The sequence below is a fragment of the Phacochoerus africanus genome, chromosome 15, assembly GCF_016906955.1.
Source record: "Phacochoerus africanus isolate WHEZ1 chromosome 15, ROS_Pafr_v1, whole genome shotgun sequence".
Classification (NCBI taxonomy): domain Eukaryota; kingdom Metazoa; phylum Chordata; class Mammalia; order Artiodactyla; family Suidae; genus Phacochoerus; species Phacochoerus africanus.
Genome location: NC_062558.1, coordinates 72,272,198 through 72,519,858, shown reverse-complemented (window position 1 = coordinate 72,519,858; position 247,661 = coordinate 72,272,198). Strand labels below are relative to the sequence as shown.

The 247,661-nt window shown below is 40.6% G+C and overlaps 5 protein-coding genes and 2 pseudogenes across 20 annotated transcripts; 5 read left to right on the top strand and 2 right to left on the bottom strand.

Annotated features, from left to right (window-relative positions):
* The first annotated feature begins 14,353 nt into the window (after nt 1-14,353).
* Nucleotides 14,354-48,304, top strand: SLC25A16 (solute carrier family 25 member 16). 2 transcript variants are annotated; one of them, XM_047761685.1, is made up of 9 exons: nt 14,354-14,633; nt 23,361-23,453; nt 27,253-27,386; nt 30,094-30,157; nt 34,473-34,594; nt 35,116-35,182; nt 40,267-40,429; nt 44,667-44,735; nt 46,511-48,304. In XM_047761685.1, the coding sequence occupies exons 1-9, from the start codon at nt 14,510-14,512 to the stop codon at nt 46,665-46,667; spliced, it is 993 nt and encodes a 330-aa protein (XP_047617641.1). In that variant the 5' UTR covers nt 14,354-14,509; the 3' UTR covers nt 46,668-48,304. The 2 variants fall into 2 exon arrangements, with proteins under 2 accessions (XP_047617641.1, XP_047617642.1); XM_047761686.1 differs by lacking the exon at nt 23,361-23,453.
* A 6,076-nt stretch (nt 48,305-54,380) lies between these two features.
* Nucleotides 54,381-110,774, top strand: DNA2 (DNA replication helicase/nuclease 2). The gene is made up of 21 exons (XM_047762030.1): nt 54,381-54,521; nt 55,708-55,893; nt 57,207-57,390; nt 60,053-60,198; nt 70,071-70,202; nt 78,067-78,286; nt 85,641-85,758; nt 86,817-86,976; nt 89,838-90,032; nt 92,790-93,020; nt 95,631-95,747; nt 95,829-95,938; nt 96,444-96,553; nt 97,444-97,668; nt 101,789-101,982; nt 102,322-102,411; nt 102,496-102,700; nt 104,157-104,246; nt 106,577-106,759; nt 109,124-109,270; nt 110,267-110,774. The coding sequence occupies exons 1-21, from the start codon at nt 54,448-54,450 to the stop codon at nt 110,333-110,335; spliced, it is 3,186 nt and encodes a 1,061-aa protein (XP_047617986.1). The 5' UTR covers nt 54,381-54,447; the 3' UTR covers nt 110,336-110,774.
* Nucleotides 81,614-83,255, top strand: LOC125116632 (vacuolar protein sorting-associated protein 37A-like; annotated as a pseudogene).
* Nucleotides 110,775-114,590: 3,816 nt separating the features above from the next.
* Nucleotides 114,591-161,702, top strand: RUFY2 (RUN and FYVE domain containing 2). 5 transcript variants are annotated; one of them, XM_047762034.1, is made up of 18 exons: nt 114,591-114,798; nt 117,033-117,206; nt 119,726-119,843; nt 123,933-124,034; nt 126,167-126,290; nt 126,488-126,549; nt 127,373-127,438; nt 132,171-132,240; nt 133,693-133,794; nt 133,936-134,052; nt 135,596-135,763; nt 137,007-137,104; nt 139,570-139,689; nt 148,197-148,326; nt 149,052-149,146; nt 154,278-154,326; nt 160,155-160,232; nt 160,324-161,701. In XM_047762034.1, the coding sequence occupies exons 1-18, from the start codon at nt 114,795-114,797 to the stop codon at nt 160,465-160,467; spliced, it is 1,821 nt and encodes a 606-aa protein (XP_047617990.1). In that variant the 5' UTR covers nt 114,591-114,794; the 3' UTR covers nt 160,468-161,701. The 5 variants fall into 5 exon arrangements, with proteins under 5 accessions (XP_047617990.1, XP_047617991.1, XP_047617988.1 ...); XM_047762032.1 differs by having other exon boundaries at nt 114,681-114,798; nt 132,174-132,240; nt 160,324-161,702; XM_047762036.1 differs by lacking the exon at nt 114,591-114,798 and adding an exon at nt 115,130-115,235 and having other exon boundaries at nt 160,324-161,702.
* On the bottom strand, nt 122,759-123,604 carry LOC125116192 (60S ribosomal protein L35a-like; annotated as a pseudogene).
* Nucleotides 161,703-163,882: 2,180 nt separating the features above from the next.
* Nucleotides 163,883-175,436, bottom strand: HNRNPH3 (heterogeneous nuclear ribonucleoprotein H3). 8 transcript variants are annotated; one of them, XM_047762038.1, is made up of 10 exons: nt 175,310-175,436; nt 169,596-169,730; nt 168,912-169,050; nt 168,215-168,399; nt 167,674-167,760; nt 167,114-167,229; nt 165,532-165,667; nt 164,496-164,591; nt 164,319-164,411; nt 163,883-164,182 (listed from the first exon to the last, which is right to left on the bottom strand). In XM_047762038.1, exons 2-10 carry the CDS (start codon nt 169,705-169,707, stop codon nt 164,106-164,108), a joined length of 1,041 nt encoding a protein of 346 aa, XP_047617994.1. In that variant the 5' UTR covers nt 169,708-169,730; nt 175,310-175,436; the 3' UTR covers nt 163,883-164,105. The 8 variants fall into 8 exon arrangements, with proteins under 8 accessions (XP_047617994.1, XP_047618000.1, XP_047617998.1 ...); XM_047762044.1 differs by lacking the exon at nt 175,310-175,436 and adding an exon at nt 174,954-175,085; XM_047762042.1 differs by lacking the exon at nt 175,310-175,436 and adding an exon at nt 174,954-175,085 and having other exon boundaries at nt 168,260-168,399.
* Nucleotides 174,239-217,776, top strand: PBLD (phenazine biosynthesis like protein domain containing). 4 transcript variants are annotated; one of them, XM_047762047.1, is made up of 10 exons: nt 174,239-174,390; nt 192,294-192,440; nt 203,422-203,521; nt 204,101-204,199; nt 209,275-209,384; nt 209,474-209,503; nt 211,816-211,904; nt 212,160-212,338; nt 214,737-214,799; nt 216,799-217,776. In XM_047762047.1, exons 2-10 carry the CDS (start codon nt 192,357-192,359, stop codon nt 216,909-216,911), a joined length of 867 nt encoding a protein of 288 aa, XP_047618003.1. In that variant the 5' UTR covers nt 174,239-174,390; nt 192,294-192,356; the 3' UTR covers nt 216,912-217,776. The 4 variants fall into 4 exon arrangements, with proteins under 4 accessions (XP_047618003.1, XP_047618004.1, XP_047618002.1 ...); XM_047762048.1 differs by lacking the exon at nt 174,239-174,390 and adding an exon at nt 174,404-174,762; XM_047762046.1 differs by lacking the exon at nt 174,239-174,390 and adding an exon at nt 175,335-175,454.
* Nucleotides 217,777-247,661: the final 29,885 nt, after the last annotated feature.

Genomic DNA, 247,661 nt, shown 5'->3' with positions numbered 1-247,661 from the left:
TTGCACTACAGTGTTTTCAGTGCTACAGTCAGAAAACTTGATTGGAGAAAGAAATGTGGTGTTTAAAATAAATGCTATTTGTAAAAATGGACTCTTCTCAGTCAATGTTTCCAAAAGCCTGATTGTTAATATCTTGTCAGAAAAAATCTCCTAGGACCTAACTGAACAGAATATTGAGAGAGTGTGACTCAAAACTTGATTTTCTTAAGGCAACAAAAGGAGAAAGACTGTCATGGACTAGCAATATCCTGGCTTTTGTTAATTAATTGAAATTAGTAACTTTTAAAAGTACAGCATTGAGAAAATCACAAAGATGTAGAAAAATATCCATGGCAATGCTCATTCTCTTAATTCCATCCAAGTTAGTTGAATCCATACTACTTATCAGACACAGTTCCTTACTTTGGGGAAAATCTCTGCCCTTGTAGTGCTGCATTCAATCATGGAAGGAGGTGAGGACAGATAACAAAGAAGGCTAGAAAGCAGGGAGTACTGGGAAAGGCTGAAGGGGTTTTCTATTTTCTTTTTCTTTTTCTAAGGAAATATTGTATTAAAAACAAGAATGGGAGTTCCTACTGTGGCACAGAGGGTTAAGAACCTGACTAGTATCCTGTGAGGATGCAGGTTTAATCCTTGGCCTCACTCAGTGGGTTAAGGATCCATTGCCTCAAGCTGTGGAATAAGTTGCAAATGTGGCTCGTGGCTTGGATTCAGTGTGACCCCTAGTCAGGGAACTTCCAGTCCTAAAAAGACAAAAAAAAAAAAATTAACAGAAAATACACATGAAGCAGGTTTGCAGGAGTTGGTATTTGCTTGTCAATTTATTGGCAAACACAGACCCTAATCCTTTTTCTCACCCAAGTTTCTAAATTGAATAAGAAGATTGTCAAGAATACACAGGTTATGGAGTTCCCATCTTGGCTGAGTGGTTAATGAATCCGACTAGGAACCAGGAGGTTGTGGGTTCGATCCCTGGCCTTGCTCAGTGGGTTAAGGATCTGGTGTTGCCATGAGCTGTGGTGTAGGTCGCAGACGCAGCTCGGATCCCACGTTGCTGTGGCTCTGGCGTAGGCTGGTGGCTACAGCTCCGATTGGACCCCTAGCCTGGGAATCTCCATATGCTGCGGGAATGGCCCTAGAAAAAGGCAAAAAGACACACACAAAAAAAAGAATACACAGGTTATGTATAACACCTGGCAGGTACAAACCAAAAGACACTTTAGTGGAGAGGTGGAAGAAAGTGGAAATCAAATTGATATTCTGAGAAGAAAAAAACTGAGATTGCCAGAATTGGTTTTGGAAAGAAGTGGAAGAATTAGCATACCTTCTTAGTGACTGTAGAGCATGAAGATGTATTCTGGTTATGAGAATGAAACAAGTTCTTTTATGATAGAGTCAGCTTCCAAAATGGCAGAATCCCAAATCAAGAACTGAATTTGGTCAAAGTCAGTCTGTTTTGGTGAAAGCTCCTTCTCCACTGCCTATGACAGTATTAGGCCATTTTCTCCATTTATACCACATCCAGCACCTTTAATGGTAAACTTTCCAATCCACTAATTTGCTTGTTCTCTTAACCTCTCCCAAACTCAACCTGGAATCACCTCAACTTGACTTCTACATCCCCATCATCCATTTTCTCCACTGCTTGCAAGGAGCAGAATTCTGTGGGAGCCTTAGCTAGCTTTGAAAAAAAAAAAATTTTTTTTGTCTTTTGTCTTTTGTCCTTTTAGGGCCACACCTGTGGCATATGGATGTTCCCAGGCTAGGGGTCTAATCGGAGCTGTTGCTGCCGGCCTATGCCACAGCAACACCAGATTCAAGCCGAGTCTGCAACCTACACCACAGCTCACGGCAATGTTAGATCCTTAACCCACTGAGCGAGGCCAGGGATCGAACTCGAAACCTCATGGTTCCTAGTTGGATTCATTTCTGCTGAGCCACAACGGGAACTCCCTAGTTGGGTTCTTAACCCTCTGACCCACAATGCGAACTCCCGGCTTTGAAATCTTAAGACCTAAATCTGTCTGAGGTCTTTATTTCTCCTCAAAAATCCATATTTGAGAAGATTTTCAGTCTCTTCTTGCCATGGAAACTGTTCTAAGCCTTCATTTTCCAAGCTGTCAAGAGAGGCAATAGATTTCCTTTTTTATTTTCTTGGGTTTTGTTTGTTTTTGTTTATTTGGTATGGCATGCAGCGGCTTGATGTAGGAACTCAGTTCCCAGACAAGGGATTGAATCCGAGTTGCAGTGGGGAAAGGGCCAAGTCCTAACCACTAGACCACCAGAGCAGACCCTAGATTTCTTTTTTTTTCTTCCAGTTTTACTGAAATATAACTGACATATGACACTGTATAAGTTTAAGGTATATAGCATAATGATTTGACATACATAAATCATGACATGATTACCACAATAAATTTAGTGAACAAACTTTCTCATATAGATAGGAAATGAAAGAAAAAGAAAAAATATTTTTGCCTTATGATGAGAACTCAGGGTTTACTCTCAACAACTTTCATATATAACATACAGCAGTGTTAATGATATTAGCCATGCTGTGCATTACTTCCCCAGGACTTTTTTTATCTTATAAATGGAAGTTTGTACCTTTTTTTTAAAATTATTTATTATTATTTTTTTCCCACTGTACAGCAAGGGAATCAAGTTATCCTTACATGTATACATTACAATTACATTTTTCCCCCAGCCTTTTTTCTGTTGCAACATGAGTATCTAGACAAAGTTCTCAATGCTATTCAGCAGGATCTCCTTGTAAATCTATTCTAAGTTGTGTCTGATAAGCCCAAGCTCCCGATCCCTCCCACTCCCTCCCCCTCCCATCAGGCAGCCACAAGTCTCTTCTCCAAGTCCATGATTTTCTTTTCTGAGGAGATGTTCATTTGTGCTGGATATTAAATTCCAGTTATAAGTGATATCATATGGTATTTGTCTTTGTCTTTCTGGCTCATTTCACTCAGTATGAGGTTCTCTAGCTCCATCCATGTTGCTGCAAATGGCATTATGTCATTCTTTTTTATGGCTGAGTAGTATTCCATTGTGTATATATACCACATCTTTCGAATCCAATCCTCTGTTGATGGACATTTGGGTTGTTTCCATGTCCTGGCTATTGTGAATAGTGCTGCAATGAACATGAGGGTGCACGTGTCTCTTTTAAGTAGAGTTTTGTCCGGATAGATGCCCAAGAGTGGGATTGTGGGGTCATATGGATATTCTATGTATAGATTTCTCAGGTATCTCCAAACTGTTCTCCATAGTGGCTGTACCGGTTGACATTCCCACCAACAGTGCAGGAGGGTTCCCTTTTCTCCACAGCCCCTCCAGCACTTGTTATTTGTGGACTTATTAATGATGGCCATTCTGACTGGTGTGAGGTGGTATCTCATGGTAATTTTGATTTGCATTTCTCTTATAATCAACGATGTTGAGCATTTTTTCATGTGTTTGTTGGCCATCTGTATATCTTCTTTGGAGAAATGTTTATTCAGGTCTTTTGCCCATTTTTCCATTGATTGATTGGCTTTTTTGCTGTTGGGTTGTATAAGTTGTTTATATATTCTAGAGATTAAGCCCTTGTCGGTTGCATCATTTGAAAAGTTTGTACCTTTTGACCACCTCATCCAATTCTCCCTCCCCCAACTCCCCACCTCTGGTAATCACAAATCTGATTTCTTTTTCTATGAGATTATTTGCTTTTGAAGTATAATTAACCTACAACACTGTGAGATCCTGGTGCACAACATAGTGATTCAATATTTCTATACATTACACAATTTTTTTTTTTTTGCTATACTTGTGACGTCTGGAAGTTCCAATGCCATGGATTGAATCCAAGCCACAGCTGCAGCAATGCCAGAATCTTAACCCACTGTGCACAGTGGGAACTCCACAATTACTTATTTATTTTTCCCTCCCTTCCTTAACAGTACTATTTCCTCCCTTACCTGAAATTTCTTCCCTGTTAATATGCCCTGCTGCCCATTATCTAGTGCCCTTCAGCCGTACTGTTTTATTTGAGCACTTTTGAGGGGGGCATGCCCATGGCATGTGGAAGTTCCCAGACGGAGGACTGAAGGCACAGCTCAGCAATGACCCAAGCCACAGTAGTGATGATGCTGGCACCTTAACCCACTGCACCACAAGGGAACTCATCATTTGAGCAGTTTTTACTACATTAATGAGCCCTTTTTTCTAGCATCTTCAGTCTCTCCTTTTTTTTTTGTCTTTTTGCCTTTTCTAGGGCCGCTCCTGTGGCATATAGAGGTTCCCAGGCTAGGGGTCGAATCAGAGCTGTAGCCGCCAGCCAGCCTACGCCACAGCCACAGCAATTCGGGATCCGAGCCACGTCTGCAACCTACACCACAGCTCACATCAACGCCAGCTCACATCAATCCTTAACCCACTGAGCAAGGCCAGGGATCGAACCCACAACCTCATGGTTCCTAGTTGGATTCGTTAACCACTGCGCCATGACGGGAACTCCTGTCCATGTTTACCTTGCTCAGATCATGCCTTTGTCTTTGCTCTGCCATCTACCTTTAGCTCCATTTCTCTCCATGACAAATTTGATTTCTTGCTGTTTCTCAATTATTCTCCCAAGAATTCTGTGACACCTATAGGCCATCCTTCTCCCCCTTCTATTAGTAAGTCCAACCAAAATGCGTTCACCATCTTCTCTCTTTGGATGCTTCTTCTTCAGAGCCCCCTCAACCCCACAACTTCTTCAGGACTCCTCATCCAGCAGAACACTTACAAAGCTGACTCTCCAGCCCTGAATGTTTTGTTCTATAACCATTATCTTCAAGCCCTGAAACCATGTGCTATGTTCCTGATCTATTTCTTTTCATTTTCACCTGAGACATTGCTAGGACTTGCTCTGCTCTAATTCTTCTTTCTCCTTATGTCTCATGTGGTGATCTCTACATAGTAGGCACAATGAAAACAACTGACTGAGGATTTCCTGTTGTGGCTCAGTGGAACTGAATCTGAATAGTATCCATAAGGATGCAGGTGTGATCCATGGCCTCTCTCATTGGGTTAAGGATCCGGCATTGCCATGAGCTGTGGTGTAGGTTGCAGACGTGGCTTGGATCTGGCATTGTTGTGACTGTGGCAAAGGCCAGAAGCTACAGCTTCAATTCAACCCCTAGCCTGGGAACTTCCACATGCTGCAGATGCAGCCCTAAAAAGCAAAAAAATAAAAATAAAATAAAATAAAAACAAAGGACAATTATTTCTGAACGTTTTCTTCCCCTGCCTCTGAGAATTCATTTAAAGCTCTCTTGATTACTTGGTGAGTCTTTTTTTATAAGCATTCTTCCTCCAGCTTTGTGAAAAGAGAGAATAGAAAAACTGGGACAGGAGTTCCCATTGTGGCTCAGTGGTTAATGAATCTGACTAGGAACCATGAGGTTGCCGGTTTGATCCCTGCCCTTGCTCAGTGGGTTAAGGGCCTGGTGTTGCTGTGAGCTGTGGTGTAGGTTGCAGATGCAGCTTGGATCCCACGTTGCTATGGCTGTGGGGCAGGCCAGCAGCTACAGCTCTGATTAGACCCCTAGCCTGGGAACCTCCATAGGGCTGCCCAAAAAATGGCAAAAAGACAAAAAAAAAAAAAACTGGGACAGATACAAGTCCACCTGAACTGTCCCTCTCCCCCCGTTCATTCCTCCCCTTCCTCTATATTACTCTCATTCTTACCAGCTTGGCAAACTTATTATCTTCATTGCTCAAAACCTAGCTCACACAGCTCCCTATCTGTGAAGCCTCATGTAATTACCCAGGTAGAATTAGGAGTTTCCTAGCTCTCTCAACACTGCTTCTGCAGCATCTCCCTAACTCTGTTATAGCAGTTCTTGCACACTCCCCTCCAGTTACCAAATTCTATGCCTCTTGAAGGACTTACTGGAGTTCCTGTCGTGGCGCAGTGGTTAACAAATCCTACTAGGAACCATGAGGTTGCGGGTTTGGTCCCTGCCCTTGTTCAGTGGGTTAAGGATCTGGTGTTGCCATGAGCTGTGGTGTAGGTTGCAGACGCGGCTCGGATCCTACGTTGCTGGGGCTCTGGTGTAGTCCGGTGGCTACAGCTCCGATTAGACCCCCTAGCCTGGGAACCTGCATATGCCGTGGGAGTGGACCTAGAAATACCAAAAAGCCAAAAAGCCAAAAAAAAAAAAAGGACTTACCTTTCTTTTTACATTCTCAGTGCTATCCTAGCACTTGGCACAAAGATACCCAGTAGCTCAAGAAATATTGTTAAATGCCTCTCAGAGCTCCTATTATAACCTATGACTGCAATTATACAATTCTATATGTTTGCACAAATGAAGCTGATTTCTTGGTAAATTTCACAGTGTCACAATACCTTAAACATGAGGGAAAATTAAAGAACTTACTACAGGCTTATACAAAGCAAGGGCCTCCTGCTTATACAAAGTAAGGACCATGTCCTATTCCTTCCCATTTACATAATATGCATTTCAAAAATGCTTGTCCTTAGGAGTTCCCATTGTGGCTCGGCTGGTTAAAGACCCAACCGTGTCTCGGTGTCTCAGTAAGGATCCTAGTTCAGGTCCCTGGCTTCACTCAGTGCTTTGCTGCAAACCACAGCATAGGTTGAAGGTGTGGCTTGAATTTGATCATTAGCCCTAGGAACTTTCATCTGCCTCAGGTGCAGTCAAAAAATAAATAAATAAATAACCCACAGAAAAACAAGAAACAAAACCTCAACCCTACCAAATGGGGGTTGAGGTTATATAACCCCCTAATGATAACCTACTAATGATCACCCCTTCTCAGCATTCATGAAGAATAGTATTGAACTTAATTTATACTCACTGATATGTAATGTTGAATTTTTCATTAATATATTATATTGCAACATTTCGTTTCCTCAACTACCTGAAAGCTTCAGAGTCAGACATATCTTTTATTTCTTTTGAGTCTTATCTTTCTATAGGAGCTCATACTATAATACTCTCAATAAGTACTGCTGACAGGTCAAATATTGACTGTCAGAAGCAACTGGATAATATCTCTAAAGCATTTAGAGATCGAACCCGCAACCTCATGGCTCCTAGTTGGATTTGTTTCCACTGCCCTACCACAGGAACTCCTGGGCTTCTTAGTGTATATTTAACTTTTTTCCCCCCCTTTTTCAGCAGCACCCATAGCATATGGAAGTTCCTGGGCTGGGGATCAAATCAGAGCTGCATCTGTGACCTATGCCACACCTGTAGCAATGCCAGATCCTTAACCCACTATGCCAGACTGGAGATCAAACCAGCGACTCCACAGAGACCAGCCAGATCATTAAACCACTGTGTCAACTCCTATACATTCAACCTATATATCTAACCCTATATTTAACTTCTTTGACTTTGCCCTAAATCACCAACAAACTGATTCTCTTCCAGTGATCCCAGCCTCAGTGATTCCATCCAGTTATGTTAACCAGGATCCTAGGAATCTCCTTTAACATCTCCCTTTCCTCAGCCCCCTTACTGAATTCATCACCAAGTTCTGTACATTTCATCCCACTTCAGTGTGTCTCAAATTCATCCACGTCCCTCCATTCTCATGGCCTTTTGATCAATTGCCACATTTTACAACAGACCTCTCACAGACACTTTAGTACCTATACCATTATTCAGGCCATGGCCGGAATGATTTTTTTTTTCCTTTTTTGGCCATCCTGAGGCATATGCAGTTTTCAGGCCAGGGATCAGATCTGAGCCACACCTGGGACCTATGCCACAGCTGTGGCAAAGCCAAATCCTTTAATCCACTGTGCTGGGCCGGTGATCGAACCTGTGTCCAGAGATGCCACCATGGGAACTTCCGGAATGACCATTTTGAAACATACACCTCACCATGTCAACCACAGCTTAACACTGGTTTCATGCTGCCTTTAGGGTCATGTTAGGACTCCCATAGTGACTACAAGGCTGTCACTAGCTTTAAGGCAATTTAGCTATTTCTCTAAATCAACTTGTGTCACAAAGCTTCTAGTTCTTCCCACTCCAGCCTCAGGGCTTTCTTCTGTAACTGCAAACCAATAATTCCATTTTTATAAACCGGGAAATTTCATTTGCAGGCAAGTTTCATTTTAGGCAAGCAATCACTTCTATAGTTCTCCAGTCTAACAGCTCCCTCTACTGTCTCACACATTTCTCAAGGTAAGTGACCTGTCTGAATCCTGGAAGGACAAAATATGGTAATGCATTCCAGGTTGCGATCAAACCTTTGAAGATATCAAACTACCACCATAGGCTCTGTTTGTTTTTCCTGGAATGCTTGTTCTTTCTCCTTTCCTCATTTAAGCCCCAGTTATTCTTCACTTTTGAGTTCAAGTATCACTTTCTTAAGGAAATTTTCCCTAAACTTCTTGCTTAGATCAATCCCTATTTTAAGCATTTATATATCATCATGCAATAAGCCTTTTCTTAGAAGTACTTATCCCAGTTTCAATTTTACTGTGGTAATTTTATTAAGATTTCTTTCCCACTAGCATTTAAGCTCCCTGAAGTGCAGAGACCTCTTATTTACTATTCCGTCTCTGATGCCTAGCACCTGTACAGGAAATACCTAGTGAAGAACAACAAAAATAAATTTGGTCATGTCTCTAAATAATATGTGTACTTCATTGCTATACCTAATTGTAACTACATTGAGATGATCTAGTTCCACTTATGAAATATACAGAAAACTCTTACTTATCTTTCAACGGTCAGCTCAAGTTTCAAGCTTTTCCTAACCTCGCCTCACCCCGATAGAACAGGTCTCTTGCCTCTTTGTACCTTATTACATGCCATACATACCCCTAATACAGGATAGGTAACTGACAAAACTATATTTACTTTTTTTTTTTTGTCTTTTCTAGGGCCGCACCTTCGGCATATGGAGGTTCCCAGGTTAGGGGTCTAATCGGAGCTGTAGCCACCAGCCTACACCAGAGCCACAGCAACACAGGATCTGAGCTGCATCTGCAACCTACATCACAGTTCATGGCAACGCCAGATCCTTAACCCACTGAGGGAGGTCAGGGATTGAACTGGAAACCTCATGGTTCCTAGTCAGGTTCGTTAGCCACTTCGCCATGATGGGAACTCCTATATTTACTTTTTTGTAGCTGCTTGCTCTCTTACAAAAGTCTTTGTAGGAATTTTTTTTTTTTTTTTTTTGGCTACACCCGAGGCTTGCAGAAATTCCTGGGCCAGGGAGTGAACCTGTGCCATAGCTGGGACAGGAGCCATAGCAGTGACAAGCGTGGATCCTTAACTGCTGGGCCACCAGGAAACACCTGTAGATAGTTTATCTTTTTCATTTTTATAGCTTGACTATCTAACATAATGCCTGATGCACAGTGGGTAGACAGTATAGAAGTATTGAGTAAATAAATAATGACGTGTTCTGCAGGTCTAGGGGTGCACATGCTAAGGAAATGAGAAGAATATAGCACCTACTATGTGCTGAGCACTCTAGTAGGTCCTTTGCCTAAATGATCTTATTTGATATTTACATCTTATCTGGGGGGAAGGATCACCCACATTTGAGAAATTAGGAACTGAATATAAGAATTTATTAAGTCCCAAGATAACTTACCTTCTAAGTAGAGACCTAGACATTCAAAGTTTCTGTTCTTCAGACTTGTGGTTGCCAAGGGAGAGGAGGAGTGGGGGATGGACAGATTGGGAGTTTGGGATTAACAGATGCAAACTATTATATATAGAATGGGTAAACAACAAGGTTCTAGTATATAGCACAGGTAACTATATTCAATATCCTATGATAAATCAGGATGTATACATATATATTACTGAATCACTTTGCTGTAAAAAGAAATTAAAACAACATTGTAAATCAACTGTACTTCAATAAAACATGTCCAGAGAGCTCCTGTCATGGCATAGTGGAAACGAATCTGACTAGGAACCATGAGGTTTCGGTTCGATCCCTGACCTCCCTCAGTGGGTAAAGGATCTGGTATTGCCTTGAGCTGAGGTGTAGGTCACAGATGCAGCTTGGAAATGGCATTGCTGTGGCTGTGGCATAGGCCGGCAGCTGTAGCTCTGATTCAACCCCTAGCCTGGGAACCTCCATATGCCATGGGTGTGGCCCTAAAAAGCAAAAAAAAAAAAGTTAATGATCTGTAGTTTAAAAGAGACTACCTGGGGGTTCTCATGTGATTCAGTGGGTTAAGATATGAGTCGTCATTGTAACGGCTTGGGTTGCTGCTGTGGTGAAGTTTGATTCCTGGCCCAGGAACTTCTGCATGCATGGGAGTGGCCAAAAATTAAAATTAAAATAAATTAATTAAAATAAATAAATAAATAAAAGATACCACCTAACATTAGACTTAAAGATGGTTAAGGTCTATGACAATGTTTATTAAAACATTTCATGTCTTTCGTGAAATGTTGGGAGTTGGAAGAAGTTTTCAAAGAAGGCTTTTTAGGTAGTTATTGTATTTATTATTACGTAGTTATTGTATATACTGTATATAGTCTATATGGTATTCACACATTGTCCATATTTTAATTAATCAATTAATTAATTTACCACACCTACAGCATATGGAAGTTCCCTGCAGTTGGAGCTGCAGCTGCCAGCCTATGTCACAGCCTCAGCAACACTGGATCCAAGCTGCATCTGGGACCTCCTCTATATCTTGTGACAATGCCGGATCCTTAACCCACTGAGAGAGGCCAGAGGTTGAACCCCAATCCTCATGGACACTATGTTGGGGCCTTAACCCACTAGGCTACAAGGTGAACTCCCATTTTAACCCTTTTTTTTTTGTCTTTTTTTTGCATTTTCTTGGACTGCTCCAGTGGCATATGGAGGTTCCCAGGCCAGGGGTCGAATCAGAGCTGTAGCCACCGGCCTACACCAGAGCCACAGCAACACAGGATCTGAGCTGCGTCTGCGACCTACACCACAGCTCACAGCAACACCAGATCCTTAACCCACTGAGCAAGGCCAGGGACCGAACCTGCAACCTCATGGCTCCTAGTCAGATTCGCTAACCACTGAGCCACGACGGGAACTCCTTAACCATTTTTAAGTGTACAATTAAGTAGCATTAATTATCTTTACAATATTGTACAACTGAGTTCGACCCCTGGCCTGGGAACCTCCATATGCCGCGGGAAGCAGCCCTAGAAAAGGCAAAAAGACACACACACAAAAAAGAAAATATATTTTTGGTAAAACACTCATCATGCTGGTAAAAAAAATTGGCGGTGGAGTGATTTATTGTGTTCCTCACCAAACTATGTAGATGTTCTCTGGGCAAGTAAAACTTAGCTTGAAATAATTTATGTCCAGCTTAAGTACCTGAACTATTTCCAGAAATGTGTATCTGTGTATATGTATGTATTTTTTTTTATTTGAGCAGGAGTAAGGTTCTATGAGCTTCTGAGATTTTATGTTTCTGTACAGAATGATGTTTATCACTGTAGCATTCTGGAAGAGTTTTTACAGTAGTTTTTATTGGGCTTTTTAAAATGTTGACTTTTGGAGTTCCCGTCGTGGCGCAGTGGTTAATGAATCTGACTAGGAACCATGGGGTTGCGGGTTCGGTCCCTGCCCTTGTTCAGTGGGTTAACGATCCGGCGTTGCCGTGAGCTGTGGTGTAGGTCGCAGACGCGGCTCGGATCCCGAGTTGCTGTGGCTCTGGCGTAGGCCGGTGGCTACAGCTCCGATTCAACCCCTAGCTGGGGAACCTCCATATGCCGCAGGAGCGGCCCAAAGAAATAGCAAAAAGACAAAAAAAAAAAGTTGACTTTTAACATAGCTGCTCAGGGGTTAAATCAGATTGCAAAAGCCGATCTGACTCTCCATATTACTACAAACATATACATGTTTGTTTATACTGAGCTGCAGGGGACATATAAGTACACTTTAAACTTTCTTAAGAAAGTGAAATGTGGAGTTCCCGTCATGGTTCAGTGGTTAATGAATCCGACTAGGAACCATGAGGTTGCGGGTTCGATCCCTGGCCTTGCTCAGTGGGTTAAGGAGCCGGCGTTGCCATGAGCTGTGGTGTAGCTTGCAGACTCGGCTCGGATCCCGAGTTGTTGTGGCTCTGGCGTAGGCCAGTGGCTACAGCTCCAACTAGACCCCAGCCTGGGAACTCCATATGCCGCGGGAAGCGGCCCTAGAAAAGGCAAAAAGGCCAAAAAAAAAAAAAAAAGAAATGTTTCGCAATGATGTTGCAATCTAATCTTGACCTACGTTTTTCAACCAACAAAATCTCTGATGGTGTGTGTGCTACCTTTTTCCCAACCTGTGAAATCCATATCTGGGTGAATCCCTAGGTCCTTTAGCAGCATCATGTCAATAGATTCACTGCAAGCAGGTTGCATGCCTCAGGTGTTTATCCTTCTGCTTCTAGTAATCATGACGTGTGGAACATCCAGGGCAGCACAGATCTCATTAGAAGGGGAAAAACTGCCAACACGGTTTCTTGGTAAAAATCCTAACTTAATGTTGTATCTCTGTTAGTTGTAAAGAGGTGTCAGAATGAGAACAAGTTTTTGCTCTATGAATATGTACTGTGATGTCTGAATCCATTTAATCCATCCCTCAAGAAACGCTTAGAACTGTGACCAGGTATCTAAAATACCACTCCTTGAGCATATAAGGAAACACTGCACCTGTGGGGAAGCAAGACTTGTATTTGATCAGAATATTACAACTTGCAGAAAAAAGCCAAAAAAAGTCCAGTTGGTTCAGGTTTATGCTGTATTTTGAGATTCTGTTCTTGTTCAGACATAGCTCTATAGAAACATTGGCTCTTGTATATTATGATCAAATTTGCACATGACTATCAAATCCATTAAAAGCGAACCTTAAAAAAAAGGGCATACCATAAAAGTGAAAAAAAAAAAAAAAAAGAAATCTAGACCCATCATTAATGACTAAATGTGGCTAGAAACACCTTGCAGAGGCATATATGGGTGGAAAGAGAAACGGGACCAGTGTCAATAGTGAAGGTTGGAGTAAATATTAATGAAAATCGTGATAATTTCTGACAGAGGATAAAAGTTCAGAACAACTGTGGTCACAAAGAATAGGGATGGATTGGAGTTCCCGTCGTGGCGCAGTGGTTAACGAATCCGACTAGGAACCATGAGGTTGCGGGTTCGGTCCCTGCCCTTGCTCAGTGGGTTAACGATCCGGCGTTGCCGTGAGCTGTGGTGTAGGTTGCAGACGCGGCTTGGATCCCACGTTGCTGTGGCTCTGGTGTAGGCCGGTGGCTACAGCTCCGATTTGACCCCTAGCCTGGGAATCTCCACATGTCGCGGGAGCGGCCCAAGAAATAGCAAAAAAAAGACACACACACAAAAAAGAATAGGGATGAATTTTGCTCAAGTTGGAAGTGATGAGGGATTCATAGCAAGAGAATAGTGTCCATAAGGGGTGGTTAAAAAAAGTACAGTCTTGTAATACAGTAGGGCTAGTAAGAAGAAACGGAAGTTCCTGAGAGTTTAGGAGCTGGTAGTGGGTAGAGCGGTGGAATTTGAGTGCTAAGCATAAGACAGAGATTCAGAACCTCCTGGCAAGTCAGAAGTATTTGTGTAATTCACAGGGCCCCAAAGAAAGAAGAACTTGCTTCAGCAATTATTTCTTTGGCAGAGGTGATGGGGTGGAATTGAAGCTTCGTGGTGAACCGTTAGGGAGGCAGAAACAGGCTCAGCGAGAAGCTCAGAGAAGGCAGAGGTGATTTGGTGGGAGAGACTACAATTTCAGAGGTTCCTGGAAAGAGTGAGCAAAAGCTGGAATTTTTTGTTGTTGTTGTTGTCTTTTTGCCTTTTCTAGGGCCACTCCTGCTGCACATGGAGGGTCCCAGGCTAGGGGTCTAATAGGAGCTGTTGCTGCCAGCCTACGCCAGAGCCACAGCAACGCCAGATCCGAGCTGCGTCTGAGACGTACACCACAGCTCGTGGCACCGCTGGATCCTTAACCCACTGCGCAAGGCCAGGGATGGAACCCGCAACCTCATGATTCCTAGTCGGATTCTTTAACCACTGAGCCATGACGGGAACTCCTGGGGCTCATTTTTAGGAAGGTCATAAGCAGCCCGCTGGATGGTTCCAGGTCAGTGGTCAATACAGGTCAACGGACGGTGGAGGACTTTCTGAGGTGGCGGGTTTTGGAAGGACCTTCTTGCTGGCCATGTTTCCCTTCCTCCGTCCGTAACAGAAGAGGCCTGAAGAGTGACTCCAGCCAGAAGCAGGAATTTTGGGTGAGGCCGGGGCGTGGGGATACGTCCAACGTGGGGGTGGGGGGAGGTGACGCCCCCTTCGGGCCTTGACCCAGGCCCCGCCTCTGGCGTACGCCATCAGGCCGCGCCGCGCCGCACCGCCGGCGGTATTCCGTCCCGCCCGCACAGCGGCGGGGTGCCCTGTCACCGCCTGCTCTGGGCATGGCTAGGGCTCTTGGACTGTGAGTTGGCGACCAAAGCCCCTGCGCGGCCCTGATCCTGATGGCGGCGGCGGCGGCGGCCCTGGCAGCGGCCGAGCCACCTCCTGCGATGCCGCAGGCAGCAGGAACCGGAGGACCCGCCGCTCGCCGAGACTTCTACTGGTTGCGTTCCTTCCTGGCTGGAGGTGGGTGTCCGTCGGGAGGACCTGGTCGTACCCCGAGCTTTAGGGGCAGGATCCGGGGCAGGTTGGGTGCTTGCGGCCGCGATGACATTCTCGGACTTGGGCTGTTTCAATGCCCTGCCAGGTGTTTGCCGGGACCTGCTATAACCTCTTTCTATAATCAATTGAGTAATTTCAGCAGGGTCCTGCAGAGGAAGGGCCTTGAGCTGTCGCGAAGCGGTAGGGGACCTGGAAGGGCTGAACCGGGCACCCATTCTTCAGGGTTGGATAGCCGGGAAAATAGAGGACTCCCTTCAAAGACCCCAGGGTTTCAGTGAAACATGCTGGGAGCTCCTTTCTTGTATAAAGACCATGAACGACTGGTGTAGAATTGGATTTTGCTGTTTGCTTAAAAGAAAAATATTGGAGGACAGCTTATTTTTTTTATATAATGATTTTTATTTTTTTCCATTATAGCTGGTTTACAGTGTTCTGTCAGTTTTCTCCTATACACCATGGTGACCCAGTTATACATACACGTATACATTCTTTTTTCTCATTTTATCATGCTCCATCATAAGTGACTAGACATAGTTCCCAGCGCTACACAGCAGGATCTCATTGCTAATCCATTCCAAAGGCAATAGTCCGCATCTATTAACCCTAAGCTCCCAATCCATCTCACTCTCTCCCCTCCTCCTTGGCAACCACAAGTCTATTCTCCAAGTCCATGATTTTTTTTTTTTTCCTGCGGAAAGGTTCATTTGTGCCATATATTATATTCAAGATATAAGTGATATCATATGGTATTTGTCTTTGTCTTTCTGACTTCACTCAGTATGAGTCTAGTTCCATCCATGCTGCTGCAAATGGCATTATTTTATGTCAGAGTAGTATGAGGACAGCTTCTTAAAAATGACTAGGAAATTGTGCAAAACTGTCTACAACCAAAACTGCTTCCGGTGATTCTAGCAAACTGTGCCACAGCTGCTTGACGGTTAGCTGGTGCAGCCCTATTATTGGTGTGACTGTGGGCCCAGAAGGTTCATAATGTCTCTCAGATTGTTTGGGTTGTTATCACTTAATTTTTTGTTAAGGCTGGGAATTTGTTTTCTCAGCCTGGCTGGTGAAATTTCTCCAGGCCAGGGGTGGAAATTGTGCCACAGCAGAGACTGGAGCCACCTTAACCTGCTGAGTCACCAGGGAACATCAAGGCTGGGAATTTTATTTTGTTTTAGTTGTTGTTGTTATTGTTTGGCCTCATCCGGGGGCATGTGGAAGTTCCTGGTCCAGGGATTGAAACTGCACCACAGCATTGACCCAGGCCGCTGAAGTGATAACATCAGATCCTTAACCCACTTTGCCCCAAGGGAACTCCAAGGCCGGGAATTTTAAAAATTCCACATTATGGAGTTCCCATCATGGCTCAGGAGAAACAAATCTGACTAGCATCCATGAGCACGCAGGTTTGATCCCTGGCCTCACTCAGTGGGTTAAGGATCCGGCATTGCCGTTAGCTGTGGTGTAGGTCACACATGGCTCGGATCTAACATTGCTGTGACTGTGGCAAAGGCCAGTGGCTACAGCTCCGATTTGACCCCTAGCCTGGAAACCTCCATATGCCACAGGTACAGCCCTGAATAGACACACACACACGCACACACACACACACAAAATCCACATTATGAGGAGTTGTAAAAAATAGCTGGGAGTTTCCTTCTTGGCTCAGCAGTTAATGAACCCTACTAGAATCCATTAGGATGCGAGTTCGATCCCTGGCATCTCTCAGTGGGTTAAGGACCTGGCGTTGCTGTGCGCAATGTGGCATGGATCCCACATTGCTTTGGTTGTGGCGTAGGCCGGCAGCTACAGCTACACCTCTGATTTGACCCCTGGCCCAGGAACTTTCATATGCCGTGGGTGCGGTCCTAAAAATACACATACATACACAAAAGATAATCTGTACACTGCATTAGTATTAAGAATTATTTTGTTCTGTTGATAAAAAGGAATTCATTCATTCATACAAGGAATATTTGAGTGCCTGCCCTGCATCTGCTACATGCTCAGTGTACATCAGGGAACAAAACAAAGATCCTAGAGTTTACATTGGTTGGGAAGTTGTGGTGAGAAAGACAATAAACAAGAATGAAAAAAATAAGTTATATAGTATATTAGAAAATGATGGTGGGAGTTCCCTGGTGGCTCAGCAGATTAAGGATCCGGCATTGTCACTGCTGTTGCGTTTGTTTGATCCCTAACTGTGGAACTTCAGCATGTGGTTGGTGCTCCCCCCCCCCAAAAAAAAAAGAAGAAAGGAAGAAAGACAAAGTGATGAATGAAATGGGAAGAAATAAAAAGAGAATGGGGCAAGGAAATGGAGAGACTAAGTGGGTACAGTATTACCCAATAATAAGCCTCACTGGGAGGATGAATGACACTTGAGCAAAATTGAAGTGAGGGAGTTTATTTAGCAAGTTGATGTCTAAGGAGGAACATTCCAGGTGGAGAGAAAAGCTAAAACAAAGGCTTCAAAGTCAGGGAGGGCCTTTTCAGTCCAAAGAACGGGAGAGAAACCTATGTGGCTGGAGCCAGGTGGTTTTGATGGGCGAAGGAGGTTAGAAAGTTAAATGGGGCAGGAAATGAAGGGCCTTGCAAACCATTGTAAAGATTCTGACATTTAGGAGTGAAGTAAGGAGCTATTGTAAATCTTTAGTACAGAAGTGACACAATATGATATGTTTCCAAATGATGCCTTTGGCTGCTCTGTGGAGAATAACTGTAGGAGTGTAATATGGAAGCAGGGGGAGGGGAGAAGTTTGATGGTTATTGTGATAGTTTAGATGATGGATGGTGGTGACTTGGATCACGTTAGTAGCAGGGGATGTGGTGAAAAATTGTGATAATCTGGATATAGATAGAATAAATGATTTTCTGACAGAATGAGATAGGATAAGGAAGTCAAGGGAGATTGATTTTGATCTGAACAGCTGAAAGGATAATCTTGTCATTGACTGAAATAGGAAGGCTGTAGGTGGAACAACTTTCATGATAATTGTGGAGGGAGATTAGAAGTTCAGTGTTGGACATACTACATTAATTTTTTTTTTTGTCTTTTCTAGGGCTGCTTCCACGGCATATGGAGGTTCCCAGGCTAGGGGTCGAATCGAAGCTGTAGCTGTCACCCTACACCAGAGCCACAATAACGTGGGATCTGAGCTGCGTCTGCGACCTACACCACAGCTCATGGCAATGCCAGATCCTTAACCCACTGAGCAAGGCCAGGGATCGAACCCGAAACCTCATGGTTCCTAGTCGGATTCGTTAACCACTGCACCACGACGGGAACTCCCACATTACATTTTGTAATGTTGACTAGATATTGAAGTAGAGTCTTGGTAACATGTAAGCAAGGATAGCAACCAGGACTCTCATATGCTGCTGATGATAATGCAAATTGGTAAACCACTTTGGAAAACTGGGCAGTTATCTTTAAAGTTTAATATTTGTATACCATATGATCAGCAGCCCACTCTTAGGTATATAGCCAACATAAGTATTTCTGTTCTTATCTGTAATATTCATAATATCCCCGAAGCAGAAGCAACCCAGATATCCATCAACATTGGAATGTGTAATTAAAATATGGTATCATCATACAGTGAAAACTATGTAGCACTGAAAATGAGTAAATTCCTGCCACACCAACAACGTGTATGAATCTCACAAGCATAATATCGAACAGAAGCAGCCAAATGTAATGTATACTGTGTGATTTTATTTGCATAAAGTTCAAAAACAGCCAAAATTGTTAGCCAAAATGTTGTTAGACCTCAGAAGGCTGATTGGTTATCTCTGAGAAGGCACAAATAGTGATTTGGGGAGTATAGGAGAAGGTCTTCTGGGAGGCTGGTAATGTTCTATTTTTTTGATTTGGGTTGACCTTATGTGGGTGTATTCACTTTGGTGGAATTAAGTGGCATACTTAACAATGAGTGCACCTATCTCTATATATTCTTACACTTGACTACATAAAGTCTTTTTTTTAATAATTGCTTTTTAGGGCCACACCTGTGGCATATGGCAGTTCCCAGGCCCAGGGTCCAATCAGAGCCGCAGCTGCAGTCTACACCACAGCCACAACAACATGGGATCTGAGCCACATCTGTGACCTACACCATAGCTCAAGACAATGCCAGATCCTTAATCTACTGAGTGAGGCCAGGGATGGATGGATACTAGTCGGGTTTGTGGTAGCTGAGCCACACTGGGAACTCCCATAAAATCTATTAAAACGAGGGAAAAAAATTGGAGACAGCAAGTGTAGGAAATTCTGCAATGGATTTTTTTTTTTTTATTTCATAGCTGTACATGTGGCATATAGAAGTTCCAAGGCCAGGCACTGAATCCCAGCTGCAGCTGTGACAATGCTGGATCCTTTAACCCACTGCACTAGGCTGGGGATCGAACCTGTGACTCTGCAAAGACCCCAGCTATTGCAGTCATATTCCTAACCCACTGTGCTGCAGTGGGAACTCCTGCAGTGGAATCTTGATTAAGCTGTGTACTTTTTAGAACCTTGCACAATTCTTTTTTGTTTTTTATATAATTTTTTTATTTTAACATCAGGTTTATTAAAGTATATTTTATGTACAATAAAGTTCACCCTTTCTTGGGTGTGCAGTTAATGAGTTTTGACAAACATGTTTTGTAATGACCACTGTTATCAAGATGGAGAATGGTTCCATTACCTCCAGTTATTTCCACTTTCATTTGTATTCATGCCTTGCCTCTCATCTCCAACCCCTGGCAGCCACAGATATGTTTTCTGTCTCCATAGTCTTGCCTTTTCCAGAATGTTGTATAAATGTAATTATACATTTACATATACTAATACAGTATGTAGCATTCTGAGTCTGGCTTCTTTTACTTAGCAGAATGCATCTAAGTTTCATTCATATTGTGTGTATCAGTAGTGTGCTGCTTTTTGTTACTGAGTAGTATTCCATTGTATGAATTTCCCACAGTTTCAATCTGTTGATGAAAATTTACTGTTTTCTAGTTTTGTGAATCAAGTGACTGTGAAAAGTTGCACACAGATTTTTATAGCCATTATAGGCTTTCCTGGTGCAAGTGATATGAGAAGATATCATTGGGCAAGTTACTTAATCTTTCTGTGCCTCAGTTCCCCTGCCCCCTTTTTTTTTTTTGTCTTTTTAGGGCTGCACCGGAGGCATATGGAGGTTCCCAGGGTAGGGGTCTAATTGGAGCTGTTGCTGCCAGCCCATGCCACAGCTCACAGCAACGCCAGATCCAAGCCCCACCTGCGACCTACAGCACAGCTCATGGCAACGCTGGACCCTTAACCCGCTGAGCAAGGCCAGGGATTGAACCCTAAACCTCATGGTTTCTAGTCGGATTTGTTTCCGATGCGCCACAAGGGGACCACCTCCCCCCACCCCCCCAGCCTTTAAATGGGAAAATAAGAGTACCTACCTCAGAAGATCTTAATGATTAAATGAGAAAGTACCTGTAAAAGCTTTGGCACAGGAGTTCTTACTGTGGCCTAATGGGATTGGTGGCTTCTTGGGAGCGCTGGGATGCAGGTTCCATCCTCAGCCTGGCACAGTGGTTTAAGGATCTGGCATTGCCATACCTGCAGTTTAGGCTGTGACCGTAGCTTGGATCCGATCCCTAGCCCAGGAACTCCATATGACTTGGGGCAGTCAAAAAAAAAAAAGAAAGAAAAAGAAAAGAAAAGCTTTGGCGCAGTGCCTGCAATTAAATCTCCTTGCTTAGTATCTGGTAAAAAGGAAACCATATTTGTTCTGTTTGTGTTTTTTTGGCCATGCCTGCGGCATGCAGAAGTACTGGACCAGGAACTGAACCTGTGCCACAGCAGCGACGGTGCTGGATTCTTAACCCACCTAGCCACCAGGGAATTCCTATACTTGCTTTTTTTTTTTTCTTTTCTTTTTAGGGCCACATCCATGACATATGGAAGTTCCCAGGCTAGGGGTCGAATTGGAGCTGCAGCTACTGGCCTACGCCACAGCCATAGTAATGCCGATGCACACTGCATCAGCTTGTGGCAATGCCTGATCCTTAACCCAGTCAGCCAAGGCCAGGAAATGAACTTTCATCTTCTTGGATACTAGTCAGGTTCTTAACCCACTGAGCCACAACAGGAATTCCTCCCATACTTACTTTTTATTGCTAATTAGTGGCCTTTGGCAAATATCTTAATTTCAGTTGCTCAAAATGAAGATAAAAGCTGCTTGACCTTACTCAATGCACTTTTGTGATTAATTGAGCTATAAAGTAATGCAATAAGCAAGTCACGGTACTATTAAAGGAAACTACTTATTTAACATATTCTAAATAATTTTTATATAGTTAATTCATAATGACTGGGAATATAATATATAAAACAGAATATTCTGAAACCAGATACACCTGAATGCAAATTATTTTTAGTTTTTCCTCAACTTTAAGTGGCCATGACTATTAGTTTAAATAAGAGAAACTTGGAGTTCCCATCGTGGCTCAGTGGTTAACAAATCTGACTAGGAACCATGAGGTTGTGGGTTTGATCCCTGGCCTCATTCAGTGGGTTAAGGATCTGGCATTGCTGTGACTGTGGTGTAGGCTGGTGGCTACAGGTCCGATTGGACCTCTAGCCTGGGAACCTCCATATGCCGTGGGTGCTACCCCTTAGAAAAGACAAAATAAAAAATAATAAATACATAAGAGAAAATTGATATAGAAGCTTATATGTGGACTTAAAAATTGAGTAGGCATTTATTTTCGGATATCTCAGAGTATGGATTTTAGCATCAATTGCATAAATAATTGATAAGTTATTAAGTTATTAAGTAAATGTGAGTAAAGTTTTAGTCTTAGGTTTTAAAAAGTTTGTAAAGTATGACTCTGCATTCACTCATTCAACAAATATTTATTGAGTACCTGTTAAAGTGCCAGGCCCTGAACTGATCTGTGGGCATGTAACAGTGAAGAGACCTACAAAATCCCAGTCCTCTGTATCTTCTGGAACAAATGTGCAGTGATGAAGAGCTTAACATAATCATAAAAATGACAAGGACTTTTTTTCTGTCTTTTTTTTTGCCTTTTCTAGGGCCACTTCTGTGGCATATGGAGATTCTCAGGCTAGGGGTCCAGTCGGAGCTGTAGCCACCAGCCTATGTCAGAGCCACAGCAACTTGGGATCCAAGCTGCGTCTAGGACCTACACCACAGCTCACGGCAACGCCGGATCGTTAACCCACTGAGCAAGGGCAGGGACCGAACCCGCAACCTCATGGTTCCTAGTTGGATTCGTTAACCACTGAGCCACGACGGGAACTCCTTTTTTCTGTCTTTTTTAGGGCCACATCCCTGGCATATGGAAATTCCCAGGCTAGGAGTCAATCGGAGCTATGGCTGCTAGCCTATGCCACAGCCACAGCAATGTGGTAGCCAAGCCACGTCTGTAACCTCTACCACAGCTCAATGGCCATGCTGGATCCTTAACCCACTCAGCGAGGCCAGGGATTGAACCTGTGTCCTTATGGATACTGACTAGATTTGTTTCCTCTGAGCCATGACAGGAACTCTAACAAGGGCTTTTTTTTGCTCCATCCAAGGCATGTGGAAGTTTGCAGGCCAGAGACCGAACCTACACCACAGGAATGATCTGAGCAGCAGTAGGGACGACATTGGATCCTTAACCTACCGAACCACCAGGGAACTCCTGGGGGCCTTTTTAAAAAGGGCATTAATTCCTTTAATCAACTTCCTAATCAACCTCCTAAAAGGGGGGTCCTAATCATGAGGGTCCTAACCTTTCTCCTAAAAGTCCCACCTCTAATCACCATCACTGGCAATTAGTTTTCAACACATGAATTTTAGTGGGATGCAAATAGTCTATAGCAGAAGTTCCTGTCGTGGCTCAGCGGAAACAAATCTGACTAGCATCCTTGAGGATGCAGATTCAATCCCTGGCCTTGCTCAGTGGGTTAAATATCCACCATTGCCATGAGCTATGGTGTAGGTTGCAGATGTGGCTCAGATCCCACATTGCTGTGGCTGTGGGATACAGCTCCGATTTGACCCCTAGCCTGGGAACCTCCATATGCCTTGGGTATGGCCCTAAAAAGACAAAAAAAAAAAGACCAAAAAAAAAACATCCAAATAGACTATACAATCTATAGCAAAAAGTTTTTATATTATATTGCTTAGGAGCATGCCAAGCAAATAGGGCTGACCTGGATTCTGATCTATGCTAAAGCCCATGTATGCACATTACTGTCATCCATATGTCCACACATCAGCCTGTGGTAGAGACCAAATACATAATTGCTGAGTGTATAAATGAATGACTGAATTTTATGGGTAAAATTTGGTTATTTTAATGAGTACTCCTCTAGAAGAGGAAGACATTACTTCAAACAGAGCCTTATAGGTGGGTTAATACCTCCAAGTGTATTTCTCCATAACTGCATTTAGCAAGAATCCAGTGTTCATCAGGAATTAGAGGGCAAGTTTACACTTTCTAAACTTATTTTCAAGTCTGATGTGCTCAGTTACTAAGTTCTAGAGAATAAAGGCCTATCATCTATATATTGCTGCCACTGGGAAGTTACCCATGGAGATCAAATTAGAGATTAGAAGGTATGCTAGCTGAAAAAAATAATGATTTCTATCTGGAAAAAAATGGTATGCAATTTTTTCTTGATCTTTTCAAAATTTTCAGGTATTGCCGGGTGCTGTGCCAAAACAACAGTTGCTCCTTTGGATCGAGTAAAGGTTTTATTACAAGCTCACAATCACCATTACAAACATTTGGGTGAGTTAATGAATGCTAAAATAAAAATGAAAATTTTATCCATCTGCTGGCTTGGTTTCCAGTTGTGAATTATAGTGGAAAGAGACATAAAAGGGAGTTCAAGTTTGGTGGCAAATTCTACAAGGGATATATCTTTTATCCATTTTCATCTTTTCATTTACAACAGTGGTTATACATATTATCATTTTAGGGTATTAACATTCTCTAAAGCAAAATCTCTTTAACCCGCTGGAGTTCTACAGAGGAACTCCAACAGTTGGTTTTAGTGGTTTTTCTCAAAATATGGAATGGATATTTATGTTATATATTTATTGTAGCTCATTTTCTTGTCAACATTTTTTTTTTTTGGTCTTATTTTTCAGGCCCCACCCATGGCATATGGAAGTTCCCAGGCTAGGGGTTGAATTGGAGCTACAGCTGCCAGCCTATGCCACAACCATAGCAACACCAGACCCGAGCCTCATCTGCAACTGATACCACTACTACAGCTCATGGCAATACCTACTGAGCGAGGACAAGGACCTCATTATGGATACTGGTTGGGTTTGTCACTGCTGAGCCACAATGAGAGCTCCTTTGTCAATATTTTTAATGCTAGGTAAGTCTGTACTTTAAATAGAAAAACATTGTTACTATTTCTGTGTGCAGAAATGAATTCTCTCTCTTCACAGTACACTACTAATGTATAGAAAGTCTCAGGCCTTTGAACTTACTGAGAGATTATATAGAACTGGAAAGGGAGGAAATGATGTTCTTTCGTTGTCTATATTGAGGGTGAAAAGGAGATAAATTATATTTCCAGTATCTCAGGGAGTTTGACAATAACCCAGCATGTGAATGTCTGAGCAGTACTGTTTTAGTCCTATAAACTTCTCCCCATGCTGATGTATGTTGTTTTGTTTCCTGGTGTGTAATCATTAGATTACATATTCACATTAGATTTCACGCTCTACAGGACTGCATGCCATAGGTTGCAGTGTACCCTACGAGGCAAGCAAAATTTGAAATAGAATTCCTGGTGTGCAACAATGAGCTATTGGTGTAGTATATGGAGTTTCATGCATCTTTAAAATATACACCCCCCCCAAAATATATTAGTGGCTTTTTATTTTATTTTAAATATGTTTTTGGGAGTTCCTGTTGTGGCTCAGTGACAATGAATCTGACTAGTATTCATGAGGACTTAGGTTCGATCCCTGGCCTTGCTCAGTGGGTTAAGGATCCAGTGTTGCCGTTAGCTGTAGTATAGGTCGCAGATGTGGCTTGGATCTGGTGTTTCTGTGGCATAGGCCAGCAGCTGCAGCTCTGATTGGACTTCTCTCCTGGAAAGTTCCAAATGCCTTGGGTGTGGACATAAAAAAAAAAAGCAATAAAAATAAAAATTTTGGGGCATTTCATTTTAGGTGCCCCTCTTTTTACAGGCATAAGATAGTATTTAAATTCTGCTTAAATTTAAAAGCACGATTTTTCACTGTTCAATTAAGGATGATGAAGATATGCTATTAAATAAAAACTAGTTTCTTTTTAAAAATGTATGAGATTACTTCTAAGGCATCAAAAACTACTGTTTATTTTGAATCAGAATTATTATGGGAGTTCCCGTTGTGGCTCAGCAGAAATGAATTTGACAGCCAAGAGGATGCAGGTTTGATCCCTAGCCTTTCTCAGTGGGTTAAGGATCTGGCATTGCCGTGAGCAGTGGTGTAGCCGTAGGTGTGGCTCAGATTCTCCTTTACTATGGCTGCGGTGTAGGCCAGCAGCTACAGCTCTGATTCGACCCCTAGCCTGGGAACCTCCATATGCCTCGGGTGTGGCCCTAAAAAAAAAAAAAAAAAAAAAAAGACAAAATTATTGTGGCCAAATGAAAAGGAAGAAGTGTAATTAGGATTTCTTCTTCCCCAATTTGCAATGAGTATGAATAATTTTTTCCTGTAATATATTTGAAAATCTTTGACCTTCATTTAACTTTTCACAGTTCGTGTGATATAAAAATAGATAGATGAATCATAATATGATTCTTTAAAGATACTTGTAATTTTGTTACTTTTACTATATGTATATATATATATATATATATATATATATATATATATATATATGTTTTTTGGCAATACCTGCAACAAGTGGAAGTTCACGGGCCAGAGATGGAACACCTTTGCTACAGTAGCGACCTGAATCACTGCAGTGACAACCCCACATCCTTATATTTTTTGAAAGTATAATATTTTCACAAGTTTATAATTCAAAAAGTACGCAAACAATTGTCTTTCTTCCTTCCTATTCCCTCATTAGAATCAAGCATTTTTACAATTTTTTTTTCCCATTTCCCTACAGAGTTTATGTATATATATACAAGCATATGCTTATATTTTTCCAAATGTTAGTTCCTGGGACACACAGTTTTTGGAGATGTTACTTTTCTGTGTCCCTCTTTACCTGGCGAAAAACAAAGCTATTAAAAAAAATGTTAGTTCCTTGGAGTTCCTGTCATGGCTCAGTGGTTAACGAATCCCACTAGGAACCATGAAGTTGTAGGTTTGATCCCTGGCCTTGCTCAATGGGTTGAGGATCCGGCATTGCCATGAGCTGTGGTGTAGGTTGAAGACACGGCTCAGATCTGGCATTGCTGTGGCTGTGGCATAGGCTGGCAGCTGTAGCTCTAATTGGACCCTTAGCCTGGGAACCTCCATATGCTTCGGGTGTGGCCTTAGAAAAGACAAAAAAAAAAGTTCCTTATAATACTTGATGAAATAAGTAAATATACAGAGAAGGCTCTAAATAATACACAAGGACGTTCCCTTGTGGTGCAGTGGGTTAAGGATCCTGAGTTGCCACTGCTGTGGTGCAGGCTGGCAACTGTAGTGTGGGTTCGATCGCTGGCCCAGGAACTTCTCCATGCCGTGGGTGCTGCCAAAAAAGGACAAAAAATAAAATAAAACGCAAGGTTGGTATAACTTGAAATGCTGAGGACTTTGCACCCCACAGAGAATACATATTCTTTCCAAACATGCTTGTAACACGTGCAAAAATTGGTTCAGTGTTATACCATGAAGAAAATCTCAGTTTCCCAAAGTAAAAATAGTACAGATTAGGGAGTTCCTGTTATGGCTCAGCGGATTACATGAACTGTGGAGTAGGTCACAGATGCAGGTCAGGATCCTGCATGGCTGTGGCTGTGGCTGGCAGCTGCAGTGACAGTGCCAGATCCTTAACCCACTGTGCCACAAGGGAATTCCTGAATACATTTCTATTAATATTTTTTACGTTTCTATAGATTAATATAAATTAAAATAATTTTAAAATATAATTTGTAGCTGTTCTTGGTATAGTATGCTTTATATTTTTACATGAAGAATATTTATATAATTTGGACATTTGTTTTTTTTTTTTTTTGCTATTTTAGGGTGGCACCCACTGCATATGGAGGTTCCCAGGCTAGGGGTCGAATTGGAGCTGGCCTACGCCACAGCCACAGCAACGCCAGATCCGAGCAGTGTATGTGATTTACATCGCAGTTCACCGCAACGCCTGATCCTCAACCCACTGATCGAGGCCAGGGTTCAAACTTCCTCATGGATCCTAGTTGGGTTTGTTAACCCCTGAGCCATGAAGGGAACTCCATGGACATTTGATGTATTTTAAGTAGATTTGTTATACAGAGGTTACTATTCATGTAATTTATATCATGAATGATGGCATAGTAATCTTTGTCTGTGATTGTCATGAAAATTTGAATTTAGATAATTTTCTCTGTTTTAATAGTATTCGTCTTCTTTTCTTCTTATCTTTCTAAAAACAGGAGTATTTTCCACATTGCGTGCTGTTCCCCAAAAGGAGGGATACCTCGGATTGTATAAAGGGAATGGTGCAATGATGATCCGAATTTTTCCCTATGGTGCAATCCAGTTTATGGCATTTGAGCATTATAAAACGGTACTTGAACTTTTATCTTGTTTTCCTCTCTTATGTCCTTGAATATCATACTTAATTGATAAGGCATTTGCTTTAGCCTTTAAAGTTACTTTGGATGAGTGGATAAAGTAATGCCATTTTATTTTTATTTTTATTTTTAAATTTTTTGTCTTTTTGTCATTTCTTGGGCTGCTCCCATGGCATGTGGAGGTTCCCAGGCTAGGGGCTGAATTGGAGCTGTAGCCACCGGCCTACGCCAGAGCCACAGCAACTCGGGATCCGAGCTGTGTCTGTGACCTACACCACAGCTTACTGCAATGCAGGATCCTTAACCCACTGAGCAAGGTCAGGGATTGAACCCGAAACCTCATGGTTCTTAGTCGGATTCGTTAACCACTGAGCCACGACGGGAACTCCAAGTAATGCCTTTTTAAATAAATAAGATTTGTGGGAGTTCCTGTCATGGCGCAGCGGTTAATGAATCCAACTAGGAGTCATGAGGTTGTGGGTTCTATCCCTGGCCTTGCTCAGTGGGTTGAGGATCCTGCGTTGCCTTGAGGTGTGGTGTAGGTCGCAGATGCAGAGGATCCCGAGGTGCTGTGGCTGAGGCGTAGGCCGGTGGCTACAGCTCTGATTAGACCCCTAGCCTGGGAACCTCCATACGTCACAGGTTCGGCCCTAGAGAGACAAAAAAAAAAAAAAAGAAATAAGACTTGTGATTGTTTATATTTTAAAATATGACTTGTTTTTCGAGTTATCTATTCCAGGATTGTTGGTCTTTTTTTTGTTTATTTGTTTTTGTTTTTGTTTTTAGGGCTATAGCCGCCAGCCCAGGCCACAGCCACAGCCACAGCCATGCCAGATCTGAGCTGCGTCTCAGACCTACACCACAGCTCACAGCAACACTAGATCCTTAATCCACTGAGCGAGGTCAGGGATCAAATCCACATCCTCATGGATCCTAGTCGGGTTCATTAACCACTGAGCCACAAAGGGAACTCCCCAGGATTGTTGGTCATTTTTAAGTAAATTGTGTATGTTTATAGTTATGAAGAAGAGCCAAAGTATCCTTCAAGTAGATAATAATAAATCCATAAAATACTAAAAGCTTTTTGATTCGTTTTTTTGTTTCTCAATTGTAGGAGAGGAACATTGCAGCTTTGGGTTTTCTTATTAAATAAAATAGTGAAACCATATTGTGAAAGTCTTTTTTTTTAATATATTGATAAACTGCTTCTATTTTCAAATTTAAAATGCAATATTTATACAGAAAGTTTGTGTGTGTATATATATATATATATATATATATATATATGTAGTTCACTTATGAGACTGATGCATAATAGTTACCAAAACTCTTTTGAGAAATGTGGCTTAAGGAAGCTTCAAACTGAGTAAAAGATTAGTCCCTTCAGTACATGAAAGTCTTTTTTGAGTAATGGTATAAGTTAACAGCTTTTCTCATACTCACTAAGTTTCTGACTGAAGGTTTATCGTCTCAAACATCTTAACACAGAAAGGGGTTAAATACATCAAATTTCAGAGGGTATCTTAAAATGAAAAACAGTGGAGATTGGGAACAACATTCTAAGCTAGTTAGGCAGATAGAATTGATGCCATCATATATTAAAACTTTATTTTCTTTCTTTCTTTTTTTTTTTTGATCTTTTTAGGGCCGCTCCTGAGACACATGGAGGTTCCTAGGCTAGGGGTCAAATCAGAGCTGTAGCTGCCAGCCACAGCCACTGGGGGATTTGAGCCACATCTGCAACCTACACCATAGCTCATGGCAATGGTGGATATTTGACCCACGGAGCAAGGCCAGGGATCGAACCCATGGATGCTAGTCAGATTTGTTTCCGCTGAGCCATGGTGGGAACTCCTGCTATAGATTGTTTGTGTCCCAATAAAATTCATGTGTTGAAAACTAATTCCCAGTGATGGTGATTAGAGGTGGACTTTTAGGAGGTTGATTAAAGGAATTAATGTCCTTATTAAAAAGGCCCCCAGGGGTTCCCTGGTGGTTCAGTAGGTTAAGGCCTGATGTTGTCCCTGCTAGTGCTTACGTCACTACTGCGGTGTTGGTTCGATCCCTGGCCTGGGAATTTCCACATGCCTAGGGTGCAGCAAAAAAAAGATCCTTGTTAAGAGTTTCCATCATGGCTCAGGGGAAATGAGTCTGACTAGGAACCATGAGGATGCAGGTGTGATCCTTGGCTTCGTTGAGTGGGTTAAGGATCTGGTGTTGCTGTATAGGTCACAGACAACGGCTCAGATCCCCCGTTGTTGTGGCTGTGGCGTAGGCTGGCAGGTACAGTTCCGATTGGACCCCTTGCCTGAGAATTTCATATGCTGCAGGTGTGGCCCTAAAAAGCCAAAAAAAAAAAAAACCACAAAAACTTCATTTTCTATAGTAACACATTATCCCTGCCACTCCCATTCACACTTTAGGTATTTGTTGTCTTCAATGTGTAGGATAGTATCTTTGGCAAGATGTTTCTGTAAAAGTGCATAATTAGAGCAGATGCTGCAGGGGGAGCACCTGATCTCCTTTCCATGCAATGAAACACTGCCCAGCTTTGTATAGTTGTGCTCATTTCACTCACATTCAATACTGATTTTAATTTTTACTAGTTCTGTAACTCTAATGAAATGTCTTCATTATTAAACAGTGAAATTGGCAATATTTTTTAAATATCTCATTCAATTTGATGTTTTTGATTTCTAGTTAATTACTACGAAGCTGGGAGTTTCTGGTCATGTGCACAGATTAATGGCTGGATCCCTGGCAGGTAAGAAGAGTGGGTATATTTTATTTCTGCAAATCAATTTTCTATTAAAATACTCGATTTGCTTTAAGTAATATGTGTGACATTAAGTAGCACACATTTTTTATCTTCCTATGTTTAGTCATGCAAAGAATCATTAACATTCCAACTCAGAGTGTTTTATGGTAGGAACTGGTAAGGAATAATCTAAACTTACAACTATGTGAAAAACATATGTTCCCTTTGACAGTTCTACTTCTGGAAATGTTTATTTTTTTCTTTCAAAAATATTTTAAAAATTGTAATGGCTATGGTAATACATATTCCTATAGAATGAAAATAGTTCCACTCCTTAGATGCAATCACTGTTAGCAGGTTCTTGTTTCTTTTTTTATAAATTAAAAAAAAATTACGTTGGAGTATTTACAATGTTGTGTTACTTTGAGGCATGTAGCAAAGTGATTCAGTTATACATATATGTATATCCGTTCTTTTTCTTCTTTTCCCATATAATGTGGTTATTACAGAATATTGAGTACAGTCCTTAGCTCTTTCTTATGTATGCTTTTCTCCAAAAATGTTCTGTAAGATTAGAAGTTTTCTTTTACAGTTATCTCAATATTCTTTTCTGTATCAGTACATAGATCTTTCTTATTTTTGTAAAGAACTGTGTTATATTCCAAGGTAAGAATGTACCCTTATTCATTTACTCAGTCCCCTATTGACTGACATTTGGAATATATTCTTTTTCTTTCTTTCTTTCTTTCTTCTTTTTTTGTCTTTTGTCTTTTCTTAGGGCCTCACCCACAGCATATGGACGTTCCCAGGCTAGGGATCTAATCCGAGTTGTAGATGCCGACCTATACCACAGCCACAGCAATGGCAGATCCGACCTACAGCACAGCTCACAGCAATGCCAGATCCTCAACCCATTGAGTGAGGTCGGGGATCTAACCCACACCCTCATGGTTCCTAGTAGGATGTGTTTCTACTGTGCAACCACAGGAGCTCCCGGGATATTTTCAATTTTTTTTTCCCACAAAAACACATTGTACTTGTGTGACTCTATCTGTAGATTAAATTTTGAGAAGGGAAATTATCTATCAAAGGATATATGTATTTAGGAGTTTCCATTGTGTCATAGGAACCATGAGGTTGGCGGGTTCGACCCCTGGTCTCCCCCAGTGGGTTAAATATATGGCTTTGCCATGAGCTGTGGTGTAGGTCACAGATGAGGCTCAGATCTGGTGTTGCTGTGGCTCTGGCATAGGCCGGCAGCTGTAGCTCCAATTGGACCCCTGGCCTGGGAACCTCCATGTGCTGCGAGTGTGGCCCTGAAAGGACAAAAGGCCAAAAACAAAAAACTCTTAAAAAAAAAGTGATATATATGTTTAATTTTTGATAGACTTTTCAAAACTGATGTCCATAATGCTTTTTTTGTTTGTTTGTTTTGGCATGCAGAAGTTCCCAGGCCAAGGATCAAACCTGAACTACATCAGTGACCTGGGCTGCTCCAGTGACAGAGCTAGATCCTTAAAACCCTCTGTGCCACAACACAACTCTTTCATAATGCTTTTTTTGGTCTTTTTTTTTTTTTTTTCCAATGGTCTCATCCATGCCATATGGAAGTTCCCAGGCTAGGGATCAAATTGGAGCTATAGCTGCCGGCCTATGCCACAGCCACAGCAATGCCAGATTCAAGTTGCATCTGCGTCCTGTACCACAGCTCAAGGCAACAGTGGATCCTTAACCCACTGAATGAGGCCAGGGATGGATCTCACAGCCTCATAGATCCAACTTGGGTTCATTATCGCCAAGCCACGATGGGAACTCCAGAAAAAAAGTTTTTAAAAATTTTAGCTATTATGGATAAAACTAGTGCTTCTGTTATCCAATATTTCTATTTTTATTACCATGTTTAAATAATTATAATTTACATTTTGTTTTTATGATTTTAAGCAGTTGAAATGAATATTCTGGTTAATTTTATTTATATTTGGTATCTTTGCTCTTGTACCTTTGGTGGTCTTTGAACGTAAGTCTGGAAATTTTATATTTACTGTAATTAAAAATGGTATGTTTTTGGAGTTCCCTTGTGGCTCAGTGGGTTAAGTTCTGGTGTTGTCGTTTGCAGAGGCTCAGGTGACTGCAGTGGTGTGGGTTTGACCTTTGGCCTGGGAACTTCCACAAGCCATAGGTGCAGCCAAAAATAAAAAAATAAAAACATAGGAGTACCCATTGTGGCTGAGTGGTTAACGAATCTAACTAGGAACCATGAGGTTGTAGGTTTGATTCCTGGCCTTGGTCGGTGGGTTAGGGATCTGGCATTGCCATGAGCTATGGTGTAGGTTGCAGACTCAGCTCAGATCCTGCGTTGCTGTGGCTGTGGCGTAGGCTGGCGTCTACAGCTCTGATTCGACCCCTAGCCTGGTAACCTCCATATGCCGCAGGTTCGGCCCTAGAAAAAACCAAAAAAATATAAAAAATAAAAATAAAATAAAGTAAAATAAAATAAAAGGTTTGAAACATTATATATTTAGGTGATTGTTATTGGGGAATGAATATATATATTTAAATCTGTTTCTTTTATTTTTTTCCTTTTTTTTTTTTTTCCTTTTTTGGCTGCCTTGCAGCCTATGGAGTTGGTAGGCCAGGAATCAAATCTGAGCTGGAGTTTTGACCTGTGCCATAGTTGCAGCAATACCAGATCCTTAACTCACTGTGCAGGGCTGGGGGTTGAACCCACATCCCTGCTTCTTCAGAGACACCATTCATACTGTTGTGTCACAGCAGGAACTCCTAATTTTTTTTCCCATGGGTGCAGCAACCTGAGCTGGCTGTGTTGACAACACTGTATCCTTAACCTACTGCACCACAAGGAAACTCGTATTTTAAATTTTTTAATTTTCTATATTTTCTGATTTTCCTATCTTGAACATACATTTCTTTGGTACTTTACAAAAACAGAAATTTTTTTTTTTTCTTTTTTGGCCCCCTGTGGCATATAGATTTCCTGGTCTAGGGATCAGATCTGAGCCACAGTTGCAACCCATTGGGCCACAGTGGGAACTCCCAGAAGATTATTTTAATTTAAAAAATAACTGGCGTTCCCGTCATGGCTCAGTGGTTAACGAATCTGACTAGGAACCGTGAGGTTGCGGGTTCAATCCCTGGCCTCACTCAGTGGGTTAATGATCCCGTGTTGCTGTAAGCTGTGGTGTAGGTCACAGACATGGCTTGGATCCCACGTTGCTGTGGCTTTGGCGTAGTCTGGCAGCTATAGCTCTGATTAGACCCCTAGCCTGGGATCCTCCATATGCCATGGGTGTGGCCCTAGAAAAGACAAAAAATAAATAAATAAAAAATAAATTAAATAAAAAAATAAAATAAAAAATAACTCATGGAGTTCCCTGATGGCGCAGTGGTTAAAGAGCCAGCTTTGTCAGTACTGTGGTGAGGCTTCCATCCCTGGCCCAGGAACTTCCACATTCCATGGGTGTGGCCAAAACAAACAAAAAACTCCTATCAACTGTACCTCAATAAAAAAATATTAAAATAAAAAATACTCAGCTGGCGAGTTATGGAATTTGAAATCATCTATTGATGAAAATATGGAAATTAATAATATAAAATTGCTAGATTTTATCCCTAAAACAAATTGTTTCTGTGACATTGGATTCATTATATTTAGAAACATATTTACCTAAATTTTAAAAAGAAAATAACGGTAATGATTTGAATTTTTTTTAACAAATGCCTTTATTTTTTACATTTTTTTCTTTTTTGGCCACACCTGCAGCTAAAAATGCCTTTATTGTATGTATGTATGTGTTCATTTTGCTTTTTAGGGCCACACCCGTGGCATATGGAGGTTCCCAGGCTAGGGGTCTAATTGGAGCTACAACTGCCGGCCTACACCACAGCCATGGCAACTCGGGGTCCAAGCCGCCTCTGTGACCTACACCACAGCTCACGGCAATTCCAGATCCTTAACCTACTGAGTGAGGCCAGGGACCAAACCTTCAACCTCATGATTCCTAGTTGGATTCGTTTCTGCTGCTACACAACAGGAACTCCCCCTTTATTGTATTTTTATAAGAATTCCTCGGAGTTCCCATCAAGAAAAAAAAAAGAAAGAAAGAATTCCTCAGGTAGGTAAAGCATCTCTCCATTTTAGGATTAGAGAAAACAAGCAAAAAGTCAAATATCCTTCCTAGTGCTATGGAGATAGTCAGTTTTCGTTTTCTGATATTTTACCTGGGAATATACAATTCTTACATATATGTATATATATTATATGTATAATTGTTACACATTTAAGTTTCTGCTTTCTTTTCAGGTATGACAGCAGTTATCTGCACTTACCCTCTTGACATGGTTAGAGTACGCCTAGCATTCCAGGTTAAAGGGGAACACACTTATACAGGAATTATTCATGCCTTCAAAACAATTTATGCAAAGGTATTTCATATTTACTTTTTTTATCTGTAGCGTGTTCTTTTATATTTAGGCAGATATTTTGAATGTTGTCTAAATAGTTATTCTTTTCTTTATAATTATTGATATTAATAATAATTATGAAAACACATCTGTTTCAGTTTGGTTCCCAGAATAATTCTTCCGTTATAATGTATACTTTTGTTCTTTTGTTGTTGTTGTTGTTGTTGTTGCTATTGCTATTTCTTGGGCCGCTCCTGCGGCATATGGAGGTTCCCAGGCTAGGGGTTGAATCGGAGCTGTAGCCACCGGCCTACGCCAGAGCCACAGCAACGTGGGATCCGAGCCGCGTCTGCAACCTACACCACAGCTCACGGCAACGCTGGATCGTCAACCCACTGAGTAAGGGCAGGGACTGAACCCGCAACCTCATGGTTCCTAGTCGGATTCGTTAACCACTGTGCCACGACGGGAACTCCTGTTCTTTTGTATTTATCATAATGAGCCCAATGTGATTTCACCTCTAATTTTTCTTCACTCAAAAGGAAGGTGGTTTCCTTGGATTTTACAGAGGCCTGATGCCTACGATATTAGGAATGGCTCCATATGCAGGTATGTTTCAAATTTGGCAAAATCTTGGTTTTTTATTTTCTCGTAGGAATGATTTCAAAGTTTAACATTTTATATTTAAGGCCCTAATCTGTCCAGAATTACTTTTTTTCCTCCTTAAGGATAACCATTTATTAAATAATTTCTCTTATCTCCAGGGATCTCTAGTGCTACTTCTTTTTTTTTTTTTTTTTTTTTGGCTATGCCCACAGCATGTGGAAGTTCCCAGGCCAGGAATCTAATCTGCTAAGCCACATGGGAACTTCCTGCAGCTACTTCTTAAAACAGTAATAGAGAGCAGTTTTGTAGTAAGTCTTTGTATTTGGTCGGACAAGTCCCTTGACTTTATGCTTCCTTTTTTTAGGAATGTAAGGACTACAGATATTTTACCATTCCACACATTTCAGAATCAGTTTCTGATTTGCACAAAAATACGTATTGGAATTCTGAATGAAATTGCATATAGAGATCTTGGACGTTTTTGTTAGATATATTCATATCCTCTTCTAAGCTTTATCCTATCATTTAGAAAATTATGCTTTCAGTATTTCTTGATTGCATTTTCATATGATTTTATAGCTAGCCATTATTCTACTTGTTGATATTATAGCCAGCCACCATGTTACTTGTCAATGCTTTGGATTTACTGTAGATAAATACATCCTATAAAATAACATCATTTTTCTTAGTTCCCTTCCAGTCCTTATTTCTTTGTCTAATTATGTATATCTTATTGTACTAGCTAAGGACCTAGTGCAGCAGTAAAAAAAAAGTGATCATTCTGGGCCTTTTGACCTGTTACTGATTTTAAAGGCAATGTTTCTAATACTTATTAAGCATAATGTTTACTGTAGTATATGCCATTTATCAGTTGAAGAAATTTGGTTAAGAGTTTTTGTCTGGGAGTTCCTGTTGTGGCTCAGCGGTTAACGAACCCGATTAGAATCCATGAGGATGCAGGTGTGATCCCTGGCATTGGTCAGTGGGTTAGGGATCTGGCGTTGCCATGAGCTGTGGTATAGGTCACAGGCATGGCTTGGATCCCAAGTTGCTGCAGCTGTGGCATAGGCTGGCAGCTACAGCTCCAATTAGACCCCTAGCCTGGGAACCTCCATATACTGCGGGTGGGGCCCTAAAAGAAAAAAAGACCAAAAAAAAATTTTTTTTTGTCTGAATTGGTGTTGGATTTTATCAGAAACTCGTTTCTGCGTTTACTAAGGTGATAATATAGTTTTCTCATTTAACCTGTTAATTTGACGAATGACCTTAATGGATGTTCTAATGTCAACCCAAATTGGTAATGATGTAGTGATCCTTTTATATCCTTTGGATTCAATATTCTAATTGATTTTAGAAGTTTTACAGCTGTATTCATAAGGGAGATTAACTTGTAATTTTCTTGAAATGTCCTTTGTGGTTTGGGTATCAAGATTACATGGTCTCTAGAGTTCCTGTTATGGCTCAGTGGTAACAAACTTGATTAGTATCCATGAGGGTGTGGGTTCAATCCCTAGTCTTGCTCAGTGGGTTAAGGACCTGGCATTGCCATGAGCTGTGGTGTAGGTTGCAGACTCACCTTTGACATAGCGTTGCTGTGGCTGTGGCATAGGCCGGCAGCTGTAGCTCCGGTTTGACCCCTAGCCTGGGAACCTCCGTATGCCACGGGTGTGGCCCTAAAAAGCAAAACAAAAATATTACATAGGTCTCATAGAATGAGTTGAAGAGTATTTCCTCATTTCCCTCCTCAGGAAGACTGTTAAAATGATTAGAATTATCAAAAAAAATTTTTATTTGCCTTTTTGTCTTTTTAGGGCTGCATACACGGCATATGGAGGTTCCCAGGCTAGGGGTCTAATTGGAGCTGTAGCCACCAGCCTATGCCACAGCCACAGCAACGCCAAATCCCAGCCATGTCTGCAACCTACACCACAGCTCAATGGCAATGCCAGATCCTTAACCCACTGAGTGAGGCCAGGGATTGAACCTGCATCCTCATGGATACTAGTCAGGTTTGTTAGCAGCTGAGCCATGACGGGAACTCCATACAATTATCAATTTTTGAAAGCTTTCATTGTTGACTTAATTTTTATATACTTGTTTAATTTCTTGAATGGTTATATTTTCTATATTCAGCTTTTCTATCTCTGTGAGTCATTTTTTGCTATTCTTACCTTTCTTTACCATTTTGAACTTGATTGTTTTATGTGAGTTTTCAATTTTCTTGGCAAAATGTTTTTCTTACATATTTTTTCACATCTGTTCTATTTATAGTCATATTCTTTTTCATTTTTGCTTTATCAATTATCAGATTTTATAAAGAATCAATTTTGGCTTTCTTTTTCTTTCTCTTCTCTAGTTTACCTTTATTTTCCATTTCATAGCTTTTGTTCATGTCTTAATTATCACCTTTTTTGGTCTACATTCTTCAGTTGGATGCTCACCTTGTTAATTTTCACCTTTGGAGTTTTTTCCCCTTAATGTAAGTGTTTTCCTTGAGTACTGTTTTAGCTGCATCCCTTGAATTTGTTATTTATTTATTTTTTGGGCCATGCCTCTGGCACCCAGAAGTTCCTGGGGCCCAGGCGTTAAACCAATGTCAGAGAGGTGACCTGAGCCATAGGTGCCATAGGTTGAAATTGTCGCAACACCAGATCCTTAACCTACTGTGCCACTGCCATGAGAGAAATTCCTGGGATATGTTTTTTCATCCTATCATTTTCTACTTTTTCATGTTTTTATATTTTAGATATTGATTTTTTAATCATCATATAGCTGGGTATTTTTTTAATCCAGTCAGTAAAATCTTTTAATTGCTAGTTAGTCTACTAGTGGTTATTGTGATTATTGATATATTTGGACTTGTTTCTTTACCTTGCTATTAATTTCCACTTGTTGCTTTTCCTTTCCTGTTTCTGTTTTTTTTTCCTTTCCTATGTTGTTTGCTTATTTTTCTGAATCTTTACCCCCTCAATCTGTTATAAATATATAAATTTATTTAACTCCTCTTATGCTTGATGGTCTTTATGTATTTTATTTCGTGTGGATTTTTCTTTGTGGTCTTTAATTATTAGCTTATTACTTGATCTTAATCTCTGAGTTTGTGATCCAGTGATTCCATCTCCTGTAGGCCTAGTGGCAGGATCCATCTCAATGTCTCTGCTGCTATTGGCACATAAATGTAGAGTCACTCCATCTCTTTCATGGGCCACTCTCAAGAGGGTCCCAGATTATATTTTCGGAAGATGGTAGTGCCAGGCATTCTTGGAGACCTTCTCTTCTTTTTTGTAAGCCCAGCAATGGATACAGTTTTTCTGCAATGACAAAGTCTCTCAGAATACCTAGACTTCCATTATTCCAGAAGCAGAATTTTTTAGCTTTTTGCTATATTTGCTTCTCTTTCTAATTATTTTTTGTTTTAGTTTTCAGGCTTTTTTTTTTCTTTTTTTCTTTTTTTTCTGTTTAGGGCACACCTGCAGCATATGGAGGTTCCCAGGCTAGAGGTCGAATTAGAGCTATAACTGCTGGCACATGCCACAGCCACAGCAACTCAGAATCTTAGCCACATCTGCGACCTACACCACAGCTCAATGGCAACACCGGATCCTTAACCCACTGAGCAAGGCCAGGGATTGAACCTGTGTCCTCATGGATGCTAGTCAGAATTGTTAACCGCTGAGCCATGACGGGAACTCCCTTTTGGTTTGTTTGTTTATTGAATTTTTTTTTTTCTTGGCCATTCCTGAGGCATGTGGAAGTTCCCAGACTAGGGACGAACCCTTGCCACAGCAGTGACAATGCTGAATCCTTAACCTGCTGTGCCACAAGGGAACTCCCTAGTTTTCAAGTTTTGAAATATATTTTTTACAGTTATGGTGTATATATATATAATTTTTTTCTTAATTTTTCCCTATTTCCCAAATATTTTTCATATTTCTGAATACTTTTCACAGACAGTTTTATTAAATGTGTCATATTTCACTGAATATCATGCTGCATCATTTAGGTATTTATATATTTTTTCTACCTGTGTTTAAGTTGCTATGAATTTCCTTTTTATGAGCTTTTTTATATTTAAGTCCTTAGAGTAGATTTCCCAAGTGTAAAAGTATATGAATATCCTAAAATTGTATATCATCATTATAAAATACTGTAAGATTATAAGAATTTTATATTAAGAACAAATGTATATAATTGAAGTATTATCCTAGACTAAATTTTTGTTAGTGCTTATTTTTTCTTAAGCATCAAGTATCCTTTAAAATATGTTTTCAAAATTTAGTAGTTATCAAGATATCTTAGAGCTCTACTCAATATTCTGTAATAACCTATATGGGAAAAGAATCTGAAAAAAATGAATATATGTCTATATATATCTGACAAAATTGCTGTACACCTGAAACTAACACAGCATTGTAAAGCAACCATACTCCAACTAAAAAAAAAAAGATATCTTGAATAATGCTTAGTTATAGGAATGCTTCACTTCTATTTTTGATTTTATTAATTTATGACTTTAAAGGTTCTGTTATAAAATCATGTAAATATCCACTAAGCACTAAGTGTACATTATCAATAACTTAATTAACGTTCATTAGATTCCATGTATCTTGTGAATCTCTTATGGTTATAACTCTGCCTTGAAGACAAAATTAGACAGAGTTGAAATAATTGTTTATCCCTTCTGAATTTGTTGCCTGTACCTTACATTATCACCATCACTGTTGTTGTAAATATAAGATGTCATATTTACTTAAAATTACTAATCATTAATTTAATATTTCTGGAAAACTGTTTAATTCTCTTTATATATAAGGTACATTATATTCAACTACTACATTTATTCAGTGAACTGAACCATAAATTAGATGTGAAAAACCAATGCTGTAATTTTTATAGGTGGAAACTTCGTTATCTTTAGTTTACCTATAAATGTTAATTAAATCTTTTATCTTAGATTAAGCCAAACATTGGAAATCAGGAAATGCATAGTTAGTTCCATGAGTTAATTGGTTATTATGTAAGAATGGTGTCTTCTCACAGCTCATGTTCTGTTAAGCATCGTGGTGAATTTATATTTTGTTTTTCAGGTGTTTCATTTTTTACTTTTGGTACCTTAAAGAGTGTTGGGCTTTCCCATGCTCCTACCCTTCTTGGCAGACCTTCATCAGACAATCCTAATGTCTTAGTTTTGAAAACTCACATAAACTTAATTTGTGGTGGTGTTGCTGGAGCAATAGCACAGACAATATCGTAAGTTTCTTCATCAACTTAATTCAGTCAAATTACATTTATCCAATCCTGATTTTCAGCATTGGTTAATCATTTTATTTTTTCTAATAGATTATTAAAACACAGGATCCCTTGCAAAATATAAGTTTGATACTTTTTTTTCAGATGTACCTGCATTTTAAGTATGTTATAAATAACTGAGTGCCAAATTGACCAAATTAGTTTGAACACACTCAATCTCTGTGGATTTTTTTTAAGAAAGAAAGGAAAAAGAAAGCAAGAAAGAAACACTGAATATAATCTCATATGTTCTCATGAATATGCCCATATGAGTTTTCTGAACTTTGAGCCACTTATCGTGAGTGTGTTTAGGCACACCTTCTCTTGTGCTTAATCTTGATGGCGTACTTTGTGCCAGACGATGTGCTAGGCATTGGGAATTTCACCTAAGAAAAAACAAGTCTGTGCTCTTCTTAAGACAGTAGAAATGCAAGGGAGTTATATAATAATATAAGTTGTACTGGGGACATAGATAAAGGTATTATTATATTGTAATTGGAAAGGTGGTTTCAAAGGATTTCCGTAGACCAGGAGAGATTTAGTAGATGAGATAAAAGAGAAGCTGAAATACTAAGAAGCAGGAACTTTACAGGAACAGGAAGAAGGAAAGCTTTCTGTGACTGAGGAGTATCCTGAAAAACAGGAAGACAACAAGAAGGAGTAGTGTCACAAAGACTCAGAGTATCCAGTGGAAAGAGAAAAGTTAAAAGTAAGATGAGTACTGAGGAGTTCCTGCTATGGCACAGTAGGTTAAGGATTTGGCATTGCCACAACTGTGATGTAGCTTGCAGCTATGGCTTGGACTCAATTCCAGGCCCCAGAGCTTCCATATGGCACGAGTGCGCTCCACCCCCCACCGCCCACCCCCGCTGAAAAAAAAAAGATACTGAAAAGTAAGGCGTTCACTGGATTTTATAATAAGGGTTACTTTTGTGAAGACAGATTCACCATACTTGTGTGGGGGAGCAGATCATACTAGATTGAAGGGAAAGATGAAAATGTGTGTTGTTTATTTTTAGAAACATGGCTGTGCAACCTTGTCTCTGCAGAAACAGGATCACCTCTAGCTAGTCTGATTCTCTTCTTGGTTTTATTACCCCTTTTCTTTATTGTTCACTTCCAACATATGTCCTCAAAAATCAGTCTTTTCCATTTCTCTTCTTAAACTATTTTCTGAACATGCTGACTCTTAACAGATCCAGTGTTTCCTCTCAGTACCTCTATCTTCCTAATTGTTTTGGTTTTGGCAATAGTGCCGTCTCTTGGCTGTCATCCTCCCAACCTTCCCTTTTCAGTATCTTGCTGATTCAGGTCTTCCTCCTCTACTTAGCTCTACTGATTTTTTTTAAAGACCCTGCCAGAGTTTAGTCCTCTGCTCTTCCTTAAAATAGTTCATCTATCTTTATGGTTCCAATGGTCACCTCTGTACAGATAACTAATTCTGTTTAAATCTCCATTACTGACTCTCTTTTACTTCTCTAGCAAGCTCTTAAATGTTTCTACTTGGACTTCTGTTCTCAGTGCAAACTCCATAATTCATATACTACTTTCTTATCTTTTTCCTGTCTGTCCTCAGCCCCCAGCTTTCCTATTTCTTATTGATAACCATTAATCTTGCCATTCTGATAGTATCTTGAAATCATTTTTCACATAGTACATATTTACTTTTTTTTAACTAAAAAATTATTTTTTAGTGCTGCACCTAAGGCATATGGAAGTTTCTGGGATAGGGGTTGAAATGGAGCTGCAGCTTCAGGCCTACACTACTACAGCCACAGCAACATCAGATCCGAGCTGCATTTGCAACCTACCCCTCAGCTCACAGCAATGCCGGATCCTTAACCCAACAGGTGAGGCCAGGGATCAAACCAACATCCTCATGGATACTAGTCCTGTTCTTAACCCACTGAGCCACAACGGGAGCTCCCACATTGTACATATTTAAATAGTAACTAATTTTCATCATGTTTTACTTACGAACATTGCCTGGAATGCTATTTTCTTTCTTTCCCATCATTTCCCTAGTTCTGATCCTTGTAATTTGTCTTAACTTTCTCTCTATTAAACAATTCCACTTATCCACATACATCTTTTCCTGCTTAGAAACTGAATCCTTCAGGTTGAGGTTTTTGTCCCTTTATTCCCCACTTTATGTTCACTTTATGTTACAGATAATTCATAGAGATGCTATTGAGATGCATAGGATACTTCATTTATTGGTAGTGTTATTTCTTTTTTTTTTTTTTCGTCTTTTGTCTTTCTATAAAACTGACGGGAACTCCGGGATTGTAATTTCTTAAGCTGTTTGGTTGGTACCCAGGTTTTTTTGTTTTTTGTCTTTTTGCCCTTTCTAGGGCTGCTTCCTGAGGCATATGAAGGTTCCCAGGCTAGGGGTCAAATTGGAGCTGTAGCCACCGGCCTATGCCAGAGCCACAGCAATACAGGATCCGAGCTGCGTCTGTGACCTACACCACAGCTCTCGGCAACGCCGGATCCTTAACCCACTGAGCAAGGCCAGGGATCAAACCCACAACCTCATGGTTCCTAGTCGGATTTGTTAACCACTGCGCCACGACGGGAACTCCAGAACACAGGTTTTTTAAAAATTATAACTATTTTCTAATAAATTTAAATGTATATAAAATACGTAATTTTTTGGTCATATATCACTTACATATATATGAATTCATATATATGTTTATGTATATATATGTGAATGAGACCTTTGAATATGAAACTAGCTTTATGACATGGAGAATGTCTCTAAGACTCAATTCTCTTATCTATTTTTTTCTTTTTTTCTTTTTAGGGCTGCACCTGTAGCATATGGAAGTTCCCAGCCCAGGGGTTAAATAGGAGCTGTAGCTGCCAGCCTACACCACAGCCACACTAGATCCAAGCCGCATCTACAACTTAGACTGAAGCTTATAGCAACTCTGGATCCTTTAACCCACTGAACGAGGTCAGGAATCGAACCCACATCCTCATGGATACTACTCAGATTCTTAACCTGTCGAGCCACAATGGGAACTCCTCAATTCTCCTGTCTTAATGTTTAGGTAACAGGACCTACTTCATGCAACTATTGTAAAGATGGAGTGAGGTAATGTACATAAGATAGTTTAGCACAGGACGAAAGATAAGTAATCAATGTAAGAAAATACAAAAGTTAAAAAAGAAATCACCTGAGGAGCTCCTAGTGGCTCAGCAGGTTAAGGGCATTGCTACTGCAGTGGCTTGGGTTACTGCTGTGGTATGAGTTCAGTCCCTAGCCTGGAACTTCTTCATGTTGTGGGTGCAGCCAAAAATAAAAACAAACAAAAAAATCACCTGGCGTCTCAGTTCTAAATGAAATTACTTTTATATATTTCATTTTAGGCAGTCTTCAAAAATTTTTTTTATTCATGTATGATTGACATGCAATACTATATTACTTTGTCTATATAACACAATAATTTGATATTGGTATGTAATGAAAAATAAACATGGCAATAGATCTGCTTAACTTTCTTCACCATACCTAGTTACAGAATCTTTTCACATAGAATTTTCTTAGACCTCTAAATGCAATTATCTATATTATTAATTTTAGCTTTAAAGGAGAAATTTTTGTTGGTCTACTATATACAGGGGCACTTGCTGAATACTCTTTGGGTGGTGGTTCTCAACTAGAGTCAGTTTTGCCTCTAGTGGACATTTATTGATGTCTGGAGACATTTTTGGTGTTACAACTGGTAGGGGGTGTGCTACTGGCATCTAGAGGATAGAGGCCAAGGATGCACCTAAACATCCTTCAGTGCACTGAACAGCCCCCACAACTAAGAATTATCCAACCCCGAATGGCAATAGTGCCAAAGTTAAGAAACCCTATCTTAGAGTTATAACAGTGCAAAGCACCCAGTTCATTTCTTCAGGAAGTGGCATGTAATTTGGCTTTGGGGAATAAATAGACCTTAGTATTGGGAGATGGGAGAGAAGAATCATCGAACCCAAGGAACCACTTAGGCAAAGGCAAGGAGACCTCTGTATTGTTGTTAGATTTTATTCATGTGCCTATGTCCTGACTGCTAAATTAGGCAAAACAATAAGAGTGTGGGAATACATAATTTCCTAACATACATAGGGCTTTGTATTCAATAATTGCTGAGTAGAAAACTAAAAATCATTTTTATGTCCTTGTGCTTTTGTCTTTTTTTAGCTACCCATTTGATGTAACACGCCGGCGAATGCAATTAGGAACTGTTCTTCCAGAATTTGAAAAGTGCCTGTAAGTTCTTCATTTATCATTATTGATTTTCTTTAGGAAATGAGGGAGATAGGACTATGATCTTACTAGTAGTCTAGATCTTTCATTTTATCTCCCCTAGTGTACTTTAGTAACTGTATAAAATTTAATCAGATCCTAATCCTCCTATTAAAAATTTCACTTTAGGAGTTCCCTGGGGGTCTAGCAGGTTAAGGATCCAGCGTTATCACTGCAGTGGCATGGGTGCAATCCCTGGCCCAGGAACTTACACAGGCTGGGGGCATGGCCGGAAAAAAAATTTCGCCTTAGAGCACCTCCATTAAGTAGAAATATATTGTGAACCATGCTGTGTAATTTAAAATATTATGGTCACAAAAGAGCCAGATGAAATTGTTTTAAAATGTTTTATTTAAACTAGTATATCTAAAATTTACCACTTTAACATTTCAGTATTTTGCATCCTTTAAAAAAAAAATGCTAAGTGTTTGGAATTCCCATTGTGGTCCAACATGTTAAGAACCCCATGAGGATGCAGGTTGGATCCTTGGCCTTGCTCAGCGAGTTAAGGGTCCGGCTTGGATCTCGTGTTGCTGTGGCTATGGTGTAGGCCATTGGCTCTAGCTCCAACTCAACCCCTAGCCCGGGAACTTCCACATGCCTCAGGTGCAAATGTAAAAAGAAGACGGGAAAAAAAAAATACTAAGTGTTTGAAATCCGGAGTTTATTTTACCCTCACAGCACATCTCAATTTTGGACTTTCCCCATTTCAAGTGCTCAGTAACCACATATGGCTAGTGGCTACCATTATTGCAGAGCACAGCTCTTGAGTTTTCGATAATCAATAGAGATTTAGAATCATCTCTTTAATTGGTGATGTCTTGTCCCTCAAGGGAAGAACAGAATGTTTGTTTAGGACCTTGAATTGCCTTTGTTCACTCAAAATATTTTTTGAAGATTTCAATCCAGATTTCCTCTTAAGAGGGAAAGACAAACCCAAAGTGTTGGTTTGAAAGGAGAGAACATTGAAACAACAAAGTCTTTATTGCTGAAATCTGAAAGATAATCCTTTAAGCCTTAAGGTTATATAGTTCTATAACCATCTGCTAGTTATAGTATAGAACTTAAGCAGAAATGAGAGTTTAAAGGGCAACTGCCCACATAGCTTTTAAAAAAGACTACATGGGTATTTCAAATATTATTATGCAATAGTGTTGCCAGTAAATGTCACAGACATAATACAAGCAAAATATATTGTATTAATGAGCCCTAAAATTCCGTACATAATGCTTATACTTATTTGGAATCAACTGCTATTTTAATGTGAATTTTTAACTTGTTTTAACACATGCCTTCCAAAAGCTATTCAAGATGGCATTTTAGCTTCTTTTAAAAAATGCTTTTACACATGCCTTCCAAAAGCTATTCAAGATGGCATTTTAGCTTCTTTTAAAAAATGCTTTTACTGGGAATTCCCATTGTGGTGCAGCGGAAATGAATCCGACAAGAATCCATGAGGTTGAGGGTTCGATCCCTGCCTCTCTCAGTTGGGTTGGAGATCTGGCATTGCTGTAAGCTGTGGTGTAGGTCGCAGACACAGCTTGGATCCCATGTTGCTAGGGTATGGCGTAGGCCTGCAGCTACAGCTTCGATTAGACCCCTAACCTGGTAATCTCCATATGCTGCAGGTGCGGCTCTAAAAAGCAAAAAAATAAAAATAAAAATGCTGTTAATGGATCCTGAAATTGTCTCTTCGTGACTGGGCATAAAGGTGTCATCATTTCACCATTCTCTTTTAGTACCATGCGGGAGACTATGAAGTATGTCTATGGACACCATGGAATTCGAAAAGGATTATATCGTGGTTTATCTCTTAATTACATTCGTTGTGTTCCTTCTCAAGCAGTGGCTTTTACAACATATGAACTTATGAAACAGTTTTTTCACCTCAATTAAAAAAAAATATCGTGATGAGAGGTCCCTGGCGGCCTAGTGATTAAGGATCCGGTGTTGCCACTGCTGTGGTTCTGGTCACTGCTGTGATGTAGGTTTGATCCCTGGCCCAGGAATTTCTGCATGCTGTGGGCACAGCCAAAAAGTTGCAGTTCTTTTCCTTAGTAAACTCTCAGAGGGAGAGATTAAATGCTAATTTAATTGGGGAGGGGGAAGCATTACTTGAAAGGGTATATTTAACCCTGTCACAGGAACCACTGGTATTTTAGTACTTGATTTTTTTATTCATTCCAAATGAAAAATGCTTGCTATACTTTTTGATGCCAAAAGTTATATCTTGGAACACTGCAAAAAAAATCCAAAGCTGATGCTGGCTAATCAGTAAGGTTATTTGAAACCATTTTAAAGTGTTAACTTGGAAATAGAACTAACTTAAAATGGGATTCAAGAGATTGCCATTAGTTTTATCATGCTATTCTAAGCTTTTAATTATAATCATGATTTTCAAAGACTCTAACATACGTTATTATTATCGACAGTCTTGGTTATATTTTAGCAAAATGATGAGAACTGAAATTTTAAGTTATATTAAAACATAGCTTAGGAACCAACATTGAAGTATTATTCCCAATATCTCTCTTCTCATACGTCTGCTCCACTGGATTAAAGGACAAATACTTTTTCTCTTCATTTTTAATAAATTAAATGTTATATTTGAAAAGTAGCCATGTAAAGATGCATCAGTAAGTCAAGAATTTTCAGGTATTGCTCAAATGTTATTACTAGTTTCTATGAGTGATTTAAATGTATTTTTTAAAGTCAGTGTATTCCTAAAGGCAGTAATAAGAAATACCGAATATCTTTGCTCTGAAAACAGATAAGCGTTATAGATTTGTTTTTGTTAGATGATTTGGTGTATACTAGAAAATTTATTTAAATGGACTGTGAAATATCCATTAATATAGATGTGGACGTCAAAGAATGTTTCCAAGGTGTTATGTTATGACATATCAACTAGTTCTTCCATGTAAGATAATTTTAGTGCAATACAAACTTAAGTAGAAAAGTAAAACATGATCTGAATTGCTATCCTTTGTATTAAAATGGTTTAAAAAAGTGTAAGAATTCTATTCATTGTGTTTAGAGTACTTTTTATGTTTTATAATAAGCATGACAAAAATGGGAGGGGAACAGTTATAGTTCTATCCACAGAAATAGCAATTTGTAGAATTGATAGAATTTTTAAGACATTAGAAAACAAGTTGAGTGTTCTTTTTGCTTCAATTTTTATTTTTTTCATAAAAGATTTTTGTCATATATTGGTAAAAATTATATGAACTGGTTTCATTGTCAAAATCTTTATTTTAAAATAAATATGTATCTTTGTATGATTTATAAGTGTATCCACAGGTAAAAATACATGTGTTCCTAAAACTATTTTGTATATTTTAATTTCTGGGCTACACTGTACCTGAATACTGTTATCAAATCTCAAAATAATTTAAATGTATAAAATAAGTATCTCAGTTATGTTATTAATAAATGAGGACTACAAATATTTTTTAAATAAAAATTTGCATTCTATGTCTGTTACAAAATACATAGGATCTTAAAAATAAAATTTATTCATGTTTCAACAATTATTCCTCTCTTTTAACTGTTAACATTATGGAAGCACAAATGTTAAATATAAATAGTCAGAGTACAAGAATACCTAATGACTTAAGTATTTTTTTAAATTACTCAATTTTATTACATTTATAGTTGTATAACATAAGTATTTATATTTGATTCATTTCAGATTGATAACCCAAAATGAATCGTGACAGATTATCTTCCATTTGAAGATTGACTATTTATTTATTTATTTTTAATGCTTTTTTAGGGCTGCACTCGAAGCATATGTAAGTTCCCAGGCCAGGAGTTGAATCAGAGGTGCAGCTGTTGACCTACACCATAGCCATAGCAATACCAGATCCAAGCCATGTCTGAGACATACACCACAGCTCATGGCAATGCCAGATCTTAACCCACTGAGCAAGGCCAAATTGGTTCTCTCACGGGCAGAGCCCATGCCTTCATCTCCTTTAAGAAGCACAGGGTATGGCATCACAAGAGGTGTTCAGTGATGTGTACTGAGAGTGAAGGGTTAGCCCGTTTTTGGAAAAAATGTTCTAGTAGGGAGAAACAATGCAAAAATAGTGCAGGGAAAAAGCAATTTAGAAAGAAAGTTATTTGGTGTTTTCTGACAGAAATGTCTTGTTGCTAAATTCAGCCAGGATGAATGGCAAATAATAAAACCTGTATTATATGAGTAATGCATTGGCTTGCAGAGTTGGGCCAATTATCTCTGTGTAGCAATTGTTTAGTACTTATATAACAACTATATACTTAGGCAGTTCTTCACATCCATTCTTTGACTATCAGACACTGTCAGGCATTAGAAATCAATGACAAACAATGCCATGTATATTTTCTGAAGATGCGCTTTGTTCCATGCCTTATTTTAAGCACTTTTTTTAATGCCTTAACTCTATCTCTACAACAGTACTATGAGATAGGTGCTATCAAATATTACTTTTGGAGTTCCCGTCGTGGCGCAGTGGTTAACGAATCCGACTAGGAACCATGAGGTTGCGGGTTCGGTCCCTGCCCTTGCTCAGTGGGTTAACGATCCGGCGTTGCCGTGAGCTGTGGTGTAGGTTGCAGACGCGGCTCGGATCCCGCGTTGCTGTGGCTCTGGTGTAGGCCGGTGGCTACAGCTCCGATTGGACCCCTAGCCTGGGAACCTCCATATGCCGCGGGAGCGGCCCAAGAAATAGCAACAACAACAACAACAAAAAGACAAAAGACAAAAAAATATATATATATATTACTTTTTTACAGATGGGATAATGAGACCCAGGGAGATCAAGTAACTTGTCCTGATTCACACAATAAACGGTGGATCTAAGCATTCAGATTTAGCCAGTCTCAATTTCCAACCCGGTTTACTACCCATGATGCTATACTTCAACACAGTATAGTATCCTTCCTATTCAGATGAAACTCTAATCTGTCAATAAACACAAACCAACTAAGAGAATGATTATAGTTTTTGGCAAGTGCTTACTAAGGAAGTAAATAGATTACATGAGAAAGAAAAATTGTTGCGTATAAAGATCAGAATGCTGCTTTAGAATGGTCAAGGACAAGTTTCTTTTTATTTTTTTTCTTTTTTGGTCCCCTGGCGGCATATGGAGTTCCCGGGCCATGGATCAAATCTAAGCCAGAGTTGTGACCTATGCCATAGCTGTGGCAACACTGGATCTTTAGCCTACTGCACTGGGTTGGGATCGAGCCAGAGACAATGTCTATCCTGTTGCATCACAGCAGGAATTCCAGAAAAGTTTCTTTAATGTACTAAACTTTAAGCAGACACATGAAGGATAAAAAGGGAAAGAACCATGCAAAGAGTTGGGGAAGAATGGCCCAATGAAGAGAACAGCATGTACAAAAACCCTGAAAGAGGAAAAGCTTAGATGGACACACTAACTGTCAGAAGGCCAGCGTGAATGAAGCCTTGCAAGTGAGTGAGTAGCAACAAATAGCATTGGACAAGTAGACGAAGGGTAGATCAATCTATTTAGGTGATATATGGTACACGGTAATGATTTTGTCTTTTATTCTATGTGTGTTGGGAAACCCTTGAAGGTTTTCAGCAGGGGAATAAAATTGCCTGATCATGTTTTTACAAAGATCACCCTGCTTTATCAATAATTATTTGTGCTTAGGGAATTCTCTGATGGCCTAGCAGGTTGAGGCTCCTGCATTCTCACCACAGCAGCTCTGGTTGCTGCTGTGTGGTGTAGGTTTGATCCCTGGCCCAGGAACTTCCATATACCGCCTGTGTGGCAAAAAGGAAAAAAAAAATACACACACCAAAAAAACCCAAAAGAAAACCTGAAATAAACATTGCAACTCTCATTTAACCCTTAAAATAGAAATCAACAAACTAAAACACAGACAATAGAGAAAATAGCAATCCCCAAAAGTAGTTTTTGAGAAGATCAACAAAATTGTTAAGTCCCTAGCTAGACTGATAACTAAAAAGGAAAGAACATAAATTATCTATATCAAGAATGGAAAAGTGTGGCTCAGTGGGTTAAAAACCCGGTTAGTATCCATGAAGATTGGGTACGTCTTCATGCGTTAAAGGATCTGGTGTTACCACGAGCTGCAGAGTAGGTTGGAGATACAACAATAGATAGACACAAATGAACCTATACTTATATGGTCACTTAATTTTTTTTTTTTTTAGCAAAGGTACCAAAGCAATACAACCAGGGAAGGTAAGTCTTTTCAACAGATGCTGCTGGAAAAACTGGAAATGCACATGGTTGAGGGAAGGAGGGGGTGTGTGGGGGAACATGATTTATTCTCTACCTCATACCACTTAAAAAAATGAGTTTGAGATGGATCATAGACCTAAATGAAAAATAAAGCAATAAACTTCAAGAAGGAAACAAGGAGAACATCATTACTGCCTGGGGATTGACAAAGATTCATTAGGTCACAGAAAGCAAATGTCATAGAAAGAAAATGGGTAAATTAGACTTCATGAAGTTTGAAACTTACTCATTTCTTAAGATCTTGTTCCTGAACCAAACTTGCGTCCACTTGCCCATGGCAGTAAAAGCCAATCTATTGACACTGGGTCGTGGTAAAGGAAAGTGCAGCATTCATTGTAAGGCGCCAAAACAAGGAGAACAAACAGGTAGCTCATGCTCTAAAACTCTCAACTCCCCAAAGGGTGTTTTTCTTGTGTGTGTGTGTGTGTCTTTTTAGGGCCACACCTGCAGCAAATGGAGCTTCCCAGACTAGGGGTCAAATCAGAGCTGAAGCTGTTGGCCTGCACCATAGCTATAGCAGCGCTGGATCGGAGCCTCATCTGTGATCTACACCACAGCTCATGGCAACGCCAGATCCTTAACCCACCAAGTGAGGCCAGGGATCTAACCCCTGTAAAATGGATGCTAGTAGGGTTCCTTAACCGCTGAGCCACGATGGGAACTTGAACTCCCCAAAGGGTTTTAGCAAAGCATTTTTTTTTTTGCTTTTGCTTTTTAGGGCCACACCCTTGGCATATGGGGGTTCCCAGGCTAGGGGTTGAATCAGAGCTACAGGTGCCTGCCTATGCCACAGTCACAGCAATGCAGGATCCAAGCCGTGTCTGCAACTGTGCGCCACAGCTCACGGCAACGCCAGATCCTGGGCTCACTGATCAAAGCTAGGGATTGAACCCACATCCTCATGGATACTAGTCAGATTGGCTTCAGCTGTTCCACGATGGGGACTCCAGCAAAGCATTTTTAAAGGCCAGGTGAGGGAGGAGGAGCCCCAGGGCATGTGTTCAGCTTGTGCACAATTCTCTAATTGGCTGATGGTAAGGTAACAAAGCGGTGTCACAGGAGTTAACATTATCCTTTGCTTTAGCAGGCCTATATTCATGATGGTCTCAAGTAGTTAACATCTTCCATTTGGTGGGGGTTTTCACACCTGTAAAACAACTCAGAAAATGTGCATCAGATTCTGTTATCTAAGTACTTCAGAGAGGAGCTGAAGCAGAGGATATGGGGGAAGGATCTGCTCCAGTAAGTCTCATGGAATCCTACTCAGTTACAATCTTCTTAGGGAAACGAATAGGTAAACTACAGATGGGGAGCAAATATTTGCAAAACCTATCTGATGAAGGACTTTTATCTAGAATTATATAGAGAGAATTCTGCAACTCAGTAATAAAAGGACAATGAAATTTAACAAAAAATGGGCAAAAGATTTGAACAGACATTAACAAAGGGGGATATATAAATGACTAGGCATGTGATCAAGTAATATTATTAGTGATGGAGGAATGCAAATTAAGGCTGTTAGGACTGACCGCATCAAATGTCAAGGATATGCAGAAACTGAAGTTCTCACACATTGTTGGTAATAGTGTAAAATGTTACAACCACTTGGCTAAAGCTCTATTAAACCTAAATATAAACCTACCCATAGTCCAGAAATTTCACCTCAAGATATGTACTCAAGACAAATACCTGCAAACTATTGCCTTTGGAGTAGATAAACAATGAGATCCTGCTATATAGCACAGGGAACTGTATTGAAACACTTGTGATGGAACATGATGGAGAATAATGCGAGAAATAGAATGTGTGTACAACTAGGTCACTTTGCTGTACAGCAGAAATTGATAGGACATTGTAAATCAACCATAATAAAAACTTATTTAAAAAGGCGAATACAAGCACACATTCACAAAAAAATGTATACAAGAATATTTGTCCTGGAGTTCCCGTCGTGGTGCAGTGGTTAATGAATCCGACTAGGAATCATGAGGTTGTGGGTTCGATCCCTGGCCTTGCTCAGTGGGTTGAGGATCCAGCATTGCCATGAGCTGTGGTATAGGTTGCAGACGAGGCTCGGATCCCGCTTTGCTGTGGCTCTGGTGTAGGCTGGTGGCTTCGGCTCTGATTGGACCCCTAGCCTGGGAATCTCCATATGCCTTGAGATCGGCCCTAGAAAAGGCAAAAAGACAAAAAGACAAAAAAAAAAAAAGAATATTTGTCCTGCTTTATTCAAGATAGCAAAATACTGTAAATCGTTCATCAATAGGAGACTGGCCAAACAGACTACTATTCAGCAATAAAAAGAAACAAACTTCTGGTTCATGTAACAAAATGGATGCATCTCAAAAACGTTATACTGAGTGAAAGAAGCCAGACACAAAATAGTACACATCATTTGATTTTCATTATATGAAGTTGTAGAATAGACAACTCTAATCTCTGGTGGAAAAAAAATCGGGTTAGTGGCTGGGTTTCCAGTGGGGAAGGATGTGACAGTTACTTGGGGAGGGTATGAAAAGAACTTTCTGGAGGTGAGAAGAACGTTCTGTACCTTTTTCTTTCCTTTTTTTTTTTTTTTGTCTTTTGTTTACTTTGGGCTGCACCCTCGGCATATGGAGGTTCCCAGGCTAGGGGTTGAATAGGTGCTGTACCTGCCGGCCTACGCCAGGACCAGTGGATCCGGGCGGAGTCTTTGACCTACACCACAGCTCACAGCAACACCGGATCCTTAACCCACTGAGCAAGGACATGGATCGAACCGGCCTCCTCATGGATACTAGTCGGGTTAGTTAACCCCCTGAGCCACAAAGAGAACTCTTAAGACAGCAAATGCTAATTGTAAACTTTAGGTGATATGTATACAGTGTTCATTATATAATTCTCAACTTTTCTGTACATTTGAAAATTTTCATGGTAAAATATTGGGAAAGGGGAAAGAATAAATTGCAGGGAGTTAAGAATGGAAGCACGTGTGAGAGATAATGATCAGGTAGTGACAGTGAGATGGAAAGGAAAGAGGAGATTCAAGGCACACCTGGATTTGGGCAACTGCAAATAGTACTAAGAGCGTACTAAGAGCCTGTGTGGGGCATGGGTCGGCGCGTCTAGAGAGAGGGCGGAAGCATTTAGTCTAGGTCGGGTTACGAAGATTCCTTGCTTTCCTAACCCTAAAGCGAAGGATCAAGGGCGCCTTTTCAGCCTTTGCTGCCCCGGTGCGGCTCTCCAAGCTCTACCCTCGGGCGCGGGAAGGGCTGCCCGCGCAGGTCACTTGGGATCGCGGCGGTCAGCGCATGCGCACGTCGCCTGGCTGACTCGTGTCCTTTTTCCTTTCCAGTGCTGATCACTGTTCACCAGCTCTTACCTGGCGGCAGTTTTCGGCCTCGGCGCCCAGGATGGAGCAGATGGGCGAATTGGAGCTGCTCATGGAGAAGAGTTTCGGTGACGAGGCTGCGCCGCCTGCGAAGCTGTGAGCAGAGTGGGGGTTGGGGCGGGGAGGATCTGGGAGCCAAGCGGGAATTTTGAAAAGAAAAGAGCGGGAGAGGCCGCAACCACGCCTCCACGGAACCGGGCTCTGGTAGGAGTGACCGAGCTCAGGTCTCCTGGCCCCGGCGAGTTTCTGGAGCTGGGGTCTGCTTCGCAGGGTTCTTTTTAGGGCTAAGCCCGGGCAAGAGCTCGAAGACTCTCCCTCACTCAGCAGGTCCTTCCTTCCCTTACTATCACCGCTTTCTGGATTTTTTTGGGTCCCAGCCACCTTAAATGCCTTCATAAAAGGGAATTGCAACTGCTAGATGCTTTTCTTTTTTTTTTTTTTCTATTTTTTTATTTTCCCACTGTACAGCAAGGGGGTCAGGTTATCCTTACATGTATACATTACAATTACATTTTTTCCCCCACCCTTTCTTCTGTTGCAACATGAGTATCTAGACAAAGTTCTCAATGCTATTCAGCAGGATCTCCTTGTAAATCTATTCTAAGTTGTGTCTGATAAGCCCAAGTTCCCGATCCCTCCCACTAGATGCTTTTCTTGATGTTTAATTGGAGAATGTTATCCCAGGGAGGAGAACTTTGTACCCTCATATTGGTCGGGGAAACTTGATTACCTGGCATGGTGTAGAATTATTTCCTTCCTTCCTGCCTGCCTGCCTGCCTGCCTGCCTTCGCATGGGATAGAATTAGTTCCTTCCTTCCTCCCTCCTTCCTTCCCTCCCTTCTTCCCTCCCTCCAAGTCTTTTTAGGGCCGCACCCGTGGTATATGGAGGTTCCCAGGCTAGCGGTCCATTCGTAGGTGCAGCTGCCTGCCGACACCACAGCAGCACCAGATCCGAGATGAGTCTGCTACTTACACGTTGCTCACGGCAACGCCAGGTCCTTAACCCACTGGCAGGACCAGGAATCGAGCCCTCATCCACATGGATATAAATCGGGTTCGTTACTACTGAGCCACCGAGGGAACTCCGTTAAGTTTTTATACTAGGAATTCTGCTATGCCCTACCTTCTTAATTTTTAATTTTTTTAGTCATTGGTCATTTTGATACGTTTTCCAGAAGAAACAAACCTAGAAAACTAGAAGGTTGGTTTGTAGATAAAGGAGATTGGATGGCTTTTTATTTCATGCTTGTGCTATGGTAGTTTTTGAATGTGTATGCTTTAGATTTCAGAAGAAGAATGTGGAAGCTTCCTTTTCTAAAACAGTTCTGATCCGAGGAATGGATAACCGGTACCTGGTATTAGCAGTCAACATTGTACAGAATGAAGAAGGAAACTATGAAAAGCACCTAATTATTACTGCTTCCCACTCACTAGAAGAAAAAGAACTGTGTATCCTGAGGAATGACTGGTAATTTTTGGACTTTGCGCATTAATCTAGCAGAGTGTTGAGGGTACCATTTTTAAAAACAATCACGTGGGCTTGTGTGGATGTTGCAGTACTTGTTAGCAAAGAGAGTAGATTATGAGGTAATTCTACGTAAAAATTGTGCTTGTTATCCCAGCATCTCAAGTCTCTTATTCCAAAACTTTTTTTTTGGTCTTTTTTTGCTATTTCTTTGGGCCGCTCCCGTGGCATGTGGAGGTTCCCAGGCTAGGGGTCCAATCGGAGCTGTAGCCATTGGCCTACGCCAGAGCCACAGCAACGCCGGATCCGAGTCGCGTCTGCAACCTACACCACAGCTCACGGGCAACGCCGGATCGTTAACCCACTGAGCAAGGGCAAGGACCGAACCCGCAACCTCATGGTTCCTAGTCGGATTCATTAACCACTGCGCCACGACGGGAACTCCCAAAACTTGTTTTTTATTGTCATTTGAAAATCAGGTACAAGGGAACTTTTTTTTTTTTCGATTTCTTTTTTTTTGTCTTTTTGTTGTTGTTGTTATTGTTGTGGTTGCTATTTCTTGGGCCGCTCCCGCAGCATATGGAGATTCCCAGGCTAGGGGTTGAATCGGAGCTGTAGCCACCGGCCTACACCAGAGCTACAGCAACGCAGGATCCGAGCCGCGTCTGCAACCTACACCACAGCTCGCGGCAACGCCGGATCGTTAACCCACTGAGCAAGGGCAGGGACCGAACCCGCAACCTCATGGTTCCTAGTCGGATTCGTTAACCACTGCGCCACAACAGGAACTCCCACAAGGGAACTTTTTAAGTCACTTTCTCTTTCCCAGTGCTTTCTGGGATTGCAGCTTAAAACTCATTAGTACTCACTAAGGACAAAATTGATTACAGCATAAGAACGTCCTTAGATTGTAGATTTTGCTACTCAAGTAATGTGTGTTATATGAGGGGTGTTAGGGATCTTCAGAGAAGGTAGAGTCCTAGTTTTGTCTAGGCTGCAAGTTGGGTGTTTGAAATAGATAAATATGATTTTATTCTTGCTGCACTGGGTTTGGCTTCATGCCTCAAGACTTAGAGAAGCTGTAGATAATGTCTTAAAAATGAGAGATTTATTATTAAAACAACCTCATCCGTTGTTGGAGCTGTCTTTTATACTGTTAATGATTTGATAGCTTTTGCAGTGGATGATGCAAGACCTAGAAATGTCAAAGTCCTTATTTCTTTAGATAAAATAATTCATTTATTTTTGAAGCCTCCTTGATCTGTTGAAATGTCAGAATCTAAACTAGGTATACTTTAACTTTGCTTTATCTTTAGGTCCTCTGTACCTGTAGAGCCAGGAGACATAATTCATTTGGAGGGAGACTGCATATCTGATACTTGGATAATAGATGAAAATTTTGGATATTTGATTCTGTATCCAGACATGCTGATTTCTGGCACAAGCATAGCCAGTAGTATTCGATGTATGAGAAGAGCTGTCCTGAGTGAAACATTTAAGGTAAATAATATTAAAAGCCAATGTTTCTACAGGGTCTTAAGAGTTTACAGAGCACTTTTATACTCTTATTTAATCCTCCCAGGAGTTCCCTTTGTGGCTGAGTGGTTAACAAAACCCTTCTAGTATCCATGAGGATGCCAGTTCAATTCCTGGCCTTGCTCAATGGGTTAAGGATCTGGTGTTGCTGCGAGCTGTGGTGTAGGTCATAGATACAGCTTGGATCCTGCATTGCTGAGGCTATGGCATAGGCTGGCAGCTACAGCCCTGATTTGACCCCTAGCCTGGGAACTTCCTTATGCTGCAGGTGCAGCCCTAAAAAACTAAAAAAGAAAAAAAAAGAACCCAACTAGTATCCATGAGGATGTAGGATCTCTGGCCTCACTCAGTGGGTTGAGGATCTGGCATTGCCTCGAGCTGCAGTGTGGATGCCGTGTTGCTGTGGCTGTGGCAGAAGCCTGCAGTTGCAGCCCCAATTCAGCCCCTAACCCAGGAATTTCCATATGTCCTAGATGTGGCCCTAAAAAGAAAAAAAATTATCATCAAAAGTTTCAGACATACACAAAGAGATGATTGTAATAAACTCCCATGTGCCCTTTTTGCTGTTTCTGAACATTGTATTTTGCAACTAAATGAAAGCTGAGGATTTAAAAAAATATATAGGAGTTCCCGTCGTGGCGCAGTGGTTAACGAATCCGACTAGGAACCATGAGGTTTCGGGTTCGGTCCCTGCCCTTGCTCAGTGGGTTAACGATCCGGCGTTGCCGTGAGCTGTGGTGTAGGTTGCAGACGCGGCTCGGATCCCACGTTGCTGTGGCTCTGGTGTAGGCGGTGGCTACAGCTCCGATTGGACCCCTAGCCTGGGAACCTCCATATGCCGCGGGAGCAGCCCAAAGAAATAGCAAAAAGACAAAAAAAAAAAAAATATATATATATATATATAAACATCATCTTTGTCATACGCGGTAAAATTAATAGTAATTCTTTTTTTTTGTTTTTTTGTTTTTTTGTTTTTTTGCCATTTCTTGGGCCTTTCCTGGGGCATATGGATGTTCCCAGGCTCGGGGTTGAATCGGAGCTGTAGCCACCGGCCTACGCCAGAGCCACAGCAATGCCAGATCTGAGCCGCGTGTGCAACCTACACCATCCGGCAACGCCGGATCCTTAACCCACTGAGCAAGGCCAGGGATTGAACCCGCAACCTTGTGGTTCCTAGTTGGGTTCATTAACCACTGAGCCATGACGGGAACTCCAGTAATTCCTTAAATTAACCTAATACTCAGTTTTTTGAAAATTTATTTATTTTGGCTGAGCCTGCTACATACTTAAGTTCCCCTGGCCAGGGATTAAATCTGTACTACAGCAGTAACCAGAGCCATAGCGTGACAACACTGATCCTTAATGTGCTGAGACACTAGGGAACTCCTCTAGTTTATTTTTTTAAATCAGCTTTTTTCCTTCAGTTGTAGGGGGACTATTTAACTTCTCTTTTAGCCACATACTACAAAGCAGACCTGAATATTAATCTTTTTTTTTTTTCTTTTTTGGCCACCACACCATATGGAAGTCCCAGGCCAGAGGTCAAATCTGAGCTACAGCTGAAACTTATGCCACATCTGCAGCAATGCTGGATCCTTAACACACTGCACTGGGCTTGGGATCAAACCTGTGCTTCCCATAGACAACACCAGATACTTAGACTCACATAAAACCTAAAAAAATAGTTCAGAGAATTGCTCTGTAAATTAATTTTTAGAATCCCTGGTGAGTGTTTTGGTAGACTTTATCTTGTTGTTTGATACTTTCAAGGGGAAGGTCTAGGCTAATGAAAGAATTAATTGAAAAGTGTTGTTTCTGGAGTTTCTGCTGTGGTGCAGTGGGTTAAGAATCCAACTATAGCAGCTTGGGTCACCATGGAGGCAAGAGTTTGACCCCCGGCTGGCACAGTGGCTTAAAGGATCTGGCATTATAGTACCTGCAGCGCTTGGATTAAAACCCTGGCCCAAGAACTTCCATATGCCGTGGGTGTGGCCATAAAATAAATAAATCAATAAAGTGAAATTAGAGACAAATGTGTTAAATATTTGAGAATGCATTGTACTTTTTCATATAGGTTATTTTAATTTTTTCTTTTTAAAAAAATTTTTTAAAAATTAAAAAAAATATAGTTTTCCTTTTAGGGTTGCACCCAAGGCATGTTGAAGTTTACAGGCTAGGGATCGAGTTGGAGCTGCAGCTGCTGGCCTGCACCACAGCCACAGCAATGCCAGGACTGAGCTGCAATCTACAGCAGAGCTCACGGCAATGCCAAATCCTTAACCCACTGAGTGAGGCCAGGGATCGAACACACATCCTCATGGATACTAATTGGGTTTGTAACCCACTGAGCCACAACAGGATCTCCCAGTTTTTAATTTTTGGCAAAATAGAAATATACTGATTTGAAAAAAAATAACTTATATTTGTAAAATAATTCAGGTAATTCTAAATTGGAGAACGTGAAAGTCACCCATAATTTCACTCACCAGAAAAAAATTTAATATGTTGACATTTGTCTCACCAGAGCACTTTGGCTTTGGTGGTTCAGTAGATTAGGTAATAAATCTACAATCATGTCTGTTGATATGCTGTGAAGTAAAAAGTTTACATGATTTTTTTTTGGTAGAGCTCTGATTCAGCCACACGCCAGATGCTGATTGGTACAATTCTCCATGAAGTATTTCAAAAAGCAATAAGTGATAGTTTTGCTCCAGAAAAGCTGCAAGAACTTGCTTTTCAAACTGTTCAAGAAATAAGACATCTGAAGGAAATGTAAGTAGTTATGAATGTAACTATAGGTAACTTCTAAAATCTATAGGGTATTTGGCTATTAGACTGTTAAATATAAATCAGTGTTAACACTAGAATGCATATTTGAGAGTTGTAGTATAGGACTTCAGTTCTGTGAAGAGCTTTTGAAGTTGCAGAGCTGGAACTCTAAAATGTGCCCAGTAGACTTAACAGCTGCACTCAGAGAGTGTCAACTTTTAATTTTACTTCTAGGAGCAATGTGACATACTGAAAACTGTATGGGGTTGGGGGTCAGATAGGCCCCTTTCCAGTTTCCTGACTGAACAAGTTACTTAAAGATTCTGAAAAGGGCGTTCCTGTCATGGTGTGGTGGAAACTAATCAGACTAGTATCCACGAAGATTCGAGTTTGATTCCTGGCTTTGCTCAGTGGGTCAGGGGTTCGGCATTGCTGTGAGCTGTGGTGTAGGTCACAGATGAGGCTTGGGTCCTGAGTTGCTGTGACTGTGGCCAGCAGCTGTAGCTCCAATTAGACCCCTAGACTGGGAACTTCCATATGCCGCAGGTGCGGCCCTAAAAAGCAAAAAAAAAAAAAAAGAAAAGTTCTGAAAAGGATGATAATACCTCCTGTGTAGACTTTTTGTGACAGTGGAGATAATGTATGTAAACCCACAGATGGCTAATCATTGGCATTTTATGAGTAACAGCCTGCAGAGTGATTGGCATATTCTACTATCTCTATTTCTTTTCTCGACTCCTATTGTAGTCAATCTTTTTTCCCAGAAACAAATTTTTTGGCCACACACATGGCATGCAGAAGGTCTGAGCTAGGGATGGAAACTTCACTGCAGCCATGTCACACATCACAGCAGTGATGCCAGATCCTTAACTCCTTGAGTCACTGGGGAACTCCCCAGAAATGTTTTTATTAGTGGTGGTTTTACTTTCTAAACTGGTTGTCATAAGCCTGCTTTTCCCAGATTCATTCTGCGTTCATTGTTTAAAAGGGAAAAATATACCAGAATTCCTGATTTACTAATGACAATCTATTGTCTAAAGAACATTTTAGGACCCTGCCCTATATCAGGCACTGTTTTAAGTGCTTTTAGACATCTTATATAAACTGTTAGCAACCTGTTATAAAGAAAGAAATAAACATAGAGAAGTTGTCTGTGTGGCTAGGTTACAGCCACACAGCTTGGCATTCAGAATGTGAATAGATTTAGGAAGTTCCCTTGTGGCACAGTGGGTTAAGGATCCAGCATTGCCGCAGCTGTGGTGCAGGCTGCGACTGTGGCAAGGGTTCCATCTCTGGCCTGGGGAACTTGTAGCACCGCCCCCCCCCCAAATCAAAAATAATATGAATAGATTTTTTAAAGTTTTTGTTTGAGTTCTACTTATCACCTTTTATGCCACTTTGCTTTTCAAATTTTTAATTTTTTTTACCACACCCTAACCAGTGGATGGTGATATCTGTTATGTTTTGTATGGATCATTTCCCCGAAACAAAATATATCAAAACCTTGCACCTTAAAATGACAGTTAACCTGTTGTCTCATGGTTTCTGTTCGTCAGGAATTCAGAAATAGTTTAGGTAGGTGGTTCTGGCTCAGGGTCTCCCATGTGAAGCTGCATCATCTGAAGGCTTGACTGGACCAAGAGCATCTGCCTGCAAGATGACTTACATGTTGTTGTGGTGAGGCCTTACCTCCTAGCTGGCTGAGTCAGGAGGCCTATTTCTCACCATGTGGCCTTTTCTAGAGGGCTACCTGATGTTTCCTCTGACACAATTGGCTTCCTTCAGATTGAAGTGTCCAAGAAAGAGGAGTTCCCTGGTGGCCTAGTGTTTGAAGATGCAGTGTTGTCACTGCTGTAACTTGGGTTCAGCCCCTGGCGTGGGAACTTATGTATGCTGCGGTCACAGCCAAAAAAAAAAAAAATTTTTTTTTTTAGGAGTTCCTGTTGTGGCTCAACATGTTAAGGACCCGATGTTGTCTTTGTGAAGGTGCAGATTCAATCCCTGGCCTCATTCAGCGGGTTAAGGATCCGATGTTGCCACAAACTCTAATTTGGCTCCAGTATGCCACAGGTATGGCTGTTTTAAAAAGAAAAGAGAAAATCTTAAAAAAGAAGAGGAAAAAAAAGGGTCCAAGAAAGAGTGCAGCAAGCCGCAGTGCTTCTTCTAACCTAGTCTACGATTCCCACATCCTACATCGTTACTTCTGGGTTTTTTTTTTTTTTTTTTGTCTTTTTGCCATTTGTTGGGCCACTCCTGCGGCATATGGAGGTTCCTAGGCTAGGGGTCGAATTGGAGCTGTAGCCACCAGCCTACGCCAGAGCCACAGCAACTCGGGATCCGAGCCGCGTCTGCGACCTACACCACAGCTCACGGCAACGCCGGATCGTTAACCCACTGAGCAAGGGCAGGGACCAAACCCGCAACCTCGTGGTTCCTAGTCGGATTCCTTAACCACTGTGCTACGATGGGAACTCCTACTTCTGGTTTTTCTGTTCATTAGGTGCACATCACTAAGTCTAGCTCTCCCTCAAGGGTAGGGGAATTAATTGGGCACCATATTTTTTTTTTTTCCCCTTTTCTGGGGCCGCATGTTCAGCACATAGAGGTTCCCAGGCTAGGGGGTCTAATCAGAGCTGTAGTGCTGGCCTACACCACAGCCACAGCAACTGGGGATCCAAGCTGCATCTTCGACCTACACCACAGCTCACGGCAACGCTGGATCCTTAACCCACTGAGTGAGGCCAGGGATTGAACCCGCAACCTCATTGTTCCTAGTCGGATTCCTTAACCACTGCGCCACGATGGGACTCCTGAGCACCATCTTTTGAAGGGAATGTTAAAGGATTTGTGGACATTAAACCACCACAGGTATTCAGGTATGAGGCAACCTGATGAGTCCAGAACCCAGCCTGAAAATAAGGATGAAAGAAACAAGGCTTTTGCTCAGTAAGGGCTCAGAATTTGTGTCCTTGTATGAAACATTGTGTGTGTTACATAATGGAATGACTCTCATGCCCTCAGCATCTATTATTTTTCATCATGTTCTTTATGTATTGTCTTACTTATCTGGTATCCAAGATGCAGAAGAAAGTTACCTTTATAGTCATGTAACATAAGAACTGATAACTGTAGCATAGCTAAGAAGAAACTTTTTAAAAATGTAGGAACTATTAAGACCAGAATTTTGGAGGAATTTTTTTCTTTCCTTCCTTCCTTCCTTCCTTCTTTCTTTCCTTCCTTTCTTCCTTTCTTCCTTTCCCTCTCTCCCTTCTTCCCTCCCTCCCTCCCTCCCTCCTTCCTTCCTTCCTTCCTTCCTTCCCTCCTTCCCTCCTTCCCTCTCTCTCTCTCTCTTTTGCTTTTCAGGGCTGCACCTGCAGCATTTGGAAGTTCCCAGGCTAGGGGTTGAACTGGAGTTATAGCTGCCAGCCCACACCACAGCAACACGGGATCTAGGCCACATCTTACACCTATATCAGAGCTTGCGGCAACACTGGATCCTTAACCCATTGATTGAGTCCAGGGATTGAATCCACATCCTCATGGATACTAGTTGGGTTCTCAACCCACTGAACTTCAACAGGAAATCCTGGAAGAATTGATTCTTAGAAGATCCTTGGGTTTCACTGAATTATATATATATTTTTAATATTTATTTTTTATTGAATTATAGTTGACTTAACAATGTGTTAATTTCTGGTATACAGCAGAGTGATTCATATATATATATTTTTCAAATTCTTTTTATTACAAGATATTGACTATAGTTCCCTGTGCTGTACAGTAGGGCCTTGTTTATCTGTTTTATTTTATAATTTTTTTGTGGCTGCACCTGCAGCATATGGAAGTTCCCATGCTAGGGTTCGAATCAGAGCTGTAGCTGCCATTGTACACCACAGCCACAGCAACACGGGATCCGAGCCACTTCCGCAACCAACACCATTGCTGAATGCACTTAATCCACTGAGCAAGGCCAGGGATTGAACCCACGTCCTCATGGCTACTAGTTGGGCTCATTAACCACTGAGCCATGACAGGAACTCCCATAAGTTTGTTTTCTGTGTTTGTGAGTTTGTTTCTGTTTTATAAATAAGTTCTTTTGGGAATTCCCATGGTGGTGCACCAGAAACGAATCCGACTAGGAATCATGAGGTTGTGGGTTTGATCCCTGGCCTTGCTCAGTGGGTTAAGGATCTGGCAGTGCTGTGAGCCACCGATGTGGCTCAGATGTGGGGTGGCTGTGGCTGTGGCACAGGCTGGCAGCTGTAGCTCCGATTAGACACCTACCCTGGGAACATCCATGTGCCGTGGGTGTGGCACTAAAAAGACAAAAGACCAAAAAAAAAAAATTCATTTGTATCATTTTTTAGTTTCCACATATAAGTGATATCATATAACAATTGTCTTTCTCTGACTTCACTTAGTATGATAATTTCCAGGTCCATCCATGTTGCTGCATTACTGTTATTTTTATCATGATATCCTAATTAAGAGCAAATGTGTGTCATTTCTTAATTATGAAAATATTAATTCTCTCTTGAATATTTCCCAATCCTGTTCAAGAGGATACTTTATTTATTTATTTTTTTTTGTCTTTTCTAGGGCCGCACCCAAGGCGTATGGAGGTTCCCAGGCTAGGGGTCTAATCAGAGGTGTAGCCACTGGCCTACACTACAGCCACAGCAACTTGAGATCCAAGCCGCAGCTGCAACCTACACCACAGCTCACGACAACACCAGATCCTTAACCCATTGAGCGAGGCCAGGGATCAAACCCACAACCTCATGGTTTCTAGTTGGATTCGTTAACCGCTGAGCCATGGTGGGAACTCCACAATAGGATACTTTAAAAAATACCCCAAGACAGAAGTTCCATGGAGGTCTAGTGGTTAGAACTCTGCACTTTCACTGCTGTGGTCCAGGTTCAATCCCTGGTCTGGGATCTGAGACCCCATTTCAAGCCACTGCACTATGCGACCAAGGAAAAAGAAATACCCACAGCCTAAAATAACGAAGTTCTTTTCTACCCTCTCATAGACCCTTCTACTCTATTACACATCTTAAAACAGATTTTTATCTGTGCATACTCTGCTTTCATTATATCTATAATAGTCTAGGCTTGAAGATCCTGAACCTTAGGTATCTCCATAATCTCAGGAAAGAGCAGGTGGTTACATGACATTTTGCTGTGATTTGGATAAAATTAAAAAGGGAGAATTTAAATGCAGAGAGTTTAAATAACAAGTGTGAACCAGTTTGGAGACTTTAAAGAGTCCTGGTCTATAAAAAGTAAACCACTGGGAAAAATCTGCCCAAGGAGATGATGACAGTGAAGAATGCTTCCAGGATGGTTGGCAAAGGTTACTTAGGAAAAAGGTTACCCAATTGCGCAAGGCTTTTTAATTTAATTTTATTATTTTTAATTTAATTTTTTTGGCCACCCCCCTCCAAGGGGCATGTGAAGATTCCCGGGCCAGAGACCAAACTTATGCCACAGCAGTGAGCCAAGCCCCAACAGTGACAACTGCTGGATCCTTAACCCCTGAGCTACCTGGGAACTCCAGGGTTTTTTTTTTTTAATAGTAATTATTATTTCTAAATAGGTTATAAATTTACCTACACTGTAGTGTAATAGTACAAGAGGATATGCAGTGATATTAAGTCCTTCCTACCCCCTACCTCCCTGGTCACTCACTTCCTCCTACCAGAGACAGCCACTGTTAGCAGTCTCTTATATGTCCTTCCACAGAGATTTCATTTACATGTGACTATATGTGTGTTTATTTATGTTTATATATTATTTTTTATACAAATGGTAGAATACTATGCAAATTATTTTATATAAAGATTAAATCTTGGTGATTATACCATATCAATACTTATTGAGCTATCTCTCTCTCTCTTTTTTTTTTTTTTGGCTGCACCCATGGCATACAGAAGTTCCTGGGTCAGGGATAGAACCTCCACTATAGCAGTGACAATGCTAGATTCCTTAACACTCTGGGCCACAAGTAACTCCTATACATTTTTTATTTAATAACTGCAGGCATGTATCTGGGTGCAATACTTAGAAGTGGAATTGGTGGAGTTATTTACATTTATTTAAACTTTTTTTTTTTTTTGTCTTTTGCTTTTTTAGGGCCACACTTGCGGCATATGGAGGTTCCCAGGCTAGGGGTCGAATCAGGACTGTTGCTTCCAGCCTGCACCAGAGCCATAGCAATGCCAGATCTGAGCCATGTCTGTGACTTACACCACAGCTCATGGCAATGCTGGATCCTTAACCCACTGAGCGAGGCCAGGGATTGAACCGGCAACCTCATGGTTCCTAGTCAGATTCATTTCTGCTTCACCATGTCAGGAACTCCATATTTAAACATTTAAAACATCTTTTTATTTGAAAATAATTTTAAATTTAGAGAATAGTTGCAAGAGTAGTACAAAGACCATCCATATACTCTTTTTTTTTTTTCTTCTGGTTGTGTCTGTAGCATGTGGACATTCTTAGGCCAGGGATCAAAAGTGAGCCACATTGGTGACAGCACCAGATCTTTAAGTTGGTGAGCCATGAGGGAACTCCTTTTATTTATTTATTTTTAAGCTGCACCTGAGGCATATGGAAATTCTTGAGCCAGGGATCAAATCTGAGCTGTAGTTATGACCTGTGCCTCATTTGGGGCAACATCAGATCCTTAACCCACTGACTGCACTGGGCTAAGGATCAAATCTGCACCACTGCAGTGACAACACAGGATCCTTAACGCACTGTGCCACAGTGGGAACTCCCACAAGGGAGCTCATATGTGGTTTTTTTTATCTTTTTTTTTTCTTTTTGGTCTTTTTTGCCGTTTCTTGGGCCGCTCCTGTGGCATATGGAGGTTCCCAGGCCAGGGGTCCAACCAGAGCTGCAGCCGCCAGCCCATGCCAGAGCCACAGCAATGTGGGATCCGAGCCGCTTCTGCAACCTACGCCACAGCTCATGGCAACGCCGGATCATCAACCCACTGAGCAAGGCCAGGGATTGAACCCGCAACCTCATGGTTCCTAGTGGGACTCGCCAACCACTGCGCCATAACGGGAACTCCATTTGTGGTTCTTTTAAATACTTGTATGTATTTCCTAGGAATAAGAGTTTCTCTACATAACCACAGAATACTTCAACTTCAGGAAATTTGACTTCAGGAAATTTGCTATACGAGTTCCTGCTGTGGTGCAGTGGGTTCATGATCTGGTTTATCTCATTGGCATTGCTGGGTCAATCCCAATCCAGGAAGGTCAAAGGTGTGACTCAAATTTGATCACTGGCCTGGGAACTTCATATGCTGTGGGTGTGGCCAAAAAAGGGAACATTTTTATAAAATTTGTAGACACATCTACTGTACACATTACAGCAAATGGAATTCCTGGGCCAGGCATCAGATCCGAGCTGCAGTTTTGACTCACACTGCAGCTGCAATGCTGGATCCCACTGTGCCGGGCCAGGATTCTAATCTGTGTCCCCGGGCTCCGGAGACACCACCCATCCCTTTGTGCCACAGCGGGAATATCTATATCATCTTTTATCCACTGGAGTTGCTAGATTTCAAACAGCCTTTTTCAAGGATAACGTTTGCCTTATATGGGCTGACTGTGTTTCTGTAGGGCACTTTACTGTCAGCAGTTGCTCCTTGGTTCGAGATATTTTAGCTTCACCTTCAACCTGGTGTTACTTTTGTGCATAGGACAGGCAGTCTTGGCAGAGCGAGGATTGTAATTTTGTCTTCCCTGCTGAACTGGCTCTCCCTGGTAAGCCAGAGGTAGCAGAAACCTAGGAAATTAGGAGTTTATTAGATTTGGTATGAGAAATGTTGTAGAGTTACTATATAGTAAATTTATAGTGTTCTGGAGTCTCAGTTCACTGGCCTGGGAACTTCCACATGCCGCAGGTGTGGCCAAATAGGGGGAAAAAAAAACAGCAAAAGAGAGAACTTACCTTTTTCTCACTTTCTGAAGATAGCACCATAACAACATATTCATCAAACATGAGACTCCAGAACACTACACATTTACCATATAGTAACTCTGCAACCTAATAGCATTTTTTTTTTCTCTTTTTTAGCGCTGCACCTGAGGCATATGGAAGTTCCCAGGCTAGAGGTTGAATCAGAGCTGCAACTGCTGGCCTACACCACAGCCACAGCGACTCAGGATCCAAACCACATCTTCGACCTACCCCACAGCTCATGGCAATGCTGGGTCCTTAACCCAGTGAGCAAGGCCAGGGATCAAACCTGCATTCTCATGGACACTATTTGGGTTGTTTCTGCAGAGCTGCAATGGGTACTCCCTAATCTGCTGCATCTGGCTTACCAGAACTATCAGTTTTCCAGGAGAGCCAGTTCAGCAGGGAAGACAAAATTTGTAGCCTAGCTCTGTCGAGATTGCTTGTCACTACAGTGGCTCAGGTTACTGCTGTTGACATGGGGTCAATTCCTGACCTGGGAACTTCTGCATGTCATGGTGCAGCCAAAAAAAAAAAAAAATAGTGCTTGGCCTATTTTAGCATTAAATGAGGATTCACTGTCATCGTCATCTTACCTTGTTGAATTCTTATCATAAGCCACTTACTTTTCGTAGGCTGTAAAATTTTACTTAGTCCTCAAACTAACTGCAGTAGTTATCACCTCACATTACAGATGAGGAAACTGAGGCTCGGTAACAGTGAATTGTCCAAAGTCACACATCTAATAAATATAGAGTTAGGACTCAAAACTGGGTATGATTGGACACGAAACATACATACTCTTAAAACCCCGGAGTAGTTTTCAAGATTGAGATGCTTGGGTGTTCCCCTTGTGGCTCAGTGGAAACGAATGACTACTATCCATGAGGATGCAGGTTTGATCCCTGGCCTTGCTCAGTAGGTTAAGGATCTGGCGTTGCCATGAGCTGTGGTGTAGGTCGAAGATGTGGCTCAGATCCCCATGTTGCTGTGGCTGTGGCATAGGTCGGCAGCTACAGCTCTGATTTCACCCCTAGCCTGGGAACTTCCATATGCGTTGGGTGTGGCCCTAAAAAGACCCCCCCAAAAAAAGATTGGGATGCGTAAACATAAAGGAGCTGGGAGAACCATCCTGGGAGGGTAAGACTAATAGTAGTTCTAAGAACTTTTTGGTCTCAGGACCCTGTGACGCTAAAAAAAAATTACTGAGGATCCTGAAGAGCTTTCATTTATGCAAGTTATATTATTGTACTACAAATGAAAATTGAGACAAATTAAAAATGTCCATTGATTAATTTTATTTATTTATTTTTAGGACCACACCCGTGACATATGGAGGTTCCCAGGCTGGGGTCTAATCGGAGCTACAGCTGCTGGCCTACACCACAGCCACAGCAACATGGGATCCAAGCCTCGCCTACAACCCACACCACAGCTCACGGCAATGCCATGTCCTTAACCCATTGTGCGAGGCTAGGGATTGAACCCACAACCTCAGTGTTTCTAGTTGGATTTATTTCTGCTGCATGCCAGGACGGGAACTACTATTGATTAATTTTAAAATAATAACAATCCATTCCACATTAACATAAGTAACAGTTTAATGAAAAATAACTTTTTGACAAAAAATATAATGAGACACATGGCATTGTTTTACATTTTTGTAAATGTTTTGATGTTTTGACTTAGTACAAGACACTGGGTCTCTTGTTCTGTGTTGTTGTATATGTATCAGAATTTCCTTCCTTTCCAAGACTGAATAATATTCCATCGTATATACCACATTGTATTTATCCACTCATTAGTTGATGGGCACTTTGGTTGCTTATTTGAATGTTTTTGTTCTTATTTATTTTTTTCATATTTAAACTTTCATATTTAATATCTTATTTTGGCAGGTATCGCCTCAATCTGAATCAAGATGAGGTAAAACAAGAAGTAGAGGAGTATCTTCCTTCATTTTCTAAATGGGCTGGAGATTTTATGCGTAAATATACTTCAACTGACTTCCCTCAAATGCAGCTCTCTCTGTAAGAAACACATTTTGTTTATATGGTGTTCATGTTTAGACCAGGATTTTATTCGAGATGTTGAATGAAAGCTTATTAGAGGTCAAGTTATTACAGGTAGCCTTTCACTTACCTTGTAAATTATAGTCCTGAGTATCTTTCTTGGACAAAAAATTTAATGAATAGAAAATTCTATTCTCATTATAATAAAATTTGTAATTTTTGGATGTAGGTATAGTTTTGAAATAAAAATTTCAGTTTGTAAATATTTGGGGGGGTCCTAATTTCATATATATTCCTCTGTGTTACTATCATATATGGACTGTCTCAGGTGTCAATTGCCATGGATTTGTCCTATATGTTTAAGTACCATGTTTAGCTATTCAGTGCTGTTTGGCATTCTTTTTTTTTTTTTTTTTTTTTAACTTTTCTCCCCCTTTAAATAGCATTGATAGGAGTTCCCTCATGGCACAGTGGGTTTAAGGTCCAGCATCATCACTGCTGTGGCTCTGGTTACAACTGTGGCGCAGGCTTAATCCCTGGCCCAGGAATTTCCACATGCCGTGGATGTGGCCAAAAAAAAAAAAAGCATTGATATATATTTATAGGTAATCCTTTTTTCCCACTCATTTAAATATTTGCTCACTTAGCAATATTTTTTAAGTGCCTAATATGTGCTAAACAATGTTCTAGATTCTGAGATCCTAGTAGCAAAAAAAAAAAGCCACTGACTCATGGTGTTTCTATACCCCAAACAAGTAAACAGCAGGGTGCCAGATTATGATAAGTGCAGTGCAGAACAATGGGGGAAGATAAAAAGGAGAGGGGAGTTGGAGGGACATATTTTGGTAGAATGGTCATGAAAGGTCTCTCTAATAAGGTGGCACTGATCAAAAAAAGCCTGAAGGAAATGAAGGAGCAGCCCTGTAGCTGTCTGTAGGAAAAACATTCCAGTCAAAAGCCCTGAGGGTAATGCCCTCCTGCCAGTGTGACTGGAGCAGAGTGAGGTAGGAGAGAGAGCAGAAGCAGCTATCCTGGGGCCTTATTAGCCTTGAGGGACATTGCCTGCCATTCTGATTCCATGACCACATGCAGTCTGGCTTCCATTGGGAAGCCAGTGCAGGGGTTGCATGGAATTTTGTTAGTTTGTTTACATCCTCACAGAGACAACATCGGGTCCTAACCCGCTGAGACACAGTGGGAACTCCTGCACAAACATTTTTGATCTTTGTTTTGTTTTGTTTTGTTTTTGTCTTTTTAGAGCCACACCCGTGACATATGGAGGTTCTCAGGCTAGGGGTCAAACTGGAGCTAGAGCTGCTGACCTATACCACAGCCATAGCAATGCTAGATCTGAGCCATGTCTGCGACCTGCACCACAGCTCACGGCAACACCTGATCTTTAACCCACTGAGCAAGGCCAGGGATCGAACCCGCATCCTCAGGGATCCCAGTTGGTTTCGTTAACTGCTGAGCCACGACGGTAACTCCTGAAGCAGGCAACATTTTGGAGTTCCCTTGTGGCTCATCAGGTTAAGGATCTGGTGCTGTCACTGCTGTGGCTCTGGTTACAGCTGTGGTGCAGGTTTGATCCCTGGACTAGGAACTTTTGTATACCGAGGGCACATCCCCCTCCCAAATTAAAAAAATAAATCAAACAGGGCACATTTTACTTCTTTAAATAGGTACAACTTCCTTTTATATCAGCATTCTTTATCTTTTCTCAGTATTCTCAATATTTTATCATGACTTTTGCAATTTGAACCTATTTTAAGATTTGGGAATCAGGAATCTTGGGAACTGTTAGTCCTTTGTTTTTCTTTTTCTTTTTTTTAAGGGAGAATTATTTTTTATTAGTTTTTAGTGATTACATAATTTCTTCCTTTTTAGTTAATGTTTTTTTTAAATTACTCGATGAATTTATCACATTTATAGTTGTACAATGATCACCACAATCCAATTTTACAGGATTTCCAAACCTCAACCCAGCGCATCCCCCAACCTCCCACCATTAGTCCTTTGGGCCAGTTTTTTTTCTTAAGTTCTCTGTGGTTCAAAGGACGTACTGAGCATGGATGTGAATCCCAGTTTTGTCACAATTCAGCTGTGTAACTTTAGGCAGGTTCCTTAACCTCTCATGCTAGTTTCTGCATTGATCTGATTTACTTTGAAAGGATCAGTCTGGCTGCTCTTGTGTTGTAGGGTAAGGGTAGAGGTAGGAGTCCAATTTGGAGCTTCCTGCAGGAATCCAAGCAAGAGAGGGTGGTGGCTTAGTGTTGTGGAGATGATGAGAATCAGTTGGATTATGGTCAGATTTTCAAGGTAGAGCTGATAGGTTTTGGACTGGGTGCAGGGTGTGAGGGAAAGAAATGTCAATGGTGATTCCTGGGGAGCAAATGTGATCAAAATGGGGTCAAGAGAGAATGGTAGAAGAGGATTTGGAGTCAGGAAGTATAGGCAACTTGAGAGGTTGTTCTGTGAAAGGGTATGGAATGGTAGCCAGAGGCTTACGTGGGGTGGAGATCTTTGTTATTGTTTTGAAGATGGAAGATATAACATGTTTATATGCCCATGAAAAGAATTCCGCAGTGAGGGCAACATTAATACTTAGAAGAGATGGGAGAATTCTTAAAGCTGTGTCCTTGAGTAGAGGAGAGGGAGTGAGAGTACACAAGTAGAAGGGTGGACCTTACAGGGGTAGTTATATTCTTGTATTTAAACCTTAGAACTGGATTCCAGAGTACTTGGAAATTTTACAGCCTTTTACATATTGTTAGAATTTTTTGAGAGTTTTCTAATTGTTTTATTTTTTCATTATTTTCTTTTGGCCCCAACCACAGCATATAGAAGTTCCTGGGCCAGGGTTTGAATCTCGGCCACAGCTGCAGCCTGTGCTGCAGGTGCAGCAATGTTGGGTCCTTAACCCACTGCTCGGGGCTGGGGATTGAACTTGAGCTGTCTCAGAGACAATGCCGGGTCCTTAACCCACTATGCCACAATGGGCTGCACCCCCAGCATGCAGGAGTTCCCAGGCCAGGGATTGAATTTGTGTCACAGGGGTAACCAGAGCCATAAAAGTGACAATACCAGACCCTTAACTTACTGAGCCACATGGAATTCCTGATATACATTTTAAAAATAGTGGTTAAGGAGTTTCCTGGTGGCCTAGTGGTTAAGGGTTAAGGATTCATCATTATTACTGCTGTGGCTTGGGTTTGATTCCTGACCCAGGAACTGCTGTATGCTGCCGGCAAGGCCCCTCACTTCCCCCCCCCCCCAAAATAAATAAATAGAAGTACTTAGTGATTAAAAAAAAATAAGGGCTTGGAATTCCCATTGTGGCTTAGCAGAAATGAATTTGACTAGCATCCATGAGGACGCAGGTTCAATCCCTGGCCTTACTCAGTGGGTTAAGAATTGGGCATTCCTGTGAGCTGTGGTGTAGGTTGCAGATGTGGCTTGGACCTGGCATTGCTGTGGCTGTGGCGTAGGCCAGTGGCTACAGCTCCGATTAGACCCCTAGCCTGGGGACCTCCATATGTCATGGGTGTGGCCTTAAAATTAAAAAATATATAAAAAAATAAGGCTTATCTTGCTGTTAGGATTGAGTTTATTTCTCATATTATTAATTTCTGTTGTGCTTATAAATTTACCACCAGCCCCCACCCTAAAAAAAAAAAAAGCTGGAGAAAATAGGTTAATTTTTCTTCTAGTTTTTTATTTTTTATTTTTTTTTCTCTTTTGTCTTTTTTTTTTTTTTTTTTTGCCATTTCTTGGGCCGCTCCCGCGGCATATGGAAGTTCCCAGGCCAGGGGTCGAATCAGAGCTGTAGCCACTGGCCTACGCCAGAGCCACAGCAACGCCAGATCCGAGCCGTGTCGGCAACCTACACCACAGCTCACGGCAATGCCGGATCGTTAACCCACTGAGCAAGGGCAGGGACCAAACCCGCAACCTCATGGTTCCTAGTCAGATTTGTTAACCACTGCGCCACGACGGGAACTCCTATGGTTGTTTTTGATATTAGAGTTTCTTTCAGTGTTAATTGTTTTAGCATTTTCTCTGGGTGTTTTTCTTTTGGCTAAAATGTACTCATTGTTTTGCAGTGATACACTGCCATAGACTCATGGACATATCTCTTTGGGTGTCATGTATTACATGCTGTATCTGTACCCAGAATTGGTGTAGGTGTTGCAGGGAGATAAAGCCCTCCAAGAACTCAGTGTATTGCTGGTAGTTGAAAACATAGACGTGGAGGGGATTGCTGAGAGACAACACATAGGGCAACAGAAGAAGCATAGAACCCTGGAAGGTAACCATGTGTAAGGACAGAGGGAGAGGGTAGAATCCATTGAAGGAGGCTTAGGGTTGACGAGCAACAGATTTGTCGCTGGAAGAAGAAGCATGTCATGGAAGCATAGGAAAGATCTACTCCACAGCCAGAGCAACATAGGATCCGAGTTGCATCTGCAACGCACACCACAGCTCACGGCAACACTGGATCCTTAACCCATTCAGCAAGGCCAGGGATTGAACTCACATCCTCATGGATACTAGTTGGGTTTGTAACCCACTGATCGGCAATGGGAACGCCTGTTTCATTTATTTCTAGTGGGATTTCATGTGTCTGTGAAGGAGATGATCCTCTGTATTTGCATCATTTCCCTAGAAGTTTATAGCTAGTGTTAAAAAAAAAACAAAAAAAAAACTAAACTTTAGACTTCAGAGCAGAGAATGAGACCTTTAAAAAACCATTTAAAAAGACAGAGTTCCTGTCATTGCTCATCGGTAATGAACCTGACTAGTATCCATGAAGTTGTGGGTTTGATACCTGGCCCCGATCAGTGGATTAAGGATCTGGTGTTGCCATGAGCTGTGGTGTAGGCTGCAGAGGTGACTTGGATCTGGTATTGCCGTGGCTCTTGTGAGGGACAGCAGTTACAGATCCAATTAGACCTGCAGCCTGGGAACTTCCATGTGCTGAGAGTGTGGCCCTAAAAAGACAACAACAAAAAAGATAACCTTTCTCACCCATAAGTAGTGAATGTGTATTTTCTTTATCTTCATGACATCATATTCTCTATCTGGTGGTTCTTGAAGGATTTTTACACCATTTTGCTGATGAAAATCATAGTAGTTAAATTGAACTAATGTTATTTATTCTACAGATCTAATCCTAAAACCACATTACTTCTTTTTCTAGGGGAATGAATTTTAATAACAAATAAAACATTTCATCACCTATCTTCTATTAAGTATACATATGACATTTTACATTTAGTAAAATTTGCTTTGTTTCATATATTTGAATATATATATCATCAGATAACATCTGGTGAGAGAAAACAGATAAATATTTAAGTAGTTTCTGAGTTCCCATTGTGGCTTAGTGGGTTAAGGTCCTGATATTTTCTCTGTGAGGATGTGGATTCAATCCCTGGCCTCGCTTAGTGGGTTAAAGATCCAGTGTTACTGTAAGCTGTAGTAGCCTGAGTCACAGATGTGGCTCAGATCCAGTGTTGCCATAGCTGTGGTGTAGGCCTGCAGTTGCAGCTCCAATTTGACCCCTGGCCTGGGAACTTCCACGTGCTGAAGGTATGGCCATAAAAAGAAAAAAGAAACACTTATTTCCCGTAAGTTGTATCTTACCTGAATTCTTCTATTGTCTTCTTCAGAGATTACAGAAGTATACATATTTTCTTGGAGATTATATTTGAAGCATCCTGAAAACAGTTTTTATTCTATTTTTTTATTTTTTATTTTTTTGTCTTTTTGCCATTTCTTGGGCCGCTCCTGCGGCATATGGAGGTTCCTGGGCTAGGGGTTGAATTGGAGCTGTAGCCAACGGCCTACGCCAGAGCCACAGCAACGCAGGATCCGAGCCATGTCTGCGACCTACACCACAGCTCACGGCAACGCCGGAACCTTGACCCACTGAGCCAGGGCAGGGATCCAACCCGCGACCTCATGGTTCCTAGTCGGATTCGTTAACCGCTGTCTCACGACGGGAACTCCAAAAACAGTTTTTAAAAAAATTACTGAAAATAGCATTCTTTTTCTAAGAAGATATTCTCATTTGTTAAGAAATAGCTGCTAATCTAAATAGCATGAAATTAGCAAACCAAAGTCAACTAAATCATGTATTCTGACTGCCAGAATTCTTTTTATATCTTGATTTTTATATTGTATCAAATGGTTTATTACTAGAAAATTTATTCTTTTCATATAAGATTTCTATTAGATTTAGTATTTTATATGGCTTTGAATATTAATAAGAATTAATAAGTAAAAGTTAGCTCTTACAAGACTTTTCTTCTGCAGAATAAAGCAAATCTTAGATGAGAGAAGTTGCAACAGGCTTTAAAAGTTATTTTCATCTCTCCTGATTCCTTTGACATTCATAAATTCCTTTTTTCCTCCTTCCTATGCTCTTGACTTATTTAACAGCTAAGATAATAAAATCAGAACCTCTTTTATAATATAAAAAACAGTGTTGAATACTTTGTTTTAATTATTGATTGTGGCAGAGATGGATTCATGTAATGATTAAGTAAAGAAATAATGAGTAATGTAGGGTCATATAAACCTCTCTGAGGATTGTCATGGAAGTGGGTGTGGAGCTGGGGGGATAGGAATGAAATGCTGGATGATCCAGCCCCACATTGTGTAGATGGGAAAGGTAGCTCCTTCTTAGCTTAATTTGATGTTACATGAAGGAACACATCCCTTCTTACCTAGGGCGCAACCACATGCAAGCCATTATGTATTAATCTGTATAATAATTGTATACCAGAATATTCAGATTGCACAGCGGCTCCAGCAGTCCAATTAATGAGACTTTCTCAATAATATAGGCTTAAGAAAATCAAGGCCTGAGTTAGGAAGATTATAGTAGGAATGAACTGAAAGGGCAGGTAACAAACATTAAGAAATTTATATTATTATTATTTTTTTGCCAGGTCTGAAGCATGTGTAAGTTCCCAGGCAAGGGATCAAACCCTTGCCACAGCAGCAACCCCAGCCACTGCTGGATCCTTAACCTTCTAGAACATCAGGGAATTCCTTTTTTACATTTTACTTTTTTTTTTTTGAACAACATTTAAATTATATGAGTTAGGGAGTTCCCTGGTGGCCTAGTGGTTAAAGATCTGGTGTTATCTCTGCAGGGGCTTGGATCATTGCTGTGGCACAGATTTGATCCCTGGCCTGGGAACTTCCACATGCTGTGGTCACAGTGAAAAAAAAACTTATATGAGTTAGACCTTGTAAGATACAAACTTGAGTGTGGATTAGAATTACTTGGAGAGCTTGTACACAAATTGCTGGGCCTCACCTATAGAGTTTCTGAACAAGCTGGTCTGGAATGGAGCCTGAGAATTTGCATTTATGACAAGTTCCTGGGTGATGCTAATGCTGCTCACCCAGGAACCACACTTTGAGAATCACTTCCCTAAAGGTATGTAGACGCTTTCCCATCCCCACATACTCTGTGTGCTATTGAGTGTCAGTGCCAGCATTTTTTTTTTTGGTCTTTTTTTTTTTTTTTAGGGCCGCACCCAAGGCATATGGAGGTTCCCAGGCTACGGGTCCAATTGGAGCTGTAGCCACTGGCCTATGCCACAGCCACAGCAACGCTGGATCCAAGCCGTGTCTGTGACCTACACCACAGCTCACGGCAATGCCGGATCCTTAACCCACTGAGCAAGGCTAGGGATTGAACCCACGTCCTCATGTATGCTAGTCAGGTTCGCTAACCGCTGAACCACAACGGGAACTCCAGTGCCAACATATGAGAAATGAGCTTTTAAGGGTTCTAATTAAATTTAATTTAATGTTTTAATTAAATATTGTAATTAGTTAAATATTTCTCTGTTTTGTTTTTTAGACCAAGTGATGGTGGTAACAACAACTCAGCATGTAATATTGAAGTTATAAACTCACTGGATATTGAAGAAAGCATTTGGTCCCCTAGGTTTGGACTGAAGGGCAAAATAGATGTTACAGTTGGTGTGAAAATACATCGAGGATGTAAAACGAAATACAAGATAATGCCACTGGAACTTAAAACTGGCAAAGAATCGAATTCTATTGAACATCGAAGTCAGGTAGAAATCTTAACAAGATAGTTGTCTGAATATATAGTATATTTAAATATTTTCATATGTTTAAAAGGGCGTCTTCTTTATATATTTTGATTTAATTCAGACGATTGTTATTTGAGTTTCATATAGTACTTTTCAATTTATGATACATCCAGATCCTCCAGTTGTTTGATGAATATATACACGGCTACAAGCAGGAAGCTTCCTCCAGCAAAGAAAGAGAGCAGTTGAACTTTTAAGCAGGTGTTGCCAAGTTTGTGCTACCAAGCTGTCAGTCTAAATAGATGCTCCTAAAAAACAGAAGTGGTTGATTATATAATTCGGGGAAATCAAGTATATTTGAAGATTTATTTATGCACATTAGCCTATTAAATTTTCAGAAAAATCTTAGTGATGTGGATTTGTTTTAGCTATGTCTACCTAGCATTTCCAAAAATCCGGTTTACCATAGAGCTGTTGTTTTCATGTAACATCTACCTACGAGCCTCTTTAGGAAACATTAGTATGAATTTATTCTTTCATTTCTGACCTTTAATTTGATTATATTGGTTTTTATTTAAAAATGAAATGTAGGAGTTCCCTTGTGGCACAGTGGGCTAGGGATCTGGCATTGTCACTGCAGCAGCTCAGATCCCTGTTGTGTCATGGAATAGTATGCTGTGTTGTTCTGGGAGTTTTCATATGCCTCAGCCATGGTCAGAAAAATAGAGAAGTGTATCTTACCATTATGTTAAATTCAGGCTTTTTCGATCATCTTTTCTTCTCTTTTGTAAACATAACAGTCTTCTGTTGTCCTTCACAATTATCTTCACTATAACTAATTAATTTTCTTTTTTAGCCGCCCCCTTGGTATTTGGAGTTCCTGGGTCGGGGATCAGATCCAAGCTGCAGTTGCGATCTAAGCTGGATCCTTAACCCATTGTATTGGGCAGGGATCAAACCTGTGTCTCAGAGCTCCCAAGATAACCTGATGCCATTGTGCCACAGCAGGAACTCCCAAGATTACTTGAAATTTGTGTTAATTATAGTGAGTTAAAGTAATTAACATAAAATTCTATTTTTTTCAAATTATTTTCATTTCCTCTGCCCACTGCCACATTGGCAGTCTGTGGTATATGCTAAACACTTTTAAATAAGTAAAGATAAAACTAAAAGAGCAATATTAGTGTATTCTCATGGTATGGTAAGTATTAAGGGAATAAATAATATAACAAAAAATGTAGCATATGAAACATAATTTAAATTTCCTTTTGCCCATGGAATTTCACGTATTATTTCAGCAGATTTTTATATGACATAAGGTTCAGATTCAAAGTACTGAATTGTATAATCAGGGATTAAAGAGACTCTTTTTAAATCTTTCTTGCCATTCTTAATTGTGTACCAGACACCAAAATTTTACCATGTGGGAATGAAAGCTTTTCTATTTAGGAAAGAAGAGTAGGATAACCTTGTTATATCACTTGTCATTAGGCTTTACAGATACTGGAGGTAGAGGAAAAATTAGGCTTCCTCTATCAGAAGACTTTCTCACTTTGGTGATACAGAAATGGCTGAAATTATAAAAACGAAGACTTGAAGGAGTTCGTGTTGTGGCGCAGTGGAAACGAATCTGACTAATATCTATGAGGATGCGGGTTCAATCCCTGGCCTCGCTCATTGGGTCGGGGATCCTGCATTGCCTGTGAGTTGTGGTATTGGTCACAGACGCAGCTCAGATCCCTTGTGGCTGTGGCTGTGGTGTAGGCCGGCAGCTGTAGCTACAATTCGACCCCTAGCCTGGGAACATCCGTATGCCACAGGTGCGGCTCTAAAAGGAAAAAAAAAAAGAAAAAAAAAGACTTGGCTAGATTAAAACCTTCTTAAAAAAAAGAAAAAAAAGAAAAAAAAAACAAAAAAAAAACCTTAAGAAAGGAAAATCATGCTAAGAGAGAAGAAAAGCTATTTTTGAAGTCAAAGATTTGAAGAAATGTGTTCTGTGTGCATGAGGCTGAATATTTTTACTTGGTTTTATAAGGACGAGTTTGATTGAAATCATTTTTGAATGCTAAAAGGAAGAGAAATAGAAAAGCATTTCAGTGTCTAAAGTGGTCTGGATTCAAAGATTTTTCTTCTAAGGCCACTTCTCTACATTGTAGTGCCTACAAGGCAAAGAATATTACTGTATTTAATTTTGTTCAGTTGCAAATTCTATCTTTGTAAGAAGAGAAGCTATAAGAACTTTTAAGAATATAAGGATATTTCTTGGAGTTCCTGTTGTGGTTAAGAATAGCAGGTTAAGAACCTGACATAGTCTTTGTGAGGATGCTGGTTTGATTCCTGGCCTTGATCAGAGTTAAGGATCTGGGGTTGTCACAAGCTGCAGTGTAGGTTGCAGATGCGGCTCGGATCCCACGTGTATGTGGCTGTGGCATAGTCGGCAGCTGTAGTTCCGATTCGACTTCTAGCCTGGGAATTTCCATATGCTGCATATGTGGCTGTAGAGAGGAAAAAAAGGATATTTCTTATATTTAAAAGTGAGGAAATTGGGAGTTCTCTTGTGGTGCAGTGGGTTGAGGATCTGGCATTGTCACTGTAGCCGTTCAAGTTGCTGCTATGGCACAGGTTGATCCCTGGCCTGGGAACATCTGCATGCCACAGGCATAGCAGGGAAAAAAAAAAAAAGGCAAATTGATTTGAACAAAGCTCAGACAAATATATTGGAGTTTATATTGCATATTCATTATTCAAGAAACAAGGAGACAGTGAAACTTTACATAGCTCGTTGTGTTGTATGGATATTGCAGATGAGGAAATACATAGATTTCCTCTCTTAGGAGATTTGACTTTCTCACTTTGGTAATACAGAAAAGGCTTATATTATAAACTAATTTCAATTAAGGAGGATCTTTATTTTATACATGGATTGTAGTCCAAAAATTCTTTCTAAGTCAGTAATTGGACATTTGAAGCATATTTTCTAAAGGAAAAATCTTATATGGAGCTGTGATCTCTAAACTGGCTCACAAAAACTTATTTAACTTGTGCTATAGTTGAATTATAATAATGTTGTAAAATTTCAGTCCAATTTCCTTTTATCATAATACGGAGGAAATTTCATTTCAGTTATTTTTCCCTTTTAATAATAATAAGTCTCCAAAGCAGAGTCCTCTTCCTTCTTTTTTTTTGGGGGGGGGGGAGGGCATGCCCGTGGCATGTGGTAGTCCCCAGGCCAAGGATCAGACCCTCGCCATGGCTGGAAACAGCCACAGCAGTGACAATGCTGGATACTTAACCCACTGAGCCACCAGGGAACTCCAGGGGGCCTCTTCCTTCTCCCTCAGTTCTCATGGGGGAAAATATTTAACATAGAAATAGTTCTGGGAAGCTGGGCTGTCAGGCAGCCTAACTGGCTTTTTGGGTGTCAGAGACGTGACGGGAGGACGATTGGTCCCAGGTGCTGAGTTCCCTCTCTCCAGCTGCCTGCAGTCAGAGCATACTCCCCAGGCCCCAAGGACCCTCAGCCAGGCTTGTTTAGAGGAGACAGCTCGCCAGCACTTGGGCTGGGGCATCCCTGCCCTCTCCTCCTCTGTTGCTGGAGAACCCCTGGGCTGGGCAGCTGGGAGAAGCACGCCAGAACCTTTAAGGCCTCGGGCCCTTGGGCTTGTGGAGGATGAGCTGGCCTCTTTCCCCTGAGCAAGAGCGATTCCTCTGAAGCTGGGTTACCCAGTGGCCTCACCAGCCTCCAACAGCGAAAGCAGTGCCTGATCGAGTCCCTCCGGAACTCACACTCCAGTATAGCAGAAATAAAGATATGAAATATAGGTTGCCATTCACCATACAACCTGACAATTAACATTAAGATATTGCTTCGTCCATGGTTTCCTCAGGAAAAACCAGTGATCAGTGTGTATCCACCAGAACAACATCACTTAGTGGATAAATAAGGAGTGTATGTTACCTCTCCATTAATAAACAATTTTACAATGCATTCAGATCTTGGGAAAATTATTCAGAGTCTCTCGGATGAGTTGTGGAAGAATCCTCCAGTTTTAGCTTCTGCTTCAGCAGCATTTCTGTATCTGTACAGTAACCCAGATGAGATGCCTCCTTGGGCTTCTCAGGGTTGTCCATTTCTTCCTCCATATCCCCCACAAGAAGCTAACAGGACTATCAGTTCTTTATCTGTTGCCAACACTGTTTCTTCTTCAACGATGAATTATACAACAGCCAAACCCGCTGCTCCTTCATTTGGTGTCCTTTCAAATATGCCATTGCCGGTTCCCGTAACATACACTTCAGCACCGATAAGCCAAAATGATTTTGACGACAAGATACCCGATGTCCCTGATGCATTTCCAGAACTCTCAGAACTAAGTGGGTCACAGCCTACAGATATGAATGAACAAGAGGAGATATTACTAGGACAGTTTCTGACATTGCCTCAGCTAAAACAAATTGTTACTGACAAGGATGACCTAATAAAAAGTATTGAGGAACTAGCAAGAAAAAAAAATCTTATTTTGGAGCCCAGCTTAGAAGCCAAAAGGCAAACAAGTTTAGGTAAGTATGGATTTCTTACAAATGACATCTACTTTTGAAGAAAAAGATGCAGAGGCATCATGAACTTAGAGCTGTAGCATGAGTGCCCTACAGGCAGGATTGAAAGCTGCACATGAAGCTGAGGAAGAATCCGATAATATTGCAGAAAATTTCTTGGAGGGAAAAACTGACGTAGATGATTTTCTCAGTAGCTTCATGGGAAAAAAAAAAACAAACAATTTACAACTGTAGAAAAGCCAAAGAAGAGAAGCTTCAACAAGTGATAGCAGTGCACAGTCAGTTTCATCCTCCACTATAGATTTTCCTGGAAAATGAACTGCCAAGAGAGGAATGGGACATAAAACAAAGCACATTTATTTTTATGATTTGCAAATTGGTATTTCATTACAGTGGCTGAATTAACAGATCTACTATATAGATTGTATACAGAACTGAGACTGATTTTGTAGATTAGAGTGATTGCTATGATGGTTGATAAATTTTCTGTACTATTTGCACTTAAAAAGTTTATTTATGTTGATAAATCCTATCATATTTAAGTTCCACTGCTGTTCCTCTCTTATTATTGTTTAAATACCTATGCTGGAATTTTATCTAGTTTCAGTACTTTATAAAATTACTTCAATTTGTATTTTTAATTTGAAACTGCCTCATGTCTTTATCAAGAGTGGTTTGTTTAGATTTTTTCTAACAGTAACCTTTCAACTTTTTTGAAAAATTAGTATTTCAACTATAGAAAGACTCTTTGTTTTTCCTTTCTTTCTGGATGAAAAACCTTTCGAAAATAATTGTTTTTAACATACCAAACCTGCCAATGTGAAGTCTCAAGGAAGTAACTTAATAGATGCAATAAATCAAAAACCAAAAGCAAGCAAGCAAGCAACGCAGAATCCAAGCCACATCTGCAACCTACACCAGAGCTCATGGTGATGCCAGATGCTTAACCCACTGAGCAAGGCCAGGATCGAACCTGCATGATCATAGATACTAGCTGGGTTTGTTACTGCTGAACCACAATGGGAACTCCGACAAGTTCATTTTAATTTTCACAAGTTTTATTTGGTCAGGGAACTATATCTAGTTACTTGTGATGGAGCATTATGGAGGATAGTGTGAGAAAGAGAATGTGTGTGTATATATATATAGGTATGACTGGGCCTCTGTGCTATATAGCAGAAATTGACAGAACATTGTAAATCAACTATAATAAAAAAATAATAAAAGTTTTATTTGGTTACCAGTGCTGTATCAGGCAACACAAATAGAGTGCCTATAAAAAGATTTCCCAAAACATGCTGCATAAGCTCAAATGTTACTGCTAAGGTGTTTTCATGAACTAAAGGTGCTATTTCTAACTTGTCTTGGATGGTTTCTCTGAAGAGAGCCACATAAACCTAAGTACATAATGCCACCTCCTGCTCTGGAGAAAACAGTAAACTTATTGTAAAGTTAGTCTCATTTAGTTGTCTCAGTAACTATGCATAAATAATATGCATTTTAATGTTTGGTTCATTTAATTATTTAATTATTTATTTTATTTTATTTTATTTTTTTTGGTGCACCCCATGGCCTGTGGAAGTTACTGGGACAGCGATCAAACCTGTGCCATAGCACTGACCTGAGCCACTGCAGTGACAACGCTGGATCATTTATTTACTCGCTGCTCCACAAGAGAACTCCTAGTTCTCTCATTTTATTTTATTTTATTTATTTATTTCTTTAGGACCGCACTTATGGCATATGGAAGTCCCCAGACTAGGGGTCGAATTGGAGCTGCAGCTGCAGGCCTACACTGCAGCTTGTAGCAACACTGGATCCTTAGCCCTCTGAGTGAGGCCTGCATCCTCATGGACACTGTGTGTGGTTCTTAACCCACTGAACCACAACAGGAACTCTCTAGTTCCCTCATTTTAAATAGGGAAGATAGCATCTAAAGACTGTTAATTTCACAATGTAAAACATAGCTTGATTAATTTTCCTCTTGAGTTTATTGGAAACCAAACTATTTACTGTCTAAGAAAAATTCTAGGAGTTCTCTTTGTGGCTCAGTGTTTAACGAATCCGACTAGGAACTGTGAAGTTGCAGGTTCGATCCCTGGCCTCGCTCAGTGGGTTAAGGATCTGGCGTTGCCATGTGCTGTGGTGTAGGTTGCAGATGTGGCTTGGACCCCGAGTTGCTGTGGCTGTGGTGTAGGCCGGTGGCTACAGCTCTGCTTAGACCCCTAGTCTGGGAACCTCCATATGCAGCCCTAGAAAAGGTAAAAAGACAAAACAAAACAAAAAAGAAAAATTCTAAATATTTCTTTTGTGTGCGTAAAATTTAGAAGCATAACCTTTTTTTTTTTCTCTATCAATTTCTTTTTCTTTTTTTGCTTTTTAGGGCTGCACCCATGGCATATAGAAATTCCTAGGCTGGGGTCGAATCAGAGCTATAGCTGCCTGCCTACACCACGGCCACAGCAACGAGAGATCTGAGCAGGTCTGAGACTTATACCACAGCTCACAGGCAATGCCAAAATCCCGACCCACTGAGCGAGGCCCAGAATCGAACCTCATGGATATTAGTCGGATTCATTCCTGCTTCGCCATAGTGGGAACTCCCCTAGAAGCATAACCTATGTTTGTTTTGTGGAAATTAAGTACTTGACATTGAATTTATTATATTACTTTTACTAAATTTGGATCATGTTATTTTCAAAAGAGAGGTAGCTTAATTGACTTTTCGATTTTAAAATTACAGTATGTCTTGATTGAAAAATGTGTGGAAATAGAGAAAGTTAAAGTTTTATTTGGCAAATGTACTGTATTTTCACAGCTTGTTCTATATACACTGCTATGCCAAGAGAGGAGAGCTGATCCAGAGGCTGGCCTGCTCCTCTACCTGAAGACTGGCCAGATGTACCCTGTGCCTGCCAAACATCTTGATAAAAGAGGTTGAGCTCTTTTCTCTCAATTTTACTTCTTTTGGTTTTGTTTGCTGGTTGGTTTTTCCCTTCAACTTTTTTTTTTTTTTTTTTTGCTTTTCAGGGCCATACCTGTGGCATATGGGTGTTCCCAGGCTAGGGATCAAATCAGAGCTACAGCTGCCGGCCTACGCCATAGCCATGGCAACATTGGATCCTTAACCCACTGAGCAAGGCCAGGGATCGAACCCATATCATCATGAATCCTAGTAAGGTTCGTTAACTACTGAGCCACAAAGGGAACTCCTTTCCTTTAATGTTCGGTGGTATACATTTGTACCTGACAGTCGCTCACTGCACTTGTTATGCCTAAAGCAGGTTGTAATTTGTAAGTTGTGGTATTTTTTTTTTTTTTTGGCCACACCCAGGGTATGTAGAATTTCCCAGGCCAGGGATCGAACCCGAGACACAGCAGTAACCTGAGCCATTGTAGTGACAATGGCACGTCCTTAACCTGCTGAGCCACTTGGGAACTCCCTGAAAAAGAGAATTTTAGCAGTATACTGTAGAGTTGAAAATATTGTAGACTTTTTAAAATTTTACCGTCCAAAACTTTAAAATTCCTGTCTTATATTCAAGACAAACTAGTTAGCTGTATTTGTCCTTAGCATTCAGCTAATAAAATACCATCTTCACAAGATTTACTACTTATGTGATATATAGTTGTTTAAAAAACTTATCAATGAACAAAACTTAAAGGATTTATACCAAAAAAAATTTTTTTTGGCTACATCCATGGCATGTGGAAATTATTGGACCAGGTATCTAACCTGTGCCACAGCTGCAACCTAAGCCACAGCAGTGACAACACCAGGTACTTAACCTGCTGAGCCACCAGGGAATTCCTTCGTTTTTTTGTTTTTGTTTTCTAAAATGTTAACAGTGGTTATTCTAGTGTAATGGGAAATATAAATGTTCTGATTTCCTTTTTGTTTTTGAATCTGAAAATTTTACTTATATAAGGGAAAAGATTATAATAAAACTTGACTTAATTCTTAAAAAACCCCCACCCTTTTTTCCCCCCATAGAATTATTAAGGCTAAGAAACCAGATGGCATTCTCTTTGTTTCACCGTGTTAATAAATCTACTGGAGAGAAGACAAAGCTTGCTCCTTTGCCACAAATAATTGAGGAACAGCAAACCTGTAAATATTGTTCACAGATGGCCAACTGTGTTCTTTATAGCAGGTAAACACACTGGTTTCCAAAAACATTATATCCAGTTAAATAAGCACTCAAGTCAGAAGGATTTAACATTGTTGGCTGGTCTGAAATTGATGATTTCATTTTGGTTATTTAAAATGAAGGAAATAAGGGGAAAAAGCACAGTTAGTTCATGTTATATAACAGGGCTCTTTCCTTGGAGAATAATAGAATGCTTTTAAAACTTTCCTAGAGTGGATATTTTAATCTTGCTGCATATAGTTTCTGGAGAAATGAAATATTGTAGCACTTACGGAATCTAGTTAAGAAAGATGTAGAATGGGCATTGTGAATACAGCTTTTCTTAAGTGAAATTTCAAGAAATCTTCCATTAGTTGCTGTTTTATGTTTTTTTGTTTGTTTGTTTGTTTGTTTTTTAATTGTTCCTTGGGTATTTTGGCCACACCCATATCACGTGGAAGTTCTTGGGCTGGAAATTGAACCCACGCTGCAGCAATGAACTGAACTGCTGCAGTGACAATGCTAGATTCTTAACCCACTAAGCCACAAGGGAACTCAGTTGCTGTTTTAATTTCAAACCTTTTATAGTTCAAAACAGGGAAATTGATTCTTCCAGACAGGTTTATATGATCCAATAGAATTGTCTTGTTGATATGTGCCTATTTTTCCTATGTATGGGATGTTTATTAACTTTCTTATGAACAGTCATACGTATTTATACCTTCATAGGCCAGCGAGAGTTTCAAAGGACACAAGAAGGTACTTAGATATAAATTCAGACTAGGAAACAAGATCAAATCAGAGCCAAAGTTCTAACTCAGCCTGAAAATTCATGTAAAGGACCTTTAAAATTACAGTTGACTCTTGAACAATGCAGGGGTTGGGGGTGCCAACCCTCCCTGAACTTGAAAATCTGAGTATAACTTACAGTCAGCTCTCCGTATTCAAGTTTCTTCCACATTCACGGATTCAGCCAACCTTGGATTGCGTGGTACTGTAATATTTACTATTGAAAAAAACCCACATGTAAGTGGACCCCCACAGTTCAAACCTGCATTGTCAACAGTATTGTATCAAAAGATTTCTTTTTTTGGGAGTTCCCGTCGTGGCTTAGTGGTTAATGAATCTGACTAGGAACCATGAGGTTGCAGGTTCAATCCCTGGCCTTGCTCAGTGGGTCAAGGATCTGGCATTGTCATGAGCTGTGGTGTAGGTCGAAGACACGGCTCGGATCCTGCATTGCTGTGGCTGTGGTGTAGGCCGGCAGCTATAACTCAGATTAGACCCCTAGCCTGGGCGCCTTCATATGCCTTGGGATTGGCCCCAGAAAAGGCAAAAAGACCAAAAAAAAAAAAAAAAGATTTCTTTTTTTTCCCAAAAGATTTCTTAATGGCAGAGACCATGAACCATGGGAAATCTGGGCCTATAGTACAAGTAATTTTTCTCTTTTTTTTTTGGCTGCGCTGTGGCTTATGGAGTTCCCAGGCCAGGGATCAGATCCGAGCCACAGTTGCAGCCTACACTGCAGCTGCAGCAATGCCAGATCCTTTAATCCACTTTCCTGGACCAGGGATCGAACCTGCATCTTGGCGCTGCAGGGATGCCATCGATCCCATTGCGCCATAGCTAGAACTCCATTTTTTTTTTTTGTCTTTTTGCTATTTCTTGGGCCGCTCCCACGGCATATGGAGGTTCCCAGGCTAGGGGTCTTATCGGAGCTGTAGCTGCTGGCCTACGCCAGAGCTACAGCAACACGGGATCCGAGCCGCGTCTGCAACCTACACCACAGCTCACGGCAACGCCGGATCGTTAACCCACTGAGCAAGGGCAGGGACCGAACCCGCGACCTCATGGTTCCTAGTCGGATTCGTTAACCACTGCGCCACGACGGGAACTCCTAGAACTCCATTTTTTAAATTTTTATTTTATTGCTGCGATGTGGCACATGGAAGTTCCTGGGCTAAGGACTGAATCTGGGCCCAACTGAAACCTATGCCATTTCTGCAGTCACACCGAATCCTTTAACCCACTGCACTGGGTTGGGGATCAAACACATGCCTCTGCAGTGACCCAAGCCACCTCAGTCAGATTCTTAACACCCTGTGCCATAGTGAGAATTCCACAAGCATATTTTTTTGAAATCTTACATTTTACTCTTGATATTTTGTATGCCATCCTATATTTCTATATGAAAGTCTTAAAATTAGTGTTAAGCAAAATTGACACTGCATATGGTTCTCCATTTTGTTATGTTGAATTTCTTTTTTTTTTTTTTTGGTCTTTTTTGCCTTTTCTAGGGCCGCTTCCCGAGGCATATGGAGGTTCCCAGGCTAGGGGTCTAATCAGAGCTGTAGCCACCGGCCTACGCCAGAGCCACAGCAACTCGGGATCCGAGCCTCGTCTGCGACCTACACCACAGCTCACGGCAACACCGGATCCTTAATCCAATGAGCAAGGCCAGGGATCGAACCTGCCTCATGGTTCCTAGTCGGATTCGTTAACCACTGCGCCACGATGGGAACTCCTTGTTATGTTGACTTTCTAAATGGCTCAGAACTGGATGTACAAATATTGTGATTTTGAGAAATGCAGTCATACAACCAGCCAAATCATGCTACAGATAGGAATGAAGACTAGCATATACCCAACTTCAGCCCTTGTTGGGGGATAGTCACTGAAGGCAAAATAATGCAGAAATGAGTTTTCTATGTGTTCTGTTTTGTAAAAAGCCATTTGGCTTATGAAATGTTGAAATGACTTTTAGAGAAAATAGGGGCTGTGGTTATAAGTTGTGATTATCATCATATATGTGTTCTTATTTGAGAAATACCTCATTTCATAGGCAGCCAGTGAAATGAATCTCTGACTTGGAACTTTATCTTTAGAGCAGTTGAACAGCAGATGGATGGCAGTGCAGTCCTGACTGGCATGCTGCCCCAAATAAAAGAAGAAACCCAGCACCTAAAGCCTACACACTTAGAGTATTTCAGCCTTTGGTGTCTAATGTTAACTCTGGAGTCACAGTCAAAGGATAATAAAAAGAATCATCAAAATATATGGTTAATGCCTGCTTCAGAAATGTAAGTGGTCTGTTTAATAAAGTAAAACTTCAGTAATTTGGACAAGCCAGTGGGATGACATTTGGAATTCATGGCAAAGACTGGTTTTATAGCACGTTCAAGATACGCAGCTTCATGTATTCATGCTAACTTGAGATGGCTGTCAGTGAATTGTTTCTAAGTAGATCACCATTGTTATTTTCAGTAAACATGCCTCAAATAAATCTTGTTTATTATCAGTAAATTTTTTTTTCTTCGTCTTTTTAGGGCTGCACATGTGGTATATGGAGGTTCCCAGTCTAGGGGTCAAATCAGAGCTGCAGTTGCCAGCCTACACCACAGCCGTAGCAACGCCGGATCCAGGTAGTGTCTGTGACCTACACCACAGCCCCCAGCAACACTGGATCCTTAATCCACTGAGCGAGGCCAGGGATCGAACCTGTGTCCTTGTGGATACTAGTCAGATTCGTTTCTTCTGAGCCATGATGGTAACTACCTTTTTTTGGGGGAGACCTCTTATTATCAGTAAATCCTTTTTTATCAGTGAAGAGTATAAACGAGTTATCAAATTCGTAAGGTGAATTTCAGCAGGTTGAATGAATGAAGTGCAAATGAATGAAGTTTACTTCACATTTTAAATACTAGAATGAATTTAAAAAAAATAGTAGAATTTTAAAAGCTTATATTTTTAGTAAGTGTTGATAGAGATTCAGATTTTCTAAAGTTGGTCAATATTGTATTTTGTGAGATCCATTTTTTTACAAGTTACTTAGTATAATTTTGTATATCTTTGCATAATATTTTTCTTCTTATAATATTTAGTTACTTTTGATCCATTTATTTCTTTCCAGAAGGAATATTGATAATAATATGACTGGTTTGTTATTTTCTTTTTTTTTTGTCTTTTTTTTGCTATTTCTTTGGGCCGCTCCCGCGGCACATGAAGATTCCCAGGCTAGGGGTCAAATCGGAGCTGTAGCTACTGGCCTACGCCAGAGCCACAGCAACGCAGGATCCGAGCCGCGTCTGCAACCTACACCACAGCTCACGGCAACGCCGGATCGTTAACCCAGTGAGCAAGGGCAGGGACCGAACCTGCAACCTCATGGTTCCTAGTCGGATTCGTTAACCACTGCGCCACGACGGGAACTCCTGTTATTTTCTTAATACTAGACTTTAACACAAAACAACATTACCTTGGAAAGAGTTTGTCTTTTTTTTAGGGCTACAGCATGGCATATGGAGGTTCCCAGGCTAGAGGTCGAATCAGAGCTGTAGCCACCGGCCTACACCACAGCCACAGCAACACTAGATTCTAGCTGCATCTGTGACCTACACCATAGCTCATGGCAATGCCAGATCCTTAACCCACTGAACAAGGCCAGGGATTGAACCTGCGTCCTCATACATGCTAGTCAGGTTCTTTTCTGCTCAGTCACGGTGGGTACTCCTAAGTCGTTTCTGATAGAGAACATAAGTACAGTAATTATGTCAGATGTATGTGCCAGCAACTTCTGAAGTTGTTTAGTGCTTAATAGCCGTGCCAGAGAGATTGTAAATGTTTAATATTTACTTTTTTTTTTTTTTTTTTTGCTTGTTTAGGGCTACACCTGTGGTATATGGAAGTTCCCAGGCTAGGGGTCTAATCGGAGCTGCAGCTGCTGGCCTATACCACAGCCACATTAATACAGGATCCGAGCCATGTCTGCAACGTATATATACCACAGCTCATGGCAGTGCCAGATTCCGACTCATTGAGTGAAGCCAGGGATTGAACCTGCATCCTCATGTATACTAGTCGGATTCATTTCCACTGCGACATGATGGGAGCTCCTACTTCTTTTTTTAAAGGAATTTTTATATTTTATTGACATGTAGTTGATTGACAATGTTGTGTTAGATTCAGGTATATAGCAAAGTGGTTCACTTATACCCATTTCCATTCTTTTTCAGATTCTTTTCCATATGGGTTATTACAGAATATTGAGTAGAGTAGAGTTCCCTGTGCTATATAGCAGGTTATCTATTTTATATACAGTAGTGTGTCTATGTTAATACCAAACTCCTAATTTATCCCTCCCCCAAATACTTACTTCTTAGAGGCAATGTAATTATCAGTTGGCTTGCCATGGTTTTAATAACAATAATTATAAATCCTCTTGTAAACACTTAAAGAAATAAGTTACCACTTTTTTGACTTCAGATTCAGGGTTAGGTTATTACAGTCTGTCTTTTTTTTTTTTTTTCCTGGCCATGCTCATGGCATATGGAAATTCCCAAACTAGGGATTGAATCTGAGCCACAGCTGTGGCAATGCCAGATCCTTTAATCCACTGCACTGGGTTCGAGATCAAACCCATGCCTCCACAGCAACCTGAGCTGCTGCAGTTGGATTCTTAACCCACTGAGCCATGGCAGAGTCCTCTGTCTTTTTTAATGTTATGTGTATCAGCACAGGAGGTGGGGGTGTCCATCAAGGATCAGAGTGCTCATAGGCATGGTGTTCAGAGATCCCAGCTGGCCGTGCAACAAGGGAGGTGCCTCCAGCACTTGTCTAGAGGTCTGTTGATGAGAGATTATTTTAAAGGTGATAGAATGTTTCCTTCGCACTTCTACCACTTTAGTGTAGATTGTGGAAAATGTAAAAATGGCAGACTCCGTTTTAGCAGTAGAGTTTCCAGGGGTCAGATGAACAAGTAAATTGTGGGAAAATGAAAATACAGTATTTATGTACATGGTGTAAAATGGAAGCTTTTTATTTTTCTTCCTCTTTCATAGGGAGGAGAGTGGCAGCTGCATTGGAAACCTGATTCGAACAGAACATGTAAAGACAGTTTGTGATGGACAATATTTACATACTTTCCAACGTAAAAATGGTTCCATGCCTACCACAAATCTGATGACAGGTGACAGGATTATTTTAAGTGGAGAAGAGAGAACAATGTTTGCTTTGTCTAGGGGATACGTGAAAGAGATGAACATGATGACAGTAACCTGTTTATTGGACAGGTAATGAAACAGTCCCTTCTGGGGAGACGAATAACAGCTTTATTGACATATAAACACATAGCATACAGTTCATCCATTTGAATGAAATTTAATGGCTTTTAGTATATTCACAGAGCTATGCAGTCTACAAGAAAATCAATTTTAGAACATTTTCATCACTGCTAAAAGAAGCCCTGTACCTTGTAGCAGTCAGTCCCCCAGACCTGGGTGACCACCACCAGTTTCCATTCTGTCTCTATAGGTTTGCCTGTTCTAAACATTTCACATAAATGGGATCATACAATATATCGTCTTTTATGACTATTTTTCACTTAGCATACTATTTTCGAGGCTTACCTTCATGTACCAGTACTTTAGTTTTTATTTTATTTTTGTTTTTTATGGCCGCACCCATGGCATGTGGAAGTTCCCAGGCTAGGGGGCGAATCAGAGCTACAGCTGCCGGCCTACTCAACAGCCATAGCAACGAGGGATCGGAGCCGAGTCTGAGACCTACACCACAGCTCACGGCAATGCCAGATCCTTAACCCACTGAGTGAGGCCAGGAATCAAACCGACAACCTCATGGTTCCTAGTTGGATTCATTCCCTCTGTGCCATGATGGGAACTCCAAGTTTTTTTGTTTTTTTTTCAAGGACCACACGTGCTGCATGTGCAGCATATGGAAGTTCCCAGGCTAGCTACAGCTGTTGGCCTATGCCATAGCAATGCAGGATCCATCTGCGTCTTCCACCTACACCATAGCTCACGGCAACGCCAGATCCTTAACTCACTGAGCTCGGCCAGGGATTGAACCCACAACCTCATGATTCCTACTCGGATTTGTTTCTGCTGCACCATGACGGGAACTCCAGTACTTTATTATTATTATTATTATTATTATTTTGCTTTTCAGGGCTGCACCAGTGCATATGGAAGGGCCCAGGCTAGGGGTCGAATTGGAGTGGCAGCTGCCAGCCTACACCATAGCCATAGCAACGCAGGATCTGAGCCAAGTCTGCAACTTACACCACAGCTCACAGCAATGCTGCATCCTTTAATCCACTGAATTAGACCAGGGATCGAACCCATATCCTCATGGATACCAGTCAGATTTGTTTCTGCTGCACCACAACAGAACTCCGTTCATTTTTTTAAAATAGAAGTACTATTCACATGAGATTGACCATTAACTGTTTTAGAAGGTACAGTTCATTGGCATTCAGTACCTTCACGGTGTTGTGTAGCTATTGCATCTATCTAGTTCCAAGACATTATCATCACCCCTAGAGGGAACATTGTACCTGTTAAGCAGTCACTTCCCACTCCCCGATCCCTTCAGCCCAACTACTCTGCCTTGTGTCTCTTTGGACATATCTGTTCTAGATATTACATATAAATAGAACTATTCATTATTTGACCATGCTTGTCTGGATTCTTTTACTTAGCATAATGTTTATGAGGCTCATCCATGCTTTATTTTAGCATTTATCAGTACCTCATTTCTTTTTATAGCTCAGTAATATTCCACTATGTGGTAGACCATCTTTTGTTATCCATTTGCAACGATAGACATTTGAGTTGTCCATCTCAATCAGGATCCAAATGTCAGACAATTTTACTTTCTAAATATTTCTCAAGGTTATTCCATCTTCTCTGTCAAGACTACCCTGATCTCAGTCACCACAAGTCTGGGCCTATGCAGCAGTTGCCTGATTTCTGTGGTTGCAGTTTTGCCTCCATTAAATAACTGTCTTCTCCACAGTGCATTCACAGAAAAATGCAAATCTGATTATTAGCGTTCTTCTGTTTAGGACTCTTCAATTAATCTGAATATGTAAAGTCAAAACTTGCTCTTTATTTATTTGGTCTTTTTAGGGCCTCACCCGTGGCATATGGAGGTTCCCAGGCTAGGAGTCCAGTCAGAGCTGTAACTGCTGGCCTACACCACAGCCACAGCAACATAGGATCTGAGCCACATCTGCGACCTACACCACAGTTCACGGTAATGCCAGATCCTTAACCCACTGAGCAAGGCCAGGGATTGAACCTGCATCCTCTTGGATACCAGTCGGATTCGTTAACCACTGAGCCACAATGGGAACTCTCTATTTTTGTTTTTTCCTTTTTAGTGCCACGCATGAGGCATATGGAAGTTCCTAGGCTAGGGGTCCGATCAGAGCTGCAGCTGCCGGCCATAGCCACAATGCAGGATCTGAGTCGAGTCTGCAACCTACACCACAGCTCACAGCAACGCCGGATCCTTAACCCACTGAGCGAGGCCAGGGCTCGAATCTGCCTCTTCATGGATACAGTTGGGTTCGTTACTGCTGAGCCACAATGGGAACTCCCAAGTCGGAACTTCCTAACATCGTATATGAGACTTTCTAGGACCTAACCTTTCCTGGTGCTTTAACTTTAGTGCCTTGTGCCTTCCCCTTCCTCCTTTCCCCACCAATCCAGGACCTCACTGCTGTTTTTGGTTGGTGAGTATGAATTTGGAGCTAGTAGCTTTTTTAATAGCTATTCTGGCCCATTTGCTCTTTTAGCAGACTGCAACATGTTTCTCGTGCAGACCCACTGACTATGTTAAATGAAAAGCATTCATGTACATCTGTTCTGCTGTTTTAGGAACTTGTCAGTACTCCCAGAATCAACTTTGTTCAGATTGGACCAGGAAGAAAAAAATTGTGATATAGATACCCCATTAGGAAATCTTTCTAAGTTGATGGAAAATACTTATGCCAGGTTTGTAACAGTAAATGAATCTGAATTTTACCCCACTTTCCTAAGGAATATTACTAAAAGCTTTTTTTTTTTTTTTTCCAGTCAAAAACTTCGAGATTTAATCATTGACTTTTGCGAACCACAGTTTATATCCTACCTCAGTTCTGTCCTTCCACATGATGCAAAGGACACAGTTGCCTGCATTCTAAAAGGTGTGTTAGGAGTTCCCGGGCACAGTAGGATTGGCAGGGCACAATGGGATTGGTGGCATCTCTGGAGCACCAGGATGTAGGTTCGATCCCCATCCTGGCATAGTGGGTTAAGGATTCAATGCTGCAGCTGCAGCATAGGTCACAATAGGGGGTCTGATCCCTGACCCAGGAGCCATTAGGTGGCCAAAAAAGAAAAATTAATTAATTAATTAAAAGATATGTTATAATCATCGTGCCTGGTCCATTAATTTCTCTTGGTTCTGTTTATAATTTAATCTACCTTGTGGTCTAGTGATTTAATAATTTATTAAACTTGCAATTGCAATTTTTAGACAGAGTCTCTTTTTGGCCTTGACTTGTGGCCTTTAGTTTTACCATGACATTTTCTTACTTTGAAAGATAAATTGAACAGACTTGAGTAGAGGCTGCTTTTCTTAAAAAATGGTTCATTTGCTCATTGAAACTCAGTGCTCTTTTTCCTGTTATTTTTAAAATTTAAATATAGGTTTGAACAAGCCTCAGAGGCAAGCTATGAAAAAGGTACTTCTTTCTAAAGACTACACCCTCATCGTGGGAATGCCTGGAACGGGGAAAACCACTACCATATGTACTCTCGTAAGGTTATTATTCTTTTGCTTAGAAACTGAATATTTAAATTAGCTTCTCCTCAGTACAGAGAGTATATGATATTTGATATCAAAAGGGTTGAATTTTAAATGAAAATGCCTTTATTGCAAGTTAAGAATGACATGAGAAATAGAAAAGCTAAAAAATCACTAATAGTTATAATGTTTCAGAGTTCTTGCATTTAAAAAATTGTCCTAAATCGGAGTTCCCAGAGTGGCTCAGCAGAAACAAATATGACTAGCATTCATATTCTTGATCTCACTCAGTAGGTTAAGGATCCGACGAAGCCGTTAGCTGTGGTGGCTCGGATCTGACATTGCTGAGGCTGTGGTGTAGGCCAGCAGCTACAGCTCCAATTTGACTCCTGGCCTGGGAATCTCCATGTGCCGTGGGTGTGGCCCTAAAAAGCAAAAATAAAAAAATATAAATAAATAATTGTCCTAAATCTCTTTTGGTTGGTAATATTTGTATCATTTTGTGTCTTCCTTCCCTTTAAAAAATGACTAAGTTGTGCAGAGGTGGTTGAAATATATTTTTTTGGGTTTCCATTTTTTTCATATCAGTAAGTTTTGCAGCAGTCTTACAATAGTCATAATGATGGCAGAAAATATTTATTGACTGATACTATGTGCCAGGCACTAGCCAAAGTTTATATCTATTCAATTTTATCATATATTATGAACATATTAATAACCTGGTAATAATGCCATGTTATTTTCATAAGACAATTTGGCCTTAAAACTTTTTAAAATGTTACTTGGCTCAGCTCTTAGATATGTTTCCTAATAAGTTTTCTAATTCTCTTTGAAAAACATAAATGTTAAAAATTATCTGGAGCTAGAAGTAATGCTGTTTTCCTTTCTTTTCTTTATTATTAGGTGAGAATTCTCTATGCCTGTGGTTTTAGTGTTTTGTTGACCAGCTATACACATTCTGCTGTTGACAATATTCTTTTGAAGTTGGCAAAGTTTAAGATAGGATTTTTGCGCTTGGGTCAGACTCAGAAGGTACATCCAGATATCCAGAAATTTACAGAGGAGGAAATTTGCAGGTCAAAGTCCATTAAATCCTTGGCTCTTCTAGAAGAACTCTACAATGGTCAAGTAAGTACATTTATTGTATATGACACTGACGGTAATTTTTGCAGCCAGAATGAGGGGAGAAATGGCACTTTGGGAAATTTCATTTTATTGACCAAATTTGCACATGATTAATTTATTTAAACTACCTGACCAGTTTGTTTTGTAGTTTACTCTTTGCTTCTGAAGTGAAACAAGGTTTCTTTTTTTTTTTTTTTTTGCCTTTTTCCTATTCCTTGGGCCGCTCCCTCGGCATATGGAGATTCCCAGGCTAAGGGTCTAATTGGAGCTGTAGCCACCAGCCTACCCCAGAGCCACAGCAACACAGGATCCGAGTTGCGTCTGCAACCTACACCACAGCTCACGGCAACGCTAGATCGTTAACCCACTGAGCAAGGGCCGGGACTGAACCCACAACCTTATGGTTCCTAGTTGGATTCATTAACCACTGTGCCATGACGGGAACTCCAGGTTTCTTTTTTTTTTCTTTTCTTTTCTATTTTTTGTCTTTTGTCTTTCTAGGGTTGCACCCGTGGCATATGGAAGTTCCCAGGCTGGGGGTAGAATTGGAGCAACAGCTGCTGGCCTACACCACAGCCACAGCAATGTGGGATCTAAGCCTTGTCTGTGACCTACACCACAGCTCAAGGTAAGATCTGATCCTTAACCCACTGAGTGAGGCCAGGGATTGAACCCTTGTCCTCATGGATACTAGTCGGGTTTTTTAACCACTGAGCCATGACAGGAACTCCAAAACAAGGTCTCTAATTGATTATTCAGGGCTCTTATCTTCTAGTTTAAAATATAAAGGAAAACTCTCTATTCACACTCTTTACTCACACTTGTGACACTGACTACCTGGAGTTAGTGCTGACCCCGCAGGTCGAGGGCTCAGTCCCACAATTTTCCCCCCTGCTTCAGTTTTCAATAGTAACTTCTGGCCTCTTGTGCCCAACTTGGGGCTCTCTATGTTCTTCTTCATGGGTTCCATAATTTGCTGGAAAGGTTCACAGAAGTCAAAGTCACCTCATTAGCATAAACTCAGGTTTGGTTGAAAGGGCTTATAAATAACAAAAGATGGTCCTCTCATCCCACTAGGAAATTATTTGGGTTTTAGGAGCTCTGTGTCAAGAACCAGAAGGAAGACCAAATATGTATTTCTTACTATGTTAGTATCACACTTAGAAAATTACTTATCAGAATTTTTTAGTGAGTTTCAATTGGAAGTAATAGTACATGAATAGCCTTGTGATAGGTATTTCAAGGCTTTGATACAGAACCTAGCTTTTGGAGTTCCTGTCATGGCTCAGCAGAAACAAGTCTGACTAATATCCATGAGGACACAGGTTTGATCCCTGGCTTTGCTCAGTGAGTTAAGGATCTGGCATTGCTGTGAGCTGTGGTGTAGATCAGTGTCCTGGCTCAGATCCGGCGTTGCTGTGGCTGTGGTATAGGCCAGCAGCTACAGCTCCAATTCAACACCCAGCCTGGGAAGCTCCATATGCGGCAGGTGAGGCACTAAAAAAGACAAAAAAATTAAAAAACAAAACAAAACAAAAACAACCTAGCTTTTATTATTTAATGTCTGTGTATATTTTTACTGGGAAGTCTTAACTGATATTTTTATCTTAAAAAAATCATCTAAAATAGATATGATAGACTATTCCTTTAACTCTTTTGTCTAATATCTATCCCAGTTATTGAAAAAAATGAAGTAGCTAAGTTGTCTGATTGGCTTTTTTTTTTGGGGGGGGGGCTGCACCTGCGGCACATGGAAGTTTACAGGCTAGGGGTCAAATTGGAGCTACAGCTGCCAGCCTACACCACAGCCACAGCAATGTGGGATCCAAGCCACATCTGTGACCTACACCACAGCTCACGACAATGCCATGAGCAGCAACAGGAACTCCCTTAATCTTTTATTTTTTATTAAATTATAGTTGATTTACAGTGTTGTGCCAATCAGATTTTTTTTCCTTTTCTTTAGTAATTAGAATTTTAATTATGATATATCTTGTAGTGGATTTTTTCCTATTACATTTGGAGTTTTCCTGGCTTGTTAAATCTATAGATTTCATTTCTCTTGCCAAACTTGGACCTTTTTAGCCATGATTTCTTCCAATGCTTTTTCATCTTCTTTCTCTTCCTTTTCTTCTGAGACTGTGAAGACACAAGTGATAGGTCCTTTTTGAAGTCCCACAGGTCCATGAGGCTCTGTTCAGTTTTTGTTTTTTCAGTCTATTTTCTCTCTGTTATTCAGACTGTATAATTTATCTTTTCTCTGTCTCTGTTCTCTGATTCCTTCCTCTGTCCCTGGCTATTGAGCTTATGCCATGATTTTCAAATTTTAGTTATTGTAGTTTTAGTTCCAAGACTTCCATTTGGTTCTTATTTTATCTTTTGTTTCTTTCCCAAGAGATTTATTTTCTTGAGACTGTTTTTTTCATTTGAGTCAAGTGTGTTCATAATTGCTCATCGATGTATTTTTATCTTGGCTGCTTTAAAATCTTTGTCATTGAATTCCAACATCATTGCCATCTATTGATTGTTTTATTTTTATTTAGTTTGAGATTTTCCTGGATCTGTGTGTAATGAGTATTTTTTGGTAAAACTTGAGTATTTTTGTATTGTGTATGTAAACTGGTGTTAGCGTTGTTTTCTCCAGCATTAGCCTAGCAGGGCAAGAGGGTATGCTGCCTCATTACTGCCAGGTGGGACCTGAAGTCCAGATTCCCTGCATAGCCTCTTTTTGTTGTTGTTGTGAGAGAATTCCCCCTACTCGGCTTCTTTTAATGTATAAGGGGGGGCTTCTCATCACTGCTGGGTAGGGGTGCAAGTCTAGGCTTCCCCAGGCAGTCTATACTTGTTGGGTGGGGGTTACTACCAGTGAGCAGGGATGAAAGTTCTGGCTCCCTACTTGATCTTTGCTGACACCATCCCAATAAGATAGGGTGCTTTATTCTAGCCTCAGGTGAGTGGAAGTCCAGGCTCCCGAGTCAGCCTTTGCTGTTATTGGTAGTGGGTGCTGCCATATTTTTTCTGTGATGTCTAGCTAGACTCTCGCGGTTATTGTATAAAAGTGTTCTGTCTGCCAGGCTTTCCCATCGTGTTCCTTTGGCTTTTGTTGGAGCTTTATTTTGGTCTGCACTCATTGGTATTCCTGGATTCCTTGTCTTTTCAGCTTCAAATTTGGGATATGTCAGGCAAAAAGAAAATCCAGGGGACAAACTACTGTGCTATTCCTTGGGCCCCAAGGTCCCCAGCTGGCCCACCTTTTCTCCACCTTTCAGGGTGTTTATGTTTATAGTTTATAATGCTTGGGGCTTTTAGTTGTACTTTGTGGGAGGAGTAGGGAAAAGTACTCCATCTTTCCAGAAGTGAAGTCAAAGTTGACATTAGAAAAAAAAATTCTTAGAGGAGTTCCTGTCTTGGCTCAGTGGTTAACAAATCTGACTAGGAACCATAAGTTTGTGGGTTCGATCCCTGGCCACACTCAATGGGTTAAGGATCCCGTGTTGCCGTGAGCTGTGGTGTAGGTCGCAGATGCGACTCAGATCCTGTGTTGCTGTGGTTCTGGCATAGGCCAGCAGCTACAACTCCGATTAGACCCCTAACCTGGGAATTGCCATATGCCACGGGTGTGGCCCTAAAGAAACAAACATTCAAACAAAAATTCTTGGAGTTCTGCTGTGGCACAATAGAATTGGCAGTGTCTCTGCAGTGCCAGGCTGCAGGTTTGATTCCCAGCCTGGCACAGTTGTTAAAGTATCCAGCATTGGCGGCATAAGTTGCAACTTTGGCTTGGATCTGGTCCCTAGCTAGGGAATTCCATATGCCACAGGGCAGCGAAAAAAAAAAAAAGAGAGAAAAAAATTAAGTTACTGCCTCTTGAACATTTTAGATTTCTGTCAGGAAATATCCAAATTTGTGCATGGTTATAGTGTCTGGGAAACTAACTTAACTTTTAAAAATTTATAGTAAAAAATTTTTTTGCATGCTATAAGTGTTTCAGAATTAAATAATATTGGGAGATTCCTGTTGTTTGTGACAAAGAGCTCTTTTTTGATTTTTAATTTCAAAATTGGAAAACAAAGTTGTATTTCATGGATATATTAAAACACTGATCTGTGTTCTTTGTTTTTAGCTTATAGTTGCAACAACATGCATGGGAATAAACCATCCGATATTTTCTCGTAAAACTTTTGATTTTTGTATAGTGGATGAAGCCTCTCAAATTAGCCAACCAATTTGCCTAGGGCCACTTTTTTTTTCACGGAGATTTGTGTTGGTAGGGGATCATCAGCAGCTTCCTCCCCTGGTGCTAAACCGTGAAGCAAGGTAAGCAGACATTAAGGTTTTATTTTAAACTAGATTCTTTTTTTTTTTTTTGTCTTTTTAGGGCTGCACCCTCGGCATATGGAGGTTCCCAGACCAGGGGTCCAATTGGAGCTGTAGCCACCAGCCTATGCCACAGCCACAGCATTGGCACATCCAAGCTCACAGCAATGCTGGATCTTTAACCCACCAAGCGAGGCCAGGGATCAAACCTCAAACTAGTCCTCATGGATACTAGTCGGGTTTGTTAACCGCTGAGCCGCAACGGGAACTCCTTAAACTAGATTCTTTTTAAGGGGTAGTTTCAATATACTGATAAGCCTGTACTTGATCTGTTGACAGAGCTCTTGGCATGAGTGAAAGCTTATTCAAGAGGCTTGAGCAGAATAAGAATGCCGTCGTGCAGTTGACTGTGCAGTACAGAATGAACAGGTATTTGTGATAGTGTCAGTTATGAGTGATTTTCATATTTGTGTTCATCACCAAAACTAAAATTATTTTTGTTAACTCCTTTAGTAAAATTATGTCGTTAAGTAATAAACTGACATACGAAGGAAAGCTGGAGTGTGGATCAGACAAAGTGGCCAGTGCAGTGGTAAACCTTCCTAAATTGAAAGATGTAAAGCTGGAACTGGAATTTTATGCTGATTATTCTGAAAATCCTTGGATGGTTGGAGCATTTGAGCCAAACAATCCTGTTTGTTTTCTTAATACAGACAAGGTAAAAAAATTTAAAAATTCCAATCTTTTTCTTTAGTTTTTCTCTTTTTGCCCTATTATTTAAATTCCTCGGGCTTAGCAGTTAACAAATCTGACTAGCATCCATGAGGATGCATGTTCGATCCCTGGCCTCCCTCAGTGGGTAAAGGATCTGGCGTTGCCATGAGCTGTGGTGTAGCTCGCAGATGTGACTCAGATCCTGTGTTTCTGTGGCTGTGGCGTAGGCCGGTGGCTATAGCTCCAATTTGACCCCTAGCCTGGAAACGTCCATGTGCCGTGGGTGCGGCCCTAAAGAGACAAAAAGACACATACACACACAAAAAAGACTGCTTTTATAAACCACAATTCTAACATATTACTCATAGTTTGCAATTATTTTACTTCACCAGTGATCAGATTCTTTTTTTTTTTTTTTTAGGGCCTCACCTGTGGCATATGGAAGTTCCCAGGTTAGGGGTTGAATTGGAGCTACAGCTGACAACCTACACCGGAGCTACAGAAATGAGGGATCTGAGCCTCGTCTTCAATATATACCATTGCCCACAGCAAAGCTGGATCCTTAACCCACTGATTGAAGCCAGGAATTGAACCCACATTCTCATGGATACTAGTTGGGTTCTTAACCCACTGGGCCATGACGAGAACTCAAGATACTTTATTTTTGCTACTCATGTTTCCTCTTCCTTAGCATCAGGTTTCCAAATAATTCATATTAAAATTAATTAAGGTTGCTTAGGGATGATTTAGGAGGTAAATAATCCTTGGAGAGTTTTATTAGGTATGGTGGAAACTGGGGAATTTTTTTTTTTCTCTTTTGTCTTTTCTAGGGCCATACCCGAGGCATATGGAGGTTCCCAGGTTGGGGGTCCAATTGGAGCTGTAGCTGCTGGCCTGCGCTGGAGCCACAGAAACATGGGAATCCAAGCCACATCTGCAACCTGCACCACGCTCACGGCAACATTGGATCCCTAACCCACTGAGTGAGGCCAGGGATCGAACCTGCAACCTTATGTTTCCTAGTCAGATTCATTTCCGCTGCACCACGATGGGAACTCCAAACCTGGGGAATTTTATTGCTCCATTACTTGTATAAAAGGCAATAGGAAAATGAAAAGGGCACAGGTATTAGAGCTGGATCTAAGTTTGAATCCTCGTGCCATAATTTATTGTCAGGCTTTGGCAGGTTACTTATATTTTCTGGCCTTTAATTCCTATAAAATGGCAGTAAAGTATGTGAAGCCCAGTGTATGGTCAGCTTTCATAGAGATTTTAGTCTGACCTATGGGGTAAGATGTGTTTCCTCTGGGTGGCTTTCCAAAAGCGACTAATAGCATTCATTCATGTCAATTATTTTATCTTCAACTTTAAGATAAAGATATTTTTCATCTGTCTCTCCATATCCTTGTACTCTTAACTAGAGATTGTTTCACAAGCAGGATGCCTATTTTTCTTTTTAGGTTCCAGCACCAGAACAAGTTGAAAAGGGAGGTGTGAGTAATATAACAGAAGCCAAACTTGTAGTATACCTGACCTCGATTTTTGTTAAGGTAACTTAGAATTTAATTGTGAGGGCTAATTAATATTAACGTTCACCTGCTGTATAGCACTGGGAACTATGTCAGGTCACTTATGATGGAGCATGATAATGATAAAAAATAATGTATAGATGTATGTGTAATTGGTTCACCTTGCTGTATAGTAGAAAATTGACAGAACACTGCAAACCAGCTAAAATGGAAAAAATAAAAATTAGTATAAATGAAAAAAAATTAAGATGAAGAGTAATGGAATGTTAGAATGCAAGGAACTTTTGATCCTGCATTAACTTTTATATATTATTATATAAGAGGACTGAATCCTGATTGTTTTTATTTAGAGAATATTTGTCTAAGGCTTGTAATTTTTTATTTTTATTTTTTTGTCTTTTTTTTTTTTTTTTTTTGTCTTTTTGCTATTCCTTGGGCCGCTCCCGCAGCATATGGAGGTTCCCAGGCTAGGGGTCAAATTGGAGCTGCAGCCACCGGCCTACGCCATAGCCACAGCAACGCGGGATCCGAGCTGCGTCTGCGACCTACACCACAGCTCACGGCAACGCCGGATCGTTAACCCACTGAGCAAGGGCAGGGACTGAACCCGCAACCTCATGATTCCTAGTCGGATTTGTTAACCACTGCGCCATGACAGGAACTCCTATTTTTTTGTCTTTTTAGGTCTGCACCACAGCATATGGAAGTTCCAGGGCTAGGGGTCAAATCAGAGCTTCCAGTTCGGCCTTAAAAAGACAAAAAAAGGAGTTCCCGTCGTGGCGCAGTGGTTAACAAATCCGACTAGGAACCATGAGGTTGCGGGTTCGGTCCCTGCCCTTGCTCAGTGGGTTAACGATCCAGCGTTGCCGTGAGCTGTGGTGTAGGTCGCAGACGCGGCTCGGATCCCGCGTTGCTGTGGCTCTGGCGTAGGCCGGTGGCTACAGCTCCGATTCAACCCCTAGCCTGGGAACCTCCATATGCCACAGAAGCGGCCCAAGAAATAGCAACAACATCAACAACAACAACAACAACAAAGACAAAAAAAAAGACAAAAAAAGAAAAAAAAATTCTACACCATGCTTGTGGATCAAGTTTCCCCGACCATTTAAGCCAATCTGAGGGTACAGACTTCTCCTCCCTGGGATAACTTTCTGCAACTAAACATCAAGAAAAGCATCTAGCAGTTGCAATTCTTTTTTTGGGGGAGTTTTTTGGTTTTGTCTTTTTTAGGGCTGTACCTGAGGCATGGGGAGGTTCCCAGACTAGGGGTCAAATTGGAGCTGTTGCCACTGGCCTATGCCAGAGCCACAGAAACGCAGGATCTGAGCCACATCTGTGACCTCTAGCACAGCTTATGGCAGTACCTGATCCCTAACCCACTGAGCGAGGCCAGGGATTGAGCCTGCATCCTTATAGTTGCTGATTGGGTTTGTTACCACTGAGCCACAGCAGGTACTCCAAGGCTTGTAATTTTTTATATAGTAATGGCATTTTGGGGGAGCTCCTGGGACAGTGGGTTAATGATCCAGCTTGTCTCTGTGGAGGCACAGGTTCAATCCCTGGCCCGGCACAGTGAGTTAAGGATCTCAAGTTGTCACAGCTGTGGTGTAGGTCACAGTTCTGGCTCAGATTCAATCCCTGGTCCAAGAACTTCCATATGCTCGTGGGCTGCATATGACACTCTGGGTTTCCATTTAGAGTAACGTTTTGTAACCTGAGATCATTTTGATTATGTCAATATAGTGCTAAAGTCAGTATGGTTGGGAGTTGGAAACTTCAGCATCAGAGATAGCAGAAAGTGAAAAGTGTTTCTTTGTACTTTTTTTGGTAAAAAAAATGGCATACAAATCATTATACTGCCATGAATGAACTTCTAAAAATCAAGGGAACAATGTTTGAGAAAATTATTTGATCTCAGGAAATATGGATGTAGACTTAGAGTAAATGCAATAATTGTATTTATTCCTTTGTGATAACATTTATTATAAAATCAGTTGGGCACATTATGTTAACAATTAATTTTTTTATCTTTAATTTCTTTATTATAGTTGATTTACAGTGTTTATGTCAATTTCTGCTGTACAGCAAAGTGATCCAGTCATATGTATATATACATATATATACATACACACACACACACACACATACACATACATATACACATATATATATACACACACACATTCTTTTTGTCACATTATCTTCCATCATGTTCCATCACAAGTGATTGGATATAGTTCCTTGTGCTGTATACAGCAGGACCTCATTGCTTATCCATTCCAAATGCAATAGTTTGCATCTACTAACAAATTTAATTTAATACATCTTAAATTGTGTTCTTTTCTGTTTAGGCTGGATGTAGTCCCTGTAATATTGGTATCATTGCACCATACAGGCAGCAGTTAAAGGTCATCAATGACTTACTGGCACATTCTTCTGTTGGGATGGTTGAGGTTAATACCGTAGACAAATACCAAGGAAGAGACAAAAGTATCATTTTAGTATCTTTTGTTAGAAGTAATAGAGATGGAACTGTAAGTTGATTGTATTTCCTGCTTTGTTTTCTGATTTGTATTTTCTATTTGTTGGGGGCATTATTTTCCTCTTTTTATAAAAACTGTTAAAAAATACATAGCATAAACTTTACTATCCTGTCTTTAACTATACAATTCAGAAGTGTTAGGTATTTCACAGTGTGTGCCACGTATCTCCAGGACTTTTTTATTTTCAGAACCGAAATTCTGTGTCTATGAATAACGACTCCCTAACTCTCCAGCCCCTGGTAACCACTTTCTAATTTTATGAATTCTGTAGATTTTCCATGTAAGTGGAATCATACAATATTTTCTTTTTTGAAATATAGCTTATTTCACTGATAATGTCCTTAAGGTTCATTCAGCACCTGTCAGAATTTCCTTCTTTCTTTTTTAGGGTCACACCCGAGGCATATGGAGGTTCCCAGGCTAGGGGCTGAATTGGAGCTATAGCTGCTGGCCTACACCACAGCCACAGCAATAGAGGATCTGAGCTGTGTCTGCGACCTACACCACAGCTCATGGCAACGCCAGATCCTTATCCCATTGAGCAAGGCCAGGGATCGAACCCATAGCCTCATGGATACAAGTCAGACTTGTTCACCGCTGAGCCACCTTGGGAACTCCTTCTTTCTTTTTAAAATCTTATTCCATTGCATGTATGGACCACATTTTGTTTGTCCATTCATCCATCAGTGGACATTTGGGCGCTTCTACCTCTTGCTTATTTTGTTTGAGGCATTTGGGTTTTTTGGGGGGTGTTTTGTTAGTTTGTTTGTTTTTGGCCATGCAAATGAAAGTTCCCAGGCCAGGAACTGAACCCATGCCACAGTAGTGACAATGCCAGATCCTTAACTCAATGCACCACCAGGGAATTCCTTTTTTGTTTTTTGTGGGATTTTTGGGGGAGCATTTTAAACATATAGACTTCCCTAGATATACTTAGAAACTTATAGATAATTCCAGGCTTCATTTTGTTTTTTGCATTTTCATCTTTCCTTGACTTATTTTTCTTGACTATGTGATACCTTCATAAGGTTTTTATTTTTTTTATTATTTTTATTTATTTATTTATTTATTTTTGTCTTTTTCAGCGCATGTAGAGGTTCCCAGGTTAGTGGTCCAATCGGAGCTGTAGCCACTGGCCTGCACCAGAGCCACAGCAACACGGGGATCTGAGCCGTGTGTGACTTACACCACAGCTCATGGCAATGCTGGATCCTCAGCCCACTGAGCAAAGCCAGGGATCAAACCTGCATCCTGGAGTTCCCGTTGTGGCGCAGTGGTTAACGAATCCGACTAGGAACCATGAGGTTGCGGGTTTGGTCCCTGCCCTTGCTCAGTGGGTTAACGATCCGGCGTTGCCGTGAGCTGTGGTGTAGGTTGCAGATGCGGCTCGGATCCCGCGTTGCTGTGGCTCTGGTGTAGGCCAGCGGCTACAGCTCCGATTCGACCCCTAGCCTGGGAACCTCTATATGCCGTGGGAGCGGCCCAAGAAATAGCAAAAAAGACAAAAAAAACAAAAAACAAAAAACAAACCTGCATCCTCATGGACGCTAGTTGGGTTCGCTAACCGCTGAGCCATGATGAGAACTCCAATGAATCTATTCTTATTTCCCTCCTTTTTGCACAAAAGATATATATATACACACACACACATATACACACTATTCTGGGCTTTGTTTTTTCCACTTATTAAAATAACTTAGAGATCTTTACGTGTCATTACGCAGAGAGGGATTTCATTCTGTTCGTGCATAGTTTTTGGAGTTCCTGCAGTGGTGCAATGGGATTGGTGGCCTCCCTGTTTTGCCTGGATGCAGGTTCGATCTCCAGCCTGGCATCTTGGGTTAAAGGATCCTACATTGCTGCAGCTGTGGCATAGGTTGCATCCATGGCTTGGATCTGATCCCTGGCCCAGGGAACTCATATGCCATGGGGTGGCCACAATATAAAAAAAACCCGAAAAAAAAAGCATAATTTTCCATTGTATATATGATATATGGTATATTTAACCATTCCTCTGAGTCTCTTCTACTATTATGAGTTTTTATTATTATTAAAAACAATGAGTAGAGGTAACTAATTCTTTATGTATTTAGCATTTTAAAAATTTATTTTTAATATATAAAATTTTTAATATATTTTATGTGTTTAATAATTTAAAATTATGGCTAGGATATCATACAATTGAAGTTGGCATCGTAGACAAGTGTTTCCAAGTGTTTGGGTTGTAGATGTGTTGTTGAATCTTTTTTGCAATATGTTTTTGAAAGTAGGAAATCAGCTCAAGACAAACTGTATTGTCAGAAATAACTCGAATATATAAGAAAACTCAAGTAATGAAAATTATATTTCTTTCAGCTTGGTGAACTACTGAAAGATTGGCGACGTCTCAATGTTGCTATAACCAGAGCCAAACATAAGCTGATTCTCCTGGGATGTGTGTCCTTCCTAAACCGCTACCCTCCTTTGGGGAAGCTACTTGATCATCTAAACTCCGAAAAATTAATATCCTTCTTGTTTTGCAGTGGTCACATTTGATTGTGCTATTGTGAGTGCTTTGTGTATTTGTATGTCTTGAGTTTTCCACGGGCATATTTCAAAGATCTGATTCTATAAAGGAAGGAGAGAACAATTCACAGGTAGTAATCTTAAATAGAAAGTGAGGTAATGAAGATAATGGAGAACAATAGTTTCTTTGTTTCTTTTTTTTTTTTTGCTTTTTTTGCTTTTTAGGGCCGCACCTGGGGCATATGGAGGTTCCCGGGCTAGGGGTCCAGTCAGAGCTACAGCTGCCAGCCTATACCACAGCCACAGCAAAATCAGATCCGAGATGCATCTGCAAGCTACACCACAGCTCATGGCAACACCAGATCCTTAACCCACTGAACAAGGCCAGGGATCAAACGTGCAACCTCATGGTTCTTAGTCGGATTCATTTCCCCTGTGCCACGAGGGGAACTCCCAAGAACGATAGTTCCTGAAGTGAGAAAGGGGGAAAAAAGGGCCTTGATTTCTTGCCCTAGGAATGGGGTGCATGTTTCCTAAAACACATCTAGGAAAACTGGTTGTCCTTTCTGTTCCTTTCACCTCAATTTATAACCTTTTTTTTTTTTAAGTCTAAGACAAAGCATTATATTTAAAAATGGAGAATTATTCCTTGTCATATTTTAGATTATTTAAAAAACAGATAATTTTTTAATTTCCCTTGTGGTGTAGGAGTGTTAAGGATCTGGCATTGTTGCAGCTGAGGCACAGGTTGGATCCCTGGCCTGGGACCTTCCATGTGCCTTGGACGCAACCAAAAAAAAAAAAAAAAAAGAGGATCAGGCTAAAATATGTAAACCATATTGCTTAAGTTCATTATTATCCATAGACTAGCATAAAAATCTTTATAATTTTTTTAGCAGTCCCATAAACCAAATTACAGAATATCAATAATGTTATATATGTTTTTATGTAATTCCACATTGTATTAAATATCTCTTCCTTAATTTATTTTACATCATTGATCTTCCATCAGGAGAACATGAAAGTCTTTGTCACATATTGGGTGATTTCCAAGGAAAATAAAGCACTGTTTTCCTAGCTTTTTTCATACCATTAGAGGATATCATATCCTCTAACTATTCCCTATTATTTGTAATTTGGATATTCTATAAAATCAATGCCTGGTTAGACTGTGATGATAACTTTTATCCTATGGGTATGAAATGATGTAAATACATCCTCTCACAGTTCTAGTTTTTTGTTTTATTTATTTATTTATTAGTGTAACCTTGTTAAACATACAATTCTATTACCATACAAAATTTGACACAGTATTTATTTTTTTGGTGTAGTTGTACCCCAAACTGAAAAGTCTAACTTTATGGATATTATAAATGTGCTTTTGTATGACCTAGAGCTCAATAAATTTCTACCAGCTTTTTTAAAGATGGATCAACTTTTCATTCAGAGGTTTAAACTTTTTTTATTTTTATTTTTTTGCTTTTTAGGTCCACACTAGCGGCATATGGAGGTTCCCAGGCTACGGGTCAGATCAGAGCTATAGCTGCCAGCCTATGCCACAGCCATAGCAACACCGGATCCGAGCTGTGTCTGCAACCTACATCACAGCTAATGGCAACGCCGGATCCTAAACCCACCCAGCGATGGGATGGAACCTGAAGCCTCATGGTTCTTAGTCGGTTTCCACTGCACCATGACAGGAACTCCCTGAGGTTTAAACTTTTAAGTCTAACTTTTCAAGATGGATTTGTTCTTTTAGAATTTTATCAAATTTTGTTTATTTGCAAGATTAGATAAGAATATTGATGTGTTTTTATCATTGAAGCACCATGTTGTGATAGTGATAACATAAGTATGATTGTTTTCTGTATTTTGAGGTCCCTGATCCAAAGGCCATTTTGCAGGCTTTTTCCCGATTTGCTTTCTGGCATCAGAGATGTTTTCACTTAACATCTAATCTTTTAAATAGTTACTTATAAATATATTATTTCCAGTTAATTTCTGATTCCCCTTACTCTTCCATTTATTTTCAGTTTTCACTATGCTAGAGTAGATTTTGATAAGAGATAATAATTCTTACTATTTTTTTTGAAAAGAAATTTTGTTTGATGAAGTGATGGCAAGTTAAAAAGGTGTATCCCTATTTTCACCTATTCGTATTCATATTCCCGTTTGTTTAGGGGCATTACTCAGTTTTCCCTTTAGTATAAAGATGTTTTGTAAAACAGAATTACCTTGGTGTTCTTGATTACTTATATGGTGACCAATTTTTATCCACCTTTGAGGGGAGGGACTCTCATTTCTCTCAGGGTGTTTTTTTTTTTTGATTGTTAAGTATGTTAAAAATTGTTGCCTCTACCTCACGTTTTTAAAAATTATTACTTGAAGTTTTTATTAAATAAATTGTTTTCTTATTGCTAAATCTTACTGTGTGAATTATTAATACTAAATAATAATTAGGTTCAGTATTGTCCATCATTTTTTCCAGTATTGACAGTGCTCTAAAGCTGAAATGGGAGTGTTGACTTTGTAAAGAGATTTAAGGACGCGCAGGATTGAGTTGATCATGGAGAGACTGAATTAGACAGGAATAAATAGAAAGTTTGCTGAGATCGGGCTTAAATATTGGTTAGATATTATGAAGTTATATAACAGGAAGGGATCAAAGATAGTTAAGAAAATTCTTTGGGTTTAATCAGTGGTCGCTTTAAAGAGTTGCATGGGGAGTTCCTGTTGTGGCTCAGTGGTAACGAACCCAACTAGTAACCATGAAGACGTGGGTTAAATCCCTGGCCGTGCTCATATGGAAGTTCATCACATGGAAGTTCCCAGGCTCTGGGTTGAATTAGAGCTATAGCTGCCAGCCTACACCACAGAAGGAAAAGTGCCTTTAATCAGAATGCCAGCAATCTGAGGAGATGGTGGACCCAGTGTCCCCCCAAAAACCACCTCCAAGGATTCTGATTGGCTATAAAAGCTTATAAGAGGAAACAGAAGTTATCTCAGTTAATCTTGAGTTATTGAGATACAGGGTCAGAGTCACTGCCATTCCCCACTGCCAGCAGGCTCCTTGACTTGTGATCTTCCTCCGGAAGTTATCTTGTTTACACAATTTAGTCACAGAGTTTGTTCTGGAGATTACTGAAGGGGAAGCTATGGAAGAGAACTGCTCATCTGCTACTTACTCTTCATCTTGACTTCTTTGATCTACAGAAAGAGCCCACAAATTAGGCAAGGTCTTGTATGATTTGAAAGCTGTGCTTGTGCAGGAAATGGGTAGAGTATGGGAGTGCTTGGTTAAAAGTTAGAGTATAGCTTTGCTAAAGTGACAAGAGGAGTTCCCATTGTGGCTCAGCAGTAACGAACCCAATTAGGATCCATCAGGACTGAGGTTTCGATCCCTGGACTTGCTCAATGGGTTAAGGATCTGGTGTTGCTGTGAGCTGTGGTGTAGGCCGGCAGCTAGAGCTCTGATTCGACCCTTAGCTTGGGAACCTTGATATGACACAGATGTGGCCCTTAAAAAAAAAAAAAAAAAAGGGACAAGAGAAGGGGCTTCCTGCTGAAGATGGTTTACTGCAAAGAGCTGCTTACAAATCCCCTCTTGTCAGAACATCATTCCATTTCTATGGGATTCGGGGAGGAGGTCTATCTTCTGTAAGTTCATGCTGACATAGGACACTCTATTCTGAGTGGAAAATATCAACATGGATCTGTAGCATCTCTTTGCTGACACTTGTAACTGCCTGTTTATATACACAGTCAGGACAAGCTACAATTATTTTGATGCCCACAAAGATATAGATTATAATGAGTAATAGTATTAATCCCATTCTCTTGAGACCAGTTCTTGAAATGATACTAACCATAGATTTTGTACTGCTCCAGCTGGAGCAGCTAATGCCATAGCTACAGTCTGGTCATCATGCAGTTGCTTTTTTTCCTCTTGCAGCAGTTACAGTATCTGTAAAAGAACTCAGGAAATGTGCATCAGTACTGTGTCTGTGACTCTATTGTCCTAATCATTTACTGCTTGGTTCCCTATATACAACCTGGAAACACCCCAACCTGGAAACTCCTTATGGACATGAATCATGTTGAACAAAAGAAACACTTTACAGTGTTTGTAATGTTATTCCACTTGTGAAAAATTTATAAACTGGCAAAATAAACTACATTGATTAGGGGCATGTATTTACCATGGTAGTTACAAGCAAAAAAAGCAAAGAAAGGATTCTCATAAAAGAATCATATTTACTTCTAGGGGGATTGTACCTGGAGGCTTTTCCTCTGGGAGGCTATCTCTCCTGTCCTCTTCTTGCTTAATGTGGTAGTGTTTACCCAGCTGTTTACTTTATGATTCTTTAAATGTATATATGCTTCATACATTTTTATCCATGAATGATTATCTCACAGTAAAGAAAATTTGGGGAGTTCTTGTGGCTCACTGGGTTAAGGGTCTGACATTATCTAAGGATGAGTTTCATCCCTGGCCTTGCTCAGTGGGTTAAGGATCTGGTGTTGCCACAATTTGCCACTTGTACCCCTCCTTGCTGTCACTGTGGCTGTGCCTGTGGCTTAGGACTGAAGCTGCAATGCCATTCCACCCCTGGCCTGGGAACTTTGATGTGCCACAGGGCAGGGGGGCGCATAAAAAGAAAAAAAAATCAAAACCAAAAGAAGTAAAGAAGCATAACAGAACTTTATACTGGCCAAATGATCAAGAGATAAACATCGCTCTATATCCACGAAATATCCCTCTATTTCTAAATCGGCTACTGTTTTTAACAAGTACTGATCTAACTAGATAATAGCTCGCTTTCCCAAAACTGATATAACTTAAACCTACTGTCATAAGACCATGAGAGTTTTTCCCCTCCCTGAAATGAGAAAACCCTGGCTTGCTGGCTTTATCTCAGCAGCTCTTTCCCTTGATCAATGAGATCGGTCCTCACTGCCTTTTATAAACCAGTGGATTTACTGGTTTAAACGTCGTGATTTGGGCGTTCGAATTGTTTTAGCAGATTTCTGCATAATGTTAATTGCTTCAGATTTTCTAAATTCTTCTGGTCTCCTACGAATTTGCGAAGAAAGGGAAGCATTTAGGTGTGTTAGATCAAAGCTAGGCGGACCCTGCGGATGAAAACGTTTGCAAGAGGCTCGCATTCCCTCGGAAACACAGCCCTAGCGCTCGGGTGAGGCAGGTGGTCCCACCAAGGTCCGCCCTCCGGCTTCTCCACTCGAGGTTTTCCTCACGCCCTTTTTGCTTCTCCTTTGGGTCGGGCTGGATGTATAGAGTCTCCGCGAAGGCGGATTTCTCTGCAGCCGGCTGCAGGCGCCGTGGCCCCCACCCAACCCCGCCGCCGCGGGACCGCCGGGCGTCCTCCAGCCGCCGGGAGCGCTGTGGGCCTCAGTGGGCCTGGTCGCAAACGCCCTGGCGGCCGCCGTGCGCTTGAAGGGAGCTGCTGGCGGGGCCCAGGGCGTCTCCGCCCGAGACCGCGCCACCGCTGCAGTCGCCACCATGGGTAAGAGGAGCAGGCCGAGAGCGGACGTCGGGCCCTCTGTGCTGGGCCAAGACCGCGGCTGGGCAGGGAGAACTGGTGGTGGGTGGGCTTCTAGGCCTCGGGGTCGGAACTGGGGCCGGAACCTGGGCCTGGTGCTGGGCGGGGGCAGCCGGGTGCTCGGGGGCGCCGGGGGTCGCCATGGCAACGCGCGGCCATCCAGTGTTCCCTCCTGCTCCCGCCCGCGTTTGGGGGCCTAATGGCAGAGGGTTGGTGGTCCGACGGCTTACCGGGAGCGAGGGCAGGGCCGGCGAGGGTGCGGCTCCCAGGTCGAGGGAACAGTCGGGGACGGACGATGACTTTTCAGGGTTGGGGGTGGCAGAGGGAGGCGTCTCAGGTTGGGGCCTGGGTTCCCGACGCCGCGGGCGGGAGAGGGGCAACGATGCCGCGCAGGACTTCGGGTGAGCCCTCCGCGCGGGTCCGGGGGGCGCCCCGAACCTTTTGGGCAGCCCTGCGGGCGGAGAGGAGGGGAGGCAGGGAAGGGGCTCTAGGCCCGGGCAAGATGCAGGAATTTGAGGGCTGCGACCCAGCTAGACTCATCCGCGAGTCCTGGCGGGGCCCGCCTGGGTGTAAACGCTCTTTGGCATGGAAGCTGCGGCGTCCAGCTCCGACCTACCCCAGAGCAGCTGGAGATGCGCCCTTTGTCTGGTTGTCGCTTCACACGTTGAGAATTGTGATGGGCGCTGTTAAGAAATGTGAGAATTGTCACAGATTATGAAACATCGAGTGCTTTTGCCCCCGAAAAAAGAGGGAATCTTGCCACGATGCAGATTTGAAGAAATGATGTCGTGTGGAGATTCTCCACCAGCTTGCTTGGTCATAGCAGTTGTGACTGCATTTTAAGTTGCTTAGGATTCAGCGCCAGGCTTCATGCTTAGCTGTCTGAGGTCAGAACTAGAATACTAGATCATTGGGAACCCTGGACTTTTGTCCAGTGAAGCAAAAACAGACACTTGGTTTTCTTGGACTAGTAAATTTGTCAGAGATTAGGAAACATAAGTGCTTTATTTTTTACCCACTTCATTTTGTCATCCGTGTTTGCTGAAAATATTTCTGCCAATCACGAAAGTGATGAGAGTATGGGGAAGTATCTGAATTTATAAGAAAACTGATAATAAAATTCGTTGGAAAGAAAATAAATTTTTTTGTTAGTTGAAAATATTGGAGTTTCCGTCGTTGCGCAGCGGAACTGAATCCTACTAGGAACCATGAGATTTCGGGTTCGATCCCTGGCCTCATTCAGTGGGTTAAGGATCCAGTGTTGCAGCTGTGGTGTAGGTCGCAGATGCGGTTGGATCTGGCGTTGCTGTGGCTGGGTAGGCAGCTGTAATTCCGATTGGACCCCTAGCCTGGGAACCTTCATCTGCCACGGGTGTGGCCCTAAACAGCAAAGATTATCTATCTATCTATCTATCTATCTATCTATCTATCTATCTATCTATCTATCTATGTGTGTGTGTATGTATGTGTGTGTATATATATATATATATATATATATATAATTTTTTTTAAAATGTCACTATTGGTTTTCAACTGGATCAGCTGTGTAGAAGGTCAGGGAACTTTAATGTGAAACTGATCCCTGCTTTTATTTCCTCTGGGAAAATAAAGGATTCCTGCAATACAGAACTAAGATTGTAATGAAAAAAACCAGGAAGAGGGTTAAAATGAGTGAGTTTAATGGCTTCTCCTGTACCTCCCTATTTTATTTCACTGTCATGTTTGTTCTGGGTGATACTGGAATCTTAGAATTTTAACTGCCTTTTATTGCCAATTTATTCTGAACATTTTTTTTGCCTTTGAATTCATCCTTGACGCTTCCTGCTCTCCACCTTGGCATGAGACCCTTAAACGTTGTCTGTTCTCCACATTTATCTCCACAGAAAGTCATTTAAAAAAACCTCATTCTCCCTGTAGAGGTGCCACAAAAGTAAATAAATACCAGAGAATAGCTAGTTTGCAGGACCTTGAGAGTAATTCATAAACTTGGGCTGGAATGAGCCTGGTAGTGTTGTTCTATGTTATGCATGAGAGACATAAAAAGAAGTTAACTAGGGGGTGTACATTAGTTAGGAAGACTAGCTTGTCTACCAAGGAAAAACAAACCACTGTTGGTTTTGTAGGGGAAGGAGAGGGTTTGTATATTTTCCAGTGTCGGGTCTTGCAAGTGATGTTGGATTCCTTTCTTGTGTTTTCAGCTACAAAGGACCCCACAGCTGTAGAGAGAGCAAACTTGTTAAACATGGCTAAACTCAGTATCAAAGGACTCATTGAATCTGCTCTAAGCTTTGGCCGCACTTTGGATTCTGATTATCCCCCCTTGCAGCAGTTCTTCGTGGTCATGGAACATTGTTTGAAACATGGTCTTAAAGGTATCACAAGATTTTTTAAAAACTAACTTTAGAACTTCCCCCTCCCATCTTAAACATCCTTGAAAAGGTGATTGTTTTGTGTGTGTGTGCCTGTGAGGCCGCAATTATGGTTACTTTAAAAATTTTGAGTGGGTTGATTTTGGGAGAAAGTACCCTACTGCTTTATGTTTTCTAATGGGTGGTCTTTAGATAATGTTAGGATTTTGTAAAAAGCATATTTGATTTGAAATTTTTTCCACTATACTCTGAACTGATTGCCATTTTTCTAGGACAGGTATAGAGTTATTTAGAAAATTTTAAGCTTGGTGATTCTGGTATGAACTCTTATTGCTAATTTAAACCCTCTTGAACAAATACACTAAAATAGTTGGTTGTTGGAGTTCCCATCGTGGCTCAGCAGTAATGAACCCCACTAGGATCCATGAGGATTCGGGTTTGATTCCCAGCCTCACTCAGTGGGTCAAGGATCCGGCGTTGCCTTGAGCACTGGTGTAGGTCACAGATGGGGCTCATGTCCTGCATTGTGGCCATGGTGGAGGCCGGCAGCTACAGCTCTGATTCAACCCCCTAGCCGGGGAACTTCCATATGCCACAAGTGCAGCCCTAAAAAGCAAAAAAAAAAAAAGAAAGAAAGAAAGAAATGGTTGTTGAAATATAAACCTCCTTAGTGTGTGGGAACATATCTAGCAAAAATATCTTCTGGATTGGGTTATTGTAGTGAGCACTCTTTAAAGATAATGCTAATAGTAGATTTTGTATTCTTCCATACAGTTCACATTGCCTTAATTGTTATGTGTTGGTATTATATTTAATTAATATACATTGTGTAATAACTTTTTTTTTTGGTCTTTTTAGGGCTGCACTTGCATCATATGGAAATTCCCGAGCTAGAGGTCGAATCAGAGCTGTTGCTGCCGGCCTATACCACAGCCACAGCAACACAGGGTCCCAGCCAAGTCTTTGACCTACACCACAGCTCACAGCAACTCCAGATCCTTAACCCACTGAGCGAGGCCAGGGATTGAACCCAAGTCCTCATGGATACTAGTTGGATTCATTACCACTGAGCCACGACAGGAACTCCATTCTTTTACTTAACAATAACTATTCATGTGACAGTTACTGGCAGTTTTGCTCTCTAGTTCATTTGATCAGCAGCTGTGTAGAAGGCTTTGTGAGTAAGAGTTATGCGCTAAGGTGACTATTAAAAAGCAAAAGAGGTGTGGTTTCCTTCCTAGGTAAGTTGGGAAGTTCTGACTGTGGTACATGAAAGTAGGGGTAAATATAAAAAGCAAAAGAGGGAGTTCCCGTCGTGGCGCAGTGGTTAATGAATCCGACTAGGAACCATGAGGTTGCGGGTTCGGTCCCTGCCCTTGCTCAGTGGGTTACCGATCCGGCCTTGCCCTGAGCTGTGGTGTAGGTTGCAGACGCAGCTCGGATCTGGCGTTGCTGTGGCTCTGGCGTAGGCCGGTGGCTATGGCTCCGATTCAACCCCTAGCCTGGGAAACCTCCACATGCCGCAGGGGCGGCCCAAGAAATAGCAAAAAAAAAAAAAAAAACAAGCAAAAGAGGAGATTTGCCTAAACTTCTTGTTGTTGTTGTTATTGTTTTGTTTTTGTTTTTGGCCAAGCTTGTGGCACGTGGAAGTTCCTAGGCCAGGGATCAAAACCTGCACCTCAGGAGCAAGCCAAGCCACTATGGTGACAATGCTGGATCCTTAACCTACTGTGCTGCAAGAGAACTCCTGAAAAACTTCCTTTTTGTAAAAGAAATAAAAAATACCAGCAACATAGATATTTATGTCTGCATAGATCCCGTAGTCTGATGAAATGACATTTGCCAAATGATGGCCAAAATAGTTACATTTTAAACTCTTTCCTGAATTTATTTTCCTTTACTTCACAAAATATCATGAAGCATAACCTAACATTCATATGCTTATCTTGATGAACTGTTATAAAGTGACTTTGTGATGATTGACTTTTTTTCTCCTCTAAGGAAAAATTGCCTATTTGGGTGGTGGTTCTTGGGTGGTGCACTTAATAGGAACACTAGATCTGCAGGAGATCTGGTCAGTATTAAGAAAGAAACAGTGATTTCATGGTTTCATATTACTAAACCTAAGAATCAAATAAAAGGAAAAGTAAAGTCATTATTTTTTTGTGTGTTTAAAGTAACTATTGGTCCTTGGTTTATTTAATAAACTGGTAAAGATCAGCCTGCTGGGGCCACCAGTCTTACTTTGGTATTGATAAAGAATGAGCCTAGTTGTTTTTTTACTTTACTTACCTACATGCATATTTCTGATAATGAAAGAATGACCAAGATGCATATCCCTGATAGGGAAAATATCAGGATCCTGATGAACAGGCTCCTGATCAACAGGACTGTGTATTGATAAGAGAGGAAAGGTATGAATAATTGTATGTTAAGTTAGAAATGTATAAACTAAATATTTAACAGAAAGTTGCTACGGTTTTGTATGTTGAAGTCGTGTGCATTATATTTTCTTTTTCCAGTAAGAAAATCATTTTTGAGTTATAACAAAACTATTTGGGGCCCTTTGGAACTGGTGGAGAAGCTGTACCCAGAAGCAGAGGAAATAGGAGCTAGTGTCCGAGATTTACCTGGTCTTAAGTGAGTAATCTTATTACTTGTTCATCCCTAACCATAGAAGCATATTTACCGTTCCTTAAACGTACTTCACACTCTAGAATTTATTATCTTCTCTCAGCCTTAAGTAGACTTCTTCCATTCTCTCCTGATAAAAAATTCTATTCAGTCTGTGGCTCAGCTCAAATTAGGAAGTTTTTCTTAGCCCCTTCAATAAGAATGAAATGCTCTTTTATACTCTTATCAGTGTGTTCACTCCTTTATTAGATCTCTTACTTAAATTCTGCAGTGTATTGCAGGAAATGGGCAAGTCCCTTTAAGATAGGATTTATCAGTTAAGCATTTCTGTTTCCTGAGTTAGTTTGCAGTAGCAGACAGTCAGTAACTATTTAAAGACCGATTTAGGCTAAATCCAGGGCAAAGGTTCAGGAGATTCGAGTTCTCAGATAAGCCATCTATATAGCCCAGGACCAGTGCAAATTACTTTCCTTGCTCTGAAAATTAGGACCTATAGTGTCACCTGCCTGTTTCACTAGATGAAGGTACAGTCAACCCACAAATCTGTGGGTTCTGCATTTGCAGATTAGACCAACTTTTGGTCAAAAACATTTGAAAAAAAATTCCAGAAAGTTCCAAAAAGCAAAATTTGAATTTGTCGTACTTTGGCAACTATTTACAACTGTTTTACATTGTATTAGGTATTATGAGTAATCTAGAGATGATTTAAAGTATATGTGAGCATATGCTTAGACTAGATGTAGATACTATGCCATTTTACATAAAGGACTTGTGTATCCATGGATTTTGGTATCTGAGTCCTGCAACCAGTCCCTCACAAATATTGAGGAACAGCTATATATGAAATGTCCTAGAAGCTAGTGTCCTATGAGCTAAGTTCTAGCTAGTGACCTATGAATATTGAAAAATTTTTTCAGGTTTTTCTGTTGTTAAGTCTAAGTTCTTTGTTCTTTAGGTATGATTAAGGTGTAAGAGCTTTCTTTAGTTTATCTTAATTCTTGTGAATGACATAACTTTTTTTTTTTTGCTTTCTTAGGGCCACACCTGTGGCATATGGAAGTTTCCGGGCTAGGGATCCATTTGGAGCTGTAGCTGCTGGCCTACACCACAGCCACAGCAACTGAGGATCCAAGCCGCATCTTTAACCTACGTCACAGCTTGCAGCAACACTGGATCCTTAACCCACTAAGCGAGGCCAGGGATCAAACCTGGCCTCATGGAGACTAGTTGGGTTCATAACCCACAGAGCTGCAACGGGAACGCCCTGAGATAACTTTTTTTATGTTCACCATTTTCTGTCAGATTGTGAGTTTGCTTTTTCTTAGACAGCTTTACAGTTTAGGGTTTTGCATGTTGTAGGGGACATGGTAGTGCTTTATCACAACATTCAAATGTTTGTATTTAATAAGTATAAATGGATGATAAAAGTAAATGGCTAGTATTTATTGAGCACTGTATCAGGATATTACAGTAATTTTAATGAATTCATTTAGTGCTTACTTCAATCTTAGAGATTATTATTGTTATGATAATTTATAGCTATGGAAAATACAGGTTGAAGAAGTTATAGTTTTTTTTAATAGGTCTCTGTAATTTGAAACTCAATCTTATTTCTTGATTTTTATTTTAATTAAAAATTGTTTTTATTAAAGTATAGTTCCTTTACAGCATTGTTTCAAGTGCACAGCAAAGTGATTCAGTTATACATACATATATATCTATTTTTTAAGATAAAAAAATTATAGTTAACAAGTGGCAGAGCCAGAATTTAAGCCCAGTTTTTCAAATTAAGTAGCAAATGATATTCACACTTCGTATTTCTTATGATGGCATAGAAGGTGTAGCAATTTTTTTTTTTTTTTGGTTGCATGGAGGCCTATGGAAGTTCCCAGGCCAGGGGTCAAATCCGAGGAGCTGCAGCCTATGTCACAGCTGCAGCAATGCAGGATCCTTAGCCCACTGTGCCAGGCTGGGGATCAAACCTGTCTCTTAGCAGTGACCCGAGCTGCTGGAGAGACAACACCGGATCCTTAACTTACTGTGCTACAGTGGAAACTCCAAGGTATAACAATTTTTGACAAAGAAAAGAAAAGGAAATTTCAACTTAAAGGAGTTCCCCTAGTGGCTCAATGGGTTAAGAACCTGACTAGTATCCATGAGGGTTCAATCCCTGGCATCAGTCAGTGGGTTAAGGATCCAGTGTTGCCGAAAGCTGTGGTGTAGGTTGCAGATGCAGTACAGATATGGTGTCGCTGTGGCTATGGCATAAGCTGGTAGCTGCAGCTCCAATTAGACCCCTAGCCTGGTAACTTCCATGTGCCACAGGTTCAGCCCTAAAAAGTCAGAAAAAAAAAAGGTTTCTTTTTCTTTCTTTCTTTCTTTTTTGTTTGTTTGGGGCCGCTCTTGCAGCATATGGAAGTTCCCAGGCTAGGGATTGAATCAGAGATACAGTTGCTGGCCACAGCCACAACCACAGCCTCGGCAGTGCGGGATCCAAGCTGCGTCTGAAACCTACAGCACAGCTCATGGCAATCCCAGATCCTTGACCCACTGAGCAAAGCCAGGGATGGAACCCACATCCTCATGGATACTAGTCATATTTGTTTCCGCTGCACCACAATGGGAACTCCTGGTTAAATTTTAGAACATAAAAATACATGTTCATAATGCTTTTAAAAAGCCAAACTCTACAAAAGTAAAAAATGTTTACTGGCGAATGGTATTCCTTAAAATGCTAAGCCATAAGAAACTCATCAGCTGTTAGAAGTGAAGATTGTCTCTTCCCACATTACCTACCAAAATGTTCTCTGCATAAGAAAACATAAAAGTGTGAATGCTATAGCTCTTTAAAAAGTCATGCTTACTCTGTAAAAGTTGTTTTTATTTTTTTCTAAATGGTAAGAACTTGGATAAGAGAGGTATGAGATTTAATTTTTTTGAGCAAGAGAACATATGCACACTTTTGTTTATTTACTTTTCAATAACTTTAAATCCGTGAGGTACAGCATCATATGGATTCTGTGTCCAATGACCTTAGCAGGAAGGTTGCTTAAAAATTTGGCCCGAACCACGCCAGTTACCGTGACCACAGGGTACCTTTCCTGAGATTGCTCTGGTTTTGTTCAGTTTGCCAGCAGGAGTTATTGTGTGCCTTGTACACATCAGCACATATCTTGCCTAGATAGAATGCATTTTCGTCTTGAGCACAAACACTACTTTCAGTTTCAAGAAGAGCTGTGTGCTCCCCCCTCTGGTCCGGGACACTCTGCTTCGAGCCAGCAAAAATGGCCCTGGACCACAGCCTTTCAGACACATTTGTTATTCTTTTTATTTTTTGTTTTTTTTGTCTTTTTGCCATTTTCTTGGGCCGCTCCCTTGGCATATGGAGGTTCCCAGGCTAGGGGTCGAATAGCTGCCGGCCTACGCCAGAGCCACAGCAATGCGGGATCCAAGCCACATCTGCCACCTGTGCCACAGCTCACGGCAATGCTGGATCCTTAACCCACTGAGCAAGGCTGGGGATCGAACCCTCAACCTCATGGTTCCTAGTTGGATTCATTAGCCACTGAGCCATGACAGGAACTCCTGTTATTTTTTTTAATTAATCAATTAATTATATTATTTATTTATTTAGGCTTTGCATGCTGCATGTGGAATTTCCTGGGCCAGGGATCGAACCTGTGTCACAACAGCGATCCAAGCTGCTGCAGTGACAATGCCAGATCCTTAACCGGATAAGTCACCAAGAAACTTCCTTACCGGTGCATTTCGCATAGTAATTTTTAGAGGGCTAAGCCTAGTCTAACAAAATATTTCTTATAGAAATATTCCTAGTATTTAGAGAGTCATTTCTTCCAAGGCATAAAATGTTACCTAGATGTCCTACAGGTGCAGGTTTATTTTAGGGACTTAGATTGTGCCTAGGGATAGGTTTACATGCTCAAAGAGCTGACTTGAAACTCTAGAAACAAAAGCAAAACCATGATAAATTGCCTTTTTTTCTTTATTAAATAGTGTACCTCAACAAAGGTAGAAGATGTAGTCTATAATCTTGGGGCTGGGGCTGTTTTCTGATCACTTGGTTTCACTTTTTAGGACCCCCCTGGGTCGGGCAAGAGCATGGCTTCGATTAGCCCTCATGCAAAAAAAAATGGCTGATTACCTGCGTTGCCTAATTATTCAGAGGGATCTCTTGAGGTTAGTACTGTTAAATCATGTTCATTTTCTATTTCATTTACATCCTGTCTTCCAAAAAGGATTGAAGATGTAGTACAAAAGGATACATAAAATACATTATGATGGCATAAAAATAAAAGGAGGAGCCCAAAGAGAGAGTATTATGGTGGGGTTGTAACAAGGATTTGGAACTAGCATAAAAAATGAATACTGTAAGCTTTTTTTTTTTTTTTTTTTGTCTTTTTGCCTTTTCTAGGGCTGCACCCGTGGCATATGGAGGTTCCCAGGCTAGGGGTCTAATCGGAGCTGTAGCCACCAGCCTATGCCAGAGCCACAGCAACTCGGGGTCCGAGCCGCATCTGCGACCTACACCACAGCTCACGACAATGCCAGATCCTTAACCCGTTGAGCAAGTCCAGGGATCGAACCCGCAACCTCATGGTTCCTAGTCAGATTCGTTAACCACTGCGCCATGACGGGAACTCCACTGTAAGCTTCTTATCAGCTGAAGGTGGACATTTAGATTGTACTTCTAAGTTTTAACTTTTTCCTAAGTTACCATTAATTCTATGAATAAAAATTTGTATTAAAATTTGGGCCTTTAATTCAGGAGGTTTCTTTTTAGATTTTTTTGTTGTTGTTTGTTTTTTGTCTTTTCTAGGGCCACACTTGCAGCATATGGAGGTTCCCAGGCTAGGGGTATAATCAGACCTGTAGCTGCCAGCCTACGCCATAGCTCATGGCAACTCCGGATCCTTAAACCACTGAGGAAGGCCAGGGATCGAACCCTCAACCTCATGGTTCCTAGTCAGATTCGTGAACCACTGAGCCATGACAGGAACTCCAGGAGGTTTCTTTTTAGATCTTGAGTGTCCAAATTACTGCTTTGACTATATTGTGGGCACTTCCTAAGCCACAGCAGTGACAATGCCAGATCCTTAATCCACTGAGCCACCAGGAAACTGTGAGTTTAAATTGAAGGCCAAGTGTTTAATAAAGACTTTTCAAAGCTAGAAGAACTCTCAAAGGGTTCAGTTCCCTGGCAGCCCCTCTGTGCCTTTGTTCTCTTAGAGTGCCTCTGAATCTGGTTGTTTTTAATTTTACTTGTGACTCCAGTTGTGCATCTTGGTTTTTACAGTTATTAAATGAGAATGACCGAATTTCAGTTGTGGCGCAGAGGAAACAAATCTGACTAGTATCCATGAGGATGTGGGTTCGATCCTTGGCCTCACTCAGTGGGTCAGGGGTCCCGCATTGCTGTGGGCTGTGGTATAGGTTGCGGATGAAGCACAGAGCCCGAATTGCTATAGCTGTGGTGTCGGACAGCAGCTGCAGCTCCCATTCAACCCCTAGTCTGGGAACTTCCATATTCCTCGAGTGTGGCCCAAAAGGCAAAAAAAAAAAGCGAGTGACCATACTTTAAGCATCTTCAATTTCTTAATAATATTCTGAAGGTTACAGTGGTAAAATAATATACATGGGACTTCTTGAGAAAGGTATGAGATAGAGATAACTAGTTTTTTGAGTACTAATTGTCAAGCCTTAGTTTTTAGGCTGTTCTAGTTCTTTGACAAGTCTCTTGTTTGAACATTTTTTTAGAATCTAGGTATCCTTAAATATCTTTGATGCTTATTTATTAAGAGCATTTGCGGAGTTCCCGTCGTGGTGCAGTGGTTAAGGAATCTGACTAGGAACCATGAGGTTGCGGGTTCAGTCCCTTCCCTTGCTCAGTGGGTTAACGATCCGGCATTGTCGTGAGCTGTGGTGTAGGTTGCAGACGCTGCTCAGATCCCATGTTGCTGTGGCTCTGGCGTAGGCCAGTGGCTACAGCTCCGATTCGACCCCTAGCCTGGGAACCTCCATATGCCACGGGAGCGGCCCAAGAAAAACGGCAAAAAGACAAAAAAAACAAAAAAAAAAGCATTTGCAATACCAAATGCATTGACTTGAACAAGGGATTCATATGTTCATTTCCCCACCTTAGTTTTTATCCCATGGGTCTTAATAAATCCTGAGATGAAAATTCAGCTCTAATAAAAACCATTGTTATCAGATGAGCATTAGTCACTGTGTCTTTTGAGAGTCACAAACTTTCCAGTCCTCAGTGATGCCTCTTTTCTTTTTTTAATCTCCCTCTGCTTCAATTTTTACAGTGAATTCTATGAGTATCATGCACTAATGATGGAAGAAGAAGGAGCAGTGATTGTTGGGCTGCTGGTTGGCCTGAATGTGATAGATGCTAATCTGTGTGTAAAGGGAGAGGATTTAGACTCACAAGTAAGTGAAAATGACTAGTACCAACTACAGAGTGTTTTCAGTTTGTACTGTTCCTCTTTGATCCAGGTATTACTCTAAGTTATTTATAAACACTGAGGTTAAACACTAAAGAAAAAATTAAGATGAAAGTCAGTTACATGTTGAAGGTACTTCTAATATTTCTCTCCTCTAAATAAAAATAACTTTATTTACTTTAGGTTGGAGTGATTGACTTTTCCATGTATTTAAAGAATGAAGAAGATATTGGAAATAAAGAAAGGTATGATTTTCATAAGTTGTTTCACATGTATTTTATAGTAGCTCTTTACACATCAGTATCAGGGCCATCTATTTGCAATATGGTTTGAATTTCTCCTTTGTTTGTATAGTTCCTGCTTTGTATTGTTTTCACTTCCATTTACGAGGTTTACAAAATAAAAATCACTATGGAGAAGGACGATTTAGTATGAAGTACGACTTTTGGTCATACCAGTAGTTTGGAGACTCATTTTAATCATCAGCTCTGTTTTTGTGTTAAAAGAGGTGAAAGCTTATTATTGATAAGCTTACAAATGCTGGCTTATTTCAAGACATAGTTATGAGATTTATTCTAACCATTAAATAGGAAGGCTAATTATATAATGTGATAGAGGGGCTAATTATTGTTACAGTGGTAGTCATATCACAATACCTAAATATATTAGATTAACATGTTGTACACCTTAAATTTAAACAATGTTATATGTCAACTATATTTCTTTAAAAAGATTAATCATACCGATGCAAAAATTATTTTTTTAAGATTTTTATTTTTTCTATTATAGTCGATTTACAGTGTTCTGTCAATTAAAAAATTTAAAATATACTAATGGTATTGAGTTAGTATTAGCAAGTAATTTAACAAAGATTATAGGTATTTAATACACAGCTTACCACTACATGATTATAAAGATTCCTGAAGTTTATTTTAGAAGCAAAACAATGTTGTTTTACCATTATAGTTTTACAACAGTTTTAGATGATTTAGACCTTTTGTGGGGCTTTTTGGGCACCCAATAAATATCTTTCCAATTAGGACAAAACTACTCTTTCTCCTCTTCTAGAAATGTTCAAATTGCTGCTATATTAGACCAGAAGAATTATGTTGAAGAATTAAATAGACAACTGAAGTAAGTATTAGGGACACATGGATACTTAATACAATTAGGATATTGTCTTAGGGTTTTTTTAAACCCCTTCGGGTCACTTTAACCCTATTTCTTTTTCTAAGCATCCCTCTTCTTTTTTCCTTTTTTAATGGCTGCACCTGCAGCATAGGGACGTTCCTGGGCCTGCAATCAGATTTGAGCCACAGCTGCAGCAGTGTCGGATCCTTTAACACACTGCCCCGGTCATATCTCCGCAGTGACCCAAATTGCTTGATAGATTCTTAACCCATTCTGCCACAGTGGGAACTCCTCTAAGCATCTTAGAAAAGGGGTTGAAGGGATAGAGAGTGAATGGAAATTAGGAATAGAGAGACTTATTGGAAATAATTCATTTTCAGCAGAAAATGCAAGTTATATTTTTATTTTATTTTATTTTTTGGCCTTGCCTACATCATGCAGAAGTTCCTAGGGAAGCTCCTAGGCCAGAGATCGAACCAAAGCCACAGCTGTAACCAGAGCCACAGCAATTACAATGCTGGATCCCCAACCCTTTGAGCCACCAGGGAGCTCCCAGAGTCCTATTTTTAAATAGAATCTTCAGATAATTTAAAAATAGAATTTTGGGAGTTCCCGTCGTGGCGCAGTGGTTAACGAATCCGACTAGGAACCATGAAGTTGCGGGTTCGATCCCTGCCCTTGCTCAGTGGGTTAACGATCTGGCGTTGCTGTGAGCTGTGGTGTAGGTTGCAGACGCGGCTCGGATCCCGTGTTGCTGTGGCTCTGGTGTAGGCCGGTGGCTACAGCTCCGATTGGACCCCTAGCCTGGGAATCTCCATATGCCGCGGGAGCGGCCCAAGACCAAGAAATAGCAAAAAGACCAAAAAAAAAAAAAAATAGAATTTCGAACTTTTGAGAAAAAAGGCTAGATAGGGTGAATGTTTATATCATTTTGATGGTTCAAAAATTTGTTTTTCCTAGCTCAAAGGGCTTCATGTGTAAGTGTGGCTGTCATTTTCTTTTCTTTTTTTCTTCCTTCCTTCCTTCCTTCCTTCCTTCCTTCCTTCCTTCCTCCCTTCCTTCCTCCCTTCCTCCCTCCTTCCCTCCCTCCCTCCCTTCCTTCCTTTCTTTCTTTCTTTCTTGCTGTCATTTTCCACAGTGGAAGTTTTCTCCTTACAGTGTCACCTGGTCATTGAAGCTGTTAGTGAATACCCTAGCTGAGAAGAATTTCTTAGCTCTGTGTGTAAAATATGTATACACAGTATAGTATAGTTCTATCTAGTAGAAATCAAACATGAGTCATGTAGGTAATTAACCACATTAAAAAGACAAAAAAGAAACATGAAATTAATATACCATTAAATAATGGTATATTTAACCCCATATACCCTCAATATTATTATTTCAACATAGAATCAGTATAAAATTATTGAGATATTTTAGACTCTTTTTTGGTATTGTCTTCAAAATCCAGTGTGCATTCCAATTTGGAGCAGCCACATGTGGTTTAGGGCTGCCATACCAGAGATAGTAATAGCACAGAGATAGTAATATTTGTTACATTGTTATAAAGAGACTATTCTCATTAATTAAAATGAATAATTAGCAGAAATGGCTCTCTCTGGATGATGAGATTATGAATAATTTTTCTTTATGCTTTTCTGTATTTTTTGACTCTCAATCAATAAACATGCATTATAATCAGAAAATATGATTTAACATTTTCCCATTTTAGAGAAAGAAACTAATAGTTGTAACTCTTGCTTTCTCTCTGAGGTTGGAGAGAGAACAAAGATCTTGTGTTTTGTAGTGTTTTGTATCAGTGCCTTTTTTTTTTTTTTTCTTTTTCTGGCCTTACCTGCGGCACATGGAAGTTTTCTGGCTGGTGTTCAAATGCGAGCTGCAGCTGCAGGCCTACACCACAGCCATAGCAACACGGGATCCTAGCCAAATTGGTGACCTGTGCTGTAGCTTGCATCACGCCAGATCCCTTAACCCACTGTGCAAGGCCAGGGATTGAACCCACATCCTCACAGAGACTATGTTGGATTCTTAGCCCACTGAGCCACAATGGGAACACCCCCACTTTTTTTTTTTTTTTTTTAAATCTTGGAGTTTTAGTAAATGGTATCATATATGTATATGCATATTGTATTTTGTAATCTGTCTTCTGGAGATTATATTTCTCAGGACAACCTTGTATTGTTTATTTATTTACTTTTAGGCTTTTATTCACTTTTTGGGAACAGGAATACATTCACATTGTTTGAACTTCAAAAGGAACATAAAATGAAAATCTTTTGTGATCTCCAGCAACCTGGTTTCCCTCTTTGGCCGTAGTTAATGTACTAAGTTCTTGTGTGTTCCTCCAGAGATACTTGATGCACATAAACAAGAATATGCATATATATTCTTGTATTTCTCACCTTCCTACCCTGTTTTTTTGGTCATAGGGCAGCATACTTTTTTTTTTAAAGTAGTTATTTATTTATTTATTTATTTATTTATTTGTCTTTTTGCTATCTCTCGGGCCGCTCCCGTGGCATATGGAGGCTCCCAGGCTAGGGGTCGAATCGGAGCTGTAGCCACTGGCCTACGCCAGAGCCACAGCAACGCGGGATCCGAGCCGCGTCTGCAACCTACACCACAGCTCACGGCAACGCCGGACTGTTAACCCACTGAGCAAGGGCAGGGACCGAACCCGCAACCTCATGGTTCCTAGTCGGATTCATCAACCACTGGCAGCGTACTTTTTATACTCTTCTATGCTTTACTGTTTTTACTCAACACTTTATCTTATAGTCTATTTCATTCAGTTCAAGAGCTTTCTAATTCTCTTTTCAATTATGTGTATCATTCAGTTATGGCAATACTAGTACCTTTTGTACATTTTATATATTAATTTTTTTCATTGTTTATCTAATTAGAAAGTAGTTCTTGTACATTTAGAATTTTTCAAAAGTGTAGAAAACAGAAAAAATAGACCCACTTATCCTTCACTTGAAGAAAATCACTGTGGAGGGTTTATTGTTTTTAAAGTGCTTTTTAATTATTATTTTATTGATTCTCACATAAAGATAGGGCAGATGTTATTGTCTGATTTTATAGATAAGGTAACAAGCTGAGAAAGGTTTTACAACTTTCAAAGTGACACATCTGGAAAGTAGAAAAGCTGGGACTATAAGGTTGGTCGTCCATCTCCTGGTTCTGTCCTTACTTCATAGCACTCTTGGGATCCCCTGGTGCTGTTTGTGAGAAATTTAAGTTGTTTACCTAACAATGATTGTATTTGAAAAATGAAATACTATTTTTTCACTTGTTAAACTAGAATGCCAATATTTGTGTCTGAGGTGGTATAAAACGTGTTGAATTGGAGTTCCTGCTATGGCACATCGGGATGGGCGGCATCTTGGAAGTGTTGGGATGCAGGTTCGATCCCTGGCCCAGCACAGATTCCTTGTGTCTCATTGGGTTAAGGATTTGGTGTTGCCACAACTGCGGATCAGGTCACAACTGCAGCTTGGATCTGGTCCCTGGCCTGGGAACTCTGTATGCAGCAGGGTGGCCAAAAAAGAAAATAATAATGTGTTGAGTCTATTATAGATTTTACTGTAACATATACAGCATATGACATTTTATTGGAGATATTTGAGTTTGAGATGGTAGAATCAAGCAGGCCGTGGAAAAGAGACTCAATAAAATGTGCACTAATGTCCAGTCTTGATCAATTTAAATAAAAATGCACAAAACAAGCATGTTTATGTAGTGTAACCTGACTTTTGACTCTATCCCTGAAAGATGGATGATTGCTTAGCTACAGGCTGGCTGGATACTTGACATTGGGTATCTCAGAATCACGTTTCCCAAACCCTGGGTGACTTTGGAGGTTTTAAGGTACTGTGGAAATGGAGAGGGAAACAGAATGGAGCATGTGTTGAAGACCACTATTTATAAGCTTCATTAAGCCATTTAATTATAAAATGGATATTTAAAGTTCATTCTGTATTTTTTATTTTATTTTATTGGCTGTGCCTGCAGCATGCAGAAATTCCCAGGTCAGGGATCAAACCCGTGTCACAGCTGTAACCAGAGCCACAGCAGTGACAACACCAGATCCTTAACCCGATAGGCCACAAGGGAACTCCTGAAAGTTCATCCTTTAAAAAGTAATTTTTAATTTAGTTTTAACAATGTTTAGTAATCTTTGTATGAAATTTTCATTCCTACATGTTATAGGTTGAATGTAAGAAGAGAGCAAAATATTATGGGCAGCATCAAATGGAATTTTAATAGAAATTTAAATTCTTTTTCTATTGTTTTTATTGCTCTCCTAGCCAAATCAAGTTCTCCAACCTAATGACATTTCCCACATTCAAAAATTTAGACAGGGAGTTCCCGTCATGGTGCAGTGGAAAAGAATCTGACTAGGAACCACGAGGTTGTGGGTTCGATCCCTGGCCTTGCTCAGTGGGTTAAGGATCCGGCGTTGCCGTGAGCTGTGGTGTAGGTCACAGACGTGGCTTGGATCTTGTGTTGTTGTGGCTGTGGCCAGCAGTTGTAGTTCCGATTTGAACCCTATCCTGGGAACCTCCATGTGCTGCGGGTGTGGCCCTAAAAAGCAAAAAAAAAAAAAAAATTCAGACAGGAGAGTTGCTGCATGTCAATCAACATAATGGGTCCAGGTTAGCATACTTTTTTTTTTTTGCCTTTGTGAGTTTGTGTGATTTTGAATGAGTTTTTTCTTTATTAATTTCAGCAGTACAGTCAGCAGTCTCCATTCAAGAGTTGACTCATTAGAAAAGTCAAATACTAAGCTGATTGAAGAGGTATTGTCACTCCAGCCATGGATAATCATTTTTCACGGACTTAGTATTGGTGATCCTTTTCCATTTTAAGTATGAATACATTAAGCACACACACACAGTTTCATCATCATGATGTAATATAGTTGTAATTGATGATCCTAAGATCTTGAGAAACCACCTATTCTCAGGCAAATTCTCGGGTGAATCTGAATTGTTTGAGATACTCAACTTCCATAAGCGAGCCTCAGAATTGAAACTCATGTAAACGCTTCTGTAAATCAACTGTGGTTGTCATTTTAAAATCTGGATGACCTGTATTTAGATGATGGAATCACCTCTAGTTAGAAATTCCCATTAAAATGATACTGGCCCCCTTGTTCCACTACTCAGATTACTTTTCCTTATAAACATCACTGCATGACTGTGTCCACCCATTCTCCACCCTCCTCCGTGTGAAAGTCATGCCATGTGCTCTGGTTTTGTGCACTGTCAAAGCAGCTATCTGGTGGTCCCAGAACCAGGATATGTCTCAACTCTCTCTTCAGTACTATTTGTAAAGTTCTTTTTTTAAACCTTTCAAAACAAAGAATTATTGCTTTCCATTTTCAGAGTTATTTAGGCTAGAGGAAGGAATTGTTCTTAAGTGCCATGAACCCTATTTTCCATGTTAATTAAAATTCATATTTCTTTTAGAACAGGCCTGATTTTTCTAACCTGGAAGCACATGATTGTCTGCATGACTGCATTTTCATTCTGATAGTTTAGGACCATTTGATAGTTTGATAGATCGGGACCATTAGAGAGAGCTGCTCACTGGTTTGTGCCTCTTCTTTGACCTTAGGTGCACTGTGAAGTACAGGTTGCATTTCAGACAAAGTGTTCAGAAATTTATTTGGGGAGTGGCTCTTGCTTTCCTTTCCTAGGATCCCATTTTTCATTCTGGGCTTCAAAGCCAAGTCACTTAATCATTCCTATTTAACTCTGATGGTGAGTGCTATCTCATACTTGTGGTGGTTGGTCACTCAGTGTGCCCAGATCTCACAAGGGTGTTTTATTTGGTTATCATGAATGTCTGTGTTACATTTTCAACAATAGCACAGTTTTCTTTCCTTATCAATGTTTTTGTCTTTACACGAGTATTTATGGTCTTATTGTTTAAAACATAATTCTTTATATGCTTACTTATGTACTTTATATTCAGGACATGTTGTAAATCAGATAAATGCTGTTTCTACTAACATGATTTGACTAACCAACAAAATAAAATGAGTAATAAATAATAAATAATTTCTATAAGGTTTTCTTGGGATAATACAAGCACATTTTTCTTATGAAAGTTTTTGTAGATGTGAGAGATATTTGATAAGTTTTAGAATTTTACTTTCTATGATTTATAGCCATGAACATAACCTGTAAAGCAAGTATGGATAAAGATGTTTAAAATCTTTTTTCCTGCCCCTATTTCATTTTTAGTTAGCAATAGCAAAGAATAATATCATTAAACTCCAAGAAGAAAATCATCAGTTACGAAGTGAAAATAAATTGATTTTAATGAAAACACAGCAGCATCTAGAAGTAAGTATAGATTGGTTGCAAATAGATTGTCTTATGTCAGAAATTGCCACTTTTGGGAACTTTGCCTAGACTAGATATATCTATGCTATATTAATTAATAGTAGTAATTATAGAATAAAAAGTTTTATGTTTTCTTCCTAGGTTACCAAAGTAGATGTGGAAACTGAGCTTCAAACATATAAGCATTCTAGGCAGGGGCTAGATGAAATGTACAATGAAGCCAGAAGGCAGCTTCGAGATGAATCTCAGTTAAGACAAGTAGGTCACATTAAAATTACTTTAGCAGCACGACAATGGGAGAAAAAATTATGTATACATGTATGTATAACTGGGTCCCCATGCTGTACAGTGGGGAAAAAAAACATGTTGGGGGAAATAACAACAAAAAAAATTAAAAAAAATAAAAGTTAAATTTCTAGAAAAAAAATAAAATTACTTTAGCAAAAATGATAATAATAATTTACCCTTAAGCACCACTTAAAATTTCTTTCAGCCTTACCTTCCTTGGTGTAGGAGAGCAATCTTAACCTTTTAATCCCTTTAAATTCTTTTTGGGCTGTACTCTCAAGCATATGGAAGTTCCTAGGCTAGGAGTCAAATCGAAGCTACAGCTGCTGGCCTACACCACAGCCATAGCAATGTGGGATTCAGGCCGCATCTCTGACCTGTACCATAGCTCAAGGCAGTGCTGGATCCCTGACCCACTGAGCAGGCCAGGGATCTAACCTGAATCCTCATGGATCCTAGTTGGGTTTGTTAACCACTGAGCCATGAAGGGAACTCCCTCAAATTCTTTAAACTCCAATTTTATCAGTGTTTTTTAAACAATGTTCTCAAACTATTTACAGTCTATGTTTGTGAAAGGAGTGGATTGTAACTAGCTTAACAATAGAATAGAATGATGCATTCAAATAGAAAAGTCATATTTAACTTTTTTTAACCTTTTAAATTATGAAATACTGACAGAAAAATACAAATATGTAGCTTGCTGGTTTATGACATAAATACCTGTGCACCCAATCCAGGTCGAGAGGAGAGTATTTCAAGCCTTTCCAGCATTTTTGCTTTTTGTCTTTAATGTTATGGATACTTTTTTAAAATTTACTTTTATTTATATTTATTCATTTATTTTGTTAGGGATCCTTCTGAGATAAAAATCTTTAAGAAATGAAAACCATGAAATAGGAATTGGGAATTATCTCTGGCCTTTACTTGTACAGACTACTTTGTTTCTTTGTTTAAAGAAAATACTGAGTTTAGCTTTTTTTTTTTTTTTTTTTTTTTTTTAGGGCTGCATGTGTGGCATTGTGGGTGTTCCCAGGCTAGGAGTTGAATTGGAGCTGCAGCTGCCAGCTTAAACCACAGCCACAGCCACAGCCACGCCGAATCCAAGCCATATCTGCGACCTACCTCACAGCTCATTGTGGTGCCAGATCCTTAACCCACTGAGTGAGGCCAGGGATTGAACCTGCATCTTCATGAATACTAGTCAGGTTTGTTACTGCTGAGCTACAGTGGGAACTCCAATACTGAGTTTTTGAGGCAGAAAATTACTTAATTCTTAAAACAATAGAATAGGGATGATTATCGGAATATGAAAAATGCTTTTATTTAACAAAATGTGCATTTGAAAATATTTAGAATGTTGTTATAGGGCCTAGTTAATTCCCTTTAGTGGGACTTAATAACTCAAAAGGAGTAGTCTGCATAGTGAGTAGAAACTCTTGGTCTCATTAACTGTTGTGTATCTGACTTTGACATCCTGAAGGGGTGTGCGAATTCAAGCTATGTTGAATTGCAGGATGTGGAGAATGAGCTAGCGGTACAAGTCAGTATGAAACATGAGATTGAACTTGCCATGAAGTTGTTAGAGAAAGATATCCATGAAAAACAAGATACTCTAATAGGCCTCCGACAACAGCTAGAGGAAGTTAAAGCAATTAACATAGAGATGTATCAAAAGTTGCAGGTAAGGAATGTTCTTTAATTTTTAGAATTTCTTGTTATGTAAATTGAAAATGAATATTTGTATGCAGGATTTGGTTTTTAAGAGATGAGCCTGTTTTTTTTCTTGACCAAAAATTGAACCCGCCGGGGATTGAACCCTCATCCTTTTGGATTCTAGTCGGATTCATTTCTGCTGTGCCACAACGGGAACTCCAGAACTTTACACAGTATAGACCAGAGAGAGATTTAATTTTGATGGAAATGTTTTACTACAATTATTACAAATTTTCTAATAAAGTGATATTGCTGGTAAGTAGACTTGTTCAAAAGCCCTTTACAATTTAACTTGAAAAATAGCATATTTTACAAGAGTTTATTCTGTCATCTTCTGAAAATATTGAAGGCTGAGCGTTTTTGTTTTTGTTTTTTGTCTTTTTGCCTTTCCTAGGGCCGCTCCTGCGGCATATGGAGATTCCCAGGCTAGGGGTCTAATCGGAGCTGTAGCCACTGGCCTATGCCAGAGCCACAGCAACGCGGGATCCGAGCTGCGTCTGCAACCTACACCACAGCTCACGGCAACGCCGGATCCTTAACCCACTGAGCAAGGGCAGGGATCGAACCCGCAACCTCATGGTTCCTAGTTGGATTTGTTAACCACTGCGCCACGACGGGAACTCCCTTGTTTTTTTCTTTTTTTTGCTGCATTAAACATTTTTAAAAAAATTTTATTTATTCATTTTAGGGCCGTATCTGTGGCATATGGAGGTTTGCAGCTGCCGGCCTATACCACAGCCACAGCAATGCCAGATCTGAGCCGAACTTGCAACCTATACCACAGACCATGGTAATGCTGGATCCTTAACCCACTGAGCCAGACCAGGTATCGAACCCGAATCCTTATGAATACTCGTCAGTTTCTTAACCTGCTGAGCTACAACGGGAACTCCCTGTTTACTACATTTTAAGTGAAGACTTAGGACACTACTGCTTTATATCTTAGGAGGTTTTTTGTTTATTTGTTTTTTGATCGTACCTCTGGCATTCAGAAGTTCCTGAACCAGAGATTGAACCCGCGCCACGGGCAGTGACAATGCCAAATCCTTAACCTAGTGAGCTACCAGGGAACTCCTATCCTAGACATATTTTAATCTACAAAAAACTGCTCATCTCAAAGCAATAATCCCATAGCAAAATGATATACAAAGCTTATAAATATTCAGGTTTAAAAATCAAAACCACTATGGCTTTTATGTTCTTCTAAATAGGGTTCTGAAGATGGTTTGAAAGAAAAAAATGAAATAATTGCCCGGCTAGAAGAAAAAACCAGTAAAATTACTGCAGCCATGAGGCAGCTGGAACAAAGGTACAGCATTTCCAGTCTTAGTTTCTTTTTTCCTTTCTTTACCCCCCCTCCCTTTTTCTTTATTCACTTCTGACACCTGCCACAAAAACCATTAGGAAAATTTAGATTGGACTTTTTTTTAAGCCCAGCAGAATTTTGCCTTTTTTGTTTCAGTTGTTGCATGGAATCAAGTTGCTTTATATTAGCCTGATTCATTTGTATTTGCCATTTTGTAGATTGTTTAAAAAGGCCTAATATGGGCAATTTCATGTGGATCAATCTGTTACATAAAATGAATACACAAATAAAACCTTTGAAAAAATGAAAAACAAAATCCATAGTGGAATTATCCTTATTGATTTCCATGCATATTGATTGTCATATCCTTTGTCATTCACCATCTCTTTATCCAAAATCAAGCTTTCTGAGTTGGCAGGCAGTTTAGTTGTGTTACTTTGAGCTAGGACCCTCAACCTAACCCAAGAAATAATTTTATTTAAATTGAATTGTTTTATATTGGCATTTTTCACTTTTATTGTTGGAAAGTGTAATGTATTTCCATTGACCTGTCATGTTGGTGTCAACATATGTCTTATCATTGCTTTCTTTGAATCTGCTTATGAGAAACATAACTATTAATGCTTTATTGACATGAATATTCTTTTATTGACATCCTCTTTCTTCTTTTTTCTTTTTTGTTTTCTTTGTCCCCATTTTTACATTTTGGACATTTTTATTACCTTTTCTGTCTTTGATTTCTGTCCATTCCATTATGAAGTGACAATGATTTGTTAACTCAAACTAGAACAATTGCAATGTCATTGGTAAAATGTGCCAGCAGTGACACTCAGGACCAGTACAAGCTGGTCAAAGATATATCTTTCTGAAAACCACTTGTATTTAAACAGACTAAGAGAGAATCAACAATTTTATAATATATTAAATAGAAAAAGAATTTATGTTGTTATGTATTCTAAAAGGGTATTAGGAACCCCGTGCACTTCTTGATCAGCTGCCGTGGTAATACACTGCCATAAAGCAGAGTGGGTGCACTTGGATTTCCAAAAACACATTCCTCAAACCTTGTGCACAAGGGCTGATTTGAGTATTGACCCTTTGGAGGTCAGGATTTTCAAATGCAGTTTTATCTTTTTAGCTACTTTTTGATGGAAAATATAAAAAATGTTTAAAAATAAGTTAACCTTTGGTTTTATAATATGTTGGCACAGATTTTTTTTCCCCATTGGCCCATACTTTGCCTAATAGCTCCTTGACTGATTTTTTCATACATTTTAAAATAGTTTATAACCCACATTGGCCGTCATCTTGTGCTTTGAGCTCCTTGATTTTCCAGTTCCTCTTAGCCCTCTTCTATGATAGCACAACTTCAAGGCCTACCTCACTCTTGACTTTTATTTTCATTTCTGTAACCTTAGAGAAAAGCTTGGGTCTCCCATATCCCCATCTTAATATTTTTAATTTAAATTTAGATTTGGAGGTAACTTACATGTTACTACTCTCTTTTCCTTGGAAGTAGCACTTACACTTGTGAAATATGTGAGAGTTGCCCCCTTGGTGTGGTTTTCAGGAAAAAAAGAAGAGGTAGATTTTTTTGGTTAGTTGAACAGAAATTTTTCTTATGCTTCCTTACAAGGACTTAATATCCCTTGAATACTTGGGAGTTATTTTCTTAAAAAAGTAGTGAAATTAAATCTAAGAAATCCTAGATGGCCGTAGGAGGCAGGGAGTGGAGTTAAGCACAGGCAGAAGCAATGACTTACAAATAAAAGCAGGAAAAAAAGAAATTCACATTTTAAGCTAAATTAAAAAATTCAATTATGAGGAACAAAAGTGATCTCTAGAGGATGTGGCCACCTAATACTAAATTCTTTTGAATCTTAAAACACACACAAACACACACACACACACACACACACAAACACAGAGAGCTTTGGCATAATTTAGTAAATGCATAAAGATTCTATAGGGAAGACTTGGCTGTGATTTGAAATAATTGCAGGTCTTTGCTCTTGGCCTTGTAGCACACTTGATTCCTGGCATACACACCATAGCATACTATATAACAATGTGGCTTCTTCACATAGCGTAGACATAAGTGCTAAGTTTTTCATTATTTTGTAAAAAGGCAGCGACGCACGTATTATGCTTTGAAAGTTGATTCATCGTGCTTTACATAAGTGGTAAAGGCTGTATTGCTTTGCATTGTTAATTACGAACAAGAAATAAAGCAAATTTGAAGATAGTAGTCTGGGCATATTATGTATTATATTGGAAAAAAAAAATCACAGAACAAGTTCTAGACATTGTGTGGCTCTTTCACGTTTGAGTTTGTGAGTTTTTCCCCAAACTTTGTTTTCATTTAGAAATGTTTCTATTTCCCCATTTTTCTTTTATTTGTCTTCTTCACCCTTTTACACCCTAGTTCTAGCCTCAGTTTTACCCAAAGTTGATTTGAATTACACCAGATTGCAGCAAGCAGAGAAGGCGCAAATGGACACTGAAGATGAGGACAAGAAATGCCTGCAAGAATGTCAGAGTAAATTCGACAGTCTCCAGAAACAAATCTCCCAAAAGGAGAAACAGCTGTGAGTATTTTACTCATGGAAACGAATACTTACATTAACATAATTTCCTCTTCCCCTCCTTTTTTGCACATAATGGTGGAAAACCTATTATTTTCATTTATTTAGTAATGCTGGCTAGATTGTGGGGTTCTCCTTCAAAGAAAAAAAAACCTAGAAAACATAATTGTAATAAAACTTATGATTTTGCTCCTTTTATTGTTTATAGAGTACTTTCAGCTATCTTGCTGTCATCTGGCACAAGAGGAGTTTTATTCTTTTTTTTTTTCTTTCAATTACAAAAATGTTTTTCTTGGAGTTCCTGTTGTGGCTTAGGGGTAACGAACCTGACTAGTATCCATGAGGATGCGCATTCTATCCCTGGCCGCACTCAGTGGGTTAAGGATCCGGCGTTGCTGTGAGCTGTAGTGTAGGTGGCAGATGTGGCTTGGATCTGGTGTTGCCTTAGCTATGCTGCAGGTCATAGCTGTGACTCAGATTCAAACCCTGGCCTGGGAATTTCCATATGCTATGGATTTGGCCCTTAAAAAAAAAAAATTCTTTTTTTTTCCTTCGTTATCAGCTGCACCCATGGCATATGGAAATCATATGAAACCACAGCATAAGGATCACGGCAATGCCAGATCCTTAACCTACTGTGCCAGGCTGGGGGTCAAATCTGCAGCTCAGCTGAGCCTCTGCATTTGGATCCTTAACCCATGGTGCCACAGTGGGAATGCCTTATTTATTTATTTTTTTGCTTTTTAGGGCCACATCTGGGGCATATGGAAGTTCCCAGGCTAGGGGTCCAAGTGGAGCTACAGCTGCCAGCCTACACCACAGTCACAGCAACTCAGCATCAGAGCCACATCCGCGACCTACTCCACAGCTCACGGCAATGCTGGATCCCTGACCCACTAAGCAAGGCCAGGGATCAAACCTGCATCCTCATGGATACTAGTTGGATTTGTTTCTGCTGAGCCACGATGGACTCCTATTTTTAATTTTTATTTTATTTATTTATTTTTATTTATTTATTTTTATTTTTTGTCTTTTTGCCATTTCTTGGGCCGTTCCCGCGGCATATGGACATTCCCAGGCTAGAGGTCGAATCGGAGCTACAGCTGCTGGCTCATGCCACAGCCATAGCAACATCAGATCCAAGCCACTTCTGTAACCTACACCACAGCTCATGGCAACGCCAGATCATTAACCCACTGAGTGAGGCCAGGGATTGAACCTGCAACCTCATGGTTCCTAGTCGGATTCATTTCCACTGCACCATGGTGGAAACTCCTGTATCATTATATTTGAAGTAAGTTTCTTGTAGTGCATGTTTTTTATCCATTCTGCCAATCTCTTTTAATGGTATATTTATTAGCCCATTTATATTTAATGTTGTTTTTGTTTGTTTGTTTTGGCTGTGGTGTGCAGTGGCTTAATGTGGAATCTCAGTTCTCATACCAGAGACTGAGCCTGGGCCACAGTGGTGAAAGCACCAAATCCTAACCACTAGACCACCAAGAAACTCCCTACATTTAGTGTGATTGTTGATATTTTAAAGCTTAAACCTGCTATTTTATCATGTGTTTTGTTTTTTTATTTTCATTCTTCCAATTGGTTTTCCCTGCCTTCTCATAGGTTATTTGAATATTATTTAGAATTCCTTTTTGATTTATCTATATTATTTTTCAGTGTATCTCTTTGTATAGATTTTTTAAGGGTTTGCTCTAGACATCGTATTAGATATTTGCAACTTTCCAGCATTGGTATCAACAATTTACTACTTTGAGGGCAGTGTGGAAGCCTTATCTCTACTTAGTTCTTTTTACTCTCTCATTTTTACAGTATAATTTGCTTAAATATTTCTTCTATGTAACATTGAGAACCACTTCAGACATTGTTGTAGTTTGTGCTTCAACCATTAAAGATAATTTAGTGAACTCTCTATTGTTTTTTCTTTATTCCTGATGCTCCAAGTTTCCTTCTTTGTGTCTGAATATCTTATTTAGCCATCCTTTTAGGTTTGGTCTGTTGGCAACAAATTCCCTTAGTTTTCTTTCATATGAGAAGGTCTTGATTTTACCTTTATTTCTGAAGGATATTTACAGAGTATCCTGAGAATTCTGAGTTGATGGTTCTTTTTCAGCATTTGCAAAGTATTGTGTTACTTTCTTTTGGTCTAAATAGTTTCTAATGAAAAGTAGACTGTCATTTGAATTATTGTTTCTATATTTACCCTCAAGATTCTTTCTTTGTATTTATTCTATTTGGGCTTTGGTCAGCTTCTTGATTTTTAGGCTTATCTTTGCCAAATCAGAAGATTTTCAGCCATTATTTCTTCAGATATTTTTTTCAACTCCACTTGCTTTCTCTTCTCCTTCTGAGATTCTGAGATCATGAATGTTAGATCCTTTTTTAATAGTCCCACAGGACACTAACACTTTCGACTTTTTTTTTCAGTATATATTCTTCCTGTTTAGATTGGGTTATCTCTGTCATGAAGTTCATTTGTTCTTTCCTCATCATCTTCATTCTCCTATTGAGCACATTCAGTGAGATTATTATATTTTTCAGTACCAAGATTTCTCTTTGACTCTTCCTTCCTCCCTCCCTTTCAAAACGTTCTTTCCTTCCCAAACTTCCTATCCATTAATTTCTTTCAAGCATATTCTTAATTGGTCGTGGGAACATTTTTATGATGGCTGCTTTAAAATTCTTGTCACCGGAGTTCCCATCTGGCTCAGTGGTTAACGAATCCAACTAGGAACCATGAAGTTGCAGGTTCGATCCCTGGCCTTGCTCAGTGGGTTAAGGATCCTGCGTTGCTGTAAGCTGTGGTGTAGGTCACAGACACAGCTCGGATCCCGAGTTGCTGTGGCTCTGGTGTAGGCCGGCGGCTGCAGCTCCAATTAGACCCCTAGTCTAGGAACCTCCATATGCTGCAGGAGCGGCCCAAGAAATGGCAAAAAGACCAAAAATAAATAAATAAATAATAAAATAAAATAAAATAAAATTCTTGTCACTTGGAAGTTCCTGTTGTGGCTCAGCAGTATCAAATCTAACTAGTATCCATGAGGACTTGGGTTCGATCCCTGGCCTCTCTCAGTGGGTGTGGCCCTAAAAAGCCAAAAATAAATAAATAAATAAATAATTCTTGTCACTTAATTCCAGCATCTGGCATTATCTCACGTGTTGTCATCTGTTGTTTTTTCTCATCCAAGTTGAGATTTTTCCTGGGTCTTGGTATGACAGGTATTCTTCGATTTCATTTTGGACATTTTGGGAATTATGAGATTGCACCTTACTTATATCTTATGTTTCAGCAGTCCTCCACTGAAACCACATCATCAGGGGAACATGGACACTGACCCTTCCTTCATACCAAGTAGGGATAGAAACCCAGGACCATTCTGGATGGAATGGAGAAGGGTGCCTAACTGATGGGCAAGGATTGAAATCTGTGCTTTCTACTCAGTGTCCACTGACACTGTGGAAAGGGAGAGTGGTGTCTTGTTCCCATCAAGTGGGAATGGAAGTCCAGGCTTCCCCCTTGGTCTCTGCTGACACTGGTCTGTAGGGGAGTAGAAGAGTTACCTCATTAACACAGACAGTAGTAAAAATCTAGGCTCTGCCCTTGACCCCTGTTGACACTGTGGGAAGGATGAGAAATGCCTTTTTAGTGATGAATGAGGGTATAAGTCCAGGCTCTCCATTCTACTTTGACTAACACTATTGGGGTGGATGGAGAGAGACACCTCATTACTGCTGGGTGGTGGTAAAAGCCCACGCTCCCCACTTGGCTTACTCTGACCCCACCCAGTGGGGATGGGAGGGATACTCCTTATTGCCAGGTGAATGAAGGAATCTAGGCCCCCCTACGTGGCTTTTGCAGGCAGTGGTTGCAGGGGGAGGCATGGTTTTTTCATTCGGTGTTTTATTGGAATAGGGCATTTCTTCTTGAAAAGGTTTATGTCATGCAAGGCTGCCTCTTCTTTTCTTGGGGTTTTTTTTTTTTTTTGGTCTTTTTCCCATTTCTTGGGCCGCTCCCGCAGCATATGGAGGTCTAATCGGAGATGTAGCCCCCGGCCTACACCAGAGCCACAGCAACTCGGGATCCGAGCCGCGTCTGCGACCTACACCACAGCTCACGGCAACGCCGGATTGTTAACCCGCTGAGCAAGGGCAGGGATTGAACCCTCAACCTCATGGTTCCTAGTCGGATTCGTTAACCACTGCGCCATGATGAGAATTCCTCTTGGGGCTTTTTTTGTCTGTGCCCATTGCTGTTTATGGGTTGTGGGCTGCTTCTACACCCAGTCTGAGCTGTGTTGGCAGCAAAAAGAAGACCCAGGGAATTGATTACCATGTTATTCCTTGAATATTGGAGTTTCTTCTCTCCCCCTTTCAGAATATTCTTATGTTTGTTTATATGTAATGTCTAGGGTCTTTAACTGTACTTAGGAGGGATAGGTAGAAATGTGTTTACTTCATCTTATCCAGAACCAGAATTAAGTTCCTTTTATATTTACCACAAAAATAACATTTTGAGAAACTGGTGTATAGAATAAGTCATTAGGCCAGGGAATATTACTTTGGTTGGAAACTTGCATCATTTGTACATTGTGAAACTAACCTCCTTCCACCCCAGCCCACCTAAAAATACTATACTCAGCAAACATTTTCTCTTAATTTTAAGGCTTTCACAAAAGCACTTTCAGGAATCCCTTGTCAACAAAAATCACAAGGAACATTTAGGTCAACAAGTTTATTAATGATGCCAAGGGTTTTGTTATTTAAGTCCCTGGGACTTGACAGTTGGAGAAAAAAACATGGAAAGCAAGACTGGGACACTTTGCTAGTCAATAGAATACAGTCTTGAAACTTGAGTACTCTGTGTTACTGAATCACTTTACTGGAGTTTGACAGAAGTGTAGGTAAGACAGATCTGATGTTTATTCTATAGCGATGCAGCTCTTTTTTTTTTGTCTTTTGTCTTTTTTGTCGTTGTTGTTGTTGTTGTTGCTATTTCTTGGGCCGCTCCCGCAGCATATGGAGGTTCCCAGGCTAGGGGTTGAATCGGAGCTGTAGCCACCGGCCTATGCCAGAGCCACAGCAACGCGGGATCCGAGCCGCATCTGCAACCTACACCACAGCTCACGGCAACACCGGATCGTTAACCCACTGCGCAAGGGCAGGGACCGAACCCGCAACCTCATGGTTCCTAGTCGGATTCGTTAACCACTGCGCCACGATGGGAACTCCAATGCAGCTCTTTGATCCCTGCCCAAAAATGACCCAAATAATGCTTCAGGGACCTGGCCCTTATGTATAGGGCTAATCTGCGTAATAGGACTTGGGTCTCCCTGCAGAGAGAAGATGTTTGTCCCTTTTAGTTTCATCTCTCATTTGGTGCCATTTTGGTGGAACATAAACATGTTAACAATTTGGAGAATTGGGGGATCCCTAATGGCTCAGAAAAGTTGGAACTGTATTTATAGAAATAGGCATTTGGACTTTGTCCAGAAAAAACATATTCAATTCCATTTTTCCCCTAAAATAGAAATAACTATTTTTGGTTTCTGATTTTGAAAGTACTATGTTCTGTTGCCCAAATGTAAGGAAGTATGGAAGAAAGTGAAGAAAAAAATTGAATATAGGGAGTTCCCGCCATGGCTCAGCGGTTAACGAATCCGACTAGGAACCATGAGGTTGCGGGTTCGATCCCTGGCCTTGCTCAGTGGGTTAGCGATCCGTCATTGCCATGAGCTGTGGTGTAGGTCGCAGACGCAGCTCGGATCTGGCGTTGCTGTGGCTCTGGCATAGGCCGGGGGCTACAGCTCCTGATTCGACCCCTAGCCTGGGAACCTTCATATGCCGTGGGAGCGGCCCAAAGAAATAGCAAAAAGACAAAAAAAAAATTGAATATAATATTTTTTTTTTTTGGAGCTCATCCACAGCATATAGAAGTTCCAGGGCCAGGAATCCAGCCTGCACCACAGTAGTGCCCTGGGTGCTACAGTGTCACTACCAGATGCCTACCCTGCTGCATCACATGGGAACTCCTTACATTTTTATATATTTTATATTTTCATATTTTTGCCTTTATGCTTTCTGCCTTTGGTGGTCAACATGTATTGTGACAATAACATTTTTTAATTAAAAAAAATTTTTTTTTGGCTACATCCACTGCATGTGGAAATTCCTGGGCTGGGAATTGAACCAGCACCATAGCAGTAACCAGAGCCACTGCAGTGACAATGCTGGATCCTTAACTCGCTGCACAACAGGGGAAGTCCTGTTCTAACAATATATTTAAAATAACTTAAAAATTTTTTTCCTGGAGTTCCCGTCGTGGCGCAGTGGTTAATGAATCCGACTAGGAACCATGAGGTTGCGGGTTTGGTCCCTGCCCTTGCTCAGTGGGTTGGGGATCCGGCGTTGCCATGAGCTGTGGTGTAGGTTGCAGATGCGGCTCGGATCCCGCGTTGCTGTGGTTCTGGCGTAGGCCAGTGGCTACAGCTTAGATTCGACCCCTAGCCTGGGAACCTCCATATGCTGTGGGAGTGGCCCAAAGAAATAGCAAAAAAAAAAAAAAAGAAAGAAAAAAAAATTTTTTTTCCTTTGCTTTTTTGACTCAGTTTTTTTCTTTTTTTCTTTTTCTTCTTTTTTGTCTTTTTGCCATTTCTTGGGCAACTCCTTTGGCATATGGAGGTTCCCAGGCTAGGGGTCGAATCTAAGCTGTAGCTGCTGGCCTATGCCAGAGCCACAGCAACACGGGATCCGAGCCGAGTCTGCAACCTACACCACAGCTCACGGCAACGGCAGATCCTTAACCCACTGAGCAAGGCCAGGGATCGAACCCTCAACCTCATGGTTCCTAGTTGGATTCGCTAACCACTGAGCCATGACGGGAACTCCTCAGTTTTTTTCTGATTGTTCATGATGAGGCCACTCAACTAAAGGACTCTGTACTTAGTTTTATTTAGTGTTAGTAACATATACCTGTCCTTCTGTACCTTTTTTAAATTTGTGGTGAAATAGTGTTTTTCAACAGTTTGTAAATTCCATTTTGATGTATCTTGTCTCTTCAACTTGAATTGTAAGGTCTAAAATTTACTTGACTTGAAGAAAAATAATTTGGCCGTAGATGGAAATGCTAACTCTATATGAGGAAACAAAAATAATCATAATTTTAACACAAAAAATTAAAATAATGTAATACTCTGATATTCTCAATATTATGACATTACAATTAAAATGTAAAGTATTAGAAACTATAGCACTATTAGTATATGCCTCACCTGCTGCATCTACTTATGAACAATAATTAAAATTGTGAGGCTTTTTTTGCTTTTTTTTAGGGCTGTACCCACAGCATATAGAGGTTCCCAGGCTAGGGGGGTCTAATCAGGGCTACAGCTGCCGGCCTACGCCAGAGCCACAGCAGTGTGGGAAACGAGCTGCATCTGTGACTTACACCACAGCTCATGGTAACGCTGGATTCTTAACTCCCTGAGTGAGGCCAGGGATTGAACCTGCAACCTCATGGTTCTTAGTCGGATTCGTTTCTGCTGCACCACGATGGGAACTCCTAATTAAAATTGTTTTGGGGTGTTTTCCTCAAATGTAAGAATTTGTTTTTCCAGCTAGCACCTGATGTTTGAATGATGAAGTAGTGCTTTCAAATGTGAACTGACATTTTCCTGCAGTGTGGATTTTCCTCTAGTGTCTCCTTGGTTTCAGATCTGTGCTGTAATAGGTCCTCTTCCAACAGTAATCTGCAAAGTAGCACTTGGCACCAAGGGCTGGTACTTCTCTTACAGATGTTGAATTGATTTGTGGTTGCTACAATTTTTGTATCAAAACAATATTTTTCATTTGTTTGTTGTAAAAATTTTCCCATAGCACAGGACATGTAAATAATTAAAGCCCCACATATCTCTCCTTGGTTCCATTCCTAAGATGTAACCGGTCTCAATAGTATGGTGTGCCCTTCCAGGCACTTTCCATCTTTATACAGCATTTATGTGTACAGAATTAATAAATGACAGATTATTGTTTAGCAAGGGGTTTTTGTGATTGACAGATTAACTAAGACTTTGAGATCTGAAAACTCTGTGGTTCTGAACTTGCTTTCTTTTTTTTTTGTCTTTTTATGGCTGCACCCAAAGCATTTGGAGTTTTCCAGGCTAGGGGTTGAATTGGAGTTGTAGCCACAGCAGTGCTGGATCCGAGCCTCGTCTGTGACCTATACCAAGCTCACGGCAACATTGGATCCTTAACCCACTGAGTGAAGCCAGGGATCGAACCTGTGTCCTCATGGATGCTAGTCAGATTCATTTCCACTGAGCCACAATGGGAACTCCCTGAACTTGATTTCTAAAACATACTTGCAAAAGAAAATACCTAGAGAAATGCATTACAAAAGTGAAAGTGAAAGTAATCAAACAGAAGCTCTTATTAAAGAGTATGTACAACTGTTCTATGAGAAATAGCACTGAGTTTCTCTGTGTTATTTGTCATTCAAGGGTGCAGCTGGAAACCGATCTGAAGATTGAGAAGGAATGGAGGCAGACTTTGCAGGAAGACCTTCAAAAGGAAAAAGACACCTTATCTCATCTTAGAAATGAGACCCAACAAATCATTAGTCTTAAAAAAGTAAATAATGGTGGTAAACTTTAAAAATTCTATCTCGATGAAAGTTATTTAAAAAGAGAATCAAATCATAATTACAGGAGTTCTCCTGTGGCACAGTGGGTTAAGGATCCAGCATTGTCACTGCAGTGGCTCGGGTCCCTGCTGTGGCGTGGGTTCAGTCCATGGCCTGGGAACTTTCACATGCTGTAGGTACAGCCAAAAAAAATCATAATTTATATTTATACCAAGGAAACAGAGTACCCTGGTTGTCTTTAAAAATATCAGTAAAGATGGAGTTCCCGTCGAGGCTCCACAGTCAACAAACCCAACTAGCATCCATGAGGATGCGGGTTCGATCCTGGACCTTGCTCAGTGGGTTAAGGGTCCGGCGTTGCTGTGAGCTCTGGTGTAGGTTGCAGACATGGCTCGGATCTCGAGTTGCTGTGTCTGTGGTGTAGGCCGGAGGCTACAGCTCAGATTGGACCCCTAGCCTGGGAACCTCCATATGCCATGGGTGCAGACCTAAAAAGACAAAAAAAGACCAAAAAAAAAAAAAGAAAATCAGGAGGTTAAATGAATGGAAACTAGTTGGTAGTTGATAGAACAGCAATGAAGGATCTTTGGACATACAGTTCTTTTATTCATATAAAGTCAATGGATATAGGTTCCTATCCTTTAATTGTATGAATTCAATATGGAGTTTGTTTCTTTTAAATTGCATTTTTTTGTCTTTTACTATTTTGAAGGAGTTCCTTAACCTCCAGGATGAAAATCAGCAGTTGAAAAAAATATATCATGAACAGGAGCAAGCTCTTCAAGAACTTGGCAACAAACTTAGCGAGTAATTTCTCTTTTTTTCCTTCAGTTAATTAGTCATTGACTTTTATAAAGGTATAAGTGTGCCAAACCAAGTAGGCAGAAAAGTTGAAATATAGAAAAGAAAGGAGTTCCTATTGTGACTCAGTGGAAGCAAACCTGACTAGTATCCATGAGGATTTTGGTTCGATCCCTGGCCTCAGTCAGTGGCTTAAGAATCCAGTATTGGGGGAAAAATGTAATTGTAATGTATACATGTAAGGATAACCTGACCCCCTTGCTGTACAGTGGGAAAATAAAAAAAAATAAAAAATAAAAAAATAATAAAAAAGAAGAATGGTAATAAAAAAAAAAAAAAAAGAATCCGGTATTGCCATGAGCTGTGGTGTAGTTGCAGGTGCAGCTCAGATCTGGCATTGTGGCTGTGGTGTAGGCTGGCAGCTGTGACTCTGATTGGACTCCTAGCCTGGGAACTTACATATGCCAAAAGTGCAGCCCTAAAAAAAAAAAAAGAAAAAAGAAAAGAGAGATATGAGCTATTAAAAACATAACTAGGGAGTTTCCTGGTGGCACAGCAGGTTAAGGATCCAGCATTGTCACTGCTGTGGCTTGAGTTGCTACTGTGGCGTGAGCTCGATCCCTAGCCCAGAAACTCGTGCATGCCGCTGAGGCGGCCAAAAACACCTCTCAAAAAACAAACGAAACCAAACAAAAACTTTAAAGATTAACAAATAAGGCTGTGGATTGCGGAGATTTTGTTACAAGTTATATTCTCAATAGGTCTTAGTCCTAAATGTTTTCCAGTAGATGAAATCTAAGACTTGTTTTATTTCTTGTTTTATTTGATTCTTCAAATCAGAGAATTCAGAAGTTCATTTAATATATTTTTCTCAGAACAAAACTCATATTTTCAAAACATCTGGAGAGATCTTTTTCAGACTGTTCTGAGAAGGAGCCTGTATTGTGAAAAGTACAGGGTGTTTTATGGGATTGAGGCTCAACCTCATACCCCAATGGTTGGTTCCATTGAAGTGGTTATTGGGGTCCTGTAAAGAGACGAAGGAGAAATGGTTTTCTGACTTTCACATTTTCCTCCTTGTTCATGTGGTCTGTGTTTTGGATTAACTTCCTCTTTGTGCCCTGATTGAACATACTGCCAAGTATCTGGGGTAAGCTCAGGAAGGTTTATAATAGTATTGAATGTACCCCTGTCACATTAAAAAAGAAAAATAGTGTCATGTTTTTAAATACAGAAAAGTAAAATAAAGCTATCATGACCCATAATCCCATCACCTATATAAATCCCTTTGGTATTTTATATGGTTAGAAAATTCAAATAACACCAAAAGATATAAAATAAATTGTTGTCTCCCTCCTCCTGAATGTCAGTGCCCCAAGTTAGCTAACCTCAGTAAACAAGGTCCTCCTGTATAGCACAGGGAACATATCCAATCTCCTGGGACAGACCATGATGGAAAATAGTATTAAAAAAAGAATGTTTTGGAGTTCCCGTTGTGGCTCAGTGGTTAACGAATCTGACTAGGAACCATGAGGTTGCCGGTTCGATCCCTGGCTGGGCAGTAACAAACCCAAGTTGGATTTATGAGGCTGCGAGATCCATCCCTCGCCTCACTCAGTGGGTTAAGGATCCGGCGTTGCTGTGAGCTGTGGTGTAGGTTGCAGACGTAGCTTGGATCCCGAGTTGCTGTGGCTCTGGCGTAGGCCAGCAGCTACGGCTCTGATTAGATCCTTAGCCTGGGAACCTCCATATGCCGTGGGAGCGGCCCCAGAAAAGGCAAGAAGACAAAAAAAAAAAAAAGAATGTTTATATGTGTATGACTGAGTCATTTAAAATAATTTGCATGGTGATTCTGATACATGAAATTTTAATTCTAATCTTGCATATTCACTTATTGGATACTTTGAGTCAGATCAGGTGCCAGTTTCCCATTTATTCATCTGACAAGTACTATGTTCCAGGCACTATTCTAAGTGCTGGAGACTCAATAGTGAACGATCCCCACAATAAAAAATCAATATTTTTTTATCTATTTAAGATCATAAAGGTTTAATATTAAAACAGGTTGGAATGGTAAAACAAGGAATGTGTATTACATCTTTTCTCCCCACTTTGTTGTCTTTTAATTTCATTTTTGATATATTTTTTCCTTGCTAATGTTTGCATTTTTGGCCACACCCATGGCATGCAAAAGTTCCTGGGCCAGGGATTGAACATGCACCACAGCAGTGGCAATGCCAGATCCTTAACCCACTAGGCTACCAGGGAACTCTGAATGTTTTGTATTTTTATAGTGCATATTTATTAGTTTTCCTTTACTGCTTCTGAGACCATAGTCTCTAAGGCATGAATAGGACCAATTTTGAGTCAGAACGTATTTTATCCTTTTTCAACTCTAGTTTTCTTCTGCAATGATAAGAATTTAATCAGGAGGGCTAGAGAAGAGACCAGTGGCCCCTATGAGTTTTCATACCTGTTTGTCTGCTGAAACACTTTTGCTCTTCCTCTTCATCCTCTGACTCTTAAGGTTATGTTATCAGATTGAAATTAAGTAAAAACAGATTCTTTCCTAATACCTAGGATGATGAATGATGATGAGTTTGTTGTGTGCACACTCATTGTCTTTTTTTTTTTTTTTTAAGGGCCACACCGGTGGCATATGGAAGTTCCCAGGCTAGGGGTTGAGTTGGAGTTGCAGCCCTCAGCCTGCACCATAGCCACAGCAACTCAGGATTTGAGCCATATCTGTGACCTATGCTGTACTTAATCCACTGAGTGAGGCCAGGGATCGAAGCTGCATTCTCACAAGACTCTATGTCAGGTTCTTAACCTGCTGAGCCACAAAGTGAACCCATGTACCTCTTAATCTCTTTCATCTTAACCACTAGGCCACCAGGGAGCTCCTGAAGAATTTTTATTTATTTATTTGTTTTTGTCTTTTTTTATTTTCTAGGGCCGCACCTGTGACATATGGAGGTTCCCAGGCTAGGGGTCTAATTGAAGCTACAGCCACAGCCATGCAGGATCCAGGCCGCATCTGTGACCTACATCATAGCTCACGGCAACACTGGATCCTTAACCGACTGAGCAAGGCCAGGGATCGAACCCACAACCTCATGATTCCTAGTTAGATTCGTTAACCACTGAGCCACAATGGGAACTCCAAGAATTCTCTTAAAGAGAAATTTTTGTAAATTTTGAAAGGCTTTAAATGTTATTCTTCTGAATAAGCTACAATTGTAGTAGATTAACTTGAGGATTAAAGAAATAAAAATAAACTTGAACTATTATATTTGAAGAAAACATGGAATTTAAGTATTTTGATGAAATATTTAAGGAAGAAAATCTAGACTAATCTGTGTCATAATGACAGTTTAAATACTTGAGGGGAGTTCCCTTCATGGCTCAGCAGTTAGCGAATCCGAGTAGGATCCATGAAGATATGGGTTCGGTCCCTGGTTTTGCTCAGTAGGTTAAGGGTCTGGCGTTGCTGTGAGCTGTGGTGTAGGCTGGTGGCTGCAGCTCCAATTTGACCCTTAGCCTGGGAAACTCTATATGCCACAAGTGCAACCCTAAAAATAAAAAATAAAATAAAATACCTGAAGGATGAAAACCATCTTTTTCCTTATCCTCATTGAGGCTTAAATATCAACAAGAAAACTTTTAGTTAAAAAAACAAATAGAATTAGGGAGTTCCCTGGTGGCCTTGTGGATTAAGGATCCACCGTTGTCACTGCTGTGGCTTGGGTCACTACAGTGGTGCAGGTTAGATCCTTAGCCTGGGAATTTCTGTATGCCACAGGGTAGCAAAAAAAAAAAAAAAAAATTAAAATGAATATAGATATCTGTTCCCTGTTTACGACAAGGAGAATCTTGTACATTGATTGTGTTTGTTGGAACTGTAACTGTTACTCTATTTCTTTAGGATATTTTGGCAATTCATATCAGAGGGGGAAAGCTTTTCAGAGTCCATTTTGTGAATAAAGCCATTTTAAACCAGAAATATATCAACACCAATAAATTTTCATATAGAAAGTGTTTCTGTAGTGAATACCATTAAGTAAGTTATTTTTATCCATATTCAATTTTTCTGTAAACATTTTTATCATTTCTATTTTAATAAGCAATTTTGTAGCAAAAAATTGGAAACAAGTTGAAAGTTCAGCAGTAGATAATTACATAAACTCTGTCTTTTATATTCTTTTTCATGGTATACCATGTAACCATTTCATATGATGATGGGGAAGATACATAATAACAAGCCTTTCAGGATATATTGTTAAGTCATATGGGAAGCTAAATAATGACCCATTTGAAATGCATATACTTATTGACATGCAGAGATTGTCATCTCTGGGTAGTGGGATCACAGATAATATTGCTATTTATAATCTGCATGTTCATTAACATGTATTTTCAAAAGATGAAAAATTTCATCTTAGCATTTCCACTCTTACCACTCTCTTCTGTATTTGCTAGAGAAATAGTGTTCATAATGGTAAACATGTAGGCTTTGGGATCGCCGAGACCAGGGTTTGAATCCTGGCTTCTCCAGTTACCACCTTGTGACCTGTTGCAAGTGACTAAATTTCATCAAGCCTCACTTTTTTCATCTTTATAGGTTTTTTGTTTTTTTTTTTTAATCCATTTTTGGGGGGCACAGGGCAATACCCAAGGCATGCAGAGTTTCCCAGGCCAGGGATTGAACCCATGCCACAATAGTGAAGCAAGCTGCTGCAGTGACATTGCTGGATCCTTAACTCACTGTGCCACAAGCAAACTCCTATAAGTGTTTTTGAAGATTAAATGAGATTATGTATGCAGAGTTTATAGTACAGTGTCTGGTATGTCATAAGCCTACAGTAAGTGATAGCTATCATTAATAGTTGTAACCAAATGAAAATCCCAATGTTCTTTTTTGACAGTAGCAAATTTTAAATCTCAAAACTAGTTTTGCTTTAGGTTATTAAGGAAATATAGGAAAATGTTAAATATAATCCCAAAGAAGATCGTTAGAACCATATAGTCTATATGATTTTAGATTCTGTGAAAATTCAGTACCTTTCTAATGAATGTTAAAGATGTTCTTTATTTAAATATGTGTACTGAACTTTGGACCTATTTATAATCTTTTTAGATCAAAACTTAAAATAGAAGATATAAAAGAAGCTAACAAGGCATTGCAGGTGAGTAGAAGTGTTTTCCTCAAGTAGGAAGGTATGGATATATGTGAAAGTCTCCAATAGAAGGTAAAGCCCTGTGTACTATTATTGAATCCCAGAATATAGAGGCAGAACTACTGAATGAGGAGGGGTTTTTTTTTGTTTTCTGTTTTTTGTTTTGTTTTGGGGCCGACTTGTGGCATATGGAAGTTCCCCAGCTAGGGGTCGAATCAGAGCTACAGCTGCCAGCCTATACCACAGCTACAGCAATGCAGGATCTGAGCCACATCTGGGACCTACACCACAGCTCACAGCAATGCTGGATCCTTAACCCACTGAGCAAGGCCAGGGATTGAACCTAAATCCTTATGGATACTAGTTGGGTTTGTTACTGCTGAGCCACAGCAGGAACTCCTGAATGAGGAGCTTGTATGATGGGAAATCCAGCTGTCTAGAATCACTTTATTAATATTCCTCATGTTGGAAATGACCTTGGAAATGATTTTGTCCCCTTACCTACAAAAAGGTGGCATGATAGAGTGAAATTACCTTTGAATTTGATTATCCTTAAATTCCTGTGTCAGTCTATTATTGCTTATTAGTTTTTGACCTGCATCAAGTCACATACCCCATGGAGTCTCACCTCTTTTGAAATGGGCTTGCATTGCTGCATAGGGATGATTTGAATATTGAGTAGGTTAGTAAATGTAAAAGTGATTTGGTACAATTTGTTAGTATATGGTTCTAGATGTATCTGGATGCAAGAATTTCATTACAGCACAGGAGAAGATACAGTACTTCAAAGACAAGTGGAATTTCTACCACACAAGCCACCCATTTTGTTTATCAAAGTGTTACATGAAAGTAATTTTTTAAAAAGTCAGATAGTGCTAGGAAGACTTAAAAAAAAGGAAGCAGTCTCTTGTTTTTCACCGTTTGTCTTTATCCACCCCATCTCCTGCTACCAGAAGGGAGCTACGTTCTTTTAGTTGTTTCTTCTGGCATTTACTGCTCTATTTCTTACATACTTTTCAGCATATACTGTTTACTCTTAAGACCTGTCTATTGCCTGGTTAACAAGGTGGATGAGGAGTTTTTTCACCATCACGCTGGTCTATCTTCTCTTCACTGTCCTCCCACTTGTTTTTGTAAAAATTTTAAACTATTATTATTATTTAAATGTTATTCCTTTCTAGGCCAGGTAGTATGTTGCAATTATATTTTCTTTCTTGAACTAGTTTTTATTTCCTTTGAAGTTAATATTCCCACCCTTCCTCCGGCCCTTTTAAGTTTGCTGAACATCTGAGTTTTCTTAGACCTTCAAACACTTCCGTAAAATATTTCTAGACAAAAGTTTTTATGTGGATGGAACTAGAGACTCTCATGCTAAGTGAAGTAAGTCAGAAAGAGAAAGACGAATACCATATGATATCACTTATATCTGGAATCTAATATACAGCACAAATGAACCTTTCCACAGAAAAGAAACTCATGGACTTGAACAGACTTGTGGTTGCCAAGGGGGAGGGGGAGGGAGTGTGATGCATTGGGAATTTGGGGTTCATAGATGCAAACTATTGCCTTTGGAATAGGTAAGCAAAGAGATCCTGCTGTATATCTAGTCACTTATGATGGAGCATCACGGAGGATAATGTGATAAAAAGAATGTATATATATGTACGTGTGACTGGGTCACTTTGCTGTACAGTAGAAAATTGACAGAACACTGTAAACCAGCTGTAATAATGGAAAAAAAATCATTTAAAAGTTTTTCCTGTGATAAAGTGAATCGGGTAATTGGTTATTAGTTCTTTTCCACTTAGAGTCATCTTTCCTGCAGTTATCTGTTTTAGTGCTCCAGTCTGGTCTGGTCACTCTTGTCTTGACAGGTCCCTTTGCTGCCATTCATTCTTAAAATTCCCTTTACCCTTTGCATATTTTAGTGCTTTTGTTATGGGAACCCAGCTTCTTTCTTGGTTTACTCCCTTGTTTTGGGCAATGAGTAGCCTAGAAAATGATGAATGAAAGTAAAGATTTTATGAATTTGTACATCTATATGTCTTTATTCTGCCTTCACACTTTTTTAAGGAAAGAGGTGGGGCTATCTGTCCAACTGTTTGTTTTTTTGTTTTTTGTTTTTTGCATGTTAGGGCCACACTTGCAGCATATGGAATCTCCCAGGCTAGGGGTCAAATCGGAGCTACAGCTGCCACAGCGACAGCAATGCCAGGTCCAAGCCATGTCTGCGACCTATACTGCCGCTCACAGCAATGCCAGATCTTTAACCCACTGAGCAAAGCCAGGGACTGAATCCACATCCTCATGGATACTAGTCGGGTTCGTTACTGCTGAGTCACCATGGGAACTTCCCCAACTGTCATTTTTTAAACTCTGTAAAAAAATTATTTATTTATTGCCTGCACCTGTGGCACATGGACGTTCCTGGGCCAGGGATTGAATCCAAACTGTAGCTGCGACCTATGCCAGGGCTGTGGCATGCTGGGTCCTTAACCTGCTGCTCCATAGAGCATACTCCTAAACTCTGTAAATATTTTTTCACTGTTGAATATATCATATATGGAAAAGAGGACACATACAGTACAACAGTACAGATAATACTGGCCTGCTGTTTTAGCTCATAGTAGAACACGTGTGCTCCCTGATTGCTTCCTCCTCCTCATAGTAACAGTCCTCTATTTTTTGTTAATCATTGTTTCTTTCTTAAGTAGTTTTATCATTTATATTTAGCTTTAACAAAATAGTATCCAGATTTCCCTGTTTTTGTGTGTAGGAAAATGGATTTATATGTGACCTTTTTTTTTTTTTGGTCCTCGCTATTTGTGCACTTGATAGATCTGGGACAACTGTCCTACAGTTACTCACATTGTGGATTTTATCTGATTGCTTGCTCATAGTAAGTAGTCTTAAATTTGTTCTTCTATCTCCTTATATAAGCCCATAAACTGGATATTAAATCTAAAAGCTCGGTTGGATTCAGGTACCACCTTCTATGAGATATTTGACACAATATTTTTAATATTCAGCAGGCTTATTTGCTCATTTTCCCTTTTAAAAGTAGCATCCTATGAATTTATTTCTGAAAGTATTCACTATAGCTTGAGAATATTCATTATAGCTTCCTTAGTTTTCTTTTGATATTGCCATTCTATTTCTGAATTCCATTCTTGTTTCTTTGGCCGCAATACCTCATGCCCATATCACTCCTCAAATGTTGGATACTCCCAATTTCAATAAAAGGCACAAAAAATCATAGAAGCCCTGTGTATTGGTTAGATGGATGGAGGTGGTTGTTACAGATTGGTAGGCCTCAGCTATAGAGAAGTCTTTTAACTTCTAGACTGTTGGGCATCCTCTCCAAACGTTAGTATCTACAAGACTTCTCTCTGGGGCAGTTGAATTTCTTTAGAGAAGGATCCTCTAATATCTTGTTCGGGGGAATTAAGCAGTGTCTGGCATTCTGGAACTTGGCAGTTTGCAGAGCAATAGCTTGTTCCCTTCTAGTTTTGGCTCTGCTTGGAAACAGCTGTCTTGTTGAGGAAGCAACTTCAGATCTCTGAATCTCAAGTGTTCTTATCTGTAAAATGAGAGCTGTAGGTACTCATCTCTGAGGTCCCTTCCAGCTGACACATTAAGGTTTACCTTACGGTGCACAGCTTTTCTCCCTGGGAGAGGGGCAGGGAAAGTTCAGTCAAATTAAAATTAAGTGCAGAAATCAACTAGGAAGCTCAACTCTGATGTCAAAAGGCTATTTCTTGAGAGATTTAATCTTTGTTTTGGGGGGATTTTTTTTTTTTGGCTGCATCCACAGCGTACAAAAGTTCCTGGGCCAGGGATCGAACCGGAGCCACACAGCAGTGACAACACTGCATCCTCAACTGCTAGGCCACCAGGAAATGCCTCAAAAATTTATTTCTGAACCTTGAACTTGAATGATGCTCCTTGGAAAACTGCTTCATATCAGGCTCTCCATCCCTTCCAAATAATAGCTAGGCAGGAAGCAAAGTTGCTTCCACTAGGTGGCTTAGGGACATTTGGCAAGTCACTTTCCCTTCATATGGTGTTCAAGTTGAATTACAGTTAAGGCCCCATCTTGCTTTAAGAATAATTCCACAATTCAAACCATCCGACTCTGCTGGTTTACCTGATATGAGCTGTCTAGTTCTATTTTTTTCTTAAAGCCTTCACTTACAATCCTTTGTTCTAAGGAGCGTTGGTCTGCCTTAAGAGCAGTAACACAACACCATTTGTCTTACTTCTGCTATGTTGGATAACCAGTGGTAGTTACTAAGACTGAAATAAAAATATCTGAAATTAACCTTATGATCTTGATCTGTTAATACTTAGCCCCCTTTTCATCTTTCTTCAGAATTCTGTCAGAAGGGTATTTTTAAAAAAAAAAAAACACAAAACAGGCTTTTGAGAATGTTATCTGTGGGCTCTTTTGCTTGGAGAATATGCCTTAGAGGTACATGTGTCACTTGCTCCACCTCTCAGATTGCACTGTTATATTTGGTTCTTTGGAAACAGCAGCAGTGTATCTTAGTCTGGGCTGTTTCCAAAAGGAACATGTGATGAGATTAATCAGAAGCAGAGGACTCTTCTTTCACCTGGGTCTTCTCATAAAATGGGCAATCATCTAAAAAAAGTTATCTTCATAGAGAAAAAAGTGCTTGTCCTAGCCAAGAGCATGATTGGTTAACAATGAGTCATTAAGACATTTTAGTTATTAACTTCTGCCTATTTAAGAGTACTTACATTTTCTACTAAAGTTTACACAGTATTAAATTTGTGAGTCAGTGTATTCAAACATCTGGTTTCCAAATTCTTGTCCGATTCTGTGGACTGTGTATAAGGTTTATATAATGCCAAACTCATAAGTTTTTCACACAGCGAAAATTAATCCTGGGAGTTCCTGTTGTGGCTCAGCAGGTTAAGAAGCCAACATAGTGTCCATGAGTATGTGGGTTCAATCCCTGTTCTCACTCAGTGGGTTAGGATCCAATGCTGCTGCAAGCTGCAGCGTGGGTCGCAGATGTGGCTTGGATCCAGTGTTGCCACGGCTGCAGTAGGCTGGCAGCCACAGCTCTGATTGGGCCCCTAGCCTGGGAACTTCCATGTGCCGCAGGTATGGTCATAAAAAGAAATTTAAAAAAATTTTCCTTGGAGTTCCCGTTGTGGCGCAGTGGTTAACAAATCCGGCTAGGAACCATGAGGTTGCGGGTTTGATCCCTGCCCTTGCTCACTGGGTTAAGGATCCGACATTGCTGTGAGCTGTGGTGTAGGTTGCAGAAGTGGCTCGGATCCCGCATTGCTGTGGCTCTGGTGTAGCCTGGCGGCTACAGCTCCAATTAGATCCCTAGCCTGGGAACCTCCATATGCCGCATAAGTGGCCCTAGAAATGGCAAAAAAAAAATCCTTAAGTTTTTTTTATGATTTTTGTTTCCATTATAGTTGATTTACAGTGATCAGTTTTATCTTGGACTAGATATTCTTTAAGCTTCTTTCTTTAAAGGAAAGAGAATTATTATTATCCATGATAGGTTTTTGTTTTTGTTAAAAACATTATCATGGAAGTGTTCATTCAGTTGTACAAAGAATAAAAAATGAACCATTACCCAGTTTCACTATCAAAACCAACTTATTTATATTCAGTCAATATTTCTTCTCCCTTACCCAGATTTTTTTAACGCATATTCTACAACTATTTTAGCATCTCTCAAAGGACTCATTTTCAGTTCATCTCTACATATTTCTATAAAATGCTATTAAAAATGTTTTCCCATGTTAACTTTTAGTTACCAATTTGAACATTAATACATTTTTTCTACTAGGGACTGGTTTGGTTGAAAGACAAAGAAGCAACACATTGTAAACTCTGTGAAAAGGAATTCTCACTTTCTAAGAGAAAGGTAAGGGAGATAGCAAGTCCAAATGTTTTGGTGCAAACATAGCTTCTAATTTTATTCATAGTTTTTTTTCTCCGCTTTTTCCATTTAACAGCACCATTGTAGAAACTGTGGGGAAATTTTCTGTAATGCTTGCTCTGACAACGAACTGCCTTTGCCTTCTTCACCAAAGCCAGTAAGGGTTTGTGACTCCTGTCATGCATTACTGATTCAGAGATGCTCATCTAACTTGCCGTAAGACTACAGAACTAAATTCTTATGAAAAGTATTTAAGATGAATGTTATGTATGAACATGTATACAACATATTCAGACAGCCCTTCTTAAAGCAGCTTTCAGGCAGTACTGGTACTAATTTTACCTTCCATGTATTTCAGCTCATGGGAATTATAAATTGTATAATTTGACATTTCCTTCCCCATTGAAGAATTTAACACAGCATGCTTTAAAGTAACTTTAGCCCAATTCCTGATGTAGTATCATGTAACTTAATGCCATTGTGAGGCCAGACAGCATAGCTAACACGTTTGCCTTATTTTGTAAAAGCCTTCTTAACAATAGGGCTGCAAATATTTTATTCTCTAGATTGTCAAACTGATACTTGATGGTGCCTGTAATTTTCTTAATGCACTTTAAAGCTTCAGTTCTCAGAGAAAGATTAAAAACGCATATTTTATAAGTATTAATATTCCAATTCAACAGTTTTCATTAGCTCAAACTGTATTTACCTCTCCCCCCATCCCCATCACATTAGGAAAGACAGACCTCCCAGAGATCCCGCCGTGGCACAGTGGGCTGTTGTTTGTCCCTGCAGTAGTTAGAGGGTCCCTGGCCCAGGGAACTTCCACATGCCACCGGCATGGCTAAAAAGGAAAAAAAAAAGGCCTTCTTTCTCTAAAATCAATGCTGTATTTGCTGATAACTTTTATTTTTCCTAAGTTTTATTTTGAAAGGAAGTTAAAATTCCATATGCATTTCTTAGGGAGGACTTATACCCCCTTTAAAAGCGGAAACAAAATAAATCCTTCGCCCAGGGGGAAAAATGTAATAGCAGGGATTACAGGCTCCCGATTCTTCTCTAAGCATTAAAGGAGAATCTAAAATGCGATTAAGTCTTGCCTTTGATATGACAGACCTGAGTAATTAAGAAAACTTACATTTCCATTCCAGTAATGTTTAAGGAGCATTACATTGTAGCAGTCTACTATTGCAGTAGAGTAAAAATTTCACTATACTAAGTCAGGGTCTAGAAGATTGAAGATTGTAGCCTCAGCCCTGCCATCAAATGCATGCTTGAACTATTTCAAACATGAAAGTCAATGAACACTAACTCCCATTTTGTTGCTTATTGAATTTAATCTGTAAAAGAAATTACCCTTGGGAGCTCCCATTGTGGGTTAGTGGTAATGAACATGACTAGCATCCATGAGGATGAGGGTTCAATCCCCGGCCTTGCTTACTCAGTGGCTAAGGATCTGGTGTTGCTGTGGCTGTGATGTATAGGCAGGCAGCTGCAGCTCAGACCGAACCCCTAGCCTGGGAATTTACATATGGTGCAAGCATGGCCCTTAAAAAAGCAAAAACAAAACTCCAAAAAAACCCCAAAACCTTGTATAATTAACCACTGGGGTTATATATCTATAGTCATGCACTTTAAGTCTGCGAACTTTCAAACATGTCATTAAATGGTTATCTTAAATTACGAGTATTAGTGAATGAATCATGGCCACCTTCTTCCCCCTACCTACCCAAGATAGGGTTCCTTATTCTACAGGATCCTTTCCTCAGAATACATATTTGAGGTTTAAAATTATTTAATAATTTAATTTTCTAAATTGCCAAAGTATGAAGCCAGTTATTTTAAGATTTATCTTTTCCATAATCTGGTCAATTTTTGAGGTCTTTAGTTGAAACTGACAGATTTTTAAGTGATCTTTAATGCTGAATGTTTTCAAGAAAAGAATTATATTCTTGGAACTGTTCTGAATTGATGGGATGCATTAACATTTTTATGATTGCTAAAAAGGAAAATAAGCAAAAAAGAAAAATTTCAAATACTGTTTTTTACTACTGTGTTTAACACAAACTGTAAAATGTGATTTCCTTAATTGCAAGGATGGTTTCATTCAGTAAACCATGATTTTCATCCCCCCTTTAAATTCTTTGCCACTCAAAACTCACTGGTTGGATATGCTTTTATGATCGTGTATGTACTCCATTGTTTTGAATCTTTATCTAAAATCCATTTTACTAACTCTGGATTTTGTGTTACAGAACTTTCAGTTTGTACTTTCTGATAGTGAACTTCACATACCATTCCCTTATCTAGGACTACTACTATATGTTATCATGGTGCCAAGGAATTGTGATTCTAATTCTCTTACCCACTTTTAAAATGTGAATTTTATATTACAAATAAAAGATTTGGAAAATTATCTGGCTTTAAGAAGGCTACTTAATTTAATTACATTTTATACTTGTACTGCTTAGAAGATTTTAACAGGGTAATCCTGGGCAAAAACATAGGTCATCTTTAAAAAAAGTGGTATTACTATTTAAACGGGTTATTAAGGAGTGAGTACAGGCAGTAAGATGAATCATTGCTTCAACTGATAGGTTTCAGCATCACAGCTGCCCTCTCTACCAGCAGAAATCATTAAGTCAATGCTACCAATCTGATTTATAATCAGTAACGACACGAAGCATTCTAGGACAGACGCCATACTCTTATCTCCCACATTGATATTTATTACATTAATAACATTTCTAGCAAAAACAAGTAACAAGTTCAGTAACTGAGTTCACATTGACAGGTTTCATTTTGATCCATCAGCCAATTTGGAAAAAAGCCATATTGATCAAAGGGATTAAAAGTAAAAAGCACCTTTTCCTTGCTACATATTATTTTTAACACAATGGCTCTTAAACTCCAAACATATCAGATGCAGAATCTAACCGCAAGACTCTCAAGACATGGACTTGTGTCTTACATTTTTTTTTAAAGTATTCATCTATACAGTTATTAAAAAAAAAAAAAACCATAAACTTTAACTACTGGGCTGGAAACCGAAAATACATCTGTGAGAATTATACTGCACAGTAAATATACCTTTGTACTTGTACTGAATCCTCTTATCACTGAGAACCTAGTCTAAGACATTTTGAGATAACTTACAACTATCATTTTTGGAAACATTTTTTGGTACTTCAGTCAAGTGCTGAGATTTATTCTAAAATCTAGGGCTAGAATTTAAACTTCCAACACTCTCACCTGCAGGTAACAATTATGAATATTCAGAAATCCAGATAACCTGTTAGATGATCAACATTTCAGAGCTATACCTGATAAATGATGATTGAAAAATAATATAGAATTAGCTGAATTTATACTCCTGAAACCACCTAAACTCATCTTTAGGTTTTATATTTACAGTATTGTCCAAGAGAAATTAAAGAGTTACACTAATTATTTTCCAAGTTCTATTCCAGATGTCTGCTTATTAAGACTTGTAGTTTATATAGAGGTGAACCACTGTCCTCTAAGATTACACTATACTACTTCTTGTACAGCTAATAGTAAAATACACCAACCCAAATCTTATGAAAGCAGCACATCCTTAGGAGTAACTAGTATATAAAAAGTATCAACATCAGTTGTTTGAATATAAAAATTTATTTTTTAAGTCAAAGTATGCAACAAATAAAACCTACAGAAAACAGATTTTCCCATCACAATCTGTTGCTTTACCAAATAATATTTTGAAAACACATTCCTTCAGTCATTATAAAGTTCTTAAAATACAAAAGAAATTAAATCTGTAAGAAAGTCTAGTAGACCAGATGCTGTTGCCAGGACTTTTATGTTGGTTGTTATGCTTTAGTACATGCCACGCCATCCACCTCCACTCATGCCACCTTGCCCATAGTAACCGCCACTACCTCCACCACCACGGCCTTAGGAAAAAAAAGACATTAAGAACTGTTAAGCTGGATATAAATGTGTATGATGTTAAAAATAACACATGAACTTTAAATTGCACCACATACGGCAACTAACACAAACTGAACCAGCATAACCAAAGACACTTACCATAACCACCCAAACCATCAGGAGTACCATATCCTCCACTATAATTGTTCCCCATTCCCATTCTTCCAACCGATCCATAGCCTCCCTGATTATCTTTAAAAGAAGGAAAAAAGAAAAAAGTTTGCAACTGACTGCTGCTAAGTGTCTAACTCAGCTTAGTTAAAGAACTTTACGTACCCATTCCATCTCTGCCATAGCCTCCCATTCCAGAACCTCCCATTCCGGAACCGCCTCCAGGAGTTGAATTCAAAAAGAGTTCAATATATCGATGTTCTTTAGGGAAAAAAAGAATAACAGGAGAAAGGAATGATAGATCAAATTTATCAATAAAAATGTGACAAGGCTGACTAGCTAATATTAACCTGAAAAAGTATGCTTACAAATTCCTAGTGGAGTGACAAAATGAATGCTAGACAGGGCTAAAATCTACATTTCATTCAGATAGTTCAACCTTGAAGTAATGAGTGTTTTGAAAGGGTTCCTTATCTCTAAAAAGGCTGGCTCATTATTTTAGAAGCTGTTGGTATACTTAGAAACTTATTTTTATTAAGTACCAAGTGATTGACTTGGGAACCAGTGGTGGAAGTAAAATTCAATGGCTTAAAAATGGATTTGATGACATGCAAAAATAACACCCCCAAGTTGACGAACATATAGGTTAAGAATTAGTCTCAAGGAGTTCCCGTCGTGGTGCAGTGGTTAACGAATCTGACTAGGAACCATGAGATTGCAGGTTCAATCCCTGACCTTGCTCAGTGGGTTAACGATCTGGCGCTGCTGTGAGCTGTGGTGTAGGTTGCAGACGCGGCTCGGATCCTGCGTTGCTGTCGCTCTGGCGTAGGCTGGCAGCTACAGCTCTGATTCGACCCCTAGCCTGGGAACCTCTATATGCCGCGGGAGCGGCCCAAGAAATGGCAAAAAGAAAAAAAAAAAAAAAGAATTAGTCTCAATTTGCAAGCAGCTTGGAAACTCAGGCAAGTGCAAAAAAAAAAGTACTTATTTTTCCTCTTTAAATAACTTAAGCTCTAATTATATGTCAAATACTAGGAGTCTGAGTTAACTCTTCAATAGGAAAGCTCCCTAAAAGGGCATTAAAAATTCTGAAATTATTAGAGGCCTCGTGGTTTTAGATCCCAGACTGCCAAGCATTACCTATGGATCCTAGAACCTCTTACGTTTGAGGAATTACAAATGAGGAAGTTAGATCACTTACGCATGTTATTCTTATCCTTAGACATGGCAGCTACTGCATCTTCATGTGTCACAAACTCTACATCTGCTTCTCCTGTTGCTCTGCCATCTGCTCCAATATCAATATGCACTCGTATTGGATTCAGCGGTGAGAAGAACTAAATAAAACATTTACTTTTTAGATTATTGCAAGCTAATTACCACACACCTTGATTTTTTTTCCCATTAAAACGAATGCAAATAAGCCAGGTGCTAAAAGATGAAAATATTTCTAAGCTAGAGAAGTTTACCCTAAACAGATGAAAAAGTCTCATTTTACTTACTATTGAGGGAGAATAAACTCCCCCCTCCCACTTCCAAGAAAGATGTAATACAAATAGTCACCTGAGACCCATATATGAAGAGGAACTGAGAGTATTATGACCCAGAACAATGGATTTGATAAACTGTATTTGGTTAGCTCCCAAAATGTATAATTTAGTTCTAATCAAAGTTAACTAGATTTAAACTATCCTAAAAAGTACCTGGAACTTAAGTCCAGCTGGTCCTCAGTAAGATCTAGTGCAAAAATTTTCTTTAGGAGTTCCCGTTGTAGCGCAGTAGAGGCCAATCCAACTAGGAATCATGAGGTTGCGGGTTCAATCCCTGGCTTCACTCAGTGGGTTGAGGATCTGGCATTGTGGTGCCTGTGGTTTAGGCCGGCGGCCATAGCTCCAATTCTACCCCTGGCCCGGGAACCTCCATATGCTGTGGGCGCGGCCCTAAAAAGGAAAATAAATAAATAGATAAATAAATAAAACTTCTTTAACATCTAGATGAACACCCTCAGCTTTTCAGGCCACTGGGTCACAATCACAACTACTCAGTAAGTAATGAGTGAGTATGATGGTTTTGGTCCATGGGCTGAAATTTGCTCTAACCAATGTGAAACCAACTAGTTTCTAATCAATAAAAATAGCATCTACCCCACTACTTTCAGTTCCTCAGTTTCTAAACACCACATAGCCTAGAAAGCCAAGCCAAACCACTAAAACTGACTTGTGACATATTTACAACACTTTCAAAACTTGACACAAGGGAAATAAATCTTCCAGTTATCACCACTCTCTCCTCCTCAGTTTTTCACAAAATTATTAACTGGACTTTAAAATGTAGCTTTTTGGAGTTCCTGCCATGGCTCAGTGGTTAACAAATCTGACTAGGAACCATGAGGTTGCGGATTCGGTCCCTGCCCTTGCTCAGTGGGTTAACGATCCAGCGTTGCTGTGAGCTGTGGTGTAGGTTGCAGAAGCGGCTCGGATCCCGCGTTGCTGTGGCTCTGGTGTAGGCTGGAGGCTACATCTCCGATTAGACCCCTAGCCTGGGAACCTCCATATGCTGCAGAAGCGGCCCTAGAAATGACAAAAGACAAAAAATAAAATAAAATGTAGCTTTTACTTGCTAGAATTCTATGTAGGTGAGTAAACAATGGACAGAAAAATCTGAATGACATTTTCCTAATACAGGAGTTTTTGACATTAAGACTAAAAAAGATAAGCAGATTAAGAGGACCTTAAAATTTAGATATTATGTATAAAACTTCCAATAAATTACTAGTTACTCACATTAGCAATGTCATTTTCAGTTGCACGAAAAGGTAATCCTCTCATATGTACGAAATGACCACCATGAAAACCTGAACTTGCATCACCAGCTCCACCATAGCCATGTCCTCCCATACCTAGAGAATAAAATTCCCAAAGATTATTTCTTCCCCATACACACCTTTTCCTATTTACACCCTTTCCTTCGACAACCCCAAGAAATCTTAATACCTACAGTCATTCTAAATATGAATGGAAGAGTTCCTTCGTGGCTCAGCGGTTAACGAACCTGACTAGGATCCATGAAGATGCTGCTTCGATCCCTGGGTTTGCTCAGTGGGTTAAGGATCTGGCATTGCGGTGAGCTGTGTGTGGTGTAGGTCAGACTTGGCTCGGATCCCGTGTTGCTGTGGCGTAGACAGGCAGCTGTAGCTCCAATTCAACCCCTAGCCTGGGAACTTCCATATGCCTCGTGTGCAGCCCTAAAAAGCAAAAGTGTATACAAATCACCTATATTACCACTAAGTGCGTGTAAATACTAAAATGCACCTAAAAATGACTGTCTTTAATATTCATTTTACCTCTTCCATCTCTCATTCTGTCATCAAAGCCATCATTTCCATAGCCATAATTATTATAGCCACCATAGTCATCAAAACCTCCATAACCTGGGTGATTTAAGGAGAAATACATGAATACATTTCCAAGAGACAAATTTTAGAATTTAGTTTACAAAAAGTATATTCTGTGGCCAACAGTTTGGTTAACTTTTATAACAAGTTTTCAACCCACAACTTAGTACATATGAAAAAAAGCTGTTAACACTTGGTGGAAATTAAAAATATGAAAAGGATACATTTAGATATCAAAATTTTCATCCTGATACCAAACAAAAACATGTGAAAATGCGTACAATTTTTAAAAAAATTTCTGTGTAAGTAAGCTAGGTGCAAATATGTGCATCAATCAAGTCCCATAGCTGGCCATGGGAAACCATATTTTCATGAACAGGTTTTAAAACCTAGTAGGTACTGAAATTACTGCCATTTCTGTATTTCTTGACAAAGTGTCAGGAACATTAAGAAAATGACAACAGAACCTTTGTTCATTAGATACACATACCACCATCATATCCATCACCTCCTCGTCGCATTCTGTCATACATACTTCCACGCCCAGCTCCATAATAACCCCCTCTTCCTCCTATTGGTCTATCATATGGTCCCGGTCGCTGGCCCAGCAATCTTCTTGGTGGGTCATAAAATCCTTTGATTTCACTCCTGCTACTTCGGAAGATCTCAATATACCTATTTGAAATGGTTTAAGGTACAGGTTTCAGCATAAATGTATTAGAGTAAATAAAATATTGGGCAAAATGCAGTAAGTTTTTCTACATCTAGATATATCCCAATTTAAACTGCCTAAATACACCGTAAGTTAACATTTTTTACACCTACAAACTTAAATAATTAATATTTAAGTTTTACATAGACAAATAGTCATTTGAAAACAATTCACAAAATATAATTTTAAGCTTGTTTCCTTTAGTACATGATAGGTATTTAGAGAAAATAGTTGATTATACAAAAACATTTAACAACATCCTACAGAAAAATGGAAACAATCTAATTTTAATATAAACAAACTATTAGCATTAATTCCCCACCCAAATCTGTAGTTTCCAAGTTAAATTTAGATAATTATCAATTCTTTTAAACTACCCCAGAAAAATGTTATTGTTACCCCCCCATTTAAGCAATAGTGACCCACAACCCCCAAAAATAAAAATTTAACACCATCCCAAACTCTCCATCCCCACCTGTGCCCTATTCTTTCCTTGTGTTTCCCCAGAGCATTTTCTGCTATCTCCTTTGAAGCAAACTGCACGAAGGCCTCCCCTGTGCTTCTCCCCTGGTAGTCCATCGTCAATGTTATCCCATTTGGCACGATTTCCAACCCTTTAACCCAAGGACAAATAACCCCATCAAGGGGAACAGTGTTAAAGGCTGAAACATTCCCATCTGAATCAAATATTTAAAACAAGTCTAAACAAAACAAAACAAAACAAAAAAGCTTAGTTTTCCCATCACCCCATAATATAAAAGGAAGATTTTTTTCAAATATTATTGGATTACATAAATCTTTTTTTCAACCAATGTCTTTTAAAATTACACACACACTCTAAAAGCCCACCTAATATTATATTACACGGAAAAAAAAAAGAAAAAAAAAAGAAATCAAATTTAACTATGCTCCATATGCTAATTCATGATTCAATTCATCACAATTACTCAATTTACTGAATTAAGTTTATTAATTTTACATATTTTCTACACATTCTGTATTGAATATTAACTGGAGCACATTTCATTACTTAATACATTATCCAAGATATACTCAAATCAAAATGTCCCCCAAACAAATGGGTTTTACAAATTAAAAACTGAGTTAACAGAAGTATAAAATTAAAATGCTACTAAACTTTGACTAATACTAGAGGTACCTTGAAAGAACTGAACTATTTCCTCTTTGCTGCAACCAAATGGCAGTCCACGAAGTCGTACTGTCCCATCACTAGCGTCATTTGGACCATTATGTTTCATAACCCAATCCATCTCAATACCGTTTGATTTAAATGCTATAAAAAATAAACAAGCACATAAAGCAGTCAATCAAAATATACTCTTGCCAGAGGTACTGAAGAAACACCTCTCTGTGGTGCATAACAGGAAATGTAAGATTCAGTTCAGTGACTCTGGTGACATCACAATACCCATATTCGGTTAGGCAAAAGACGACTGGGAAAAGGCAATGAAACCTATTCCCTCCCTGCAAAAGTACTGAGTTTCTAAGCACCGAATATTATACAATGCCTAATTTTAAGAAAACTTACAAACTACCCCTATTTCTTGACCTCGTCATCTTAATGTCAATTCTGTCTCTTCCTCATCTCTCATAATTTTCCTTCACATTTTTTCAGATTTTACTAATCACTTGAAATGGTTATGCAAATTCTTTAAAACTTACTCAAAAGCTGCATACAGTACCACCTCCATTCACAGTAAGAGCCTAAGTCAAATGTACAATGAGTATGCTCTTGATGTTGGAAAAATGATTACAAAGTCTAGACCTAATAGATGCGCTATAATTCTGAACACATCAAACTGTTTTGGTTTTTTTTTTTTTTTTTGCTTTTTAGGGCCACACTCATGGCATATGGAGGTTCCCAGGCTAAGGGTCTAATCGGAGCTATAGCTGCTGGCCTACACCACAGCCACCACATCCTAGCCGCGTCTGCGACCTACACCACAGCTCACAGCAACACTGGATCCTTAATCCACTGAACTAGGCCAGGGATGGAACCCGCAACCTCATGGTTCCTAGTCTGATTGTTTCTGCTTCGCCATGATGGGAACTCCTCAAACTGCTTTTGAAGGGGGAAAAAAAAAATTCCTATCTATGTTTAACTAAACCTGATTTAAACACTCCCTAAAAGCAAGTTTTAAAATTACTGAGTTGTTTGAAATTAAAAATAATATAAAATAAAATAAAAATAAAAATAAAATAAAATTACTGAGTTAATTAGGCTGAGTTTTAAAACCAAGATAAAAGGGTAGTCAAAAGTGAATGCCTTCCAACAGCACCAGTGTTTTTTGAAGTCATCTGTTTGGAAATTACTCAAGATAGTGTATTAAAAACCAGTTTACCTACTACTTTGAAACACTTTTTTTCTTAAAAGCAACGCATTCACATTCAAAAAGTATTAAAAATGGTATGAGAAGCCCTCCTCCCCCTCCAAAAAGAACCCATCCACCAGATTTCCTTCCCAAGAGACAATCACCCTTTCTTTAAAGATTCCAGAACATTTTAAAGAGGTTAATGCAGAAGTCCTTCAGCTGCAGAAACTTACCAGACCTTATAAATTTCACTATGCAGCTGTAGGAATCCTACTCACCTGAATATTTCAAACCTTTCCCTCACCACCTCCTCCCCTGTAAACAAAACAATTTGTTCACTTGATTCTTTTAAGCTTGAGGATTATTTCATATAAACAGTATTCACTAACAATTTCACAGGATCTAATTATGAGCAACTGCTAGGGCTAGCATCTGCAAAGAGTAAAATATTTTCCCTAGAATCAATGCATTTAAAAAAAGTTAAACATTCACTGAATGTGGTTATCAAGGAAATACCGTGGCATATGAATCACCTTTTCTACTTATTTTGCTGTTTTTAAAAGCAATCCTAAACCCTACTCTAAACACAGATGTTCAAAATAGGAACAGATTTTTATCTGACACTACTACAACTAATTCTTAGGCACACAAATAACTGGCATGAACCTTTTAATAGAAAGGTTTGAATCCCTAGTCTGCTACTTACTGGCTACCTAGTTTAAAACCAAAGTACTTTAACCGCTGCACTCAACTATAAAAGGTAACAGCGGTACTTATACCACATCAGGACTGTTAAGAATTGTTTACAGTTTGTATTTATTTGGTTTGCAACATGGTAATCATTCGATGGTGGCTACTTTTACTGGATTTTAAGAGGTCCTATAAAACTAATCAAATAAACCACAAACAAAATAACTGAACCTTAAAGGATAGGAAAATGTTCTGAATCATGAAAGGAAATAAGGTCTATTACAACAAGTCTTTTTCAAAGTCAACAAAAATCTTAAGTTTTCAAGTGTTCTTAGGAATTGTCTAAAGCAGAAAGGAGGAAAAAAGACTTTGGAAATGTTTACTAAGATACTTTATTAGCTAGAGCAAAAAAAAAAAAAAAAAAAAGTTCTAGAATAGCATTGAAAGTAGGCTTTGGAAAAAGACATTTTAACGATCTTTATAATTTCCTTTAAAACAAAACCCCACCAACCTAAGAAATAATCTGCTGTGAAAAGACCTTAGGATGTGGGGGCTTTATGTTACTTAGAACATTTATTTATTATTTATTTATTTTTCAATGTAAAGGTACCACTTCAGGAATTCAAAAAAGATGGAAACTGACTTATAGTTATAAATCTTAGCACTTTCCAAGAAATACTAGCAAGCAAACTATACTAGCTTTGATTTTTGGATCAGCCTATTCCAAAGTGCATAAAAACAATACAGTCTATAAAGAACACACCAAACTGTTAACACAATTTTAATTTGGGGAAAGGTTAAGCAGATTTGGAAGACAAACTACTTCAGAATGACTCTCCATCCCATGTGAATGAGTACACAACAAAGTAACCCACACTCTACTAACTCTTCAAAACTCAAAATTAGAACCTGGAATTCTATTTACAAAACAAAACCAAGACAAAGCCTGAAGGCATTAAAAAAAAAAAAAAACCAATCTGTTCTGATACCTTAATAAAGTTGTCTCAGAAACTACCTAAAAAAAGTGTTTACCAATTATTCAGGATAACCCTTCTCAACCTTTCTTTACAAGCGTCACAGCAATTCTGCTTTAAAAATTTCTAGTGTTAGCATCAATCAAAACACCAGCAGCTGAAATATACAGTTTGTCAGTTCTGTACGAAACTTTTAATGTAATTTCCTAAACATTAGGCTAAGTGAAAGAAACCAGTCACAGAAGACCACTACTGTATGATTTTAAATGGATGAAGTTAACAATCTGTGAACTGTACCTCAAAGCTGTTAAGAAAAAACATCTTAGAAGCCAAATGAGATAAAATTCCTTTATAACATAAAGGGTTTGATACATTAATAAACAACCTTCTAAAGGTAGTCCACTGCTTCTAAAAAAAAAAAAGAGAAAGGGAGTTCCCTTGTGGCTCAGCAGGTTAAGGATCCTGTGGTGTCACAGCTGTGGCACAGGTTTAGCCAAAAAAATTTAAAAATGAGACGGAACTTCAAAATTTTGGTCAGAAGTGGTGATGAAATGCTTAAATAAAATGGAAATCATTCCCTTTTCATTGTGCTTACTCAATTTTAAATAAAAATAGACTCACACACTACTACTTGGAGGTGAGGTGTCTAAACAGATTTCTTTTCTAGAACAAAGTTACCACCCACTGCAGTTCAATCACTTGTTTAACAAAGTAAGAATACCAAAACTACACAGTTGTTTAAAATATAAAAAGCAATTTAGACTACACAGTTGTTTAAAATATAAAAAGCAATTTAGATGCATTTCCAAATCATGATGCAGATGAAGGGCAGGAAAAAAGGTTTCTAGGGTAATCCAATCAGGGAAGCTGTTACACCACACAAGATTTTATAAGAAACTGGGCTATGTGTCTTTACAAGTGCATAGAAGCACAGAACATCTTCAACATCATGAAGATCTTTTTCATTTTTAAAGATGAAAAAATAAACACACTTGTAAAGATTCATATGCATTATTGGAAGTGACATGCCTTGCCTGTCCTTTACTTTGCACAGTTTTCAGTGAAAATTACAGACCCAGTTCTCCAATGTTCTAAGGACCGAAAAAAAAAAAAAAAATCACACAGCACCACATGACTGGGCTTGCAGTTTTTCTGTTGAGTAGGGTTATTTTCTTCGCCAAAATGTTACTACAGTCCTAAGCCAAATAGAAAATACGCTTAGCTACCGAAAGAAAATAAACCCTAACTGTATTTTGAAGTATTTTATTTCCACAGCCTTAATGCCAAAACAATCTTTGCACAAAATAAAAATCTTGGAGATTGGTGAAAGCCAATAACTCAATTCCTATACACACATTTTTGCCATCACTGGTCGTTTTTTAACAACTGTTTCCCAAAAGTAAACCACCTACTTAAATTCTAACACAGTATTTGCCAAACCACACAAAACCATTGCTAAACCATCCCGCCCCCGCCCAAAGGTTCAGAAAGTCGTATCTTGGTTCACCTGCTTGAAATAAGCCCCACTGCACATTCCTATTCGGTAAGTCACCCGCTTTTCTGCTTACAATTACCCATAAAGTCTCCCAATACGGTTTAAGTGGAAAAAACCCTTTGGAAAATGAGTACGTACTCTTTTCGAAGCTCCAAACCTGGAATATAAGGGCCGGCTAAGCGTCCTTTATTCCTCCCCGGAGGCTTTTCGTTTTATCTAGCTGCCCTAGAGACCAGAGAGCTAGGGAGAGTACGCCCCTTCCCCCCCTTCCCGTTCGGCAGCCAAGCTTGGCTTAAAAACCTTCGCCACCCGGCGGCGGAATTACAAAGGAGGCCGTCTGCCTCCTTTGTCCCGGGTTTGGGAGTTGAGCGCCTTCGTCGCCATTGGCTTTCCTCCCCCAGCTCCAGCCTCTCTCATCTTGGGAATCTGCGTCAGAAGTCACTCGCAGTCCCGCCAGCCCAGGTAGCCCAGCTGAAACTGCGGAGGAAGGGAGGCCGCGGTGGGAGGCCAGGCCCATCCGGCGCCATTTCCAACGGGAGCGCGCCCGAAGGCCCTGAGCCTCCCCCCACCCAAGTGCCCAGCCTTTCCCAGCTCGCTTCCTTCCCCACCCACATCCCTTCCGAGGCGCTCTAACCACCGCCCCCCTCCCCGGCCTCCTAAATCAGTTTTCGGAAGCTAAGGGGCAAGAAGCAGAAAGAGAGGAGAAGGGCGGGAAGCCCAGGTGGCCGCGCCACCGTACCCAAAATGGCGGAAGCCAAACCAGCAGGGAAAAGACGGGAAATGCGTGATGAGCCCCACTTTGGGCCTCGGCTTCGTCCACTAAATCCCCCCTGAGTAAGTCTCCCCCTGCCCGGCAGGCCGCCCCCGAAGTGGGAGATCGCCCGGGGGGGGCGCAGCCTGGCCACCTCCAAGCGGCGACCTCCACACTTCGCCCCGCCCCACCCCCTCCCAGTTTCTCTTTCGTCCTTCTCCCGACTCCACTCTCGAAACCACCATCCCAACCTACCCCCTTTTACTTCAGATACCCTGTCGAGCGACAGTAGCGCCGACTCCGCTGCTCGCGGGGCCCGGTCGTGGAGAGGGAGAAGTCGCCTGCCTCGTATAGCGCTCCCACAACGGTTCTTCCAACCGTCTCCGGCGGTAGCAACCGCTGAGGGAGCTGCGCAGCAGAGCGACTGGCTTGGGGGGATGGGAGAGCGCGAGAGAGAAGGAGGGGGTGGAGCGAGAGCGAGGAAGACCCACCGGCCCCGCTCTCGCGAGGCAAGAGAGTCGGTCCCGCCTTGGCGCGGAAGGCAAGAAGTGCGCTTGCGCGTTGGTGGAAGGCCTGGTTGTTGGGGTCGGGGGAAGGTGGAGGGTCAGCAACTCCGCTTTTCTTGCTTACCCTAAAACCTTCAAATTCTCAAAGCCACCTTTCTGCTTTCGCGGGGAGATGTGAAGTGGCGAAAGTATTCCTTCCTGTTTGTGTTGCAAGAATCGTGGAGTCGAGTTTTGGAAAACTCCGCTTTTTCCCAGCGAGAGCAAATTCTGTAAGGCTCCGCCCTCACTCCGCGTCACCTGCGTGGAAAGGGCGCCACGTGGTTCGGCAGCCAAATGAGGGGAGGGCTTTTCTTGGCCACCATGTTTGCGTTATGCAGTAAAAATAGTAGTGTTTTCCGGCTGGGAAGATACAGTAATGTCCACCAGGCCCCTATTTGGGTTCTCAGGCTGGAGCTCCTTCCCCCGGCCTTGGCGCTGTCGGCCCAGCCGCCCAACCCGCCCCACAATGGGGCTTATTTGGGGGTGGAGTGGGGAGGTGGGTTGCCTTGCAAATCACTTCCTCCTTTCGCCTTGGCGTTACCTCTTGCCTTTATCTCTCCCACTTTGTAATCTCAGTGAGCATCAGCCGCTCGCGGCGGGGGACTTCGAGTTGTTTTCTAAATAGTACTTTGCATCCTTGAAAATTGCTTGTTCAAATGACACCTAGTAAATAATTTTTGGTTGTGCTGTCATACCGCCAAGGTTCCTAGGGACTCCTCTTGAAGGAAAAAAAAAAAAAAAAGGCAAGCTGAATTTCTGTAAGAAGATTAGAGGTCGGTCCTAGTACTGAGATCAGCGCAAGTTAAAGTGCGGAAGTATAGGAACGCACATCAAATGCAAAGAAGAGGAGGAAACGAGTTTAAGTGTACACAAATACCCCTAGGTTGGGAATGTTGACAAAACTAGCTTGTAGAACTTCAGAGTGCAAAGACTTTAGACTGTAGACCCTGGAAAGGGCGTGGAGGTGAGGTGAAGGAGACCTAGAGGATTAGCAGTGGAGAAACTTGAATAATTTTTTCTTCCATGAGGTCTGCAGTGTGAAGGGTGGAGACAGGAGTCCAATTACTACCGTATTGTGGAAACTTGCATTTCTTGGCTTTCATTCATCCTCAAACCTGTTTAAGACAAGTGTGGGACTAGGTCATAGTGCCCTAACTGCCTTTCTTGAGCCTACGCCCTCAAGATAACCCTCAGAGAAAGGGGGAAAGGACAGTGTGTTCATTACAGGAAATAGAAAAATAAACAGGATGATGTAATAACAGTAGCTCACAATTATTGAGAGCTTGCTCAAGTTAGGTGCTGGGCTCAATTCACTGACTCTTTATAACCCTGAAAAAAAAATTTTTTTTCTATTCTTTTTGAAAATTATAGCTGATTTAAATGTGTCAATTTCTGCTGTACAGCAAAGTGACCCAGTCGTAAATATATGCATACATTTCTTATATTCCATCATGTTCTATCCCAAGAGATTGGATATAGTTCCCTGTGCTATTCATTGGGATCTCATTGCTTATCCATTCTAAATGTAATCGTTTGCATCTATTATGTCTAAACTCCCAGTCCATCCTACTGCCTCCCCTTCCCCCAAAATAATAATATTTGGGGGGGAGGTGAAAGAGAAAGATAGCTTTATTGCTTTGCCAGGCAAAAGAGGGTCACAGCAGGCTAATGCCCTAAAGACTATGCCCCCCCAATAATAATTATTATCTCCATTTTACAGCTGGTATATTTGATTTCTAGAGAAATTTTAACATTTCTAGTAGCAGAAGTGAGGATTTAAACCCAAATGGGTTTTTGTTTTGTTTTGTTTTGTTTTGTTTTTTTTCCTGCTCCACTTGTAGCATGCAGAAGTTCCCCTGGCCAAGAATTGAACCCAGGCCACATAATTGACCCAAGCTGCTGCAGTGACAACACCAGATGCTTAACCGGATGCACCACAGGAGAACTGCTGAACCCAAGTGGTTTTAACTCCAGGGACTAGGATCTTAAAGCACAATGGGCTTATCTAGGGATAGACATCATTTTGGGGAAATTGAGGTAACTTCCCCTAACACTGGAGTCAGGAGACCTGCAGTTAATAGTTTATTGGCTGGAGACTTTTGAACAGGCCTGAAACTTTGTATCTTGGTATCACTGACACTGTGAGGCACCCATCCCATTTTTTTTCTTTTTGTCTTTTCTTTTTAAAATAATTGCTGTATTAGTAAGACTCCAAGCTCCCACTTCTGAGGAGTTCTTCCTTGGATTCAAATTACTTCACTACTTTATCCTTTCAGTCTTTAAGCCTGAATTGGTAGATGGAATTCTGTAATCCCTTTCACCCCTTGCCTGAATTCAAACAATCTATTTACTGCCTGATTGAGTTTGGCATTCTTTCCAAATACTTTTTATGGTTTTGGGCTACAATCCTAAAATCATTCTAATGACTTTTCGCCACCAAACTCAGTGTTTTCTTTGGGGTGTTCTGTTTTTTTTTTGTGTGTGTGACAATTTCTTTGTATTGAGCATGCTGCTGTTTGCCAATGTGAATTCTCAAGAAGGACTTGAAATAAGCATGTGCATTCCTTTTGCTTTTTTGTTATTGCAGCAAGTAGAAAGTTTTGAGTAAGAAAAAGTATATTACATCATTATATATAGAGATAAACCTAATTTTTGTTTGGCTTCCTGTTTATTTTTCTAAGAAAAAAAAAAGTTCATCAACTATTCCCATTTGTTAGTTGAGTCCTCTAAGTCTTGGTGAGATTGCCTCACTACTGCTCCTGTGATCCCTACAGAATTGTTTCCAGATTGGTCTCTTTGGAACTGTTTCCATAGAGATGGTTAGAACCAAGGACTCCCAGCTGCTTTTTTTTTTTTTTTTTTCCCCTCTTTTGTCTTCCTTTCAGTCATTTCAGTGCTTTCCTATTAGTGTAGAGATCAGAGGAACCCTGGAGAGGATCCTGTTAGGGGCCATAATAAGAGAAAAGATGAAAAAGGAGAAGGAAATAGAAGCACCCACACCACCCAGAGTAAAACAAGACTGTGAACACGTGATCTTGTGTTACACTGTCAGGATGAAGAGAAAGGAAAATTCCATGCAGAGCCTGAAAGAGAAAGAGAAATGGAAAGATATTGTATGCTTCTGTGGGAGGGAAGGCAGGTTAAGTAAAACTTGGTTAAGACAATTGTTCATATACCCCCAGTGGCATTCTGAAATAACATAAAAACTGGATAGTCATAATTTCTTTGTCAATAGGAGAAGCAGATAAGCTAAAAAGGTAACCCACAGATAAGTTTCTGGAGTGTGTCTACTTAACGTAGTGAGGGCCTTTTAAACACTAAATTTATTTTACTGAGAAGTTTTGGGAAATGCTTGTTCTTTGATTTATATCATATGTCTCCCTCCTTCTCTCTCTCTCTAGATGTATATACTATTTTTACAAAGCAGTAATCTCCATCATAATTCAAAATTATTTCTCAAGACAAGGCTTAATTACACAGTTTACATTCTTAATACTTTTTGTCTCTTCAGGTCACCTTAGTGATTGCTCATTCTGAGATTAGGGAAACCAAAAGGTCCCATCCAATTTGAATAATTATACACCAAGTAAACAAATTGCTACTTAAAAGGAAGAAAGCACCTAGCACACTTTCTCTAATTTTTGGAAATAATTGAAAGTGTTGAAACTTCTTCCTGTCCCAGTGGATTGCCATGAAGAACAGGCTATAAAAGATAGCTGGCCTCTGGAGTTCCCGTCAGGGTGCAGTGGAAATGAATCCGACTAGGAACCATGAGGTTTCAGGTTTGATCCCTGGCTTCCCTTAGTGGATTAAGGATCTGAGGTTGCCATGAGCTGTGGTGTAGCTCGCAGACTCAGCTCGGATCTTGCATAGCTGTGGCTCTGGTGTAGGCTGGCAGCTGTAGCTCGGATTAGACCTCTAGGCTGGGAACCTCCATGTGCCACAGGTGTGGCTCTAAAAAGCAAAAAAAAAAAAAAAGATAGCTATTTAAGGAATTTAAATCAAATTATTGTACTGTTGCAGTTCCCATGATGGTGCAGAGGAAACAAATCCGACTAGGAACCTTGAGTTTGTGGGTTCAATCCCTGGCCTCGATCAGTGGGTTAAGGATCCAGCATTGCTGTGAGCTGTGGTGTAGGTCACAGACCTGGCTCGGAGCCTGAGTTGCTGTGGCTGTGGCGTAGGCTGGCAGCTGTAGCTCCGATTGGACCCCTAGCCTGGGAATCTCCATATGCCGGGGGTGCAGCCCTCAAAAAGACAGAAAAAAAAAAAGAAATTATTTTACTGTTTTAAATGTGTTATAAGCACATTGATAACTTAGAAAACAGTACAGATAATAGAGGAACAGACTATTTTCCCTCACTGCACACTTGATTTTAAGTTTCTGAGTGGTAGATAAAAATACAGGTTTCATTATATATGTGTACGAATAATGATGGTCATACTGGGGGTGGAGTCACTTATATAATTTTCAAAGTTCTCTTGTGGCAAAGCAGGTTAAGGATCTGGCACTGCTATAGCTGTGGTGCAGTTTGCAACTGCGAAACGGGTTTGATCTCTGGCCCAGGAACTTCCACATGCTATGAGCGAGGCCAAAAAGAAAAAGAAGAAAATCAATGACGAAACTTAAAATTGTTTTCATAATCAGGGAGTCGGTCAAGCCTAGGTTCCAATACATAGTGACACTTAACTACCAGCTCTTTGATTTTGAGGCAGTTCACTTTTCTGAACCTCAGTTTCTTAGTCTCTAAAATGGGTTCTTAGGTTGTTATTTAAGGTAGAGATTAGTATTTGAAATAATAATTCCAGTCCCATTCAATCTCATGTCTGTTGTGTTGTTAATAAATGTAGTTCCTTCCTGTTAAACTAATTTTGGAGGCGGGGGCACTCCTATGGCACTCTTAGGTTCCTGGGCCAGGGATAAAACCCATGCCATAGCGGCAGTCTGAGCCACAGCAGTGACAATACCAAATCCTTAACCTGCTGAGCCACCGGAACTCCCAAGTTAATTTTTTTTTGTCTTTTTGTCTTTTGTCTGTTGTTGTTGTTGCTATTTCTTGGGCCGCTCCCACGGCATATGGAGATTCCCAGGCTAGGGGTTGAATCGGAGCTGTAGCCGCCAGCCTACGCCAGAGCCACAGCAACTCGGGATCCAAGCCTCGTCTGCAACCTACACCACAGCTTACGGCAACGCCGGATTGTTAACCCACTGAGCAAGGGCAGGGACTGAACCCGCAACCTCATGGTTCCTAGTCGGATTCGTTAACCACTGCGCCACGACGGGAACTCCCCAAGCTAATTTTAGTAGTGATTTTTTTTTTTTTTCTTTTTAGGGCCGCACCTGCAGCATATGGAAGTTCCCAGGCTAGGGGTCAAATCAGAGCTATAGCTGCCGGCCTATATACCACAGTCACAGCAACTTGGAATCCAGGCCGTGTCTGCGACCTACACCACAGCTCATAGTGAGGACAGGGATTGAACCTGCATCCTAATGGATACTAGTGAGATTCGTTTCCACTGTGCCACAGTGGGAACTCCTAATAGTAAAATTAATAGAATTTTTTTTAAGTACAATGTCCCAAGCACTATGTTTAGGGGGCAAAAAATTTTTCAGAGAAATCTGTCAAATCATATGAATGCCAAGTATTATCCTGGAAAGAATAAATAATATTTCACGTGTACTATACTGCCGTTTTTCTGGTATAGGCGGATGTGGTTGCTATTGATAAGATGAATATTGATTACTGAATTGCTAGCAGTTCAGTATACGTTTCAGTTCACAAAAAATAAAGCAGGGCAGTTCCCGTTGTGGCTCAGCAGTTAACGAATCTGACTAGCATCCATAAGGATGCAGGTTCGATCCCTGGCCTTGCTCAGTGGGTTAATGATCCAGCTTTGCTGTGAGTTGTGATGTAGTTCGTGGACGCAGGTCGGATCCTGCATTGCGATGGCTGTGGTGTAGGCCAGCAGCTACAGCTCCAATTCAGCCCCTAGCCTGGGAACCTCCGTATGCCACAGGTGCGGCCCTAAAAAGCAAAAAATAAAAAAATTAAAAAAAAATTAAGTACATACAGAATTCCTGTACTGCTGCAGTGGAAACAAACCTAACTAGTTTCCAAGAGGATGTGGGTTCAATCCCTGGCCCCACTCAGTGGCTTAAGGATCTGGTGTTGCTGTGAGCTACAGTGTTGGTTGCAGACATGGCTGGGATCCTGTGTTGCTGTGACTGCGGAGTAGGCCAGCAGCTGCAGCTCCAATTCAACTCCTAGCCGGGGAACTTACATATGCCACAGGTGTGGCCCTAAAAAGCAATAATAATAATAATAAAGTACATAAAGTGAAGCTGTCTCAGACTTTAAGAGGCATGTGGATGCATTCCATTAGATAGATAAATTATACAAAACTATAGTTAATGATCAGATAGAATAAGCAGAGAGTGTTTTGGGGAACACAGAATTAGATCATTAGCACCAGCTGGAGCTTCAGGGCACGCTCTCTGAAGGAGATAATGCCTGAGGTAAAAGTTGGAGGATGGAGTTCCTATTGTGGTTCAGTGGGTTAAAAAACTGACTAGTATCATGATGTGGCATTGCTGTGGCTGTGGCATAGGCTGACAGCTGCAGCTTGGATTGAACTCCTAGCCTGGGAATGCCACAGGTACAGCCCTAAAAAGAAAAAATAAAATTTTAAAAAATATGTATTTCTTGTAAGTATACATTTCTAAGGATAAATAAGAATAATGGAAGGATACATATAGAGAATGCTACAAGGTTTTAAGAGTTATTTTGTTTGCTTATTCATGAGATTATAATAAATCATAACATTTTCAAAAAACACTATTTTCCACCATTGCTAAAGTTAAATTCAAGTAATGTTATGTAGTGGGATAGTATTTTTCTCTAAAGAATCTGTAGATCCAGTTTTCTATTTCAAGCTAGAGCAAGACTCTTAACAGTGCTTTACAATAAGATTGATAAATCAAAAATTCAAAATTTAAAATATAAACAGGTTGGAATTCCCTGATGACCTAGAGGTTAAGAATCTAGTGTTATTGCTGTGGCTTGGGTTCAGTCCCTGGCCCAGGAATTTCTGTATGCTGCAGGCACAGCCAAAAAAAATTATCTATCTATCTTATATATACACACACACACACATATACACACACACATTCGTTTAGTCAAATATAGCTGCTTCATAGAGCAGTAGAAAAAAACCTAACCAATTTTTGGCATATGCTAAGGGTTTTACCACTACAAAGTTCTGAATCATGCTTTTCTTACTTAGAAAGAATCATAGCATCAGTTTATAATCTTTTTTTCTGGAGTCTGCTCTAACCTCCTGAACTTCTTAGGGGGCAAAAATGTGGGTCTTATTTTCAAAAGTCAAAGTTCTTTTGTTTTTGTTTTTAAATTTGGTTGGTAAATGGTAGGTTATCATGATAAGATGAAAACTGTAAACTTGAACAGAAAAGTGAAAAATTTCCAAAACAGAGGTGTATTTAAACATAATTGTCATTAAGGAAATCAGAAATAGTCTATAATATTTTAACAAAGACTGTTTTAGAGCTTGTATTAAGTCTAGGAAATATGAATAGAAGTAAACTCAAAGTAGTGGAGTGCCATTTATATATATATGTATAAAATCTTAGTAGCTACATAAAACTTAATTTTAGATTTTCTTCTAAATTTTGATTTAAAACTTATTTTACTTGTACTTTGTAGTTTTTTTTTTTTTTGGCCTAAAGTGGGGCAAAGGTCCTGGGCCAGGTATTGAATGTGAGCTGCAGGTGCAACCTATGCTGCAGCTAGAGCAACTCCTATACTTTGTAGTTATTTTTTGTACTCATTTTCTTTTCACCAGCAAGTAAAGCAGATAGTGTTCATGGAATTTCTGAATGCCAGTAAGTACTCTATTACTAAGCATTTACACTTTCAAAGAACTAAACTGGCATTTATTAATGAGAAGCCTTGTTTTGGGGCAGCAGTTCTAACTAAAGCCAAGTGGGCTCTTTTATGCTATTAGCTACGGAATAACAGGAATAAACTTTCTGTTGTCTGTAACTACAGGAGATTGTAAACAAACTAAGACTGTTACTGAGGGACAAATAAGCATCAGTGTTCCCAGGCACACCCATGGGCAGGTTTAATGACTAAGCCATTTGAACAAGGGAGGTTTATGATTTCCCTACATTTGCATGGTAAATGGAACCAAGATTAGAATTCAGAGAGGTAGATGTCTACTGTGTTCCTCAAAACAAACCTGATCATCCTCTGGGGAAGGTAGTGGGACAGGATATTGTCAAATAGGATTTTCAGTTTTTTTCTACATCATTTTATTGTTTATTAAAAGATTTAATATATATTCATATATTGATTAAAAACTAAAATAAACTTAAAAATTTAAAAAGATATGAATGGTTGTGAAATCATATGAATTTAGATTTATGAGCTCATACCCTTTGTGGGTAATTGACATTTATTTATTTATTTATTTATTTGCTTTTAGGGCTGCACCTGAGTCATATGGTGGTTCCCCCGGCTAGGGGTAGAATTGGAGCTGTAGGGAGTTCCCGTCGTGGCGCAGTGGTTAACGAATCCGACTAGGAACCATAAGGTTGCGGGTTCGGTCCCTGCCCTTGCTCAGTGGGTTAATGATCCAGCGTTGCCGTGAGCTGTGGTGAGCTGTGGTGCTCGGATCCCGCGTTGCTGTGGCTCTGGCGTAGGCCGGTGGCTACGGCTCCGATTCGACCCCCAGCCTGGGAACCTCCATATGCCGCGGGAGTGGCCCAAAGAAATAGCAAAAAGACAAAAAAAAAAAAAAGAATTGGAGCTGTAGCTGCCAGCCTACACCACAGCTAACGGCAATGCCAGATCCTTAACCCACTGAGCAAGGCCAGAGATTGAACCCACATCCTTATAGATACTAGTCGGGTTCATTATCTCTGAGCCACAACGGGAACTCCCTGATTTCTTTTTATTATTATTAATTTTTTTCTGTCTTTTTGTCTTTTCCAGGGCCACACCTGCAGCATATGGAGGTTCCCAGGCTAGGGGTCTAATTGGAGCTGTAGCCGCAGGCCTACGCCAGAGCTACGTTCTGCAACCTACTCCACAGCTCATGGCAACTCTGGATCCTTAACCCACTGAGTGAGGCCAGGGATTGAACCCGCAACCTCATGGTTCCTAGTTGGATTCATTAACCACTGAGCCACGACGGGAACTCCTGGTTTCTTTTTAAAAGCATGTATGCTTGGCATATGGAAGGGCGTATAAGGCTACTCTAGGGATCAAAATGGAATGTGAGTGAAACTAGAGAAGGATAATTTAAATTACTTGGATGATTTGAAAACCCCCCTGCTGGACAGCTACACAGAGCCCTGCCTGATAACTGCACCTCAGGACCAGCCATTAGGTTGACCAGGATACCAAAATGCGTGCAAGCCCATTTTAATGGGTAAAGAAAGGCAGGTTGCTCAAACCTCTGCCTCAAATTTTCCCTCAGCAATTCAGGGGGAGGTTAAAGCTGCCTTCTTATAGAAATGAGACCAACTTTTTAAGGAGATTTTAAGATTTTAATTATAAGGAGAAAGAGAGTAAAAGAAACATCTTCAAAAGTAAATTCTAGATTAGATTCTCAGGGTAGTGGGGTATGGTTCATTCATGAGACTCTTTCCTCTCCCTGGGTTAGCTTTGGAGCCTTCCTGACACAGAATAGCTCTTAAACTGAACTTTGGATTTCTGAACCCACAAAGACAAAGAACAAATCATGAACATTAGCTCCAGAAGGTCCTTTTAACCTTATCTCCATTCTCTCCTATCCTCTTCCCCCTTATATTTCCGTATCCAATTGCTTGCCCTGGGATTAATCCGTGCACTCTGCCCACAATGCCTATTCCCACTTTATACAGCTGTTGGACATTTGCTTTGTTTCTGGACCCACTCAAATGTCACCTTATCTCTTGAGCTCCCTCTGTTTCCTGGGCAGAATTATTGCTCTCTGTGTTCCTAAACATTTTATCTATACCTTTTTCTTTTATATTTTATAATTTTTACATCAGTCTCCTCACCAGCTGAGAATTCCTTGACTAAGTTAATGACCTTTTCATCATTTTATCCCTCAAAATCTAGCATGTGCCTGGGGTTTAGGAAATACAAGTCATTTTTTTAATTGTGCAAAACGTTTAAATTTTTTAATGATTTTTATTTTTTCCATTATAGCTGGTTTACAGTGTTCTATCAGTTTCCTACTGTACAGCAAAGTATACACCACTTTTTTTTTTTTTTTTTTTGTCTTTTGTCCTTTTAGGGCTGCACCCTCGGCATATGGAGGTTCCCAGGCTAGGGACTGAATAGGAGCTGTTGCTGCTGGCCTATGTCGGAGCCATAGCAATGACAGATCCAAGCCGTGTCTTAGACCTACACCACAGCTCACGGCAACACTGGATCCTTAACCCAGTAAGCAAGGCCAGGGATCGATCCGGCAACCTCATGGTTCCTAGTCAGATTCATTTCCGCTGCACCATGATGGGAGCTCCTACCACATCTTCTTAATCCATTCATCTGTTGATGGACATTTAGATTGTTTCCATGTCTTGGCTATTGTGAATAGTGCTGCAGTGAACATGTGGGTGCGTGTATCTTTTTCAAGGAAAGTTTTGTCTGAATATATGCCCAAGAGTTTCGGATAGCTTGGTCATATGAGAGTTCTGTAGTTTTCTGAGGTACCTCCATGCTGTTTTCCATAGTGCTTGTACCAATTTACATTCCCACCAACAGTATGGGAGGGACCCCTTTTCTCTACACTCTCCAGAATTTGTTATTTGTTGACTTGTTCATGATGGCCACTCTGATCCTTGTGAGGTGGCACCTCATAGTAGTTTTGATTTGTGGGAAGTACACAGTCATTTTTGAAAATTAAATTGTTAATGTGAATCCTACCGTAATCATAATCTGTCACCATAGAGCACAAGCAGGGATATTAATTAAATGAATAAAAAATACTTCTGGGAGTTCCCATTGTGGCTCAGCAGAAATGAACTGACTCGTATCCACGAGGATATGGGTTCCACCCCTGGCCTCGCTCAGTGGGTTAAGGATCCGGTGTTGCCACAAGCTGTGGTGTACATTTCAGACTGCAGCTCAGATCCATTGTTGCTATGGCTGTGGCAAAGGCCAGCAGCTGAAGCTCTGATTTGACCCCTAGCCTGGAAACTTCTATATGCCCCGCCTGTGGCCCTAAAACAAACAAACTTGCCCAAGATCATATATCTAGGCAGTGCCTTTTGACCAAGAATAAAAATTAAAATTATAAAATAAGAAATGGACATAACATTGTAAATCAACTCTAATAAAAAAAACAGAGAAAAGAAAAAAATTATAAAATATATTTTTAGGAAGATATTTTTTATACATTTATGCTGTTAGAAACTTCATGTTCTTTTTGTAGTGTAGTTCTCCAAGTGCAACATCAGCATCGATTGGGAACTCGTTAGAAATGTAAATTCTTGGGCCCCATCTCAGACTTAACGAAATCAAAAATTCTGGGCATGGAGTCCAGCAGTTAGTTTCAGCAAGTCCCCACAGATGATTCTGATGCATGCCAAAGTCTGAGAACCACTATTGTAGAACAAATAAAAATGCTTAAGAAAATTCCACATTTCACCAAGAACTCTTTTTACTTAATCAGAAATAAATGTGGCTCAGTTTCCACACATAAGATAATACAATTATTTAGTGTTTCTTTTCTTTTCTTTGGAAATTCCTGGGTCAGGGAGTGAATCTGAGCTGCAGCTTCAACCTACACTATAGCTGTGGCAACACTGGATCCTTAACCCATTGTACCACAGCAGGAACTCCTATTTAGTATATCTTGTAGCAGGGTCCTTTCTATTACTGAGTGTCAGCAAATTCTAAGAGAATTTTTAAGCTCTGAGTTTTCATTTCAAAGATGGTCTAAAGTATTTTAACACTTAAGAAGACAGAATTTCTCTATGCAGTGATAGTTTACAGTGTCATGGAACTAAGATTTTAGTTCCTTAATTAAGAGCTTCTCAAATTCTGGCCCTTGGATATATTTTAAGGAATGGTGGTTAAAAACATGGACTCTGGAGTTAGACTATGTGGGTTCAAATTTGGGCATTGCCTAGATATGTGATTTTGGGCAAGTTACTTAAAATTTCTGAGCCTCTGTTTATTCATCTGTAAAATGGAGATTATAAATAAGCGTCTATTTCATGGGGGTGTTCTGAGGATTAAATGCTCTTAGAACCATGTCTAGCACATCATAAGCACTCAGGGAGTATTAACTAATATTACTGTTACTGGAAATTTGTGCAGCAGTTAGGATTTTGCAGGGCCACAAGTAACACAATATTGGTTTGTATTTGTTTCCTATTGCTGCTATAACAACTTATCACAAATTTAGTGAGTAACAATAATGTAAATTTATTATTTCATAATTCTAGAGGTCACAGGTCCAAGATAGATCTCAATGGTCCCACTGTGGTGCAGCGGGTTCAGGATCCAGCATTGCTACAGCTGTGGGTCAGATTTGATCCCTGACCTGGGAACTTCCATATGTCATGGGTACGAGCACTAGAATAGAAGAGAGTAGAGTAGAGTAGAGTAGAGTAGAATAGAATAGAATAGAATAGAATGGAATAGAATAGAATAGAATAGAATAGAATAGAATAATAGAATAAAACCCCAGAGTCCATGTTTTTAACAACCATTAATCCTATATGCAATTTTAATTCCCTTCTGCTGTGCAACATGACATATTCACAGGTTCTTGGAATTAGGATGTGGACATCTTATGCTACTTTGGCCATTATTTTGGCTACCATGTGGACTGACAATAGTTTGAATCTTAAGGATTTATTGTTTATGTAAGAAGTATAAAAATAGGAGGGTCTAATGTTTATTTAGCAGATTAACTATATCATAAAGAACTTATATTTCTTCTCTACCTAACTGGTTAGCTTTTCATCTTCATATTTGTCACCTCCTGGTCAAAAGGCGATTGTGGGGAGTTCCCGTCGTGGCATGGTGGTTAACGAATCCGACTAGGAACCATGAGGTTGCGGGTTCGGTCCCTGCCCTTGCTCAGTGGGTTAAGGATCTGGCGTTGCTGTGAGCTGTGGTGTAGGTTGCAGACACAGCTTGGATCCCGCGTTGCTGTGGCTCTGGCTAGGCCGGTGGCTACAGCTCCAATTAGACCCCTAGCCTGGGAATCTCCATATGCCGCGGGAGCGGCATAAGAAATAGCAAAAAGACCCCCCAAAAAAAAGGTGACTGTTGCATTTCCAGGCATCAGTAACATGTCCATTTAGGAAAAAGAGGAGGTCTGGCCCTTTCTGTTCTGGCCCTTTTGTCAGAAAGCCAAAAATTTTCCCTAGAATCAATCTTGTCTAATTGGGTCCTATGACCATCTCTAGCTGGAAGAGGAAGCATCTGGCAAAGGATCATGAGATCATTCTGACTGACTTAGACCCTTTATGATACATTAAGGGGGCTGGGCACACTGCTTTCCCAAACAAAATCAGAGTTATTTTAGGAAAAGAGAGGTGCAAGTATGTTGGGAGGAGATGAGGTAGAGAGGGGTAGTTGTTAAACAGGCAAATGACATTGGATATTAGAGTCTTTGAGATTTTTTCCCTTTAATGTTTTCATTCGAGAAGCAATTCAGTATTTCTAGAAGCCTGATAAAGTACTTAGTTGTAGAATTGTATTTTTTCTGTACCAAATTAGAGCAAGAAAACTTGAGAACACTGTTTGAAGAAACATTTAAAAAACTTGCACATATAATTTATTATCGTGATAGAAAAGGTAGTCTTTTCTATATGTTTCTTCATCTGATTGAATGTGTAGCTGATGGCTGGGACTGGGACCAATGAGGTTGTAGTTTAAATGAGGGTAAAAACTATCTCTTTGTGGCACACCTATGATTTCTGTGTCAGTTCTATTAAATTTATGAATACTATGCTCATTATCAGAAATTTAATTTGTTTAATTTCTATTTAAATTTTCTAAAATAACAGAGGCAATCTATTTCCAAATAATTGCATAAACAAACTGCAATGTTCTGTCAATAACAGTACTGCTACTGAAACTAAAATGTTGGCTGGCAGATGTTGCCATGTTGAGAAGCCCTATGTATTTGCCAGTCACTGTTTGAAAGTTCAGTTGAGATGCATGCTTAGTATATTATTTACTTACTTCAGTAAACATTTATTGTATGCCAGGCACTATTCTAGGAACTGAGATTTTAGTAGTAAAGAAAAATAAGAAGAGGTTCTGACTTTATGTTCTTTGCAGTTTGGTTAGAATAATCGAAGAAACACGAAGGAAAACTCAAAGGTTTTTATTTTTTGTTTTTAGTTTTTTTGCTTTTAGGGCCACACCTGTGGCATAGGGAGGTTCCCAGGCTAGGGATCTAATCCTAGCTGTAGCCACTTGCCTACGCCACAGCCACAGCAATGCCAGACTGAGTCCTGTCTGCAACCTACACCATAGCTCACAGCAATGCCAGATCTTTAACCCAGTGAGTGAGGCCAGGGATCAAACCCAAGACCTCATGGATACTAGTTGGATTCGTTAACCACTGAGCCATGACGAGAACTCCCTCAAAGTATTTTTTTTTATCTAACAGATTAGCAGTGGTGGGACATTCTCATATGCTAAGTTGATACACTCCTAAAGATAAATTTATCTGTATGTGTAAGATAAAATTAAGATGTCTATACACTTTGATCTAGGGATTTGACTTTTTTGGGAATCTATTGCAATTAAATCAGAAATGCAGACCAAGATTTATAGTTGGTAAGTTTCGTCACAACATTATCTTTTTTAAAAAAACTTTTTAGGGCCATACCTACAGCATATGCAAGTTCCCAGGCTAGGGGTTGAATAGGAGCTGTAGCTGCCAGCCTATGCCACAGCCACACCAGATCTGAGCCATGTCTTAGATCTACACCACAGCTTGTGACAACACTGGATCCTCAACCAACTGAGCAAGGCAAGGGATTGAACCGAGTCCTCATGGATACTATTTGGGTTCATTACTGCTGAGCCACAATGGGAACTCCTACATTATAAGTGAAAAATTAGAAATAAATATTCACCAAAGGGAAAAATGGTTAAATAATTTATAGCACATCCATGAACCTATTGTAAATCTATTTAAATGATTTTTTTTTAAGAATTATGAAGCATTTGTACTCATGTTATACTGTTAAAAAAGTAAAAATTGGAGTTTCCAATTCATGGTTCAGTGGTAACAAACCCAGCTAATATCCATGAGGTTGTGGGTTCAATCCCTGGCCTCGCTCAGTGGGTTTAGGATCTTGTGTTGCTGTGAGCAGTGATGTAGGTCACAGACATGGCTCAGACTCCAAGTTGCTGTGGCTGAGGCTGTGGCATAGGCTGGCAGCTACAGCTCTAATTTGACCCTTAGCTTGGGAACTTCCACATGCCATGGATACAGCCCTAAAAAATAAAATAAAAAGGTATAAATTGTGATTAAAGGGAGTTCCTGTTTTGGCTCACTGGGTTACGAACCTGACTAGTATTCATGTTAGGATAGGTTAATTTCTTTTAGATTTAAACAAAGCACCCCCTAATTCACTGAATTTTTTTGAAGTCTGTAACTTTGGGAGAGAGGAATCTTCCATGCCTATAAAAAAATCCAGGCTTTCTAGTAGAGCAAAGAAAACACCCAGAATGTTCACAGGATTTATCTCTGGGGAATGAAAATACGGGAGACACCCCACTCCCTGCTTTTCTGTATTTTATGGTTTTCAGTAAAGAGGAGGTATTATTCTTATAGTGAAAAGGTTTACTTTAACAAATTTATGTCATGAGCTCAAAAAACTTTCTACTGCAGATTTGTAAAATAACACCAACAAATTAAAGCACGAGGTTCCTTTGACTATGTTAAGTCCCCCCCCCAAAAAAAATTTATTGCTGATTTGCATGGTTATGGGTCACTTTTTGATTTTCCAGGGTTTTCTTTTTTATAATGGGCATCTTTTTTAAAATTAGAAATTTTTTTTTTTTGTCTTTTTAGAGCCACACCCAAGGCACACAGAAGCTCCTAGGCCAGGGGTTGAATTGGAGCAGCAGTTGCCAGCCCACACCCCAGCCACAGTAATGCCAAACCCGAGCTTCGTCTGCAACCTACACCACAGCTCATGGCAACACCTGATCCTCAACCCACTCAGCCAGGCTAGGGATCGAATCCATGTCCCTATGAACATTAGTCAGGTTCTTAACCTGCCGAGCCACAACGGGAACTCCAAAAAATGTATTCTTTTAAAAAGGCATGAGTTCCCGTTGTGGCTTGGTGGCTTAAGAACCCAACATAGTATCCATGATGATGTGCGTTCAATTCCTGGCCTTGTTCATTGGGTTGAGGATCCTGTGTTGCCACAATCTGCAGCATAGTTCGCAGAGGCAGCTCAGATCTGGCATTGCTGTGGCATAGGTATTGTGTACTCTGACATAGCTGCAGCTCCAATTCAACCCCTAGCCTGGAAACTTCCATATGCCGCAGGTTTGGGGTTAAAAAGGTGGGGTGCATATATTCTTTGGGAAACCTTAAGCAACATATATATATGTCCCCTTGGAAGTTTCATGCACTTCTTTAAAAATATAGCCTAAGTGGAGTTCCTGCTGTGGTGTAATGGGATCAGTGGTGTCTTGGAAGCACTGGGATGCAGGTTCCATTCCAGGCCTGAAACAGTGGGTTAAGGGTTCAGCACTGCTGCAACTGCAGCTTAGGTCACAACTGTGGGGCAGCAAAAAAAATGTAGATAAATAGATAGATAGATAGAGAGCCTAAGATAGTTTTGGCTGTTTTAAGAATATGATTCTGTTGTTATGTATATGTACAATATGAAAAGAAAATATTCACCTACTATTTTAAAACAAGTTCAATTTAGAGGTTTAAAATTAATCAGAGGATCACTTATTTTTAATTGTGGGTAAGTTAGAATAATTGCTTGACTTTGTACCTAGGAAATGCTGGTTGCTTATGTACATCAAGTAAAACATTAACTTTATTTTTTGCAGCAACAAGAAGGAGAGCAGGCTATCAGAAATTTTGAGAACTTGCAGAAAGTGCTTACAAGGAAAATGAAGCTCCCTATTTTCATAGCAGATGCATTCACAGCAAAAGCATTTCGTGGGAATCCTGCTGCTGTTTGCCTCCTAGAAAATGTAAGTAGTATTTGAAGTGCAGTGCCTGAAATTCTAGATTTCTGTAGAACCAAGTATTTCTTAAAAAAAAAAAAATTCACCTGGTTTGTTTACCTCTTTGATTTGTGTTCTTTGTCAGATGATATCAGCAATGTGCATGTCTGCAAGTTAATTTTGACCAGATTATATTATGAGACTGCTTACACCTAAATGCTTAGATCTAGAGAAATGAAGATTCATGTAAAGAAGAATTAGATCCAATTTAAAAAAAAGTCAAAGTCCCTTCTAGTCATTGTGTTTTCATTTAGTTAGCACCAAATGTGGAGCAGAATGAAATTGGATGAGTTTCATGTGACTGGACATGGCTGATACTGTATTTTTCATAAAAGATTCTAGCTGGATATTTTTAACCTTACCTGTGGTTCAGACAATTAGAAGTTATTCTCAAAGTCAAGAAAACATTTTGCAATGAAGTGATTTAATAGAAAGATAGAAGGAATTAAACTCTAACCTAGGGAGAATTCAGTTTACTGCAAGTCTCATTTTTAAAATGGCCCTTTGATTAGGTAAATATTAACAGAATAGTTAATTATTCCTTGACCTTAGCTGCTTTGTGTTATTACCTGGGTGTTGGGAAACAAGTCAAGGTACCCTTCCACTCAGAGCAGTTAGTACAAGGGTAGATTATCTGAGAATTCCTTCAGAAACAGAGTGAGCAATTGAAGATCCTAAATAAGTCTTGCTAAGTTAGGGCTTTCGAGTGCAGTGACTGTCAAGCTGGCTGCACATTAAAATTACTCGAGATGCTTTAAAAATTCCTGTACCCAGGCTGCATCCTGGTGAATCACAACAGAATCTCTGGAGATGGGTTTGTTTTTTAAAGCTCCACTGTTTTAAAATTATATTTTTTTCTTTTTACAGCCATACCTGCAGCACATAGAAGTTCCTGGGCTTGGGGTCCTGCATCTGTGCTCTACACCACGGCTTGTGGCAATGCTGGATCCTTAACCCACTGAGTGAGGCTGACAGGGTTCAAACTGACAGTATGTCGGATTCTTAACCCCCTGAGCCACAACGGGAACTCCAAAGCTCCACTGTTTTTTAAAGCAGCACTGTTTTTTTAAAGCTCCGCTAATGATTCTAGGGTGAACCAAGATCGAGACTGGCTGAAGTTGAGCTGAGACAGTTGAATATTGTTAATGGAGTCCTTGGTATACTTATTTGGTTCCTCAGCTGGAGCAGCAAAATGGTGATCAAGGGTCCTTATCTTACCTTCATGACGCATTCATTATGCAGCCTTGCAGCTGGCATTTTCCAACTACAAAATGCAGAAAGTAATAAAGGTAATAGGCTTTAACAAGTAACACCAGAGCTTGGCAGTGTTAGTGAGATAATAATTAACAGCCAAATTCTAAGTCGTGAACTTTCTTTAGAAACAATATGACAGGAGTTCCCATTAAGAACTGACATAGCATACGTGAGGATTCGGGTTCAATCCCAGCCTTTGCTCAATGGGTTAAGGATCTGGCACTGTGGCAAGATGTGGCATGTCGAAGATGTGGCTGGCATCTGGCATAGCTGTGGCAGTGGCGTAGGCCAGCAGCTGACTTCTATTCACCTCCTAGCCTGGGAACTTCCATATGCCACAGGTTCAGCCCTAAAAAGAAAATAAAGTGAAAAAAAGAAACAATATGGCAAACGTAACTTCGTGTTAAGGACTTGTGGAGTAGACCAAACTTACTCGTCAAGAGTCTGTATATTTGCCCCATGTCCCCATGAAATATTCTTGAAGAATTTTGAAAAAAGTTTTGAGTGATTTATGTACTCAGTTTTCACCAGATGACAAGAATTAGTTTTATTCCTCAATTTGACTCCTATTTTTTTGTCTTTTTAGGGCCGCACCTACAACATATGGAAGTTCCCAGGCTAGGGGTTGAATCGGAGCTGTAGCCGCTGGCCTACACCACAGCCACAGCAGCACTGATCTGAGACACATCTGCAGCCTACACCACAGTTCATGACAATGCCAGATCCTTAACCTACTGAGCATGGCCAGGGATCGACCCTGCATCCTCGTGGATACCAGTCAGATGAGCCATGATGGGAATGCCCCTCAATTTACTCCATTTTACCTCCAGTTCATTCACTAAACTCCAGACTTAGGATCTTAGGAGCTTTCTCTCTCTCTCCATTAAACTATATTTTGCATGTTATTTATATATTTGGAAAAGCTAGGAAATAAAATGTTAAACAAAAGGCTTTAATGCTGTTTAAAGAAATATGCTTTAGTACAAATGGAAGAAAGAATAAAGGAGATTAGTCTGCGATCCAGGGACCCTCTCTAAAGAGTCTCTAATTTCACTTCTTCTGTGCCTTGGACCCGTGAGACCAGATTAGTTTGATGGCCTGTCAGGGACAACTGAATAGATATCTAGAAGCTAGTTTTGCTAGTTTTCTATTCTGTAGACATGAGAATCCTGCTCTCCTGGGGGCCAATTTAGCACTTTCTTCAATGCATAATTAATAGAAATTGAAATGGACATAGAAACTGTTGTTTCTACCCTTGGATTCTTTTACTCATGGCTGGAGACAGTGGACACCTGAAACCCCTAGAGAGAACACAGGGAAACTCAGGACAATATCAGAGACAGGTAATTGTTAAACCTCACAAAGCTGACCACAACTCAGTAGGTGTTAGCCTGTCATTATGTAGTCTACAAATATTTGTCTACATCTACCATGAACCAGGTTCCGGGGTAGGGACAGGAGGTATGAAGATTGATAAGTGTGCATTTACTAAGCACCCTGAGGTGCTCAGAGTCCAGCAGGGGAAATAGACATGTAAATGTGACCTCTATTCAGTAGTCACCACAGAGGCTGAAAGACCATGGGGAGTCAGAGCACGGAATAACATTGGATTTTTGGGGGGAGAAAATTCTTCACATGTTAAGTCCAGGGCTTCAGAGGAATATTCTTTTTTGTTTCATTTTGTTTAAAATTATTTAAAATTTGACTGAGGAATTCCCGTTGTGGCACAGTGGAAACAAATTGGACTAAGAACCATGAGGTTGACGGTCCAATCCCTGGCCTTGCTCAGTGGGTTAAAAATCTGGCCTTGCCATGAGCTGTGGTGTAGGTTGCAGACACAGCTCTGATCCTGAGTTGCTGTGGCTGTGGTGTAGGCTGGCAGCTGTAGCTCTGATTCAGCCCCTCGCCTGGGAACCTCTGTATGCTGTATATGCGGCCCTAAAAAGCAAAAATAAATAAAACGATATAAGATAAATAAAATTTGACTGAGATGAGACTAACCTCAGAAAAACTTGGTGGACAGACTAAAGACTCTATAATTGCACTTTTGCAATTTTGAATACTTGATAAAAGGCTGCTGGAGGGAATGTAAAAAATCCTGAGTAACAACATTCCCAGAGCTACTATGATATTCTAAATTTTTTTTCTTTTCCTTTCTAGACAAGTGCACTTAAATTTTCACACGAGGAACTTATAACATTTCACATTAGGTGCAAACAAAAATTAAGGGCTAATGAAACATGAAGCAGATATTTGAAAAATATTTAGGAGTTCCTGTTATGGCTCAGGGGCCATGAACCCAACTAGTGTCCAAGAGGATATGGGTTTGATCCCTGGTCTTGCTTAGTGGGTTAAGGATCCCACATTGCTGTAAGCTGTGGGACCTAATCCCAGACATGGCAGCTCAGATATGGCATTGCTGTGGCTGTGGTTAGGCTGACAGCTGCAGCTCCAGATCGACCCCTAGCCTGGGAACTTCCATATGCCATAGGTGCAGCCCTAAAAAAAGACCAAAAAAAAATATTTAAAACTTTCAAAATTTGAGGGTTGTCCTCAAATGCTTGAGAGTTTTACAATAAAGGCCATGCAGAGATATTGAAAATGTATAGAAACAATATTTTAAATCTTTTGGGCCACGCCCACAGCATATGGAAGTTTCCAGGCCAGGGATCAAACCCATGTCATGGTAGTGATCCAAATCACTGCAGTGACAATGCCAGATCCTTAACCTACTGTGCCACCAGGGAACTGCTAGAAACAATATTTCAAAAAATGGAATAGATACATTGCAATGACAGCTGTGTGAAAAACTATAGGAACTCCTGACCAACTGTTGGAATAGGTCAGAGGGCTGTAGTGTGATAAGGGGAGATACTTGTTTTATTTTTCTATAAACCGGCTTTAATATTTAGTGAAAATAACATATCAGTGGGGCAGGGAGCCCATATTTATTCTCCTTCATATTCTAACAAAGCCTTAAAAGTTTTTGTTGTTGTTTTGTGTGTGTGTGTTTAGGGCAGGGCTTCTCAGTAGCGGTGTCATTGACATTTTGGACTGGAAAGTTTTGGGCTTTTTTTGTTTGTTTGTTTTTTGCTTTTGGCTTTTTAGGACCACACTCGTGACATGTGGAGGTTCCCAGGCTAGGGGTCGAATCAGAGCTACAGCTGCCAGCCTACACCTCAGTCACAGTAACACAGGATCTGAGCTGCATCTTCAACCTACACCACAGCTCACAGCAACGCCGGATCCTTAACCCACTGAGCGAGGCCGGGGATTGAACCTGCAACCTCGTAGATCCTAGTCGGGTTCTTTAACCGCTGAGCCACAAAGGGAACTCCTGGAAAGTTTTTTATTGTGTGAAGCTATCATGTACATTGTTAAATGTTTGACAGATCCCAGGCCTTTACCCACTAGATGACAGTAGTTGTCCCTCCTCCCCGCATCATGACAATCAAAAATCACCTCCAGTTTTAGAACCATTGTTTCAAAAGATACGTTTTCTAAAGAGAGGTTTATTCTGAAGTTTTCATGTTAAAGTTATCCATAAAAACAAGTTTATTGTGTGTCCAATGCATCTATTTTTGGCTGTCTACCACGTGTTGGACACTGTGCTAGGATCAAATGTAACATTCATATGTATACATTTTTATTCTTTTAAACACAAAAAATCATTTCCAGTGACAGCAAGAGGATTGGCTTTACATTTTAATTTTTATTTAATTTTTGTCATTTTAGGGCCACACCTGCGGCCTGTGGAGGTTCCCAGGTTAGAGGTCACATTGGAGCTACAGCCACTGGCCTACACCACAGCCACACAGTAACGCTAGATCCTTAACTCATGGAGCAAGGCCAGGGATCGAACCTACGTCCTCGTGGATACTTGTCAGATTCGTTTCTGTTGAGCCACAATGGGAACTCCATGGCTTCACATTTTTAAAGAGGAATACTTAGTTTTAGTTCCTCTACTCCTTGCTGTTCCGGTTTTCCTGGTTAAATTTTGGGGTTACCAAGAGCCCTTTCTGCAGCTTGAGGGGATTATGTATTTAAGGAAGAACAGGTGGATAGCAGTGCGGTGTTCAGTCTTGCTCTAACTCATGTGCAGTGGCCATTTCCAAACCGGGTGCCCTTCCTTAAAGAGAGGACCACTGGCTCAGTGTGACCACACTGGGGTCAGAGGCTCATGGGGTTTCTAGAGGGTTATAACCTCATAGATCTTTTTTATGCCCAGAAAAAGGATACAGAATGCAGAGAAGATCGTTCTGGAACACTGAAGGGTGTTCCTAGAGGGAAGAGAACAATGCAAAGGAAGCAGATATGTTAATGTGGGAATTTCTGCTTCCCAAGTAGCCTCACTGGCTTCTAGGACCTAACCCTCAGCTTTGAGGGCAGTGACTTAAGGCAAATTCAGCACAGCTACTCTATGAGTAGTTATTATTATTATTACCCTTAATTTACAGATGAGAAAACAGGCAGAGGAAGCTTAAGTAATTTATCTAAGTAGCTGACTTCAGAATCCCTCCCCAGATCTACCCGACATCAGGGCCTATGCTTTTTTTTTTCCCCCCCCTTTTCTTGCTATTTAGGGCTGCAACTGCAGCATATGGAGGTTCCCAGGCTAGAGGTCAAATTGGAGCTACAGCTGCCAGCCTACACTACAGCCACAGCAAGGCCAGATCTGAGAAGCATCTGTGACCTACACCACAGCTCACGGCAACACTGGATCCTTAACCCACTGAGCGAGGCGAGGGATCAAACCTGCAACCTCATGGTTCCTAGTCAGATTCTTTTCTGCTGCTCCATGACAGGAACTCCAGGGCCTATGCTTTTAACCCACCATACTCACTACTGTCCTGGATGTTGACCCCTTCTACAACACTCCTTCCCAGTTGGTAACATGTATCACTCTTGCTGTAACTCATTCATTGCTAGTCTCCCTCCCTACACCGTACATTCTGTGAGATCTTAATCTATTCTGACTTGTTCTGACACATAAGGCCTAGCACATGGGATAAATAGATACCTAAATAGATCATCTGTTGAGTGAAAGCAAAAATATTATGATCAATTAAAGTATAGCAAAATCTCCAAGAGTTCTAGTTAACCAACAGGTATTAATCTTTTGTTCTATAGGTGGAGTGGGGTGGGCAGGGTATTCAAGGCAAGTATGAGATTTGGGTACTGGGTTCTATGATGGAGCTGGAGAAACCAGGCATCCATAAGATCCATTAGGAGCAAATGAGGATGGCCCGCAGTTTGACCGATGCATAATGTGGACATAACTTTATAATCCAAAATCCAAGCACCTCGGAAGGAATCTCCCATTTATTTCTGTATGATTTAGAATTTTTTCCATCTAAATGCTTTTTCCTTTGCTGGAAGGAAGCAGAGGGACAAACGAACAAAGACTGACAACAGGACTGTCCTGTTTAGGCTGTCATATTTCTAAACTACCACAAGATGGGAGTATTTTAAAACTTTACTCTGATTTTCTGATCATTAATCTTTTGTGAGCCTTATGGTGATGGAACCTCAGTGTGCCCATGTGGTTCACTGGAACTCAGAAAAACATGGCTCTGTTTTTTTTATTGGAAACTTGACTCATGTGAGACTGGCAAAGGGAAATGGGTATTAAAGCAAGAGAGGAGTCCCTTGTGGCCCAGTAGGTTAAGGATCTGGTATTGGATTCCTGTCGTGGCTCAGTGGTTAACGAATCCGACTAGGAACCATGAGGTTGTGGGTTCAATCCCTGGCCTTGCTCAGTGGGTTAAGGATCTGGCGTTGACGTGAGCTGTGGTGTAGGTTGCAGACGCGGCTCGGATCCAGCGTTGCTGTGGCTGTGGCGTAGGCTGGCTGGCGGCTACAGCTCTGATTCGACCCCTAGCCTGGGAACCTCTATATGCCACAGGAGCAGCCCTAGAAAAGGCAAAAAGACAAAAAAAAAAAAAAGAAATCAAGAGAACTAACAGCTGTTGGTTTGTAACTATTATGCACTACATTTGAAAATAAGCTTGTAGTGTAAAATGGAAACACTATTGGAGCCAAAATTCGGTATTTTTAATGAATGCAGTCCCATTCCTTTTTTTTTTTTTTTGTCTTTTTAGGGCTGCTCCTGCAGCATATGGAGGTCCCAGGCTAGGGGTCAAATCAGAGCTGTAGCCACTGGCCTACACTACAGCCAGAGCAATGCCAGATCTGAGCCATGTCTGTGAACTAGACCACAGCTCACGGCAATGCCAGATCTTTAACCCACTGAACAAGGCCGGGGATTGAACCTATGTCCTCATGGATACTAGTCAGATTTGTTTGCACTGAGCCACAACAGGAATTCCTCATTCTTTTTTTCTAAAGCTCTCCAAGTTGAAGCAATATTAACCTCATAATTCATCATTATTTTCATCTTTGGTTCCATTGTTAGAAATTGAATTGCCTGAGGTGCTTATTGAGGGCTGTTACTATCAAACTTTCTACATTGTATCTGATCCTTCAGGCAAATAGCAAGTGCGTTTTCAGTGTCCTGGGACACAAATTAGTTACAGAAATTCAAATTGTAGTTGGTTCAGTATATATGCCAAAGCAGAGAGGATTAAAGAACTCTGTGAAGTATGTTTTAGCTGACATGCAAAAAAGCCTATTTGCAGGAGTTCCCGTCTTGGTACAGTGGTTAACGAATCCAACTAGGAACCATGAGGTTGCGGGTGCTATCCTTGCCCTTGCTCAGTGGGTTGGGGATCCGGCGTTGCCGTGAGCTGTGGTGTAGGTTGCAGACACGGTTCAGATCCCACGTGGCTGTGGCTCTGGCGTAGGCTGGTGGCTACAGCTCCGATTGGACCCCTAGCCTGGGAAGCTCCATATGCCACGGGAGAGGCTCAAGAAAAAGGCAAAAAGACAAAAAAAAAAAAAGCCTATTTGGTCACTGCTGCTTTCTGTGTCTGGACTCCTTGACTGAGATGCTAAGTCCCTTGAACACAGGACCTCATCTTATGCACCAGGGCTCCTCAAACTATAATGAACATGCAGGTGACCTGGTTTCTGGTTAAGATGGAGATTCTGATTCAGAAGGTCTATGCTGGGGCCTGGGACTCTGCATTTCTAATACATTCCCTTGTGGGTGGTGCTGATGCTGCTGGCCCAGCATGACACTCGGTGACAGATTGATTGCCAAACTTCCAGCAAAAATGTTGCAGGAGTCCATTTTATCTGATGGACATTGGTTTTCCTGCCTCCAGTGTGTCAAAGAGATAATAATAGTTTCTTTGTTATGTGGAGGCAGTGCTGTGTGGCAGATTAAAGAACTGGCTTTGAGCCACTCAGAATAGAAAGGTGGCTTTTATCAAGCACTTATTACATGTTGGGCCCTTTGATGAGCACTTTGTGTGCATTATTGGATTAAATCTTTTGAAAGAAAATTGTTAAGTAAAAAAACACAAAAAGCCATTGCGTCATGTTTGGGTTTTCAGAAAATAAGTATCATTTTCTTAAGTGATTTCTCTTTCTGTAGGACTACAGAGCTTCTACAGATTTTGAACACAGTGCTCCTTTAAGAGAAGCTTAGTAAGTCTCCTGTTAGGATTTTTACATCAGCTGATAGTTTAAAAAATCATGACTGATTTTTCATAGTAACAGCCTTTATGCCTTATATGAATATATGGAAAGTATTTCAGAGTGATTTGAATCAACTAAAAGATAGGGGTGTTTAATTGTGTGACTCAGGTAAGTGATTATGAATTTATTAGAAGAAAATTATGATTTTTATATCTGGATTTCAGGAGCTCAAGAATACTAAGTTTGGCCAAAGCGAAAATGTAGTTATCTTGAGATTTCTTCAGAATTCAAAATCTAAGTCATGAGCATTTCGTTGATGAAAAAAATGATTTTCAGAGTTCCCTCATGGCTCAGAGGGTTAAGGATCCTGCCATTATCTCTGTGGTTGGTTACAACTGTGGCATGGGTTCAGTCCCTGGCCTGGGAACTTTTGCATGCTGCAGGAGTGGCCAAAAAGAAAAAAATTGATTTTTTTTTTTTTTTGGTCTTTTTAGAGCCATACCTCTGGCATATTGAGGTTCCCAGGCTAGGGGTCGAATCGGAGCTGTAGCTGCTGGTACACTACAGCCACAGCAATGTGGGATCTGAGCTGCATCTGTGACCTGCACCACAGCTCACGGCAATGCCAGATTCTTAACCCACTGAGCGAGGCCAGGGATCGAACCTGTGTCCTCATGGATACTAGTCAGATTCGTTTCCGCTGAGCCACAGTGGGAACTCTGAAAAAAATTGATTTTTATTTTCAAAAAGAAAATTCATGCTTTTTTTTCCTTCAGTTAAGAGGAATGTGTGTCTGCATGTATATGTAGGTATGTGTCTTCACAATAACCTTTTGACTTAAGAACTATTATTCCCATTTTAAAGACGTGGGGAGATGAAATAACTTGCCCACTCTTGACTGTTTCTAGGAGCTGACCCAGGGTACAAATCTAATTATGTCTATTTCTAAAGCCCACTTAATTTTTTTTTTATTTTGGAAAATTAAAAGACAAGGAAAATTTCAAGAATGGTACAATAAACTTCCACACATTTTTCCTCTAACTCCTCTCATTCTTAACATTTACAAAACTCCTGTTCTTAATCACTGTACCATCTTTTAGGCATACCTTTTTCTTTTTTATTTATTTTTAATTTTTTTTTATTTTTTAGGGTTGCACTTGTGGCATATGGAAGTTCCCAGTCTAGGAGTCAAATTGGAGCTGCAGCTGAAGGCCTATACCACAGCCTAGCAATGCCAGATCCAAGCTGCATCTGTGACTTACACTACAGATTGCAACAATGCCAATCCTTAATCCCCTGATGGAGGCCTGGGATCAAACCCTAATCCTCATGGATATCAGTTGGGTTCTTAACCTGCTGAGCCACCACAACGGGAACTCCTAGGCATGTCTTTTTCTTAGGATATTACACAACCTTTCTGTGTTTAATTTCTTTATCTGTAAGTGGATGTTGAGGGTTTTAAACATGAAGATTAATTGAATAATACATTTTCAGCAAATATTCATTGAGCTTTTGTGATTTGAGGATGAATACAAGCATTATTCTAAGCCAGGACCAAGCAAGAGAATGCAGTTGGTACCCTCATAAAGCTCAGACTCAGAGGAAGTGTAGGGGGGGCAGACGGTAAAGGGGCATAGTAGGTAATTTCAGGTGGTCTAAGCAGTGGGGGAAGAGACAGAGCAGTCTGGAAGGCTTCCTGGAGGAGGTGACCTCTGGCTTGAGGCCTGACCCATGAAAGGGGGTGAACTATGTGAAAACAGAGGCACCATGGTCCAACCTGCTCAGAGTGGGTGCTGACATCTCTTCATCAAACAAGAAGGGGAGATTGTAGAGTTTCCATTTGTAGAATTGTTTTTAGTAGAGAGCACATTCTCTTGGATAGACTAGATAATAATCTGGCAAAAGATATCCCAGGACAGTAGGGTTTTCAGAATCTACTCTAGCTTTTTACATCTATAGCTCTTCACATGGTGCTACAAGCATGGATTTCTGAAACAGTCTTTATAAAAGTGCCTTGATTCTTTGGCAATTATTTCCTTTTAAGCATGTAACTTTCAATTGTAATAAGCTGTAGTTTACTAGTGGCAGTTGCTATCCAAGGAAATCTGATTTGTATTTCTGGAGTCTCAGTAATCTTTCGTTTCTAATTTAGAAATTGGATGAAGACATGCATCAAAAAGTTGCAAGGGAAATGAACCTCTCTGAAACTGCTTTTATCCGAAAATTACACCCAACTGACAACTTTACACAGAGTAAATATGCTTATTTATTTGTTTGTTTGTTAGTTTTTGGCTCTCTGTGGCATACGGAGTTCCCAGGCCAAGCTGTGGTTGCAGCCTATGCCATAGGCACAACAAGGCCAGATCCTTAACTCACTGTGCCTGGCAGGTGGGGATTGAACCTGCATCCCAGAACTCCAGAGGCACTACCGATCTTGTTGCATCACAGTGGGCACTCCAAAGATGCTTTACCAAAAAAAAAAAAAAAAAAATCATTCTTGAAAACTAGAAGCTGCTTTTCCAGTGGGAGAATGATATTTAAGGGAAATGTCTGTTCACTATTTGCATGCAAGTAGGAGATGGTGGGAGGAGTTTCTGATTTAGTTTTCAGTTCATTTGAGGGAGCATGTGCTGGTGAATTTGAATGTCTCAGCTCCAGACCTAGCACTGGAAACCCTAGGAGGCTTGCCTGGACTTCACTCCGCCTTTCACAACATGTTTCAGTGATTAATCATGTTAGTGAAATATTTAGAAAAGAATAAGAAAAGGAAAAGTTTGCAACCCATTTATATGGGAATGATCTCATCTCTCTTTGGCTTTTCTCCTCTGAAGCTTCCTGCTTTGGACTAAGGTGGTTCACGCCAGTGAGTGAGGTTCCTCTCTGTGGCCACGCTACCCTGGCTTCTGCAGCTGTGCTGTTTCACAAAATAAGTAAAGTGATTTTTCTTTTATAAACTTACCATTTAGCAAATAGCAAATATTTAAAAAACCTCTCACATTCTTTCCTGTGACTGGCTTAGTGATATTGTAACATTTATTTCAAGCAATTCATCGTGCAAAAACAAAAACAGCAACTTTAAATAACACTTTGGCCTTTCTATGTGCCAGGTATGTTGGAAAGTCATGATTTTTGTTACCTGGAATGCCATTTTATTTTATTTTATTTTTTGTGTTTTTGTCTTTTTAGGGCCGCCCCGGCGGCATATGGAGGTTCCCAGGCTAGGGGTCCAATAGGAGCTACGGCTGCCGGCCTATGCCAGAGCCACAGCAACGCCAGATCCAAGCTGCGTCTGCGACCTACATACACCACAGCTCATAGCAATGCTGGATCCTTAACCCACTGAGTGAGGCCAGGGATCGAACCCGCAACCTCATGGTTCCTAGTAGGATTTGTTAACCACTGAGTCACGATGGGAACTCCTAAAAATTTTTTTTTAAATAATGATTTTTATTTTTTCTGTTAGAGCTGGTTTACGGTGTTCTGTCAATTTTCTACTGTATGGCAAGGTGACCCAGTGACACACACACACACATATATATATATATATACTTTTTTCTAACATTATCATGCTCCATCATAAGTGACTAGATACAGTTCCCAGCACTATAGAGCAGCATCTCGTTGCTTATCCATTCCAAATGCAATAGTTTGCATCTATTAACCCCAAATTCCCACTCCCTCCCCCTCCCCCTTGGCAAACACAAGTCTGTTCTCCTTGTCCGTGATTTTCTTTTCTGTGGAAAGGTTCATTTGCGCCATATATTAGATTCCAGATATAAGTGATATCATATGGTATTTGTTTTTCTCTTTCTGACTTACTTCACTTAGTATGAGAGTCTCTAGTTCCATCCATGTTGCTGCAAATGGCATTCTTTTGTTTTTTTTTTAATGGCTGAATGGTATTCCATTGTGTATATATACTACATCTTCTTAATCCAGTCATCTGTTGATGGACATTTAGGTTGTTTCCATGTCTTGGCTCTTGTGAATAGTGCTGCAGTGAACATGTGGGTGCATGTGTCTTTTTCAAGGAAAGTTTTGTCTGGACATATGCCCAAGAGTGGGATTGCTAGGTCATATGGTAGTTCTATGTATAGTTTTCTAAGGTGTCTCCATAGTGGTTGTACCAATTTACATTCCCACCAACAGTGCAGGAGGGTTCTCTTTTCTCCACACCCTTTCCAGCATTTATTTGTAGACTTATTAATGATGGCCATTCTTACTGGTGTAAGGTAGTAGTTTTGATTTGCATTTCTCTAATAATCAGTGATGTTGGGCATTTTTTCATGTGCCTGTTGGCCATCTGTATATCTTTGGAGAAATGTCTATTCAGGTCTTTTGCCCATTTTTCCATTGGGTTGTTGGCTTTTTTGCTGTTGAGTTGTGTAAGTTGCTTGTGTGTTTTAGAGATTAAGCCCTTGTCAGTTGCATCATTTGAAACTATTTTCTCCCAGTCTATAAGTTGTCTTTTTTTTTTTTTTTGGCTTCCTTTGCTGTGCAAATGCTTGTCAGTTTGATTAGGTCCCATTGGTTTATTTTTGCTTTTATTTCTGTTGCTTTGGGAGACTGACCTGATAAAATATTTGCAAGGTTGATAACAGAGAATGTTTTGCCTATGTTGTCTTCTAGGAGTTTGATGGCATCTTGTCTTATGTTTAAGTCTTTAAGCTATTTTGAGTTTATTTTTGTGCATGGTATGAGGGTGTGTTCCAGTTTCATTGATGTGCATGCAGCTGTCCAGTTTTCCCAGAACCACTTGCTGAAAAGACTGTCTTTTCCCCATTTTATAGTCTTGCCTCCTTTGTCAGAGATTAATTGACCATAGGTGTCTGGGTTTATTTCTGGGTTCTCTGTTCTGTTCCATTGGTCTGTATGTGTGTTTTGGTGCCAGTACCACACTGTCTTGATTTCTGTGGCTTTGTAATATTGACTGAAGTCTGGGAGATTTATGCCTCCTGCTTGGTTTTTGTTCCTCAGGATTGCTTTGGCAATTCTGGGTCTTTCGTGGTTCCATATACATTTTTGGATTATTTGTTCTAGTTCTGTGAAAAATGTCCTGGGTAATTTGATAGGGATTGCATTGAATCTGTAAATTGTTTGGGGTAGTATGGCCATTTTTACAATATTAATTTTTCCAACCCAGGAGCATGGAATATCTTTCCATTTCTTTGAATTCTCTTTAATTTCCTTGGTTAATGTTTTATAGTTCTCAGCATATAAGTCTTTCACCTCCTTGGTCAGGTTTATTTCCAGGTATTTGATTTTTTTGGGGTACAATTTTAAAAGATATTTTATTTTTGTATTCTTTTTCTAATATTTCCTTGTTAGTGTACAGAAATGCAGTTGATTTCTGAATGTTAATCTTATATTCTGCTACTTTGCTGAATTTGTTGTTCAATTCGAGTAGTTTTTGGGTTTAAATACTTAGGGTTTTCTGTATATATTATCATGTCATCTGTGTACAGTGACAGTTTTACCTCTTCTCTTTCTGTTTGGATACCTCTTATTTCTTTTGTTTGTCTGATTGCTGTGGCTGGGACTTCTAATACTATATTGAATAAAAGTGGTGAAAGTGGGCATTCTTGTCTTGTTCCAGATTTTAGCCAGAAGACTTTCAGCTTTTCTTCATTGAGTATTATATTTGCTGTGGGCTTGTCAGAAATGGCTTTGATTATGTTAAGGTATGGTCCCTTTATACCCCCTTTGGTAAGAGTTTTGATTATGAATGGATATTGGACTTTGTCAAATGCCTTTTCTGCATCTATTGTGATGATAACGTGGTTTTTGACTTTTCTTTTGTTAATGGTGGTGTATGATGTTGATTGAATTGCGTATGTTGAATGACCCTTGTGTACCTGGGATGAATCCCACTTGATTGTGGTGTATAATCCTTTTTATATGTTGTTGGATTTGGTTGGCTAAAATTTTGCTGAGAATTTTTGCGTTTATATTCATCAACTATATTGGCCTATAGTTTTCTTTTTTGGTAGTATCTTTGTCTGGTTTTGATATTAGTGTGATGCTAGTGTTATAGAATGTCTACAACGAATCCCAGCCGCTAGACCACCAGGGAGACATTTTATTTTAAATAGGAGATTTCTGTGACCAAAAAAGAGGAGAGCTGCAAGGCAGAAAAGGTGTCTACCATGATATGATATTGGGGAACCAAAAGTCATTCTTTGCCCCAAATATGTCCCCACCCATGCTGAAATTCATTTCACAAGAGTTTATTTATTCTTTTTTTTGGCCATGCCTGAGGCATCTGCAAGTTCCCAGGCCACAGATTGAACCTGCAGCATAGCAGTGACCCAAGCCGCTCAGTGAAAATGCCAGATCCTTAACCTGCTGTGTCACAAGGGAACTCCAACAAGACCTTCTTTACTCTGAATTTTAAAGATGTATGAGCCCCAGCTATGCACATTTACCTTGTGAAGAGGGGATGCAGCTCCTTAATCCCACCAATTTCCATCTCAGCTACACTTAGCATAATAGGTAAAGGTTAGGGCTTTGTGGGAATGGGGCAGAAGGGAGATGCCTGGAAATGCCCTAAAATAGAGATGGAAGCTGCCATGAACAAGTGTGGACAACAAGTAGAAAGTTAAAGAAGGAAATAAGCAAGATGATATGACAGAGGGGTAACTGTAGGGAGTGGGGGCAGGGGTTAGAAAAGGAAGTTCTTTGGGGAGTTACTTAGATGCTGAGTAAGGGAGGATGTTACGGGGAAAGTTCCCCCAGAAAGCAGATTCTGAGATACATTGGCATGCTGAAAGAACTGGAGGTGGTATTCTTGGGTCAGAGTTGGGAGGGGAGTAAAGAAAGCAGGATAACAGAGGAAGAAGTTGAGTTGCAAAATGGGGGCAACAAAGAAAGGCCCAATAGTCCTCCATGAGAAAATTTACCAAAAAATTATTTGTAAATAATGATGTCTTACACTAATGATAATGAGAAGAATTAAACTGTTGGCTTCAGAATGTAAATTTTTATAGTGGAAATTGACAGAACATTGTAAGACAACTATGATGGGAAATTTTTTTAAACTTTTTTTTTTTTTTTTCCTTTTTAGTGCTGCACTCATGGCATGTGGAGGTTCCCAGGCTAGGGGTCAAATAAGAGCTGTAGCTGCCAGCCTACACCACAGGACAGCAACTCAGGATCTGAGCTGTGTCTGCGACCTACACCACAGCTCGCAGCAATGCTGGTTCCCTAACCCACTGAGCGAGGCCAGGGATCAAACCTGCAACCTTATGATTACTAGTCTGATTTGTTTCTGCTGTGCCACAACGAGAACTCCTGTATTTCCTCACCTTTGAGATATGGTTAAGTTTTACAGAAATATTAGGAGAAAAAGTATTAAGTCACAGATCTTTGTTTTCACTAAAAAAATGTTACCCACATTGAGATAAGTGGCCCGAGTGTATCACTAACATGAAGGGGTATTATATTAGGGCTTGTGGTCCAAAGTAAAAAATTTGGTATAGCTTGGTTTGTTTGTAGTAAGCTTGATTTGTTTATATCAGACCATTGTCCATAACGTGTATATTCTATTTGGCATCCCCGTGGTGTATCTTAAACTAGAAGTGTTATAACTCTATAGTCCTAGGGGGGATATTTAAAAATCTGCATTTGAAAAAATTATAGCATCCCTATGAGCTGGGTTTAATTACTGCCTCCATTTTATTGGTAAAGTGAAATTAGTATAGTTTAATTATTTCCCCATTTTATTGATGAGGAAATAGTGGTTTAAGGAGGATGAATAATTTTCTCAAGGGCACAGTATGTTGTCAAGTCTAATCAGTTATGTTTTTGTTTCTCAAGTTAGAATCCAGTGAGGGTTTTCTCCACTTGGGACCCCAGTAACCCAAGTCGGAGTCCCCTTTATGGGAAAGGCAGCACTGTCAGAGAATCTAAGACCACACACAGACATGCAACTATGTAAGAAAGTTTATTTTCCTATTGATTCAAAGAGTTTTCTAATTGACAAAATAAGAGTCTTTTTTTTGGCCAGAAAACGTGAATAGCACTCTAACCTTTGTCACTCTGAGTGGGGAACTAAAGGCCAGAAGAGCAGAGGATGGTATCATCCTGGACCTGCCTCTTTATCCAGCCCAACCCCAGGTCAGTTGCTTTTAATTATTGCTGTAAATACTGTGTCAAACTGAAGGTTTGCCTGTTTTACAATGGTTTTATCTTTTATCTTGATCTAGGACTTCCCTGAAGTGGAGGACTTGATAAAGGTTGGTGAAAAGAATCAAACCTGAGCTCATGTGATTTGATCATTGTTTATTGTTTGCACAAAGACTGGGTACCATTTGATTTCAAAAGATAGGCTTTCTACCAATGTTCTATTCTCAGCTTGGATGAATACTGTATGGTGCATTTGAGGTTTGAATTTTAATATTGAATCTGTCTGGTAAGAAGGTTGACCAGTTTTCCCTGTCTCTTCATTATCCAGTTAGCCTCCATGGAAGGGTTGGGGAGGGGAGACTGCTACGTGGCAGGCTGAGAGTAAAAGAAAAGAATGGAAACTTCTTGGCAGCTGTCATGTCCTGAACCCCTCAGGGGGAGAATAAGGCTGAGATGAGGGGGCTGAGATGGAGGAGGACAGGAAAGGATGGGTACCTCAGTAGAAAAGACAAGATATGAAGACTGGTTTCCTCAAGGGGTCTATGTGGGGGTGGGGCTTAACAATAATAGTAATAGTGAAGATTTAATAAAGAACACTTTTTTTTGGCCATGCCCATGGCACATGGAGGTTCCCGGGCCAGGGATTGAACCTGTGCCACAGTAGCATCCTGGGCTGCCGCAGTGACAATGTCAGATCCTTAACCCACCATGCCACAAAGGAACTCTGATAATAAAGAATATTTTTAGAGTATCTTTACACAATATGATGCACTAAGCATTTTAATGCATTTTTTCACATAATTCTCGCTGTCACCCTGTGCAGTTGGAACTACAGTTGTCTCTTGGAGATTCCAGAAGGCCAGAGCAGTCCTGATGGCCAGGTGTTTAGTTTGTAGAGAAGAAAGCACCCAGATCAGGACTAGGCCAAGGGCTGCCAAAAGAAAACATGATTCTGTAAAGTGGCCTCTTCTGGGTAGTACTGGGTATTTCTCAGTGAGTTATCAACTACAGCATTTATAATCTCTTTAAAGTTTATCTAAGTTTAATATCTAAACTAGTTTTCAAAGAGTAGAAGCAAGTATTATGGATTCTGATTTTACATTCAGCTCCATCTATGGCTTAGGTTTTGGGAGACAAGTGAAATTCATTAATGAACTGCTTTAAGCATATTGGCAAGAAAATGGAAAATACTCATACTGGTAGACCTTGTTCATGAACTTAACCAGATCTCTCTAAGCCTAAGGGTCAGCATGTGTAAAATGGGGATGCAGAAGGGTTATTTATTGTGGGGTGTTTTTTGTTGTTTTTTTGTTTGTTTGTTTTTGGTTAGTTCGTGTTCTTAGAAACTGGCAATAAGTTTTTCAACCATGAATTAAAACTTTCAAATTGACATAAGGAACCATGCAGAGAAGGGCTGGATGCCCCTTCAGAGAGATCAAGAGGCCCTGGAGAGCAGATGAGATCTGGCTGTAGGAGTTCCCATTTCTGGAGGGACAGACCTTGGTCAGCAGTGGTAACAGAGGCAGACATCCCAGGGAGTACCCACAGCTGAGAGTCTTGGCCATGGCCCCTAGAGCATCTCAGTCCCTAAAGATTAGGGAACCCAAAGCTACCTAATGACAACCAGGCAGCTACCATGTAATTCTTGTCTATTCTCCCAGTAGCCAGCGTTGGTGCCAAAGGATGACTCAGAGGGGCTTCTGTCCCCTCATAGTCTCCCTCAGCACCCAAGCCAAGAGATAAACGTCTTGGGTATGAGCAAGGTGATGTGGACTCTTAGGTAAAGGGTGAATCAAGGTGTCTTTAGAAAACCTTGCTATGTTCTTGTTCTGTTGCATGCCAGTGAAGTGAAACAGTGAGCTTGCCAAGCAGAGCAGCACTGAGGTGAGTGCTCCAGTCCCCACTTGCAGACTGCTGGCCCGTGGGGACTCTTCTGGTTGCTGCTGCAGGAACTCCAGCTATATTATTTCGTTTAATCCTCACAACAACTCTGACACACCGGCATGAGGCCCCCACCTCTACAGAGAGTAGCCAGATGTAATTCAGAGCTTTGACTCCAGGGCCCTCAGACCAGGTCAAAGGGTGTGTGTGTGTGTGTGAAAGAGAGAGACTCCCTGGATCTCTGTAAATCTTGCTCCTTATCTATGGGAAGAATACCCATTTGAAGGAGTTGTGTGTTGAGGCATGTAGTAACATGCATCAATGATGCCCATCTTTGGTTCTCAGAGGATAAACTCAACTCATTGAGGCCTCCGGTCACCAGGAAACTGGCCCTCTCTGAACAATACCTTGAATCTCAAAACTGAATCAAAACTCTTGGGATTGGAGATGTTGGGTATGCCTGGCAGAGGGCGGAAGCTCCTGAGAGGTGGTTCTCCATACAGGGGAACACTCCTGAGGAAGTTTTGGTCTGTCTCCACAGACAGCCATAGGTGACACACTGGTTCAGGACGTCCGCTATTCTCCAGATACCCAGAAGCTTCTTGTCCGGCTCAGTGATATTTACGACAGGTAAGCAAGATCTTTTGCTTTGTCAGCACTGTGGGGAGGGCTGGGCGTCCAAGTTTGTAGCTCTATCTTGGTCTGGCTATGCTGTGTTCAGTCGAACCATGATTTAGGCAGCCAGAGAGTTTTGTTCCTGGGCAGGAAGGCATTGCACTTGCTCTCCCCACCCTCCTGGGCAAGCTGATCCCTGGCCTTCTACAATCTGGGCGGTGGGTTGTCTGTGGGAGGGGTTTGTCCTCATCCATCCCGTTCATGAACAAGGTCATTTCTGGAGAACCTGAGAGTGAACACACAGAATCTGCTGCAAGTGGACAACACAGGGAAGGTGAAAGGACTCATTCTCACCCTCAAGGGGGAGCCTGGTGGGCAGACTCCAGCATTTGACTTTTACTCCAGATATTTCGCTCCGTGGGTTGGTGTGGCTGAAGACCCCGTAACAGGTATTTTTATTTATTTATTTTTTTGTCACTTTAGGGCCGCACCTGCAGCATATGTAAGTTCGAAGGCTAGGGGTCAAATCAGAGCTGTAGCTGCAGGCCACAGCCACAGCAGTATGGGATCTGAGCTGCGTCTGTGACCTACACCACAGCTCATGGCAATGCCAGATCCTTAACTCACTGAGTGAGGCCAGGGATCAAACCCTTGTCGTCATGGATAATATTGGGTTCATTACCGCTGAACCACAACAGGAACTCCCTGGTACAGATACTTTCTGACTTGAGTCCTGAGGAGGGCTAAACAGTGGAGGAGGAGGATGACAAACAGCTGTTTAAGTGCCCTTCACGTGACCTTTCAGGTTGTTTGGGGTTTGAGCGGCCTTTGTTTTCCTACCTCCCCTTCCCCTATCCCTTCTCTGAGGTCTCACGTAAAAAACACAGAATTAAGGAGGCAAAATAGCAGGGTCAAACCTGAGTGTCAGACCGCCTGGGTTTGGATCCTAGCTTCCTCGCTGTTGACCTTGAGCAAATGACTTAACGTTCCTTCTCTACAAAATGTGGATAATGCCTCATAGGGTTAGGTCAACACAGTGCCTGATAAGTGATTAGCATGGTGCCTGGCACATGATAAGTGCTAAATGCTATTGGTTATTTTTTGTGTGTGTCTTTTTAGGGCTGCACCTGCAGCATATGGAGGTTCCCAGGCTAGGGGTGGAATCGGAGCTACAGCTGCCAGCCTACGCCACAGCCACAGCAACTCAGGATCCGAGCTGAGTATGCGACCTACACCACAGCCCATGGCCATGCTGGATCATTAACCCACTGAACAAGGCCAGGGATCAAACTTGTGTCCTCATGGATGCTAGTCAGATTCGTTTCCGCTGAGCCATGACAGGAACTCCTAGGAATTTTAATAATAACAACAAAACTGGCTCCCTGAGCCAACACTTGCAGATCTGCCATTTGCAAAATCCAGTGGCCAATGTCCACTACATTCCCAAAGCCATTTGTCCTTTTCAGTGACCAGCCTGTATGATCATTGATATCTAGGTAAGATTTGGTTTTTGTGAAGGATTAAAGTCCTGAGCTGCAGGTGGGAAATGGGGACAGGAATAGTGTTTCTTCCCTCCACCCCCACCCCACTTTCCCAGACCTGCCCACAAAGTGGGTGGAATGGGTTCAGGAATGTGGATATTCAGGGTCTTTTACCAGCCAGAAGCAGAGGGATGAAATCTAAGATGTGCAAATATATGAAACCTCCTGCTTTCATCTTCTTGAGAAGAGGGGGCTGAGCAGTAAAAGGGGCGAATGCTCAATGGAGGAGGCTAGTGGATGGGATGGTGGCCAGGGCAGAAGGAGGCTGGGCAGAGACTTCAAGGCTCCTGTCCTGGTCAGATGGCAGGGGCTGGGATGGTTTCAGGGCCTTGACTTAGTTACTCTCTGAGGAACAAAGCATGTGAAATTCAAAGCTCAGCAAGCAAGCACTTTTAAAGACTCAGGAAAATACCCAATGACATCCCAACAGTCCAACTCAACCCTCCCCTATGGAAAAGAAGTTCTGAGTGGATTTATGCAGGCACAGCTGCTTCACAAAGATTTTTAATTAGCACAGAGGGGAAGCTTCTCTCCCTGTAATGATGCTTTTCTATAGTGGGAAGGTCTTTGGACAGTGGTGACCAACCATCTCAGTTTTCTTGAGACTGAGGGGCTTAGCACAGAGGATGGATCTTCAGGGTTAACCCAGGACTGTCTCAGGCACACTGGGATGCTCAGGCACCAAGAACATTTAGTAAGTTTTCCTGAAGGATGGACTTTCTCTGAACCATCCTTTTCTCTCCCAAAGACTTTTCCGTCAGTTATTACTTTCTATTTTATTTCATTTTAATATCTATTCTCTGATCTAAACCTAGAAATCATGAGGAATCAAGTGAAAAAAAAAAAAAAAACCTCACTTAAAGTTCTTTTGGCACCAAAAACCTGGAATGTGGGCTTGGTGGAAAAATTGGCCTTTTGTCAAAGTTCCCTAGCTTTCCTTGCATGTGTGTCTTAGGAGGAAGGAGATATTTTCTCTTGAAAGATGCAGACGGATTTATGTGAAGACCTTGAGTCTCCTACTATGGGCTGACAATGAACTGGCAGACCAGACAAGGATGAAAACCTGCAATTTAATTCAGTCTTCAGAAGGTATTAGACACAGAGGATACATCTTTGGAAGGAGCTTATCCACAAATTCTTTCTTCCTTTTTATTTCCATTCATAATTCCACACTCTGTTGTGGTCACAGCCAACATAATGGCTAAGTCGTCTGCGGTCAAGCTGGAGTGTTGGTTGATTGTGAATATACCACAAGGTTACCCCTGTTTTCTTTGGGATTGTACCATAACTTTTCACTTCTTTTAAGGGTCTGCGCATACTGTTCTCAGCAGCTACTGGTCCCAGCAACTGGGGAAGAAAGACATGCATGGTAAGACAGCTCTTTTTCAAATTAAAAAAAAATTTTTGCTTAACTTTAAGCTAGTATTCCTTCTCATATGTACTGCGCACTTGAAGATGTAATAAAATATTAACTATCACCCACATGAAAGCAAAAAGTTTTTAATTCGTTCACTCTGAACCTTCTACTCAAAACATCCTCCACCCCAAACATCTTCCACCTCTGTCTCTCCCAACACACAGACACACTTCTAATATAGTAAGTGCACAATAAATATTTGTTGAATAAGGTTAACTGGCTGTATAATTTTGGCCCGGAAAGGTTATTTGTTTATTTATTTATTTGGCAGTGCCCGAGGCATGCAGAAGTTCCTGGGCCAGGGATCAAACCCAAGCCATAGCAGTGAAAACACCAGATCCTTAACCCACTGAGCCACCAAGAAACTCCCAGAAAGACTGTTTATAATGTGACAAGCCGAGACTGAATGATTACCAAGGTTCCTTACTGACATTGGTAGTTATGGGATTAAATCAAGCAAATTGCTTTGGAACCAAGTCTCCTAGTGATTAATGCATCATTCAAGGCAGAGAAAATAGATGGCAGCCAATGGTGGCTACACAGCCAGTAGCCTGTATGTGGTACAAGTTACATAATCAAAGTGGGAGTTTGACCTTAAAGAATGGGGGTCTTACTTAGTGGGCTGGTTAAGCCTCTGTGACCCTGATTTGGGGATAGCAGGGTGGCTGTTTTCTTCCTTTCTTCCTTCCTTTCTTTCTTTGTCTTTTTAGGGCTGAACCCTTTGCATATAGAGGTTCCCAGGCTAGGGTTCGAATAGGGGCTGTAGCCGCTGGCCTATGCCACAGCCACAGCAATAGGGTGTCCGAGCTGCATCTGTGACCTACACCAATGCCAGATCCTTAACTCACTGAGTGAGGCCAGGGATTGAACCTGTGTCCTCATGGATGCTAGTCAGATTCCTTTCCACTGAGCCATAGCAGGAACTCTGGCTGTTCTCTTTCTTTAGTGAGCCTTATCACTCCCCTAAGCTCCAGGAAGGCTGAAGCTGTGCATTATGTTTGCCTCACCCATGTGGTTGTTTGATAACAACCATGAGTGAATGAACTCCCTTTGTCCTATTCAGACCTGGGGAGATGGGGTCCTCTCTGTAGCGCCAAGAGCACCCCCCTTTATCTTCTGAGACTTTTAGTCCTAGCCTCTATCTTTTCACATGTCTTTGCTTATTGCTAGGCAGAGCCAAGGAGGAAACTATGGGTGGGGTGTGTTTGGGGCATTATAGAAACTTATAGAAGAAGTGGCCCGGGCAGGGAAGATGTGGAGTTGTGTTTTGCTGATCAAATCTCATGTGTGGCTTCTCAATCCTCAAAACAGGATGGGCTAGGCAATACCATGAGCAAATGAAGGGGTGCATTCTTTAAAAATTTTTTTTAATGAATTGATTTTTATTGAGATAACATTGATTTTATCTTTTATGTGTACATTGTATTTCTGCTTTTGTCTACCCTACAATATGCTCACCACCAAAAATCTACTGTACAATTGATCCCCTTTACCCGTTTTGATCCCCCTGCCCTTCCTTGCCCCTTCCCCTCTGGTAACCACTCTCTGTTCTCTGTATCTGTGTATTTGTGTTTGGCTTGTTGATTTATTTGGTTTTTGTTTGCTTTTTAACAGCTGTGCCTGCAACATATGAAGGCTCCCAGGCTAAAGTTCTAACTGGAACTGCAGCTGCCAGCTTACGACACAGCCACAGCAACGCCAGACCCAATCCGCGTATGCAGCCTCCATTGCAGCTCACAACAATGCTGGCTTCTTAACCTGCTGAGTGAGGCCAGGGGTCGAACCTGCATCCTCATGGATACTAGTCAGGTTCATTACTGCGGAACCATAATGGGAACATCTGTGGTGCCTGTTTGATCCTGGAAACTTTCATGTGCCACGGGCGTGGCAAAAAAAGTAAAAGGTGAAAACAATCTTAATTTGTGAATCATTTTATGTTTTTTTTTTTTAGCCTTTCAGTGTTCCAGCCGGGGAGGAGAACTGAAGATTTCACTGCGTCCTGATGGACGAGTGGACATCAAGGGAGGCGCTGCTCTGGTTTTAGAGGGCACGCTGACAGCCTAGAGGTGGTTGTGCTGTGATATTGCTATCTTAAATTACTAAGTATTTTCTGCATAAAAAGAAACGTAAGGGGCTGCCTTAAGCAAGCTTGCATGGTAGTCTAGTTAATCCACATTACAAAGAGAATGATGAAGACATGTTAATGGAGATTTAATAATGCTTCCTGAATGATTAACTAATGGAGTTTGGCTCTACCTGTGAGTGTATTTGAAATGTAAGTACCCAGTAACCAAGAATAATATTGTACCCAGTACCCAAGAATAATATCGTCACCTTTGCTTATGATCACCCCTCCTGGAATGAGGAACAAATATATGAGGAACAAGATCAAACCATTTAAGCTTAGGTGTGAATACTTGATAGACTATTTTGCAGCCATTAAAAAGGTCCCTTAGGACTGGTGGCCTAGTGGGTTAAAGACCCAGCATTGTCTCTGCTGTGACTTGATTCACTGCTGTGGCATGAGTTCGATCCCTGGCCTGGCAACTTCCACATGCCTTGGGCGTGTCCAAAAAAGAAAAACATCCCAAAACTATGGAAATATAGAAAAATATTTCATGGTATAATACCAAGAAAGAAAACTACGGTAGACTATTAAATGTTAGCAACGTTATGCTGTGTCTGTGGAGGATATGAATTTCTATGGGCGAGGATGGAACATGAAGATACAAAAGTGAAAAGAGTTCATGCGTATCTGGGGGGTAAGATTGGAAGTAATTTTAAGGTATTTAAAAAATCATTTCCTTTACTGGAAACACACTCATGTTTAATAAATAAAAATCAAGATGTAACTAAATAAATAAAAAGCCGAGAAATTGAAAAACTATATGTGTATTAGAGTAGTAGTAAAGCTAAATATGGAAAGTAATAACTTGCCTCTTCTCAAGTTCTTTTCAGGGTGGGAATCCCCCTTGCTGTCGCTCCCAAGGATTCTGAAAGCTAGGTGCCCAGCTGGGATTGAACTCCCAGCCTGTGGGTCAGATCTGCTGCTCAGTAGTCTGACATGGTTGGTAAAAAGCAATTTGCTGCCTCCTGTGTAGAAGACACGGTGCTGAAAGCTGGAAGGGTGGAGAGCTGGCAGGGGCAGGCTGCAATGGAGATTAGAGAGGGAGCGAGCTTACAGAGCCCTCAAGGAGCTCCAACTGGGGAACCAGGCTCCTCCTTTCATGAAAAGATAATGAGCACTTGCACCCATCTGTGGTTCAGGCGTACGTACAGCAGGCACTGGGGTGCTATGGCACACTCACGGGGTTGCTAAAGGACAGGGCTTCAAAAGACTGGGGCATGGGTGAAACTTCAGACATGAGGGCTCAAGGCATGCCTGGATTTAGTCTAGAGTTTCTACACCTTTTTTATTTATTTATTTATTTATTTATTTATTTATTTATTTATTTATTCTATTATAGTCGATTTACAATGTTCTGTCAATTTCTGCTGTATAGAGTTTCTGCATCTTGAAAGTAGATAGGTTCTATGGGGCAGAGAGAAATAAAAGTAATTATTAATATAGTTGAAAAGATAGCACGTAAGCACAAGGATAGATAAATAATTCTGAAAGCTGTTCTTGTCTTTTTAGTGTCTATATCTAATTAATATCTATAGAAAGGACATAGGAATTATGGTGATTGTGAGTGGTCCCCAGTGTATGAGAAAAGGAGAACAGGGGTTCTCCAGATGTGGTCCTTAGACAAGCAGCACCTGCACCACCTGGGAGCTTGTTAGAAAAGCAGATTCTTAGGCCCTATTCCAGACCCACTGAGGCAGAAACTCTGGGGACGGAGATCAGAAATCTGTTTTTTGCTTTTTTCTTTTCATAGCTGCACCTGTGGCATAGGCAAGTTCCCGGGTTAGGGGTCGAATCCGAGCTGGAGCTGCTGGCCTACACCACAGCCTCAGCAAGAAGATCCCAGCTGCATCTGCGACCTAGAATGCAGCTCTTGTCAATGCCAGAGTCTTACCCCACTGATGGAGGCCAGGATGGAACCCACATCCTCACGGACACTGTGTCACACTATGTTGTGTCTTTAATCTGCTGAGCCACAACAGGAATTCCCAGAAGTCTGTTTTTTAAGGAGCCTTCTGGGCAATTCTCATGCACACTTAAGTTTGAGAACCTCTGGTATTCAGGCACTGTTTCCTTGCCTCCCTAGCAACAACTGCCTGTGTAGCTCCATAACTTCTAAATGTGCATTGTCTCAAAATCTCCCTGGCCGTACCACTATACTTGCTGCTTAGTGCAGTTTTTGTGGATCTGGTTTTATTTTCTTCCTCCTAGCTTCCAATTCTGTTCAGCATAGAAAAATTAGCTGTGCTCAGGTGGGAGCTGTTCAGTAATATGTTGGTAATATACAAGATTAGTTAATCAGCCATGATTTATTAATGATGAATTAATTATACCTGATTGTGCAGTTCTGCTAGCTAAATGGATCTTTAAAGAAGTTATTTTATTAATCATCATCGTGCTAATTGCAGACACTTACAGAAGCATCACTAATTAAACATGCAACCATATGCAGAACAAGTTGGGCTGCTGAGACCTGCAAGAATAAGAAACCTTGATTTTTCCAGGGAGCTAAAGCAAATTTTATTTTACGCAATATTAGGGAGTTGGCTTGGCAATGTCATTATTCACTGCAAATTAATATTGTAAACTTTTCCAGCAGGAATTAATCCCTACATCAAAAAGCATATAGCACTCTAGTGAGAGTCTAGTAAAGGGGAAGATTACTCCATCCTATTTTCTCTGTTATACACATGCAAAATGTCTTTGTTGAACAGAACCCACTGATTGATGGGATGGGACCTACAGCAGAGAGAGTCAAAACCTCCAGCCAGTCTGTCACATCAGAGAGCATCACGTGAGTGCGAGGTTGTGAACTCTTAGGGACCAGGAACACTGTGTATTGAATCACAGGAAGAGAATCCATAGCCTTGTGCTATTGGAGCAGAGAAAGAAATGAGACTGTCCAGTCAAAGGGCAGCAGGTAAACTCAAGGATAGTTAATAATGGGAAAATTTTTTTCAGTTTTTAGCTCCAGATAGATTAAAACCATCTTCTGATATTTTGTTGTTACGATTTTTTGTTTGGAGTTATGCAGCCTCCAAACACCAACCCCCCATGTTGTCTTCCCAGCACCTTAGCTGGGAACTTCCCATTGGGAGCAGACAAGGAGATAGCGGCCAACTTCCTCCAAGGAAGCCAAAGTGGCCAGAGGCTACCTCTCCCTGTACCTCAGGCTTTTCAGGCTCAGCAAAATCACCAACTATCTTGGAATAGAGATCCTAAGTAAGGAAAGCAGTACTGTAGAGGTGGCTAGGGGCCCTGGTCCCTGTAGGGACCACTTGCAAGCTGAACTAGCATCTGGCTGTTGGAGATGCTGCGCCAAATAATGGCTATAAGCATATTTGTGTAATTTTGATACAATAGTAATATGGTGAAGGTATGAGCATATCATAAGTGTGTGGTGATGAGGATGGCAATGACAGACTTCAAGGCTGTCTTGATTTTGGGGGGAGTCCACCATCCTGCACATTCACTCGCCTGTTCATTAGATTAGGATTGAGTGTTTGATTCAATTCTGGATAATGAGGAGTGAAGGTGGGTTTTCCATTCAGGGAGCCAAGTGAGGAAAAGAACCTGGAGCGGGGTGAACCAACATTTGGTGTGCTGGTTTACTTAATAACCCAGTTTTTGGTATGGCATCCCTCCATCATTGTTGCTTGGTACTCCTACGTCAAGAGATCATCAAGATCAACAGATGTTGCTTATTCTCCAAAGGAAAAAATCTCCAGTTTCTCTCATAATGGGGAGAGGGAATTGCCTAGTGTGTGAAATTGGGCACATATTATGTGTATTTTAACATATGCATACAATGTATATCTACCATCTAGATTAAGATGTAGAATATTTCTGGAGTTCCTCCTGTGGTGCAATGGGGATCAGTGCCGTTTGGGGAGTGCTGGGACTCAGGTTCGATCCCCTGCCCCTGCACAGTGGGTTAGGGATCCCATGTTGCTGCAGCTGCAGCTTAGGTAGCAGCTGCGACTTGAATCTGATCCCTGGCCCAGGAACTCCTTATGCTGCGGGGTGGCCAAAAAATAAAAGAAAAAAAGATAGAGAATATTTCCATCACCCCAGAAGGTTCCCTCATGCCCTTTCTCAGTAAAACAAAATGAACCAACCCCCACAAAACAAACCAAAAAACCCCCAATCTCCATCACTTACTTCTTAAGAGAATCACTGTTCTGAGATGTCTGTCACCATAAATTTATTGCCTATTCTTGGGCTTTTATAAATGGAAGCATACAGTGTATACTGTATGGTGTTTGGCTTTATTCACTCAATATAATATTTTTGAGATTTGTACTTATAGTTGAGTTCATTCTTATTCTATTGCTGTATAATGTTTCATTGTATAATTATAGTACAATTTGTTTATACCTTCTCCTGTTGATGATCTTTTGGAGTTGTTTCCAGTTTGGGGATATAATGAAAATTGACATGAACATTCTTGTGCATGTCTTTTGGCCAATATAGACAATTATTTACCTTTTATAGTATACCTAGGAGGGTAATTGCTGAGTAATAGGTTTAGCATCTGTTCAGTAGATATTGCTAAATCATCTTCTAATAGAATTGAATGAATTTCCTCTTCACGCCAGTAATGTGTGAGAGTTCTATTTGCTCCACATCCTCACTACCCTGGAGAGCGTCAATCTTTTAAATGTTAGCCATTACTGAGGAATGTGTAGCAATGTCTTGTTGTTTTTAATATTTGAATCTAGGACTTTTTTATTTTATTTTATTTCAGTGTTGTCTTTTTAGGGCTGCACTCACGGCATATGGAGGTTCCCAAGCTAGGGATCTAATCAGAACTATAGCTGCCAGCCTACACCACAGCCACAGCAACACCAGATCCGAGCCGCGTCTGCAACTTACACCGCAGCTCATGGCAATGCCAGATCCTTAACCCACCGAGCAGGCCAGGGATTGAACCCGCAACCTCAGGGCTCCTAGTCAGATTCATTTCTGCTGTGTCACGACAGGAACTCCAAGGACTTTTATTTTTTAACCATTAAAAAAATTGAGGAGTTCCCGTCGTGGCGGAGTGGTTAATGAATCCGACTAGGAACCATGAGGTTGCGGGTTCGATCACTGGCCTTGCTCAGTGGGTTAAGGATCTGGCGTTGCCGTGAGCTGTGGTGTAGGTTGTAGACGTGGCTCAGATCCTGCGTTGCTGTGGCTCTGGTGTAGGCCGGCAGCAACAGCTCTGATTAGACCCCTAGCCTGGGAACCTCCATATGCCTCGGGTGCAGCCCTAGAAAAAGTAAAAAGACCAAAAAAACCCAAAAAACAAAAAACGAAGTATAGTTACTTTACAATGTATTAGTTTCAGGTGTACAGCAGTGATTCAATTTTATATATATGAAAAAGAATATTTTTATACATATGTATGTATTCTTTTTCATATTCTTTTCCATTATAGGTTATTATAAGATATTGAGTATAGTTCCCTGTGCTATGTAGTAGGTCCTTGTTGATTATCTATTTTATATATAGTATTGTATTTATGTTAATCCCAAACTCCTAGTTTATCTCTACCCCTGCCCCCTGCTATCCCTTTGGGTAACCATAAGTTTGTTTTCTATATCTGAGTCTATTTCTGTTTTGTAAATAACTTTATTTGTATCATTTTTTTAAGATTCCATATACAAGTGATGTCATATTCATATGATATTTGTCTTTAACTTCAATGGCTAACTTTACTTAGTATGATAATCTCTAGGTCCATCCATATTGCTGCAAATGGCATTTTTTCACTCTTTTTTTATGGCTGAATAATATTCCATTGCTCTGTATATTTATATTCCTTTATTGTGATATTTATAAATACCATATATAAGTATCATATCTTTATCCATTCATCTGTCAGTGGACATTTAGGTTGCTCCCATGTCTTGGCTATTGTAAATAGTGCTGCTATGAACATTGAGGTGCATGTAACTTTTTGAATTAGTTTCCTCTGGATGTATGCCCAAGAGAGGGATTGCTGGATCATATGGCAACTCTATTTTTAGTTTTTAAAGGAAACTCCATATTGTTTATCATAGTGGCTGTACCAATTTACATTCCCATCAGCAATGTGGGAGGGTTCCCTTTTCTCCACATCCTTTCCAGCATTTATTATTTGTAGCCTTTTTTTTTTTTCCCTAAATGGCTGCACCCTCAGCTTATGGAAGTTCCCGAGCCAGGAGTTGAATCCAAGCCACATCTGCAACCTATGCCACAGCTGGGGCAACAATGGATCCTTTAACCCACTGTGCTGGGCTGGAGATCAAACCCTTGCCTCTCATGCTAGGGGTCAGATTGGAGCTATAGTTGCCGGCCTGCACCACAGCCATGGCAATGCAGAATCCAAGCCCCATCTGTGACCTACACCATAGCTCACGGCAAAGCTGGATCCTTAACCTACTGAGCGAGGCCAGGGATCGAACCCAAGTTCTCATGTATATTAGTCAGGTTCTTTACCACTGAGCCTTGATGGGAACTCCTGCAGTCAGGTTCTTAACCTGCTGTGCCACAATGGGAACTCCTGCAGTCAGATTCTTAACCCACTGTGCCACAGTGGGAACTCCTGTTTGTAGACTTTTTGATGGTAACCATTCTGACTGGAATGAGGTGATATCTCACTATTGTTTTGATTTGTATTTCTCTAATAACTAGAAATATTGAGGATCTCTTCATGTGCTTGTTGGCTATCTGTATGTCTTTTTTGGAGGAATGTTTATTTATTTCTTCTTCCCATTTTTTGATTGGGTTATTTATTTTTTTACTAATATTAAGCTGTATGAGCTCTTTGTATATTTTGGAGATTAAACTCCTGTTGATTCCATTGTTTGCAAATATTTTCTCCCATTCTGTAGGTAGTATTTTCATTTTGTTTATAGTTTCCTTTGCTGTGCTAAAGTTTTTAAGTTTAATTAGGTCCCATTTGTTTATTTTTATTTCCATTACTCTGAGAGACAGATCCCCCAAAATATGCTGTGATTTATGTCCAAGAGTATTCTGCTATAAGAGTTTTATAGTATTTGGTTTACATTTAGGTCTTTAATCCATTTTTAGTTTTTTCTTTGTGTATAATGTTAGAAAGTGTTCTAATTTTATTATTTTACATGTAACTGTCTAGTTGTCCCAGCACCACTTATTGAAGATACTGTCTTTTCTACACTGTATATTTTTGCCTCCCTTGTTGTAGATTAATTGACCATAAGTATGTGGGTTTCTTTTGGGGCTTTCTATCCTGTTCTATTGATCTGTATATCTGTTTTTGTGCTAGTACCATACTGTTTTGATGATTGTAGCTTTGTGGTATAGCCTGAGGTCAGGGAGCCTAATTCCTCCAGCCGTGTTTTTCTTTCTCAAGATTATTTTGGCTATTCATTGTCTTTTGTGTTCCCACACAAATTTAAAAAATTTTTGTTCTAGTTCTGAGAAAAATGCCATTGGTAATTTGATAGGGATGGCATTGAATCTATAGATTGCCTTGAGTGGTGTGATTTTAACAGTATCGATTCTTCCAAGCTAAGAACACAGGATATCTTTCCATATTTTTGTGTCATCTTTAGTTTCTTTCATTAGAGTCTTATGGTCTTTGGAGTACAAGTCTTTTGCCTCCTTAGGTAGGTTTCTTTTTGATTCTTTTTGATTCTTTTTGATGCAGTGTAAATGAGTTTTTTCCTTAATTCCGTTTTCTGATAGTTTGCTATTGCATAGAAATACAACAGATTTCTGTCATTGTGGTTTTAAATTGCATATTTCAGTGAGAGCTGGTATTGAATACTTCTTTATAAATTTATTGGACATTTGGAGATCTTTTGTGAAAGTGCCTGTTTAAGGTGTTTGTCTGCTTTGTAATTGAATTTTTAAAATTGATTTGTGGGTTTAATTTTTTGGCGTTTTAGGGCTGTACTCGTGGCACACGGAGGTTCTGAGACTAGGGGTTGAATCGGAACTGTAGCCCCTGGCCTACACGACAGCCACGGCAACGTCAGATCCGAGCTGTGTCTGCAACCTACACCACAGCACATGTCAATGACAGATCCTTAACCCACTGAGCAAGGCCAGGGGCCAAACCTGTGTCCTCATGGATGCATGTCAGATTCGTTTCCACTAAGCCAGGATGGGAACTCCAATTTGTCGGTTTCTTTGTATATCTTAGACATAAATCCTGTCAGATATATGTATTATGACAATCTTTTCCAAGTATATGGCATTCACTTTCTTTTTCTTTTTCTTTTTTTTTTATGGTGCGGGTGCAGCATATGGAAATTCCCAGTCTTGGGGTCGAATCAGAGCTATAGCTGCTGGCCTATACCATAGCCACAGCAGTACAGGATCTGAGCCATGTCTGCGACCTATACCACAGCTCATGGCAATGCTAGATCTTTAACCCACTGAGCGGGCCGGGGATTTGAACCCACATCCTCATAGATACTCGTCAGGTTAATTTCCGCTGAGCCACAACTGGAACTCCTATTCACTTGCTTAATGATGTCTTTTATTGACAAAAATTAATTTTAATAAAGCCAGATTTATCAATTTTATCTTTCATGGTTAGTACTTTCTATGTCCAGTTTAAAAAATCTTTGCCAGTCCCAAGAATATGAAGGTTTTCTCCTATGTTTTTAGACTATTGACTATTTTACTTTTCGTATATAGATCCATGATCCACCTCAAATTAATTTTTGTGTATGGTACAAGGTAGAGTCAAGGTTCATTCTTTTTCTGTACAGATAACCAAAGGCTCTGGTACTATGTACTAAAAAAATCCCCACTTTCCACACTAAGTTACAGTAATGCTCTTATCTTAAATTAATTGACAGTATCTATATAGGCCTTTTTCTGGACTTTCTTTTCTATTCCATTGACCTCTTTTTGCCAACTTTTGAGGATGATGTCTTCAAAATCGTACTGAGAATTTGATTGGGATTGCACTGAATCTATAGATCAACACAATTGCTATTTTAACAATATTGAGCCTTCCAATTAATGAACATGAATTATCCTTCCATACATTGAAGTCTCTTTCAATTTCTTCTAGCAATATTTTGTATTTTAAGTGTAGGAGTCTTTTTTTTTTTTTTTTTTTTTTTTTGCCATTTCTAGGGCTGCACCTGTGGCATATGGAGGTTCCCAGGCTAGAGGTCTAATCAGAGCTGTAGCTGCCAAGCCTACGCCAGAGCCACAGCAACTCAGGATCTGAGCCGCGTCTGCAACCTACACCACAGCTCACAGCAATGCCAGATCCCTAACCCACTGAGCAAGGCCAGGGATCGAACCCGCAACCTCATGGTTCTTAGTCGGATTCGTTAACCACTGAGCCACGATGGGAACTCCAAGTGTAGGAGTCTTAAGCGTCTTTCATTGCATTTATTCCTAGGTTTGTGATTTTTTTTTATGCTATTGTAAATGGTATTTTAAAAGTTCATCTTTATTATAAATATATATTTATAAATATATATAAAACTATGATCTTACTCAAAGTTATTAATTCTAATGATTTGTAGATTCTTTTGGGTTTGCTACATACATGATCATGCAATTTATGAATAGCAAAGACACTTTATTTACTTCTTTCTTTCCAATTCTTCACCCGTTTTTTCTTTTTCTTTTTTTTTTTTTTTCGCTATTTCTTGGGCCGCTCCTGCGGCATATGGAGGTTCCCAGGCTAGGGGTTGAATCGGAGCTGCAGCCAGCAGCCTACGCCAGAGCCACAGCAACGCGGGATCTGAGCCGCGTCTGCAACCTACACCACAGCTCACGGCAATGCCGGATCGTTAACCCACTGAGCAAGGGCAGGGACTGAACCCGCAACCTCATGGTTCCTAGTCAGATTCGTTAACCATTGCGCCACGACGGGAACTCCGACCCGTTTTTTCTTTACCTTGCCTTACAGCATTGGCTTGGTTTTCTCTTTACAGTACTGAATAGAAATGGTTAGAGTGAATGTCTTTGTGTTGTTCTTGACCTTGGCAGAAAATGTTTGAGATTTCACCATTGAATATGATGTTAAACTATAGCTTTCTTGTAGATACTTTTTATCAGATGAAGGAATTTTCCTTATAAATTGTTTGATGAGAATTTTTTTTTTTTTAGCATGAATGGATGTTGCATATTGTAAAATGCTTTTTCCTTCCTTTTACTTAAACGAATCTGTGGATTTTCTCCCTTATTTTGTTAGTGGGGGTGAATTACCTTGATTTTAGATTATTAAACCAAACTTACATTCTTGGAATACATCCTAATTTGTGATGCTGTTTTGTTATTTTTATGTTACTGGATGCTATTTGTTTATATTTATTTAATATTTAAATTCTACATTCATAAGAAATACTGGCCTATAATTTTCCTTTCTTATAGCATCCTTGTTAGTTTTAGTGTCAAGGTTATGTTGACCTCATAAAATGAGTTGAGAAGTGATCTCCCTTTTCCTGTGCTCTGGAATGTTTCTGAGCGTTTTGAGGAGTAGAATCTCTCTTCTTCAGTTTAGCCAAGTCAGTTATCACTTGGTCATATGCTTATAGCTTCTAAAATTGTATTGTTTTTGCTCCTCACTATTCACTTGATCCTTGGGAACTATGCCTTTAAAAAAAATATACCTTTATCACATAACCCAGTAATTTAATTCCTAGGTATGTACACCAAAGAATTGAACACAAATTATATATAATAACATATATAATTATATATGTCAAATATATATTGTACAGCAATGTTCAAGGCAGTGTTATTCACAATAACCAAAAGGTGGAAACAACCCAATTCCATCAGCAGATGAATGGATAAACCATACTGGCATACACAGACATTGGTAGATCATTCAGCCATAGAAAAGGAATGAAGTTCTAATACATGCTACCACATGGATGGACCTTGAAAATGTTATGCTAAGTGAAATATACCAATCACAAAAGGAAAAGTATTGTATGATTCCACTTACATAAAATATCTAGAATCAGAAAATTCATAAAGACAGAAAGTAGATTAGAGGTCACCAGGAGCTGGGGGAAGGGGAGAATGGAGAGTTATTGCTTAATGGTGACAGAGCCTCTGTTTGGGGGTGATGAGAGTTTTGAAAATAGGTAATGATAATGGTTGCTGTCTTAGCTGGAGCTACTGTAACAAAATGCCATAGACCGGTGGTTTAAAGAAAAACATTTACTTCTCTCGCAGTTCTGAAGGCTGGGAAGTCCAAGATCAAGATGCTGGCAGATTTGCTTCCTAAGGAAAACTCTCTTCTTGTCGGGTGGACAGCTGCCTTCTCATGTGCTCACATGGCCTTTCTTGCATGTGTGCACATGGAGAGAGAGACATCTCGCTGTCTTCCTCTTCTTATGATGGCATTAATCCCACCCTGAGGGCCCCACCATCATGGCCTAATCTAATCCTAATTCCACCCCCAAATACCACCACATTCCAGATTAGGGTGACAATATAGGAACTGGGGGCAGGTGGGGAAGGGGTCATAAACATTCAGTCCACAACAGTTGTACAACATTGTAAATGAACTCAATGCCACTGAATTGTATAGTTAAAATGGGTTAAATGGGAAAGTGCCAGTGAAGCGCACAAGATATTCTTTAAAAAAGAAAAATATGAGGTAAATGGCAAGTTTTATGTTATATAGGTGTATATTACCACAATAAAAGTATTTTTAAAAATACCTTTATTCTGGGAGTTCCCATCCTGGCTCAGCGGTAATGAATCCGATTAGAATCCAGGAGGATGTGGGTTTGATCCCTGGCCTCAGGGGGTTAAGGCTCTGGGGTTGGCATGAACTGCAGTGTCAGTGGAAGATGCGGTTTGGATCCTACATTGCTGTGACTGTGGCATAGGCCAGCAGCTACAGCTCCAATTCTGCCTCTAGCCTGGGAATTTCCATATGTCGCAGTTATGACCTTAAAAAGATAAAAACAAAAACAGAAATTTAAAAAAACCCTTTATTGTAGTTTTAGAAGTTTTCAGAATTGAGCTTTTTTTTTTTTTTTTTTTTTTTAAACTTTAGGCTTGTACACACAACATATGGAGGTTCCCAGGCTAGAGGTTGAATTGGAGCTATAGCTGCTGGCCTACACCACAGCCACAGCCACTCGGGATCTGAGCCACATCTTTGACCTGCACCACAGCTCACGCCAGTGCCAGATCCTTAAACCACTGAGGGAGGTGAGGGATTGAACCCTAGTCCTCATGGATACTTATTGGGTTCATTATTGATGAGCTATGATGGGAACTCCAAGATTTGAGCTAAATTAGATGGCTGCGTTTGTTATTTTTATCTCTCTCTGATATTTTTTTCTGTCAAAATAAACTCAAGGAAGTTTGTAGTGTAGTACAAACACGTATCTCCCGAACTAGTCAAGAAATAAATTGCTAACCTGATGCCTCATTATTCCATACTTTAGTGTGTATTTCCCATGAACGTTCTCCTATATATGCAATAAAACCTTCAATATCTGGAAGCTAACTTGGATATGTTACTGCTCATTCATCCTCAGACCTGATTCATGTTTTGCCAAAAGTTTTTTTTGTTTGTTTGTTTTTTTTAATTAGCAATATGTCCTTTACAGTGAAAGGCTGCAGGCCTAAATCACTCGTTCTATTTAGTTTTTCATGTCTCTTCAGTCTCTAGTCTGAATAGTTGTTCAGTCTTTTCCTGCCATTCATGACAGTGACACTTTTGAAGATTACAAGTTTTTGTGTGACTTGTCCCTCAGTTTGGGCAATGCCTCTTTGTAGTTAGTTTCAGGACAGGCATCTTTGGCAGGAATATCACAGAGGCAACCCTGTACTTTGGCATCCTCTTGGGTGGCACATGATTTGGATCAGCCCCAGGACTGGTAACCTTGACTCCAATTACGTGATTAAGGCGGCATTTGCTCAATTTCTTCACTGTAAAGTTACACTTTTCTCCTTCGTAATTAATAGGTGTTTTGTGGGGCAGTACTTTGAAACCATTTAAATATCTGTGCCTCAACAACTTTCAATTCATTTATTCATGCATTTATATTTCTATGGATTTATTGGTTTTCTATATTACAAAATGGACTAAAATGTATTACCTTTTGTTTTGATGCCCACATTATCCCTAATTTGGCCAGAGAAAATCCATTCAAACCTGCTTTCATCCACATCATTCTTTGAGCACTTCCTTGCATTTTGGCACAATAAGACATTCCAGGAGTTTCCACTGTGGTGCAATGGGATCTGGTGTCTTGGGAGCACTGGGTTGCAGGTTGCCTAGCTTGGCCCAGTGTGTTAAGGATCCCTCGTTGCTGTAGCTGTGGCTTAGGTCACAGCTATGGCTTGGGTCTTATCCCTAGCCTGGGAACTCCATATGTCAGGGGGCAGCCAAAAAAGAAAAAAAAAAAAGGATGTTCCAGCTCATCTTGTATTTTCTATGCCTTAGACCTGGAAGCAGCCATTTCTCCAAGGAGCTCTGATTCCTTCTAGCGCTAAATAGCAATTGGAAGCCAGAATCTATATCTGCCTATATTGAAACCTTGAATGCGAATGAATACCTCTAATTCTAATCCAGTATCACCAGCCTCTCCTGTATCTGTAACTCCCTTCACCAACAGTGAGAAATGCTGCTTTCATTGTCCTTAATGCTTCTTTGATCAATCTCCCTGTATGTAACCATTTCCCATTTGTCTACCCCATATCCTGCAGGGAAGCCCTGTTCTCCCTGCTTGGACTCTGACTCCCATTCCAGGTTACCACCATCCCTATATGGATACCCTTCTCTCCCTGCTCAGGTTCTGTATTTTCTGTGTCTCCGTGCTCTGCATTAGGCATCATCTTATCTCAGGGCTTTTATTGAGTGCTTAGTGCTTAGTTTTCAACTCATGCTCTTGCTCAATATTTCATATGTAAATAAAATACTGAGTCTTTTCCCTTTTTTCCCAACTCTCACTCCTTCCTTCCCCAATAGTACTCCTGCCCCCAGGAAACTGTTATTGATAATCTGGTACATTCTGCCATACTTTCCTCCACGTTGACATGGTCCATCAGCTCATACACACACGATGTTTGTTTTAAAGTAATGATGTCATGTTTTGGACTCCTCTCTGCATCTTCCTTTTTTTTCCCCCATATACCAGTCAACTGCTATAGATCTTTTAGCTCATTCTCTAGCTCGTTCTTTCCAACATTATCCCAAAATGTAGTTGTTCTACCATTTACTCAATTAATTCCCTCAGTCTCTTATTGAAGACCTTTTTCTTTATTTCCAGATTTTTACCATTAAAGGCTGTACTGCAGAGAGCAACTTTATTTTAGTTTCTGTGTCCTGGTAGTTTTATTTCTTCAGGATAGACTTGAGAGAAAAAGATTTCTGGTTTGAAAAATGTATTTTTCATTTTAGTAGATATTGTCAGGTACATTTCCTAAAGAGGCTATAGTTGTTCATGTTGCCGGAGTAGTACTGTATGTTTTTCAGCATAATCCACCAGCAGAATTTTGCTGATGTGATTAAGTGATAGCTTATTATTACTCATTTTGCATTTACCTGATTAGGGAAGTTAAACTTTTTTTTTTTTTTTGGCTGCAGTGTGTAGCAGCTTGATGTGAAATCTCTGTTCCCAGACCAGGGATTGAACCCAGTCTGCAGTGTTGAAAGTGCCAAGTCTTAACCACTAGACCAGCAGGGAACTCCCAAACATCTTTTGTTGTCTTTTTTTTTTTTTGTATTTTTTTTTAGGGCCACACCCATGGCATATGGGGATTCCCAGGCTAGGGGTCTAATCAGAGCTACAGCTGCTGGCCTATGCCATAGCCACAGCAACACCAGATCCAGGCCTACAACCTACACCACAGCTCACAACAATGTCGGATCCTCAACCCACTGAGTGAGGCCAGGGATCGAACCCGCAACCTCATTGTTCCTAGTCGGATTCGTTGCCACTGTGCCACAACGGGAACTCCCCAAACATCTTTTGATATATTAACTTGCCATTTGTATTTTCTCTTCTCTGAACTTTATTCATATATTTTACCTACTTTCAATTGCATTTTGTTATCACTTTGCAAAAACACTTTTTTTCTTTTAATGATTTTTATTTTTTTCCATTATAGTTGGGTTACAGTGTTCTGTCAATTTCTACTGTACAGCAAAGTGACCCAGTCGCACATACATATATACATTCTTTTTCTCATATTATCCTCCATCATGCTCTGTCACAAGTGACGAGATATAGTTCCCAGTGCTATACAGCAGGATCTCATTGCTTATCCATTCCAAAGGCAATGGTTTGCATCTATAAACCCCAGATTCCCAGTCCATCCCACTCCCTTCCCTTCCCCCTTGGCAACCACAAGTCTGTTCTGCAAGTCCATGAGTTTTTTTTTTTTTCCTGTGGAAAGATTCATTTGTACCATATATTAGATTCCAGATATAAAAAAAAAACCTCTTTATTAAGACCAACTCTTATAGGTGTGGGAATATTTTCCTCAATGTTTGGATGTAAATTAAGGCAGTCGTTATTATACTTATTTTACAGATGAGGAAAGCAGTGCTCAGAAAGGAAATTGAGAGTTCCCGCTGTGGCACAGCAGAAATGAATCCAACTGGGAACCATGAGGTTTCAGGTTTGATCCCTAGCCTTGCTCAGTGGATTAAGGATCCTGCATTGCCATGAGCTGTGGTGTAGATTGCAGACATGGCTCAGATCTGGTGTTGCTGTGGCTGTGGCATAGGCCAGCAGCTACAGCTCTGATTAGACCCCTCGTCTGGGAACCTCTGTATGCTGTAGGTGCGGCCCTAAAAAGACATATAAAAGAAAAAAAAAGAAGAAGAAGAAAGGAAATTTACTTGCTTAAGCTTACTCAGCTAGTAAAATCATTCGATCTGGCTTCAAAACCTGGCTATGTGATTACACATCTAGTGCCCTCTCTACACTTCCAGGAATATCCCCAAAGGATTGCTCTGGTTACTACTCTGTATAACAAGCCCCCCCCCCCCCCCGCCCCAATTTAGAGGTATAATACAATCATTTATCATGCTCAGATATTCCATGGGTCAGGAATTTGCACAGGACATAGTAGAGAAGGCTTGTTTCTTCTCTGTGAGGTGTCAGCTTGGGTGGTTAAAAGGCAAGGTTGTGATCATCAAATGCTTGTTTACACATATGTTTGGAGCCTACCTTGGGAACCCTGAAACAGCTGATAGCTGGGACAGTTAGGGATCCTTGAACACCTTCATCTATCTCTGTAGTCTATCCATGTGATGTTTCCAGCATGACAGGTTTAGGATAGCTGGACTTCCTCCATGTGGCTTGGTTCTGAAGGCCCCGAGAGAGCCAAATGGAAGCTGTTTCACCTTTTATGACTGTACCAGGAAGTCGCATGGTTTTACTTCTGCCACATTTTGCCGGCTAAGGCATTCACAAATGTCCATCCAGATTCATGGAGCAGGAACACAAATCCCACCATTAGTGGAGGATTGTTAACTTCACAGTGTAATAAGAGCATATGAAATGGGATACATTTAACTGTAGCCATCTTTAGAAAAACATGATCTACTACCAGAGTGTTTTGGGAAATTTCCCATATTCTTGGGAAATTGGGGACATACATGGTGAGCAGGAGCAAGAAGTACCTTCATTTAGAAAAAGAAAACTTCAGAGTTCCTGCGGTGGTGCAGTGGGTTAAGAATCCGACTTCAGGGTCTTGGGTTGATGTGGAGGTTCAGGTTCAGTTCCAGCCTGGTGCAGTCTGACGTTGCCACAGCTGTAGTGTAGGTCACAGCTATGGTTTGGATTCAGTCCTCCGCCTGGGAACCTCCATATGTTTTGGGTGTGGCCATTAAAAAAGAGAGAGAGAATAAAAACTTCATGTAAATCCTGAATTTTTTGTTTGTTTGTTTGTTTTTGTCTTTTTGCTATTTCTTGGGCCGCTCCCGTGGCATATGGAGGTTCCCAGGCCAGGGGTCGAATCGGAGCTGTAGCCACTGGCCTACGCCAGAGCCACAGCAACGCGGGATCCGAGCCGCGTCTGCAACCTACACCACAGCTCACGGCCACGCCGGATCGTTAACCCACTGAGCAAGGGCAGGGACCGAACCCGCAACCTCATGGTTCCTAGTCGGATTCGTTAACCACTGCGCCACGATGGGAACTCCTAAATCCTGAATTTTTAAAAAAAAATTATTTTATTTTTTATTACTCAAATGAATTTATCACATCTGTAGTTGTATAATGATCATAACAATCTGATTTCACAGGATTTCCATCCCACAGCCCAGGCACATCCCCCCACCCCCCAAACTGTCTCTTCCAGAGACCATAAGTTTTTCAATATCTGTGAGTCAGCATCTGTTCTGCAAAGAAGTTCAGTCTGTCCTTTTTTCAGATTCCACATGTCAGCGAAAGCATTTGATGTTGGTGTCTCATTGTATGGCTGACTTCACTTAGCATGATAATTTCTAAGTCCATCCACGTTGCTAAAAATGCTGGTATTTCGTTCTTTTTGATGGCTGAGTAATATTCCATTGTGTATATGTACCACATCTTCTGGATCCACTCCTCTGTCGATGGACATTTAGGTTGTTTCCATGTCTTGGCTATTGAAAATAGTGCTGCAATGAACATTGGAGTACATGTGTCTTTGCGAGTCGTGGTTTTCTCTGGATAGATGCCCAGGAGTGGGATTGCTGGGTCAAATGGTAGTTTTATGTTTAGTTTTCTGAGGAATCTCCATACTGTTTCCCACAGTGGTTGCACCAATTTACAATCCCACCAACAGTGTACTAGGGTTCCTTTTTCTCCACACCCTCTCCAGCAGTTATTGTTTATAGACTTTTTGATGATGGCCATTCTGGCTGGTGTAAGGTGGTACCTCATTGTGGTTTTGATTTGCATTTCTCTAATAATGAGTGATGCTGAATATCTTTTCATGTGTTTCTCTGCCATCTGTATGTCTTTTTTGGAGAACTGTGTGTTTAGATCTTCCGCCCATTTTTGGATGGGGTTGTTTGTTTTTTTGGTATGGAGCTGCAGAAGTTGTTTATAAATTTTGGAGATTAATCCCTTGTCAGTTGATTCATTTGCAAAGATTTTCTCCCATTCTGTGGGTTGTCTTTTTGTGTTGTTTAGGGTTTCCTTTGCTGTGCAGAAACTTTGAAGTTTGAGTAGGTCCCATTTGTTTATTTTTCTTTTTATTGTCAATACTCTGATAGGTGGATCTGAGAAGATGTTGCTGTCATTTATGTCAGAAAGTGTTTGGCCTATGTTTTCCTCTAAGAGTTTTATAGTGTCTGGTCTTATATCTAGGTCTTTAATCCATTTGGAGTTTACTTTTGTGTATGGTGTTAGGGAGTGTTCTAATTTCATTCTTTTCCATGTGGCTGCCCAGTTTTCCCAGCACCACTTATTGAACAAGCTGTCCTTTCTCCATTGTATAGTCTTGCTTCCTTTGTCATAGATTAGTTGGCTATAAGTGCATGGGTTTAATTCTGGGCTTTCTATCCTGTTCCACTGATCTATATGTCTGTCTTTGTGCCAGTACCATGCAGTTTTGATGACTGTTGCTTTGTAGTATAGTCTGAAGTCCGGGAGCCTGATGCCTCCAGCTCCATTTTTCTTTTTCAGGATGTCTTTGGCTATTCTGGGTCTTTTGTACTTCCAAACAAACTTTAAAATATTTTGTTCAAGTTCTGTGAAAAATGTCCTTGGTAATTTGATAGGGATTGCATTGAATCTGTAGATTGCCTTGGGTAGTATAGTCATTTTGATAATATTAACTCTTCCAATCCACGAGCATGGTATATCTTTCCATCTATTTGTGTCATCTTTGATTTCTTTCATCAGTGGCTTGTAGTTTTCAGAGTACAGGTCTTTTGTTTCTTTAGGTAGGTTTACTCCTAGGTATTTTATTCTTTTGGATGCGATGGTAAACGGGATTGCTTCCCTAATTTCCTTTTCTGCTTTTTCATTGTTAGTATATAGAAATGCTATCGATTTCTGTGTATTGATTTTGTATCCTGCAACTTTGCCAAATTCATGAATAAGCTCTAACAGTTTTCTGGTAGAGTCTTTAGGATTCTCTAGGTATAGTATCATGTCATCTGCAAATAGCGATGGTTTTACTTCTTCCTTTCCAATTTGGATTCCTTTTATTTCTTTTACTTCTCTGATTGCTGTGGCTAGGACTTCCAGAACTATATTGAAGAGTAGTGGCAAGAGCGGACCTCCTTGTCTTGTTCCTGATCTCAGTGGGAATTCTTTCAGCTTTTCACCATTGAGAATGGTGTTCGCTGTGGGTTTGTCGTATATAGCCTTTATCATGTTGAGGTAGGTTCCCGTTATGCCCACTTTCTGAAGGGTTTTTATCAGAAATGGGTGTTGGATTTTGTCAAAGGCTTTTTCCGCGTCTATTGCGAGGATCATATGGTTTTTATTCTTCAGTTTGTTAATGTGGTGTATCACACTGGTGGATTTGCGGATATTGAAGAACCCTTGCATCCCTGGGATGAATTCCACTTGATCATGATGTACAATCCTTTTAATGGAGTGTTGGATGTGGTTTGCTAGTATTTTGTTGAGGATTTTTGCATCGATGTTCATCAGTGATATTGGCCTGTAGTTTTCTTTTTTTGTGGAGTCTTTGTCTGGTTTTGGTACCAGGGTGATGGTGGCCTCCTAGAATGAGTTTGGGAGTATCCCTTCTTCTGCAATTTTTTGAAATAGTTTCAGAAGGAGAGGTGTCAGCTCTTCTCTAAATGTTTGATAGAATTCGCCTGTGAAGCCATCTGGTCCTGGACTTTTGTTTGTTGGAAGTTTTTAAATCACAGTTTCAATTTCAGTTCTTGTGATGGGTCCATTCATCTTTTCTATTTCATCTTGGTTTAGTCTTGGAAGATTGTACTTTTCTAAGAATTTGTCCATTTCTTCTAGGTTTTCCATTTTATTGGCATATAGTAGTCTCTTATGATCCTTTGTATTTCTGTGGTGTCCGTTGTTACTTCTCCTTTTTCATTTCTAATTTTATTGATTTGAGTCCTCTCTCTTTTTTGCTTGATAAGTCTGGCTAGGGGTTTATCAATTTTGTTGATCTTTTCAAAGAACCAGTTTTCGTTTCATTGATCTTTTCTGTGGTTTTCCTTGTTTCTATTTCATTGATTTCTGCTCTGATCTTTATGATTTCTTTCCTTTACTAACTTTAGGTCTTGTCTGTTCTTCTCTCTCGAGCTGCTTTAGATGTACCTGAAACTTTTTTAAAATAGAGGAACAACAACTACAGTCATTGAATCATCATTAACAAACATGGATATGTTTATAGATCATCATCAAAGACTTTTGAAAATGTTCTGGAGCTCCCGTCGTGGCACAGTGGAAATGAATCTGACTAGGGACCATGAGGTTGCAGGTTCGATCCCTAGCCTTGCTCAGTGGGTTAAGGACCCAGCATTGCCATGAGCTGTGGTATAGGTCACAGACGCAGCTTGGATCTGGCATTGCTGTGGCTGTGGCTGTGGCAGGCAACAGAAGCTCCTATTCAACCCCTAGCCAGGGGACTTCCTTCCATATGCTGCAGATGCAGCCCTAAAAATAATGATAATAATAATAAAAATAGGGAGTTCCTGTCGTGGCTCAGCAGAAACAAATCCTACTAGGAACCTTGAGTTTATGGGTTCAATCCCTGGCCTCGCTCAGTGGGTTAAGGGCCTGGCATTGCCATGAGCTGTGGTGTGGGTTGCAGACATGGCTTGGATCTGGCATTGCTATGGCTCTGGTGTAGGCCGGCGGCAACAGCTCTGGTTGGACCCCTGGCCTGGGAACCTCTGTGTGCCGCGGGTGCAGCCCCAAAGAGACAAAAGACAAAAAAAAAAAAAAGAAAATGTTCTGATCCTACTGCACCAGAAACATTTAAGTGTCATCTTTTAAGGTCTTTATGGTGTCTTAAGCCTGTTCTGCAAAGTAGATGGAACAGACTGGATCTGTTCCACACTCAAAGTTAAACAGTGTTCCTTGGCCTAGCTCCTTGTCCTCAGCTGTTTGGGCTGCTGTAACAAAAATACCATAGACTACGTGGCTTATAAACAACAAATATTTTTTTCTCATGGTTCTGGAAGGTGGGCGTGCAAGATCAAGGCTACTGGCAGATTCGTTGTCTGGGGAGAGTCTGCTTCCTGGTTTTTAGATGGCAATCTTGTGTCCTCTCATGATGGAAAAGGAGAGAGTAATCTTCAAAGTCTCTTTTAGAAGGGCACTAATCTGATTCCTGAGGGCTCCACCCTCATGTCCTACTCACCTCCCAAAGGCCCCACCTCCAAGTACCATCATACTGGGGACTAGGTTTCAACTTAGGAATTTTGGAAACACACAAACGTTCAGTCTATGGCAGCCCTTCTGGGGCAATGCCTTGTAGTTACTGTTCCCCGATGCTACCAAATGCTTCCAGAGAAGCCAGAGAAGCCACTGTCGGAGTCGAGTGGTTTATGACTTTGTGTGAGAGCCGGTTGAGGTTATCACAATACCTTTGGGCCAGGTTATTTTAAGTTACAGTAGACAGTTCATCAACCAACTGGAGGCTCTTCCTAGCTAAAATCATAATTTCAGCAAAAAAGAAAAAAAGAGGTAAGTTAAAAGTGAACACCTGTTCTTCTAAAATTGCTCTACTGCAGGTACCAGCCCTAGAGAGTTGGCAGATGGTTTTGTGTTTCTAAGCCTGACCTTAGCAGCCCTTCATCAATCTTGAGCTGATTGAGTCTCAGGAAAGAGGAGACTTTGGCTACCTAGGGTATCCAAGACACCTTTGATTTAGTTACTACCTGAAAACCAATTAATTAGTCCACACTGGTACTCTCAAGTTTTCCTAACAAAGCTAGGAAATCCTGGCTGGGGAGGCTTTTTGCTAGCTCATTAATTACTGTCACTCACAACATGGCTAATCCTAAAAGATAAAGAAAAAAGCATCATATTGCACCAAGGAAGATCAGTGATTTCTGAGGCCTGCAGCTATCTTACATTATGGTTCTTGTAGCCAAGGGGCTCCCTGTCTTTAAAAAACCTCCACCCATAAGACTGAAACTACCAACTGCTTCTCCCGTTGCATCTTAACTCAATGGCTGCCAGGGAAGCTTAGAGAATTTGCCCCTTGACTGTCAGGCATTTTTACTTTTTAGAGACAAGTTTATTTTTTTTAATTTAATTAAATGTAGTTAGTTTTTTGCTTTTTAGGACTGGGGTTGCGGCATGTGGAAGTTCCCAGGCTAGGGGTCCAATCGAGCTGCAGCTGCCGACCGATGCCACAGCCACAGCAGTGCAGAATCCAAGCCGTGTTTGTGACCTACACGGCAGCCCAAGGCCACCCCGGATCCTTAACCCACTGAGCGAGGCCAGGGGTTGAACCACATCCTCACGGATGGATACTAGTCAGGTTCGTAACCCCGTGAGTCACGACGGAAACTCCCTGATTTTTTTTTTTTTTTTAATTTAAGAGAGTTTTCTCAAGTTATTTTTAAGTCAAATGGCATTGTATTGGTTTTTTTATGCTGTATTGTCAGACCTATCATGATGGCTCTTCTCTTGCTCTTTGTACATCCCCTTCTGGACCAGTGCCTGCTTCACCTACACCTACTCACATGACTGACCTTTCTGTTTACTTGCCCCAGACCCCAGCTAGTGATTGTTTTAATCTTTAGATCAGAACATCTCCACCTGGTAGCTTATCTAACGGGTGGTGAGGGCATGCCCCTGTGCTAGTTTCCCTGGTAACCCACAAGCCATCCAGACCTCATTTCCCCCTATAACCCGTAACCCTCCTCCCCCCAGTGAAGTCCATGGCCATGTCCTGCCTGCAGTCAGCCACACACAATGGGGTGTTGCTCCTGGACCTTACTTCTGACATGTAAGATCCATTAAACCATTGATGTCTCTGCTGTTGAAGCTGGGCAGATACAGGGCTTGAAGGCAACGGTGACAGAATTAATTCATGACCAACTCCCAGTTATTCTCTGGGTATGTAGGGATCACACCCTCCTCATCTACTCAGCCAGTTTCCCCTCTTCTGTCTCTCACCTGGACCCCTTTCTCTCCTGGTCTCTCCTCAGTCTTGTCCTTCATTCCAAGCTAGAACATAATTGGGAAGAGTCAGGGCTACATGTGGGGATGGGTTGTTGATGTGATAAGAAGTAATAGAACAGCACCCTCATTTTAAATGTTAGGTACTCTGGGAGTTCCTGTTGTGGTGCAGTGGTTAACGAATCTGACTGGGAACCATGGGGTTGCAGGTTTGGTCCCTGGCCTTGCTCAGTGGGTTGAGGATCTGGCGTTGCCGTGAGCTGTGGTGTAGGTTGTAAACTTGGCTCAGATCCCGCGTTGGCTGTGGTGTAGGCCAGCAGCTACAGCTCTGATTCGACCCCTAGCCTGGTAGTGTTGAAAGATAAACTGGCATATTTTTAAGAGTTTTTTTTTTTTTTTTTGAGCAAAAATCTATTCCAGGAGTGGTTAGGAGCACTTTACTGACAGGGGCTGGGATAAAAATTTATTACAGAGAAGACTTCGAAACAGAGCAAGGAAATTATTTGGCTACAAGTCAAGCAGCTCCGTTGTTGGGGAAAGCCTAGGTTTGTCTGGTTGTCCTTAGGTTTTGATTTCCTATCCTTACAATTTACAGGCTCTGGTTTTAGTTTGCTTATGTAGATGACTAAGGTATGAGAACCATCTGAGTCTAATGGCCTTCTAGTTTAATTAATTTAACAGTAGTGTACACATTAAGTTTTTTAAAAAAATGTGGACACTTTTAAGCATGACCAAAAGCAAAGCAAATACTACAGTTACTATGCCTGGTCTACTTCCCTGTGGCTCCCCAACCCTTGCACCTGCGGCTTCAATGGTTTATCAACTCACAACAATTCTGTTTCATCGATGCTTCCTCCCCGCAAACCCAGGTGTTCTATGCTCCGTGGTTGGATTCACCTGAAACTGTTTCCTCGGCTGAACATGCTCAGGAGGAGACCGTGGGTGCAGCAGACCTGAGGCTTGAGAACACCTCCGGTGTCACATTCTATTATACTTGATGGGGAAACTTGAGGCGTCCTGGTGGCGGGAGGGACAAAAGGACAGCTGTGCCGGGCTGCCCACAAATTAGGGCATCTTTGGAGGCTGTCTTCCAAGTTCCAATTAATTTTTAGGAGAGCTTTAATTATGCCATCAACAGTCCTCACTTAAACAATCACAGGCACTCTGGCTGGGGGAGAAATGAGTGACTGACTAGATTTGCATAACCATTTACCCTAATTAGAATGTCAAAAGTTGGTGGCAAAGAGGCCAAGTTGTGCTGTGACTTAGTATCATTTTAATTTAGTCCAATTTCCTATTATTACAACTGTCTTCCTCTTTGCATCTCAGGTCCTCATTCCTTCTTAACGATTTGTAGCAAAAACAGAATGGAAAACAGAGCAACTAATAGTAACTCGCTTGTAGGTGGAACTCCTGAAAAACCCTCAAAGGTTTCTTTCCTTAATCCAAATCATGACTTTAGTTCTCATCTAAATTTATAATTGCCTGGAAATTTAGATTTAAGCAATTTAGGTAGACACTTAGTTTTGAATCCAGAAGCTTCCTTTTCACATGTGTGTGTGTGTGCAAGGTGGTAAGGGTTGTCCCATGAGAAAAAATACCGTCTTTGAATAGTTGCTTTTATTCCAGTGTTTTAACACAAGGATTGGTGTATAATAATAACTGTAAGATAGATTGTAATAGATAATATTATTTTAAATAATACGTAAAGCTTCTATGACACATGTTTTAAACTATAAGATTTGAAAACTACAAAAGTGGGCTGAGAATACGGAACTCCAGGTCTCAGCCGTAGAACCACCCTGACCCATTAGGGACTGGTTAGGCACGCATGGGTGGTTTCTGGGTCTGGCTGGTGAGCTACTTACCCAGGTCCTAGTTAAATCAGGCATCTTCTGTTTTTCCGCCCTCATTCCCTTTTAGCAGCAGGAGGCCACCTATTTAATTAGTTGGGGGTGGGAGCGTCTGTAATCCCTGGGGGGGCAGCTTTAGCCCCAGAATTGGATAAGAGGGTGAATCCAAACCCGGGGCGTGGCTGGCCTCTTCCCTGCAACATATGGGGAGCCTGCCATGCCTTCAGCCCAAGTTCCAGCAGCAAGCCAGAGTGGAGGGGCCTTCCCTGCTGGGAAGACACCCTGCAAAGCCCAGGGCAGGTGGCGTCACTAGTAGAGGTCAAGCAATTCTTAGACCAAACAGCATCTGGCAAACTATGCCAATTGGAAATCAATGTCCCTCCCTGGGTGGGTCTAATTTTATGGTTGTTTGCACAAATTTACAGCTCCTAATGGGCAGGGCAGTACTGGGAGCATCCTTCCAGGATTGTTCCAATGGTGTTTGACGTCTGCACTGCCCATCGTTAAGTCTGAGTCTACTTACTAGAGGCTAGTGTTGGAGCCTGGCTGACAGGCCACTGTTTATCCAAGGCCTGTAGGTTTGACCACAGACTGATACAGGGAAGCCCCCAAAGCTTTCCTGCACTGTTTCCAGCCTGAGGGAGACATATGGGTTCCTCTGCATGTGGCAATGTTGAATCATTATGTTCAGTGTTCTGACTCCATGTTAAGCAGACCAGTTTTCTTTGGACTGACATAAGATTTTATAGTGGTTAAGAAGTTATGTTCTGCACTCAGACAAATTCAGTTTCTACCACTTACCAGCAAAAGGACCTTGGGGCAAGTTTCTTTCTCTTTCTTTTATTTTTCTTTTTTTCAGGGTTGCAGGTGGAGCATATGGAAATTCCCAGGCTAGGGGTCAAATCAGACACAGCCACAGCCACAGCAACAGCAGATCCAAGCCGAGTCTGCGACCTACACCACAGCTCACAGCAATGCTGGATCCGCAGCCCACTGATCGGGGCTGGGGATTGAACCCACATCCTCATGGATGCTAGTCAGATTTGTTTCTTCTGCACCACAACGGGAACTCGGGGAAAGTTTCTTAACCTCTTTGAGCCTCACTTTTCTTCATCTGTAAAATGAGGATAATAATTGTACCAACTTCACTGGGCTGCTGAGAGAATGGAGTAAGATAAGATGTTGAAAGTGTTTAGTATAGTGCCTGGTACATGAATGTTCTTTTTTTTTTTTTGTCTTTTCTAGGGCTGCTCCCCCTGCATATGGAGGTTCCCAGGCTAGGGGTTGAATTGGAGCTGTAGCCGCCGGTCTACGCCAGAGCCACAGCAATGTGGGATCCGAGCCGTGTGTGTGACCTACACCACAGCTCACAGCAACACCGGATCCTTAACCCACTGAGCAAGGCCAGCGATTGAACCTGCAACCTCATGGTTCCTAGTCGGATTCGTTAACCACTGTGCCACAATGGGAACTCCACATGAATGTCCTTTTAATAAATCTTGGGTTTTAAAAATGACAATAACGATAATTCCAGCCAAATATGAACAAGGTAGGCATGTTAAAATAGGCAGGAACAGAATACTTGAATGAGCAGTGCTGGTTTTAAAATTTAAAATTTTAACAGTTTACCATTGAACGCCACAATCTTAAAATTATATGTGCATTTTTTAAGTTGCTCATTTCCTCCTTGTTCTGACTCATTAATCTCTCTTATTTCTCAGCAAAGAGGTAAAGATCCAGGCATAATGCTATATTTTGATTCACCCTGCAATGAATGGCTTGTTGCTGTAGAAGCATTTCGTGTCAGTCCTTGGTCCTACCAGAACCCCAGCTCCAGGGAACCCAGCAACAGTCATGGCAATGGCTTCAATTGTTTCTCAGGTGGGTCATTCCCCGGCGAGATCTAGATAATCAAGATCAAGTGGTGAGTCATGAGAGAAACGCTTGTGTGCGGCTGAGGATGGGGTTGGCTTTCTTCAGAGACAGGTACTCTGATGGAGTGTGAGCCCACCTGACCATGTGTAGTAGCCCAAGCTCTCCTCTCCCCCATCAGAGGCAGTTTTATTGCAGTAGACAACAAGGGAACAGGCGTGAGGCTCCCTGCTTCTGAGGGGGGCTGGAGAGGAGAATAGGAGAGGATGGTCGTCTTTCCAGTGGAATAGAGAGCAGTGGTTGGCGGAGAACTGTTACAGCCAGAATTGAAGTTTCCCTGAGATGCCTGGTTACCTTTTCCTATATCTAGAGCTGCAGCTGGATCCCCATCACTGGGGCAGGGTGAAAGGGTCCTCCTTTCTCTAACAGACACCAAGTGCTCTAGCTTCTAGCTCATAACCAACCCCAACCTTGAGTGCGTTATTGTTTCCCAGCCATAGCTACAGACCCCTAACAGGCTGGGCAGTCCAATTCTCTCTCCTGGGTGTTTGAAAACTTGACTGGAATAGAGAAGTGAGTTGGAGCAGAGTCATCTCATGATAGTGTTCCAGGGCCAAGAGCAATGTCTGCTAAGGTCCCAAGTCACCTTCATGCATGATCTGCCAGAGAAGAGATTGTTGAAGCTTCCTTTGATTTAGTGAGTTATATCATTCCATGTCTCCTTCTTGCTTGAAGACTAGTTCCATTTTCTTTTTTTTCTTCTGCAAGAACCACAAGTGATGTTTCCTAGTGAAAACTGGGGGGGGGGGAAGGTAGAGAGGGATGAGTTTTGTATAGTAAGCTTGTGATATTTGCAAGTGGTTTAATCTAAAATCTTTGGGTTCTCAGAGTTCCTGTCGTGGCTTAGCAGAAACAAATCTGACTAGCATCCATGAGGGTACAGGTTTGATTCCTAGCCTCAATGAGTTGGTTAAGGATCCTGTGTTACAATGAGCCGTGGCATAGGTCGTAGATGTGGCTCAGATCTGGTGTGGCTGTGGCTGTGGCATAGGCCAGCGGCTACAGCTCCAATTTGACCCCTAGCCAGGAACCTCCGTATGCCATGGGTACGGCCCTAAAAAAACACCAAAAAAATAAAAATAAAAATCTTTGAGTTCTTCAACCTTGAGAATATCATAAAATATCCCCTATAATGGACATCTTCAGCTACAAGAGCTATAAGGCTGTGTGGAGGTGCGTGTATGTGCCAGGTGGTTAGCCAGCTGGAAATGTTCCTTGGCTAAGTGATTTACATCTCCATCCAGGAACCTGGGATTTAAGTTTGTGCCAATGCAGAATGACCAAGTGTGCTTCCTCAAGAATAGGTGACACTGGAGTGTTAATTTTTCAAATGCTAAAGGTTTCTGGAAAAAAAAAAAAAAAGGTCTCATGCTCATCTAAGCTGCATGAACTTATACAGCTAAGAACATTTTAAACTCCTTTTTAAAAGGAGTTCCCTGGTGGCTCAGTGGGTTAAGAATTCAGTGTTGTAACTGCTGTGGCGTGGGTTTGATCCCTGGTCTGGGAACTTCCATATGCTGCTGATGTGGCCAAAAAACAAACAAACAAAACCCTATAATGTTACCTTCAGTGATTAGTTGAAATAGCCTTGGCTTTGCCAACCATGCAGTGAAGCAAACCATGGGTTTCTTACAGATATCACTGGAAATGTTTTCATCCATAGGATCCATCTTTCTTTCTTTCTTTCTTTCTTTTTTTTTTTTTTTTTGGCTTTTTAGGGCCGTACCTGTGGCATATGGAAGTTCCCCGGCTAGGGGTCGAATTGGAGCTACAGGTGCTGGCCTACACCACAGCCACAGCAATGGGTGATCCAAGCCACATCTGCCACCTACACACAGCTCGTGGCAACACGGGCTTCCTGACCCACTGAGGGAGGGCAGGGATTGAACCTGCATCCTCATGGATCCTATTTGGGTTCGTTAACTGCTGAGCCACAAAGGGAACTCCCAGGATCCATCTTTCTAATCCACATGTGGGCGCTGATTCAGACTGGGAGGGCTCTAGCCTCATCTTCTGCAAAGACTTTCCTCTGAGAATCCAAATGTGAAATTGGGTCCATTTATTAGTGAAGCTGGGCAAAATCCCCTAAGCAAGAGATCATGGGTTCTCTCCTAGCTCCCTCAAATAGGGAGAATTTCATGTATTGTCACTAAGGGGTGGGTATCTTTGTAACATAGTCAGAGACTCGAGTCCCTGTTAGGATCAATTCAGTTTCTTCTCTTTTCTGGCCATGGAGTGCATCCTTTCCCATGGATATGACCCAGCCTCCTCCCAGATAGCTGCTCTTGGTGCAGGCCATCGTCGCTTCTGCAGGAGTCGCTTAGAGCATCAGTGCTAGTGCCTTAGCTTATTAGATTTCACCTAATTCACCAAAACTCCCTACAAGCTTCCTGGAGTTTTCATGTTTCCAAGTCGTGAATGAGCAGTTACAGCCTTCTCTTATGGAGCTTCCTGCTTGAGGTCCCTTGTGCCTTCCATTTGTCTCTCTAGTCTCCCACTCTCCATCCCTCCAACCCCCAACCACCGCCACATGGTAGATAAAAGCACTGGGATCAGATCAGGGGGAAGAAGCTAGGTGTATCTCCATGAAGGTTTTAGATATTACCAGAGAAGTGTTGGATTAACTTCCAGGAACACAGGAGCAGACTCTGTGGTTTACTGAACTGGGTCACCTCCTTAACCCCAAGGCACTGATGCTGCCCACCAGCACCCAAAGACACACTGTTTCTGTTATGAAATATGTCTCCATTTCTTTTTAAAAAATTTTTGGTCACACCCATGGCATGTGGAAGTTCCGAGTCTGAGGACTGAACCTGTACCATGACAGTAACCAGAGCTACAGCAGTGTATGTCCCCATTTCTAAAGTATCACCAAATACAACCCTGAAAAGGAGATTTTCTCCTGACTAATTTCTTGCTAATTTCAGGCCAGTTATGATGAACCATGATATCTCCATCACTCAGCTTCAACAATTACTAACTTTTAGAAAATCTTCCACCCACCTCCCTTTGCCCTGGGCTTTTTTTTTTTTTTCTTTTTTGGGCCACACCTGTGGCATATGGAAGTTCCTAGGCTAGGGGTTGAATTGGAGCTGCAGCTGCTGGCCCGCATCATGGCTCATTGGATCCTTAATCCACTGAGTGAGATCAGGGATTGAATCTGCATCTTCATGGATCCTACTCAGGTTCATTACCGCTGAGCCACAATGAGAACTCATGCCATGGGCTATTTTGAAGCAAACCCCACACATGATATAATTTAATTTGTGACTATTTCAGGATGTACTTCTAAAATACAGAACTCTTACTGTAAATATAAGGGCTTAAGCAATGTAATCATGATATCTTTATTACACCTAAAATAATTCACTGTAATTCTTATTATCAAACGTGTAATCAGTGTCCAGATTGTTCTCATTGCCTCATAAATATTTTTATATTTGGTTTACTTGAATTAGGACCCAAACAAGGTTTGCACATTACATTTGGCTGACACGGTTCAACCCTCTTATTCTAATCTCACAGGTTCTATCTTCTTCCTTTTGCATGCGGCATATTTGTTATCAGTCAGTTGTTCTATTGAGATTCTCAGTTCTGGATTTTGCTGATTGCCTGCCCATGGTATCTCTAAACTTGTTTCTCTGTCCCCTGAAGGCCATGCAAATTGATTGTTAAGGATCCAGTGTTGCTGCCGTCTGTGGCATAGGTTGCAGAGGTGGCTCAGATCTGGCATTGCTGTGGCATAGGCATTGTGTGCTCTGGCATAGCTGCAGCTCCGATTCAATCCCGAGCCTGGGAACTTCCATAAGCCACGGGTGTGGCCCTAAAAAGAGAAAAAAAAATATATATATATAGCAAATTAAAAAACTTTTCAGTGTGAAGATACACA

Coding starts and splice junctions, on each gene's coding strand:
- SLC25A16 (XM_047761685.1), top strand. CDS start 14,510: ATGGCGGCGGCGGCGGCGGCCCTGGCAGCGGCCGAGCCACCTCCTGCG. Junction 35,183..40,266: donor AGGAATGGCTCCATATGCAG/GTATGTTTCAAA, acceptor TTTGTTTTTCAG/GTGTTTCATTTTTTACTTTT. Junction 40,430..44,666: donor GCAATAGCACAGACAATATC/GTAAGTTTCTTC, acceptor GTCTTTTTTTAG/CTACCCATTTGATGTAACAC.
- DNA2 (XM_047762030.1), top strand. CDS start 54,448: ATGGAGCAGATGGGCGAATTGGAGCTGCTCATGGAGAAGAGTTTCGGT. Junction 57,391..60,052: donor TCCTGAGTGAAACATTTAAG/GTAAATAATATT, acceptor TTTTTTTGGTAG/AGCTCTGATTCAGCCACACG. Junction 106,760..109,123: donor GAAGTAATAGAGATGGAACT/GTAAGTTGATTG, acceptor TATTTCTTTCAG/CTTGGTGAACTACTGAAAGA.
- RUFY2 (XM_047762036.1), top strand. CDS start 115,130: ATGACTTTTCAGGGTTGGGGGTGGCAGAGGGAGGCGTCTCAGGTTGGG. Junction 117,207..119,725: donor TTTGAAACATGGTCTTAAAG/GTATCACAAGAT, acceptor TTCTTTTTCCAG/TAAGAAAATCATTTTTGAGT. Junction 139,690..148,196: donor TCCCAAAAGGAGAAACAGCT/GTGAGTATTTTA, acceptor TTGTCATTCAAG/GGTGCAGCTGGAAACCGATC.
- HNRNPH3 (XM_047762038.1), bottom strand. CDS start 169,707: ATGGATTGGGTTATGAAACATAATGGTCCAAATGACGCTAGTGATGGG. Junction 167,230..167,673: donor CAGAATGAGAGATGGAAGAG/GTAAAATGAATA, acceptor TTTATTCTCTAG/GTATGGGAGGACATGGCTAT. Junction 164,183..164,318: donor TGATGGTTTGGGTGGTTATG/GTAAGTGTCTTT, acceptor TTTTTTCCTAAG/GCCGTGGTGGTGGAGGTAGT.
- PBLD (XM_047762047.1), top strand. CDS start 192,357: ATGAAGCTCCCTATTTTCATAGCAGATGCATTCACAGCAAAAGCATTT. Junction 209,504..211,815: donor AAGTGGAGGACTTGATAAAG/GTTGGTGAAAAG, acceptor CTGTCTCCACAG/ACAGCCATAGGTGACACACT. Junction 212,339..214,736: donor GGCTGAAGACCCCGTAACAG/GTATTTTTATTT, acceptor ACTTCTTTTAAG/GGTCTGCGCATACTGTTCTC.